The sequence below is a fragment of the Pithys albifrons genome, chromosome 1 (genome assembly GCF_047495875.1).
Source record: "Pithys albifrons albifrons isolate INPA30051 chromosome 1, PitAlb_v1, whole genome shotgun sequence".
NCBI lineage: Eukaryota > Metazoa > Chordata > Aves > Passeriformes > Thamnophilidae > Pithys > Pithys albifrons.
The window spans coordinates 95,487,024-95,775,381 of NC_092458.1; the positions used below are offsets into that span (position 1 = coordinate 95,487,024).

General features: G+C 40.7%; 1 protein-coding gene across 2 annotated transcripts; it reads left to right on the forward strand.

Annotated features, from left to right (window-relative positions):
* Positions 1-15,023: 15,023 nt before the first annotated feature.
* On the forward strand, positions 15,024-133,522 carry ZPLD1 (zona pellucida like domain containing 1). 2 transcript variants are annotated; one of them, XM_071572513.1, is made up of 19 exons: positions 15,024-15,162; positions 16,417-16,461; positions 57,204-57,280; positions 67,328-67,474; positions 68,272-68,392; positions 81,820-81,902; positions 92,645-92,755; positions 101,678-101,811; positions 101,970-102,083; positions 111,185-111,298; positions 116,568-116,788; positions 119,012-119,193; positions 119,814-119,886; positions 122,962-123,059; positions 123,689-123,769; positions 124,591-124,762; positions 126,096-126,204; positions 129,137-129,166; positions 131,631-133,522. In XM_071572513.1, exons 10-19 carry the CDS (start codon positions 111,193-111,195, stop codon positions 131,804-131,806), a joined length of 1,248 nt encoding a protein of 415 aa, XP_071428614.1. In that variant the 5' UTR covers positions 15,024-15,162; positions 16,417-16,461; positions 57,204-57,280; positions 67,328-67,474; positions 68,272-68,392; positions 81,820-81,902; positions 92,645-92,755; positions 101,678-101,811; positions 101,970-102,083; positions 111,185-111,192; the 3' UTR covers positions 131,807-133,522. The 2 variants fall into 2 exon arrangements, with proteins under 2 accessions (XP_071428614.1, XP_071428610.1); XM_071572509.1 differs by lacking the exons at positions 15,024-15,162; positions 57,204-57,280; positions 67,328-67,474; positions 81,820-81,902 and adding an exon at positions 16,218-16,333.
* Positions 133,523-288,358: the final 154,836 nt, after the last annotated feature.

Consider the following 288,358-nt stretch of genomic DNA (forward strand, 5'->3'; position numbering starts at 1 on the left):
AGCTGCCAGGAATGACATGAGCTGGCATTAGTCTGAGGTAGGCTGACACTGAGATGTATCTCCTCCAAAACCACCACACAATGACATGTTCAGAGTTAATATTCTTTAGAGAAAAGTGATCTGAAAGCTTGTTGGTTCCTGGCAAGGTAGAAAGATGCCCACAGATTTGATGTGATCAGGAGCACATTCAGCTCTTTCCACTGTCTTGGTTATACCCCATTAGATACCTCTGCTCCCAAAGGTGGAGGCAGAAGGTCAGCCATCACTGCACTGTAGATCTCTAAACTCTAGTACCAAAAAAACTCCTGCAGAACGAATATTTTCCTCCAATTCTTTATAACCCAATGCAATCCATAGGAACTATATGCCACTGCCAAAGTCACTCAGGTCTATGAAAATTGCTGGGAAATGGCACAATACGCTACTCTAACCACCTCCTAGGGGGTCTAAACCAGTAATTAGGGATATTTTGCAGACAGCTCAATGCTGTGTTGTACTGTACATGGCAGTCACTGAGACTTCTCCAAAACCATTACCACAGTAATTTTCCTCTGTGCAGGACTGTATCTTCACAGGAGCGTTCACCTTGTCCTGACATTCTCTGAGCTGACTCTGTGTCTAAGGGACCTGAAGAACCACAGACTGAAGTGGCTGTTTAATAAGTGCTAGACACTTGCCTACTTTTGCTGTGCTGCTTCATGGTAAGTACTTCTCCTTCCCCTCATCCCCATGCCATTTTTCTCCCTAAATTTATGGGGCACCACAAAACACAGATGCAGCTGGGCAGTTTTATTTTCGAAAGCCCACTGGCTTCCCTCTTGCCCCAAGTATTTGGTCAGCAGCAGAAGGAAGCTGAGTGTCCTGCCCACACAGCAGACCTGACCTGGAAGTGGAAACCCAGATGGTACCTCTTCTCAGAAGTTCCTGTCAACGGCTGGCGTGGCTGTACAGGCACGTTCTTACCGTGTGCCTGCAACCAGGTCATGATGTACTTCTCCCTAGCCCACTTCCAGAGTGGGTGAAACCTGGTTTCCTACAGCTCTGCATCTTGTGGTTTGCTGCACTGTGTTCTGGGACAGAGCAGGCACCAGCTGATGTGGCTTCTGCACCAGAGAGAAGCTGATGGAGGGTCTAGAGAGTAAGTCATATCAGGAGCAGCTGAGGGAGCTGGGGTTGTTTAGGCTGGAGAAAAGGTGACTGAGAGGAGACTTTATTGCACTCTACAACAGTGCAAAAGGAGGTTGTAGACCAGTGGATGTTGGCTTCTTCTCCCAGGCAACAAGGGACAGGATGAGTGAATAAGAGCTGCACCAGGGCTGCTTGGGGTTGGACATCAGGAAGAACTTCTTCATGAAAAGAGTTGTCAGATATTGGAATGGACTGCCGAGGGAGGTGTTCAAGAAATAATTGGTTGTGACAGTGCTGATGCCTAAGGATGTGATTTAATGTAATTTTAGAAAGGTTTTAGAATCATAGAGTCTTTGCTGAGTTGCCCTGATCTTAAGTCTGAATATTAAAGTGTCTTTCCCACCAGCTAGCAGGCTTTGTCAAGGCTGAGCTGTTTTTCAGCAGACACCTGCAAGATAACAGAAGACAAACAACAGGAGAAGGCCTACCTGCCCCCCCCCGATGACGAAGGGGGCAGACTGGCAGGACTTTTGGGTGGGCATTAGAGAGAAATGGGAACTTCTGATTGGATGTCCGTGAGGGGTATAAAACCCTGTGACTTCCTGACCATAGGGTCAGACCTGGGGTCAAACCCCCTTGAGTTTGATCGTGGAAGGTCCTTCTAATAAAACCCTATATCTTTCTCCATTAACTTGTCTGCAGTGTGTCTCTGTTCACAGGGGTACGCAATCTACAGGCATCAGTGCTATGATTTTTTTGGCATGGTGGTGTTTGGTTAAGGGTTGGACTCCAGTTTTGGAAGTCTTTTCCAAACTAAATGATTTTGTGGTTCTGTGATCTGCTGCCTGACCACGGATGGCTCCGAGATGCTCCTCTCAGCTGGGGGCACTTGAAGGACACCAGGCTCCCTTCTTCTGCCAGTTGTCTCCTATGAAAACTTCTAGGATATTGCTGTCTTTGAGAGCTCAGTGTTGGTGAAATTTGGCTATGTTTGGTGAAGGGGCAGTAGGAGGATGTATGGGAACAGGTGTGTGAAGAGATCCAGAGACAGCTTGAGCTTGCATAAACCTCAGATCCTTAGAAAACTAAATGAAAAATGGGCTAAATGCAATAAGAATGTTATCTGGGTTGGATTTTTTTGGTCCCCCGCCCTGCATAGGTCACCTCCATCTGTAAGGACACCCAATTCTCTCCCTGCCAGTACAATCTGAACTTGTAAGTGGCTAACCAGGGATGTCTCAGCCATGACAGTCTGTTCAGGGGACCACCTTCAGCAAGTGTGTGGCCACCACCTGGGTATCAGAGCCTTATGCGTTAGCTCCCCTCTGTGCTGCAGAAAGCCTCATACAGAATTCTACAGCATGCCCACCCGTGTGTCAGTCGGATGGAGAGAGGTGGAACCTCTGGTTACCAGCTGGGTACAGGCACTGGGCTTTGGCAAAACCAAACTTTGCTCCACTGTTCCACAAAGTACCCAGAAGCTGTTAGGTAGGGAAACCTCTAAATCTTCCTTTCTGCATAGCCCTTGGAATGCTTGTTTGACCATGTCACTTTGCACATGTAACAGGTGGTGTTTAGCCCTGAAAGTATTTTGATTACAAAGTACCTGCTTAAGATGGCACTGAAAGGTCATCAGGGAGTCAGCCACAGTGTCCCTGCATTCTGCATTGCTGTGATGCCAGTAGTGCTGCTGGGAAGAGACAGGGATGCAGAAAAGGCCAGACTTCCAGGGAGAGGTTGTTGCCTCAGACAGTTTGGGTTTTGCTTGTCTGCATGTTCAGCAAGTTGACTTTCATTCAGACAAATGCCTGAATTTGCATGTGGTTGCAAGCATTAATTTCCCTAGTCAGTGTGCTGTTATTTATTGATCATTATTCATACTTTTTCTTTCAGAGTGCTTCAGTCAAAGAAGCAGAAATAAGGTTGGCATTACAAAACAATTTTAATGACTTGTAAACAGTTGAACAAAACAGTTTGCAAATAACTGTGGTACTCCAAGCTATTTTGACATCCCCATGGCAGAATAAACAGAATGACTGACACATTCTTGGAAATCAGGACTGTCCCACAAATGAACTATACACAGCAAAATATTTACAAAATAATTCCTTTCTGTCTTTTCAAAAATTAATTTCCAAAGGGTCTAGTGCCTTGCTTTGTACAACTGAACTGAACTGTGAGCTGAACTCCATTAGCACTTTTAAAGGACTTTTTAAAAGATGCAAGTAGTTTGGGAACCTATAACATTAATTTGGCAAAAGAACAAGAAGGTGTATTTCATATGCCTTGGTCATTTGGCATGGATGCCCAGGGCTCAGGTAATGGTGTCTTTACCCCCACAGCAGCTGCTACACCAGCTGTAGTTTAACCATATCAGTAGAGCTACAGTACTCAGCTAGCAGTCACCTACACTAGCAGGCTCTGCAGCACCACATGAATTTTGCTACTGGATGAAGGGAAATAGTTCAGCATTATGCTTTTAGCAAGAAAATGAAACATTGCCTCTTTGTTTCCAGAAAAATATCCACAGGGCAATTCTCATTTCTCTGTCTTAGAAGACAGAAGGCTTAAGTGGAATATAATAATACTTTTTGACCTTTTCTTGAGCATGTTGTTGATGGGACAACTCACATGCTTTAATTCAAAGCTTCTACTGAATGACCAAGACTGCATGCAATGCGATGTTAACAAGCTTTTCCCTGCCATGGATGCTGCTGGAAGTTCTGCTTGCCACCATATTCCAGCAACCAAACCACCTGCAGGGCACAGAGCGCAGTCACCAGCTGTGCTCTGCCAGCTGTGAAAAATGAGAATTATTTTAGTCAAGAGTTGTGAGTTATTTCACCACACCTCATCTGATTATTAATCTTTCTTCTTTCTGCTCTGGAAGGGGGCTGTCCAGGGTTTTGGGATGTATATCAAAAGCTGCCTTGTACAGCAGTCCCTGACCTAATTAATGAAATTAGGACTGATGTGAGATGAAACAGAATAAGCTAGAACAAGGTTAGCAGTTTGCTCTAGTTGCATTTGCTTTTCTTATAAACTAAAAAAAGGTCGAGGGAGCTGGGATTGCTAGCACTGCCTATTGGATGTGAGTCCTTTGATGTACATTGAGTAGCACTAATCTACCCAAAGATCAGACACAGGGTCTTTCCCCAGTGGAACAACACCACCATTAATTAACACTGATGATGTCAATGTTGTGGGCTCATCTAACCTCCTGTGAGATACCCAGTTCTATGAATAATTTCACTGTGGTTCTTTTCCTCCACCTCATTCCCCTTTAACAGGAGATAATCACATAGGTTAGATACTTTTGTATGAGATTCTCTGAATGCACCATGAAGTCTGTATAGTGGTTGATTTGGTTTTTTTTTTTTTAGTTTTGCATAATTCACATTTACTTTTTTTCCTCATATGAAAGCTCAAATGCATATTGTCTGGAGCACAGCAAGAAAAAATATTTGGGTATTACTCAGGAAAATGAATGACATTGCAAACCTCCTGAAATTATAGATGGGATTCAATACTTTCGTTTTTCACACTTCTGTTCCTCTTTAGAAAAAACTCAGCAACTTCTGTGCACATTGCCATGAGTTGTGTTGAGGAGAACTGGTGAATGAACACCTTGGCATAAAACCACAAATGTTTTCCATGGAGAGGAATAAAGTCAGGATAGTTTTGGGGAAAACATTTGGAAAAGCCTCTCAGATCTTCTTTTTCCTTTCTTCTGATGGGAATCCAGGCCACAAGCCAAAAGAACTGTTTGTTCTCAGGCTAAATATAAGTCCCAAGTGGGCAACTGCTTTCAGCCCTTATAACTGTACACTCCTCCTGGGTACCCTGGCAGCATTTCTGCAGAGGGGCTGAGGGCAGGACGTGTGCTACTCTGGGCATTGCAGTGTCTCCATCTCATAGCAGGAACAGGCATGCTGGAAAGTCTGAGCCATGCCCTGTGCTTTTCTCATTTGTCACAGGGGAGAGAAAGTCTTCTTAATGTGTACAATAAACAAGGTGGTGTGGGCTGAATCACAATGGCTTGTAAAGAAACAGGAAACAGTGGAGAAGTGAGGCTCTATTTTAAATCTGTGTTTACATAATTTGACCCAAGATGTGCTAACTTCATCCTTTTCCCTGGAGAAACAGATGGGAAGGGTGAGAGAATGTAGCATGAGGTCCTGTCTCCTCCAGGTGTGGTACCTCTCTGCCTGGCAGGGACTCACACCATGGCCAGAGTGCGTGCTGCTGCCACCCCTGCCACTTCTGTGGCATCTACCTGGTGAGCAGAGAGAACAGAATCAATTCAGTTATGGTTCTGTCTTCTCTGGGAGGGAACACCAGCTGGGAAGTGAGAAGTAAAAGGAACAGGGCTTGGTAGAAAGAGGTGTGCTTCTGGAGCCAAGGATCTCACAGCACCTCTCCCAGGAACTAACATGGGCATCGCTCCAGGGCTCACCATTGCAGGCCGTTAAATCTCTTTTTGTCCCTGCTTTGCAATTAGTGCTTAGCAGTGACACTGCTCTGGGTCCTGGGCTCCTTTCACAGCAGTTGCTGTTGAGAAGGGACAAGCTGAAGAAAGAGGCTTATGTTTGCTGGTCAGTGAAAGGGTGCCATAATCACCACTATGTTGCTGAGTTGGAAAGAAAAGACAGTGATTAACTTGATTACCATTTGAGGGGGTTTATTTTCTCAATAGAGACAGGGAGATACTCGTACATTTATACTATCATTCTTTAATGAATTATTTTATATGGCTTTGGTTAATCATGTTCCAGAAGAATTAATTATTTAGATGGTTACAGTGAGAATAATGTAATGTCTTCCTTGGGAAAAACCATGAAAATAAGTTGGCGGCTGAAACTGAAAACATTAATGATGTCTCCTTATAAACATATTTTTGGGAACAAGGAGAGAGGGGAAAAAGGTCACAGAGGGAGAAGAAGCATTTGAGTTAAATGACACTACTGGCCCAAACCCAGCTGGCTAGAAATTGGTCATGAGGGAGTTTAGTCTTGAAATTACTAAAACCATTCAAAGTCTAAAGTTCTGGATCCATCTCTCAAGCAGTCTTATGGGGACAAGGACCTAAACCATTTTCAAAATGGAATGTACCAAGTTACTGAAGTGATTGTGCAGCAAAGGAAGAAAATTCTTAATAGTAAAAAAGACATGTCCTCAGATAACCATGCACTAGCATGTCCCAAGGGATTGGAAAGGAGGCTAGGTCACCATTCACATTTTCCTGTATTAAACCTGATCTCGGGTGCAACAGGAATTAGAAGCCATGGATGAAGCCCCTTTCTGCTTCCCATGACAGTACTCTAAAGGTTGGCTATGGATAGATAGTGGCAGGATGTATGCTGAAGGAAGAAACAAGTCCTGTTCAGTGCTCTGGTGGAGAGATGGTGCACCCCATTTGTGTCCTCAGGTTTAATCTCTGGATTTAGAACTGAAGAGGAAATTTCCTGAAAGCCAAGTGAGAAGTGCTTCCTTCCTGCCCTCAGCCCATGGGGTAAGGCATGGGTCGTGTGGAAGCTCACTGTGGTAGCCTCCTTCTACCATCAGCAGAGAGAAACATGCAATTTTGAGGAGTAACTCATCTGACCTATTTTACGTATTCACTTTGAGATGAGAAAGGAATGCACCAAAAGTACATATACTTTTTATTGCTCATACTGGGTCCAAATAGGTAGCTACATGCCAGAGGAACTCTTGTCCTGAGGACAGGGTATGGCAAGGAAAAGAAAGGAGTTTTTTCTCTGAACAGCTGCTCTGATGAGTTCCCAGGGAAACAAGAATTTGTTTAGGATGGGATGAATTAATGTCTTTGAATAATCACTTTCCTTGGCTATTCAAAACTTTCATCAGCTCTCACCTCAGCAGTCCCTCTCTTTGATGGATGTCAAGGAGAATTTTACCACCAACTTTAATGGAAGGAGAACTGAGCTAACATGAAAGTAGTTTGCTCTGTGTGTGTCTGCATGTGGTTAGCACTGCAAAATAAGACAACAAGACTGAGCTTTCCTGAGATACACCAATTTACATCAAGATGTGCTGCTCACTTACTATAGGGTCCTTTTATGGCACTTTCCTTTTTAGATTGTGGTGGATTTTACACATGTGAAGATTTATTTATGTGTACGTGACGTGCATTTGTAAGCCTTTACTGTGGTATGGGAAGAGGAAATGTATTGTGTTTGCCAATTTAAAGAGGAAAAGGTTGGTTTTTTTTCCTCATAGGAAGTAATCTTGCTTTGTAAGCATATTTCTTGTAAGTAGGTATGCTGTAAGTGTTTACACTTCACTTCCAAAAAGTAAACCACTATGAATATAATATCAGTTATACAACACCTGCATGACTGCATTATCACTTGAACTGATGTGGAAATTACTTTCAAAATCATCTTTGCCTTCTGGTGCAATAACTCTCTTTCTGAGATACCTAAGAGATTTAAGTCTCTGTTCTCACGTCAGTGAGTTTGAAAGTAAGTGGAGTGGAAACAAGATGATTATTTGTATCTCAATTACAGCACTGACATGGAATTATGATTTAAAGCAACCTGGTAGTCTCCAGAGATTCTTTCATTGCCTCTTTGTGTTAATCTCCTATCTTCTGGAAGAGCCATAAGCTATATTGAGAAAGCTGTCAGGAAGTGGCCTCAGTCAACCATTAGGTTAGATGTGAACTTGTGAATGAGAGGCACAGACCCACTCCTCCTTGGAGACAAGGTAGCAAAGTTGGAATAATAATAGAATCATAGTATGGTTTGGGTTGGAATGAACCTTAAAGATCATCTAGTTACAACTTCCCTGCCATGGGCATGAACACCTTCCACTAGACCAGGCTGTTCAATGCCCCATCCAACCTGGCCTTGAACAATGTCAGGAATGGGGTGTCCCCAACTTGTCTGGGCAACTTGTTCCAGTGCCTCACCATCCACCCTCACAGGAAAGAATTTCTGCCTGATACCTAAACTTTATTTGTTATCCTTCAATTTGAATCTGTTATTCCTTGTCCTACCACTACAGTTCCTGATAAAGAGCCTCTCTCTGGCATCCCTGTAGGCTCCTTTCAGATGCTGAAAGGCTGCTGAGGTCTCCACACAATCTCCTCATCTCCTGAGTGACACTGTGAGTGGGCTCATATGGTCTAGTGTGGAGGATCGTGTTTCTGCCCAGCTGTAGTGGTGTTCTCTGCTACCAGAAAGTAATTCCTTAGTTTAATACACTTCTTTTGTTCTGTGTAATACAGCCTGTGGGTGTAGGAAGAAGTAAACTGCCTTTACAATCTGTTTGCACCTCTGCATGAGCTCCATCCAGAAGGTCTTGAGGTGCCAGTCATTTTCCCAGATAAATTACTCTCTTGGCTTTGCTGACTGACAACTCCATCCACAGTGTCCAAATCTGTTTGACTGGATCACAGGGATTCAGCCTGAGGAAAGATGATTAGGGCAGGAGAAAAGCAAAGTTTCCACCACAGCTTAGCTGATAACATTAACATAACATCTCAGCCTTGATTTATAGCCACAGCCACCACTGGTTACACCTCTTGTTGTTAGCAGAAGATTTAAATTCAGCTCCTATAATTTAAAGTTATGAAAAAATCCATTTCTCCAGTTGTTTTTTTTCAGAAGTAAGATAGAAAACGCTGCATGTTTCCAAGAAGTAGCTCTTTGATGGCATGACTGAGCATCCCACCTGCAGCATACATCAGCAGTTCTCAAATTGTGTGGCCTTTCATCTGTCAGGGAGATGTGGTCTCCCGTGCCAGCCTTCCTTTCAGCCACTCAGCGCTGGTGCCAGTGTCATCCCTTTCCCAGGCCTCCTGCCCAGGATATTTCCTCCCACAAAAAATCCATGAAGTTGAGGGAGGTCTGGGCTCTTGTTCAACTCTTCATCGAAAAGAAGGGAACTCAGGCTTAAAACAGAGCTTCTGGAGAGTTATGCAGCCAGAAGAAACAAATCCTGAATGCCTGCTGAGATAGGATGCTGCTGCTCTTCTCAAGCATGATTTTGCATTGTGCCTCTCAGTTGCTCAGACTATCCAGACCCATGTCAAGGTTATTCTGCTTGGGGTGAACATCTTGTGTCAGAGAACTGCTTGCCTTCAAAAACCCCCTCCTTCTTCTTTGAATTAGGATTCAATATGAGAAAATGCTTCCCTTTCCCCCAGAGAGGTCTTTACTGAGAAATCATTCTTTTTGTTATCTTAATCTATCTGGCCTCTCTCACAGTTGGCTCGGCTAAGGCAGCCTGTGCTCCACCGTTGACCTCCTCTGAATAAAACACAGTTATCAGGATTAAGTTGCTTTATGCCCTTACTCTAGTTTTACACTCTGATCTGAAAGTTAAATTGCAAAGGAAATGTTGCAGAGAAGGTTATAATAACATGGTGAGTACTTCAGTTTGATACAGACCTATCTCTGCTGTTCGTCACAAGATCATCTAATCTCCCAAAGTCTACCTATAATCTCATCAACTGGATTTCACCTTTTTGATCGCTTTTGAAACAACACAGCCATTGTGTAATAATCTGGGTGTGTGTGAACTAACACTACTTGAGCACCTGAAGAAGGGAGCAGAAAAGGAGAAGGCATTTAGAAACTGGCTTGGTGAAGCCTTCTGTGGTTTAATCAGCAGAACTGCATGTAGGGAACAATGAGATACATTGTGAGCAGGGGTAAGCTCAATGAAGTACTGTTTAGCAAAGTATTGTCACTGTCACTTCATCACCTATAGGCTCCTGTCCCACTGGTTCAAGAGGGCATAAAAGCCAAAGGACTGCTCCTACAAGGGATATTTTTGGCCAGCCAGTCACCCCACGTGGGGAAGATGGGTACAGGAGATTGGGCTGCAGATGTGCCCCATGTGTGGGGTCTCCCAAGGCCTGGGCCAGGGGCTTCTGCAGGAGATGAGACCCCAGTATGCCCTCCCATTCTCTTGTAAGCTCTGCACAGGCTGCATTTACACCAAATCAGCCAGCATGACTGTGTGCCCATGCCAGTGACCTAGAGAAGGGCAACTGAGAGAGCAACCATTGCCTGCTGACCTCAGAGGAGACCCCAGCACTGCTCTGGCAGGACCGACCTTACCAGGTTGTGACCTGCTGGCTTTCGATTTCAGCTAATTTCAGCTCCTGTAAAACATTCAGCCTACCTCTTTGATCCTCACTATTAACAGATGAAACAAGTTTTTATTTATAACTGTTTTCATGGAATTCCTTGCCAAGGGTTTTCTACCTTTGTTGCAAACAGAGACCAGACAGAAAGAACAAAAAATACCCTTATTTTTTTGTGGCTTTAGCAGTGATGTCTCATCTTCTTCCTATTGAGCCATTGTGTAATGAACATTTTGGACTGAAGTACACATGGGGTGAGGTATTAATCAGCCTAGACTGTTGTCTCTGCTATCTGGCATAGAATGATTTGGATTGGAATGAAACGCAAAGATCATCTAGTTCCAACCCTGTTGCCATGGGCAGGAATATCTTCCACAAGACCAGGTTGCTCAAAGCCCCATCCAGCGCAGCCTTGAATACTTTCAGGAATGGAGCATCCCCAACTCTTCTGGGCAACCTGTTCCAGTGTCTCACCACTCTCAGAGAAAAGAATTTCTTCCCAATATATAATCTAAACCTACCTTCTTTCAGTTTAAAACTATTCCCCTTTGCTCTATCAGTACATGTGCTTGGAAGCAGTTCCTCTCCAGCTCTCCTCTAGGTCTCCTCAGGTACCGATAGGCTGCAATAAGGTAGCCCTGAAATCTTTTCCTCTTCGGGCTGAACAACTCCAACTGTCTTGGCCTTTCAGTCCCTATTCTCAGCCTTTACATGCCAGGTAAGTACATGTAGAGGCTCTGCAACCTAGTTCAGTCAGGAAGATCTGCTTTTAAACACAAATCCAAGTGTGATAGAAGTTTATCTGAACCACTTTGGTACCAGTAGGTTAGAAGCTGACTTCATGGATTGTTGTGTCATCAAGGCAGTGGAGACACACTCTGCTCATGGCTCAGCTGCGGCTGGAGCAGCGTGTCTCCTGCTCCTTCTGTCAGACTTGACAGCTGGCCTGCAGCAAACCTTGCTGCATGACATATGCCGATGGAAGAGATAGGAAAAGGCTGGATCAAAGCCGTGTTTGAATGTTGAAGGTTCTGATGGTATCTAGTCATTGGACAAGTCACTTTCACACTCCTCAGGTGTATTTCAGAGGGAAAAGGGAGAGCTATGCTTTGTCACAGGCGTGTTCAGTGGTAAACCTGCCAGTTGTGGGAAAGGTGGTGAGATCAGAGAAGGTGTTTTGTTAGGGAAAACTCACCTGGAATGAGTCATAGACTTCTCAAAGCACCATGTCATCAGAGAGGATTGGACCCAAACTCATATGCTCCCTGCCTCCTTAGCATGGCACCTCCGCCAGTGATCCCACATCACTTTGTGATAGCTTTGCCATCAAAAATTGTCACATTTGGGGCTAACATCACTGTTGGCTCCTGGGAGAGGGCAAATAATGGCTATGTGCTGGCAATCAGCAGCCCTGGATCAATTCATAAACCCTATTGACTAAGAGCTGTATATTACTTTGGGTATTTCCCCACAGACCTTTCAACTTGCAGATTTATAATTTTCTGAGAGGAGCAACAGATATTTACCTCAACAGCTAGTGGTGGCTGAAATGCTTGACCTGGGCCTTTCACAGGGAGGAGTGGTGGGTGTTTTCCAGACGATGGCATCACTTTTCTTCTTCCTCAGCCTGACATCCCCATGGGATGAGAGGGCTGTGGGCAGGTACTCACACGTGCCCTCAGAGAACACTGTGTCATCACCCTACCAGTTTTGGTGCCTCTGCAAAACTGGGTCATCTCTCAAGTCTATGCCTGAGCTTCAGCTCTGAAAGCACCAACATGTGCTTGGACTTAGCATAGGCAGGCTGCTTACAGATTCCCAGTCTGGGGTAAATGCTGAGGATTGCAACAGAGCCCAGGTCCTCTACTGACTCCTAAAGGAGACCTCCTGTTCCAGTTCAGGAGTAAGGGGTCCTGTTGCAATGGACAGGATCATTTTGGTTGGTTTGTTGGTTTCTGTGATACTTCCTTTTGCAAAGCTGTAGTTTCCCCTTTGTAATGGTTCAGTGGATAGCATTTACAGTTCAACCAACAACAAACAAATCATTGCACTCAGGCATAAATAAAGAAGTGCTTACCCAGGTTATGATGAGGTCTGTGACTGTGAATAATGCGAGTGAGAATGTTATATATATATATATATATATATATATATATATATATATTTATATATATATATATTTATATAGAGTTTAGAGTGATAAACAAGAGAAATCAAAGGCAACAAAAGTATCTGATAAACTAAATAAACAGAAGGTTTGGCCAGAATCCACATTGCACTGCTGAGTCCCAGAGAGTGCCTTCAGTCCCACATCTGTTTTGCTTTTCTCCTTCAGACCTAGTTCTGGGGCTAGAGGGAAGGAAGAAATATCTGTGCTCTCTCCCTTCATAGCCCTTTAACCACTCTAAGCCAGAGGAAAATGACTGCTTCCATCTCACACTGCCCACAGGGAACAGTGGCAGGAGCAGAGTGGTGATGAAGGGCAGGACAGGGTGAGGAACCAAGGCAGCTGCAGAGCTGTGTTACCTGGTGTTAGAGACAGATCTTGGAGGGCTGGAGGCAAAGAGAGAAGCTAACATCTACTGCTTTCTCCCTTGCTGCGTCCCTGCTGCATTTTGTGGAGAGGGGAGTGCATGCTTGCATGAGTGTCCTCTTCAAAGAAATGATGCACAGTAGTGCATATCTCTAGCATGGCCCTGTTTGCACCAGAACCTTACAAATCCCATCAGCTTTGCACCCACTTCACTGGTCCCAGTGCCTCTCAGTGGTTGCTTTTTTCTTTAAACTCTTCCCATCTGTCCTTTCGTAGGTCCATACACATCTTGCACATCTGTTTCTCCTGGTCACTTCAGGACTTTGTGGAATTTTGACCCTTTGCAAAGAATTTTGAATGGCTGTGGGTGTGTAAGTACCTCTTGTTGTCCCTCAGCTGCAGCCTCCATAGACAGTAACCATGTGCTGGGTACATCTGCTGTCTTTAAAAAACAAACTGGCTGTGGACAAACAGTTATGCTGGCATGTAGGAAATATAATTGAGATCCTCATATACTGCAGGATCATCTGCCTTGCCTTTTGTAAGGATATGTCCTTGTTTGTGTGTGGGTGACTGTCCTGTACACTAGTGGTCCCTTGCAGCATGTTTATGAACACTGGCATTCCATGGGGAAACAGAAGCAACACTGGGCAATTAAGATAATCAAGTCATGATGTGAAATGTCTTTGTACCATTAAAAAAATGTATAAACAGCCCCAAAACTGTAAATATTTTTCACAGGGATTATTATTACTTTGTATTTCTGAGTAATGATTATGCAGTAAGAATAAGTTCAGAATAAGATCATAATTCAATTAGATCAGTATAAGGTAAATGGAAAAATGTGTGACATTTTCTTATAATGGATCATAAAAACAAAGCTCGATCTACTATGTCATGATTGGCATTGGCATATACAATAAACATAAGAAGGTGGTGTGTAGCATACCATACAAATTGGCAAATCCAGCACAAACCCAGGGTAGTCCACACTGTCTGCATTCAAGAGAAGTGGCCATGAAACAGGAAGGGGGAAATGGGGGCAATAGCAATTATTAAAACTTAATCCAAGTTTCATTTGCCTTTAGACAAAGGCACTGGTATCAACAGTGTGTAAGATGATCTACTCAGACATTTGCTTTCACAGAGTTTAGGTAAGCCTTTGATTTTGAAGTTCCTGGTAAACTGTCAGCATACTGCTCCAACCCTCGGAGAGAACCATAGTTCAAATGGCTCTACTATGAAATAAACAGAGCCTCAAAATCTGCTGTCATGACTGGTTGATCTTGAAAAGAAATTTAAAAAAACCAGGCTCCATTTATTGTAGGCATTTCCAGACAATAAAAGGGATAGGAAAGATTTTTCTTTGTTTTCTGTTTATTTGCCACTTTTATCACAATATAGTGTTTTATATTTGAGTTTGTAGTATTGTTTATTGCTACCATCAATGGAAAGTAATGTATTCCCATCCATTTCATCTACTTTACAAAGGTGATCCAGACCTCAATGAAGTCATTTTGGTAACTTGACACAGATATTTATAAAAAACTGTTGTTATGCTGGCCTCTGTACCTCTCTTCTGTCACAGATTTAGCTCTTATTAATCTGTCAGAAACTATTTATTAACCATGGTGAATGTACATGGTGTTTGGCTTAAAATATAATTTCTTTAAATTTACTAAAACAGTGTGAAGTTATGGCCAGTACATCAAGGATGATGTTAACTGTGTATTTCCCGGCCTCTCAACCTGTGGATTTTAATCCATGTTGTGTGAAGGAAACACTGTATCCCAGAGCAACTTCAAGTGGTGTTGATTCATTTAGTGTGAGGGAGTGGGGAATGGAAAGTGTGTCTGAGTCATAAAATCCCAAACTTTCCCAAAATTTGGGTGTGTTCAGAAGCAGAGTTTTTATCCCTGTGACTGTACATAAGACCACTAACGTAGTCTCATTTAATTCTGGAGAGAATTATTAAAAAACATAAATATTTTGACCTCACTTTCTCACAGGGCAAGATGATACAATCTTTTTTTCATAAGTCATGGCTTAGCAGCACAGTTCTTCTCCCTGGCCACAGTGCCTTTTTATTACCAAGGCACATGGAGGCAATAATTGTCCCATGCCTCTCTTAGCCTGGGATTGCCAGTGTGGGATTTGTCAGGCTGGGTAATTAAGCCTGCTATTCACCACTGAAGTTTGCTTCCAGCTCATGCTGCACAGAACTCAACTGCTGCTCTCCCTGAGTGGGCAAGCTCCAGCTGGGGATGATCTTGGACAACCAGCTCAGACCAGCTTGTGGATGGAGAAGGCACTGGCAGCACTGAGGGTGGAGGCTGTGGACTGCAGGTGCTGCTGGTCCTTTCCCGTGTCGGGCGGAGGGCAGGTGGGTTCACTGGGAGGAGGTGCAGGTGCCTGTGCCCACAACCAGCAGTGGATACTGCTTCCCATTTGTGCTTGGCCAAGGAAAACGCTCGATGCTGTTGCCTCATCAAATAAGTTGTTATTCCAGAGGAGACTCAGCTGGAGGCTTGGAAAATACCCTCCCATTTTGGCATGACTTGTCCCTATACTGAGACTTTTCAGTATTATGGAGGAATGAGATGAACAAAAACTGTGAATCTCGGCCATTGCCATGCAAAATAAACTGGGGTGTGGGGATGGCGACCCCATTTGGCTTTTCTCTGTGTGTTCCAGCCGTGGCTGTGAGGGATGGACTATCCCCTCTCTTGTTAAGCTGCCCTGCTGACCTTGCCAGGCAGGAGATGGATGCATTGCTGCTGGCATTGCTGCTGGTGTCCCTGCCAGCCATGGGCACAAGGAAGGGAGATGTTCTCTGGGGTTGGGTTCATGTGCTGCCAGGTCACTCTGTGAGGTCCTGCTGATCAGAACTGCAGCTGACTGCACCCTGTGGGGCTGAGCTCTGTGTGCTGTCTCTGAAGAGCAGGGGAGGCTGTACATAAACCCCCACTCCATTCCTATCAAGGCCGTGTGGGGTCCTCTTCTCCCCCTGCTTTGTGAAGTGTTGCTGCACCTGTGGATGCTGTGACTCCTGCACATCCCATCTCTCCCTTTAGCCCTCCCCTAAGCCACCAGCAGAGTGTTGCTTTAAGATAAGATGGTGGTAACAGGGCCCAATAGTCTCATCAGGTAGAAGTAACTCCCACAGTGAGTCTTTGTTGCAGTGACATTTGTCTTTGCTCTGAATGAGCTGCGTGGCAGATCCAAACTGATTCCCTAAATACTTCTTACCTGCAGTTACCTTCTTGAATAAGAACAGGGCTTATTGCTGTTTACTCCCCAAAATGTGGTAAGTTTGTAAATCTGCCATGAGTATCTTGACCTCTGGCAGTGTAGCAAGAGGAGGAGTTGCACTTTTGCCAGAGCCTCCTGATGTCCTGAAATCCCAGAGCTGCACACCCTTGCCTGCACAGAGCCCTTTCGACTGAGATGTCCAGGCACACCAGCACTATTGCTGATGATCTCTCACAGCTGAGATCTCCCAGGCAGAAATATGTATGTTTGAGTTCTGTATCCCACATTTTTTTTTTGCCAAGGTAGGTTACTATTCTAAACATAATGGGTTTAGGTGTTGCACCATCTATTTTTCTGGCTTACCTTGGTTATTGTATTTCCACAGGTCCAGATGACAAAAAGCTACTGATGGCAGCAGCACTGTGCATTGGTAAGAAAGAGAGAGGTGTTTAGGAGCCTAGAAGATTACATACAAAGGCAGGTAACCTCCACTACCCCAAACAACAAAGTTCTAGTTTAGAAAGGTGTTTATTGGAGTCAATCTGGAGAGCAAAGTCCTGGAGGAAGAGGTCTTTTTTGTCTGGATTTTCACAGAAAACAGTACAAATGACTAGAGAAAGTATTAACAGTGACAATCTAGCATTGTGTGTTGGTTGATTGATTCTCCTTAAATCCTTATTTTAAAATAAATAAATACAACAACTGTTAGATGAGCCATGCTGTCCTTCTCTGAGCTGGTTTCCAGGAGAGTGGACAAGATGATCTAAGAGGTAGTTTCTACTTCTGTGTGTTTAATGGCTGTGTCAGTGTTTGGGCTGAACTGAGGAAACTCATACTGGAAGCAAAATCAAAGCGTCCTTGGCTTGTTGTCAACCATCACTCTGTCTGTCTGCCTCTCTGTTCCCAGAACTTCCCTGAGTTTCAGGGTTTCATGGTCCAGGCCATGTGAGGGGAGGTGTGCCAGGAGCTTGGTCGTGAGTTGCTAATTCAGGGATGGGGGTGTGGAGTGGAGAACCTTCCCACCTAGCACACAGGGCATGACACACAGCCATCTGGCAGTAGTTAGGGAGCCTTTGGCTTTCACACCACTGGTGATTCATGCTGCTGAGAGGAAAGAGACAGTGTGGGCAGATGTTCTGCTTCTGTGAACTGCATGGCTAAGGTTTTAGAAAAGTGAATGGACCACATGTGACAAGGGGTACTGGAAAATGCTTGTTCACAGTGGCTTCTTCCAATTAATATTGGAGTGTTTTAGTATTGGGACAACTATGAGCACTGTGTAGCTCCAAACCTAAGATTGTGGACTTAGCCCACCTGTGATAGGGCTTATGCCTCTACACATGTACTTATTAATACTAATTTGCATGCTGACTGACTCACAGCTGTTAATCAGTATGTTGTAACCTGGTTATTTTTTTCCAGTGTTCCTTTACCCCTGCCTGGGATGTCCAAGTGGTAGTATGGAAGCATGTCTGAACTCTCAGTATTACGTTCCTTGGGGCAGTTTTCTTGGAACTGGGCAATTTTTATGGGCTAGAAAAACAAACTCTATAATGATTTTAGGACTCAGTGTTTGGCAGGGTTTTTTACAAGGAGGGTGGTGAAACACGAGAACAGATTGCCCAGATGGGTGGAGGATGTTCCATCCCTGGAAATATTCAAGGTCAGACTGGACAGGGCTCTGAACAACCTGGTCTAGTGAAAAGTTGGACTAGAGGACAAGGTATCTTCCAACCTAAACTATTGTGTGATTCTATATACCTTTTCACATTTAAGTCTATGTTTGTCTCTGGACTTTATCAGTGATGACTGTGTATCCCATCATGCTATCATAACCCAATATTTCTAACACCATGACACACAAATAAGGAGATGAGCTTCTAAAACTGATTAGTACATGTTTTTAGAAACTCAGGTTTCACCTGCCTTTGGTTTTGATTCTTAAAAGATACGTACTTTGAAGCAATTCTGATCTCTGGAAACTTAATTGTGTTTTAATGAGAGTCCAGATTGTCTTAATTGCATGATACTTGGCACTGCAAAGAAAAACGGTAACAAATCATAAGACCTTTGATATTTGCCAGTGGTGTACCAGAAACTGGGGGTAATTTTTTATGTGTCCTATTCTCCAGCCCAGTTTTCAGGTGTGGCTGACTATTAATGCTTTCCAGTTAGTGGACATGAACTTTAGTCTTGAGTACCTTTGTTTTCTACGTCTGATATGACACACAGTACCTGAAAGCTCTGTTTGTTTTTTAAGGATAATATGAAATAGTGCTTTGTCATAGCTGACTGTTCCAGTATTTATAATTATGGTGCTAAGCCCCATCAGTTCATTTAATGTGCGTGCATGAGCACGTGTCTTTGTGAGTTCACATCACTGCTAGCAGATTTCTCTTTCTCAACCCATGCTAACTACTCTATTCATTAATTCAAAGTATGAGAGATAGAAGAAGGTAGAAATTATAATTAGTCATGGACTGGAGAGCTTGTGCTGTTTGAATTATAATAGTATGTATCAAGAACAGGCTGATATTTAGTTATACACCATTGGAGTTGGATTCAGTGTCCACTGGAGTCAATGGGCTTGGTTTTGTTGACTCCAGTAATACAGGATACAAATTGTGGAGGTTGACCCACCTTCAACTCAGAGAAAATGGCACCATCTTTAAGGGTATATGATTTTTCTGCAGGGCTGAGCCTTTCCAGGCTCTCTTTCTTATTATTCCACTGTACTTCCCCTTTGCTAGCAAGTCACTGGTACACTTTGCTGCTTCTTTAAGGGAAGTGGGGTGAACAAATGGTCCAGTTGGGCTTCACTGAGAGGGAGAGGCAGCAGTGAGGCTAAGATAGTTACATCAGTGTGCTGCAACAGGGAGAATCATCTGTGCAGAAGAGTTAAGCAGGCTCTGAGGTACCTCCTTTGGGCTACAAAAGGCATAGAAATGCATTGTTGCATCTTTGTTTTCTTATCTTGTGGGGTGGAATAGAGACAGAAAGCTCTGCTGGGACTTATCCCAAATGGCTGTGGCCAGGAGAGTGCTTGTCTGTTGATTTTCTTGGCTCTGGGAGTAGGTGGTAACAAAAAACAACCCAAAATGTACAGCTATTCCTCATTTCTGCACATATTATCCAGGAAGCAAGTGACTTTTCTTGTGGTGATGTTGTGCTTGCTGATGTGTGCAAAATTTCACTGAGGTTTTGTTTACTTTTCCTGAGTTCTTGTGAATCATTTGATTCACCTGAAGCTTTTTTAGTGCCCTTGTTTTTTCTAAGCCATCCATGAAGAGGTAAATAAATTTGTATTCTAAAGCAGTATTGGTTAATTAATTAAAACTAACTCTATTTTTTGCCTGTACCCACTGAACTGGGAGTAGTTATGAACAGAGATAATGTCAGTCCTCGGACAATTATAGTTTTATTTTCTTCTCACAAAAATGTCCCAGTTCAAGAATCATTTGAAGTCTGGGCCTTGGTTTTGTTAAAAAAAAAAAAAGGAATACTCTTAATATGGCTTAGTTAGCACTTAGTAGGAGCCTAGGGAAAACAAAGCATTTTTGTAGTTGTGACTCAATATAGCAAGCTGAGCTAGTCAGCTTGTGAATTTATGGACAGGAACACGAATGGGATTGACCCTCCAAATCCCTTCAATTTACAGACTTGTTAGGTCCATAGATCTGAAATAAATCTTTCAGGTCTAGGCACCAAATATTGGTGTAAGATAAACCTGTTTGAGTGCTGTTTGACTGCACTTAGAAGGAAGTTCTGTGCCTCTCATGTGAATGGAAGGGATTGATTTGACCTTCTACTATGCTGTCTCTCATCAAATGCATGCAACTCTGGTATGCAAGACTTGCCATACATAGCTTAAGAGAAAAATTTTCAGTGCCTGTTCTTACAAAGATGAATGTTCCTCCCCTTCTCCCAAGTGCTTGTCCTCCCTTCTACAGTGTAATCTCTTCTGCTGCTGTTTGCCTGAGGCTTTAATTATCCTCTGAATATGATCTCAGCCTAAAATCCAAACAAAGTTATAAGCAGCCCAGCAGACTGTTGTTTTAGCTTTTCTTTTCTTTTCTTTTCTTTTCTTTTCTTTTCTTTTCTTTTCTTTTCTTTTCTTTTCTTTTCTTTTATTTTCTTTTCTTTTCTTTTCTTTTCTTTTCTTTTTTCTTTTCTTTTCTTTTCTTTTCTTTTCTTTTCTTTTCTTTTCTTTTCTTTTCTTTTCTTTTCTTTTCTTTTTTCTTTTCTTTTCTTTTCTTTTCTTTTCTTTTCTTTTCTTTTCTTTTCTTTTCTTTTCTTTTCTTTTCTTTTCTTTTATTTTCTTTTCTTTTCTTTTCTTTTCTTTTATTTTCTTTTTTCTTTTCTCCTCTCCTCTCCTCTCCTCTCCTCTCCTCTCCTCTCCTCTCCTCTCCTCTCCTCTCCTCTCCTCTCCTCTCCTCTCCTCTCCTCTCCTCTCCTCCTCTCTTCTCCTCTCCTCTCCTCTCCTCCTCTCCTCTCCTCTCCTCTCCTCTCCTCTCCTCTCCTCTCCTCTCCTCTCCTCTCCTCTCCTCTCCTCTCCTCTCCTCTCCTCTCCTCTCCTCTCCTCTCCTCTCCTCTCCTCTCCTCTCCTCTCCTCTCCTCTCCTCTCCTCTCCTCTCCTCTCCTCTCCTCTCCTCTCCTCTCCTCTCCTCTCCTCTCCTCTCCTCTCCTCTCCTCTCCTCTCCTCTCCTCTCCTCTCCTCTCCTCTTTCTTCATTGTCTGTTTCTGGAGGATTTGCTCTTGTGTTTAGCATCTTGTTTAAATTGCTGAGGTGTTCCCATGTCTTTGAAGGGTTACTCTGCATTTGCATGTGGTATGCTGCTCCTAATCGCCTCCATTTATTGCTGACACAAACTTGGCTCACTTTATCTGTCTGTGATCTGGACATGGAGCAGGAGGAGCAAGTGCCATGCTTTCTTAATCTTGGGTGGCAGGTAGCAGTGCAGAACCCCCACAACCTTAGGCAGCAACCCGTGTGAGGCAAGGCTGTGAAAGAGCAGAAAACGAGGTTTACTGACCTCAGCTCTCCTGTTCAAGCCACTCCTGGGAGTGAGAGTACTCTGGCAGAAGAATCTGGATACACAAGTTGGTTGCTGCCCAGCAGTGGGGACAGAATACTTTAAAGCAAGGTGTGTTGTTGCCCCATGCCAGCACTGGAAAAGGGGTCGTTCATCTGTGCCAGGCTCCTGACAGTGCTGTCAGGATAAGCACAACATCTAGGAACCCCTCTGGGACCCCCTAAGTCCCCTTTGCTCCTATTGTCCTTTCCTCCTCACCTCTTCGTGGAGCCCAGACTGGAAGTTGGTTGCACCACTCCTGACCGATACTGGAGTCACTTTGGTGCATACAGAAGCTGTTTGGAAGCAAGGGCAAGCCTGGGGCATTGCAATGAGCACACTTATTGCAACATCTTCTGTGCGATGTGGTGGTTTCAGTTCTTGTGCTCCTCCTCTCCTCACTGACAAACACTATAGGAATGCACCAAATGAACTCTGGGTTCCTGTTTAAATTTTTGCTTTTCTTGACTTCTTGAATAAAAGAAGTTAAAGAGATGCACAGCTTTCTGGGCTCCTAAATAAGAAAATGCAGTGCTGCTGGAACACCTTTGAATGTTAGGTTTTCCTGTGAATCCAATTAGAGCGAGCTCCTTCTCCGAGCATCGGTACTCAGCTTCTACGACTTCTCCTGCTAAGATGCATTCAGTAGAGCAGCAAAATCATTAGCTGCTTCCAAAAGCTTGGCCTAGGAATATAACATATGCTGTCCAAGAGGATATGAATTGAAAGACAACTGTATTGTGGCTCCTCATACGATCTGCTGGGCAGCACAGAAATGCAAACAAGAGATATTAGGAAATTCTCTTTAAAAAAGTGCAATTCACATGCCATGCTCATGTTTCTGGTGAGATCTTCCAAAATTATAGAAAGGTTAGCCTGATTATTTACTCATCTTTCAGTGGTAATGAAATGCTATTGTGGATTTTCTTTCTGGCTTAAAACTCGCTGATCGGTGATTTAAAGTCAAGTGAAGGCTAGGATTTCAAAATCTGAAAGGTATTTTTGTGCTTTGGAATGTCTTCAGCCATCCCTTCTAACTTACATACTTGTCTTCTGTAACTTGGAATAACGTTTTCTCACCTCAATCAACACCATCATTGAAGAAATGATGTTAGTTTAGTTATGAACCTGTAACTTGGAGCAGGTTTTGTTCCCAAATGGGATGATGTGTCAGCACAGAACATTGTATGTTTTAGATTGCAGGGTTGGAGTCTGCTCACTCATTTTGTGTTTACTTTTTAAAAAATAAGTACGACAAGTTGGGATACTTTGTATAGCTAAGTAAAATAGAGAGAGCAAATATGATTATTTTCAGGGTTCCAGCTCAAGGGGGCAAAAGTCAAAAGCCTGCAATGGATCAAAGTTATTAATTAACAACTAGTTACCGGATTCTTTCTAATTTATGACTTCATGAATTATAACTCTTTCAGTAAAACATACTTATTGGTCATAAACATGCCCATTAAGTAATCATAAAGTATTAACAGCCAAAAGAAAAAAAAATCTGAGAACTCAGCAGCTAGAAATTAGTAGAGCCTGTTCCTGACTGGAGTGGTTCAGAAGTTACTCATCAAAACAGTTTGTTGAAAGAAAGACATCTCAGTTGTTTTAATAAAATAAGAAATCTTTAACTGTGCTGGAGAGGAGTCAGCCCTTCCAGAGTGTGCTCCCCATTCTGGAAGCAGGGCATGGCTGCAGTGCTGGGGGCCGAAGGGAAGCCCTGCAAATGGGCCAGAAATCAGACGCATCCTTAGGGACATCTCTTGCTGTTACTTCCATGACTGTACTCCAGTTTTGGGTGAGGGCTGTGATGCCACAGGTGTGCTGAACTGACTAAGACAGACTCTGAAGGGCTCAGAACTACTTCAGAAGGTGGGGACCCTCATGGGAGATCCCCAAAAGACTTGCAATGATGGCTACTTATCTGTGCTTTTCTTTAAACAATTAGGTGCAGTTTAAACAGAATATTAAACCTGAAAATGGCTGGAGAGCATCTGCTTCCCCACTAGACTGCAGACTTTAATGTTTAATCACCCTTTATAACCAGAACATCATGGTTGTTTTTATCCCTTCTAGAAGGAAGGGGAATGGAGAAGAGGACAGGGAGGTATGAAAAGTGAGAATGGAGTTGGGAAGGTGAAGACCAAAGAACTGGATAAGGCCTTTTCTCTCCCTGGCAGCTGAAGAACTGTTCTGTGTCGGGTGGAGCCCACAGTCCATCTTATTCTGATTTAAGTGTATTTCAATAATAAATGCAATTTTGGTATGAAAGGATGAAATGTGCCTAGAAATCAGTGTTATTAATGTAGAAACCATTTTACTTGTGGGAGGTTTTATCTCGAACAGAATGCTCAAGCTATCAAAATTGAGCAGTAGGTGGATCTTCCTATCTCCCCTATCACCTCTCTGCCTCCCATCATCATAGCTATTGTAGTCACTAATAACCCCATAACTTGCCTGTAAGGCACTGTCTTTGCCTTGTGGATTAGAAGCTGAAATACAGTACAGACAAATGACTTACCTAAGGTGACATAGGAAATCTGTGTGTCAGACAATTAATTTCAAAACCAGTATTTCTGAATCATGACTTTGACATCCCTGTACCAGCTTTGGGTTAATTAAGGCTGTGTGCCTGGACAGAAGGAAAGAGTTAAAAAACACCCAAACCCACCAAACTCCACATTCACATTGTTTAGTAAGAAACAGTATTTCTCTCATGCTCTGACCCTTCCTATTTCCGCAGCTGTCAGCTACTCTGAAGAGCTTTTCTCAGTGTGTTTACTTGGTCACATTCCCCATGAATGGACCTTCAGGGTCACAAAGCCTTCTTGCTTGCTGTCTCTCGCATTTTTGTTTTCGTTTTGGTGGTGTTTTTTTTTTATTTTATGTTGTTGGAGGCCAGGCGAGGGAGGAACCTCAGAGGCAGCCAGCCAAGGGTGTGAGCAGTGCCAGGTTAAATAATGCATTGCTGACATGGATTCTCGTAACTGCTGCCTATTCCTGTCCTGCCAGGAACAGCCCATCAGGCGGCAAGTTTTGAAAGCCTAATAAGTCTGGTCCAGTAATCTGTTGACCTGTACAGGGCCGCAGGAGAAACCCTGTGCATATGTGTGTGTTTTCTGAGGGAACTTATTAATTAAGTGTAATAATATTTAATTATCTTGATAATAGGTGGCTGGGAGCTACAGGAGTCTGACGAAGCACATTTCCAAAGCTATGGATGTTGGTGTGGTCAGGGTGCAGGAGGGAGGGCACAGGGTGAGCTCTGGGGGGCTGCAAAGGAGCTGCTGCTTCAGAGGCAGGATGCTGGTGATCCCTGGTAAGCACTGCCTCCCTCCTCTCATATCTCCTCAGTAAAAGGTATGATTCTCCCTCAACTTTTTTTCCTACCTTCCCTTTTAATTGTTCCAGATTTGTTGGAGATGCCCTAGAGGTGTGGAGGTATGGGTATCTTAAAACACCTGAGCAAATCCTCTGTGGTGGTTGGAGCTCAACACAATCTGAGCAGGCTGAATACAGCACTTTGTGATATCCACAGGATTGGAAACTTTATCTTAATAGATTAAAATGGTATATTATTCTATATTTGCTTCATTAAGCACAGTCTGGCTCTTTGACTGATGAAAGCAAACCCTGATACTTCATTTCTGCATTGGTTTTGTCCTGACCACTTTGAGTTCATAAATTTATCCATGCCTCCTCCTTGTCACAATGTCAGAGAAGCAGCTCAAAGCCCAGTGCCTGGAAAGTGACTGCTCAAAGGAACAAATTGTTGGATATTCTGATGTTTAGGTTTATTTTGAAGTCTTCTACCTTCCTTACCAGTGGAAGCATTGCTCTATTTCAAGTGTGTTATTGTTGTGCTGCTGCTTCATCTTGTTCCAAAGGTACTGTTGTCCTAGACATGTGCTGATGGCAGGTGATAGAATGAAATGTCTATGAAATGTCAGTGGAGGGGCTGAGGATTGATGTGAGAGGGAAATACAGGTTATCAAGAATCACAACAGTGTAAAGGTCTGGGTGACCTCTGTCAGAAAAGATTCTGTCCTTTGCAACAAGGCAATAAAACCATGCCTTTTATCAGATCTTTGGAAGGTAAGGAGCTTTCCTTGAGCAAGGTTTGAAGTTGTCTTGAATCTACTTGTTGACTGAAATATAAATGCTCTCCTGCTCCCATTTCTCACTAAATAGAGTATAATCTACTTATTGTTTAATTCTCCTTTGATCTAACATGCTATACGGGTACAGTACCATCAGATGTGAGACTGTAGCCTAACTGTGCTGTTTTCTCAACAGCAGATTTTTAAAAACAAATTTAACACCCTTCTGTCCCCACTTTAGTACTACTCAAAAGATTGGGATGGCAAAGGATCATTATAGAAAGATTTTGGAGAAAATTGGAAGTTTGTTCATGGACTTGTTTTTAAATTACCAGATCTCTTATGATTTGTAGCAGTCTATACTTGTGATACAGTTGCATATGATTTCCCAGGTGGGGTTCTTTCAGAAGCTTTAAACATTTGGTGTGTGTGTCTGTGTGTGTAGCATGTCCTTTGGCATGCTACTCCTTTGTTTTAAGAAATTTTTACTTTCAGCACTTTGGGCGTTCAATGTGGCCACTTCCATAGGCCTGATATGAAAAGCAGGTGATTGATTGTGAAGTGCTCTTGACTCATGTTTTGCTGGGGCTTTGGGACTGTGCACAAAATCTGGAGCTGGAGTGGGAGGAAGATGAAACAGAGGTGGAGGTGCTCAGTGAGACTCTTGGAGCTCCCTTCTCTGCTGGGGCAGACTTGAACTGCTGTGTCACTAGGGAAGAACAGGGTTCATCTGGGCCTTTTGTGTTGACACATGGTTGACGGAGCTTTGATTTGCTTTACTGCCCCATTTGAGGCAATACTTCACCTTGTGGGGAATGTCTCTGAAATGACACCATGATTTTAAACACCAGCTTCACCTGTGTGGGCTGCATGATAGGCACACTGTCTGTTCCTCCTTTGTGTGAAACAGTGTGCAGACTTGCCAGAGTCCAAACTTCTGCAGAAGAACAAGCACAGTTGCTATGCAGCACTTGTGGAGAGTATCACAAATCTTCATTGTTGCAGGCTGATGTCAACCAACTCGTACTCATAAAACCAGCAACAATGGGTTGCTGTTCTTTAGAACTATTTTCCACTTAATTTTTAAAAAAGCTAAACATCTGCTGTAATGAAGACTTTGATATTTCTCAGAACAGAAAATAGAAAGGGGTGAGGGGGTGAAAAGTAAATACTTGTGACAAGACAAATGAGTTATGCTCTTGGTTTAAACACCAGCTGAAGCTAACTTTGGATTTAGTTATGTAGAAAGAGCTCCACACACTGGTAGAGCAGATTTCTAAGCTACTATTTGTCATGACTGGGTCTTGAGCTACAAAGATGTCAACTGGAGCAGCTATTCCAAATGTGGCTACCCTACTGTGAAATTGTGTTCAGAGCAGAACTACTTTTTTCCTTACTAGCTGAAATCAAACACATTTAATGGTTTACTAATTTAATGCATAGAAGTTACTATGAATATTGGGTTAGAGAAAGTATATTTTTATGGATGTGAATGGAGCAGGACTAGGTCTTCAAAAAAATTTGCTATTTGGCTCACTACACATGTGTGGCTTGTGGCTGACGTACACAGCATGCTTTGGTTTCACTATGATGTAAAAAAAAATTCCACCTTTGACCAAGAAGTGACCAATATTTTTTCCTTCCCCCTCCCCCTCTGAACAAGTCAGCACTTCTGCTTCCTCCTTTGCAAAGGAGCAAGCCCTTCTGCAAATGTCATAGAATTGCTTGGCTTGGAAAAGACCTTAAAGATCATCTAGTTCCAAACCCTCTATCACAGGCAAGGACACCTTCCACTAAACCAGGTTGCTCAAAGCCCCATCCAACCTGGGGCAACCTGTTCCAGTGCCTCACTACTCTCACAGGAAAGAATTCCTTTCTCATATCTACTCTGAAACTCTGTTACCTTGTTACCCTTCGCCCTATCACCCTATGCTCTGGTAACAAGTAATTTCCCTTCTTTCCTTTAGTCCCTCCTCAGGTACTAGAAGGTTACTATAAAGTGTCCCTAGAACCGTCTCTTCTCTAGAGGCTAAAAAGCAGAGCGGAGGGGTGGAATTGCCTGCTACAACATGATAGCCATGCTTTTGATGCAGCCCAGGATGTGTCTGGCTTTCTGGGCTGCAAGCCTATGTTATTGGATCATGACTAGTTTTGAATCTAGCTGGTACTGTGCTGTGTAGCTACCAGACTGCTGGCTGAGTGGTGGGGGCTCTTGGGAGTTTGTTGTTCCAATAGGAACCAACTAACTTCTTAACAAAAGGTTCAACAATGATCGTTTGGAGATGTTCCTGATAGTTAAATATTGTAGGCTTACCTATGACCATATCCTTCAGAAAGAGCTCCTGGTTCATGAATTACTGCGTCATACATCTAATGCAGGACAAGGCTTGCCTTGTTACAGGCATGATGGGGCCATGTGAGCAGAGATGTCTTGGCTGGCTTTGCAGGAGTCTGTGCTGGCCCTGGAGGCACTTTTGTATCAGCAAGACACTGCTGGGGTGTGGGTCTACACTCATGAGGATGGATGGCTTTCAGAACCCAGACAGGCATGAGCCATATAGATGCTGGGGGCTGTCTTGGCTCAGGGGGTCTTTTGTCTGTCCTAACTAAGTAGAGACAGGGTTGTTTCTAGAAACAAGAAATACTTTGTGCCCACACAAAATCATTAAAATTTGATGTGTCATCCTTGTTATGTCAACTGGACTACTCCACTGCCGTTGGCTATTAACAAAGTCCTTTTTGGTTGTCTCAGTCTGAGACAGGCCAATTTGCCTGCTGTATGGCTAGTGAGTAAGAGGGTGTACAAGCAAGCAGTGTGCATGTATGACACTGTGGTAGTATGGACCCAGAATTTCTTGTTTCTTTTTTGGGCACTTGAGCGAGAAACTCTGGCTACATGGCCATAGCAAGCTAGCATAGCCACAAAAATAGTGGAGTTACATATTTTAAATTACAGAAACAATTCTATCTGAGCTTAAATAACTGGGTCATTGTGCTGGTTTAAAGGTGAACCAGCAGGGGAAATGAACTCACCACGAGAGAGATTATAAGTCAGACCTAAAATTTAATAATAATATTACAATAACAACACTGACACACAAGGGAAATTGCTTTCAACTCACAAAACCCCAGCAGTATAACCCAGTGTCCTGGGGCACAAACCCAAGGGGGTTTGTTTGCCCTTGTGCTGAGACCCCTGTGGCTCCCCCAAGTCCAGAGCAAAAGGAAAAGAAAAACCTGTTGGTGCAGGCGAGGGCTGTGGTCTGGGCGAGAGCGGTGATCTCCTCCTGTCAAGGTCCTGCTGCTGCTCTGGATCCGACAAGAGGTTCCCGAGGTCTTCTTACCCACCACTTATGTACCCTCAGGGAGGTCTCAGTCCCTCCCCCTGGGCGGGGACTCACACAATGGGTGATTAACTCTGGGAGCCAGGAGGTGTTGAGCTGTTGATGGCCCATTAGCAGCTCCGCCCCCCTCAGGCTGGGTGTGAAGGTGATAATGGCTCCCTGGGCAGCTGCTGCTAATGGCCCATTGACCTTGGGGAATGAATAGAGGGGGTAGAATACACAGCTTTGATCACCCCCACACAGGGTTAGCTGGTCCCTCCTGCTGAACTAGGACAGTCATTCTTTAGTATTTCCAAGTCATGACTTGAATCTGATTTGATTTACTGACAGTTACAAGAATTGATTCTAGCAGGAATAATCAATACTGCCTCTTAGTCTTGAACTGTATCAAAACATTTATGCCTGAGACCCATTCTCTGTGTTAACACATGACAAGCAAAATGTTTCTGTGCTGGATGAACATGCTGAGGGACCTAAACAAGACAAATTAGTATGTGTTTGCTCAGCCATGATGAGAATATTATCTGATTTTAGTTCTGGAGTGAAAACACACCCTCTCAGTGATAGATGAACTTGTCAGTCCAAGTAGCTCTAGACAGAGCAGATGTGCTCTCTGTGTGGTTGTGGTACCTCGCACATGGTGGTGGGGAATTATGGTGCTGCATTGTGCCCTGGATATATCTAGTAGAGTCTGAGCCCTTTAAGATGTGGGGCGTCATGTGTGCAAGTTGTCCATAAGGAGCTTTCTTGATGATCAGGACCGGAAACTCTCAAGAACAAGCATCTCCAGTAATGTCATGCTGAGCACACCTGAACAGCTGCACTAGCTGGTCTGGCCTGTTGTCTCTCCAGGAGTGGCCATATAAATGGGCACCCTAGTAGAAGACACAGCAAGGCAAGTGTGCGTGTTACTGCTTCCCTTATGAGGGGGTGTCCACAGTAACATTTTAAAAGTTACCTGAGACTTTCTGTCATGCACTTGTTAAGGGGTTTTATGATACTATGTGATTATGTGGTTTTACTGTCTTCTCTGCCTTCACAGGAAACTCCCAATGACTCAAGGTTTTAAGCAGCAAATGACCTCTGAACAATGAAGTGTTTTGCATTTCCCTTCTCCCTCGTTTTTGAGATCCTCAAGCCCCAGAGCTGGGCTGGCAATGATAGGAGGTTCAGCTCCTGGCTCTGATAAGGGGTGGCCACTGGCTGTACAAGCAGCTCTGTCAAGCTCACTGTTGTTGCCTTGCAGATAGTGCACAGCACCTCACAGGTGGGCTTTGGGACAGATGAAGTGGAAACCTCTGCTCTTAGACATTGATGTTGCTCTGCACTATAGATCTGAGGACTTGCTGTTCTAAGTGATGTACAAACAAACGTTCCAGCTTCTGGCACCCTGTGAGCTAAATGAATGCTGACATGAACTCTCACAGGAATTCAAACAGACATAACTGCATTCCTCTGGCTTTACTAGCAAAGATTTGACGACTCACTTATAAAAGTGAAGTAGATTCCAGAGACTCTGCAAAGCTTTTGGCAGATGGTATTTTATCAGGCATCTTTGCCAGGAAACTGAAGCAATACCATGAAATGGTAAGGAACACTTAACTCTTTTCCAGTGTCAACTAGTCATGTTTTGTGAACAAATAGTCAGCTGACATGTAGCTTTATGAGAATATACACATTTAATAAATGCTTGCGTGTAACAGATGACAAATACTTGTTGTAACCTTAAGCATATAAAAATATGTAGCTGTCTGGATGAGAATAATTGCTAGAAAAACACTTCAATTACATTCTGAGTATTCTGCATTTCAGTGCTGTTGAAAGTCATATTGTAGCAAAGATATGAATGTTTGAAACAATTAAGTTTTACAGGTGAGAAAAAAAATCTCTTGTAAACTGAAATTCTTGTTATTTTTCCCATCTCTTCTTGAAGTAAGAGTGGACCTCTTAGTACAAAAGATTAGTAATTCTTCAGCTTGTGGAGTTTTATAAAACTGTTATATATAACATCCAGTGAAAACTGGAAATTCTGCATTTAGCTTTTTTTTCAAGGAGCAGATTGGTAAATTGAAAGGAAAACAGAGGTGCAAACCTATATCTGCTTCAACAGCAGAGGTTAGTAAGTAGAAACAAAAAACTACCTGGAATTTCTTTCACAACTTATTTTGCATTTCTGGAATTTTTAGAATAACCAACTATGCATCTTGTAAGGTATAACTGAATTTCAGTTCCTGAAAGAATAGCAGTGTTATGATTTTTTTTTATTATGGCTTTTAATAAAATCTTCTGTCTTTCTGACAAAAACATACAACTTTTCAAAGACATTCACATTAAGATAGGCTCTCTGCTCTCTTTATTGTCTGAATAAAAGGCAGATGCTGACATGCATATTATGATCTATACACTGATGCTCCTTTTGATGCAAAACCTCTGTCTTTCCCTGCTTAACTGGCAACTTCCTTTATGTGGTAGTGAGCACTAGACAATGAGCCCCAAGTGATTGTAATACTCTCCAGACACTTCAATTATGTCCCTTTTTCAGCTTTCTGATGTGGAACAGGATCATCCAGCCTCCTTAAACAGCCATCCTCCTCCCTTTCACAAAATTTTAGAAGTTTTCTGAAAAGAATAAATTGTTTGAAATGCTCTAAATGTTGAACCAAGAATATCTGGGTAAATCAAATAGCAGAGACATCTTATTTACCATGAAGTGAATAAGGTTGTGATGGATTCTTTTATTGTGAACAAACTGGTGGTCTTCCATCATCTCCTGGAAGTGTCCCAGTTTCACAGCATGCACCTCTGGGGTGAAGGCAGTTAGCATAGGAAGCTGAATGTCAGTTGTGTTATTAACTTGAAAAAAATGTTTGAGGAAAAGCTGTTTGGCATACCCTGATAAGGAATGATGAGCAGCGGCCAAGGAACATGAAGGTCCTTTGGCTTTGATGCCTGGTTCTCTGGCATAATTGTATATTGAGATTCTCATGGAGATGTGGGATCTGCCTCCAGGGCAGATGCAGCTCATCTGTAGGAAAGTACACTTGCCTGTTCCACCACTGTGGAAGTTAGGTGTGCTATCTTGATTTTTTGAGATGGGGTGGGTCTGCAGGAAATCGTGAGGTTTTCCAATACACTGGGTGATGACAAAATCAAGGAATAGTATGGCACTATGTCATCAGGCCCTCCAAGGATTGTGGCTCAGTCCCTGATGCAAACTGGTGCCTATGGGGTGGCGTTCAGGACATGGACATCACTCTTGATCTCATCAGTATGTCTGAAAGAGGTAGGAACAGCTGTGATGCTATACCCCATAATGCCAGTGGGATAGCTGGGGAATGGTCCTGATGAGAAGCAGTACCCAGGCTTGACTCTCTCTTGCCTCATATCACTTAATCCAGCTCTTCTACCTCATCATATGCTCAACTTCTGGAGTGGACTCTGCCCAAAGAGCTCTAACCATATGTAAAGGTTCTATCTGAATTCATATTGATCATGTTGTCCTAATAAAGGCTTATCCCACTGTTTAGGAGGAGTAGAGGTTTTCAACTGAAGAATTTGAAAATAGTCTGGTGTCTGTGTTTTCAAATGTATAGCAAACATGGGTTGTGGTATTAAGGCAATCAGTGTTGCAGCTCGTCATTTTTGGGGGCAACATTGAATGAGATCCACCTGGGTTGAGGCTCTGTCTCTTCCACCAAACAAGACGCCTTTTGCCCTTGCATGATGGGCTAACAGACTGGGAGTGTTGGAGTTTGCTGTTGGTCAGCTCTATCTAGTACCTTCCTCTTTGAAAAAACCTCTTTTGTTAAGGCACTAGGGGATATAATGAGGAAACAAAATGGGTAAATATATCTCATGTAGATGTATGCTCATTTTCCTGTTGATGTGAAATCTCCATTGACACAATTCCCCAGAGTCTGAGGCAACAGGAATCAACTTCCATTGTGGCAGGATGTGAGTCTTGAGATCAGTATGGCTGTGAGCCATTGGAAATATTTTACTTGGTGTGAGGAGAGATGAATACCAGGGTTGTATGGCAGGTCCAACTGAATAAAGACTCCAGTTAATCTCTGGTGAAGATTTTTCAAAGGGAAATATTTATCCTTGTGCAAGATGACTGGTACTTGACATGCCAGATCTTGGATGTTGTGTAATTATCCTCTAAAACATGTGAGATTTGAAATGTTGTTATTCTTTTATTACTGATTTGCCAGTGTTTCTGCATGGGAGGAGCAGGTGTGTCTATACTCCTTCTCTGTTTTCAGCATGTCACTGTGAGGAGTAAAGGCAAGCAAAGCAAGACCCTGTTGAGGGGTAAGAGAAGGGAGACAAGCGTGGTTTTGTCTGAAGTTGGAGTGACAGCTTCAGATCCTGAGGGGTTCTCTTTGGGCAGGGCAAGGTGTGTAATTGACCTGCTGATCAATGTATCTCAAATCCACTCAAAAATGTGAGTGAGAATTCTTTCACCTAGAAATTGTACTTTTAAAAGTGTGGACATAGGCACAGAGAAACAAAATGCTTTGTGGGAACAGTCTTTTAACTTCTGGATATCACTGTAAAAGACAGAAGTGCTTAGTCTATTTAATTTTCATTTTTTGAGATAAGATCTCTGTTCAACAATGTTTAACAATGCCTTCTGAATTCTTTAGGTCATGATCTCAGAGCAGAGGGACCAAATTACTGATGTTGAAAGATTCAACCTTGTTAGAAGCCGAGACTGTGGTGTCCCAGCCCCAACCAGTGGACTAGCAGAGACCTTACTGCACTCTACCACTGCCTGAAGGGAGGTTGTAGTGAGGTGGGGGTTGATCTCTTCTCGCAAGTAGCAAATGATAGGATACAAGAGAATGCCCTCAATTTGCACCAGGGAAGGTTTAGATTGGATATTAGGAAAAATTTTTTGGTGGCAAGCAATAGTCACTGGAACAGGCTGCCCATGGCAGTAGTTGAGTCACCATTCCTAGAAGTATTTAGATGATGTGTATATGTGGCACTTAAGGATATGGTTTAGTGGTGGACATGGCAGTGCTGGGCTAATGGTTGGACTTGATAATGTTTAGAGATCTTTTCCAACCCAAATGATTCTATGATTCTAGTTATCTCACTCTTCCTGGAGGTTTTCAACATTGAAGAAAAAACTGGACCTATGTGTGATGAATGTAAGTTCTCATGGAAGGGAACAAGAACATACTTTGGATGTTCCTGCAAGACAGTTTTGAAGTGAGAGACAGTGGTGGGGCGGACTCCTCTGTTCTGGAGGAATAAACATCCTTATTCTCTTCTTTTCCGCAATCTAGATCAAAATTTGTAATGACCTGCAGTAACATATTGACTTATGCTGAAAGCAAACCCAAGCAATGAGGTGGCAATGCACCATTCTGTGGAATTTCCTTATATGTAAATGCAGAAAGTTTGCATTGATGCTGGTTATGTAAAGCAGAAAGGAGAAACAAGGCATGAAGTGGGTGGGAGTCATGATATGGCTAAACATAGCTTTGATGAAACTCTGTAGTACTGGAAGAATAAAAAGGGGAGACTTCATAGGGTGGTTTAAGCAGGTTGTAAAAAGAGCCTGGTGAAAACGTTGCAGCAAAATGAGAAGTGTGAGGGTGGATATGTGCACACTAAAGAAAACTTTAAAAAGTATGGTCAGATTGAAAAAGAAACTAATCCACACATACTTTGATTGAGAATGGAGTCTTCTATGGTTTCCCAGACAATGCTGGCATCATGTGGCCAATCTATTTAGCTATTGTGCTAAAATATTTCTCAAAAATCTTTACTCTTTCCCAGCATCTTTCTGATTGGAATTGCTAAAAATAATGCTCATAAACACTACTAAACTCAGCTGCTTCACTTGCCTGGATATTCTGGGACACCATCTCCATTTTATAGCAGACAAAGAGTCTTAAATTGATCATTTGGAGTCTTTTCTAACCACTGATCATATTTTTCAAATGCTCAGTCTGTCTCTTTTAACATACAAAACAGGTTTAAGCTGTGCTTTGTTTTTGAATCCAAATGAGAGTGAAAAATTTCCACCTGCATGGCAGGCTGTGGTGGGAGTGTTCTGGTGTAGGGACATATTTGTAAGGAGGGGGAGCAATGTTAGAGGACAGTGGGTTTGCAGGGCGGGAAAGGAAACGCAGCAATTATTTCTAAAGAGGAAGAGTGTGGGCTGCAAGAGGAGAGGTGAAGCTCATTTTGGAAAGAACAGGAGCAAGAGAGATGTCACAGTGTCCAGGAGATACCCACAAAAGGAAAAGGAGTGGGAACAAGGAGGAAAGAGAGTTGTAGTGATGCTTTTCATGAGGTTCTCTGCAAGGGAGCAACGTCTTGTTTAAGGAGTTTTCTGTGGTTGCTAGACTATGTAGAAGAAAACTGTGCATATAATTCTGACGTGAGCTGATTAGTTTAATAAATGGGGCTATATGGGGGTATTTTTGCAGCAATCCTACTGGTATACTCGAAGAATGGAAACCTGAGTAGAGAGAGTATCTAATACTACTTCAAGTAAGATCCACTTACACAGACCAGATTTAAAGAACTTTGCAGAAATTCTCCTGAAGCTCAAGTAAATAATGCCTGGGTAGTGTAACTTTAATCAATGATACTAACACATCTCAAATAACCTGCCAAAATTAGAATCTATCTGGAGGAGTTCCTCTTTGAATTTCTGTACATCCAGATAAAATGGAAAACTTGGCAAAAAACATAAACATTCAAAAAGAGGGTATTCTTCACAACCATGTGTCAGATTGTGTAAGAGATGAGACACTAATATTAAATATTAAGTTGGAGCATGTGTATAATTGCACACATGCAAAAACATACAGAGGAGCTGTGCATACTTGTATACATTTTTGTGTTTATAAATATATGCACATATATATATATGCACAGATACATTCCTTTTCTGGCGTTTTTTCAAAAAAATCTCATATAGGTGAAAAAGAGGTGAAAGTAAAATAAATGTATAAAATGATAGAACTGTTAGACCTTGTAAAGCCAAATGAGTCTCAGGTGTCTGGATACCTGATAACAGCAAGTGGAAAGTCAACTACTAGGAAACACATGCCTCATTGTAAGGTATGTAGTACTAGCTCTATAAATGCAGGCATTTGTTTAAATAAACATAGATTGTAATTATGACTCTGATTTTATAGCTTTTATGAACTTTTTAGTATGTCTTTAGGTGACAGGGAACATTTAATCTGATTTGGGGTCTTGTTTGTAGTTAAAATGGTTACCCTGAGTCATGTCAAAACTTTGGCAGAGGATAGGGCACAAAATTCCATAATACATGAGCAACTGCCCTGCATAGTATAAAATAATTAAATGTTTTTGCATCTAGGTGAAAATTCAAAGCAGATCACTAAATTCCTTCTCCTTTATTACTTGAAATTGACGTACAGTTTCCTGGAAAACTTTCTTTGTCTAGAGTAGACCCAGCAAAATCAGATTAATTGAAGTTAGTACTGCAGATACATAAATTCAGGATTTGCCTTTCTATGGTAGACTCTTCTGCAGCTTCTGTCCAAAAAGGAAGACACTTTTCTTTCTTTGGCTATATATGTGTAAATATCATCATCATCATCATCATCATCATGACTAGACTTCACAAATGAAGATTTAGGGAGGGCACTACCCACACTTGTTGCAAGTGTGCTGGTGGCTAAAAGGCTGATGTGGAATGGGTAAGTCCGGTCACAAAAGGCACAATGGAGCATCTCCTTTGGCGATATTGGTGAGGAACGGTTCTTTCTGTGTTGTCTTTTCTCCTTGAGACTGACTCTGTGTGTCTTCTCAAAGGAAGCAGCAGCGTTGTGAATGGTGTGTCTCCATGAACCCCGACTGGAGGCCAGAGTGGACCACTGGTGGCAGTCAATATGGCCAAGGCTGAGGTGTTGTTTCAGGGAGTCCTTCAGGGCTCCTCTCTTGCAGCAGCCCGTGGCGGCTTCACCATAGAGCACAATCTTCGGGAGGCAATGATCCTCCATCCTGGAGACGTGCCCTGCCCAGTGCAGCTGCATTCTCAGCAGCATGGCCTCGATACTGGTGACCCCTGCCTGTTCAAGGAAAGACACATTAGTCACGTAATCAGTCCCATGGATGTTTAGGATTGTATGGAGGCAGCGCTGATGGAAGTGTTCGAGGAGTCACAGGTGGTGGCAGCAGATGACCCATGATTCAGACCCATATAAAAGAGTAGACAGTACAATGGCTCTGTCGACACTGATCTTTGTACTTTTCTTCAGGTGTTTATTGCACTAGACTCTTTTATGGAGTTTTCTGAAGGCTCTGTATGCCTTTGCTAATCTGTTGTCAATCTTACCATTTGAGGAACTGATGCTTCCCAGAGCGGTGAACTGCTGGACTGACTTAAGCTCTGAATCACCTATGGTGATGTGGGGATGATGGAAGACTTCCTGAGGTGCAGGTTGGTAGAGAACTTCTATCTTCTTCAAGTTGACTTCCAACCCAAAAAGCTCAGCAGCCTCTGCTAAGCAGGATGTTAAGCGCTGCAGAGCTGCTTCTGTGTGAGCAATGAGGGCAGCATCGTCAGCAAAAAGCAGCTCACGGACAAGGTGATTCAGGGTCTTAGTGTGGGCCTTCAGTCGCCTTAGGTTGAATAGGCTTCCATCTGTGCAATATCGGGTGTAGACGACGTTTTCTTCATCAAGGTCTGCCATGGCTCTTTGAAGCATCATGCTGAAGAAGATTGTGAATAGAGTTGGTGCAAGAATGTTTCACACCATTGGTTATTGGAAAGGGCTTAGAGAGTGCATTGCCATATCTGACTTTTCCACAATGATCCTTGTGTAGCAGGGTGATCATTTTGAGGAACTTGGGGGACATCCTAAACGTTCCAAGATCTGCCACAGGCCTTTTCTGCTCACAGTATCAAAAGCTTTGGTGAGGTCAATGAAGGTTACATAGAGACCTTTGTTCTGTTCCCTACACTTCTCTTGCAGCTGTCTGAGAACAAATACCATGTCTGTGGTACTCCTATTGGCTCTGAAACCACACTTGGCTTTCAGGTAGAAGATCTTCTGCAATAGCAGGTACTAATCTGTTCAAAAGTATTCTTGCAAGGATTTTACCAGCAATGGAGAGAAGAGTAATACCTTGGTAATTTGAACAGTCTGATTTTTCTCCTTTCTTCTTGCACAGTGTGATAATGACTGCATCATGGAGATCTAGTGGTGTTTCGCCTTGTTCCCAGCAACGCACAACAAGCTCGTGGAATTTAGCATGGAGTGCTTGACCTCTAGACTTCAGGTGGAATTTCATTAACCCCAGCTGCCTTGCCGGTTTTCACCTGTTGTATGGCCTTGTTTTTCTTGGAGGAGAACCCTAAGGACTCTTCAGAGGACTGCAGGATGCTATTTTTAATATGTTGCCAAAGCACTTCAGGAGAGGGATCTATGGAATTATCTTTAAGTCTAGTTTGAAGGTTTCCCTGGAAGCTGTCTCTCACTGTAGCTGTTTGAAGATTGTTAACCTGGACCCTCCTCCTTGGAATGCTGTTCCTCTTAGGTTTGAGCTCAAAGTGGAGTTAAAGTTTGCAACGCACAAGGCAGTGCGTTTGACATTCTGCTCTAGGCATCACTCAGGTATGACGGACATCATGAACATTTCTCTGTCACACTAAGACATAGTCAATAAGGTGCTTGGTTCGAGGATGCATCCAGGTTGTCTTCAGGCTGTCTTTCTGCTGAAAGATAGCATTGGTGATGGTGAGCTTTGCTCTGCAGAAAACTCTAGCAGGAGGCATCCGTTGTCTTTGCAGTTTCCAACGCCATGCTTGCCCAGTACTCCTTTCCAGGCTTCAGAGTTCTTTCCTACTCTGGCACTGAAGTCACCAAGGATTGTGATCTTATCATCTGTAGGAACCTTTTGGGTGAGGTTGCGCAGGTCGGTGTAGAATTTTGTCTTTTTCCACTGGGTCAGCTTGGAGAGTTGGGGCATATATGCTAAAAAGAACAACATGTTGCTTGTTGTGTAGTGGGAGGCATAAGGAGATAATGCAATTGGAATGATCTGTCAGTAAATTTTCAGTTTTGGAGGCAAGGGAGTTTTTAATCATGAAGTCAACTCCTGAAAGGTGACTTTCAGTTTTGAGTTTGCCTGACCAGTAGAGTGTGGAGCTGGCACCATGTTCTTTAAGGCTGCCTTCCTCATGAAGATGAACTTCACTGAGAGTAGCAATGTTGATGCTGAGTTGTGACAGTTTGTGGACAATTAGAGCAGAACGATGCTCAGGACATCCACTATCCACAGTATCAAGCATGGCTCTGATGTTTCAACATGCGAGTGTTAATTGGAACACGCCTTTGGAGGTAGGTGTATGCCTTTGTCTCTTTGGTTTTATTGTCCACATCAGAAGATGCCGGTTGGCCATGGTTATCCAACTGGGTGTGGAGATGAGCTTTGTTTAGGTCACCTTTTCTAGGCTCCTCTCTGTGCGGAGCAAGCAGTGCTTTCCTTAAAAAAGGCTGCTTGGTCATTCAGAGTGCTGCCAAACCAGACTGTCATCTCTGGGGTCAGTCTTGAGTGACTAATATGCTGAACTGCCTGCATGAAGGGTTGGGTCTGCGGTTTCCAGTACTTTCTATCACTTGCTGTATTGACCTTCTCCTGTCGCTACAGGGCTTTGCAATGTGGGTGAAGCCTTTGAGCCTACACAATCATTTTTTTAGGTGAGGCAGAGCATGCACAGAACTGGCCCCACCCTTTACTCCTAAGGTTCATCTGCCAAGGCCAAGCGAGCTTGGACGGTGACAGCGAATACCTCAGGACGTAGGTTTGGTTAGAGTATCCTTCTCTTAGATGGATGGCCTTACAGGGCTAAGCGAGCTCCATCTGCCCGGATTTGAAGTTAGACTTGTCCTTCTCCTAAGATGGTTGCCAGACAGCTACCAAGCCCATCCTGCTCATGGGCACACTTTGTCTGACCCTTCAGCTGCGACCTCTCTGGCATGGGAGACCCTACCAGAGGCACAAAGCACTGCCAGAATAGCACACAACCTCATGATGGCATGCAAGCTTCTCCCCCGCGACAAGGGGTTGTCCACAGAGAAGATGTTGAAATACAAAGAGTAATAAATGCACGTACCTATTCTTTGTGAGATTTGCTAGAACATACGTTCATAAAGACTACTTTTTCAGCACTTGTTCTTAGAGATGTGTTGTAGTAAAGGTACTTTGTCTGCTGTTTTATGTGTTCTTCCACTGCAATTTTAAACAGGAGGCTGTCTACTTTGTTAAAAGTTGTTGGGCAGGATATACATTGAACTCACCATTATGTAACGTGTTTAGTCTTGGGAGTAGTACTGACTGAAAACTATTAAATAATTAATTCTTCTGAGTGTTTTGAAAGGGTATAAATGGCTGGAAAAGGAAAATGAGAAAATAAATGTGACTGGGGAGAAGAGAACAGTTCTTCTGCTTAAATATGGAGCTAAGGACAAGATGAACTCTTGGTGGATTACATTTTCTCTAATTGTAGCTCTGTCTTCTCATTTTTCCTGGCTGGCAGAATGAGGAATTTGTTCTTTAATACATATTTTAGTGACTTTTGCAAAGCTCTCTGGGTCAAGGATGGGATGTCATTAGAAATGATCTTAATAATTTTGGGCCACAATGACAGGTAATGCTCCTGATGTCTGTGTAGCTTTGCCAGAGCCACAGAGAACAGCTGTTGACAGAAGGAAGTGAAGTGCATCTTTACAAGTAAAACAGACTTACATCTCTTACTGCCAGAGAACAAAGCTTACCTTGCTAGTGAAAGAAAAATAATGAGCTGGTTGAGTTTTATTCTAAAGATTTTACTTCACCCTTTCACTCTGCTTTCTCAGTGGAGTCAGAGTAAGAGTTGAAATTACCCCTGAACACAGTAGCAAGGCATACTTTACATTGTCCAGAATATTGCCTGTGAGTATGCATTGCAGGAAGGACTGGTGTATCAAATGCAATGTAAAAGAATGTTCTACAAATGGAAGATATTAAAATGTTTGCTGTAGTTGATCTCAAACCTAAATCTATTTTCAAGGAAGAAAGAAAACATGTTGAATGTTTTTTTTTTCTTTCAAAGGAGAGGAAGGAAGAGACCTTCTGAGATAATTCAGATCATGGTTTCCCACCTAGTTTACTAAAGATTAAAAGTCTTAGAGAGTGTGTCTCCAAGTATCTTTGGTGACAGAACTCATATAGGGAGGTTTCAACCCTATTTTGTGGATGAGAAACATTGCAAGAAGTAGAGTACAAACTGAGTAATCAGCTCAAATGCCCCGTGGAAAATTTGACTGAACTGGAAATGTCAGATTTCCCCATGAAGAAAACTAAACTACTCTTTCCTTAAACATTTAAAGAGGTCAGCACCCTGCTAATGGTAGGAGAGTGAAGTTGCTCTTGCTAAAAAAATCCCAAAACAAAACAAAAACCCCAAAGAAATGAAAACATGTAAGACTGCATTGCTGCAGGAATTGTGGGGTTTACTTTTTGGAGAAGAGTGGACAAAGTGTTAGAACTTCAAAATCAAATTATTCTTTAAAGATAACTAATTCAGGCTGAATATCCCTACTTTCCTGGGTTGTACTAGTTGCAACCCAGTTTGAGGATGGGCAGGGAGGAATGTAGTGCTTAGTTAAGTGTCATGAGAACATAACAGCCCTCATTCCGTGCATATGAGGATCAACAGGTAGGACGATTGAACTTGACTCAGGCTGGCACTATTCTGGCAGAATGATATCTTCTCAGAAGGAGACAAAGTATAATGAGATACTACCTCAGCTCTTGAAAGTGGAAGGAGAGGAGCATTGAGCTTGTGACCTCAAGCAGCCATTAGACAGGCTCTAGGTTTTATATCTCATATGGAAGGTAGAGACTAGCAGAGACACAGAATCTGTCTGTTTGTTGCATGGGTCCAAAGCACAGGAGCAAGTTGGTGTTAAAGCTTGGGCCAGGTGCTTTCTGATAGCCCTTCTATAGTTGCCTTGCAACACTTGAGACATACTCTGGCCTCACCAGGTGGATCTGCTATGTGGGACTGGAGAGTGATGGAAAAGCTTGCAGGGCTGCTCTGTAAAATGCAAAATATGTATTGACCTGAGGGAAAGAGTGTGGGAACCATGCCTTGGTGGCAAGGCATGAGAATAAGTGAAAACAGGTAATACCACAAGAGTTAACAGGTGTCTTACAAATTCTGGTTAGGGACTTAGTGCTGTTAGAAAGTAATTGGAGGGAGAAGTCAGCATAAAAAAAACAGACTGGTTTGCTAGTAGATGCACACAGGATTTTGTCTTCTAAAGACATCCTTCCTCTTCTTTTCCCAGTCCCTAGCTACATTTCTGTCTCATTCCCACCTGACAATATATTTAGTATTGTTTACTTTCCTTTTTGTGCCATTGCCATGCTAGATGAGAGGCTGATTGTAAGGCAAGTGCTCTTTTGGGAAAGTCACTGTGAGCTTTTTAGGCCTTTTTCCCCACACAATTGCTCTACTGCAGTATAGTTTGTGAAACTGAATTTGAGTTTGCTGCTGTTGTTCTTTTCCCCCAAATATTTATCACAAGGTACATCAAGGCTGTCATGGGATTTTAAGCTTATGAGGTGGAGTATGTAACTGAACATGTGAGACATGGAACTCTTTCAACATCCAGAAACCTGGAAATTTTTCATAACTAATGTTTTCTTTTTTGTGCTTGAATTCCCTGTAATTTATCATCAATTCAACCCTTCCAACATTGTTAATTAGAAAACTACCCCTAATCTATACCAGTAACTTCAATATAGGGTATCTTACCATGGTAATAAAAACATTCTACAATATTTTAATCTAGTATTGCAGAATACTCTTGGGTATTTTTTTAAATTAACATAAAGGCTGACTGTTGGAAGATACTCCATGAAAAGAAATTATATTATTAATCAAACCAAAACACAGAATTCTCCACATAGTGGTTTTAAAATGCCCAAGATGGTCTTTAATTGAAGTGTTACAAAAAATAACAGAATGAGAAACTGTGTACTTGTGCTTAATTAACTTTACAATGTATATTCAGCAATTTGTCAGACAGTAGGACCAAAATGCAGCTATGGGATGTAAGATGTTGCCAATGCACTAGATCCATTTATGTGCCATCCAATTATAAATTTCTATTTAGATTAATAAGCACTTTCTTAATTAAACAGTGTCTTTCCTTGTTGCATGCTGAAATAGCTGATGCTAAGTGTCATTTTCATGTATTGTCTTCCATTAACTTCATCACTTGCTCTTCCTTATGAGTATTATCTGTCACACAAAGAAACCAGGTTTTATCAATGCTTTTTCTCTCAGCACCTGTCATGTAGTTGATTTTTGTTTTGCATTCTCTTATCTAAATCCAGGCTGTGTTTTAACCTTCTGTGGCTGTGAAAACGACACAGGAGATATAAAGAACTTTATTTTGCAGATGGCCTAGGCTGGTGGCCCTACCTGTGGTTTCTGCTTCCTTCTGGGCCAAGCATTGAGATTCCTCTTTCTCCTCAGAGGTAGGCAGAGAATGAGCCTTGTCCCATTCAAGTTTTTGGTCTGTCCTGTTCTAAAAAGTTAAAGGAGGACATCTAGACTTCACCAAAAGGTCCAGCCTGTCTTAATAGTGAATGACTGGAGAGGAGTACAAGGAAAGGGAAAAATATGGTCATGCATTCCTGTTATACTCTGCCCAAGCCACATTATTGTAACGTTGCTCAAGCTGTGGATCTCCACGTTATCAAAAGCTACTTCCATAACTAGTCCGTTGCTTGGGCCCTCAGGGTTTTTTCCCATGTGCCGACTGTCCTCTTGGGTTAGCAGATGTGCTCTGCTCTTGTACCATCACAGCAGCTCCAGCTCTGCAGAGGCCCAGCTCTGCCCTGACTCTGCTATCTTTGGTTTTGTCCTCATCGCTTTGGCAGTAGCTGGTGAAGCCCCTGTCTGCAGCTAGTGTGGTGGGGCCATGAGCTAAGTCAAATATGGGTAGTTTCTCTGCACCTAACAAAAGACTTTTCCCTGTTTTTTAACTTTATAGCAGTTTGCATGGGATGGATTGTAGTGTGGTGCTGGCATCCCTTTAAATATCCAAGTAATATAGAATCAACATAAAATAGCCTGCATTAGAAGAGATCTTAAAGATCATCTAGTTCCAGCCCCTCTCCCATGGGCAGGGACATCTTTCACTACATCAGGTTGCTCAAAGCCACATCCAACATGACCTTGAACACTTCCAGGGTTGGGGCATCCACAACTTCTCTGGGTAAACTTTTCCAGTGCCTCACTACCCTCACAGTAAAAAACTTCTTCCTGATATCCAATCTAAATCTACTGTCTTGTAGTTTAAAGCCCTTGACTTATCATTAGATGCCCTTGTAAAAACTCTATCTTTTTTTAGATCCCCTCAGAGCAAGCATATGCTGGACTTCAGCATGGGACAAAGTGTTAAACCAAAGGAGAGTTGATTTAGATTAGATATAAGGACAACATTTTTTAAATGAGGGAGGTAAAACACTGGAACAGGTTCCCCAGAGAGGTAGATGCACCATCCCTGGAAACATTAAAGTTAGGTAGGATGGGGCTCTGAGCACCCTGATTTAGTTGAAGTTCTGCTTGTTGAGGGGGGGTTTGGAATAGATGGCCTCTAAAGGTCCCTTTGAACTCAAAATATTCTATGATACTCCCCCCAAAAAGCAAGGAAAGATGGTGAGCAATAAACTTAGTCCTATTTAGGTACCATGAAGTACCACTGTTTTATTCTAGAAGTTCTCTTTGGAAGGAAAGAGTGTCTTACCTACACTTACCTACAGGATTCAGGTCAGGGCTCTCCCAGAATTCCTGCTATGGACAGTGGCTTGCTGTGGGGGATGACAGGATACTTGTGGGGTTTGCTGGGCTAGAGAAGTGAGGTGACATCAGGATGGCAAGGTAGGCTAGAACATGGGGAGGGATGATAGCAGTGAGGAAAAGCAAAGTTTTTCTTCTTTAGTCAGATGAGATCTCATCCACCTGATCCAGGTGAATACCAGTCATATCTTGTAATATCAAGAGATGCCTCTGCTTTGTATCTTCTAGTCATTAAGTTCTGCCTTTAATGGGAAGGGTCTTGTCTCTTATTCAGACAAAGGTACCAAGTGAGCCGATTGCGACCTCCAGTGGTCTGTTAATATCAGATGCTGAGAGCTCACTGGGCTGCCGCTCTGCTGGGATCCTTGGTGCTCCGTATGAAGACCTGCAAACCTATGAGAAGAAAATGAGTACCAGAGAGCTGGGATAACTAGGTTGTTTGCCGTCAAGCACCTGCTCAGGGGAGGTCTGAGCAGTGCTGTGGGCAGCTGTATAGCACCAGAAGGGCTGACAGTGTAAGGCACATACAAACTTTTTAAAGCGGTGCCACAACTGGATCTCACTCACAAAGCATTGGTACTTTCAATAAATATACAGCAGAAGCTTTCAGTAACTTAAAAGCTGTAATAGAAGAGAACTTTAGGCAAGGAAAAAGTAAATATTAGATCACACTAGTTCTAATTTATTAATGTTTACTTCTCGAACTTGCAAAGCTCTGTTGTAGGGTCTTTGTCTCCTTGTATTGAAGATGTTCTTCTATAATCTGTGCAATAGTTTCTCAGCAGCAGGCATCTGGTTTGGGTGTCAGAGGATGCAGTTTCAAAATTTCCAGCCCGTCTCACTTGATTTAGAGCACGATCTACAGTCCTCTACAAGACAAGTGCAGAAGCAAAACTGCTCACTGAGTGTATTAGGAATGAAAGCAAGCCCTAGCCCAACAGAGCCTGTGTACACTGAAGTGTCTGTTCCCTAAAAGTCAGACTTAAGTGATAAGCAACAACAGTGCTAACAGTCAACTTCCTAATTGAACTGTCCTTCATTTTAATTTTAAGCAGTTTAAGCATCTAGCATGTGAGGTAAATCAAGTGGCATTTCTGGTTTGATTTTAGTTTTTGGAAGCTTTATGTGCTTCTCATCTTTCATAGCACCTGGCCATAGATGTATTCATATCTGTGCTTGCCTGCAACTTGGAGGTGCTTAGGTGTCTTTGTATAGAAGAAAGTTATTATTAGTGCTTGTTAAGTACAAAACATTCTTTGCAATAAGAAACTTTCATAATTCTGTACTTCTGCTCTGTGGTGCTGACTCACAAACATGAGTAAACTGGAAAACTGTGCTGGTGAAAAGTCTGCCTTCACATCCATTGTAACCCTGACTCAGAGGTTATTTCCCTCTGAGGTATCTGGCCCTGCTTCAGCAGTGACTCAACTGTTTGTGGTGCTGAACACCATAAATAACAACCTGGCATACTGAGGGAAGCTGAAATTGGCACTGATTATATATTAATGTGCTGCAGCTAAGAAGCTACTTTGTGAACATCTGAGTCATGCCTGCAGCTGGCCCAGAAAAGTCCAAGGTAATTGGGAATGAGGCATGGCTGCAGCTCAGGCTTCTCCTTTCTCCAATCAGACCCCTGTGTCATTTCAGTACCTCAGCATCTCAGGAGAGCCTTCCTTACCCTGCAAGACAGAGAAACCTGGGAAATAGACAAGAGCTTAACTCCCCTTCCATCACTGCCTCATGTCTGCTGGGCAACTTAGCCTGCTTGGAGTAGTTTCTCTCATGTTATTGTGCTCAAAAACATATGCCTGCTAGAGAATTGTAAGGATCAATTAGGGTACATTTGGGTTTTCAGAAGTGTATAATGCATAACTCATAACAGTGTTTCAAAGAATGGGCTCTTGTGTATCTGTTTGTCAAGGCTTTTTCACAAGTCAATTGACATTTTCTTTATATAACAAGAGTTTGGTGGTTTTTAATCAGTATTTTGTACTTCTGTAGTATGGACATGGATGCTGGTTTTTATTTCTTGCTGTTTAATGGCACAGGAAAGACTTCAACAGCTGATTTCTCTTTAGACAGAATCTTTCTTCTCTCTGCTTTTTAAAGCTGTGCAAAAGTGAACCTTTTGGGATTTTGCCTGAACAATACAGTAGAATCTATCTTAATGTTAACATCTACAGACTGTTATTTTTCCTTGTAATGAGATTGGGAAATTGTAGTGTCTCAGATACCCCTGAAAACCTATGGCTTAGGAGAAATTAAGCTGCATTTTAGACACAAAAATATTCCCCAACTGATTCCTACAGAGCTTAGAATGTTGACAGGAAAGAATCAGGTTTTCTTCATATGTGTAAAAAGCAGCAGCTTTTGGAATAAAAAAGTATTCAAATGGCTGACTAAAAATGCTGGTAACTGGCTAACTGGAAAAACAGCCTCCCTGTCTAGCCTTCCTGATGGATCTGCTTTTCCTGGTGAAGAGACTGTGCTCTCACTACCTTTTGGGTACAGATGGACACTCAGGAGAGGCAGAATGGAGTCAGCTTTGTGTGTGCATGTGCATGGTAACACCCATCAGACTGGGGTTAGGAAAAGGATCTGTGCAAGGGAAAGGGTAGGGAAGTAGAATACAAGATAGGAAAGCTGACCTTCTGTCTGAGCAGAGTTTTCTAGCAAATCTGTTCTTCACAGGCCTAAACCTGATATAGAACTTATTTTATAGTAAGAAGCTAGTACCTTTGGAATCCTTTAACTGAAGAATGTTTTGCTATATTTGCTTTTTCTCTGCTAGTTCAGATCTTGTTTGTTCTCATCTGGTATTCTAATTTCTGTATTAGTGGATGCTTCAGGGAAAGGCAAAGAAATAAAATGAACACCTTAAAATGTACTATACCTGTATAAACCATAGAAAGCTATGTGTTCCTTGTCTGCAAAGATGATCTGTCTGGGCAGCAGAGCAAGAAATTTGGTGATTATCTTATTCCAATTTTTATTGTAGCTTGTGGAGCTGAAAACATTATTAATGTAATTGAAATGATTCAACATTTCCTAGGTAACATAGTCCTCTTTAATTTTCAGAGGTAGTGACTCCTGTAGGTTGGTTCTGTGTGGTCCAAGCTGAAAATTATATTTTGCCCTGCAACTTGCTTTCAATGTAGCTGATTAGGGGCCCACAGAAGGTCTTTGTGTTCTGACCCAGCGCAATGTAAAATGGAACAGGTTTTTTTTGGTGTGTGCTGCTAGTGTTTTTCAAAAACAAAATCTCTTGTGTGTCTGGTCAGAAGCATTCCTCTTACCCGATGGATCAGAAACACATGGTGTGACTGTCAGAATATTTTGGCAGATTCCTCAGATCCAAGCTAGCCTTTACTCTGGACTGGCTCTGCTGGTTGCCAGGGGAATGAGTGAAATCAGAGCTGCAGCCAAACCAGGCCCTGCAGATGGCAGCAGAAGAGCATGGAAAGCAGAGCCCGGGCTGCCTGGCTTAGCAGCATCCCCAGCTCTGCCTCAGATGGAAAACTTCGGGCATTTTCCACTGAATCCTTCTGCGAGGTTGAAGGGTGAGGGCAGTGAAATCAGATATTCAAACCGTGTGAGAAGATGTCATGTCAGAGTTCAATGCTTTGCTTTCAGGCATGGCAAAAATAACACTTTGGAAGAAAGTGAACTGTAAAGAGAAAAAAGGTCTCAAATACAGAATACATACCAATGATGTATTATAAGGCAATGTCCTCCCAATGCATCTTGTTATTGCCCTACTGAGTAAATGCTAATGAGAGAACCCAAACAATGGTGTTGTTTCCCATGAAGGGGTTCTTGACTGGGGTTATGGTGAATGCTCTTGTTCCCAAACTGAGCTCTGAGGGATGCTTTTGGCAAAATGAAGCAGGTTGCTGATACAGGTTGGGAGGAATCTGCTCACAGAGTAGCTCTAACCTCATGTTTAACACTTTCTCCCTTGAGACGTGAATTCAGAAGCCCTCAGACAGGAAAGGAGTTGAAGTAACATAATGAATGGGGTTTTTGACTGCTGAGTAGCGGTGGCTGTTGCTGTTAGGGCTAAAGGATGGATTGCAAGAGCTGTAGGATTCTCAATGTACCTTGTTCTGATTGCTGTCCTTCCATATATGTTACAAGGTGGGAGGAAGGCTTCAGCTCTGAGTTTCCATTCCTTCCAGAGTACTCAGTTTATTCTGGGAAAATCTTCAGCCAGCTGCTAAAGGTAGTTATGAGCCTGTTTTGCATGGTTAGCTTATGTGCCAGGATCTAGCTCTGGGTGTCTGTTATGATCATTTATTATTGTGGGTGAATGTAATCATTGTAACAGGCTGAAGAGGCCATTTACTGTATATAATAATGGCTGATTTTATTTGTTGGTATATTTTGCTGTTATTAAAAGCCCCTGCAGCAATGGATCTGGTGTTTTGATATCAATCAAAATAAGACTGTTATGAGAAAAGGCTATTGCCCATGCAACTCAGCAGCATTTTTATTATGTATTTTTTATACAGATGCAGGTGGTACTACATAACGACTGGAAGGTGTGCAATTAAACATTGTACTTGCACTCTTCAGAAATCACACCAATATAACAATTTTGTCTACAGTCATATTTCTAGTAGTGGCTCCTCACAATGACCATAAAAATTAAACAAAAGGTAGTCTACTGTATAATGGAGTTTATTAGGCATATTGAGCAGTAACACACAGCTCAATGAACCTGTGTGTAGCCAAATAACTCTAAGTCATGGACATGATACTTGCTGGCTTGAAAATAACTCAAAATTGAGTTTGCTTTTAACATAAGGGTCAGCAAGATGGGTGCTTGGTTTTGTTTTTACCAAGTGCCCTGGTGACCTCTAAAGCACCAGACAGCCAGCTGTGAGGATTTATTTCCCCCATATATTTGTTTAAGATGAAGAAGAGCTTCATCTGGCTCCTAATATTTTGCAGTAATGTCAAGTCAAATAGTCAAGTCCTTTTAACCAAATGAAAAATGGTGAATCTCAGAAGTGTCATTATGTTACCAGTTTCCTGACCCAAGCTGGTTTGATACCTAAGGCTGGCACAGTACCAGGGTGTAGGAGTAAACAGAGTGGATCACAGTATAAAACATCAGGTGTGAGAAATGCAGAGTTTAAACATCTAGGTTTGACTTGAGTAGAGACTGGAAAAAGAACCCCATCTCAGAAGAGTACCTGTTGGTTAAAGGATGTTACAAGATGTTATCTGTAGTCTTGTAAGGTTGGTCTTGGTCTGTTTTGCTTAAAATAGTTAAGAATTTGAAATAATGGCATCTGCAGTGGCAACAGCACTTCTTGGCACAAGAAATATTTGGAGTTGAATGTTCATTCTGTTAAAGGATTCCAACATTTTGTATTTAAGTTAGCAGCTCAGCAGAAAGGACAGAAGCCAGGCCCCTCTTAGCAATGCACATTAGCTGGCTTTTGGGCACTTTGCTTGGAAGTTGATCTAGTCATGAGTATCTATAGATCCAGAGGCACTTGGCTGGGTTTGGCATTCAGTAATTGTTCCAAGCACTGGGCCACCCTAAGCTATGCAAGTGGAATAACACTGAAATCATTGCTTAGTCACAAAAATCTTAATAATTTAATTCTCTGTTCTCAGCCTTTTGCCTCTGCTAAAAGTGGCCATCATTTGGGGAGGAAGGGGTATTGGATGACTTTCCATGGATTGAATGGAGCATTAAATGACTAATCTCTGCAAAATTGTTTTGGAAGCATTTCTGAAGCAATATTACCATTTTTCATGACCTCATTTTTGTCACTGGCTTTGAAATGCATTCCTTGAATGATGTCAGAATCTTAGCTAATTTTCAGGTTAGAGGTCTGAGTTCTGCCCGTGTGGCCAGCTGTGTCCCTGCATTGTTCATCTGCTGCAGTATCTTGACTCAAGCAACTTGTCATTCAGAAACCATTTTGCACGTTAGCTTGGCTTGAGAAAACAAACTGATATGGCACCTTGCAAAGATGTGGGTAATGCTGGGTGTGCCATAGTACATAACAATATCTATCCCTGTAGCCTGGCATACAATGCAAGAATTCTGTTTTGGGTGGGATTTTGTTTGCATAGTACTGTTATGGGTGTCTGTAAATTCAGACACTGTTGACTGAAAAGAGTAATACTGACAATCTTTAGCAAAGTAAAGACTGCTAGGAGAGGCTGGCACTGAGGCAAAGAGCATTGTTGTTACTGGCAGTAAACTTTTGAAGACAATTGGACTTCTCTGAGTATTCACTGCATCCAGAAGACCTCAGGGTAACTTCTTTGTGTTACCTCTCCCCGAACAGCAGTTGTGTGCAGGACCATTGTAGGAATGAAGTATATACAAGGTGGAGGACCTCACAAGAACATGTGGGCCATCTGAGTCAAGAAAGAATGAACTCTTTGAGCTAGAGTAGGGTATTTTAGATGAAGACAGCAATATGACAGGTGCAGAGATGAATGGAAATGGAATTTAGACTATTTTCAGTGATTTGCCACCCAAATGGGAGAATTATCAAAATCTGCCAAGTGTATTCTGGAATCTATACTGCTAAGAAGATACAGTAGACAGTCATGTTAGATTTCCTGAGCTCAAAAGATCAGTGGGTAGGTTGGAAATGAAAAATATTTTGAGAAACCAGGAAAATCATGTGTGTAATAGCAAGAAATAGCATAGAATGGAAGGTAAGATGCAAAATACAACTCATCCGAACAAGTATAAGATACCCCACTTGAGCAGAGACAATGAATGGCACAGAAGCAGGATGAGGGAGTAACTCATTGGGTATGACTCAGGGATGGGAGTAACTCTAGTTTCTCCTACGAAAGAGGGTGTAGGGAGTGGTAATTTATCCCAAGTAGCATACATGCCATTAAGAAAAGAGAAAAATATATTACTAAAGTGTATAGTAGAAGGGATTACAGTCTATCAGATGTGCTGAACAGACATACCGCTTCACATTGCTGTTGTGACTCTGCAGTAGTGTTGAGCTACTCTCTATAGTGTTCTAGGAAAGATGTGAGCTGGAGAGACCCCAGCAGAGAGCAGCATCAGAGAGCACAGCCATCTGGAAAACACACCCTGTGACAGGATGGAGCAAACTGGTGATGTTTATCTCAGAAAATGGTATTCCTCTGTAGAGCTGGGGCATGTTTTAAACCTGCAAGAGTCTGTTGTAGGGGAGGGTGATGATCTGTTGTTCCCTGCCTCTGCGGTGGGTAAGATGAGACCAGATGGACCTGAATTGCTGCAGCGGTGTTTTAGGTGAAGTGTTAGGAGAATCTGCAATGATTAAGATGGAAAGGATTGGAAAAGGGAGTAAGTGCCATTGCTCAGAGAGCACACTCAGCAGTTGGAGGTCTTCAAGAACAGACTTGTCATGAGGGACACCAGAAATCTATGATCATCCTGTTATTTGGTCTGCCTCCATAAATTTTTACTTGAGTGCTGTTTCCATCTTTCAGAATTTTTAAATCTTCTTGGATTTTCTTTTCCCCTCCATCTGGAAATACACCTTTGCACTGCACAACCAGTCCCTTTCCCACACTGTTGCCTCCTGCTGCTCTCTGTCCTTATCCGTTCAGCCCGTGATTGCCTCTCTTGGGGGGCTCCTTAGTTGCTCCGGTGCCGAGGGTGGTTTGCCGCCCTTCCTTCCCACTCTCAACCCTCCTGAGGTCCCAGTCGGGGCGTCCAGGAGGGTGAGTGGTGGTGGATGCCGCGCGGGGCTCCGTTCCCCTCATTGGGGCGGGCGCCAGGGGGAGCTGCGGGACCAGGAACGCGGGGCGGCGGTGCCGGTCGGAGCCCCCTCGGCGTGGGGTGTCGGGGGGACCGGGCACTGCAGAGACATCCGGGACGGGGGCCATCGGAAAGAGGCAGCGAGAGCAGCAGCCCTCCCGCCGGTGGGGGTGGGGCGCCGCCTCTCTGGCACAGCCTTGCCCAGCCCCGCTGCTCTGGCACAGCCTGGCACAGCCCTGTCCAGCCCCGCCGCTCTGGCACAGCCTGGCACAGCCTTGCCCAGCTCCACCTCTCTGGCACAGGCCTGCCCAGCCCTGCCGCTCTAGCACATCCTTGCCCAGCCCCGCCGCTCCGGCACAGCCTGGCACAGCCTGGCACAGCCCTGCCACTCTGGCATAGCCTGGCACAGCCTCGCCGCAGTCAGACAGGGACGAGCGGCGCTCCGCGGGATGCGCGGGATTTCAGGGGCGGGAGGGGCGAGCCGGCCACGTTCAGTTCGGGGCGGGGGCTCAGGAGCTTCACAGAGGTCCCTAGAGAATAGTCAGGAAAGGATCCACTGTCAGTGGCTGGGTAGAGGCGGCTGCTGAAGACGCAGCACAGGGTGGGTGTGTAGGTCATGAATAGGAAACCCGTATTGGTGCCAGAGGAGAGGAAGGTGCTGGAAGAAGTTTCCCAAGGCAGGGGTGTGGACTCTGTATCAACATGCTTGTTGAATAAGCAAGAGAAGGTTTCCTGTTTTCTGTCAGGATGCGTGCAGTTACTGTTCACTTTTCAAACCTTGGAAAGCAGGAGCATGAGTTGGTGGTCCTTTCCAGCCCTATGAACTTATTCCTTTTCTTGAAGATCCAATCTTCATTGTGAATACTAGTCTCATTTTTCCATTTTTTTTCCAGACCTCTGAGTATTACATAGTTGTCTCACTCTACTTGCTCGAGTACCTTTTCATGTCTTTAGGTTCATATTCTGTCCCCTTTGGAATGAAATTTAGAGCATTCCTTAGGTGAATTTGAGAACTTACTGACAGTGTAAGCCTGCCCTGTTTACTGGCCACCTCCACTCTGAATTCTTTATATTGAACTCTAGAGTAGCTTAGCATGTGAGGATCTCAAAAGCAATGTGACATGGTTAACTCTTATGATTCAATATTAAGAGAAGACATAATCTTGCATGTGCTCTTTCAAGTACTGTCCCCTTCTCGGGGGCTGGGAGCAAATCCTCAAGATTTATATTGGTTTGTTTTGTTAGGTAGTTTTGTCTTAGGAAGAATTTGGGATTTTGAGACATCAAGACTTTTAGAGCAGGATTCTGCAGGACTGGAAGACCATTTGGTTTCACTGCAAACTGGTCCCAAACTGCAAACTTATCTGCAAACAGTGTCTTGTCTCTTGTTCCCTGCAAATGAAAGAAAGCGTTTTCCTATTAATGCATTTTCAACTATACCTAATATGAATAATAACGATCTCATTAAGGGCTGACAAACCTGTCTATTTTAGAAACTTTATTTTAACATGGGATGATTTGAATTTCCATAGATAAATTAAGTGCTAGCATTAAGCAAGTACAAATTTGTAGATAATTAAAATTGGGATTAGTGAGAGAAGAGGTGAAAAATGGGGGTCAGATGCAAGCCATCACGGGTCAGGCTCTGTCAGTTTTGCTCTTGCATTTTTGTGCTGTTCAGAACAAAGTTTTTGATTCTGCTGGTTTGAACAGGGTTTCTATTAGTTTGGTGCACTGAGTTGCTCATTTCTAAGCATGGCCTTATCTCAATGACAGTGAAAAATTCTCTCACTTAACTAAGAGGTTTCAATATATACTGAGTGTCCTGCTAACTTTATGGGAATGTTCCACAGACACCTAAAATAGGTGCAAGGGGTTCAATTTAGTTTAGAAAATGTGTTGTGTTGTTTTTTTTTTTTAATAAGGGGATATATATTCTTTGAAATTAATTTGGTATTTCCTAATAGATAGTGATTTAAGTGTTAATGTCTGTCTCTTCTCTCCTGCTCATTGCCTATCTAATTTTTGGCAGCCATTTTGTATGGGTGATAAAATGGGGAGTCAGCTTAACGTGCTTTGAAATGGAGCTGTTATTCTTGGAGTAAAGTAAAGTGCTTGAGGTAACATGCAAAATTCATGCAGCTTCATTGTTCAAGGAAAAAGATAATCATTTATGAGAAGCCCAGGACTTAAAAACTGTTTCAACCTCTGGCAGATTGCAGTGGTGCCCAACTTGAGATCTTTTTGTGATATAGTTAAGGCTAAATGCTGGAAAATGTAAGCTTGCACACTTCTGATCTGAGCAATAAAGAGCTTTATTTCTCACTGCTGGTGGAACACCATTCATGCAAGTTTATCCCCTTTTAATGCACCATTACAGTGCTACTGCCAGCCTAATGGTTTTAAAATTCTCAACAGATCTAATCCTTCTCCTGGATATTTTTTTTTGTTAAATCAAAAATGATGCAACTTGTAAGTGTTTCAAAGAGAGTTATTTAGTACCATGCAGAAGTGACATTATTTACACACTGGTCTGGTGTAGGGGTTTAAGTAAGAGCTTGGATGAAACTAAATCTGGTGCTTTGGGTAAAATGTAAAATTGTGCCTAATGTGTCACTCTTATCTGGTGTATCAACAACAGGACCTGTGAAGCAGCCTTTTAACAGAGGCAGTAATGATAGAAGTAAGGCCAGGCAGCAAAGTTTCCCATAATGTAAAATCGAAGGAGGAGTCTGATGATAAGCAATGTAGTTGTGTTCTCTGAGTAGATACGAGGAGTGCCTTCATTCCTTGGTGATTCCTATGGACTAATACAGACTTCAGCCTTTATGATCAGTTTATGTACATGACTCTGGGACCTTGACTCTTCACCAACTTGATACTCTTTTGATCTCCATAATTCCAGCATCCACATGCTGCCAGTGACCCTTCTGGTAACACAAGATCAGTGAATTGAAGGGCCATCTTGGCGGTTTCCCTTTGTGTTAGCTGTCCCAGAAGAGCAGAAAAAGGTTTACTCTAAAACCATGGTCTTGTGCCACTGAAGAGCTCAGGAATACTGCCAGAACCTGGCTATTTGCTGAGGTTTCTTAGGTTATTTTTGGAAATAGGACATTCATGTCTTGAGGTACAGAGGCTTCATCCTGTAGAAGGGAGTATGGGGATACATAAGGCTCCAGCAGGGTTCATGAACCCCTATGGGAGAAAAAAAATGTAACCGCTATCTTTCTTTGTTTCTGATATCTACAGTTTTTGTGGTGAAAAGCTAATTTCAGTTCTTTTTGAAGAGCCAAACCTTTCCTTTAGCTGACAGTTAAAAAACCCCAACCAACCAACAAAAAAAACCCCCAGCAACCTGCTGCTCCTGCCCCCTCTCCCCCAACAACCAAACCCCAAAAAAGGGAAATACGTTTTGCCACTGTAGTAGCTTCCAGGTTGAAGATAATTAGAATGGAGGAGGGGAAAAAAATCACCAGCAGAGCTTCTAGCTACTTGCAATTCCTGAATTTTTTTGTAGTACAAAGTGAAAGTCTTCCACACACAAGATGAACAGGAGGTAAACAAAAGTCAGTGCTCCACTGCACATTTCCCAGATGTGTCAGTGGACTGGTTCCTATCTCCTACAATATTTCAAGGCCTTATGGTGGGAATCTTCTCTGAGTGTCCTGTTCCCAGTCCATCAGGGTAAATGTCTACTGTAGCTGCCAAATTTCTGCCTTGTCATCACTATTTGGCCATTCCAAAGCATGAAACTATTATTACTGGGTGACAATTGTGTGAATATGAGCTGAATTCCACTCCTTCTCCAAAAGTCAGGAGGAAAAGCTGAAGTAGTAGAAGTTGGCATATACTGGTGCGCCTGAAGCTTGTCAGAAACCTTTGAGAGTGTCACCCTTGTCAGGGTAGAGCAAGACAAGCATTTGAAAGAGGGCAGTTGTCATTACTGTAGTGCCGTGTTTGAGGGTGACATGGATTCTAGTTTCTATGTTGCCCCGCTGAGAATGAGAAGGCTGCAGTGGTGCCAGGAAAGAGTGGAAAACTGCTCTTATGGGAATGGTGATCCAATGAGGATAGGCTTTTTGGAATGTGCACCAGTTCCCTCTGGTTTAGCAGGTTTTTATGACTGTGTCCCACTGATGCTTTGTAGAGGTATTCTGTGGAAGCTGGATTCCTTCTGGATTAGCTGTGCATTTATGCCTTTGTGGTGACTTCCATATTTACATCTTAGATTGAAAGTAACTAATTATGAATAGCTACTTTATGTAATTAGAGTTAGTGGACATCATATGTGGATATTGGCCTTTTAAGATATAGCTGAAATGCAGCCAGTGTACAAAACCAGTAAATTGTGACAATTTTATTCCTTGTCTGGAGTTTCCATATATTGTGCTATTTACAGCAGTATGTGTGTGCAACTTATGAGAAAATAAGAGTTAGAAACTAAATATATTTCTCTGTGATGGTCCAGTTTGCAATCATGCCAGCACAGCCAAAGTTTCCTGCAAATAAAGAAAAGGTTGAGTGTTATGAATTTACTTCTTTTATTTTAAAATTGCTACTGCAGTTTTTGTAAGTGCTTGGAAAGCAAGATTAGAACATTATTATACACTTTTCTCTTGGGGCATGTCTTTTATAGTATTACCCTTTGGAAAGAGGTGGTTGGGAAGGAAGCATTTATACTGCAACAGCAAGGTCAGAAAATATTTTTTTAAGTAATACACTACTGAATGTACAACCTGGTGCTGGTTCAGTGTCACAGGAGATGAATGGCACTCTGCCTAGTGAAGGATTTCTTTAAGTGCCCTCTCACCTCTCTTATTTGTGCACTGGCAATATTTTTTTCCTCTAATAATTCTTAAGGCATTAGGCATAAGAGCCTCCTGTGGTACCTATTAAAAAATGGCAAATATTTATGGGTGTTCTGGTTAACTGGGATTTATTTTTTGGCTTTTCAGCATTCTCTCTCCTGGCTATTTATTGTCACATGGCACATATGGAGAGCTTTCTTCATCTCACTGGCAGCCCATACAAAACAGGTTTTCTCTGTTTTCAGTAGCACTCCAGCTGTAGAAGTCTGTAATAGACTGGAGAACTGAAGAGGAAAGCAGGGAAAGAGTAGGCTGCAGAGAGGTAAGGATGTGGTGAGACTGTTCTTTGATCTCTGTGGTTCTTTCTTAACTGAATTTGGTCTCGTAACTATTTTTGACTGTTGATGTTACATTAAACCTGCAGAAGAGGTGACTTGGGCCCCACACAGGTAGTGTCATTGCCTGCCCATGCATATGGGGATTAGGATCTGTCTCCTGGCCCCAAGTAGTTTGCTTTTGGCACCTAAGTAAAAGCTTTTGTGATCTATGTGCTGGCTTGTAATGGACAGTTCCTTGTTTTCTAGTAAAGCAGTGCTTCCAAAATGAAAACCTTTCCTGCCAACTTATTTTGGTTTAAATCTATTTCCACATATTCTTTAATTTTCTGTCATGAAGGCTGAAAATTCTTTTTGAAGAAATTTTTGATTACTTTGCCTGTTTAGTTTACTGGATCTCTGGCCCTATTCTAGGTGATATACAGAAAGAGATATGCTTTCATCAGATTCTTTCAAGTCTGTTTTCTGTGAGGAAGTATTTTTGCATGCACTTTCCTCTGAGAGCATGACCTTCCTGATAGTGAGATGGTAGAGTAGATCAGTACTCTGAAATCTCAAAATAGATATAGACTGGCTATAATAGCTCTAGGTTTTTTCTTCTCTCTCCTCAGTGAAAATGTTTGCCAGTTTTAATTATGAGCCCTGGATGTGCATCTTGAGATTTGCAGCATCTGGAGCACGGTGCAATGATTTCTGTTCTGTGAGAGGCATGCAAATAAGTAGCAGTTTGAACTTGCTCTCTATTCCTAATGGTATCTGTCTCTTCTGCATGCACACTGCCTCGTCAGCCCATACAAATATGTGCCTCCTTGTCTCCATGTGAAAGACACGTTTTCAGACTCCCTTAGCTTTTGAGGAATGAGTTCTCTTAGGGGAAAACCTTACATGGCTCAGTAGTTGACTTGAATCAAATGAGTATGTTCTAATTGGATAAACTGAAGTGAGTGATACAGCTACATACGATGGGGAGGGAAGATTGGAGCTGAAATGGTTAGTTTATTGCTAATATCCATAGATGATATTCTTCATAGTACCAAGTTTTCACTCCCACTTCCCAGTCCTGTCCATCACTTCATATATTGCTGTGGATACCTCTAAATGGAACAGCTGTGCCATCTGCCTCCAATATTATTTCACTCCTCACTGTTTTGGGATAAATTTCATAAAGTGTATTGCACATGCAAACATTTAATTGAACAAATGGGAAGCCTCTCCAGTTAAGAAAGCTTTGAAAATGACAAGTAGTGTCCAATTTCCATTCTAATGGTTACTGCGGGGCTTTAAATATGTGTGAATCCATCTAGCAGGGACTGATGGTATATTGAAGGCAGATGGCTTGCTTCTGCAAAGAAGAAATGTAAGTGGCTTTTACTATAAATCTTTTTTTTTTTTGGCGAAGAGTTGACACAATAAAGATGTGAGTATTACTGAGAGTGCTCTTTAATAATTATACTACCTTATGTTTTCCCTCAAGAATATGGTTAACTGACTGGAAGAATATATTCTGAATTTTTATCCTTAACTATAACAAACAGTTTAGAAACACCCTTTTCTTCCTTTAGTAAAATGACTCAAGAGTGGGCAGGTTATTAAGCAAAAAGGCAAACACCAATCTGAAGAGAAACATTGCAACGTCTGGAAGGGTGTTGGACCTTGTGAGAAATGCAGCCCAATGATAGTCGGTGTCCTCACCTGTCAAAGGACCTTAAGACTAAGTGTAGACCTCACCTCCCCTAAAGATTCTCAAATTTTTAAGGCAGTTAGGAAGTGGGGAATTGGAAGATATTTGAAATGTTTCTTTTAAAACTGTGCTAGTGACTTTTGCTTGAAGTTTCAATGTCTTGTATATCTTCATGCTCATGAAAGCTTGTCTGTGAAGCAGCATATTTCTCAGTCATTTGACTGAGGGATATTAACACAGTGAGCAAAAAGAGAAGTGCTGCTGAGTGCCATGGAGAGGAACATGCCTACGGGACAAGCAAGGTGGAAAGGTCTTCAGAATTTTGATAATGCTTGTTTGAATTTGCATTCAATGAATGCCTGGAAGTAGGCTATCTGATGTGGGTTTAGCTTGTTTATGGCTTTGAGATGCTTATGGTACCCTAATGGAATAAAACATGAACAAGTATAAATTTGTCAGTAAACATTATCTGCTCCGTATGGACAGACCTTGCTAGCAGGAAAAGTAAGGACGGACATCCTGGATTTGTATAACAGAATGTCTGCATATTTGCCACAAATTTTGTCAAAGCTGCACACTTATCACAACTTTCTTCTCAAGTTTACTGAGCTATACTTCTTCCCTGATGCTTTCCCTCCAAAATATACTCTTATAATTCTGTTTCCTTCTATCTCAGGATTTGGATGTATGGATGGATTTTGTGGATTCTGTTGTTAAGACAATAAAGATGTTACTTGGCTAGTCTGTGCCCTCTATCTGGAAAATTATGAACAACTGAGCTCTGGAGTTCATCTTTTAGTCTATCATAAAAGTAAAATTAACTAGGAACAGAGAATTAAATGTACTACCTACCTTGGGGATCAACTTGACAGTAAATAGACTTGAGTTAAATCCTAAAAGTTGCAGTAACTATTAAAAACACCACAAAAATTACACATAACCTCCAAATAATAGTAATCTGACATAAAGTCTGGGCTTATGTGTTTGCATTTATGTACTAATGGATACTTGCATATGTCTTAAAATATGCTTTTCAGAACTGCTTTTAAAAGAACAGACTTGATTATTGAGTCATCCAGCAGTAATTTTTCATTGTTACTTGAGACAAGTTTTACTAGAAAAGAAGACTGATAAGATGAAGGCCTTGACAGACTCCTTAACTATAGCAGTGTTGGCAGACACCAGCCTAGTGTTCATAAGCCTTCTCAGTGATTCTTATTCTAACTTTAATAAGCAGGTATTGACTTCTGTTGTATTCAGCATCAAGATTAATTGATATTGGTGAGAACAAAGCCAGGGTCAATATAACCCTCAAGAGACTGTTAATCTCTGTAGACTGAAGAGGAAGTCAATATTGGCAGTATTACATGATTCCAGTGTAAAAATATCCTTTATATGCACACACAGAGGAAAAGAGAAAAAAGTATCCAAAAATGTAATGTAGCTATTTCCATGGACCCCGTGTGTAGCATTTAGGTCTTAAAAGTTGATTATTTTTATAAAAAGTATTCTAAAAATAACTTTTTACTGTGATTCAATCTGACTTTGGATCAAAAGCAAAGGAAAGCTGTGAGACTGGAGGAGAAGAAATTGACAGTGCCCAAGTGGTGTTTCCATCTGGTGGGCATAACCCTGACAAGTGTCAAACATTGTCATAATGCAGCACTGTCAGAGTTGCTGTCATTGCTCACATCAGAATAACTAAGGGCTTGCTGCTTTGCAGGCTCAAGGGCCACAGTGCTCACGGCAAGGCAGGATTCTGCCTTAAAGGTAGCTGTTAAACTGGTCTGTGCACTGTCTTCTGGTCAGGCTTCCTGAACTGTGACCTGAATTTTAATTGAATCCCAGTTTTGAACAGTGCATTTTTTTGTGTCCCCTTGATCCTTGCCTGTCCCTCCCTTGGCATCTGTTCAGTTCTTCTCCTGTGATCAGTCTCCTAGCTTGGGTAGAAATTTTAGAAACTAGCTTATTTTATGAATATTGCATAGTTTTGAATGCAATGCCTCTTGATAACAGTGATGAGCTTTCAGAAAACTTATTTTGGGTGGGTTCTTGTGATTCAGGATTTGTACAGTACAGCAGTAATATAATGCAGTATAACCAGAATGATAACAAATATCTGCTTAATGAATTATGCAAAACATGTAGTCTTGCAATTGCCTCAGAGAAGTCAGTGGTCTGGAAGGTGCTTCTGGGCTTCAGAAACAAAAGAAAAGCTGTTTTGAGAGTCTCATGTAGCTTTTTTCCTACTGTATGTGTCTGAAATGGGATTTGCCTTTTCATGAAGCATGCTGCCAGCCAGTCCTGCTGCTGTGGTTTGTGGGTTTGGTCACAGTCCTTGATGTGTTTTCTGAGGGAATATTGTCAGGTCCTAAGCAGCTAGGCAAAGATTTTTTCAGTAGGAATCAAATTGGCTGTTTCTGATACATGATTTGTTATTCCTCTTGTATGGAATATAGCAGCTTAAAGTTTCACTCATTCACTTGGGGAGTAGACATAATGTTGTGTAACTTGGGAGCCTGCTCAAACACATTGGATAATAGGCAGGGAGCAGTAAAAGCAAACAAGCTTGCAGGCAAACCCTTAGGGTGAATTCCCCTCATATCAATTATTCAGTGAGTAATTTGCAAACAGCAAATATGGTTGTAAAGAATGGGTTTGGATTGTGAATTACTCACAAAGAAAAAATAGATTTGAGAACAATTGTCATTTACTCACAAAAAGTGACTGGACTGACTCTTGTTCTCTCTTAGGATAGTCTGCTTTCAAAACTCACATACATAAAACATAAAAAGATACATAAAACTCCTCATTTTGCAGTTGGTAACATCTACTTGTCTACCCAGCAGTCCACACACACACACACACACACACACACACACACACACACACACACACACACACACACACACACTCTGTGTTTGCTTTTTGCTTAAGAATTTTTATTTCAACTCTTGAAATAGGTATATAGCACTTTAATGATCATCATCATGGCTAGGCTTCATGAACGAAGATTTGGGAAGGGCTCTACCCACGTGGGTGTGTCCTTCGAGCCTGTGCAGTGGATTTTTTTAGGTGAGGCACAAGAGTGCGTGAAACTGGCCCTGACGTGGATATAAATGCTTTACATGTGCTGGTATTCAGAAATATGTATGTATACAACAATAAATATGAAGGTAATTCTATTAAATATATTCTTAAAAGTGCCTGTAAATTAAAAGAAAGGAAATACTCTCTTTTCCAGTGCTAATCATCTTGGCAGTTCATCTTCAAGTAGGCTTTCTGTAGGTATAATATCCTAGAAAGAAATTGTCACATGAAAAGGAGGGGCGGAAATGCAAAGATTCCTTGTCCCACCTCTATTAATATAAAGTTATTAGCTATAAGCGTCCTTGGAACAATCAAGGCTTTATGAGCCCAACACTACCTGCCTGACACTGGGCAGAACACAGGCTGGAAAGGTTTTTGACCTTCCTATTAGGACCACACTTTAGCCAGGGAGAACTTATTAGCTATAAGCATCCCAGGCCATCAAAGTCTTATGAACCCAACACTGCCTGCCTAACACTGGGCAGCACACAGGCTGGAAAGGGTCTTTGTCGCTCTGTTGTGAGGACCACACTTAATAGCAAGAAAAGAACTTCCTCTATAGCAGCTCCTGAAATAAGTTTTACTAATACAAGTGTGTGACAGTTATTGTGGGGTTTGTGGTGCCGGTGATAATATTCAGCTGCATGATTGTATTTAACTGATGACCAAAAAAAACCCCAAAGAAACCAGCACAAAACATATTCTACAGAGACAAGCACACCAAACTTAAGTTTCAGTACAGCACTATACCTGCCCCTGACAGACTTAACTAACAACAGAAAACTACTAACCAGAAACACAACAACCTAAACCACAAATCTAGAACTCCCCTTGGTAACACAGAGCAACAAAATGACTTGCACACTACTTTCTCTGTAACACAAAGCAAAAGGAAAGAATATAGCTGTTTCCCATTAACACACATGTTAAAAAAGAACTGCACACCTTAAAGGAACACAACAACTAATATAAAGTAAGATATATACCTAGTAAGTGTTAAAGGTTCAAACACAGGAAGGTGGTGTTTGGGAGGAGCCCCCTCAGAGAATTTTTCTCCCCATACAAACGCAAAGGGTTTAGGCTTGGAGTCTCAGGAGTGAAGACAAAAATAGCTGATGGCTTTTAGATTCAAGCTTAATGGTTGGGTGGGGTGAGAAAACAGAACCCCAACACCTGGGGGTGGGGAGAAATTTTTCTTTCTTTGTTCTCTGTGTGTTGTTTTGACTTTTTTGGTGTTTTTCTTTGGGCAGCAGCAGAAAAGGAGCCACGGTTCGCTAGTGAGATCTTTTTAGCTGGCTCTGCTCTTTGCTTTTTCCCTCTCTGTCTCCGGGCACCCTGAGCTTCAGAGAGAGAAAGAAGAAGGGAGAAACTGCTGCTTTCAGGACACTGCAGACCTTTTTTTTCCCTCTTTCTGGGGACCGATTTGGACTGCAAGGAGATTCATAGGAATTATCAACATTTCCTCCGCTCCCAGTTTACTTCTTCGTTTGGAACAGAGGACAAGGACAGAGAAAGAGCAAGTGTCCACTTGAGTTCATCCTTTATCTTTGCCTCACTGGGAAAAGACTGAAAATTCACTTCACAGCCAGCCAGGGTGTGACACTGACCCTGTCCATAAATATAACTGCCCCAAGAGGAAACTACTGTTTTGGCAGTTGTTCTGTTTTGTTTTTTTCTTTACCTTTGGTGCTGGGGGAGTAGTTTGCTCTGGTCTTTTTACAGTTATATGTTTACATATAGGAGTTAAGAACAGTTATCCTTCTTATATCCATTTTCTAATTAAAGTTCCTTTTCTTAAATTTAATAAAGAGTGAAGTGATTACTGTGGAGGAATCCTCTCCTCTGCTTTTTGGTAAGCATTTTGGTTTTTCCCTCAAACCAAGACAGTAAGTTACAAGGTGTAAGGCAAGTTATTGTTATTAGTATTAAAGTAGCAAAACATAGTTAGTAAATAAGGTGTCTATAGAGTAAAGATGTAGCCAAGTGAAATGAGTATCAAGGTAGCTGTGAGGTAGAAGTGAAATCATATTATAAGGGTATAAGGTACTTTATAACGTATAACATAACAGATGTAGTTATAGAATGTATAAAGTAATAGGTGTTGTAAGAGAGTAAAGTATAAGATGTGAAATATAAAGTATAGAGAGTACATGGTTTTCTCATCCCTACATTGTCCGAAGAGGTGGGAGGAGACAGGGCAGTTGCTGTCAGCTACCCCTGCAGAGACGATGGCATTTCTCCTCAATTTTTGCTCATGCCCAATCGCTTTTATACCTTTTTTTTTTCCTCCTTAGGTGGTTTGAGTGGCTCTAGTCAATAATTGGGTTTGGGGTGATAGACAGATGACCATGACATAGACCTGAGGGGCTCTTTGTGTTCCTAGAAGATGTCGCTAAGGAGAACCATGTCATCTTCACAACACTCCACCCTTTGTTAATCTTATCAGTCTGGCTTTAGCACTTTTGGAAAGCCACTGAGATGTCTTCCTTCCTCTGACAATGGCTCTGGGAGGACCCCTCCAGAGGGCTAAGTGTTTCCCTCAACTCATCAAGAGTTTATCAGGGCTATCACCCCACAGAAATGCTTTGAAAAGTAAAATTAACTTCAAGTTTGGATCTTAATTGGCATTTCTTCATGGTACAGGATGGAATTAGACCAACATAAAACTAGTTTAATATAACGCTAGTGTGGTTCTAGCCATTTTAAGCTTTGTCAGCTTGTCCCTTTTTTCCTGCCTCATTCTGAGTCTCCAGCTGTCTGATTGTTTCAGGAGAGAATTTTTACCTGGAAATACTTGGTTTATTGGTTCTTTAAATGTTAAAGCAGTATTTTTGTGTAATGCCTTTCAAACCCTCTATGTTATGTTGCACAAAATGTGAGTCAGAGTGCCTAGTGGTAGTTTTCCTTGATTGTCTACAAATTAATTTCCATGTCAGAATTTCAACTCCAAACTTCTAGGTAGTTTCCATGCATGGGAGATTATTTTCAACTCAGCCTTCTTATCAGAATTTGGTTAGAGCTCAAAAGGCCCAACCATTCTGCCTCTTTAATGCTGTCCCAGCCCAGAGAGTTTTCTACAATGAAATGTTCCATCCAATACTGAGGAGTGCAAGGAAAGAGGATGTTTCTATTTATCTATATGTAAGTTAAAAACAACTATAGATGGTTAGAAAACAAGAAACAACTGAACATTTTCTGTTTGGAATTACTCAACCTTAAAAACAGAAACTATGTAATTGTGACTAACTTTATTAAACCCTGAGTTTCAAAGAGTTTTGTTGAAAAGAAGGATGAGAAAGAATGATACTTCTGCAAAATATTCTCAGTGTGTTGCTTTGGGGATTTTTTTTGTTTGTGTTTTTTTTTGTTTTGTTTATGTGTTTGTTTTTGTTTTTATGAGAGGGGAGGGGATTTCTTGCTTTCATCTAGCTCTTTGAAGTAGTTTCCTGACACTCTGTAGTCATGGGATTATGTCCCAAAATGAAAAAAAAAAAAGAAGTAAAAAAGGTATATATAGTTTCTACTACTGTCTCAGTGTTCCTATTGATTATCTATTTAATAATAATAATGATAAACTTTCTTACAATTTCTATGGAACTATTCTGAGGTGAAATTGTAATTTAGGCAAGGAAAATTTGAGCATAATGGTGATCTGCCAAAACACTCACTTTTAGATCAATCCTACATTTAAAAGGTAGACATATTCGTGGCAAGAAAATATTTAAATAGACTCTTAGACAAAAACTTCCTAGGCAGGAAACTGTACTCTGAGTACTTATTGCTATGTGTGCATTTGCATGTGTCTTGTCAGTGCTATAAATTGTGAAATGTATGCCCTCTTAATCTGTCATGAGAATATCAGTTTGTCAAAAATTGATTAGCAGCCCATTACAGATTCATGCATTTACCATTCACTGCAGAATGGTAGCACAGTTTTGTCTGAAAGATTGTTGTACAATCCAGGTTTCTTTCTGTCTTAAATACAAATGAGACTGAGGTATGAATAACCTGGTAAAAGGGAAGAAGTGCTTTTTCTAAAAGCCCAATATTTCAGTGTAAAGTGTTCATTTGTCCCAGGAGCTACTTGCTGAAGATGTTGCTGTTAGCACGAAATGGATGTTTCATTTCCAGGCTCACAGCAATGAAGCTAAAGAATGGTGCACCAGTGTGACAGTGTGAGTGAGACATGTGGCACTAGGCTAACAAATTCATGTGCCGAGCTCAATATTAATCAGCTTCTACCCTGTGGATTCCTCAAATTTGTTTTTAAAGTACTATCCATTTTATGTAAAGCGCAAATGTGCATTTCCAACATATGGTAAAATCAGAAAAGTCCAGAAGACAGTCGAGTAGACATTCGAATTTTATTAGGTTTGATGCACATTCATAGCACATAGAGCAACTCCCTCCACTTTTCTCTCTTGCTTTGGAATGCCCCATCTCTTTTCTGGCATATTACAGTGAGCAAGCTGCAGCAGTTTCATTTTACTTCTATTTGTCAGAAACTCTATTCTTTTCAGTTTTCACCTTCTCACGTTCATGATACTAATTCAGCACCTGTAGATATCTCCCTGCCTGTCTCAGTTCTTTGTTGTAACTTTTGAAACCAAAAAAAAGGTCTTTTCTTGCATGAAGCAAGAAATGGCTTTATTCTGTTAAGGTCTGTTGGAAGGATGAACTTTCTTCACTGTTAAGTTTGCTTCAGGGACTGAAAGCAGGCTGAGGGCACTGCGAGTCTCAGAAGAGCCCTGTATGACTTCAGTTTACTCATACTTTGACAGTGGTCAGCACCAAAGTGGGTAAGACTTGTCCACATTTCAGGCTGTGTTTATAGTGTGCGTTAAATCTAAGTCTGGATTCTTTGTCTGTATAAACCTCCTGTTCTGCCTGCAGGCTAAAATCTTATCCAAGTCCTTATTTTTTCAGGTTATCCACATCAGAGGCTGATCAGGCTTTTGCCCTTGGTGTACTGTTTTTGTGGCTTCCTCCTGTGCCCTGCATACTGAGAAAAGCTGTGTAAATTTGCATGTGTCCTGAGACAATGTTCACCTGGGTCTATCTTCACTTTCCTGATCCAAGATCTTGGAATAAGGCTTAAGAAGCCCCCATTAGGACTTTGAAGTTGACGAAGGTTTTTATTGCAGAACTCTCTCATTGTTCAATCAAATGAAGTGGCTGGAAGTCAGAAAAAGCTTAGTTAAGGTTGAAAAGTAATCCTTGTTTCTGTAGCATTCTGATTATACCTTCTATCTGTTCTTCACAGATACTAAGCACTCCAAATACTGTTGGCAAATGATGTACCTTCTAATGCTGTCTGACCAGAAAGCTTCTGAATAACGAGTCTGCAACACATGGAAGCACTGAGTGAAAAGATTATTTGGACAGCCCCAAGTGTGGGCATTGCCAAATGGTAGGGTTAAATGTAAATCACTGGCACTTACATGCAAAGCTGTTTTCTCATCATAAAGACATGGACGGAGTTTCTAAAAGAGAGTAGAGTTTGTCAGGGCTTGAGATCAACTTGCTGGCTTCCACTTGGAAAGTAGAACTGGCTGGGCTTCTCTGCCCCTCTACTACTTTTTTCCCATTTGTCTCAGTTGCTTAAGCTGAGAGAACCAGAGAACTGATACATCACCAGTTGTCTTGGTGTGACTGTAGGAGGTAAAGGAGATAAGATCCCATGTAAAGCAACTTCTGCAGTGTCTGTGCACTGCTGTCCATTCTCTGTGTGCCTCTGCACTCAGCTATTGCAAGTAGCTAACTAGTTGTGACAGGCTGCCGAACAACTAGAAGAGTAACACATGGACAAATGCTGGTAACTAAACTCCTTCCCCCATGGTTGCTGCTCACACAAGATTGGAACTGGAGGAGTAAGGGCAGAGACCCCAGACTTTTGTGCCCCTGCCCCCCATAGTTATGCATTGTCTCTGAAACACTGAAAAGGGATTTCTGGGGTCCTGTTTGAAATATGTTTTCCCTCCCGTTCATTATCCAGGTACTGCTATTATACATGTATCAGTTTTCATATCTTTCTATTTTTTGTAAACCCCTTTTTATTGTAGGGCATTTTTGCCTAACTCATCTTATAGATGTGTGGTGGGAACCAAGTAGCCTTTTATTCTCTGCAAATGGAAGGAACATGACACCAATGTACTTTTCTGGTTTGTTACCAAAATTAACATATTTCCTTCTCTGCCTCTCCCACAGTGTTAGAAGAGTGATAGGAGCGATTTGCCTTGGTTCTTTAAATCCGCAGCAAGAGACATCAGGGAGAAGTATATAACTGGATGTTCTGCAATGGCACAAAGCTGACAAAAAATCTTCAAGGGTAATGTTCTGTCCTTAATCTAATAATGTTCCTTGTTCAGTATTAGTAGAAAATGACTCTTTCTGCCATTTCTTCATATTGCTATGTAATAAACAACAGCATTATACTGAAAATATGAAGTAATTTAATAAGTTCAGGTTTTGTTACAGATAATGGATAACTATGCACAGGAGTATAGTAAGTCTTGAATGACAGTTTTATTTGATTACTAAGCCTGAATGCCATGTTCCACAGCACTGCTTTACCGTAGCACTGTGTCATGCTGTAGGAAGTCTGATTACCCTCAGATCCGATTGAGCAGTTTTAATTCTGTGGCCTCCTGTCTTGTCAAATCTGACAGACTGTGCTCAGTCAGTGCTTGGGTGGGACCTCTGGAGAAGATTTATGTGTGGTAGGAAGAAGTTCTGGTGACTCAAACGCACATTTCCCACCTACTCCAAAATAAACTGAAGTCTGTGAATTAAGGTTTGATGGAGTTTCCACTTTCAAGTGTGATGTACTGCTGAGACTCAGGCCAAATATTGAACCTTTAAAATAGGTTTCACTTTTTTTTCCTCTTTTTTATTTTTCCCCCTTTCCCTACTGTAAGGTTCTTAATAAGTATTCTCACAAATGTTTCTTCCTTCTCCTGTTCCCATTTTTTTCCATTCAGCCTCTTTCTTACCACTGTGCAACTTTGGACAGGTGACTTTGAGCAAAACAAGACAACATTTGCCAGTTTTCAAACAAAGCACTGACACTGTCCTTTAATACTGCCCTGAGAGAAGTCATGGTAATTTGCTTTTGCTTGATAGGAGTCAGGTGAATGTTGTGACATTTTGTGAAGTGCAGGAGCTGGGAATGAGATTTTGTCCTTAGGCATTGAATTAGTTAACTTAGATTTGTTTCACACTCAAAGTTCTGTCCTGGTTTACTGAATATCTGAGCCTTATATTTCTAGTTTGTTATTCCTCAGGAACACCCTGTTGATGTGGAAGGCATTACACTCAGGTAATTTTTGGTTTTCTTTGTGCCAAATGTGAAGGTTGCCAATTTTAACAAAGATTTTGTTGCACTTTATTACTTTGTTGGTTTTGTTCACAGTTTGCTGGTTTCAATTTTTAGATGTTTCTGTAAGCTCTTTTTTTTATGATTCCTTCAGACATAATTTTAAGGAAATATAGTGTTAAAAGTAGTTTTCAAATGATATTCTTTTTTCCTTTGACAGAGGTCCGAGGACAGGAGGAACTATTTCTCAATTAAAAGATAAATTGCTGGGTTGTTTTCTGCTAAAGACTGAAGAGAGATCTAGCTGTATATAACTCCTTTGTTGGGACACCACAAGAGAAAGAGCTTGCTCTTTGCTAGAAAGAGAGGTTCTAGATTGTAGAGGTCATTTGGATGTACTTCTAATACCACTGTTGAGTCATAAGGCTGTAGTAAACACCACTGCATCAGCATGAAGTCTTTAAAAACATGCTATATGGTCAAAATAGGAGCTTCTCTGTATGCCAACCAGCAGCAATAATTTATTGTCACTTGAAAAAGGATTTTGCTATACACATTCATAGAAGATGTCTGAGGATTCTTGGATAAAGTATGGGAGGAGGAGCCCTCTGAGAGAAGGAACAAACGCAGAGAATAAATAGCTAATTCTCAGTGTGGAGTGAGGTTAATAGTGGGGTTGACTAGCTAAGATCTGGAAAGACGTGCGGGCAGAGTGAGGGTGATCAGAGAAGCTGTTTTGAAGAGTCTATCACCTACTCTTTTAACATCTTATTCACCACTGAAGCTAACTTCTTCATCTAAGAAAACGTCTTTTGTCTCCCTAATTAGACTGAATGTTAAAAGCAGCTGAAACTTCTGCAGCTAAACTGAGGCCAACTAGATGAATATTGAGGTGTCAGCATCCTAGGAAGGTTGTATAAAGATAGTGTGATGAAAGCACTTGTAAGGCAGGGCCGCTGCCCTCTCTTAATGCTTGCAAAAAGAATGCAAGTTTGTACAGTTTGATTCATATTTTATAATCCTAGATAAGGCACTTAAAGAGGGCAAAATCAGTCAACCTTTTTATTTCTCTTTAAAGTAGGTGTTTCTGTATTGCTAGGCATAGTAACAACTCTTGACAGAGACCAGTAAAACTTCAAACAACCATTATATTTTGTATTTTGCTTGTTGATTTATTTAGATCATATCAGTGCATGGAGCAGCCAGTAAAGGGACCAGTAATATACAGCCTGTGGATACAGAAGCTTATAAGCCAACCCGAAAAAAAGGATGAGTGTTACCTTTTTATATCCACTCCTGTACATTTCTCTAATGTGGCTCTTTTTATAAATAATAAGGCTCATTTTTGCAGAATGCCATATTTGGATTATGCATGTTGTGTGTATGGAGAGAGGAGATAAGGACTCGAATGAAGTAAGGAATAGAACCTGATTTATTTCTGGTCCCATTAGATTTGAATGATACTGATTAAGTATTTGGCCCCAATTCACTTGGCAGAATGAGCCCTCGATACTGAAGTGCTGTAATGTATATATACCTAAATGTCCTTATGTGCAACCAGCTATTCATTACAGTTGAGTAAATAATGAACAATCAGTGATTTATCCTGCAAATATCATCTTGTTTTTCTGCTTTAGATAATAAATGAGAAACTTGGGGGGGGTTGTTTGTATGTGTGTGTGTGTGTGTGTGTGTGTGTGTGTGTGTGTGTGCAGTCATCTTGGCACTAAGAACTGTGTTTAACACTTGCTTTTAGCAAAACAGCATTTAAGTTCTTTTTTTTCTAACCATATCAGCTCGTGTGACTCAATGGCATAAACATATTGGAAAGTGAATGCAAAAGAGGTCCATGTGGACAAAGGAAGCCTTCTGCATATTTTTGAGACTTAAAGATATACATATAAATTATGTATATAATATTCACTCAGATCTTAACTCATTGTTCTTTTACTCAGGAGAGTTGCAGAAATTATTGCATGTCTGGTAATAGGCTACCTCAGTTAAAATATACATTGGGAATGGTATATTTTTATCTTAACTGTATATATTGGGTATGAAACTGTGTCCAAAATATAGCCAATAAGATGTTGACCTGCTGATGTAATGGATTTCCTGTGAAGTGCCATTGGTTGTCTGGGGAGAAGATGGGTGGAGGTGACAGCTCACTGCAGGTACTCCACTCTATTGCCTGCATTTCATCATAGCTTTTAATCAACTCACTCCCCCCTTTTCCTATCACAGCATCAAACTGATCTTGGAACAAATGTTAAGCCAGGAAGAGAAACCCATTCTTTGTTCTTGAAAGGCTGACAGTGAGCACAGACATGATCTCCTGTGCAAGTGCAGATAGAATTTCTCTAACATGGTGAGATTTGTCTATAAATAGTTAATAACATGATGAGGATAGGTCACACCTAAATTGTGCCCAATTCACTTCAAGGGATTAAATTGTTCCCACTGAAACAAACTGCACAACTTGCCCCCAAAGGAGGCAGGATATGTCCCTGAGTGATGGAGCAGCTATGGTATTGCATGTGAGAATGTCTGGCACAAAGCCACTGGAGCTATAACTACGTATTTTTTCAGCTGGATTTGAAGAGTTAAGTCCTGTGTCTAGGACCTGCATAACAGACTCCTTTTAATCCTTTGCATGTTGTGTGTATAAGGTGGATGTGTAATATGCACAAACAGCACTCACACAGAGGTAGAGACTACAGGCTTTTACTAATTTAAGTCCATCCTTAAGCAATGGGTGACATTCCATGGATGGAACAATTAAGATATTCAGCAAGTACTGTGTTTGCAATTAAGCAACAGGCTGAGCTCTAGCTTAATTTTTAAATTTCCTTATGATTATAGCTTCAAGTCACCCTCTGTTACTTTTCCTTATTTTTCTGGTTCTGTTGCATATAGATACAGCATTTTATGCTAGAATGGCTGAGATGACTCTGCTAAGACCATCTGATCTATATATCATAGAGCTGACACAAATCAGAATATTAAATTGTGTCTTTGGTGCCAGTAATCTACACAACCAAACAGGCTGTGACTGCATTAAGTTGCTATGATTTTTGACAGAAGAGATCTTGTTTGCATAAATCCCTTGAATACCAATGGGAGTGTGATTACAGTTTTAACAAAGGGAGAGATTGAATACAAATTTGGGAGGGCCAGAAAGTGTTTAGTATCTCTTATTGTTTTCATCAGAATTCTAAATCTTATTCATACTGATGACTCTGATCATTATATCAATACACAAAAAGAGAAGAACAGAGGAGCAGAAAGACTCTTTTAACTGAAACACTGATTTTGTTATCATGTTACCAATGAGGGTCCATTTGGGATATTATTCAAGTAAAGAGATCAGCGCTGGCCTTTTTGTAAGAGCCCTTAAATGTTTGGAATACACTTGGCTTTCAGGGACATAGCCTGCTGCAAAAAAGTTAGATTCAGATCAGGAGATAGAGAAGGTGGGATTTGTGTGCTTTGCACATTGATGCTTGCTGGCAGAACAGTTCTGCCTTAAGCTTAATACTACCTGCATTCTTTTGTAGCCCTCTATACTTAATAGCTGGGTTCTGTTTTCTGTGTCAAGTTTTGTTCATGAAACAAATTGGCAATTAGCCACTGGCTGAGGCAACAAAGAGTATTTGTTTTGAATAAATGCAGTGATCAGGATGTGTCTTGCTATTTGGTTTCTTTTGAGTTCAGAAATACCAGGTATGTGTTTTTTGAACTAAATAAGTTAAACAGACTGCTCATTATACTCAGAATAGACATTCAGTTTTATTTTCTATACCCCATGTTGTCTCCTGTTGCTTCAAGGGTGGTAGGGGTGCCATCCAAATGGACCTGGAAAAACTTGAGAAGTGGGTTCACAAGAACCTCATGAGGTTCAACAAGGTCAAGTACCAGGTGCTGTGCCTGGGCTGGGGCAATCCCAGTCATGAGTACAAACTGGGGGAAGACATTGAGACCAGCCCTATGGAGAAGGACTTGGATGTTCTCATGGATAAAACTCTCGGCAAGGCCAACAGTGTGTGCTTGCAGTCTAGAAAGCAAACCATACCCTAGACTCATTAAAAGAGGGGTGAGCAGCAGGTTGAGAGAAGTCATTCTCCCCCTCTACTCTGCCACTATGTGACCCCACCTGGAGTACTGCATCCAGGTTTGGGGTCCTCAGCACAGGAAAGACATGGACCTGTTGGAGTAAGTCCAGAGGAAGGCCACAAGATGATCAGAGGAGTGGATCACATCTCCTATCAAGAGACATAGAGCTGGGGTTATGCAGCCTGGAGAAGAGGTGGCTCCAGGGAGACATCACTGCGACCTTCTAGTACCTGAAGAGGGCTTTCTAAAAAAAGTGGAAGAGCAACTTCTTACAGGTGCAGATAGTGATAGGACAAGGAGGAATGGTTTTAAATAAAAGAGGAGAAATTTAGACTAGACAGTAGGAAGTTCTTTAGTCAGAGACTTGTGCAGCACTGGCACAGGTTGCCCAGGGAACTTTTCAATGCCCTATCCATGGAAGCATTCAAGGCCAGGTTGGATGGGATCCTGAGCAACTTGTTCTAGTGTGTGGACATCCCTGCCCATGCTGGGAACTTGGAACTAGATGATCCTTATTGTCCCTTCCAACCCAAATAATTTTGATTCTATGACCTGCACTGATGTATTGTTGCTACTGCTATACTAATTGCAGTTTTCCCCATACAGATAAAAGATTTAGAAACCCCTTTTTTGTTCTAAGCACCATTTGCTTAAAGCTGGTTAAGAACAGTTCTGACTCTGAGAAGCTTCTGTATACAAAATTACTCTCCATATAGGAAATGTAATGGTAGCATATATTGTACTGACATAGGTTTTTCCCATGGACTTCCACAAATGGATTGGGTTTTTTTCTGTCTTTTTTCATGCCTATCTTCTTTTCTCACATTTCCAAACTAGAAATGCTGCTAGCAAAGGACATTTCTCCTTCTAAGGAATAAGATCAGATTAATTAAAATAAGCTTTTTGTAGCATTACAGTGAGTCATTAAATAGCACTGTAGAAAAAATACAAATCTAAATAGTGTTATCAGTTTATGCCTTTATGAATGTATTATGCTTTTCAGAAGTGAGCTTTGACATTCCCAAAGAAACAGATGTTAAATGAATGTTCCTGATCAATAAAGCAGAGTTTCTAGGAATACCTATTTAATTTAGTTATGTTGTTTGTGTCAAGTGGATGGGCTGTCACAGGTAGCAGCAGCAAGAGCAACTCACTGTGAAGGAGACAGAAATATTATCTATCTTAGCCAGCTCCTCTGGTGAACATGCTGATCTGTACCTTCATATTTTCTCTGTCACTGTCATTTCCATCAATGCTACCAGGGGATCAAAGCACAGGAACAAGAATACTTGCAACACCAATTGTCAGTCTAACAGCAGGGTGCAGCTATGTGTTATGTTGTCCAGTGTTATTTTTGTCATAACATGAACAAAGGTGGATACTTTAGCAGTGCTCCCATAGGTTCAAGCTGACATGGATGTATACAGGCCATGTCAATGACTGTAGTGTAGGTATGTGTGATGCATGTATGTAGTAGTGACTGAAGGTCATATGGGTGGGTGAAGCTGAGAAGAAAAGCCCACCTATATTCCCAGTTCCTTAAAACCCAAACTTCTGTTATCTTCAAGTGGCCCTATAACTAAAGTAAACAAACTTTCGCGGAAAGGACTTCACAGTACAAATCTACGAGATTCAAAGTGAAGACATTTTATTTCACACAGCACACCGTTTATATAGGGTTAGAGGTACATCTTATTGGCTAGAAAGGTCTCACCCCAACACCCTAGAACTTCTAATTGGTTAAAAGCCTATATCTCACAAGTCCAGTGTTTGTATTATCTCATCCCGATGTTTTGAGGTCCATGCCCAGAGATCAGGAAGGCAGTTGAGACGTTCTCATGAAAAAATTTGCAAGGAGTGACCATCGCCTAACGGACAAACGGCAGGTGTGTGTCCTTGCAAGCTGAAGTATCTGCATGATTCTCACAGAGCTGAAGCAGTTTGGATTGCTCAGAAATTCACTTTTTGCAAGCAATCTCACAACATATAACTGTGCAAGAAGTTGGACTGTAACACTGTGCTGTGAACACTCTTTGTAGTATAGTTTACATGACAGCAGTTTGACACAAGAGCAGTTGCTCTCACTGGTCACAGAGAAACAAGAATTGTCAAAATATTTCACTGTGTTAGTCCAAGGGCATTGTAAGAGTTGTTTTGTGTGTTCATTCAAATATGAATGATCTGTAAAATGTTCTATTTTTCTTTTTGCTTTCCAAATAGCTTGACATGTCTAACTAAAGTGATGTTAGTGTCCTCAATTATATTTCAAAAAAGAAGTTAAAGAGATTAGGAATATAGAAGTAGCTCAATGTTCTGCTGCTCAGTTAGTGCTGCTTTTTGTCAAAGTACTTGAGAATTAAGACGATGTTACTTCTAAATTGTATCCTGTTTTATTGGAGTTACTAAAACTGGGCTTAAGCTGAATAGCAGCTGAATACCTGTTCCTAGTTCTGACTTTGTTACTGTGCAATGATATGGCTAAAATGGGAATATCTGGGGTTCATTTTGATTCCCAGTAGACCCCTTATGTCCTGATATACTGTTACCTGTTTCCTGTCTTGGGTCTCATTTGGAGCTCTCTAAGCAATTAAATAGGAAACATCTAAAGTAAGTGAGAAATTGCCACACTCCTTTAATGTCATTGCTAGGCTTGAGTAGCACTAATTTTTTTTCTGAAAGGAATCCTCTCCTTCACATTTGATTTCATTTCGCAGGACTTAAAGCCATGCATACATAGCATGTGAAGCCAAGATCCTAGTGCAAAGAAAGAAATGAAGGCCCTATGGCCAGCAATCATTCCTCTCTTTCCTACTTCCATCTTCATAGTTTGCAATGTTATGCCTTCTGCACATCTGATTAATACTCTGATTTTGAAAGCTGAGGAGTCTTGCAGACCTTTCAGCTCTTTACCCAGCAGAACAAATTCAGTGCAAATGAACTATCTTGAAATTCTAAAGTACTGCTTTCAGTAGCCCAAAGTAGCCAAATGATGGACATGAATATTTAGCTTGCAAGAGGAGATTGATGATGTCTGTAGCCAGAATGTAATCAGTGATTAATAATTTTTCTTGTGTGCAGAGATTGAGACTGCCTGAACATATGGACTTTAATCATGGAAGAGGTTGAAATCTGGGCTAGACAAAACTGATGGACAATCATTGCCACTGTTTCAGGGAATGGATGGGACAAAGATGTGCTGTATTCTTTCAAGTTCAAAGTGGTTGAATATTAAATTCAGTGACATACTTTTTCACCTTGTAGTAGGTTCTGGGAGCAATATTTTTAATAGGGAATAAGCATACAGCAGACATCTTTGCTTTGAAATATTGCTTGTGTAAGCCCCTCTTGGTATGCATGAAAGCAGATATTTATTTTAATTTCCAAATGTTTTATGAAATCAATAAACCTGAGGAATGTGCTTCAGGCCAAAATTTGACCATCACATCCTAGCCAAGTGTGAAATATGAGTGTGGCTTGAAAATGAACTGTGGAGTGAAAACATGGTGGGGGGGTCTGTTGCAGGGTTCCTACTGCATTAATCTTGGAGATACAATATTGCTGATTTGTTTGCTCTTTGTAGTATGTGTGAGAGCTTCCACAGGGGTCCATGTTGCCAACTTGCTTCTTGTCAGGGCTTTTTCCTGGAATCAATGTGAATTGATTATATGCATCTGGCCTAGGTTTAGCTAACACAAAACCAGACGCTGGTGTGGTTCTCAGTCCTGATAATTCAGCTACTGAGTGCCTGACTAAGCCCAGTAGTTACCTTTGAAGTTCTGATTCTCTCTGGGTTTAGGATCTTCCCTTGAAAGCAATATGCTGTCTGCATCTGCTTTGGCTTGACTCAACTTGCACTGAATTCTAGTGAGACCAGCAGGGAGAGTGGGAGAGCTGTGAAAACCTACTTATAGTGGAGCTCTGTGAAGGAAATATTGTCCTCTTTTAGCAAACATCTTGAAAGCCCTTGGGGAAGACCTCTTAAAAGTTGGCTTTGTCTTCTGTGTTTTGGAGTAGGAAGCAGGATAGGAAGGAAGCTGTACTTTGCTCTGGCTGTTGTAGGGGAGATGCAGTTTATAAATAAAGAAACACTGATCACGCAGATGAGGTGTTACATAAACACCTTTCTCTGCCTATCTTGCAGAAAAACAGCCTTGGGGCTTTTTGTTTTTACTGCTAAGGAAAAAGAGGGGAAAAGACCTACAGAGGTGCAAATACAATAGTACAGCCTTTATGTGTTGCAGCAAGTAGTTATGGCTGCAGGCATTTTAGTTTACAGAAAGACTCTGTCACTGCTTGCTGGCATGTGGCACAGCTATCATTTCCCTGCTTGGATAGGGCTGTCTCAGCAGTCTCAGTGCTTGTGCTGCTTGTCCAGACTGGGAGAAATGTATTGTAATAATGACAGTACTATTTACAATCATAATGGAAGGGCTGCTAGAAGAGTATGATGAGGCCTCCTGTTGAGAAAGCTTTGTAAGCGTATTGACATATGGAAATATACTTAGTGCTCTGTTTCCTTGAATACATTTTGATGATATAGGATTGCCATTGCTTGTGTGGGGTGGATGGTTGCTTTGTGTTTTGTTTCATTTATATGTGCTGTAATAATGAAGTGGGAATGGAATTTTGAGTTGTCTCTCACCTAGGATATGAATCTTTGCTCAGTGCAGCTGAATGCACACAAGCTTGTTTTCACAGTACCAACAAAAAAACTACACTAACCAGGTGTTAAGGCTGTGAAATAAATCTAGAAAGGCAAAGATGAGGAATGAATCTCCATCCTGGTGATGTGGGGTTTAGAGGAATATCCAACCACTGAACCACACTCTTCTGCTGCTTGGCAGAAGTTTAATACTTGGGTGTATGTTTCTGTGCTTGTTTCACTACTTGAATGGATTTCCCCTGGTATTTACAGCCCTATGTCAGCTGATGCTGGCAGGCTGGTGCTTTGCTGGATATTCTATGCTTTCTTTTTCATTGAAATAACAGAAAGAAATACCCTTACGGAATGGCAAGGGTATGTGAGCAGTAGCTGCCATGCATAAGAAACCATATAGTATGTAAATTTATTCATATTAATTTTTATTTGATGTGTATTTACATTGTGTAATTATATGCAACTAATCAACATGTAATTGGATATTTACAACTATATTTTTGTAAGCAAAGTATTACATGCCCTTTACTCACCACAGTTCAGTCATTTTTTTCAATAGATTATATTCTATAAAGAACATGAATATGCAGAACTTGGCCTTCAAAATAGCTGCTTCAAAATGTCGTGATCCTTATCCAAGGAATCTATACTAAAAATGATGGTACCTTTCATCTTCTGTGATGTTACTAGTGCAAATTTGCTGTATTTCTATCATTTGAGTCTTTTAAGTCTAGTTTTACAAATGGAAAAATAGTAAAACGTTGTAAATTAGGCATATTTCAACAACTGCTTTTGGGTTTACAGAAATAATTTTGAGACTCGGAAGGGCTTTTCTTTGTGTTTTGTAAGCGTGTCCTTTCTGTGTATTCTCCCTGATTGAGAGCACAGCAGTTCCTGGAAGTTAATGGAGTTTAAACATGAACAAATACAGAAAGATTTTTTGTTCATTTTTCAAATTCTATTTCTAGGTAACAAAATTCAGGATATTCATTCATCATATATTTAGGTTATCTGAGCCTCAAATATCTTGGTATTCCATAATGAAGTACATTTTTTTAATCAGATTTTTTTATCTAGTCTTTTTGATCTTGAAGGACACAAAGTTTGCTTTCCTTTGCAATTATTTCCTTTATTTTTGTGTCTGAACTCTTATCTCTTCTATAGAGCTGCAGTGTTTAAAAGCTGGTGCCTGAAAAAACTTGGAATAAGTGAGTGCTGCTAGGTCCAGCAGTTAACTTTTGAACCCCATTTTATTACTGTAAAGACCAATCAGTTTTACAATCAGTTCTTCAGCTATTGAAAATGTGATGCTGTAGTTTGCACAGTAAATTCAAATAAGGCTATAGATGAAATTCTTCCATAATGCCTCTTAATTAGTCTCAGATTCTAGGGGCAGAAGCAAAAGTTATAGGGAGCAATTCCTGCTTAAACCTCTCCCTTTCTCAAAGGAAAGCTGTTCCAAACAGGTCATGGTGGTTTTGGATTTGTACTTATTACTGAAGTCTGAGCTTTATTGGATTAACTTTGGCCTTGAAATAAAAAAAAAAATATCTCTCTGCTTTACATGATATGTTTCTGTCTCCATCTTAATGGTGGCAACTGAATTTTGGTTTTTTTTCCATGGGCCACTGTCATGTTCAATCCCTTCAAAATGGAGTTTTCCTATGATCAAATGTACTGTGTTCTACCATTTTGGTATCTTCTGCTACACTCAGTTTTTCTGTTGATTTGGTACTTAACACAGAGACATACCACTAAGAAGGTATGACTAAGTGTCGTGTGCCTTACACCACTAATTATGAATGACTAAGTGTTGTGTGTTTGTCAGTGTTCATCTAATTATAGAATCTGTATTGATCACTGGAGTATTTGTATCAATATTGTTCTGTTAGGGATAAGTACTCTAGGAGATGTTAGTTCTCAAAACTGATTGTGAAAGATTGTATGAATGTAAGGGCGTCTGTTTCTGTACACATGCCACTTCTTTAATGTGTATTAATTCCTGAATGCTATAGGGGATGCATGCATCAAAGCCACTTTTGGCCATTGACCCAGAACTCTGATTACTATTTTGCTCTTTTTCCCACCAGTACTAAGATTACAAAATGAAATAAACTGAACTGTTCAAGCAGGAGTTAGAATGTAAGACAGAAATAGCTGGGGAGGCTTTCTGGTCTGTATCATGCAGAGGTTTAGGCTAGAACATTACAGTAGTTTCTCTGATCTTCAATATTGATTTGAAGTGAGAAGTAAGATTTATGCTGTTCTGAGGCTGAATTGCCCCCTAGAGAGGGAACATACAAATGTTTCTGATTATGGTGGGGATACCATTAATTGAATTCATGCTATGGAGCATGATACAGAGAAGTTAGAACTTTGGTTTTGGCATTTGTAGTATCTGATTGTGGTCAGTTTTCCTTCTGCCACTGCCTTGATGGTTTTGTTCTTTGGTACTTTGAAGGGTTTTGAACAATACCAGTTTTCATGTAAGAGATTTTTGCTCATGGTGTTTCCCCCCTGCTGTGCCTTTACTTCATCTACGTTGACTGTTTTTCCTGGAGGTTTTAGTGGCAACTCCAGCAAACAGACTTCTTGGCAAGAACACTTGACATAGAGATGACACAATGTCCCTGTTTAACTGGTTCCTGTGAGTGCATTTCCAGGGCCCTGGCATAGGTACTTTGTAGCTAAAACGAGTGGAATGTGGAGTAGTGAATTCATCTAAAGGCTGACAACTAGGATAACTAGTCAGCATGACAAGGAGTCCCTGACATTGATGTGTTTATATTCCTCTGGTATAAAATAATGACAAGTAAGGATATTTCTGATTATTCAGTAATCTGGTTTAAGAACTTAAGAGCAGTTAATTCTTAAACTGAGCTTTTGAATTATTGATAAAGTCAAACATTAATAACAACCTCAGGGGTGTATTTTTACGTATTTGCTTGATGAGATAAATAAGCAGCTTAATTTTGGGAGCAGGCCAGCTGCTGTGGGTGGTGGGCTCCTACACCTCTCCCATGCATGAGTGGCTGGCCGTGCATTACAGGCACGTGAGGCTGTCTGCCTTTGCGAGAGACATGGGGGTAGCAGCTTTGATAAATGGCAGTAGGAACCCCGCCGCATTTCCTTGGGTGTTGCTGGAAAGGAAGGTCCAGACCTGTGGTTGATGGGCGAAAAAAATGACCTGTCTGACCCGTGACAACCCAACCCCAGCACTGCGCTGGACCCTCCCCAACTCTGCGTGGTTGGGCGTGCACAGTGGCCTCGCTGGCTGACTCATAGCCGAGTCAGACATCTGGAGAGAGCTCTGTGCGGTCCTACCCACGGCTCCCTGATGTACCTTGGATGTGATTCCTTGGTTGACTTGTTCATGACTGTTGATGGAATCTGTGGCCAGGGTCTGCCTATTGCCCCAGTCTCTGGGGCTTGCTGCTGAGTGCCCCCAGAGATCCTGGCTTGCAGCTGGCCCTTTGCTGCTCCCAGGCACTAGGTGACTCGGGTGCCTGAAGATATTGCATGTCTTTGTCAGTGCTTTCTTGAGAAATCGGGTCCTGGGAACCAGTGTTTGACTTGCCTAATTGTTTAGGGTGTTAGCTCTACAGGAACAATAATGTTAGTATTTATGGTAGATTCTGACAGAAAATATGTCTCTTTGCTCTCTCTCTTGCAGAGCACAATGAATGCTTTGATGGCCTAAGACCTTTAGAAGTATAATAACTGTGGTTTTCTGCAGACTGGAGTCTGAAACATGTGGTACGCCTGCCATTTCTTCTGATAGACATGCAGCACTTGAGACAATTTCTGCAAGACTGACAAAACCGAAAAAGCTGGAATTTCAGTTATTGAATGCTTTGTTGTTACAAACCTGAAACCTGCTGGTGGTATGAAAAATCTTGCTCTAAATCTTAGTGCAATATAATGAATTTGGGTACCAGCCCGGTCAGGCAGTAAGATATCTGCAGCAGTCCTACATGTAGAAACACGCAAGTGTTGCAATGTTTTCCTTTGCAACAGGAGGAGAGATGGTGGCAGTGCAAAAGCTTGGCTGTAGAGGCACTGGAACCGGTGGCTTGGCTTGGGTCATCATGTTGCAGCACTGTTTCAGAGGCTTTGGAACAAGGCTGGGAATGGTTTGGCATTGTACAGCTGTATGAAAGTGCAGAGAAACTATGACCTTGCAAAATGTTTCAGATAATGAAAAGCTTATTTTTCTTTTTTGCTTCCCCCAGCAATTTTAAAATTAGGGAGGAATTGTAGAAATTAAATTTATTCATTTGCCCATGTTAACACAACATTTCATCCTTCAGTGAAATCTCCTTTACGCATTGCACAAAGAGAAGGAATGACTCCATTAGTGTGTTGCAGAAAAATGTGAAACTAAATTCATGAAAGTCAGTGGTACTAGTTTTGTGTATCAGAGAAACATACAAATTATGCAAGTTCTGCAAACAACCAAATTTGATTCCTATTGGGATGTTCTCTATTGTTTGTGGATTTCCTTTCATTTTGTGTTGTCTTGAAGAAGGAAAATGTTTGTTCTGATGGGAGCACAGATTGAAAAGTCAACAGTATTTAGTGCTGCTGTCTCACATTAGAGCAGGTGAGTCTTGGTTGCACTCTTAACTGAGACTCAACTTCTCTGCTCTGATTTCTGTGGGGTCTTGTTCATGCATTTATGCAGTGCAGAAGTTCATGCTATTGTCTGACATATGGTAAAAATGTGACAAAAAAAGCAGAGGGGTGGAGAACTGCAGTGCTCAAAAGAAAGGGATGTGAGCAGAGAACTTAAAATTGAGGTCTATGTGGATATAGTGGAGTATAGTAGTAGTGACCTGAGCTGGCTGTGGTCTGCTTAGGGGAGAGCAGGGCAGCTTGTGGTGGTTGGTGTGTGAAAAACAGGGGAAGATGATCTACCTTGGTTTATGTAGTTAAGTCAAATTGGTCACAGACAGAAACCACACTGAAAGTTATGGAAGTCCAGTTGCGTGGCTACAGTAGAGTTTGGCTGCCAAAAAAAGAGGTAGATGATGGTGCATCTGGTCCGTCACAGATTTAGAAAGTTTCTGAATTTCTGTAACTGAGAAAGGTGACTGCATGGGGTTTACTTTCTCACATAAATTAAAAACAGAGAAATTTTCAAGACGCTTGTAAAGTCTGGTCTTCCAAAGAAGTGTCTTAGGGTACAAAAGACACTAAATATTGGAAGTACTGAGAAATGTGGATATTGAGGAAAGCAGTCATAATATTGTTTAACTGCCTGTGCTACACTGCCTTCCTGCTTCCCTCTTTGTCAAAGTACTAGATTATGTTGCCATCTTCTCTGTACTAGTGCTGCTTGTAGATGATTTTTTTTTTCTGTCTTATTCTTGGTTCCAAACACCTATCCTCTGTCCTGGTCTATGCAAGACAGATGGGCACATCCAACTTACTGTGTTTCTCCTTAGTGCTTAAAAGGCCTTAGGCAGGATCTAAGCTGAGATAATTTTTCTCCCAGATAAATAAATTAAAGGGTACAGGTGATAAAATAATCATGTAAATAAAAGATTCCCTAATCTAATAGAACCACTAGATCTACTTCATCAACTATTTACTAGGAGATCATGAATATGGACAGAAATACTCTCACCTGAGTCTCTGCCTAAATTTTTCCTAACATAAATATTTAGGCAGAAAACTGAAGTGGTCTGAAGTGCTATGTTGGTTGGTAGGCCTTATTCTTTAGGGCATGGGAAAACTGTGTGGCCTAATTATTACTCCTGTAAGTATATCTTAGCTCCAATACTTCTTCATAAATTTACCATGCTAACTTAAATCAATAAATGAAATCAGATGAAACTTATTGAAAGCTAAGTCTGTCTGCATCATTAATTGCATGCTGTTTGATATCCTTGGAACAAGCACCTTTACTGTAAAGGAATCTGCCCGCAAGGTCAGCTGTCCTTGCAAAGTTATGGTTTATAAATCAGATTAGGTATTTATGCTGATAGTTTTGTTCTTCTCTTGTAATGTATAGTTCCTGTTTCTTTCCTGAATAACACCATTATGGAAACTTGTCTAAGCCCAATATGAGCATGTAAGGTGCTTACAATCTGAGAGTCCTCATCTGATACTAATTAATGTAGATCTTTGAAATAAAGTGATGAAATGCTACAATTTACTGTGTGCAGAGAAATAATGTGAGTATAAGTAGAAGCAAGTGAATTCTGGAAGTAACTACTTTCAAACATTGATATACATACACAGGTGTATTGATCTGTGTTAATGTGATTTTCTTCAGGCTGTGTCTAAGTACTGCAGATCCCTTCTGTGAAATCTATTTTTCCTAGCTGGTGTGTAAATGAGATGGCTCTTGTCTTTACAGTCCATGTCTTGTTCCAGAGATGGGGCTGCATCATTTTCAATCAGCGTGCTGAGTGCATTCATGTTCTGCTTGTACTCCTCTAGGATGCCAAAGTATGGTTTCAGCTGACAGTGCCAGGCTGGAAGTACAGTGTTGCCTGTTTCTTTCTTGACTTGCTGCTGCCTTCTTCTGCCCTGACTGCTCTCTTTACCAAGGTCCTTCATAGCTTTAGATGTTATAGCTCCTTCCTCATTCAGTACTGAGCATATTGCCTTCTCCCCGTTACCAGTGAAGCATTCTGCTTAAATCTTAAAGAAGTATCTTCATCATTTTCCTTCCTCTCATGCCAGGGAAGAAATCCTAGCAAGTATCTTTAAATTTACCTGTTTCCATCCCTATTAAACCTCCTTTACCTTAGGGCCTGAACACATCTTGACTGGACTGGTCATGGTCTAAGACATTTCTATTCCTAGAAGAGATGCATCAGTGCAACAGGAAGCATAGGAAGCGTGTGAGCAAGGGGCCAGGGCTATGGCTGGGCAAGGGATTTAATGGGCTAATTTCCCTTGCTGCCCCGAGAGAAGGGCTCAAGGAATGACAGCCAAGGACCAGAACTCTTCATGCTGCTGGCTGGGGTCTCATTGCTTTTCTGTCTTGTCCTGTCTGTATCCATATGTTCTCGTATACTGCAAATATAATTATTAAGTCTTTGGGACAAATGTTATCATCTTGCTGTTTTTGCAGTCTGTCACAAATATAGGATTATTACAATAGAAAGAGTATATAATAATGAATGGATTTTATAGAGTTCTTTAACTAGATAAAGTTCTTTAACTGAAACTTTCAGTGAAAGAAATGAGAAATACAAAGCTGAAAGAGAATTGAGAAGGTTGCTATTTATTTAAGAAAAATGGATTTTAGTGTGTTTTTTTAACTTGTGCATTATGTTGCATATTCATTCTACAGATTATTTTTATCCCTGCTTATAGTGTTTGGCATTAAACTAGACAGCAAACTCTCCAAAGCACAATTATTTTCCCAAATGTATATGTCTTGCAAGTAGCTTCCTTTCATCTAGAGAGAGAGCAGCTTTTTGCGTAGAATAATAAAAACAAAACGTAATTACTCTTGTTTGAAAGTAAAGCTGAAGATGATTTGGCCTATGTGGAAAAAGCATAAAAACAGTAGGCCTTGTTTATGATCTTCCTCCCCACGTGTAAGTTTAAGCTACAGCCTACCAGCGTGGTCGTAGTCTGTGGACATACTGCCTTAAAACAGACACAGGATCACATCCTGGTGCATCTGTTCAGAGACTATTATAATCACTAGATTATAAATATAAATTATAAAAACTAGAGTTGTAGTTTATTTTAGCAAGAGTTTTCATCTACTTTATTTAAATTCATTTTTTTACTCTTTGTTGCCATGGATTTACACCTACTTTGATGTAAAAAAATGTGTTTCTTTACTGCTTATGTGACCGTCTCTGAGGTTGTACACAAGTCCTGTTGAGGGGAGAGTAATATTTTTATGTATAAAAAGATTTATTGCATAAGGATAAAGTTTTATTTGAAAGTGTTTTTGTGTATGTGTTGAATGGATTTCTTACATTTTCTTCAGTTTCTGCAGCTCTGCAATCTGACATGAGCTTTCTAGCTATCTCCAATATTTCTTTAAAATTAATCATAGGTCTGCAGCCCTCCTTTGCTACAAGAAGACTCTTGAAGCTCTCATTTGTATTTTATTCAAGAGTAACATTGCCAAAGTTCTTGCTGCTTCTCTGTTTTGTGACCCATTGTTATTAATATGTTCTCTTCTATGTTCTAATTTTAAAACTGTCTGTATTCCAATTTAGCTGGAATGTTCAATGTTTTTACATCTCTCAGTGGCTTGATTTCAAAAAGAAATCTGATGGAGCCAGTTGGCTGAGAAATGGATTTCTGCATTTCACAGGAGAACCTCCCTACCCTTATTTTGGGAAAATGGTCTCTTTATTTCTCCAGCACTGAAATGGAAATGAAGTTCCAAATGTTCTGTGGAATTCAGCTTCTGAAGAAAAAATCTTTCAGATGTATCAAGCTAAAAAGCCCAAATTTTGACGTTCTTTTAATGATTTATTTAACATTTTACTTGAGATTTTCAATGACCAACATGTTAATGTTTTGGTCCCTTCTATCTGATTTTTATTTTCACTGCTTAAAAAAGAGTAGCAAAAAGAATAAGTATTTTAGACGCAATAAAGTACAGGAAACTATCCAGCCACATGTGAAAATATGTAGAAAAAGAAATAAAACATCTGTTGAAAATTACTTTACCTATAGTTCTTTCATTTTGAATAATGTTAAAAATAACTTGGAAAAACTGCAACAAAATCTTAACCTGGCAATATTTCTTTCAGCCAAATACATTTTAAAATTGTCTTGATACTTGTTTTTTATGATGAAATAGCCTGTTGTTGACTGTGTTTCATCCCGTCAAGACTGCTTCAAACAATGTAACCTCACAACTTGTGACATGTTATTTGAGTATAGAGCATTTATTTTGCACTTTACATCAACAAGCATAGTCGAAGTTTAGGAAACTTCACTATGTTTTATAAGAAGTATAGTGCTACTCTCCATTGTAGTGTCCAGGCATCTCACAAATCCAGTTTACCTAAAAAGGTGGGAGAGGAAAACAAGCCTGATTCACATCAGCAAGAATGTGTAAGTGTGTGTATATATATATATAAATATATATATATATAAATATATATATATATATATATATATATATATATATATATATTTATATATATATATATATATATCTGGTGTCTGTATGCTGCCATGAAAGAAGAAATCAAATGTCAACTTGAATGAAAATACTACTTTTTTAACTTCTGTTATCACTCTTGTGATGTTACATATAACATGTTAGAATTGTGCAGCTGCTAACAAATGTTAATCTGTGGCTGGTCCTGCATCATCTCAGCCATCGCTGCTCTGTACTCAAAATCATGACAACACTTACGCAAATTGTGTAGCCACAATAAAGTGGTGTCTTGTCCATGTAAATATGCCATGTATTTACCTTATCATTGGATAAGTTTTTAAAAATGCTTGGGGTTCCCTACTGCTATAGCCTGGCTCCCGATGGGTAGGGCTGTGTGCTGAGAACATGTTCAAGTTAAACTTGGTCTCGTCTTGCAGAGTAAGCCTTCAAACTATGGTTAGTGGTGCAGGGTGGTTAGCGAGGGTCCTGGGGCTGAGTGTAAGGGAGACGGCTGTCTCTCATAACAGTTTTTCTTTATTAAAAAAAAATAAATCTCCTTTTACACCACAGAATGACTTTCTTGGTTGTAACCATGCAATACATGTCTTCAGCATGGCTATTTTTTGTGCTACTGCACATCACTGTGGGCTGCAAGTTGCTGTGATCTGTTACTGCTACATTTAGCAGTAACAGTACTTTTAAATCAAATGACTTCGAAGTGGTTATCTTGATTAAAGCACTTCAATGAATAAATAATGCAGTGGACTTAATAGTAAGGAAAGAAATAGATCAAGTGGAGCTGTAATTCATGGGAGGATATATTTTCCTCACCCCTTGATTTTATGGATTATTTTAGAGTAGATTCAATCACAATGTTTTGGGTTGTTTTTCTTTTTTCCAATGGTTTCATTTAGTTTGGTAGCATATATTTTGATCTGTTGCTATGGTACTTAACAGGCAATTCTGATATTTAGCCTACAGTATCTTGCCATAATGTACAGACTAATGAAGATTTGCAAGCATTCATTTCTTCCATGTTTTCTCCAGGAAATGAGTATGGAGTTCAGAGCTTAAACTTTGTAGCTCTTTGCAGTGCTTTTACTTGCAGGAAGATAAAAAATTAAGGTGTGTAGTTCTGTACCAACAGTATGCTTTCATTTTCAGTTCTGAGATGTTGCTTTGCAGACACTTCTAATGTAACAACAAAGATGAGAAAAAAATCACAGAATGGGTCAGGCTGGAAGGGACCATAGTGGGTCATGTGGTCCAACATTGCTGCTCAAGCGGGGTTGTCCTAGAGCACATGGTGTACAATTGTGTTCAGATGGTTCTTGAATATTTCCATTGAGGGAGACTCCACAACCACTCTGGGCAACCTGTTCCAGTGCGTGGTCACTCACATGTAAAGTAGTTCAGAGTATTTCTAGAGAACAGCGGGTCACAGGGGGAAGTAGTGGAAGTGGTCTTACCAATTCAGACACGTGTAGTGAGATCTGGTGATGGGCATGTTCAACTAATGAAAAAAGTTCTTTGAGTTGTCTCAATGTAGAACTGGGGGTAGCTTGTTTCTGGTTGTGTGTGATAAACTGTGCTATTAAAAATACAGATTCAAACAATACAAGAAAGAGAGTAAGTAACAGGACTTAATGCAGATTCCTTCCCTTCTGGCTCTCCTGTATCTCCAATATCTGGCCTTATTTGCCCAGCTACTATGGCAAGGGTCCTCATCCTCATTCTTTACTGAAACAAGCAACTTAAAGAATGTCTGACTTCTTCAGAATTGTGAGACAATGGCTAAAAGAAAGGGAATGTCCAAAGATAGGAACTACCCCCCACTTCTTCATAACTTTTAAAGATAAACATCTTTTATTAAATTTTGCTCTGACAAACAAATAGCTCACTTGGAATTCAACCAGGTCCTGGGATGAAGATAACTCTTTAAAAGAGAAAATTGTACCTGCTACACAGTAAAGAACATTGCATAATTAATACCCAGTCAGTCTAACTTGCTGACAAGAGTGGGGTTGCAATCAAATAAGATGAAAGCATTAGAGGGTGAAACAAGTGAGAAAGAGTTAATGTTGAATTTTGTACATATCAGTGTTAACTCCAAATCCAAAATATAGGGATGAAAAAATTGTTCCCTCAAATTCCAACCTTTCTTCTGGAAAAATCCTGTCAATCATTTCAGCATAGGACATTTGTGGATTGGTGATTTTGGATGGGAGAGGAAAACAAGCCTGATTCACATCAGCAAGAATGTGTATGTGTGTGTGTATATATATATATCTCTATATCTATATAGATATAGAGATATATAGATATATAGATATATCTGGTGTCTGTGTGCTGCCATGAAAGAAGAAATGAAATGTCAACTTGAATGAAAATACTATTTTTTTAACTTCTGTTATCACTCTTGTGATGTTACATATACCAAATTTTTGTTGCCCTGCCTCTGCAGTAGTTCATCTGCGTTGATCCAGTGATGTGGCTGCTTGACTAAGATGTAGAAGACCTACTTTTAATGCCCCTCTAGCCTGGGAGCTTTATTTCAACTTTGTCCCATTTCTCAGGGACAGTGCTTTATTCACTTATCTAGAGCATGTGCTGAGCAGGATTATTCTCTAATTTGCTATAGTTGACAATTAAAGACTTCATACAAACAGTTCAGTATGAGTTGGTGGGGACAAAACCTGTTGCCACTAACCCAGGAGTAAATTTCATCCTTTGACCTAATGGAGGGGCCCCCAAGGTGGATCTGGAGGAGGGACATTCAGTCTGCTCTCCTATGTAGTAGGTAAATGCCGTAATAGTTTCTGAGAGTGGAGGGGGATAAGAACAGGGACTATGGGCTTGGTAAAGCCACAGTGGTGTCAAGCATGACCGATTTTGTGATAAACAATTATGATTAGATCTTTGCTATATCTGTGAAGATGCCCAAGATACAAATGCATGACATGCAACCCTTAAACGGGTAACTCCTCCTTGTGCAAGGGGATTCTGTTCTGGCACATGTCCCTGCTTGGTGGGGACCTGGGGCAGAAAGGTGTTCTCGTGCTGGATGCTTGTAAATGATCTGAAGATGAGTGAAAATCAATGCACCCTTGGCAAATTATGATTTGGGAGCTCATTATCTCTTTGTGAAACTCATTTTCCAGACTACTGATTAAGCTTATAAAAGCACAGTTTTAATATGCCTCCTACCCTGTTTTTAATTCCCTGGCTGACAGTAAAGAAAATTCTGACCAAACTCTCAGGACAATTTATACTCTTCTTTTATCTTGATGGCATATTGATCCTGCTGAACATTCCTTCTGCAAAATAATGAACATGCATCTTAAATCCAGTTCACAGAAGTTGTGTAGTGAGCTTTTTCCTTCCTAGAGGCACTTTGCTGTTTTTGTATTCTGATAGCACGTCCAGCCTAGGAGGAATCGGCCAAGCCTCTTCTGTGGAAAAATCTTTCTGATTTCTGTCACTCTTTCTCACTCCTTTATTAGAGTTTTCCAATACTTAATGGTCTTATTGCTTTGAATTTTTAATCTTGCATTAAAATATAGAAAGTTGTCTTAGTAACCATATCAGCAGCTGTATTGACCTGGGAAAAAGCTCATGGAATGTGGTCTTAGAAATCTGTCCTCAGACTGAAGAAATACGAGAAGCTCTGCATTTATTGCACTACCTCTGCACTTGCTTTTTTTTTGTTTCCTTGAATAAAAGTAGCTCTAACCTCTCTCTCCCCCAGTCCCCCAAATAAAAAAATAAACCAAACAAACAGAAGAGCTTCTCCTGTAATATAAACCACACTATAAAACTCAAAATCGCGCTTACACCAAAGAAGGTGATGGGGAAACCATTTGGCTTGGGGAACTTCACTGGTGTATTAAAGTATATTAAACTCTCATCCTACCTTACTCTGAGATTGTTTTCCTCCTTGGAGAAGCCCCAGAGTCTGGGTGCATGCATGGTCTGCAGCAGCAATTGGTCAGGCAGCCCCTTTGCTTCAGTTCTTTTTGGGTTCTTACTGAGCGGAAGCAGTGACTGGGACTATCTGCTTGTGATTTTTCACCATTATGAGCAGGGCCTGACTCTGAAAAGGAAATAATGGTCTCAGGATTCATCCCTGGAATAATGGCAAATTCAGGCATATTTCTTTGCAATGCAAGCTAAACTACCTGTATTTTTCAAACAAATAATTATTGCCTCATTCACCCTACACTCTGGAGGCGAACAGGCTCCCAATCATATGAATGAGGTAATCTTTCAGCAACTTAACACTAAACTTGAGAACAGATGAAATAAGGAAACCACTTAGAGGAAAATGACCTCTCTGTGATAGCCCTTTCTCAGAAATAGAAGATTTGCTGTTCAGCACCAGCAAGTGTGTAGGGAACCAGCTGAATGGGAGAATCTGTCCACTCCTCTAAGTACTTAATGGGACACTTATTTCCCTTTGCTAAAGAAAGGCTGGTGACATCTGCATTTAGTTGAAGAAGCTAATGGCAGAGGGAGACAAGGAAAAAGGCTATGCTGTAAAGCAAAAGGACCAGGTTAATATTCCTTTCAGGTCTAAAACACCCTCTCTTTCTCATCTGAAAATCTGCAGGTCTCAGTAGAACCAAAAATACTCTAACTGCTGAAAGATTAAGTATAATCTAGTTGTTAAAGGAAAGGAATAGGGACTGTAGGTTTGGCTGGGAGGTGAAAATGTGTTCTAAAAGGAGTGTGCCTCAGTTATACCCATAAGTGTGCAATGTTTAGGATTCATCTAATGCTACCAAAGAGTGTGTATATTTGGAAATGGGAGTCTTAAAAACAAACTTGCATCTTGTGTTTGGACAGTGCAACTCTCTATGTCTGAAGATAAGAAAGAAGTGGTAACAAGGTTTGTTTTTTTTTTTAAATTTGGGACAGAATAAAAATTTTCAATATAATCCCAGCAAAAGTTTAATTCTGGATTTATTTTCACAGCAGGTTTTCAGGTCTGCTATTTCCAATATGAAGACTCATTTTCAAAACACTCACAGGTGGTGAACTAAGCTCATCTGTGATACTAGATGTAGGTTCTACCAGTAGGGACTTAAACATCTAAAACTAAAAAACTAAAAATTAAGCAAATTGTGAAATAAAGTGGAATTTTAAATCAAGAAATTAGTGTTTTTAATTCTACTCTAAAGCACTAGGAGAATATATTTGTTGTCATTGAGCAGGCAATTTTTCATAAAGCCAGATAATTTGAAGAAGTCTTGCATGTGTTTTTATTCCAATTCCCAGTTTGTAACCACAACCATTTCTCACTCACATTTACCTCTGCTAATATCGAAATATGTTGTTTTTTTGATGTATGTTGTTGTGTGTTAGTAAAACTAACAGGGATTTTTCTATCTCTGTTCTGTAGGTTATATCCAGATGAAACAGATGCCAGGGTTATTTACTGTCTGTTCAGGTCACGGTTTTGCTGTTGGTAAAATTCTGCCTAAACTGGATTTGGGTTCTGTGTTGCTTCAGTGTAAGTATAATTTCACAATAATTCTTTTTTCACTTGTGCTTCCTGTTCTGTTAGCAGTTTGCATTAGAGAGATTTAAATTACAATTGCTTTTGCAAGACAGAAAGTCAACTAGAGAGTTTTGAGGTTGAATACTGTTCAGTTATTTTAAACTGGTGTGCACTCTCTCTATATGCCAATAATGTAAACAGCCATGACAATTTTTAAGCCACGTGTTTCTCTGAGTATATTTGTCTATTACTAGGGAGGAATCTCTCATGTGAAATGCAGTATTGATTTTTTAACTTTTTTTTTCCTTGTGGCTACAGCACACATTGAGTAGGCATAGTAAGAATTATATAAATAGTTAATCTAGATTAGCTGGGTTCTGAGTTAAATCTGATGTTTTGGAAAAGAAACCTGGGTAGCAATGTGAATTGCTTGTACCAAGGTGCTTAATGTGGACTTAATACTGAGAAATGGCTAGAAAAACAAGTGTGTATGGGGTTTAAGTGCAGATGAATACAGGTATGAGAAACATGAGGCAACTGGAGAGGAGGTGGTAGGTGTTTGGAGGATTCCAAACTTTCATTATCAGAAGAACTGAAAGTACTAGTGTAGGCCTGGGTACAAAAGAGATATGTAAGAGAGGATGTAATAGTTGTATGTGGTTCATAATAAAATCTAGAGAGAAAATTCATGAGATTACTTTCAAATATAATCCTATGCCTATATGTTCCAACAATATGCTGACTTTTGACAGGTTAATTTGTGAGAAAAATCTGCTTGTTTGTGTCTTGTGCTTTTAGCCATCCTTTTGTTTTTGTTCCAGACATGTTTTTAAACATTTGATGTTGATGTATATTCTAGACAAGGCATATGACTAGAAAAGCTACCTGTCTAATTGTGTATGAAACATCTGTTCCTAAACAATGGAAATATACTTTGGTTAAATTGTTCCATTAGGAGGTCATTTAGGCTGAAGAAAACACTGTGTACCTTCAGAGATCATGTCCAAAAAGGCAGAATGCCTCTTCATACAGCAAAGCATTTCACTTTTAAGCTAAGCATGGGAATTTCATATGGCTTACAAAATTGAAGGGTATTTTGTTTTGAAGTAGTCTCTGTGCTTAAAGCTAGCAATCTAATTGAGGTTTGTGGAATTTCACACTAACAGTGAAGTTGTGAGACTGTCTATATTTGGTAGATGCAAGCTTAAGACAATGACAGAGCTCTATATAAGACAATAGTAGGGATAAAAACAAGGATTTTTTTTTTTTTTAGTTCATAGTAAGGGATAATCTTGTCTATCTTATTTTTATTAAGAGATGCAAATCTGGTAAGGTATGAAGTTATATTGTGGGCAAGTCAACAGTAGATTTTGGCTTATGTGTGGACTGGTTTATAATATTTGTACCTATCTATTTGCAATTTGTTCTTTTCTATTGAATTTTTCTATTCTCTTGCAGCCTCTCTATGTCCTTACAGGTAGTTAGGTATGGGCAGCAAGGTGTAGGGCCTTCTAAATCCTGGAGAAAAGGGAAGAAGAAATGTTTTTACTTATGTGTTGTATCTTTTTATATGAAAAAAGAAAGTTCCTTAGGGACTAATTGATAATATTTGTAACTCTTCTAAAATTACTGTTTAAAGAATCGGTTTGTCTGATTTCAAGTAATACATAAAATATGAGTGAGACAATCAGAGGAATTTGAGGGATGGAGACAGATTTTTAATTTGGAAATGAGCAAGACGTCTCTTATTTATAATGAGATACATTTGGAAAGCTCTTTGTGGTCTCTTAATAGAATTGTGATCTTATATTTCTTCTGGCCAGAATAACTATTTGAAATCATACAGAAAGCTTGCAAAACTATGGAATATTATACAGAGTGAAAATAGTTTTCTTTATGAACACACTGTAAGATTAAAGTTGTGGGCACATTCTTTCAAGGATTAACAGTGAAATACTCAGGTTTATTTAATTTTTTTTTCTGTATCAAAGAATTCAGGGATTTATTTTTATTTTAAATGTACAGAATAGATAAATAACATTATATAGCAATGGAGTGACTGCATTCTCTATAAAAACCTTGGATTTTTGAGGATATGCAGCATATCTTCAGGTCACTGATACATACAGTAAGATAACAGTGAAGGGTCTGTTTCTACTAAGTGCAGAGATTTGTTGATTGATTACTTTCTATCAATAAAAGCAGTTAAATACTGTTAGAACTTGTTAGGGCTGTTGCCCACATTGCCTATGAGGTTTTAATAGATTGAGGGGAAAACTGTTGTGCTCTCAGGCTGTGAAATCTGTTTGGGTATAGTGTCACGGGAAAGGGAGGAGTGAGACAGAAATGCAAAGATTTCTAGTCTTAACTGTATTAATATAAAGTTTATAGCTATAAGCGCCCTTGGGATAATCAAAACTTTATGAACCCAGCACTGCCTGCCGAACTAGGACAGAACACAGGCTGGAAAGATTTTTGACTCCCCTATGAGGAGCTCATTTAAGCCAGGGAGAAATTATTAGCAATAAGCGCCTCCAGAAAATTAGAGCCTTATGTTTCCCAACGCTGCCTATCGGCTACGGACAGCACACAAGTTGGAAAGATTTCTAACCTCTGCTCTGAGGCCACACTTAATAGCAAGAAAAGAACTTTCCCCACAACAACTCCCTAAATAACATTTATTAATACAAGTATGTGACAGTTATTGTGGCTTTTGTGTTGCTGATGATAATGTTTAGATGCAAGATTGTATTTAATTGATAATAAAAGACCCCAAAAGAAACCAGCGCAAAACACATTTGACAGAGACAAGCACACGAAACTTAAGTTTCAATACAACAGCATATCTCATTTTCATGACAGAGAGAAACTAGCAACAAAAACTACTAACTAGAATCACAGCCACCTAAAACACTTATCTAGACACTCTTTCAATAAAATAAGGCTATAAAATAGCTTGCACACCACTCTCTCTGTAACACAAAGCAAAAGGAAAGAACAGAGCTGCTTCTCATCAACATACATGTTGAAAAATAAAACTGCACACTGCAAAAGAACACAATAACTAATATAAAGTAGCAAAGTGTAAAGCAAGTTACTGTTAGATAGTAAAGAAGGTGCTTATAGAGTAAGAATCAATGTAGCTGTTAGCATAAGATGTAAGATAGAATGTATAAAGGAATAAGCTTTGTAAGAAAGTAAAGTTAAGAAAGTAAAGTATAGAGTGTAGAAAACACATGGTTCTCACCTCTGCAAGAGAGGGAGGCAGGACAGGCTGCCAGCAATTACCTCACAGTCACATGGCATTTCCCCCCTCTACTTGAGCTTAAACTTCACACTTTTTATACCTTGTTTTCTTTCTTCATGTGGTTTTGTGTGACTAAGTAAATGATGAGGGGTGATACAGATGCCTGAGGGTGCTGGCTCCTTGAGTGGTCATTGAAGATATTGCAAAGGATGGCCATGTCATTCCTTAACAACACTCCACCAATTGTTAATCTTATCAGTTTGAAAGCCTTTGTCCTTGGCTGGGAGCATCTCTCCAGGCATTTCTCTCTTTGTCCTTGGCTGGGAGCATCTCTCCAGGCGTTTCTCTCAACTCCTCAAGGCTTAATCAGCCCATCACCCCACAGTGTTGGGAACATCTAGGTAATCACTGTTTCCCTGAGTAGGATAAGGTGAGAGAGGTGTTTATCTATGATGATTTTCATAGGGGTACATTGTTGTGACTTCTCCGGGGACACCCCCTTGTCGCGGGGGAGAAGCTTGCGTGCCCTCATGAGGTTGAGAGCTATGATGGAGGTGGTTTGTGCCGCCGGTAGGGTCTCCCATGCCAGACAGGTCTCAGCTGAAGGGTCAGACAAAGTGTGTCCACGGGCAGGATGGGCTCGCTACCCGTCTGGCAACCATCTTAGGAGAAGGACAACTCCAACCCCAAACCCGGGCAGATGGAGCTCGCTTAGCCCTGTAAGGCCATCCATCTAAGAGAAGGATACTCTAACCAAACCTACGTCCTGAGGTATTCGCTGTCACCGTCCAAGCTCGCTAGGCCAAGGCAGATGAACCTTAAGAGTAAAGGGTGGGGCCAGTTCTGCGCATGCTGTGCCTCACCTAAAAACTCCATTGTGCAGGCTTGAAGGGTTCACCCACATTGCAAAGCCCTGTAGCGACAGGTGAGGGTCGAAAACGGCAGGTGATAGGAAGCAGCTGGAAGCCGCAGACCCAACCCTGCATGCAGGCGGTTCAGGATATGGGTCATTAGAGACTTGACCCCGGAGATGACAGTCTCTTGCGGCAGCATCCTGAATGACCAAGCAGCCTTTTCTAGGGACAGCACTGCTTGCTCCACATGGAGAGGGGCCTAGCAAAGGTAGCCTGAACAAAGCTCATCTCCACACCCGGTTGGATAGCCGCGGCCAACCGGCATCTTCCATGCAGTCAAACAAAACCAAAGAGATTTCAAAGGCATACACGTGCCTGCAAAGGTGTGCTCAAACTAACACTCGCATGTTGGAACATCAGAACCATGCTCGATACTGGGGATAGTGGACGTCCTGAGTGTCGTTCTGCTCTAATTGCCCACGAACTGTCATGGCTCAACATTGACATTGCTGCTCTCAGTGAAGTTGGTCTTCATGAGGAAGGCAGCCTTAAAGAACATGGTGCTGGCTACACACTCTACTGGTCAGGCAAACCCAAAACCGAAAGACATCTTTCAGGAGTTGGCTTCATGATTAAAAACTCCATTGCCTCCAAATTTGAAAATCTGCCGACAGGTCATTCCGATCGCATTATGTCCTTACGCCTCCCTCTACACAACAAGCAACATGTTGTTCCTTTTAGCGTATATGCCCCAACTCTCCAAGCTGACCCAGCGGAAAAAGAAAAATCCTACACAGACCTGCGCCGCCTCACCCAAAATGTTCCTGCAGATGATAAGATCATAATCCTTGGTGACTTCAACGCCAGAGTAAGTAAGAATTCTGAAGCCTGGAAAGGAGTCCTGGGCAAGTATGGCATTGGAAACTGCAACGACAACGGACGCCTCCTGCTAGAGTTTTGTGCAGAATGGCAGCTCACCATCACCAACACTATCTTTCAGCAGAAAGACAGCCTGAAGACAACCTGGATGCATCCTTGATCCAAGCACTGGCACCTCATTGACTATATCTTAGTACAACAGAGAAATGTCAGCGATGTCCATCATACTTCAGTGATGCCGAGTGCAGAATGTCAAACAGACCACCGCCTTGTGCGCTGCAAACTTAACTTCCACTTCAAGCCCAAACCTAAGAGAGGCGGCATTCCAAGGCGGAGGCTCCAAGTTAGCAATCTTCAAACAGCCACAGTGAGAGACAGCTTCCAGGTAAACCTTCAAACTACACTTAAAGATAATTCCATAGATCCCTCTCCTGATGCGCTTTGGCAACATATTAAAAGTTGCATCCTGCAGTCCTCTGAAGAGTCCCTAGGGTTCTTCTCCAAGAAAAACAAAGACTGGTTTGATGAAAACAATCAAGAGATCCAGGAATTGCTGAAGAAGAAGAGAACTGCTCACCAAGCACACCTTGCTCAGCCATCTTGTCGTATAAAAAAAGCCACCTTTCGTCTTGCATGCAGTAAGCTCCAACAGAAACTTCGAGACATCCAGAACAAATGGTGGCTCGACCTAGCAGAAAAGACACAACTATGCGCAGATTTGGGTGACCAAAGAGGATTCTATGAGGCCTTGAAAGCAGTGTATGGACCCACACACCAGGTTCAAAGCCCCCTACTCAGTGCAGATGGTCAACTGCTTCTAACAGATAAAACCTCCATCCTGAACCGATGGTCTGAGCACTTTCAGACTCTCTTCAGTGCCAACCGTGTAGTCCAAGGCTCAGCAATGCAGCACATTACACAACAACCGGTGAAACGAATTGGATGCAGCCCCTACTATGGGAGAGATACTCAAGGCCATACAACAGGTGAAAACTGGCAAGGCAGCTCGGGTTGATGGAATTCCACCTGAAATCTGGAAGCATGGAGGTCAAGCACTCCATGCCAAATTCCACGAGCTTGTTGTGCGTTGCTGGGAACAAGGGGAACTACCACCAGATCTCCATGATGCAGTCATTATCACCCTGTACAAGAAGAAAGGAAAAAAATCAGACTGCTCAAATTACCGAGGTATTACTTTGCTCTCCATTGCTGGTAAAATCCTTGCAAGAATACTTCTGAACAGATTAGTACCCACTATTGCAGAAGAAGTTCTACCTGAAAGCCAGTGTGGTTTCAGAGCCTGTAGGAGCACCACAGACATGGTGTTTGTTCTCAGACAACTGCAAGAGAAGTGTAGGGAACAGAACAAAGGTCTCTATATAACCTTCATTGACCTCACCAAAGCTTTTGATACTGTGAGCAGAAAAGGCCTGTGGCAGATCTTGGAACGTTTAGGATGTCCCCCCAAGTTCCTCAAAATGATCATCCTGCTACATGAGGATCAGCGTGGACAAGTCAGATATGGCGATGCACTCTCTGAGTCCTTTCCAATAACCAATGGTGTGAAACAAGGTTGCGTTCTTGCACCAACTCTATTCACAATCTTCTTCAGCATGATGCTCCAAAGAGCCACAGCAGACCTCGATGAAGAAAATGGCATCAACATCCGATATCGTACCGATGGAAGACTATTCAACCTAAGGCGACTGAAGGCCCACACCAAGACTCTGAATCACCTTGTCCGTGAGCTGCTTTTTGCCGATGATGCCGCCCTCATTGCTCACACAGAAGCAGCTCTGCAGCGCTTAACATTCTGCTTTGCAGAAACTGCTGAGATTTTGGGCTGGAAGTCAGCCTGAAGAAGACGGACGTTCTCTACCAACCTGCACCTCAAGAAGTCTTCCATCATCCTCACATCACCATAGGCAATTCAGAGCTTAAGTCAGTCCAGCAGTTCACCTATCTGGGAAGTATCATTTCCTCAGACGGTAAGATTGACAAAGAGATAGACAGCAGGCTAGCAGAGGCATACAGAGCCTTCGGAAAACTCCATAAAAGAGTCTGGTCCAGTAAACACCTGAAGAAAAGTACAAAGATTAGTGTCTACAGAGCCATTGTACTGTCTACTCTTTTATATGGGTCTGAATCCTGGGTCATCTACCGCCACCACCTGCGGCTTCTTGAACACTTCCATCAGCGCTGCCTCCGTTCAATCCTAAACATCCACTGGTCTGATTACATGACCAATGTGTCTGTTCTTGAACAGGCAGGGGTCAGCAGTATCGAGGCCATGCTGCTGAGAATGCAGCTGCACTGGGTAGGGCACATCTCCAGGATGGAGGATCACCGCCTTCCAAAGATTGTGCTCTATGGTGAACTCGCCACCGGCCGCCGCAGGAGAGGATCCCCGAAGAAGAGATACAAGGACTGCCTGAAACAACACCTCAGCCTTGGCCATATTGACTCCCACCAATGGTCCACTCTGGCCTCCAATCGGGATTCATGGAGACACACCATGCAGCAAGCGTGGGTAATGCCCTTCTCAAATCTTCGTTTGCGAAGCCTAGCCATGATGATGACATTGTTGTGACCTGCTGGGATGAAGGCTGGTCTTGCAGGCTACAACGGCTGCAATGCAGCCACTATGGGCTGTGCTGCCCAGACAGCTTTTAACCTCCTTCTGCTCACATGTGTGGGCAGGTTGAAGCTCCTCCTTCTCAGCTAACCTGCTGTCACAGCTTGTGGGGAGAGCTGTGTCTCCCAACAGCGCACAGCCACCACTCCTCCAGGTGTACCTGCTGGTAGCCAGCTTTTTGAGTGAGTCTCGGGTTATAAGGACCTGTCCTGTAGCCTTGTGCTTTGTTTCCTTTATTTGTTGAATGGCATAGTGTGCAGCAAGGGAAAGATAGGATGATAGCTGTCATTCTGGGCCAGGATTTCACTGTGTGCCTACTGTGGAGGGAGGAAACCCAGATGTTGCATAAGTTGTGTTTGCTGCTAGTGTTTTGAGATGATTAGATGTTTTAAATAATCTCATCTGAAGACCAAAGGGCAAGGAATGACTCCTGATATTATGTGTCTTAAATAATAATTCAAAGTAAACAGAGATTCCCATTTTGGAAACCAACTGAAGGGTAGACTGTGCTTTAAATGCACTTGTTTTTGAAATAAGTATTACATTGAGATATTGAAGCATGAATTTGTGACGCTCCAGTGTTAAAAGGGAAATCTGCTTTCCTCTGTCAGTTCCCTGACATTGTAGGATGATGAAGATAAAATGGGTAAGTGCACAGTGTCACTGCTGGTTCTGCCGTGGCTGCTCTGGGGCCTGCCTGCATTACCAATGAATGTACACAGTGTGCTCTGCAGCACTTTGATGTTTAAGAGGAGCTGGCTGAAGTGAAGGCATGGCAGAGGCAGGACTTTTCTAAAAACTGACCTAAGTTCCAACAAATCCAAGCACTGCAAAGCTATCTCTATGGTGCAAAAGCCTATAAACTACTATTTTCCCTGGCCAAAGGTGTAACAAAGCTTCCTGGCATAGGTGGTTGCAATATAAACTGAAGGGAGGGGGTGGAAGGAGGACAAAACCCTAAACCAAAATTCAGGAGTTAAACACCTCCACCTGCTCCCTCAAAGCAGGTTTAGTTTCTAGCAGCTTGATCTTTGCCTTTGTGTGCACTTGGCTTTGTGTGCATTGATGTCCTGTTGGTAATTACCATTCTGTTGACACCTGTATTCACGATGACACCCCTATATCACATTTTCATCACAGCGTGAAATGTCACTCTTTTTGCTTTTGTTTTGTTTAGTACTATGAGTTTAGCCCAGAGCTGAAAAAAGTAGACACTTCTCACAACACACAACGGGACATTGATAACCTTGCAGCTTAGTTACTGATCCTATCTCAGAGCTTCCATTTCTCTCCTTCCTCCCACCCCTCTTTTCAAGCAGACAAGGTTTTCCCTCAACAAGCTGATGACAGAATAATTTCTCCAGGTTGATTGTTTGCCCCACATGGTCTCTGGAGATCTTCATACAAGTGGAGAGAAGCAGATCAAAAGCCTGCAAGAAAAGAAGAGGCAGAGGTTTGTAAAAAGCCACCATAAAGATCCTACTCAGGTTTCAGTCTGATGATGAACAGGCTTGTAAAGTATTCTGAGACCTGTCAAATTTTCCCATCTGAAATCTAGACCTATTTTAAAAAGAATTTTCATAATGAGTATCTCTTTCCCCCTATCCACAGGCTCAGAATGTTTTCTGAAAAACTTCTGCAGGGCACAGGAGTTGAACACTTGATCACATGCAGGAGCACGGGATAGATGGAGTACAGCTGACTCAACAGCTACAGGGGATTTGGGTAAGTGCCCACCATGTCAGCCAAGTAGAACTTATTAAAATATTGGTGAATGTCAAACTATTTCTTAATTTTAAAAGAAAATTCTTACTTTATCACCTGTCAATTTAACCCCACTCAGAAATCTCAGTGGTAGTTTGTTGGGGAAAAAGTGTGCAGGGGATGGCTGTTGCAAACATGAAGGTCAATTAACATCCAATGTTTACAACTTAGCTTTAACCTAAAGGTACTCAGGCCAGACTCTCTCCGTTAATGTGAGGGGAGGAAGGTTACAAACCCTCTGTAATGTCGAGGCTGTCCATGTATGTCAAAGCCGCTCATGTTGCTTTCAGGAGGGAAACAATCAATTGCTTGATAAAAACAATGTTACCCAACTTGTGGTGTCCATCTGTTCCCACAATCATTGCATTGATGGAAGAAAATTTTGATAAGCGAGACTTCTTATCTGGCTCCACTGCAATTGAATGACATGGGTTCGCCGGTTGGAAATTACATTGTTTCCAGTCACAAAGCGGACTGGACATGATAATTGCACCACCTTTGTTTATTTTTAAAGTAATAATAATGGCAATATATTATTGAATGAAGATCATGGGGATTTGAAATCAAGTCTTCAGTTAAGCTGATGAACTGATACAGTCCAAATTGACATAGTTACTATGAGTGCTTTGTGTACTGTGGGGAAAAACTTTAAGAGCTGCAGAAGATAGGAGTGTTGGCCCTGCTTGCGTGTTCCTGCTCAAAAAGAATGTTTTTACCAATGCACAATGTTTTGTTTTCTTTCAGCTAGGTATTAAGCAGTATCTCTTAGGCTTGTTTTAGAGGTTGGCTAAAAAATTACTTCAAACCCCGTTTTAAGTACCAAATGGCTATGAGAAGGACTAGGAACATAGTGGAAGAAATATCCATAAGTGAGTCTTTTCTATTTCACAATAGAAGTAGTTTTTCTTTTTAAATATAAATCTGGAAAGAGTGTAAGTGCTCTTTCATTTCACAGTTAATGAAATCTGTGGTATTACATGCTTTCTTTGAGCAAGATATTAGCAGAATTATTTGCTACAAATTCATTTAACTTCTGAGGATTAGATAAGACTGTACTGTAACTGCAGCATTATTCTACAACTTTACTGCTTAATTGCTGTTTCTAAAAGTAAGAAAATTGAAGTAATCATGATGGTATAAACTGTTGCTGCTTTTTGTCAGGTAAATCTTATTTTACTGGTAACTTTTCAAGCTGCTAACAGATGGCTGCAGTTTAATCTACTTGGTAGTGACATCAAGAATTATTTTACTGAAGATTTATGTTTATATTTCTGTCTTCAAAAGCATAAAAAGAGCAATTAAGTAGAATGATACTCATTTAGATCTTTATCTGCCTGTGTGACTGCAGGGCTCTATGGTCATGCAGTAGGATTAAGAGCATCTCATCACTAGATCAGTGTGTTAGAATCCACACCATGGTTAGAGGCAACTGAAGGCCAGTAGCATGTGATGGCACTTCAGAGGCTATATAAAATGATTTGATAGTTTCTCTAAATTTGTTTGCTAATGGAACACCCATAATGATCAGTGGTCTGAGAAGGAAATCTATACACTAAACGTGTATGTGCTGAGAATGCATTTATGCTTAGGAACAGTATCTTCATTCCAAGTTTTAGAGACACTCTTTGAACACTCCTTATGCAGGTGACATGAGACAACTGTTTCTTTTCTATTTCAGTCCAAGATGAGCCTGGACCTTCTTTAGTCTCACAGGGATTTTCAAATTGTAATGTTTGCACTAAAAGTGGAAGAGCAACACAATGTAAACAAGCTGCAATAGAGCAAAATCAGCCCATTTTTTCCTCAGTATTGGATTAATTAGGCAATATCTTAAAGTAGTTGTGTTCATTACAGATACTTCTATATCTGCTAGATGTTGTGTAAGTGCGGCACAGCTGGTGGTTAACTGATGGCTCTTGTTTTGTAATCAGGTTGTAGCATTTTGTAGCTGAAGTGAGAAGTGGAAATCCAAAAAGATTTTTATTTTAATTTTATGATATGAGTCAGAAATGTAGTGGGGAATCTATCAGTGTTTTCAGTTGGTTTATATTCTTGGCATTTCAGTTGAATTCAATGAAGTTGCTTTAAAGAATTTAACAGTGAAACCATGAGATTAGAGAAATACAGAGCACAAAAAGTCAAATTATGTGAATTTTAATGATAAAAGGGAAGTTTTTCTTTGTCAAGAACATCCACATTTGGGCTACAATGATTTTTTCAGATCACTCACTGCAATAGTCTCTAAATCTTATGCAGAATTTCCTTTCTTTTTTCTCAGGCTGCTTGTTGATGTCAAAGTTTTTCTGATGCAGTAGACAATATGAAGAGAGTGAAAGTGAGGAGATAATTTGTTCAAAGTTCTTTAATTCAGGTCCAAAGCTTTCACCATAAATCACTTCCTTCAGACCTGTTTTCCTCTCAAATCTGCTTTCACTGACAACTTACTGAGCTTCATATCTGCATGAATGTCCTGTGGGAAGCAGTGGTTAATTGATGCAGGTTGGAAGAACAGAATAGAAATCCGTCTTTTCTGTGAGGTTTTGGAGGTGTCCTTTCATAAGTTTTTGTGCGGAACTCAAAGCTGATTTGTGTTTTCACACTTTATTGAGGTGTCTGTGAACCATGGAGTTAAAACATAATTTTGCACAGGGAAAATTTTTTATCTTTTCTCTCAGATACATATTTAGGTACTTTTCTTGTATGATATGACTGACATGATTTGGAAATCAGTAGCATTTCCTTAGATCGTTAAAATAAGTATCTGAAAGAGAGATATAAATACACTATTGAAGTCACTTTTGTGGGACTGCAAAGCAAGTATTCAGGCAATATTTAAAATAAAATTCAACTGCTCTATCACTAAGCATAGCTATAATAAAAATAATATGGAACAGTGTAGAGAGAAAGTAGCACCTTTGAAGAACATTAGTATTTAACTAGTGGATATGAGAAAAGCTGGAATAACTGATATTTAGCACAGAATTGCAGGTAAACACAGCCTCAACAACCTTAAATGAGTGAGTTAAACAAATCTAGTAAGTAATTATCTCTGGCTTGTTCAACAAATAATTCTTTAGATTTATTTATACTTTATTTCCCCAATGGTCTGTCTCCTTGAAAGGAAATATTATGCTGCTTTGTGTAAATTTCTTAGAAATATTTTACATACTCATATTCTTCCCTTGATTACTCTTTGTCTTCTCATATTGTAAACGTGCAGTAACTTAGTTCCTTTTCAGAAATATTAAAAAAGCCTCAGTGCATCCAAGGATTTATTGTAAAAATGAAATGAAGACAGATGTGTATACTAAGGTACAATGTTTAAAATTTTATAATGAATATTTTGAAGGTTTAATTTTTTTTTAATGGCTTATTGGCAGTATGGTACACCCATTAAATTCCCCTAGTCATTAGACAGGTGAAAAACAGTCTCAGCTGGAGTTTTGCTTATCTGAGAGTATGAGATGAAGCTCCAGATGGACTTATGGTGGAGTGCATGTCTCTAAGCATGTCTGATGTTATAGATTCAAGAGCACTGCACGGCTGTAAGACTTCTATTATTTACCAAACATACACATTTATTTCTCACTACCAATAATGAAATTCAGAAAAAATACTGAGCTGTGTCTTTTGGAAGCAGATCTAGTTTTTAGCCTTTTGGTGTTCAGCAGTGTTTAGAACTCCTATTTCATTTCACTTCATAAGCGCACCATGGATTGCTTCTGTATAAAATTTTATTGTCTTGGATATCAGTTGCCCATGCAGCATGCTGGTCAAAATTTGAAGTCTTCCAGATTGAAGTCCAATGATTTTGATGTGGCTTCCTTTTGTGGAAAATAATTGTCTTTCCTAGACCTTTTGGCCTTTTGATTCTGTGAAAGACATTATTGAAAAAAGCCTGGAAAATAAACCAGAATTCTTTTAACTTAAACTAGATTTTTTTAAACCTTAGAACCAAAGCAAAAGTTTTGTATGTTGGTTTTTGTTGGTTTGTTTGGGTTTTTTTTGTTTGTTTGTTTTTTCTTTTTTAACTGCAGAATTTGTTCCCCAGTCTCATTTTCCTTGGACACTGGACACTGTGGGCACCTGCTTGATTCACGAAACATCTTAGCATTTGAGACTTCAGCTATCATGTAGACTTTCTTGGGCAAAGCTCCTGTTTGGTTCTGGTAGAATTTTGATCCAAACTTTGATCCAACATTTAATTACAAATCTGATATAGTATGAAGCCGATCCAGAGTTCTTGTTTTTACACATCAAGAATTGAGGGGAAATATGACTAGAAAATAAGCCAAGTTCTAGGGTCAAATAAGTGATGCCTGACTACATGTGTGTATTTAATGCATGGTCTTTCTCATGTATTTTGCAACTGCTTTTTTTTTTTTGTTCTGAATAGCTACAAGAGAGAGATTACCTATTTAAAACAAAACTATTTACCCTTTTTGTTGGTGGAAAAATCAACTCTTTTTTACATTCTGGGGTGCACTGATTTCCAAAGTTCTTAGCTGTATTTCCTCACAGATGTCAAAGTATTGCATTTCTCATATTTCTGTGCTGTGAGCCCTCAAATACTGTAATTTTGGGAACATCCAGTCTGGTCAAAGGTTTGGATCCATCATCATCTCTAGTCCTCTGTTTAGGAAACTGCTGAACTTCAAGATACATTTGTGTGCCTCTGTGTGTATTTATTTGTCATGTATATATGTGTATGTGCGTGTCTGCATATATTTATTTTTTCAGCTTTGCAGGTTTTGCTAGGTGTCAGAAATGAATGGGATGGCACTATGGAGTCTGAAATCACAGAAATCGGCAAGAAAAGATATGCTGTGTTTCAAAGTCTTACAACCAAATACTATAGTCAAGCAGAAGAAAATTTTATCATTGAAATGTATCTTAAAGTCCTTTGCATCTCAGGTGCCCTTTTTTTCTCTAATAAAAAAGGCAATTATCACCTTTTGGTGGCTTATCTTCAAAACAGTTATTGTAAAGATCCAAGTCCTGTTTTATCTGCATGGGAAGACCCAAGGAAATAAATTGCAAGGCAATAGTGAAATCCATCTGGATAATTCGTTGCAATGGGATGTTTCAGTTAAAAGAGGACGTTCTACTCATGAACTTGAGGTAGAGAGATATTCTTCTGGGTCTTTTTCACTGGAGTACTTTTAAGTAATGGCAAATGATCACTAACACTAACACACAAATGTGTTTAGGGGCAGAGTGATTCTGGAAGACCTGACAACGGCTCAGTTAATGCACTTCACAACTATTCACAACTTGAGTGCACACGCAGAAGCAAGTGTGGCAGCAAGATGAATGCAAACCAAAAAAACTGTTTTGTCATGAGATGACTGAGAAGCACTTGTTGAACCATGTAATGATAATTTGAAAATATTTTTAGCTGAAGTAATGCTGCTATTTCATTACTTGTAGACACCTAATGTACATTGCTAGACAACATTTAGGCAGTAACTAGATATGTATAAAAACACTTATAAATTTTCCACCAGGTTCATTATGTGCTTATCACATATATCATTTTCTTTGAGAAGTTTTCATTATTACTGTTATTAACTGTATTTATGAAAGTCTTATCCAGTCAGAAAGCATAAACATCACTATATTATTCTGCAGAACTGCACACCCCATGAATGAAAAATCTAGAGTAAGCAGGTGATTATAGGAAGGTGTCATAAAATATAGGATGAATATTTGAAGTAAGTAATATACGTGTAAGTCAGAGCTGGCTTACAAATTAATTTCAGTAAGAGTGTAAGGCAGAATCAGTGAATGCTGTTGACAATGGAAAATTTTTGAAGATCTTTTCTGAGAGGATGGAAAGAAGAGAAATGAATATGAGGTCACGAGAGAGAAAAAAAGAGGGAATTTAGATAGTCAAACCTTAGCTTTTCTGTGGAATTAAATTCCTAAACTGACTGCTAAAAGTTGTCTTGTTTACATCATAAATATCTTTACTTGAAAGTTCTTTGCAGGCTTCCTGACAGAGTGAAATTTATCAAAGAAGGGATGAGGGCTTTGTGAAGTGATAACAATTGAATTGAGGACTACGTTTTGCAACTCTGCCCTCTTTGTGCTCTTCAATGATATGCGGCACAGAACCTGACTCTTGGTACATTCGTGAAACCTGGTATAAGTTTGTCAATTGAGAGTTTAATAGATACAGAGGTCACGTTTCCTCTGCAGTATGTGTTGGCATCTTTGTAATCATGAAAGTCTTCTTAACAGCCAAAGATATTTGCTACTAGACCAAAGGAGCCCTTTTTTTCTGAAAAGCACCAAGAGCAGTATTCCTTGAAAAAGGCTAAAAGAATTATATATTAGGTTGAAGAAAATAAAGGACAAATATCTTCCATGTGAGTTTGACTCCTGGATTATAAATCACCCCATTCCTGACACTTGCATACTATCTTCCCTTTTTTGTAAATGTAATTTTAATTTCATATTCATAAACAAAAAAATAAGGTTATGACGTTCCTGCTACTATTTTGTCTTTTGATGGATGAAATGTTCAGCAATATCAGTATGGTACAAATCTTTTGGTTAGGATGCTTACACTTTTGATGGACTGAGATTTAGAAATTTCTGTTGAGAAATAAATTGCCAGAGACCTTTAAGCCCAGGCTGGAAAAGCAGGAGTGGCTGCCTTGATTCTTGCTGGAATGAGTAGATGGGTGATGATGGCCTCTCAGGGTGCTTTCTAGCCCCACAGTTCTCTTGAGAAATGAAAAATAATGCCTGTTCCTAAGTTAATTAACTAAAATCAGCAGGAGTCAGCTCAACTGGTGATGTGAATCTGCATATTGATCCATATGCAGATAAGTCAATAGCCAGAAAGCAAGTAGGACGTTATTGGTTGTGTTAAAATCTCAAGTGTTCTGAATACAGCTAGAGAAATACTGCTATAAATACTTAATGTCTTAATTCAGATTTGTTCCTTAGCAATCATCTCCTCTTGCTCCAAAATGCAGCAGCTTAAGTTATGTTTAATAATTAAAATTTTAGAATTTATGGTTAAGTTCTGCTTTTCTTCTAAAATAATAGCTACAGCTTTGTCAGTGGCGTCTTTTATTGAATTATTTTAAAACAGATTTTTTTTCCCTTACAAAAACCCACTGTAGATATGAGAAAATTGAAGTCAGATTTAGATCTTAGTAAATTGCCCTTGATATATACCATTGTAATGCACATCAGGAACCAGCCCATATACAAGAGAACAGTAATAGCCACTGCATTGATGTAACCAAGCCGAGATAAAGCTCCAGGACACTGGAGAAATGCCAATTTTCTGAAAAATAAAATGTTTCTTTCAAAATGATGTATGAATTTTCATAGTAAGCAAACATACAAAACATTACCTTCTCCATCTTAGAGTAATGGAAAGGATGAGGAGATAATGAAAATACAGAGGTTTCATAGCAACCCAGGCAGAAATTTTATTTTCTTTCTTATGTTTTCACAGTTCCTCATCAACGTTAGCTTCAAGTACTGTCAGCCTCTGCAGGAATCTAATGCAATAAGAGTAAAGGGTCAAAAAGTACTTTTGTTTAGAGTTTTGTATCTACCTGAAACTAAAAGAAGATTGGATTGTTGCTATGAGTCACACTTTGAGAAAGTTGTGCAGAACTTGATAGGAAAACAGCTTTTGGATGTGATAGGTAGCAAAAGTTACCTGATTTACAAAGCATGCGTGCTTAGCTGGAAGCTGGTGTTTCCAATTATGCGTTTTTATTCCATGTACTTCCAAACAGAATTACACAGAAGTCAATGACTACATTTGGGAATACCTTTGACTTTTTAGAGGAATTTGGCTCAGTGTTTTGTTGTAATTGATCTGTTCATTGACACATTACTTGGGAATGTCATCTAGGGGTCTTCATTGCAACACAAAGCATTAAATCCTTTGTGAGCATGATTTGAAAATTAGTGGAAGCCCTTCTATTACTGAGCAGATTTTAGCTCAGACTGCTGCATAGCCATGAAAGATCCAGTTAAGAGTGAGGGTTTGTCTCAAATGTTCTCTCCATATGCTGTTGCCAGCTATTCTCAGCAATGCATGACATGGCTGCATTTAGGCATGCTGCATCCCTAAAGTATGCAAATGTTCTTTATCCACTTGAAGAAAGGTGATCATCAACACCTCTGTATCTGCAGTCTTAGAGAAAGCAAACCTAAATCTTAGAATTGCTCAGTTCCAGTCTAGGCAAATGGAGAATGTTGCTGCACTTGTGGGTCTGCATAAGCAGTTGTATTCTCTAGAATGACAGAATCTTATAAAGTAATTTTTAAAAAAGTCAGTTCACTTGGATTCATGGACAATAACCTCAGTATTTAAGGACATTTTTTTTGACAAAAAAACGTATCAGAAATTTTTTTGGTTGTGCTAAATACTACAGGTACTACACATTGAAGGTTTCCCTCTAGAAGGAATAATTGCTCAAAACACTAGAAATTCATGTGTTCTGATCTCCTCATCCCGTTACCAGATACAATTCAAGTAGATGGAATTGTCTGTACCAGATCTTTATATAAGCTTAATATAATGGTATGGGTGCTTCAAAGAACAAATGTTTGGCAAATAGATATGAACTAATTTTAATGCTAGAACCTCGAGTCTGATAATTTCTCACCAAGCCATTTATCTGTAGGGTTTTCAAGGACTTAGAACAATACTTTTATTTTAGTGGAAATGTCTTTCTCAAGGAATTTTACACTGAAATATCAAAAAAGTCTTTGGAGTTTAAGTATTAAAGGAATTCTAATCTATCAAAGTATTTTAGGGATTTTTTTCCCCTTTTATATCATCCTTGAGTACCGTTTTTTGCAACAAGTTATGATTAAAAGTTGTAGAAGTTAATAGAAATTACACATTACTCAGAAGTAGACAAAGAGGCCCTGCTGTCTGCGGCCTCTTTCCCATGAGCTTGTGAGCTTTATCCCCAGTTCCTTTGCTGGAGACCAACACCACCTGAGTGGTTAAATGTCTGCAGTAAGCATCTTTAATGCACTGAACAGATGTGTATAATAATCACTTAATGTTTTGCTAGGTTTTACAATGGAACAGGTATGGTTACTGCTCCTGCTGACGATTAAAGTGCTTTCAGTGACTGCTCAGTTCAATGGATACAACTGTGATGCTAACCTCCATAGCAGGTTTCCTGGTAAGCGTTTAATAGACTTTTTTTTAATGGCTTCTTTATTGTCTTGGTTCAAAGCAGTGTTTATTTTTAAATAAAGAGCTTTGTATCTGTCTAAAGCCTGGGGGTAGGACTCCACTCTAGGTGAGTGTTAACTATCTTGGTGAAAATCAGCTTTCTCATATTGCCCTTTACTTTCTTCTTAATTGCACAGTGGGTCAGCCTAATACTAATGCATACAATTCCACTCCCATCAGTGGGGTTAGACTTGCTTTTGCCAGAGCTTTATCCTGTCCAAGACATTCACCAGAAGTCACATTGTTTGAAATGTTCTCTATGGATTTAAGACTTTGAAATGTCTAAATGTGTTTTCTGTCATGGTGGGTTTTTTTCCTTTTGTTTTTGTTTTTGTTTTTTTTTTTTTTTTTTCTGTGTAAGAGAATATAATTATGTCCTTTCAGTGAAATAAAGAAATATATCTCTCTTTTTGAGCAAAATTAACCTGATGGCAAAACTGAGTACCTCTACCTCACTTCAACATTAAGTGTTCGGTTAGGGACAGGTGAAGCAATGGGATATGTCTATGTATGATGTATATTCTTGCCTCTAAGTAAATGGGAATTAACTAATTTTGGGAACATTGGATGTTCAGAGCAGTTAATACAATGAGAAATAGAAATGAAATGTCAGCCTTAGTGATGTGCTTCAGGGTTTACTCAACTAAAGCATCCTTTTAGTCTCTATTACATTGCTTATCCTTCTTGCTTCAAGTAGTATTTTGGGCAAAATAACAACAACAACAACAACAATAATAATAATAATAAGGCTGTGAGTAGTGTGTCTCACATCTTGTTTTTCTGAGATCACAATTGAATTGAATAGTTTATTAATGAACTCTCAGTATAGTATTGTGCTGTAATACCTTTTGTGTTTTTGCTTTCTGAATAGAATAATAATAGTTTGGTGTTTGTTTTAGTTTTTTTTTTTTCAGGAAGGGTCAACTCTTTTATTAAACTTAAGTTTAAACTTAAGTGTGTTTGTTTCCTTTCATGCCACCACATTACTAGGTGCTTTATTGACATGAAGACCAGCAGTGGGTTGATCTTTTTCCACTTAATATGAATATGAAGAACTGAGAAATAAGATATGAAAAGAAGATCAAATATATTGTCTCCATTCCTGAGAAAATCAGAGTTCAACTGAGTATTCCACAAGCTACTTAATAATCCCCTTCTTAGAGATAAGTTTTACAGGCTTGCCTCAAACATATTGGTGAATTGTGCCCACCTGCCTCTGATCTACCCCTTCAGTTATTTTATGTGATTGTGGGGTTGGTTTTGTCATTATTTCAGGCTTCTTGAGGGGATTGCAACTGCTACAGGAAAGTTTAGGTTCCTCTTTCCATGTTGTAAAATTTTTCTCTGGTCATTTTCTGCATCAGCCCTATGCCAGCATTTATTTGCAATTTGATACCTGTGAATTGAATTCATCTCTTATTATGGGTATTTTTAGAGGCTTCTTGCAGTTCTGCCTCATAAAAAGGGTCATATCAGATTCTATGTCTGCCAAATCTCAATGACTTGGGAAAAATCTGTTTAGGTTACAAGAATACAAGTTGGGGTTTTTTTTCTTGTTTTTGGTTTTTGTTTTCCTCCCCTAAACCACTCCTCACTGTCCATAGGAACTCAGAGCAGAGTTCTGCTTTTTATTGTTGTCATCTAGGGCACTAAAGAGTCAAAAGTTGGAATTTAATCAACAGTCTTAGTGCTGACTTGAAGAGCTGGGAAAGAAAAACTTTTTCTGTTAGTCATGCATTTTGAGATGCAGGTTAAAACCAGAAAACACTTTTGTCCCAAATTTGGTAGGTATTATGTTCAATATGCAGGAGGGTCTGCTATGTAATGGGCTGGTGCTAGTGGAGCTGGAGCTCATTGTTCTGAGTTTAAGAACCCCAGAAGACAGGTGGGAGAGCCTCTGCAGGGAGAAGGGCCTCACTCTTCCTATGCTTGCTTCCCCAGTGCTTGGTTCAGACTGTGGCTTTGAGGGAGTTCCTTCAGGGCCTTCAGAGTCCAAATGCAGGGGAAGAGGTGGGAGAGATAAAAAAGAAGAATGCTTTACAACAAGTGTCTCCTCAGGCTGCGATACTACCCACAGAACCTTGTTATGGATTTACTTTCTTCCTGTTCCTTATTTGTTCCGCACATGGCATCTTCATTTCTGTCCGCGGGAATTCCAACAGTGGGGCAAGAATGGTGTTCAGATATAGGAAAAGTCATTGGGTTTTGAAGTTGTCTTCTCTTTTTCTTTAAATGTTGTTAAGAACAGAAGTTTTTTTCAGCAAAGAGGAGAAACTAAGCCATCCTAAAGGATCCATGGAGCTTATCCATTTTTCATTTGTTTGTGCTTTTAATCATTCATTGCTTAGGTGACTTCTTGCATAGGAATGCCTCTGCACAAATAGGATGACAATCAGACAGGACTTTTGTTTCTGCAGTTTGCAGGTTTGTTTTAGAGAGTAGATATTCAAGAGTCAGTAGGAATGAAGAAAAAAATACCCCCATATTTGGTAGATAAAAAATTCAGTGTTTTTTTTTATACCAAAAGCTAGATGTGTTCTAGAGAATATATAATAAGGTTACATCTTGCCATCCTTTAGAGAGTTTACCTGGAGAAAAACACTACAGTTCTGCAGTGCAGTACAGCATAGCTTTTAGAAGGCTTTTGGGCAATCATAGCAGTCTGTTTTTACCCTGGAAATGCAGTTCTGATTCAGGTAGCTCTTGTTGTAAGTACATACTGAGAACTTAGCAGAAGCTAAGGAAATGTTGCAGCTTTTTCACATGCACTATGCATTTTAATTCAATATCAAAGCAGTGATTTGATCAAACAGGCGGCAAATACAGAGAATCTGTTTTTGAACTGTAAGTGTCCTTTCCTGCTGCTTCTGGTGGAATGTCTTTTATCAATAGTGTTCTGTGGCAAACTCTTGTCCTCTGAAAGTTTTTTTGTTGCCTGATCTGCAGTGTGTCTTGGCAATGTGTGGAAAGGTACTGGAGCAGAATCTGGCAGTGGAACTCCCAGCATTTGGCTCATCATTATGTCTCTGTCCTTAATTCAAGATGGTAGCATCTATGTACCTCTTGAACTTTCCTGTGTTGATTGTGTCACATCCATGACAACTGTTGACTATAAGTAGCTTGTGTGATTTGAGTCAGAAAGAAACCAAGTCAGAAACAAACCTATATGGAAACTGTGACAGAGGTCATTATATTTAGGACTTCATCAGCTGAGTGATGTAACCTTCAAGCCTTCTCTTCTCTCTTACTCAGAAAACCAGAAGCTTTTAATGCAGAAATGCTAATGCTTCTTTTGGTTTGGTTGATTTTTAAATATATATGGGAATAATATTTACTTTTCTAAATTGACAAGAAATGAGTTAAATCTTTAGCATCTAACGAGGCATTAGATCTGTTTTTGCCTGGTTTCAGATTAATTTCTGAACAAAAAATGTTTTATTTTCAGAACAGGCTAATTTGGCAGTAATACTTCTTTGTGTAGAATGTGGCAGAAAAGATTCAGTCTGGAAAGGTTGTTTATCCTTCTGTATCACACAAAAGTTGTTTTTGTACTGTATGGTCTCATTTCCCGTGGTGTCAAATGATAATTTTGCAAGTAATGGTAACTTAATTGGTGGAGTTAATATCTTACTTTTTCAAAAGGCTCAAAGTGAGTTATAAAATCAACTGAGCTACTTTATATTGAATACTGCAATTTATTACAATCTGACTGCTTGTGTATTTGTCCAAGTAAGCATGAATGCATACTTTGCCATTTGCCTTTTTGTACTGGTCCCTCTACCTAGTATACTCATTGAATGGATCATAAAAGTCCTGGAGTGGAAACCAAGGCATGCTGCTTCTTGATCTTTGTATATTATATTAATCATGTTATGATCATGTACAAACCAGGAGAATTTCATACCAAATCACTTCAACTCCTGTCTTCAGTACCTTTCTACCCAAATTTACACCCAGTGATTAACATTTATCATGGCATTAACTCAGGCCTGTTATTTCCTGCACTTGATTATTTTGACTTTAAAGCCACCATTAAAGCTGTCTAAATTAAACTGCTTAAGCCCCTGTACCATGGGGGAAGAACTAGTTCATTGTAATGGAGATTTCATTTCCTCTCTGTTGTGACAATGCAGTGAAACAATTCATTTCAGCAGACTTAATGGTATAGTATTGACTGAAGTTGTTCTGCAATTTTTAATAGCACTTAATCTTTAGGCAGGTGTAATAAATTAGTTGTTCTGTAGAGGAGTAATATTGGTGTTTAGTACAATGCAGTATGTCTTTTTGTAAAACCCTAGTGGAAAACACCAGAACAGCACTCCAGTCATCTATGGGCAAAGAAGACCTTTAAGAAAAGCCATACTCTTGCCTGTATCCTAATATGCTGCTTTTCTCATTCACCATGTAAATCTTCAGAACTTTTGAATAAAAGGTCGACCTCACCCAAGATGATTTTTGCTGTTCAAAAATAGATCTGTTTTTACAATTGCTGCTGTTGTATTGTCATCATGTACAGAATGACTGCGAGATGCTTTTGAATATTGATCATTGTCTTTCAAGACCCAACTGATTTTTCATTAAGGCTAAAGTTGATGGTTCTTAAAACAAACAGACAGACAAACGAACCACTCCCCCCCCAACAATAAACCCCCCCCAACCTGACAGAGTTCATAATAAACTACTTTGATACACTGTTCATGGTACTTCAAAGTCTGCATGTCCTGAGACTGTGATCTCATATAAAATGGACTCCAGAAAACCTCAGACAAATGTAGCCAACTTCCATGCTGGAGTGGGCTGGAAGGCAGAGCTTGACCTCCCAAATTTCCCAAAATCCCTGGAAATTTCTGTTCCAGAAGGAGGCTGTTTAATGAGACTTCAAATATTTAATCACTTGCTGTTTTCTATTCTATTGTAGTGCTTCTGTTTATGAATGTGCTACTAAAAGATTTGCTGGCAGATTTTAGAATAATGATTTTGTTACATGGTAGACTATGTTGTTTTGTTGCTTTTCTTTGTTTTTAATTAGTGAAGTTGTAGAGTCAAATCTGTTCTTCAGAATAATGCAGTTCTGACCTTCATATTCTCATATTTTGCTGTGACTGAGGTCTGAAAATTTATTTGATTGGAAACTGCAATACCAGATAAATTACTACTATAGTTATATGGTGATTAGCTGAAATCTTATGATGTCTTTCCCTGTATTTTTCTTGCAGCTGAACGAGATATCAATGTCTTCTGTGGAGTACAGACAATTACTATGAAGATAAATTTTTGCACAGTTCTTTTCTCTGGTTATTCTGAGACAGATCTGGCACTGAATGGGAAACATGGGGATGCCCACTGCAGGGGTTTTATCAATAACAACACTTTTCCAGCAGTGGTCATTTTCATCATCAATCTGAGTACTTTGGAATCTTGTGGAAACACTTTAGTGGTAAGACAAAGTCCAAGGGAATTTGTACCACTCCCCTTTATGCATAGAATTGAGTGCCTGTCGACAGCATTGGGTATTTTATAGATAATGTTTACTTTGTCTTACCCAGTTCGCAATATATTGCATACATCGAAGAAAACCAGAGAAAGTTGGTATTTTATAATCCTGATTACTAATAAGAAAATATATTGGGACATATATTTGTTCACTGATTAGACAGTATAATTTTAATTTAATTTTTTTTCAGTGGAAAAATGAGATTTTTTCAAGGCATTTTTAACAATTTTTCTGAACATGCCCTAGATTTTGCAGAAGTAGAGAAGTGTACAGCTTGTGTGTATTATATTGACCAAGCAATAATGACTTGTGTTAAAGTACCTATGAATAACTTTAAAAAAACAACTGTAGAAATGTATTAAGACTTTTATCAGGAATTCATACTTGCACTTGATGCCTGTCAGTTTTTATAACAAGCCCCCTGTTTTGTTGCTAATAATTATGCTGAAAATAAGCTGAAAAGTTTGATATGCTCTGTGACCTCTTTGCCTTACACTGAGTTTTCTTTTTCAAGAAAAAAACAGTTCAGCAAGTTCAAGATTCTATTTTCCCATTTTTCTTGAAAAACTGTAACACCTCCATGACTCCTGAACTTGCTATTTGATTGCTATTTGTTTAAAAAAACAAAACATACAAAGCGCCAGACTCGTAAGTCCAAATAATTGGAGCTCACCATGAAGTTCCCCACAAAGCTGCACAGGATACAAAGACCAAGTAGCATCTGCTAAAAATATAAACACAAATTTCCCAGATCCTCTCTCTATTTATGCATGCTGTGCCCCAAACAAAGATGATAAAGGAGCAAGGAGCAGTACAATCTCATGCATTTCTTGGCAGTGTTTCACAGCAAAGATCTTCAAACTAATTTTCAATAAAAGTAAAGGACAGTCAACACTTCCAGCAGAACTTGGATATAACTTCGGTCTGTCTGTAATACAGCAGGTTCAACTTTTTATTTTATGAGTCTGGGGTGGTGAGGAAGCTAAACAGACCTGTATTTGGCTATATTAACTTAGCACTATAGCCAATAGTTTTTAGGCAAAATACAGATCCAGAAAATTTGTTTTTCAACACTTTTTGTGCCATTTAACAAATTACTCAGTATGCTACTGGCAAAGTGCATGGCTGCTTCTGTCTTTTACATGTATTTTCTGTAGAGAAAGAATTCAAAAATGTCCTGTGCTACTTACTGCAAAATGGTACAACTCATATGCACCTCAAGATGATTCTTCCATAATGAAATTACCTTTTAAAAAACTGTGTATTCTAAAGCTGTTGAAAACATCTACTAATATAGTTATACAAAAGAAATGCTACACTGTAAGTCCAGTACCATGTTAATTGGCCTTGTTGAGTTATGTGCCATCTGAGACAGCAAATCCCTCCTTATTTCAAACTACTCCCTTATTCAAATCTGTAGCTACAGAAAAAGTGGGGCTGGGCTGCTACCAGAAGGAAAGTGCCCTTCAGTTTTCCTAACAGCCACAAGTTATTGCTGGCTTTGCACATTCTCTGAGCCTGAACAAAAATAGCCTGTGCCCATGGCATGAATTTAGGTCACATTGGCATTAAGCTTGTATTACTTTTCAGCTCTGTAATTTATGACAGTTTATAAATTGTAATTTAAATTTAGAAATATATAATGTAAACAAAATCACAGGCTCAGAGTTTAGCTGTTGTGTTTGTATCTGTTTATAAAGTACACTGGTTTTGATGTGTCAAAACCAAAGCACAACAGTGAAAGAATATTGTTTCTGTGAATGAAATTGTTTGTGTCTTGGTTTTATTATTGGATATGGAAGCTCATTTTCAGTTAATATTTTTTAAATGTAATAGCACAGTTCCTTCAATTTTTCTGAGTAAGTCATGTGAATTTATTAGGATTGCTAAGATAAAAAGTAGCTACCAAAAATACACTTCCAGGATTCATAATTATTTTATGTTGTTCAAATCTGTTTTAAGAACAGGGGTATATCTTGTGAACTGTATATACATGATTTCAGAGAGATGAAAAACATAGGGAAAATTTTATTAAATTAAATTAAGGTTGAATGATTTACTGAAAATATTTCTGCATAAATTATGAGCTAAAGCATCAGTGTCCGTAGTATCTTTGGTTCCACAAGTTACTTTTGGATAATAGTAATTTTCTGTCTCCCTCAATAGGTATCCTCAGCTCGAGGTATCAATGCTTATGGAAATACCTCAGTGGTACAGATAGGTAATGTTTCAGGCTATATTGATACACCAGACCCACCAACGATCATCAGCTATTTACCTGGGCTTCTGTACAAGTTTAGCTGTAGCTACCCACTGGAGTACTTGGTTAACAATACCCAGCTTGCTTCGTAAGTGTGCTTTTTCATTTGTGTGTGTTTCATTCCCATGTTTGTGTAAGCATGGACCTGTGCATGCCATAGCAGTATTGTCACCATAGCAATTTTTAGCAGTTCAAGAGTAAAGGGAAAGGTAAAAACACCAAAGAATTCTGTGGCATCATTATATGAGATAACATAGTTTATGAAGAGCTGTGGTAATTAAGAGACCCTTAGATAATGTAAAACTTCCCTTAAAATTCAGATGTTCTGAAGTAAAATGGCAGTAGCAAAAAAAGAAAATTATTCTTGAAATAGTTTGTAGGCATGTAAATATAGAATGTTAGAGAAAATATTTGCATGAGTAAACCTTGTACATTATGGAAAGTGAGTTCCTTTATGTCACTTTGCTTCTCTGCTAATTATTTTTCTGATTTGTGCTTCCAGTAGCATCCATTATTTTCTGCATATTTGAGAATGTCAGTATTTCCACTATAAATTCCTGTTTCTGAAGTTTATAACCCAAATGCATAAATTAACTCCTTGTGATATGACTCATTGGGTTTTTTAATGATAAAATCCACTGAAGTATGCAAACACAAAAATAAGGTATCTTTCTTCATGATGGCTTTTGGTTTCTGGTTCTGTTGTAGGTCATCAGCTGCTATTTCTGTAAGAGAGAACAATGGTACATTTATCAGCACTTTGAATTTGTTGCTTTACAATGTGAGTATAAAGCACAGTAGTATGACTTGGACTAAATTAATCTCTGCACTATGTGGGTACAAGCTGAATTAGCAGAAAAAAGTATAGACTCCTCTTCATTATTTGCTATTTCCTTCCCACTCCTCCCATGAAGCAGGCCTTTCTTCCAGGCATCTTTTATTTTTGAATTCCCTTTTTGTTTGCAGGTACCTGCTGCCTTGTATTTACATGTATGGTCTTTGAGGTCAATTACAGTCTCTTTGTCCTGTATTTATACAGTTCCTCAATTTACAGCCTTGGTTTTCAGGTTGTGGCATCACGTGACTAATCAATTTTTGTAGTAATAACGGTCATACACTGGAGTGCATGTTTGTGTTTGCATTTATTGTGTTCTCGGTGTGTGTATGTGTATAAGTACATGATACTTAAACAGAGAGTACTGTGCAGTATTCTGTAAAACTGTTCTACACCTATTCCCTTGGCAATAAACTGCAGCATTTTGGCTGGGGTGTATTTTTGTTCAAGCCTCATCAGAATGTTTTGATCATCTGTAATTGTAGTGAGGGATGTTGAATTTCTTCCAAATCTATAGCCCACTGCATATGTTGCCTTATGTTGTGGACTTTAAAGATTTTGAGGTTTAATAATTATAACAGTTTTCATCCAACACTTCTTCCTTATGTTTTAGATAAATTAACTTGAATATGCATTTACTGTAAAAGCTTTTACCATGCAAAAATGGTTGGTGACCATAAAACAAGAAAAATGTACAGACCTCTACTTAACATTAATCCCTGAAATTACATTTTTGTGTTGATTAAAATTTTTACTCATACATTTTAAATACCTGATTTAAATATCAATTTTTCAATCCATCAAGCATCATTTTGTAAATTATGAATCTGATTTTTTTACATTATTATTCATGCCATCATGCTGCTGAGTTATAATTCATGCAACTGATTTAAAAGTCAATGCTTTATGCTTTGAACATAATGAGCTATAAATATTGCAACAAGATATTTTTCAGTGGCATGCTATAAAAATCATGTTTATTTGAAAATGCAGAGCTCCAAATAACAACCTATAATCTATTAAAATGAAGATTATACTTCTCTCATTTAAAAATAAACCTGTGATCAAAAAGATGGGGCAGAGTGAGGGTAGGCAAATTTCTTAGTCAGGCCAAGCATTGGCCACCACATATTTGCTGCCTTTTAGGGTCCAGTTCAGAAAATAATCAGGACTAAATGCTAGTGATGCTCATTTCGAGCACATTTTTATCTCACATACCAAATGCCAAGATTTGCTTTCATCCTCCCTACTCCAGTAAGCTTTCAAGTTTACCATGAACAGGAGGGTCTTACCATTCTTATTTCAGTCATATTACTCACCCTGGTGAGTAGCACTGTCATAAATAGTATTGCTAATCCCAACAGATTCAAACAGTGGATATGCTCTTCTGCTTCACATCCTGGGGCTAGATAAACAGATGGGCAGCTTGTGCATTGCCTGCATTTTGCCCAGTTCTTCAAAGACATGATGTCTGGTGGGCTCAGTTGATCCCTTTTAGAAGTCCTGGTTTCAGGAGGGGCCTCAAGACTTGTGTCCAGTCTTGGTATTGGTGAGGGGGTGTGTGCAGATTCATCTGTTGACTGCAAGCAGACCTTCTTTCAAACTTGTAGTGTTATTTCTTAACATTGACTGTTCATCTTCTCAGCTCACAAGGTGTTGTTTGCCTTTACTTTATGATGTCATTTACACGTCATTGTTAGGAAAGACAAGAGGTCCCATTATGATAGAGTTTAACAGCAAAATGTTAAATGGGCTTTCACAGAGCCTAAATGGCTATATGCTTTCATGCCTTGCAAATATCTGTCTAAATGAATAAAAAATAGTCTTTAAGAATAAAAGAACAACTATGAGATGTAATAGTGAGGGTCTTGCACTTTTTAATCAGTTGCAAAATTAATCTGAAAGAAGGTAAACCTACCTGATTTCACTTGAATACATCTCCAAGGACTTGCTCTGTGTGTGTCTTAGGTAGTCTTTCTGTGCATGAGTACCTCCCAAGGCCACTGATGCTTCAGAGATTGGATATTGGCTATGCTGTGAATTTTAGCATTGTTGCTTTTGAAAAAAAATCTTTTGAGCTTTGTACTTAAAGCTTCCAGTTGCTGTCAACTGCTGCTTGCCGTGGTCTTGCTTGCCACACTGAACCCGGTCTAAATTCTGTTTAACAAATTTTTTTAATGCACATTGAGTATTTTGACCTCTCACAAGAGGTCTCAAGATGCTGAGTTCCTGTGCTATTGACATTAGCATATTTGACATAGGTGACATTACCAGTAAGTGCATTTTGATATCTGGATTAGCATCTGTCACACCGATCTGTTTCAAGGCTTTCTTGCTAAAGTGACATTAATGGTTCAGACTTTGAACAAGAAACTAATAAAACAGCTATATCTATGTGGTAATATATGGGGAATTCACAACTTTTGTGTTAAATACAGCTTTCTTGAAACAGCTCTTTTGAAATATTAGAATTTAAATGAAATTATTTATTACTTCAACAAACCAACTTCCATAGAAACTGCATTTTACATAACAGAATGTGTCTGTTCTCCAAGACTATAGCTTAGAGATACATAAAACCTGGTGGCATTGTTACCTCCACTAGTTCAAATAACCTTAACAACATTTCCTGGGAAAGGGAAATGTGACAATGCAGTTCGTCCTTTAGGAAACTGCAATAGCGGCTACATTTGCCTGTAGGCCCTGGGAGACTTACAGAAGTGTCAATGAATGATACCTTTTCTTTAATCACTGGTCCAACCACTTCACTAAATCATATACAGATTCTTCCAAATAGTTTCATAGAACGAGGCCTGTCAAGTGTTTTTCATCTTTTATAGAAAAACTTGTAGGCAAATGCTCTGGTACTGCATTTTGCTTCTTCCTTTACTGAGGACAAGGTAAGCAATCATCCTACAGAAAAAGGTCAGAAAAAATAGATGTGAGTTCAGTCTGTGGATGTGGGTGGATTGTTACAGTGGAATTTCTGTTATAATGAGGCTGTAACCGTTTGTTTTTCAGGATTCCACCTACAGCCAGCAGCTCCTTATTCCAAGTACTGGTCTACCTTTGAAAACCAAAATATATGCAGCCGTAAGAGCAACCAACCTTGATGGCAGGTAGCATAAAGGATGTTATTTCTTGTCTTGCTTGCCCTTCAGCTTAGTGTTGGAAATTTTTCTGTTTTAGAAGCATCTGTCTTTCCTCATAGAAAAATGTATGTGAGAGTAATTGTTGGTGCTTGATGATCACAGCTCTCAGCTGGAGGGTATCGGATTCTTGATGGTGAATGTGCATTTTCCTGAGGTTCTCATTATGAAAGTTTTCCTGAATTATACTTTAAATTCTATATTGGTTTTATTTAATAAAAGGCCTCTATATGGTCAAGTGAGAAAATCCAGAGCTTTTCAAAGAGGATTTATCTTCATTTCTAATCCTATGTGGCCATCACTTGTGAGAGGAGGTGTACAACATGTATTGCTATGGTGGTTGACTTGCATGCATAAAACCAAATTGCTTGATTTATACTATTCTGCTGGTATGCTGCGCTGTTCAATTTTCTATGCCATGTGAAGAAAAAGGATGACTCATATGTGGCCTTCTAAATACAGGAATTCAGGGTCAATGTAACAGCCTGCATTATCTGTTTATATGCTTTCCTCTACTGTCTTTTACTTACCTCACTTACTCTCCACCCCTACTCTTCTGTTGCCAATTCACTTCATCTATCACTTTACTCCCCGTGCAGGTGGAATGTTTTGATGGACTACTGTTACACCACTCCTTCTGGTAATCCCAGTGACGATCTTCGATACGATCTTTTTTTCAGGTAGGTTCTGTGTAAACCCAGTATTTTGTTGGTCCTTCCTTAGAAAAAAGTTACAAATCTCTGCAATAGTGATGTCCTAAACTGGATGAAAAGTTTAGGCATTATTAGCAGGGAGGACCAAGGGCTAGGCTTATAGATAACATGTCAGAACTTCATCTTGTGTGTGAACATAAACATAGAAACAAGTGCAAATTCATATGAATTATGAAGGTAGAAAAGCATATATCCAAAATAGCTCTACTAGAGATAACATAAGCACTCAAATTGAATGGCTAAACTGGCCTTTATTTCACCAAAGGTAAATGTGGTGAATGACAGTGATATAAAACATCATAGACTCCAGATCAGGGAAGTAGTTAAGCAAATGATTAAATATAAATAGATTCTCCTGCTTCTACTCCCAGTAATAACATTTATTTGAATTGGAACTCTGAAAAACATCTTGGCAGTATTTCAGATTAAATTTTATCCATGGCTGTTAGTGGAGAGTTACTGACTTCATTTGGAGTTGTCTGTCTATACTGGTTAGCATAGCTGACTGTTTTTTGCTTCAGGTCTCAAGTTTCTTTGAGCACTGGACTTAAATGATACCTTGGTTATAACTGTGGTGTTGCAAAACAAAATATAGTGGTTTTGTAGGGTGTGTTTCAGCACAGACTGAAGCCTAACAGGCAGATTGTGTCTGCCTGTGTTTTACTGTGTTCTTTTCCAAGAAACTAAAGCACTGAACTTGCTGCTTAGGTTATCTTATTCTCATCTAAAAGCTTCAAAATACTAATAGAGCTGCTTATCCTAGTTTTACTCTTCTCTACAAAAACCAGCTGCGACAAGGACCCACAGACAACAATAATTGAAAATGGAAAGAGTCAAATGGGCCGCTTTTCCTTTGAGGTGTTTCGCTTTGTGAAACACAAGAACCAGAAGATGTCAACAGTCTTCCTTCACTGCGTGACAAAGCTGTGCAGAGCAGATGACTGTCCCTTTCTTGTGCCAGTAAGTTTTAGTGGACAGAAGGTGTTGTTAATTATCTGGATATAAAATAGGCACACTGGGGTTCTTGTGCATACAAATGCTATGGAAGTTTGGGTCACACAGAATGAAGAGGACTTGTAGAGACTGAAATAAGAATGTTTTTTGTCTGAAGGAATGTGGAAAAATCTAATGAAGAATATGAAATTTAATATTCTCATTGGGAGTTAAAATAATTCTAGACCTGCAAAGCACAGGTTGTTGAACACATGAGAAATTACCTTTTTGTCTTGTGGTCCTTAATTTTTAAAAGAAACAACTCTGAGACAGCTTTAGAGCTGATATTCTTAGTGTCACAGCAAAGTATCCATAATCACAGCAGATAAATGGAAATCCTTAGAATAGAATTTATGGAAAAATTAAAGGTATAGGAAGACCTGTTATACTGACAAGGAAAATTTGTATTAGTTTCCCATAATGAAAAAAACATACTATGCCCCATATAGTTCATTATCAACTCCCTTATAATTTGGAAACTACTGTTTCATTGAAGTTCATGAAGTTATGTCAATTCAAAATGATCTGATTGTAGGAGTGTCAGGAACGACAAATATATTTTGGAAATTGGAACATTTAAATAAATACATAAACACAGAATATTCCGTGATATCTTCAGAATGCAGCATTGCTTCCTATTGAATGACTTCCCATTTAAAATTTTTAAGTGCTATCAGTTCCACATAGTTCTGAAATTTTGCATGCTATTTTATATTTTTATGTTACATAATACATTTTGTATTCAATCTGTGTTCTGAGGTGTTTGGAGTTCTTTTGCAAGAGCTGAAATTAAAGAAATCCTCTCAGTTCAAGCATGCTTGAGTACCCAAGATTAAGGCAGATGATAGATTACAGTTGTTGAAGGTGGATTCCAGATGAGAGTGCTGGGGATTGTTTTAGTGTGAGTCTTTGCTATTTAGAACTCCAAATGCAGAAATTCTCACTTGAGAAACTTGCTGGGATAGGGATTGTCAAGCAAAACAGATTTGTTGGGGACAACTGTCTGTAAACACAGCTTTGGGAAATTAACTACTGAAAATTTAATATACTATAGGATGGATCCTGAACACAACAGCAATGTAGTTTTGTAAACAAAGTGAGGCAAAATACAATGGGAAGTCAGGCATTTATAAGATACCCTTCTAGGGAATATTGCAGCTGTTTTTATTGCAAAGTAATCTAATGCATACTAAGAAATAAAGTTGTAGTATTACTTATCAAAGAGTTTACATTAAAGCAGGAAGCACAAAATAACCATAATCTTATTCCACTCTGAATCTGTTTCTGTTTGACCATTCAGATTTGCAGTAACAGAGAAAGGAGAGATGCTGGTGGGAGAACAACTTGGAGCCCTCAGACCACACCTGGAAATGCTGTAATCTCTGCTGGCCCCATCATTACGAGGAGTGGTAGGACTGAATGATATTTTTCTATGGACTGCAGGAATTTCAGAAACCTGAGGAAATATTTTGCAGTTTAATATAAATTTGCAGTGAAAGGGTGAATTCTCTGTGATTTTGCTGAGTATTTTTGCTGTACTATTGAGGTCTTTGGTAGGAGTTTTGAGTTAATATTTATATTTGGCTCTCGCATGCTTCCTACTCCAGTAAAATCATTGGGATACTGTTATACATGAGGCCATTACAAAAGTCCAAACTCATTGGGTTGAATTCCTTTTTTTGGGGTAGATTTTGCTGTAGATAATGGAATTTAAGGTACTGTGTTCAGTGTTGCAATTTAATTTGGATGACTAATGAATATTCACTGTCACTTTCTATTCACCATTTCTTCCAGCTTCCCTCTGGGTTTTTATCTAAGTGTTGCCTAAAATTAATACATGCTATGCCTAGCCTTCAGCTATAAGAAAGAAATAAGATAAACACATTGTAAATTTTAAGCAGAGTGGACCAAAATCTACTGCTTTAAATTGAGGATAAATTCCATGATCTCCATTTTTATTGCCAAACCTTAAAAAAAAAAAGGCAGATCTAAATGCTCTAAATGTAACCTGCAATCTCTGAAAAGAATTTATGTGACTGCTGTTGACTAAATAATGAGAACAAAATACTTTAAAAAGTTTAAGGAATTACTGATACTTACAAATAACTGCACTTAAGCAACTGATTTCAGCAGTCTTAGATTTAGAAAGGTGAGAGTAGAACCGAATCTGGACTAGAAAAAATAATTTAAATACTTGAGAATAATATCCGTCTTTACATGGAAAGTGGTTGTAAAAACATGTGCAAAGAGTAATTGACCCTCCAGAACCGGGAACCATCTAACAAGAGGCTATTTTTAGAACAAATACACTCTGTTATGAGCAACATTTCTGCAATGCAAATGAGTAATGTTTGTGTTATACATGGTCTCAATTGAGTTGCTACTATCTGATTAGTCAAGAACAAGTGAGAACTAACTTCAAAGTTGCATACATGAGTACTTAGGGGAAATGAATGACAGATTTGCTCAGAGAAACATGCATGTTAGAGTAACATTGCCTCAGGCAAGGAATGGAAACTAGATACTGCGTTATACGAGCAACCTCTCTTAGAAAATATAGCTTGATTCAAGTGATATGAATGCTACTTTTACAATTGAAAAAAAAGATACTTATCAATTGCCTTTAAATATTGCCTAGCTTCAAGCAGAGATCTGTCCATGGGTGTGTAATGGTCCCAAAGAAAGAATAATTTTAGAATTTCATGACTACTGTTGAGGTTATTTAAATGAAAACATCAAGAAAACTGGAAAAGGAAAATAATTTTTTCAATGTCTTCTGTCTGAGATATGTGGGTAAAGCTTGTTAGTTTAGAAATATTTATGCATCTTCATAGTATGCTTCTGAAGCATCCCTCTCCTGCTGACAGAAGGATGATTTAATGTGAAGTACTCCAAAAAACATAATAATCAGTTGAACTCTACCATGAATTTCACAAATCGCATTGGACAAGTCCTTCAATCTGACTTGCCCTTCACTTTTCCATCTGGAGCAGAAAGGGAATTCGACCTTCTGTCTCTTCCTCTTGTGAAAATAAACTCATAAAAACACGTGAGGCTCATGTATATTATAGTTAACAAAATAAAAGAGGGAAGATCATGAGAGAACTTGAACAAAACTATCTGGGTTTGGATGAGGAATCCCAGGGAGAAGTGCTGGCTTACCTGGTGTGATGCTGCAGTTTTCAAAACCAGCTCTAGTGTAGCTTTAGCGAGGATACATTTGCACAGAGCCCATCAAACCTGCTGCACCTGACTCACCACAGCGTTTGCAAGCATTAGGACTGCAGTCCTCATTTATGCTGCTGCTGCATCCATCCCTGGGCCAGGGCTGTGCACATCACTGTCTTCAGAGGACCCCTCAAGCGAGTCAGGTCTCTCCATTGCTCTTGTCACCAGTTCTTGCAATAGAGTTGTTCACATAGCTGCATGGTAGGAGCTGAATGGAGCTACAGCAAATGAGTAATGGTCCTCATCCTGTGTAGTTCTGAACTCATATTTCTAACATTTGGTTCTTTTCAGACAAACATTATTCTTTTTTGTTAATATAAAATAAGTCATTGCAGGAGACATACACAGAAGAAAATGTTTTAGTCTCTGTATGGAAACAAAGCAGGTACTTACTTGTGAAGTTGAAATTATGTAGTTTTTGATGGATGACTCACTCCAACTAAGGAGACAGCTGCACAAAACAAATGTATATGTGAGCTGTGCTTACAAGTTGCACAACCCTCCCTGTCCCCTGCACCCCCCCCCCCCCCCTCAAATATTGACGAGAAATGTAATTCTGAAACCGATAATGGCAAATATGAGAAACTGGAGACAAAATAAAAATGTTTCCCTGAATAAAATGCCACTGCATAACTATCAAGATTAAAATGAGCATGGGGAAAGGGCATTTTTATAATAATTTATGGCCACTGATATATTGTTCCTTGTAGAACACATGTTAATTTTTTTCTATAAAGATACAATATGATTAACAGTTAAGAAACTTGCATATAATATTGTGTTTATGGTTGTATTTTTCTTGAGGGACAGAATAGAACTGACCACCTTTTCAGTTAAGAGGTTCCTGCATTAAGATGGTATTTGTTTGTTTTTCCACAGACTATTAAGTAACTTCATATTGATGTGCTAATATTAAAAATTAAGCAAAATCATGTAATTAATGTTATTGTCTGTATTCTAAGAGAGATGTTAAAAGCTGCTAGTCAAAGTGGAAAGTAGAGCAGCTGTACTTTTAAAATGAAACTAGTACTATTGGCCATTGTGTTGCAAAGGGAGAGTAGGTAGGCAGAGATATTTTAAAAATTTAACACGTGCCATTTCTGTTTTATACAGACGAGACGCCAACCAACAACTCACAGCTTGGTAAGTTAATCAGAAATCTAAGAAACATAAAAGAGGGTTTATGAGCCAAACAGAACTGAGGAGATGAACCATTTTGATTGATATCTATGCACTGGCTTTTTTTTTTTTTTTTTGTCATTTAAATGAGTCAATACCAACATGCTGAAAAGAAAAAGAAAGCAATTGATGAGTTTGGAATTCTCAGTTTAATTTGTCCCCTCAGCATCATCAACATAACATCTTCTAATTCCTATGATGAAATTGAAATGACCTGCTGCTATGACATATGAGGTTGAGGGAACACTATAACTGCCAGATGCACAATCAGATTTAAGCAGCAAAATTTGCTTATGACACACAGGAGCAGAACAGGAAAATGGTTATTATGGTGCAGTTCCGCTCAGTTCACAGCTCGAAGCCAGAAGATCAGAGTTGCAGCTCCTGTTCTCCTGACCTTTAACCACACAAAGAACCTATGGAGAAGCTTAGATAGAACTTTTCCCCTGCTTGGGCAGCAAAGGAAATAGCCTGCAAGGGAGATCACCTCTCTAAGTTTTAGGGTGTTTCTTCTTTTGGGCACTTGGAGGACTTGTTTCAGCCTGTCTGTTAACGGTTTTCTACTGGTAACAAGGAATAGCTAATGACTAAGAAAGGTTGACCAGGGTAACCAGGTGGTACATTGGGCCATTCCAACTCATTCTTCTTCATAACATGACTAAGTGGAAGAAGGAACCTATCCTGTCCTTTAAACTGTAATACTGCTTGTTCCTTTCTTTTCTCAACTTTGAAGATATAAAAGCAGCTACCCTTCTTGCTTGTCATGGAAACAAAGTTCTCCCTGTAATTAATTGTTCCCTGCTGTGTTCCTACTCATGGATATAATTAAACAAGTAAAAAGCAAATCCTTTATTTGCCACATAGTTTGCTGTGTTAATGGCTGCTACCTTTCCTTTCCATCCAGTGAAAGCAGCAGCCCTCTCCATCCCAGACCAGCAGCCTTTTCTTTGTTGCTGTCCCAGTGGAGAGGATAGAGGGAGAGTGAGGTGAGATTACTGCTGTAGTGGTCAGAACGCAGCACAGTGCTGAGGAGGGGAGGGCAACCTGACCAACAGTGCTGAATATTTTTTGATTTTTTCAGCTTTGGTGAGGAGGGAGAAATTATTGAAGTTAAGGGCAGGTGGCTGCTTCTGGGAGGAGCAGTCTGGTTTTTTTGTGTAGAGGTGTCTTGGGTTGAGCTGGCAAAAATGCCAGCTGCCCAACACAGAGAGAAAGAACTTCCTTCCTCCCACTGAGAAAAGGGAGGAAAGGGAAAAAAACCCAGAAACTCAAACTAGTTTTATGCTTAAACTAACTATATATATTTATACAGAAAAGAGAAAATTAAGAGTAACTACAATATAACACACACTTACACAAGTTAGAAATAACAAGAAATAATTTCCCACTCCCCATCGAAAAGAGATTCTATCACTTTAGATCTATAAGCACCCTAAAAGATACCCAGCAAGAACAGAAAGTATAACAACAAAATGTTTCTACTTCCCTGAATTCAAACAAAATGCAAGTAGCGGCAGCAGCAGCAGGGCCAAGATAGCAGGACAGCTGCAACATATCCTGTCTCTACTTTGGCCATGGTGGAACTGAGAAAAAACTCTTCCTACTCTTGTATTCATATCTCAGGTTTGTGTCATCTGGTATGAAATATCTCTCTGGTTACATAGGTGATACTTGTCTCCCCTAATCTACATAGGTTCTCTGAGCCTGCTAATTTGAGGCCTAGCTAAAACCACCACAAGAGGCTGTGTTGTCATTTTGCCTCCCTCTCCAGCACTGGTAATGACAAACACACATTTTTACTTCAGGTAGTACCTACTGCCCAAATGCTTTTTTCCCTTTCCTGCTGGAAAAGACAATACAGGCTGGGTGTGTGTGATCTGGTGTCTCAGAATGGCCAATGAACAGACTTTTGAACTGCAATATATAGTAAACCGGTTGTCTCTTCTACCTGAGAATTAAGAAGCCTGTGAAGGTGCTTAGAGCAGGTCTGATATCTGGTCCCAGATATGCCTGCTAAGGATTTATTTGAATTGAGATGTAGATAATGAAAGTGGGGAAGAAATCCTATCATTAACTTGATTAGGCCACGGATCTTTATACCACTGGCTTGATAGTTCTTGGACAATGATAGTCTTGCCTTAAGTAGCACAGGTCAAGGTTGGTCACTAGCACATGAGGGATTGTGCCTTAGAAGGTATATTATCTTTATCCCCCAGCATGACTGATATTCAAAGAACTAATAACTACTTTCAAACTGTACTTAGATAAGCTTTATCCAAGTAGAGAGATGTTCATTCTGAGGTAGAGTTTAAGTTCCTCCACTGCAATTATATTGTATATATGGTATTCTAGCAGGAAGACAGATGTTTTTAGCACTCCTGAGAGATTATAACCAGGTCTTACCTGAGCATTTTTCTTTTCATTGCAGGTCATCCAAATGGACCTCCTTTCCAGCTGAACTCAGTCACCAGTGCACTGATTTCAGGCATTGTTGTCCTAGGAATCTCAAGCATTTTCTTTTTTGTATGTTCTCTAACTCTTCTGCACAGAAAGTGGCCCAACAGTTCCATTCTGAGTGGCATCAGAAACCCAGTTTTCAACTGAAAGCGACGATTATTTGAATGTTTTTCTTTGGGGTTGCCTTTCTTGTCTGTGAAACATGATTTCATTAAAAAGTAATATTAAGGCAACACTCCAGTGGTATCCAGCTTCTATTCCAGCTATTCTGTATGGTAGATTTGCTAGATGTTGTGTAGGTAAGTGGCAGTGATATTGGTAACAAGACTAGAAAATGATGAGAATCTCAATTGTGTTTGCAATCAGACTGCATGACGTTATGGCCATGAGTGTGCTGACAATAGAGCTCATGTCTTCTTCTCAGTAAGATCTCAAAGATGAAGATGCTGAAAACGAGAACCTTTCTAAGTATGCCATGTTTATACAAACACTAACATTCAGAAAAATTCATAAGTTCATAAACACCTACTAAGATAAGGATCACTTCTCTTTTGTCTTTATATTTTTCATACATTTGAAAACAAGTATGTCTCAGGAGGAACTTGTTTTCAGCTACCTTAGCTAGAAACAACCCTAGGGGACTCAGAACAAGTTACTTTTACTTATTAGTAATTTGGAAATATTTTCTTGGGTATGTCTTCCATTGGCTTGTGGTGGTATTATGTGAAAAACAAAATTTGGCTGGTTAGCTTTGAGTCCAATGGTTTTAGGGCAAACTGCAGTCAGTCCCAGGGAACAATGCTGCAGTTCTTGCAGTGGAAAAAACTTTTTCCAGCAAAACCATTGAGTTCAGAATCACTGAGAGTTTTAAATCTAACTAATGCTCATGAGGAAGTTCATTTTGCATAGAATTACCACATGTGCAGCCTTCAGTGAAATTCTAACCCTGGAAATTGCTCCGAGGGGAAAAGTATTCCTTCCCCTCCTGACTCCTTGTAACAGGCAAGCTAATACAAACAAGTATTGCTCAAACTTTCCTAATAGAAAATTATTTTTGAAGTGCAATCTGGCAGTTGAGTATAACTCTCACTAATATCCTAATTTGTAAGGGCAAGTTTTGACCCATGAGTTTTTCAATTCTCAGATAAGGCTCTCCTTTCTACCTGAAGAGTTGTCAACCTGTGTTTATTTCTTTAGCAGATTTTCTGCATAGGTTAGACTTCTTCACTGCATGGGTGAGGGAGAGAGGGCAACTAGAAGGATAACAGACTCTAAGCAGTACTGTACTGTTGACTCTAGTTAATTTGATAAAAATCAGACTTACCTGAAGTGAGTGTGAGTGACCAGGTGCCCTCAAACAGGAGCACAGGGAAATGGCTTAGCTGTGTAGAATAGACAAAGATGCTCATACTAGAGAGGCCACTATAGACACAACATATTAAGCTGGACTGGATAGACAGTTGGGATTTTGGTCACACATACAGCAGTTAAATTTAATTTTTCATGTACTGTACATATTGGCCTAGAAACACCTCATTGATGTTTATCATCATCCTGTGTTAACTATGTCTGTGTTTTCACTGATGTGACAGAACTGGCTGATGATCAGGGCTTTTTGGCTCTCAAGACTAAAGACAAACACAGTCTTGTTCTCAGTTTTCTCTGATCCTGCAAATGCTGTATAAAGGTCTGTTGTTTGCAAATTCCACTGTGCTGTAGGGCAGTATCCCAAACAACCAATACTGTGCCTGTTTTCCTCCAGTCTTAATACCTCAGAAACATTTTTTGCACTTCAGGGGTTAGGTCTGATGACATGTAAAACGTGATTGTTTAATAAAGTTATTTTAAACATTTCAGAATGGATACTTTGTCTGAACTGTTTTTCTTCCCTTGGTCAAATTGTTAGTTTTGTATGTGCTTTCAGGGACCTCATTCTAAAGATGAAAACTGGACATGCTTTTAAAATTGATTTGGTAAGAGCTTTGAATATATAGGACAAATTAATATATCTTTACATGGTAAACTCTGGAGTTTTATATCCCAGTCTGGGGATAAATAAATTCAGATAATATATTTTAATTTACTCATGAAGACAACCACAGAAATTCCACTGATGTAATTACTACTTCATAAGAAACAACTTTAGCTGAAAGTTTCCAGTGATGGATCATCCTTAGAAAGTTGTTTCAACAGTTAATTACTTTCTTTAGTCCTTTTAAAAAGACTTACTAATGTGAATATGCCCATCTTTACTTGCCAGCCATTAGAAACTGTTGAGCTTTTGTCTGATAGACAGATATTCTTTTTCTAACACAAGTCCCACATAGTTTGGCTAAGATCAGAGTAAAAAAAAGTTAATGGTGTTGAAATTAAAAAAAAGTTGCTGATATAATATCATACTAGTCCTATTCAATTCCTCTGTATTTCTGGAAAGACAGTTTGTTGTTTTTCTATAAAGAAATATATTTTATGGTAATTAACAAGGTCTTGTTGAAAAAACTTTTTGAGGCTTGGTAGCCCATTTCAAAAATGGAGTTGTTACTAAATAATGTAATATGTGAAATGTTTTTCTTTTGTTTGTTTATATTTCTGGAGTGATTTGTTTTTGTAAAGAACCAGATAAGATAATATTTGTGTAACTTTCCCTCACATGGAAATTATTAGGTACCAAAAGGTGATCTCCCACTAGCTAAATTAGTAGACAGGCTTCCCACAGTCATCTCTAGGAGTCATTTCTGAGTTTGCTGTGGATTGTGATTTGTGGATTGCCTCCATCATGCATTAAATGAGATAAATGTGTTCTTTAGTAAGGCAACATATAGAGTTACAAGTGGAAAATGATGTCTATAACTGGGCCTATTCATTTGCAGATTTGACATGGGAATACTTTATGAAATTTAGGGGAGGTGAAAACTTGAGCCAAGCTGCCAAAATATTTCTAGGATGGAGAGGACTGACTGAATTTGTGAAAACATCCCCATCCCAGCTTGTTTTCAGAACAAGTGGAAGCCATAACTTGTCATCTCACAAGTTTGAAGTAACGGGTTAGGCAGAATTTGAGTATATGTGCATTAAGATGACACTGGTTTTTGAAGGGCAGGATGTTAGGTGAGAGGGAAGGAGTAATGAATTGAAAATATAAATCCATATAGTGTGCAGGGACTTCTGGCACTTGAGAGATTAAGTTTTAAATGCACCAGTGAATTAAGAAGACACTTAGTACTTTGGGTAAAGGACCTCAGGCCAGATATATAATGGAGGCCTCTCAGGTCTTAAGTAAAACTAAATTACTAAGAGAGTAGTGGCTTTGATAATACAACTGCTTCTATTAGGAGTGCCTGTGACATGTGTTTTAATGATTTTTTTACACAATGGTCAGGCTTCTGCAGGTAAGCATAGTGTACTGAAGAATTCTCAGTTCTGTGACCCAGACAGGGGAGTGGCCAGAAAAGAAACTGAGATTTTAACTCAGTTCTGAATCCAGTAGAATTTAATAAACCTATGAAGAGGTGAAAACACTTTCTAGATTCCTGTCCTTGGAAGAAATAGGTGGCATATCCAAATGGAGCTGTGTACACCAGTGCTTGGGATAAATTCAGTTGATATTTGAAAATCAGACCTTGGCTAAGGAACCTGGAAGTAAATCACATTTCCCACTTCATTTGGCAGACAGTATTTCTTACTCTTGATATCTCTTAGACTCCACAAATATGCCAGAAGAAGCAGCCTTACTCTGTTAAGCTACTTATCTTTTCATCTGGAGGAGACATAGGCAGGCGTAGGGTGATAAACTAGGAAATATTCCAAGTGTGGCAAATTGGTCCTTCCTCTGGTTACTTCCAGGTTTTATTTCAGTGCCACTTGAACCTTGCTTTATCTGTTTGGCTTGCCTGCTTTGCCAAGCCCAAGCTGCCTCCCTCTTTTATTTTGTTTAAATGGGGGAAGAAAAAACCTGAACTATTGAAAAGCCTGAAAGAAGCTTGAATTATATTAGAATATATATATATATATATATAGATATAGATATAGATAAAATAGATATTTACAAATATGTATACAATTTGTGAATACAATAGGGAGCTCCCGAGGGAAAAAAGGGAAAAAAGGAGGGAGAAACAGGGACAAAGGAGGGAGAAAAAATCAGAACAGACAAGTACAATTAAAAACTCAGGAACTACCCAAATACAATTTTACCAACTACCCTCAAAAGAAAGCCAGCACTATCTGTTCTCCCCTGCGGCAGATAAGGACAGTCACTGCAGTGGGCCTCAGGCTCTGATGAGTGAGACTAAAACAGAGACCAACTGCTCTCAAACCTTGCTGAAAGAAGAAGAGAGGGAAACTTCCTCTCTCTCTCTCTCTTATGTATACGTCTTTGTTATGAGAAAAAACAGTGTGGAATACCTGGGAAATGGGCATTTCCTTATTTACAACTGGTTATTAAGGAAGGTCTGGGTCAAAACTATCACACTTGCCCATGCCTTTCAGTTAGAAAGAGGTAGGATAGAGGCAGAAAAGACATGAGAGAGTAGGTCTGCACAGGCTGGACTGGCTGTTTAATACACTGGTGGTTTCAGGATGGTCATGGCTCTTTGCCATAATGTCTCTTTTGAAAAGTTTTAAAAAATTTTGTTATTAGCTAATTAACTATTTCCTGGTCTTCAAACAAGGTTGTTTGTACAACTAGGAAGCACACACTTGAGACATGACTTGAAAAAATAAAATAATCACTGTTGGCAAACTGAGGAAGGTGCTGGCCAGCCAGATTTCAAATGCTGATATTGCATTTGTAACCTCTGATTTTGGACTTCGGAGTGTAGTGTGGAAAGTACTTTCTGCTGAGCAGGTTCCACTCTTGTCCTTGTAACCAAGAAATACTATTTAGTCATAGCTCAAATGTTGCAATCCCATGTTAAAAGGAGGAATCTTCACTGTTTTGGATTGATAAGATGGTGGAGGTTATAGATATTCAATATCCTCACCTTAGCAGGCATAAGATTCTCTGTTTACATCCCAAACTGTATATGTATAGGCTCTAGGTCTCTGAAGCATGTTTATCAAAGTTGCTTCTTTTACATAAATAATAATAAAAAAAATCATAGCCTTGCTTTAGCATGTTTTCAGCCCCTTTTCCCGGACTAAAGAATGAATCAGGAGAGGCCCCATGTTCCTGCCGGAAGTGCACAATATTTCCCATCAAGACAGAGAGACTGAATGATCGCCATTACAGGTACTGCTCAGAGTGGGTGGAGGAGTATCTGCTTTTGTGACTGTTTTCTCCTCAGGGCTGTAATCCCATGTCTCTTGATTCAAGCAGAGCTCTATTCAGTAAAATTTATTATTCTTTTCAGGAGATAACATTTCCCTGCTTAGCAGCTGTTTTTAGGGACAAGCATAGTTTTAGTGTGTTTTTAAACTAATTTTTTTTTTAGAATATTTTTTAGTTTAGGAAGAGGAATTAATGAACTGGACCAATTTGTGTAGTCACAGGTTACTTTATAAAACAGATATTTCTGAATTGTTCTCCCCTCTCCAGACTATAATGGATAAAAATAATGATTCTGTTTATTCAAATGTTATTTGCAAATGATGGTCAGGGCAAAAGTTCAGTGTGAGATCTGTACTAGATGATTTGTTTGATGCATGTGAGCATGCACACTCACCAGGTGTGTATTCTGCACAGGCTCACATTCATTCTGGAGCCAGTGACTTTTCAGGAGGAGAGTACTTACTGTGTACTATCATATTTGCAGAGTCAAACCCTGCTTCTGGGTGTCAGGGGCTGCACAGCTGAGTCAATGACATGTCATGAAGTAATGCCTGTGGGGCTTCTCTCCCTCACCCCAAAATACAGAGCAGTAGGTTGCATATTGTCATCACAGCACTGTAATAAGCATGGCCAGAGCCATGAAATGGATGGTCAGGACAACTCCTCTCAGTCACCCTGATTGCTGTGTTCTGGTGACTCCTTGGCTGTGGGTTCCACTCTGGTAGTGCTCTGCATTTGTGTTGTAACTTGGCTAAGTGGGACCACAGCCTTGGCAATGCTTCGGGTGTTTGTATTGCTGCTCATTGATACTGGTGAGTAGCTTGTTCTGCTACATGTGATCTTTGTACAGTTGCTCTGCTGTGAACACGGATTAAATGCACAAACAAAAGTGTATGAGTTCGTGGGAAATCACTGAGTAAGCCCCTCTCTGGATAATTGTGTTTCCTTCCACAGATGAAGGCAGAGTGGGGAGAGGGGGAGGTGTCAGTGCTGCAGCCTTGGATGCAAGAGTAGCACCCACTGCAGAATGGGCTGTCAAGATGTCAAGGAGAAGAAACAGCTTTATTCTATGTGTTATGTGCCAGGAAATTATAATGTTTTATGCTGTCTATGGGGCAACCATGTGCCTATGCTTGGCCTGGTATGGTCCAGGGCAGTTAGTGTCTAATGTAGGCTCTGAACTATAAACTAGGAAAGACTATGTCATCCTAGGGAAATCTTTTATACTGAGCCTACAAGAAGATCCCAGATGGGCAAATTGAAAACTTAAGCACTCACCTACTTTCATCTCATACAGGCAGGTCACTTCTGCAGCAGCAATTTGCATTTTGCTTCAGTGACACTTCTCAATGCTGTTAGCTTTTTTATCAGTGCTTGTAGAGGACTGCACTGGTACGCTGCTCAGATAAGAACTTCTCTCTGGGAACCTTAATTAAATTAGTTGCACTTAATAAAGGTGGTTTTGGTCTGTCAGGCCCAAACTGGGGGTGTAAGTTGTGCCTTGTCACCTAATGTTAAACTCAGACATGTTTTGAGAATGGTCCTCTTTAGTTGCTACCCTCATTTTAATTCTTTAGAGTTAAAATTGTCATGAGCTCATGATGCTTTGTCTTTTCTTAACATTTTTCAGATCTTCAAATTCTTGAAGCATATTTGATTCTCCATTTCTTCAACAAGTGTTCCAGCCCCTGACAATCTTGTTGGTCTTCAACCAGACTAGTTTCAGTTTACTGATGTTTTCCTTCTATGGTAGGGACAAAAAAAGGACATAATTTATCTTGGTGGTGCAGAAAGTGAGTAGTGAGGGACAATTACTTCCCTCAGTCTTCTGGTCTGTGTTCATACAGCCCAGGGCAATTTTGACCTGCCTTGCAGCCAGGACCCATAGCTGGCTCCTGTTCATCTTTCTGTCCAGCAAGATCCCCAAGTACCTTTTGTCAAGGCTGCTCCCCAACCAGTCAGTCCCCAGCCTGTATAATTACAGAGGTTACTCTTATCCAGATATATGACTGCAGTTGCCATTGTTGAACTTCATGAGGTTCCTATCACCCCATTCCTCAAGCCTGACTAGGTCACTCTCAATGGCAACCTTGCCCTCAAGAATAGCAAGTGTTCATTCCAATTTGTGTCATCTGGAAATCTGACTGGAGTCCATTCTGTCCCCTTCTCCGGTCATTGATAAAGGTATTAAAGAGGACAGGTCCCAGGCAGACTTCTACAGTACTCCATTTGTTGTTGGAATCCAGGTAGACAATGACCACTACTCACTGAACTAAATCATTCAACAAAATATTTACCACCTAGCTGTTCACCCAACCAGACCATAATGTTCTATCTGGGGTAGAAGAATGCTGGGGAGAACATGTGAAAACTTTGTTGAAGTTAGGTGAATGATGGATGCTGTGCACTTGGTCATATATTCAGTCATTGTATCAGGCTGGCCAAGCACCATTTCACCCCTGGGAAATCCATGCTTACTTTTCCCAACCTACTCTATGTCGCCAGAACTGTGTTTCAAGAGCATTTGCTGTATGATGACTCCAAATGCCAAGGAGCATTTGGAATTCAACCCAGATGGACTGAGAGTTGCCACCTGTGAGTAGCTATGAAGCTTGTGGTTGAAATCTGTTTCCCCTCACCAGTTGTCACACTGGCCTCCAGTTGCTATCATTTCCCCATCTGTTTAACTGAAAGAGACTGCTGCTGTCAGCTCAAGATTCATGTTCTGCTGATGTTGTATGATAGGTACAATGATGATGCTACTCAGCAAAAGATACTTTGTTTCTTTTTAATCAGGATATTACATCAGAAATCCAATACTGACAGAAGGATAATGTTACAAGGTAAAGTACTAAGGAGCTATGCACAAGCATGGTGTGTTTTCTTGGAAAGGCACTTATTTTCCATGGAACCTTGCTTTGCAGGGTACAGGTTGAACAGTGAACTAGGATTAGTTTCAAGCAAATCTTGAAAAGGAGATTGCTGCCTAGTGCAGCCCTCTCTCCTTTATTGAAGAAGTAAGTTTCCAGTGAATGAGGCAGGGAAATTATTTAAAAGACAATGGTTGCATGATTAAACTGATTGATTCTGGTCTGCCAAGTTAGTGCTTCTGGGTTAATCTCTTGATGGGCATATCTCGGTTGAAATTGCACATTGAATTGAGAGGTCATGCTCTGTACCTTAATTCTTAACCTTTACCTTGAATCCTATCTACTCAAGCCAAAACCTTAATCCTTGGCACCATTCCTGGTACAGCTTTCCACCACTGTGTGTGTCTGAAGATATTGTGACCTTGCCTGTTGCTTTAGGGCTTCTTGGCACTGTAACCTCTGTGCTGTCCCAAGGCTATAATTTCTGCTGCTTGTTGCCTGGGTATGTGCCTTCCTTCTCTCATGCCTGGCCTCAATCTGCCTTGACTGCAACTCCTCTGCTTCTGTCCCTCCAGCCTGCCTTAATCCTAAGCTCTGACCATGTGGGAGCCTGCATTTCTGCCACTACTACCCCTACTACTTCTGTTGCATTTCTGGTTCTGAGTGCTAATGCTCTCCCTCCTGGTGGCCAAGTCAAAGTTCTGTTAGATGATTGTTACCTTCTCAGTTTCCATTTACTTGGAACAGAGCACATGGGATAGATGATTGTTGCCTTCTGAATTTCCATTTACTTGAAACAGAACACATGGGATCTCTGGTGATAGTAATGGAAGTGTACAGTGGCTAAAAGTCTTGTTTTGGCAAATGTCAAACTTGCTGCTCCTCTGGGCAAGTCATCAGGAAAAAATTTTGATGCTCAATATATTGAGCATGCTCTGCTGATGTCATCATACTGGAAAGAAGAAATAATAGCATTAAGAGGAAGAAAAAAAAAGTTAAGAAACAGCAAAACCTTTTACTAATATTTTTGCATTTACCTCATCGTTAAACATAAACTGAAATTTATATGCTTCAGTAACTTTTTTTGTCTATTCCAGTTTGGACTGGAGTTATGAAAAAATGTCACTGATACACTGATTTGCATGGATGTCAATTCAGCATGAGGGCTCTACAGCTACTGAAATAAAGCAAGCAAGAAACTTGTGTTCTCAGAGAGCATCCCTTTTAAGCATTTCCTCAACTGCTTATATGATTTGTACAGGTTTACTCTGATGCTACAGAGGCTATTTGCTATTCTCGTTGTTTTATGCATTTTGTGGTGCAAGAAGTCTGGAGAGAGACATACATTCTGCTTCTGGTTTCTCTTTCTATGATTGACTGAGTTAATTCTGTTAATTCTGTGTTGGGGCTGCCAATAATGTCTTTTAAGGCAGGGATGGTGATCACTTGTCATTGCCTGCCTGCAGACAGAGAAGCTGAGCTTTGCTGCTGTTTGTGCTGCCTGGAAACCACTTCCCCCCATGAGGAATACCTCTGTAATGATTACCAGGTTATGAGTATGCAATAGAAAAGCTAATGGTGTCTGTATCTGTTGATTCAATGTGGTAAAAATAGTCTGACCTCTCATAGAGTTGCCTCACAAACTGTTCCCATTTGAATTGGTGAAAGTAACACTGAAATGGGTGCATCAAGAAAAGCATTGTCATCAGGGTGAGGAAGATGATCCTGCCCCTCTGCTCAGCCCTGGTGAGGCCACATCTGTAGTGCTGTGTCCACTTCTGGGCTCCCCAGGACAAGAGAGACATGGAGCACCTGAAGCAGGTCCATCAGAGGGCAACAAAGATGATTAAGGGACTGGAACATCCCATTACAAGGAAAGGCTGAGGGATCTGCCCTATTCACCCTTGAGGAGAGATGGCTGAGAGGAGACCTCAGCAATGTTTGTAAGTATCTGAATGAAGGGTGCCAAAAGGATGGAGCCAGGCTCTTCTTTGTGGTGCTGAGCAAGAAGATAAGATGCAACAGGCAGAAACTGATGCACAGGAAGTTCCATCTGAATATAAGGAAAGACTTATTTACTGTGTGGGTGATGGTGCATGGGAACAGGTTTCCCAGAGAGGTTGCAGAGTCTCCCTCACTGGAGATATTACAGAATCATCAGGATGCAATCCTGTGCAATGTGTGCTAGGATGGCCCTGCTTGAGCAGGGAGGTTGGACCAGATGACCCACTGCAGTTTCTTCCAACCATTCCCAGTCTGTGATTCTGCGATGTGAATGTATATTATAGGGAGATGTAAATCTTGTAGTGTAAGCTTCATGCTTCCTTTTCCTATTTTTTTCCTTCTGTACTTTGAAATGTTAGTTTCCTAACTCAGAAGCTCTCTGAAAACTTTTCTTCTCTAATATTCATCTTTCAATACTTTCCTCAGCATTGTTAGAACAGAGTCCTTCACCCTCTATCTTCTGCTGTAACTCATTTTACAGTTATAATGTTCCCGTTTTTCTGCTCTTTTTTAAAGCTGCTAGGGACTGTAGAAAAGGTATCTACAGAAGCATATAATAAATAGCAGTCTGACTTTTTTTTTGTCTGTTGATTTTTTGCAAGATATCCTTGTTCAAGAGTTTACTGAAGTGAAGCAATGAAAGTCAGGATTAGCAAAGTAGCCTCTGGGTAGGTTTTTATTTGAAAAAAAAATCTGTGTATCCTTCCAACTTGGATGAAGTATCTCTTCTGTCTTCCTAGTTTTTAGAGAATGCTTTATCTGTATCTTACTGTAATTGGGTGACTTGACTGGTCAGGGTTTCTTCCAGAGAAATATAAAAGTGGGATATTAGTGTACAGAGAACACATGAACTGTGAAGGTTGAGAGAAGAGCTTACAAAACAAATTGTTTGTCACCATTTTATTCATTCAGTCATCTGAAAAGTTATGCTACTTTAAAATCAAAGGGATGGATAGATGGTTCTGTGAGATAAAACAGACCTCTCAATGTCATGTGTTCTACTTGACCAACCTGATCTCCTTCTATGACAAAGTGACCCACTTAGTAGATGAGAAAAAGGCTGTGGATGTTGCCTGTCTAGACTTAAGTAAAGCATTTGACACTGTCTCCTGCAGAACTCTCCTGGAGGAACTGGCTGCTTATGGTTTGAATGGGCATGCTCTTTGCTAGGTAAAAAACTGGCTGGATGTCCAGGCCTAGAGAGTGATGGTGAATGGAACTAAATCCAGTTGGCAGCTGTTCAGTAGTGTTCCCCAGGATTCAGTATTGGGTCTGGTCCTGTTTAACATCTGTATTGATGATCTGGAAGAGGTGATGGAGCACATCTTCAGTAGGTTGGCAGAAAACACTAGCTTGGGTGCAAATGTTGATCTGGTTGGGAGCAGAAAGACTCTATAGAGCGATTTGGACAGGTTGGATCAATAGGCTGAGGACAACAACATGAGGTTCAGCAAAATCAAGTGCTGGGTCCTGCCCTTGGTCACAGCAACCCCATGCAGCACTACAGGCTGGGGAACAGTGGCCGGAAAGTGGCCCAGTGAAAAAGGACCTGGGGATGTTGGTCAACAGCAGCTGCATATCAGTCAGTAGTGTGCCCAAATGGCCAAGAAGGCCAGTGACATCCTCAAAAATAGTGAAGCCAGTAGGACCAGGGGAGTGATTGTCCTTCTGCACTCTGCACTGGTGAGGCTGTACCTTGACAATTGTGTCCACTTCTGGGTTCCCCACCTCAAAAAGGACACTGAGGTGCCAGAGAATGTCCAGAGGAGGGCAAAGAAGCTGATGAAGGGTCTGGAGTACAAGTCTTATGAGGAACTGCTGAAGGAGCTGTGTGGGACTCATTAGCCTGGAGAAGAGGAGTCTCAGGGGAATTGTAACACTCTACAACCACCTGAAACAAGTTTTTAGCAAGGTGAGGTTCAGTCTCTTCTGCCATGCCTCCAGTGAAATGACCAGAGGAAATGGCTTTAAGTTGCACCAGACTACATACTAGATATTAGAAAAAGATCTTTTCACTGAAAGGCATTGGAAAAAGTTGTCCAGGGAGGTGGTGAGGTCACTGTCTCTGGATGTGTTCAAGAAGTACCTGAATGTGGCATTTGGGCATATGGTAGTGGCAACTGTGATGGTGATGGACTGACAGTTGGGCTGGATGACCTTGAAGGGGTGCCTTTTAATCCTGATGGTCTGTGATTTTGAGGTAGAGTAAACTGTTTGAATGTGATGGTGTTCAGGATTGTTTGATATCCAAACAGGAAGACTAGGAATACGAGTTAGCTGTGACTTGTGCATCTCCTCCACAATGGTATCTGGCATCTGGTTTTGTTCTTAGTGCCTCAGTCAGGACAAGCCTGTATAGTCCTTAACTGAAGGATTATTTATTGATATTGTAGCATCTGTCTTGAGCAAGTACTGGGAGAAAATCTGAGATAGAAAATTGCAGTTGCATTGTGGTACTTGTGTAACCTTCATCTGCTTTGAGGATTGGGTAAGACATCTGGTGTTGGGCAGCTACTAGAAGATGACTACCAAAATATAACTAAAACACAAATCCATGCCAAGCTTAGTTTGTAGCTTCCACCTGGAGCACTGTGAGGACAGCCACTGGCTTTTTGGATTGCAGAGTGCCCATCTCCTGCTATGCTGGAACAACAGCTGTGTATCTTGTAGAGCATCTTTCTCACAGCATATCCCAGTGTTTAACATTGTGGGTCAGATAATAATAGAAAAGCAGGAAGGAGGCAGAATTAAGATGAACAACCTTGAATAAAAAGAAGTTTTGCAGGTGAAAACTGAAAATATGTCAAGCCTGGATAGTTTTCCTGAATCCAGAGTGGAGTTGTCTTAAGGATATATTGCAGCAGCTTGCCTATATGGACACATCAACTAGGTGAAGTATAGCTCCAGACAACCATGCTTTGGAATTTATTTTACTGTGTAGGGATTAAGGAGTAGCACTAGTAAATTAGCAGATATTATGTTAGTTGCACACATATGATCAGGACTCGCTATTTTGTTTCTGAACTAGCATGTTTCCAAGTCAGTCAAGACAGCATAAGGGACTGATGAGCTGCTTCTGTTCATATGGTAACCTTAGTAAATTTACTGAGGAGACCATGGAAATCATTCAGGTCAGTACACTTAATGCTGTGTTGTCAACAATATTCATGTAAGCTCAGAAACTGATAGCAGTGGCTGTATGAGACAGTTTCTGGGAATAGTGTTGGGAAAAATACTTCTTTTGGAGTTGTCACACTTCATATTTAGCAATAGAGAGAAGACATATAATGATTATAAAGATCAACATTTAAAAAAATGGCATTTATCAGGAATTTATATATCTGTACATAAAGAACTAAAATTCTTGACCTTACCTGTTAAAAGATGTGAAACTTCTGTCCTGTGGCTTCTGATGACAGCTCAATAACTCTTTCCTATTGTGACTGGTTCGTCCCACAAATGGTGGGAGAAATCAGAGTCCTGCAGCTCATAGTATCTATCTTGGTACTTTATATCATGTCTGTCAATGATTACAGTATTGAACAAAGCCATTTCACATCACTCAGATGAGTTCTGAGAAAATGACTTTGTGCTGCAGAGTAATATCATGTTTTGCTTTTTTAGTGTTCTATGTTGTGCTGCAATATGATGAGATTGTCTTGTCTTATAATCTGGTACCATTATTTGCTTTTTCCATGGACAAAGACCAAGCAACTGCCCTTTGTATGTGGAATAAATTCCCTGATGGGGGCAAGAAAGAATAAGGTGGGGATTTTTGTTTGTTTGTTTTGTGGTTTTGTTTGGGGTTTTTTTGTTTGTTTGTTTTTTGTTTGTTTTCAGGAGCATTGATTGAGCACTTAAAAAGACAGCAGAAAATTTAAATAGGTGTTTTTCCTTTTATATTAAAAACCTCTATTCTTTGTAAAAAAGAGATAAATTTAAGAAGCAGCTTGAGGTGTTGAAGTGTACAGCACAGGTTTCACGAAAAAACCTTATGTGTCTGTACCAAGAAAGTCTTCATGTTAAGGCCTGTGCTCCCAGAATTTGCCCTGGAGTAAACTGCTTTCAAGGTGGGAATCCCCTGGCTTGAGGGAAAGGCAGGAAGGCTACTGGTGGAGCTGGAGTCATTGACAGCAATTATCAAATACTAGCAAGTGACAATAAAAGAAAAAAATCACTTTTGCTTTAGTGACCTCCTAGTCAGGGATCCTCAGGGTTTGGCTCACCTCTGCTTGCATGAAAGTATAGGTAATAAATAAATTGTACATCTCAGAGAATACTTGTGTGGCACTGAGGATGTTACAGGGCAGTGCGGCCCACACAGTGCTCTGCACTGTCATCTGAAGGGATGCATTTAAAGGCTGTAATTTCAGACTTCATAATATCCCTTTTGGCTGAGGCAAGCACAGGCTCTTTGACAGATCTCACTCAATGAATACAGATTTATGGTTACTTAGATACTTCATTCAAACTTTTGACAATCTATTATCCATCATCTGCCAGATACAAGTTTTGTATCTTCATTAATACCTAGATGTGACTTACTGACATGCCTGTGTGCAGGACAGGAGGTGCTTTGCTTGGGCTTGTTTTGTTTTCTCAGTTGCACACTTGTGAGCTTCTGGTCTTCCTGTGCATGTTCCACAACAAAGCCGGGGGTCCAAGTGCTGCCTAGCATCCCTCTCCCAGAGCTCAGGCCTGACCATGGTTTTTCGGGTAAGGCATTACACCTGAGGGCAAGGGGGATGCAGCATCACCGTTAGTGTTGTTTCAAAGTGGCTGCTGTACTGCAGGTTTAAAACAAAACTGCTGGAAGTAGCTCCAGGAGATTTTGGCTCTTCTATTTCAGACTGAATTTTTGCCTCTGCTTGTGTTCTCAGAGCTATGTTCCTGGAGCTCAGGACACAGTGACATGGTGCCATGGAGGCCACGTTCCATGTGGTGCCACCCCAGTGCAGACAGCGGTCCCGCCGCTGTCCTCGGAGGGTGCGGGCACAGCGCGGGGCTCTGCAGGGTGACCAGTGTGTCGCGGCGCAGGACATGGCAGGCTGGGTCAGAGGCTGTTCAGCTGTGAGCAGCGCTGCTCTGCAGGAGCCGCAGGGATGCGGGCCCTGGCCTGGTGTGCTCCCCTGTGAGCAGCCTCACTAGTGGGTGTAAATCACTCAAGGGAGGGTGTTGGGGATGGAGCCAGGTCTGCTCAATGGTGCCAGGCAATAATAGGCAGGAACTGAAAGCACTGAAAGTTCCACCTGAATATAAGGAAGAACTTCACTGTGCAGGTGACCAAGCACTGGAACAGATTGCACAGAGAGGCTGTAGAGTCTTTTCTCACTGGAGATATTCCAGAACTAGCTGGGCACAATCCTGTGCCATGTGCTGTTACAACCTGGTCCAGAAGCTCCAGGCTTTACTGGATGTACACTTTGATTTCAGACTTCAAGAGGTTTCATCCCACATCGACTCTTGCAAAACCTTTGATTCTTTGATACCTCAACTTCACGTCCAGGGAAAAAGCTACACATTTTTCTCTTAAGAGATTTCTTTTAGTTTGGTGAGAAAATAGGGGTTTTGGCAAAAAGGTTTAGAGGAGCAACATACAACTACATGAAGGCATTACAATAGGCTACTAGGAGCAAAAGGACTTCCCTGCTTCTCTTCAAGCAGTATTCTACAGCCCTCAAAGGTTTCAAGCTAGCAGGTACTGCTGTAGAGTACGGAACATTTGTTGCAGCCAGCAAACACAAGTCCCATACAACTTCAGTGAAATACAGAAAATAGGCATTTAAGTTACCCAATAGAGGAAGAAAAGAGTAAAGGAAGAGAGATTAAGAGCAGAAAGAATAAAAAGAGAAAAATGTAGCTACCACTAAGAAATCAAAGGTTGGCAAATTGCAGGAGGGCAGACTGAGGCAAGATGGAGACCTCGTGTGCGTCCATTTATAGACTTTGACTATTGTGGCCACTCCCTCCAGGCAGGACATTTGGCTCACTGACCAATCAGTGTTCCCCCAGCCAAAGGGAGGGGTGCCACTTCTGATCAGAGGCTCCAGGGGGTGTGGTGTGGGCTACCAGGTGGGCCTCATTGACTGACAGATGCCCCATGTAGCTTTCTATGCCATAAGGACACTGACACTGGAGGCCTGACCCTCTCCTCACACACACGCACGCACGCACGCATGCACACACGCACGCACGCATACACACACACTGGTTGATTTTACCATTCAATCAGTGAGATATAAATCTGATCTCTGACATGTTCTGGGATAGCCCTGCTTGAGCAGGGAAGTTGGACCAGATGACCCACTGTGGTACCTTCCAACAACTTGACACTGCCTGAGATTCTGTGACGTGAAGCTATAGAAAGAAGTAAAGAAAGTTCTTTAAATTCTTAGAAGGCAGCACTTCTGTATTCATTAAAAAGTTCAGCTAATTGCTTGTAGATGATATTTAAGCAGTCTTGTGAGTCACTGGCCTGATTTTTCAAATTATTTACTAAGCACCCAATCTCCCTTAACTTTAGAGGCAACTGGGGAAGATGATGCCTCAAAACCGTCAGAACAATATCTCCTTGTACTCAGATTAAAGGGGTGGTCTCTAATGGTAACCTTCAGGTTCCAAAACATAGACCTTTGTTGGAATGTTTTGCCTGGTCTCCAGCTTCCACCCTGTGTAGATGAATATGTTCTGTAGGCCATGGGACAGATGACCTGTTTGTTTCAGTGTGCTTTTAATCTGTGCTAAAATGCCTGAACTGTACACCAGCTCTTCATTCATATGATTTAGGTTCAGTGGCTGAAGGAGCATGAGGAGATACTGGAAATTCATCCCTGTAAGATCAAGGAGGCAGGCATTATAGGAAGGGCTATGTGTCATAATGTCACATGGACATGGAAAACACTTGTTTTTTTGCCTTGGAACAGAGAATGGGAGATTGTTGCCAAGCAATAATAGCATGAAAAGGTAAGCAGAACATTCCTTCTTCTTCCTTTTCATTCTGATTGATTTCATGGCCAACTAGAATGCTAAATTTGTTCTCCTTAACCTGCACATCTGTAGTGTGTTGTGGAGCATCTCCAGAGTGAGCAGATACTTAAAGCAGAACTGAGATGAAGTTTCAGCTGATAAAGAAAAGTGCTACTACATGGGCTCTGACACAGAGTGTCAACTCACAGAAATTTCTACCATGTTATCAGGTATAGTTGTAACAAAGAATCTCTTTGGACTCACCACTGGACTAGACAGAGCAAGTAACTGCTAAACCCTGAGCTCGTCAGAACACAACCAGAGAGCCCCAAGGACTTTGGTTTGGTTTCTCATGTTAGTCTGCCCTAGCTAGAAGGGCAGTGGATGACACATATAATCCTATTGGGTTTTCTTATGTTTTTGTCTTCCATGAGAATGGCTGGGGGAAACACTGCGGTGCAGAGACCTGTTAATATCATCAGATGTTCTCTGTAAAGCAGGGAGCAGCCTCTCTCTCCACACAACAGGAGACAGGAATATTTATTTTATTTGTGAGATGGTCGAGGTGAAGGAATGGAGAATGATAAGACTCCGCATAATAGCATAGACTGAATCCATGCTTAAGAATAAAAGTGAGGGTATTGTACAATGTAAAAGAAAAACACCTTAGGGATAACTTAGTCTAGCCAACAAACCTCCCTAAATGTTAAAAAATGTATGAAAACCTCAGAAATACAATTTGAAGAAAAATGTTTTCCTAGTTACACTCCTTCAACTTCTTATAACAGTTATCTGTAAGCAGATACTGCAAAGTCAGTACCTTTTAATGAGTTGCCATTGATGTTTTAGAAAATTGCTTCTCTCTTTTTTTTCTTTTTTCTTTTTTTCCCTTTGCCTTTTATTAGCCAAGACATAGCAGTGACTGATTCTTGAAAGGAAAGAGTGTCATTTGAATAGTTGGAGCTACAGTGACCTACTTCTCATAATAGCTTGATAAGAAGCTCCACAATGGGTTGGGCTTCTGAACAGCTGTATCTTCAAAAACATTTGCTTCGTGGGAATTTTAATCTTATCTCTGCCCCTTTGTATCAAATTAAATGTGAAAATAGAAAGTTTTTCCAATGAGTGAGTTTGCAAAACTGAGTTTGTAACGAGTTAAATTATGCAGAAAGTGAGTCCTGACTGATATGTCAAAACGTGAGAAATGCTGTAATGTCACAGCAAGTTAACTCCCACTTGGAATGGGGTGCAGAGGTGGTGATAGTGTGTGTGTCTGGGGCTTGACATGATGTTTTTGCTCAGATTGCTTGTTTACTTCCACCTTCTGTCTCTGGTTTGGAAAGATTCCTTAGCTGCTGGCACTGCTCCTGTTTGCATTTCCTCTAATCCTCACACCTTTCTTCCCACTTTCTATTAGTCTTCCTTTCCTTTTCTCTTAATCATTATTCCTTCCCTGCTTCTTCAAACCCAGAGTAAAGATGAATTTGAAAAGCTTTATTGATAGTTTCAAATCATGTCTTGATTTTGAGATGAAAACTTGCACTTGCACCTCTTAAACATGACAACACAGAGAAACACTGTTTTAATTAACGTATGGGGAAAATAGGAAAAGCTAAGTACATAAAATCTTAACTTTCCCTACTTAATTATTTTCTTTTTTTTGTTCAAATAATACTTAATAGATCTTTCTAGAGTTAACTTTTTAGTAGTTTAATATCGAGGCTATTTACATCAATAACTTACTGCAATGTAACAAATTCACAAAAGGTCCCCAATGATGATCGTTTGGCTGCTTTTCAAATCAATAGGAATAAATGAGGCATTTCAACAGTTATTTTTCCATTGAAATTACATTTCACTCAGGAATAATTTCATGAAAATAGGCTGCTACAATTAGAAGTAACTTAGATTAGTGCTGATCCATTTCACAAAACATTCTCCCAAAACAGCAGGCAAAAATGACTCTCCCCAATAAAAATACATTCTCAAAAAATAATCTTTCTGTTTGTGCTTGTTCCTTTGAATAGAGAAAAAAGAAATCAAGTTGATGTTAAATCTTTTCTGTTTAGAAAAAACTCCACTCTCAACAGAATCAAGTTAACTAATGGAAAAGCTATTTTTTCTGCCAAGAGGCTGCATCATTAAACTGGGAATTAGACAAATGAGATCCTAATGCGTTTTAATAAAAACAATATATTTCTTCCTTCATTTCAAACCCCTGTGGTCTTGCATATTTTTTATACTTATGCTACTGGCTATGTGGAGCTCCGTTATAATTGTTCACCTTATAACTCCTTCTGACACTTATACCTAGAGCAGATCACTTTACAAGAATGTAGATGTATTCTGATTGCATGAAATATTTTTAATTATTCTACAAATGTGTTCAGAAGAAATGAAGATAGTTTTGAATTGCTCTTCAACCACTGAAAATACAAATCTGTTATGCATTTTATACATATTATGCATATCTTGCTATTCTGCATTGTTCCATTAAAAATGTGCATTTTGCAAAGTAATGACAACATGTACAAATAGCATTTATCTATGCAAAGGTTCTGTTCCTTGGGCATACTGAGACATACTTATATCCTTTTGTGAGTAAAACTGAGTGTTATGACTTTGATTTCTTTTACTTGCAGGTGATGTTGCAGGAAAAAAAACCAATGAATGTGAAGCCAGGTCCTTGTCTCATCCCTGAACTGTTGGTTTGAGCCATTTCACTGAATTCAGCATTCAGGATCCTTCCTGATGATGCACTAACCCAGGACAGCTTGTTTGCCTTTAGGGCTTGAGCTGGGTTTGATGCCTACCAGCAGAAGGTTGTGGAAGGCAGGAGAATCTGGTGAAATGGAGGCTTTCTCATCTTGTAAGTCATGTTTGCTTTATGAATCATGTTCACTTTATGAATCATGTTCACTTGTGGATTTCTCCTACGTGAATTTTATAAATGTATTTTTTTAGTTTTTCCACCCATATGAGAGGAGCTAAGCTACTCTTCCCAACTCTGCAAATCCATATGCACCACCACTTTCACCTGTTTGAAATTTCCTCCCCTTAGTCTTCTGTTGCTTAAGAAAAACAGTTATTTGATATCATTACTGGATTTTTGGCTTCGCTATTTAATAGGGTTTGGGTTTTTGGTGTTTTTTTTTCCCCCCTAATATGCATAGCTCATGTAAACCCCTTGGGATTTGCTTCCTTCTGTAACTTTATTAGTGTTTCATGTTGGCTGAAATCAGAAGCTTTCAAGTAGTAAACAAGTTCACATACTGACAGAGTAATCACAGAATCATCAAGGCTGGAAGAGACTTTCATGTTCATGTAGTCTAATATGGGTCTTAAACACTGCATATGAAACACTAGGGAGATTTTTAGTTCCTCTTCATGGAGTTCTTTTTCGAGGGGGAGGAAGGATTTAAAAAGATGTTGCTGAGTGTGAAGCGAGCAAACATTGTGCCGGGGAAGCTTTGCCACTGTTCTTTCACATTTCTTGTTCACGATTTTCACCTTCGGAGTGCTTTACATGTGGTAGATCAAGCGCAGCACAGCTTCTTGTCCTGCACCCCACTGTGCCCACTGCAGGCACTCATCCAGCAGAATCCATTAACTTCTGGCTACCAGAACATTTCTCTGAACTATGGCTGGGGGTATAGATGTCACCTGATGTTCCTCTCCTGAGCAGACTTGCTCTTCTCTGGTAGATGTTCTGAGGATAAGCTCTGAGATGGTGCTTTCTAGAATCCCTGCTCTTCTCCATCCAGGAGGGCTCTGCTAAAGAAGTCTTAGGTGTGTGTGGTAATGGTGCTCCTCATTACAAGTGTGGCCAGAGTTTGGGCTGCAAATGCTGGCAGTGTGCCAGTGGAGAGCATGTTGAGTGTATGGTTGGGTCATGTTGTCTGGCTTGGTCATTAAAAGTGAGATGGTGAATGTGATGCTGGTCTTTTAAATATTTGTCTGAGCTTCCTGTTTTTTCATTTTTCTTATGACTATATGGTGAAGAGAGCAGGCTGAACAGAATTGGAAGGAAAAACGAAACCCCAATGTAGTCCTTGTAGCGCAGCTGAGTCCTACTTCATCGATTTGAGTCAATCTAATACTGGTAGGTAAGGGCATGCATGGAATTCAGCAATGAAGTATTTTCCTTTATTCATTAGAAGGCAAAATCCAAAGATCAAACCACTGCCTGTCAGAGTAATGGAGACACTGAGCAGTACCTATGCAGTTCCCAGGGTGCCTGTGCAAGGGCAGAGAATCAGCAAAAGTCAATTTTAAACCTTCCCCATGACCTTTCTCTGCTCATAGGGGTGGTGAAGTTTAAAACCATCCTCAGACTTCAAGTGAGGTTACCACAGGGCTGCTCACTCTTTTCTTATTCATCCAGACTACAAGTGCTCCAGATTCTATTTCATTACTGCTAAAATAGGTGGGGCTTCATCTGTACCAATGTCCTAGGAGGTGTTGGTGGACAGGTTACTCACTCTTCTGATGTGCTTTGTAGTTTTTTGTGATTTTTTAGAATCTTTGCTTACTTTCCAGGGCTGCTGAGTTATATAAAATATAACAACATGCTTTGCACAGTGAATTGTAGAACTCGTCTCTTATGCCAAGTGTCCTAAGTTGAGCTGGCAAAACATCAACTGTCCAGGACAGAGTAAAAGGGCTCCTCCTCCCCCCAACCAGCCAAGGGAAAAAGAAGAGGGAGAGGAAAAAAAAAACCTCAAAACCCAGGTTTATGCTGAAACTATCTACATGTATTTATACAGAAAAGAGAAAATTAAGAAAAAACTACAATATGACACACACCTACACAAGTTATGCATAACAAGAAATAACTTCCCACTTCCCAGTAGACACAAATTCTACCATTTTAACTACAAATCATTCTAGAGAAGTAAGTTCTTCAGAGACAGACTTAAGCAGAGAGAAAAGCTAAGAACAAATATTTTATTTCCCTAAGATAGCATGATGGTAAGCCAGTGCTCTGAGCTTGGGCCTCCCCATCCCTCCTGGGATGGCAGAGTGTCTTGCTGGGACCACAGCTGTGAAGCAACTGCCCAAGCCACACCCACACACCAGCTCTTACCCCTTTTGAGATGATGCAATATGGTATGGAATACGATATTATTGGCTAGAAGAAGTCAGCTGTTAGCTAGCTCAGCCCAGCTCAAGTCAGCTGACAATTCCCAGACCTAGCTGAACTTTTAAAACCTAAATTTAGGCCCATCTGGCCAAACCCATAACACCAAGTCAGAGGTGAAACTCTTGATTTCCTTTGTCTGTCATGTTTCATCTATCACAATAGGAACAAAGAGATGTTTCATGATCTTGATTAAAACCAAATATAAGCATGAAAATTGCCCACTAATTACCATCAATTTCAAGTAATTATCTCCTATACAGTAGTTATATTTGTTTATTATGCATGTTTGTTGCAATCTTCTGGCCAGTGTTCATGATCAATACCCATTAACAAAGGGGATGTAGAAACTTCAGGGTCTAACCTGAAAAGCCCAGTCAGAAGCACCATAGTTTAGTTCAGCCTGAGAAATATGGTAGTATTGTGAGTTTTGTTATCCTGCCTCAGGTTCTCAGATACAAAACCATCTTGAGTATCTGAAGGCCTTTAATTTGTGGAATAGTGTAAGCATATAAAATTGGGATAGTGTTGTAATTCCTATTACACTCAGTGTCTTCTGGTGCAGCTCTGAACATGAGTGTTCCTGTTCACTCCTATTTTTTACCTATGGATGGTCTTGCCGGCTCAGTGTTGCTATAAGTTCATTGATTCTTTTTGCTGTAAAAAACAGTCTGATTTTCTGGAGTTGTGTGGTTAGGCGAGATTCTCAGGCTTTGTTTAGAAAGTTCCTGTTCTGTTTTAGTGGTGGAGAGGATTTTAAAGTGTGATCCCTAAAGGCTCAAAGGCTGAAAGAATGAATGTCAGAGGTATTACTTTCAAATTTTGTGTTCTGATATCTGATGTGGCTTTTCATGTCTTGAAAAAGGTATTATAGCCTTAAAGCACCTGACACAGTTCCCATTATGATGAAAAGACAATTATTTTGCTGCATTAGCAAAAAAGACAGTTTTGCACTGGGGCACCTGACACTGGGGCATCCATTTCTGGTGCAAAATGGATGTGTGCTGCTATTGTGGAATCAACCAATCCTGCATCAATGTGAAAGGCTTTCCCTCTTTGTTCTGCCGCTTGTTTTTCTGTAACTATACTGGTTTTGGAAATGATGTTTTCACAAAGGTAAACCCTAGAACTGAGACAAGGAGTCTTCTGTTCTTCTTAAGACCTCATACTACAATAGCTATGGTGAGATATATTAATTTAATTGTTAGTGTGGTGAAATCTTGATTATACTTTTCTCATTTCAGTAACCCAACATTTTCCCTCCTCATTGTCCTGCAAACATTGTCCAGGAAAATGTCCCAAAGCAAGCAAAACTCTGACCTCCAGTCACCAAATTGATGACCAGTTTTGTGGCATCTGATTGTTGCTAGCAGAAGTGATTCTGGGTCCTGCCTGGCTCTTTGGGCCAAGGCTTGATTTGGAGGTGCTTGTGGACTTTGCTTTTTGTTTATTTGTGTGTGTGTGTAATGGAGTCAATGGTTAGGTAGTTCAATATGTAGTTCATGCTCTTTCCCATGAGATGGCTCTTCTGGGACCAGAATCTGGTTATTTTTAGGTTTTATGTACCAAGTAGTTCATGGTCTGAGCTGATTTAATCTAAAACATTCTGAAAAACTTTACTGACATCCCGTGAGACTTAAAAATTTGAGGCCTTACTGAAGGTACTGTGAGCGGGCTAAAATTGCCCCTCGAGGTTGTAGAAAGAGGAGTTATCTGGAAACCATTTTGACACAGAGGTACAGGGTTTAGGTTCTGTTTAAGGATTTTTCACTGGGACATAACTGTGCACAGCAAAGCATCTGAAAAGTTTCCAGAGCACAACATTGTAGCACAGCCTTGGAGTCCAGGCTAAAACCACCCCTGGGCACTGGGCAGCTGCTGAGTTAGGTGTACTCTCCAGTTTCTTTGAAATTCCAACTTTTGGCTTTATAAATCCCTTGGCAAGCCTTGTAACAAAATGCCTGTGTCAGAGCAAATTGTTATTACTACTGACGTGATAATAAAAGATGAAATCAGACATCGCTTAGAAATTTGAATTCCAGTTATAAAAATTCACTGTCAGGTCTGTGCATTACACAGTACCTGCATTTGCTCATTTAAAGTAGTACGTCATCTTCAGCTCCACTGCTGGCTTTCAGCACATATTTTCCCCCTAATAATTGGCAAATGATGGGATGTGATTACATGGCCATTTACAGTACTTATTAGCATTTCATTTATAACATTATCATATAAAACAGACTTAATTGCCCTCTGGGTGTAAACATTTAAATTTTGTAAATGGCAGCTCCATTCACTTCTCTGCCACTGAGGAATACAGTATATTACTTCTCAGAAAAGAAAACACGAATTTGTCACGGTTGGCTACATTCACTGAATGTGAAGAAGAAAGGGCTTAAAAGATGCTATGGCTCCTTGGGAGTATACACAAGGATAACAACGTAATTTGCATTTGGATATTTGCATATATGGTACAGTAATTTGGCATAGCTTCTTTGGTTTTTATCTCAAAGGAGGGTAGGATTGTCATTTTTCCGGTTAGTATCCTAAAAATCACATAGTCTAGTGCTGAAAAAGGTCTTTGTAAGAGCATCCAGAGCCTTGTCACTGTAGAATTGTTCTCAATAGAGTATTTATTGGGGGTTTGTAAAATCTGCATTTAAGTATACCAGTTGATAGCTTGGCATTCATTTCTGTTAAGAGAGTATTCCAGAAGATAAGCAGTGGTCTGTCTGGGGACTTTTTTCTTGGTGTATAGTCTGAAATTTCATTCCAGTTCTCCTTGTGTTCTTACCTGGTCTGTTGCCTGTGTGCTTATTCAGCCAAGCTGGTATATTTTTAGCCATGCATCTCCTTTCAAGGGATGTCTGAACCACTTCAGGGAGCTGTTGCTTTCTACCTCATGGTACTTCTTAAATGCCCACTGCTGATCTATTCCCTAACACTTTGCCCTTGCCTCCAAATATTATTGGCCATTTTCATCTGAACCCCCTTTGGATAACAGCTTGCTCAGAGCACCAATCAATGTGCCAGGTGCTGCTGTGCCAGGGCTGTCAGTCTGATCCAGAAAGCACTGAAGCCAGAGGAAAGCCTCTGTTGATTTTGGATCGGTACCATAACGAGGAAACAGGGAGCAAGATAATGGTTCATAACTTAAAACACTGACATGTGAGCCTGTGTCACAGTGCAAAGATGAAGTAGTTGAAGGGTAAACTACATAACCAAGAGGCAACAGCAATTGGCTAATAAACCTGAAAAAAGAAAAATAAATGGCCAGAGCAATTTTTGTGGCTGGAGGAGGCTGAAGGCATTTTGGCAGGTTGGGCAGAGCTCAACTTGGCAGTGGTGGGCTGGGAGAAATGCAGCTGGCAGTGCTCCCTGTTGGCTCTCGGGTGAAAGTAGAGCTCTGAGGGCTGTGGGGCAGGGTGGGCAGCCACGGAGCTCCCTGAGGGCTGAGAGGGTCTGGTCACAGACTGACAGTGTGACAACAGTTTGTTTTGTTGGAGTTTGGTGGGAGCAAGGGGAGAAGAGGTCTGCAGTGATGGAAGGATCTCAACAGCTGTGTGAGGGTTGTGACAAGGGGTTAGTGGGGGTTCTCCCTGCTCCTGAAGCCAGGCTCCACTCCTGCCCTGAGTATGCGGAGGAAAAACCTGTGTCTGGAAAGACAGATGATGGGGGCTAAGCCAGTGGCAATAGCACACCTCAAAAACAAAAGTGGTGTTGGGGTCAAGAGTCATCCATGTGAATCTCTCTCAGCAAAATGCTGAGCAGATGAGAGATGGGAAGAGACTGCCTGCAGCAGAGCAGTCATGACTGTCCCACCTTCTTCCTCCCCACTGTGCTGCCATCTCAAACAGTGCCAGCTTGTCTGACAATGGGTTTGGCATCCAGAGGAGGAGGGGGTGACTTCTTCCCCAGGGCTGCGGGCTGCTGTTCTTGTCTCACCTCTTCTGCTGGCTTCCTCTATCCCCAGAAAGCTACCCTTGAACATCTTGTCCCAAACCTGCTGCTCCATCTCCTTTTGCTCTTTTCTTTCAAATGACAAGCCCAGCACTTGAGCACCCTCTTTGTACAGTAAAGCCAGGATGGGGAAGATGAGGAGTGAGGTGATTTAAACCAGCATAAGGAGCTTCTTGAGGCTCACTGCAGACACGTAAGCCGGGAACAGCATCATAAATTGCTCAGTCTTCTGCGTTCCCAGAGCCCTGCTAGGCTGGACTGAGGACAGCAGGAGTGTCCCTGCTCTACAACCCTGTCTGTATGGTGCCTTTCAGGTGACAGTGTGACAAGGTTTTCCTCATCCCACCACCCAGTGCAGGGCCTGGAAATGGAGTGTGTAATGCATGGGAATGATATCTGATTCAGGAAATGCTGCTGGGATGCCCAGCCATTCTACCTAAGAAACTGATTGGCGTTATGTGAAACACAGACTGCCCTCCCTGCCTGAGGTGAGACAACACACAAAAGGTATCGGTGTTGTTTTTCTCCTCTCCCACAGTGTTTTTGGTCTCATCTGGGCTTCCTGCAGAAACCAGATAAGTTTTTGCTCTTTTATCAAGGGCCAGCAATGCATATTTCCATAGCAGACTGAGCTATCTGGTTGATGTTCTTTGCATCAGCAAGATTTTTATTTCAGATTTCCTTTCAGCTTTTGCCCAAAACAGCTTGATTCATTTCAGTGTCTTTCTTACTGACCTTGCAGGTTAACTTTTTTGAACATCCATGAGAATAGAGCACCTTTAGGAATAAACCAAAAATGTCATTATACCTGAACACATTTTATTAAAATGTTTTCTTTGAAGGAATGAGGAAAAAAATCTTTGAGATTAGGAAGGAAAATAAATACCAAATTGAAGAAACGTTAAACGAAAGAGAAAGGAGAAAATAAAAAAGGCCACCCCACATTCAAAAAAAGGGTAAATGACAATTGCAGTGGCCACACATCTATGGCTAATTCATAAGGATACACTGCCACCTGCCAGTCTTTAAGCAAAACGCATGGAAAGAAAAAGTGTATTAATTTCTAACTGTACTGTTCTTTAACTGCCTGAATCGCCATGTGGCCTGCATATCCATTTTCAAAATAAATCTGCAGTGAGGGATTTACACATGTATTTATACCCTTGGACTACACATTATGCCTTCTGCGGGGACACCCCCTTGTCGCGGGGGAGAAGCTTGCGTGTCCTCATGAGGTTGAGAGCTATGATGGAGGTGGTTTGTGCCACCGGTAGGGTCTCCCATGCCAGACAGGTCTCAGCTGAAGAGTCAGACAAAGTGTGTCCACGGGCAGGATGGGCTCGCTAGCCGTCTGGCAACCATCCTAGGAGAAGGACAACTCCAACCCCAAACCCGGGCAGATGGAGCTCGTTTAGCCCTGTAAGGCCATCCATCTAAGAGAAGGATACTCTAACTAAACTTACGTCCTGAGGTATTCGCTGTCACCGTCCAAGCTCGCTAGGCCAAGGCAGATGAACCTTAGGAGTAAAGGGTGGGGCCAGTTCTGCGCATGCTGTGCCTCACCTAAAAAATCCATTGCACAGGCTTGAAGGGTTCACCCACATTGCAAAGCCCTGTAGTGACAGGTGAGGGTCGAAAACGGCAGGTGATAGGAAGCAGCTGGAAGCCGCAGACCCAACCCTGCATGCAGGCGGTTCAGGATATGGGTCATTAGAGACTTGACCCCAGAGATGACAGTCTCTTGCGGCAGCATCCAGAATGACCAAGCAGCCTTTTCTAGGGACAGCACTGCTTGCTCCACACGGAGAGGGGCCTAGCAAAGGTGGCCTGTACAAAGCTCATCTCCACACCCGGTTGGATAACCGCGGCCAACCGGCATCTTCCATGCGGTCAAACATAACCAAAGAGATTTCAAAAGCATACACGTGCCTGCAAAGGTGTGCTCAAACTAACACTTGCATGTTGGAACATCAGAACCATGCTTGATACTGGGGATAGTGGACGTCCTGAGCGTCATTCTGCTCTAATTGCCCACGAACTCTCACGGCTCAGCATTGACATTGCTGCTCTCAGTGAAGTTCGTCTTCATGAGGAAGGCAGCCTTAAAGAACATGGTGCTGGCTACACACTCTACTGGTCAGGCAAACCCAAAACCGAAAGACACCTTTCAGGAGTTGGCTTCATGATTAAAAACTCCATTGCCTCCAAACTTGAAAATCTGCCGACAGGTCATTCCCATTGCATTATGTCCTTACGCCTCCCTCTACACAACAAGCAACATGTTGTTCTTTTTAGCGTATATGCCCCAACTCTCCAAGCTGACCCAGCGGAAAAAGACAAATTCTACACAGACCTGCGCCGCCTCACCCAAAATGTTCCTGCAGATGATAAGATCATAATCCTTGGTGACTTCAACGCCAGAGTAGGTAAGAATTCTGAAGCCTGGAAAGGAGTCCTGGGCAAGCATGGCGTTGGAAACTGCAACGACAACGGACGCCTCCTGCTAGAGTTTTGTGCAGAATGGCAGCTCACCATCACCAACACTATCTTTCAACAGAAAGATAGCCTGAAGACAACCTGGATGCATCCTTGATCCAAGCACTGGCACCTCATTGACTATATCTTAGTACAACAGAGAAATGTCAGTGATGTCCGTCATACTCGAGTGATGCCGAGTGCAGAATGTCAAACAGACCACCACCTTGTGCACTGCAAACTTAACCTCCACTTCAAGCCCAAACCTAAGAGAGGCGGCATTCCAAGGTGGAGGCTCCAAGTCAGCAATCTTCAAACAGCCACAGTGAGAGACAGCTTCCAGGGAAACCTTCAAACTACACGTAAAGATAATTCCATAGATCCCTCTCCTGAAGCGCTTTGGCAACATATTAAAAGTTGCATCCTGCAGTCCTCTGAAGAGTCCCTAGGGTTCTTCTCCAAGAAAAACAAAGACTGGTTTGATGAAAACAATCAAGAGATCCAGGAATTGCTGAAGAAGAAGAGAACTGCTCACCAAGCACACCTTGCTCAGCCATCTTGCCATATAAAAAAAGCCGCCTTTTGTCTTGCATGCAGTAAGCTCCAACAGAAACTTCGAGACATCCAGAACAAATGGTTGCTCAACCTAGCAGAAAAGACACAACTATGCGCAGATTTGAGTGACCAAAGAGGCCCTGAAAGCAGTGTACGGACCCACACACCATGTTCAAAGCCCCCTACTCAGTGCAGATGGTCAACTGCTTCTAACAGATAAAGCCTCCATCCTGAATCGATGGTCTGAGCACTTTCAGACTCTCTTCAGTGCCAACCATGTAGTCCAAGGCTCAGCAATTCAGCACATTACGCAACAACCGGTGAAACATGAACTGGATGCAGCCCCTACTATGGGAGAGATACTCAAGGTCATACAACAGGTGAAAACTGGCAAGGCAGCTGGGGTTGATGGAATTCCACCTGAAATCTGGAAGCATGGAGGTCAAGCACTCCATGCCAAATTTCACGAGCTTGTTGTGTGTTGCTGGGAACAAGGGGAACTACCACCAGATCTCCGTGATGCAGTCATCATCACCCTGTACAAGAAGAAAGGAGAAAAATCGGACTGCTCAAATTACCGAAGTATTGCTTTGCTCTCCATTGCTGGTAAAATCCTTGCAAGAATACTTCTGAACAGATTAGTACCCACTATTGCAGAAGATCTTCTACCTGAAAGCCAGTGTGGTTTCAGAGCCTGTAGGAGCACCACAGACATGGTGTTTGTTCTCAGACAACTGCAAGAGAAGTGTAGGGAACAGAACAAAGGTCTCTATGTAACCTTCATTGACCTCACCAAAGCTTTCGACACTGTGAGCAGAAAAGGCCTGTGGCAGATCTTGGAATGTTTAGGATGTCCCCCCAAGTTCCTCAAAATGATCATCCTGCTGCATGAGGATCAGCATGGACAAGTCAGATATGGCGATGCACTCTCTGAGCCCTTTCCAATAACCAATGGTGTGAAACAAGGTTGCGTTCTTGCACCAACTCTATTCACAATCTTCTTCAGCATAATGCTCCAAAGAGCCACAGCAGACCTCGATGAAGAAAACGGCATCTACATCCGATATCGTACCGATGGAAGCCTATTCAACCTAAGGCGTCTGAAGGCCCACACTAAGACCCTGAATCACCTTGTCCGTGAGCTGCTTTTTGCTGATGATGCCGCCCTCATTGCTCACACAGAAGCAGCTCTGCAGCCCTTAACATCCTGCTTTGCAGAGGCTGCTGAGATTTTTGGGCTGGAAGTCAGCCTGAAGAAGACGGACGTTCTCTACCAACCTGCACCTCAAGAAGTCTTCCATCATCCTCACATCACCATAGGCAATTCAGAGCTTAAGTCAGTCCAGCAGTTCACCTATCTGGAAGTATCATTTCCTCAGACGGTAAGATTGACAAAGAGATAGACAACAGGCTAGCAAAGGCATACAGAGCCTTCGGAAAACTCCATAAAAGAGTCTGGTCCAATAAACACCTGAAGAAAAGTATAAAGATCAGTGTCGACAGAGCCATTGTACTGTCTACTCTTTTATATGGGTCTGAATCCTGGGTCATCTACCGCCACCACCTGCGGCTTCTCAAATGCTTCCATCAGCGCTGCCTCCATACAATCCTAAACATCCACTGGTCTGATTACGTGACCAATGTGTCTGTTCTTGAACAGGCAGGGGTCAGCAGTATCAAGGCCATGCTGATGAGAACGCAGCTGCGCTGGGTAGGGCACGTCTCCAGGATGGAGGATCACCGCCTCCCAAAGATTGTGCTCTATGGTGAACTCGCCACCGGCTGCCGCAAGAGAGGATCCCCGAAGAAGAGATACAAGGACTGCCTGAAACAACACCTCAGCCTTGGCCATATTGACTGCCACCAATGGTCCACTCTGGCCTCCAATCGGGATTCATGGAGACACACCTTTCACGACGCTGCTGCTTCCTTTGAGAATGCACAGAGAGTCAGTCTTGAGGAGAAAAGACAACGCAGAAAGAACCGTTCCTTGCCAATATCACCTAGGGAGACGTTCTGCTGTGCCTTTTGTGACTGGACCTGCCTATCCCGTATTGGCCTTTTTAGCCACCAGCACGCTTGCAGCAAGCGTGGGTAGTGCCCTTCTCAAATCTTCGTTCGCGAAGCCTAGCCATGATGATGACACATTATGCAAAGGAGCAGAATACATTTGTAAGGCGAAGCACCCTAAGCCCAGCCAAGGCTGGCTGCAGCTGGAAATCAGGGCTGAGGTGCATGAAGCCAGGGCTTCCCAGAGCCCCTCTTGCCCTGCCGTCAGCTGAGGGTTATGAAAAATTGTGGGGGGAGGGCACAAGCAATGGAGGTGCTGAGGAGTCGATTTATGCTTCTAGAAGAGATTAAATCTGCTGCGTATTAAAGGATTTTTAAATGGGAGCAGGAAGGATGGGTTGTTGGAACTTGAAGGTGACAAATATAGGAAGAAAAAGAAATATTGATTTAGGGTGGGTGCCCAGGAGCAAATGGGATGAAATTTCAAAGGAAAACATGAATGTTGTGTATTAAGAAATGCTTCCGCATACTGACATCTATCAAGCTGTGAATAATATCCCAGGGGAAGCTTCTTCACCCCAGGCATTTTAAACCAGAATAGAATGAATGGTATGAAATTATTATAGAGTGAAGTCTTATAGTGGTAAGAGGATAAAATAGATAACATAATAGGTTTTTATTCCCTCTCTGAGTTTACTCTGCATTGTCTTTCATTATGCAGCATGCACAAGCTGTTCAAGGTTGCATATCAAGCAGAAAGTTACTACTCTATGTACACAGGTATCCATCATATAACCCCTAGTAAAGGATCCATGGAGTACAGCTTTGCCTTGAATTTGCTGAGTGGCAATGTAAATTGTAAATTTAGTCTTTCAGCCTTTTAATCCTTATTCAGATATAGCTTTTCATTAGCATTGTGTAGGGTCAATTACTGTGAAGAACCTCATACATGCTTTGTTCAGGATATTTCTTAGATGAAAATATTTCCATCATTTGAAGCCGTGCATCACCTTAAGACCTTATTGACTCAAAAACAATTTAGTAAGGACAATCCAGTTGCCTCCACCTGAAGTGTCATTGTCTTTTCTTAGTGGGGTTGTGTGGGATGTAAAAATTCAGAAATGCCTTTGGACATTAAACAAGCCTTTCATCTCCCTGTTAAATGTTGAATGCTCTTCTCTGCGTTGAGACAGAGATCAAAGTAGCTGTCTGGTGTATTAATGAGTGAATACCTGTCATTCTTAACAGAGACCTTGTGACAAATGCCAAACAGTTACAGAAATGGTTAGTTGTGAAAGTTTGTCTTTTTACATACAAAGGTGAAAATTAATCAAGATGATGGAAGCACACAGCTTGTAAAGCATTCTGAGAGCAGAATCAAATCCTGATTTTTACCACCTGGTTAACTGAGTTCACTCCAAAATATTGGTTAAAACATTGGTGGTTTTTTTGTTTGTTTGTTTGGTTGGTTTGGTTTGTTTTTTTAATAAATGTATGTATGCTAAAATACAATTTAAAAAGAATCTCTCTAACTTTTGCAAAAAGTGATGACAGTTCATGCAACAGACATTTAATAATGCCTTAAATAAAGACATGACACCAGTTGACTGTGGCCTTACAAGCCTCATGCATTAGTTGTCATCACAGCATTGTGAGTTTAGCTTTCTTCTTTCCTTGTGAAACTGCTGTATTTGTTTTTCTTTTTCTTCACTCTGGGAATCCTTTCAAAACAAGATGCACTTACAGATACCAAGAGAAGTTTTAGTTTAAGAAGGCACTTAACATATGCTTGAAATAAGGCATCTACTTGACCCTGTTTAATTCAAATGAATATTAAGAAAATGTACACGTTTCTAAAAAGCAGTGATTGTCACTGAGCTTTGGGAACTGGGCTGATGGATTTATTTTTGGGAAAAGTGAAGCTTCACATGCACTGAATATAAAAAGTACTTGTTATTGCTCACATAGTGATGACCAAGGCTACATTACTCTGAAGACCTAAGCTGGCTGACTACACATGGTAGCACTTGCATTGTTGCTTTATCTCTAATAAGATGGGCAAAATATTCAGTGCCTTAGTTCTTGGGCCCCTGGCTGAACCAGAGGACAAGTCAGAGTGTACATATGGTGGTGTTTTCCACCTAAAGGTCTCTTGAGTTTGTTTTTTCTCAAGCATAGTATAGAGACCTCAAGCACCTTGTGAGTCCCTGCTACAGATAGATTAAAAGTCAACTATGAAAGTCAGAAGAGTCCCAGTCCCCAGTGTTCAGTGTGTGGAAGCTCACACTGCACCTTGCAGCTCAGATATAAGCAGTGAACAAAAAAGAGGACAGTTTAAGATTACAAAAAGGCAAAGGTAGTCTTCTGAACCACTGGGTCACCAAACACAGTGTCATGGCAAAGCACATGGAGATTTCAGTTGAACCTGAGCAGCAATTCCTTGCAGTCTGTTTTAGAAGCTGTTTTGAGACTGGAGCATCTGGGAATGAGGTAATCTCTGCTGCAAAACCAGTTTGTATTAGCTTTCCGTCAGGACAGAGGAAATGGATGAGGTGTAGTTTGGAAGGGAAAGGTGAATTAGTGCCTTGTGGGCAAGGCACAAAGGTATTGGGAAGTGGGTGGGGAGAAAGAGGTATGTGAAGAGTAAAGCAGCTGTAGGGGTTGGATGGCATATTAGAAGAAAGAATAAATCATATAGACTGATTTGTCTTCATTGTTTTCCTCTCTGGACAGCTGGGATACCAAGATAATTGAATGCTTGATAGAGTATTCACTAGGACTTCCTTCTGACTTGCTTATGCCAGTGAAAACTTACTCAAGAGGTTGATTTATATGTAGTCTCTGCAGGACAGGAACAAAAATGAAAACTCACTTCACTAATCTCTTTTAAAGTTATATGTGGATGGGCTAAACAAACTTATATGGTTCCACTTCCTAATAAACAAGGAAATAATTATGAAAAGTTTATCAGCTTTACTTTGGTGAATCATCTCTATTGTTTCTTTCCTATTGTGTAGTCTACAAGAATAAATTAAACTGAGTCTTTATGAAAGTCCTTTTTAACAACATTTTTGTTTAGAATTTCCCCACCAGCTCTGCAAAACTCTTTATGTTTCCAGGTTTCCAGGTCGATATTCCAGCATCTATTGTGTTTCCTAAATGTAGAGCTGAAAAAAAACCCTAGTTCTCTTAGATCTACCCTCTGGGACTAATTATGCTCATTTGACTAGAGTAGCAGTTAGATCTGAATTATAGTCATGAATAAGTTAGATCTTAATTAAAGTCATGTTTGGGTGCAAAAAGGCAATGTCATACATGCAAAGAAGCTGCTTTGTAATATGCAGAAATTAGTGTTAGTAATAATTTGTGTATGAGATTTGGATTTCAATTTCTTCTTCACATTGCTCTCTCTGAAGCTTTATGTGTATAATAGTAAATCCTGCTCCTGTTTCCATATTTGAGTACTCTCAAAGTAATAGAAGGTAAAATGTTGTTAACCCAAAAAATAAAATGACCAATTCAATTCACATCAATATTTAAGAAGCTTTGTAATTGTTAAGGCCTTATCAGGTGTTTGACAATGTCTCGCTTCTATCTGGAATATGTTGAAAAATTAATGATATTGTGGTGTATTATAACTACTTTCTTCTGAAGACTATCAGAGTTTCCAAGGAAGACAACCTAATCTTTTTATTTTCCTTTTCTAGTCTGCTCTAATTTTTCCCATAAACTTGTGAATAACCCCTAAGCTAAACTGAAAGAGGGTACGTTAAGATTAGACATTAGTAAAAATCCTTTACTGTGAGTGTGGTGAGGCATTGGGACAGGTTGCCCAGAGTTGTGGATACCACATGCCTGGAAGTGTTCAAGGCCAGGTTGAAGGGGGCTTTGAGCAACCTGGTCTAGTGGAAGGTGTCTCTGCCTATGGAAGAAGGTTTGGAACTAGATGAGCTTTGAGGTCCCTTCCAAACCAAACCATTTTATGATATGTACATCAACATCATCATCATCATCATCATCATCATCATCATCATCATCATCATCATGGCTAGGCTTCACGAATGAAGATTTGGGAAGGGCACTACCCACGCTTGCTGCAAGTCTGCTGGTGGCTAAAAAGGCAGATATGGGATACCCAAGTCCGGTAACAAAAGGCACAACGGAATGTCTCCTTAGGCAATACTGGCAAGGAACGGTTCTTTCTGCATTGTCTTTTCTCCTCGAGACTGACTCTCTGTGCGTTCTCAAAGAAAGCAGCAAGTGTTGTGAATGGTGTGTCTCCGTGAACCCTGACTGGAGGCCAGAGTGGACCATTGGTGGCAGTCAATATGGCCAAGGCTGAGGTGTTTTTTCAGGGAGTCCTTGCATCTCTTTTTTGGAGCTCCTCTCTTGCGGCAGCCCGTGGCAAGTTCATCATAGAGCACAATCTTTGGGAGGCGGTGATCCTCCATCCTGGAGACGTGCCCTACCCAGCGCAGCTGCATTCTCATCAGCATGGCCTCGATACTGCTGACCCCTGCCTGTTCAAGTATGGACACATTGGTCACGTAATCAGACCAGTGGATGTTTAGGATTGTATGGAGGCAGAGCTGATGGAAGCGTTCGAGGAGCCGCAGGTTGTGGTGGTAGATGACCCAGGATTCAGACCCATATGCACATACACACAAACACACTTTCAGTTATGTACATACATAAATAATAAATATAGCACACATGGAAACACTGTTGAATTTGGGTAGCCATCAGCCCTTGCTTTGCTTTGGATGATGGTATAAAGCTTAGGGAAATATCTACTCCACACAGGATATAAGGGTATCTCAAAAGCATGGAAAATTTGTGTAAGGCTATTTAACTATGCTGGGTGAAAGATCAACATGGAAATGCCATCTAGACCATAGGAGGCAAACAAGGATCAGCAAACAACTCCAGAACAGCTGGTGACTCTATGTCTCTGTGACCTGTTTGTCTTGCTGCATGCTGTTCTAGATCTTGAAAAGAGAAGTGTCACTTTTGTTTAGTGTGAGCAGTTAGCCTGTGCCCCAGTGTGAAAGACTGGCAGACTTCTTTCTTGTGACACATTTTCTGCCAAATGTTACGTCTGAATATATTTGGTGACAAAGGATCTTCTACATTTCTTTGTGACCAATTTACCATTCCTTTTTATTTCTGAAGAAAACTTTCTGAGAATGTCCAAATCTTTCTTTTGATATTCTCTAAAGAACATGGTTCTTGAAAGAACATGCTATCTTTTATTTCCAAGCAATTTTTTTGGCACTTTGATACATTCATTTAGAAAAATAAGGAGGAGTTGAAGAGATAGAAAACTTAAAATAGAAATGAGCCTTTTTGACATCATCCTGAATGAATTGGTTTTGCCTTAAGATGATTTTATTTTTTTCCCCCAACAATTCTGCTCTTGGGATTAGATGTATTATATATATATGTGTGTGTGTGTGTGTCTGTTGAGAACAATCTAGGCAAGCAGGATGTTCTTGTATCTGTTTCACTGCTAGTGTCAGTTATTGAGTCTGGCTTTTCACCAAATAGCACTGAAGCTCCTGGATTTGGTCCTCCAGGTACAGTGTCCAGTGGGTGTGAATGTCTGGAAATCATATTGGAAGATGGATATGGTGCATAGAGTTGCACTTGGTATATTCAACTCTGCAGCCACAGCATCACTGCCAATGCTGTACTCATGGACACTACAATCCTGTGGGAAGAAATCGCTTTCACTCTGCACTGCTCACTCCTAATGGTCATTTGAAATCACTCAATGGCCAAAACACTTAGGGCAAGGGTGTGTGAAGCAATCTGGTTTAGAAGGAGTTGTTTGTGCTACAGGTATATGACACCTGAACAGGGCAATCCTTGAGGGGTTTGAATTGCAGCATGGGAAATGTAGGCTAAACACTGAGGCAAGCTTTCCAGCAATTAAGCATTGGAATTGTCTATCCATAGATCTTATAAAATTCTGCTTCCAAAAAATTCTAGAAACAAGTAAGTCAAATAAGAAATGGTTTCGGTTAAGTTGATCTGTGCTCGGCTAGAAGATTAGAGAGCTTCCTGGTGTTTTGATGCTTAGATAAGTTGTTCAAGAAAATTACCCACAAGATACCCAGGGTAGTTTTTTACACAGGTTTTGATTTAACATGTAAAATGCTTTAGGGAAATAGTAGAAATTTTGATATTTGTTCAAATAGATTGTAATGGAAATTAAAAGTATATAAAGTAAATAAATACTTAAAGGCATAATTTGGACCTTTCTTTTTACCATTTATCAGAGATGACTATAACTTGGTAAAATGAAGAAGGATGTGAAAATTTTTATGGATATTGTGAAAAATTTATATATTTTTAACTGCCTTTTTTTCTTTCTTTTTTTTTTTTTTTAACTTATGAAACACACTGCTTTTGGACACTAATACTGAGATATTGAATTTTCCTGGGGAAGTTTCCATTTGGGTGAATGTCTGTAGTTGCAGTAGCTGGGATAAAGTATAATACTAAAGATTTGTGCCCTTCTGCTTCAAGACATTAGCCAGTCTTAAGTGCCTCACTTTTGGAAGAGGCATCCTCTATGAGAACATTACTCTGTGACTGTCAATGAGGATTTGAAGCACCTGCTGTTGGTACCTGTCAGAGACAAGATATGAGCATAACAGACTTATTGCATGATTCAGCCCAACAATTAATTTCCTCTGTAGGAATCCTGTAAACACAGAGCAGAGCTAAAGCCCTGCACTTTTCTTTTGCTTTAGGTATGGCTTCATTTCTTCTAGGAAAAACTAATAATTGCAACTGAAGAATGTGGATTACAAATACGGATAACATTCCTGTAAGTGAATCTAAGAACAAATCAAATGTATAAAATCTCCATAATTTAGAAATTAATTACAGGATATGAGTGCTCTAAAATGCAAAAGGATTCTTCAGTATTTTGCATGAATGTGTTGTGCCAAGAGGAAAGTGCAGCTGACCCTCTTCCTTGGCCTTACATGTGATGATGTTTATATGAGTTACTCTAATTTGATTTAAATTGTCTTTTTGTGCTTATTTGTGGATTACCAACAATCAGCATCAGTAATATATTTAATCCTATTTAACTAGATATATCCATGCCTCGTTCAAGGTGCTTTATTCCCGTTGGCAAAGGCAGATCACTGAAACTCCAATTCATGTGCATAAACTCTAACAAAACTTGGGGGCTGATATAATTAGAACACATTTATGCTTGTTTTCCAGCCTTGGTCTGCTGAACAGCAATTACTTTGAAAGATAAGTCCTGTGCCAGAATTCTTTTTTCTTTTTCTTTTCCAGTGTTCCTTTTTTCAGCCATGGGCTTGCAGCAAAAAGATGGAGGGAGCAGAGAGGTACCTGCTTTGCATATTTCTCAGTGAAATGAAAAAAAGAATACAATGTACCTTTTACAATAATCTACAAGTATAAAAAGATAGCTGCAAAGAATAAGGCCCTTGGCTGAAAAAAATTCTTTAAGAAAGACAACTAGAAATAATGGGCATATATTTCCCCAAGTAAATTTGAGATTGGATATCAGAAAACATCATTTAGTACAAACTAATACTTTTTGAAGAAAACATTGGTGTCTGTTACTGACAGTCTTTGAAACAAATTAGACAAAATTGTTGGGAAATGCTTATGAGTACTTGACGCTGCTCTGTGCAGAACAATGGAGAAGGTTGCCTCTCAAGGTCTCCTCTAGTCTTCATTAGATGTACACTTCTCGCATTGTGTTTCAAACATATATGCACAATACTCTTAAAAAGGTAGTTACACAGCTATGACAGTGATGAAGGAGTATAAGAATGTGCCAGCAAGATACAGTTACTCCCGTGGAAATGCCAACCCTTACAAAACACTGTCAAACAACAGACTTTGCAATGGAAGAGGGGATTACTAAACTAAGTAAAACAGTATTGACAACCAGGTTCACACACAGACAAGTGTACCATATGCCATCTGCTTCACTGATGAATGTATAAATGCTTTGCATTGGTACACAACTTTCATCTGAGGATCTCGGAGTATTTTACAAAGTGGAAATATGAAGTGACATTATCATAATTGCGGTTAGATGAGCAGGATTGCCACCGTCCTTAATTGCATGCTGATACCGTAACCTGGCATCTTCCTGAGGACGTGTTCCTTATTAGGAGCATGAGCAAAAGTGAGATTGCTTAACTGTTCTGGGGATACCAGGAGGAAAAACTGTTCTGTTGTGCCATGGGCCATATACATGTGTGTCTATGTTAGCACATGTTTATTTTACTGACAGAAATTCTTTGCATAGTGGCTGTGATGTAATTTTGCTCCTGTGAGATTTCTTTATAGAAGAACATGTGCACAAATACAGCTGTTCTTGTAAGTCTGCACCGCTAGCAGTGCCATTGGACAGATATGTTTGCATTGATGGATGTTAGTTTGACCTTAAGAACAAGCTTGACACCCAGACAATAATACCTGAAGATACTTATGTGAATAGTTCTGCACAAAGCACCACTATTACTGAACTAGTGTATTTTCACTCATTGGCACAGAAACAAGGGACTGATGACGCTGGGAATGGAGAAATAGGCCTTCTCCTTTCCAGCACGCTTTCTACCAACACAGGTGTAGCATACTTGTCAGCAGATGTGTGCACGTCCTCCCTGTCACAAATATTTATATAAAAACTTTCCTATCCTTTTCACTGCACATTTAGGATCCTAAGGTGAAGTTAACATTTTACTGGGCAAGTGAGTAAACACATAACAGAAACATCATGACTGAATGTATGTCAGCAATGAACTCGTACTTGTTCCAGTTCCTTTTCAATATCTGTCTAAGCCAAAGTGCATGAAAGATACCAGAGTACAATATGGAGGCCAAATAAATCCCTATTTGGACCCTAATAATGTCCTCCAAAACTTCATTTCATCAAGCCATTTCTGTTCTTCCATTCATTTTTAAATCCACTCTGCAGGTGAGATAAGAGGATTCTTTTTGCCCTTAAATTATGGCAGTTACAAGTAATCTTTGCTGTCTCTGTATATATGGGGATTTTTGTTGGTTTTGTCTATTTTTTTTCCCCAAGGAAAGCAACTATTTTGTGCTTTCAGAAAAAACCAAAGATTAGCTGCACCAGAACATGAAGCACGAGTTAACCTGAGGCAAAGCACAGCTGAACAGCAGCAATACAAACTTCCCCTCAGTTCTGGTGCCAAATATCTCCAATGATAAACCTTTGAGGGACATTAATTGGAAACCAAGTGTCCTTTTTCAAGTTTCCTTTTTTATTAAAATCAGTAAATACAGCTGAACATCTGATAGTAAAAAATTTTCCCTCTGTCCATCTGCAGATAAAGGATGGATTCGAAGGGGAGCAGGTACTTCCTATCAGAAGAAACAATTTTGAGATGGTTTGATGCAGCAGCTGCACTTGTGATCAGACAGGTCAGTGACATTAATATTGTTTCAATGCATATTTAAAGACTCTCTGACCTACATACAAGTATTTCCAGGACGTGCACATTGTTATTCTAGCTGGTATCTTTTATGTGACTTGAGTGACCCACACCTTTCTCTGCAGACAAAGGTGCCACCTCCCCTGTTTCTTGACTATGGAGAGGATTTGGATGATGCTAGGATGAGTTATTTTTTGTGGATTTTAACTGGGAAACACCCGTTCAATTGCCTAGAAGCACAATCCTAAGTTAGAATCAGCAAACACAAGAGAATCTTAGGAGAGATGCCTTTCAGAGAAGGGCAATAATAGTGGCAGCGTGTACTCTTCTTTGTTTCAATTGTGTATGCAAAGACACCTGGGGAGACAGGAGAGATTGTCAAATTGCATTTGCCTGCTTTAGACCAGAGGCTATAGGGCAGTCTGGGAGAAGTGTCCCTGTTGCAGCTGTACTGCTTTGTACAGATTTCAGAGAAATACGAGCAGTAATTAGCCAATTCACTAGGACACCTTTGTCATAGCCTGTGCTCTGCACTGAACAGAGAGAAGCTGCTGAAACATCTCCAGCAGGAGACAATTACTAAGTTGTGTGGGCAGGGCCATATAGCTGTTTTCTCAGGCGATCTGTGTCACTCAAGCCTTTGTCTTATTGAACAGGCAGGAAAACAGTTGTGATTTGCCAAAATATGGGAAAGAGAAGAAGTTTTTAAATCAAGAGGCTTATTTTTTCCTTCCTCAGGAGAATTGTATTTTTACTGTGGTGGGAGAATTTGGGTTTGTCTTGAGTCTATAGGCTGTTGGGGGGATAAAGGACCCTGTCTATCTCTGGGGCTAATCAGCCGTGTGGTAACTGACCATCCTTCTCCAGGTGCTTTGCTTCAGATGAAATGGGAACTTCTCTTTGAAATGTCTCTGAACTATGCCAGTGTCAACGTTTTTCCAGGGTCATTGTCCCTTGCTGAAGAAGATACAACATGGTTCTGATAGAGGATTGCTAGAGATTTTGAATTTGAACCAGAACTGTCGGACCTGGCAAGTTGTCCCACGAGGCAACATTTACATGTTGAGTAGAAGTCTGAGAAAAAGCAGTGTGGATATTTTAATTGCCTTGCAGGACTTGTAGGTAATTGGACTCTTGATGTGGCCTGGTGGTGGTCTTGCTAATAATAAAAATGAGAGGTGGCCAGCATAAGAATAAGGGAAGAGTTGACCTCTGCTTTATTGCAGGGCTAAGAAGGAGAACAAGTGGTCATAGAATCACTTATTCAGAAGAAAACTGAAGACAAGCATGGCGTGGGAGAACATGAAAAATAATGATGAGAAGACAAAAGATATCTGCAGGGATATGAAGTAACAGTGTAAGGGAAGAATAGCAGTTTCTTACTTTGCCATTTTACTCCAGGAGGAATATTATGGTTTATTTTTAAGGGTGACATGGCTGGAAGAGACAAAACACTGAGTTTCACCCTCTAGAAAGAAAGGATTTAATCATTCGCACTTCAAACAAAACAGGAATTGTTCTGATGTCCACTCAAGGGAAGCTGGCAATGAGAAGCACAGTGATGTAGGAAAACTTTCCTTCTCTTAAATGTAGAAGACAGCAATAACCTATGAAACAAAGGAAAAATAACAAAGAGGAAAGTTTTATTTTCAGCACACTCTGGGTGCATCAAACTGCAGCGGGTCTGGAAATGCATCTCACATTCAAAATTTGTGCTTTTTGTAGTTTATGGAGTCCTGCCTGTTTTTCGTAAGATAATGCATATTCATTGGCTTGCTGGTCTTGCCGTGAGAGGTGTCTTCTCCAAAGGGAGAGGGGGGTGTCATCTTCTCCTTTATTGGTTGTGAAGAATCCCCCCCACACTAGATGAAGGGTCTCCTTTGTTCACAAGACCACCACGTATCAAAGAGGCCTTTGTGCACAGGGGCCTCTGCATGTTTATTTTAAGTACTTGGTATTTTCCCTCCCCCTTCGTAAAAGACTTGTGGTGCCAGGCCTGACAGTACCTGGTACCTTATAATCTTTGCGGTACACCTATAAATTTCCTATAAAATCACAACAATATGAAAAGAAACCCTAAATAAAGGAAAGAGATCCTATTCTAACTCAACTAATCTTGCTTGTAATAAGACTGTGTTATTTTATTTATCACAGTGAGACTGTGTTCCCCTGTTGCTCTGAAACAGGTCATGAGATTGCACAGCAAAATAGCATTGGAAATCTTAATTCTGAAGTATGTGCTGTGGGAAGAGCAAGTGGGAAATGATGATACATGAGCAGCATCAACCAAACATCAGCATATGCTGTGATTACCAAGAGCTCAGGCAGATCTCATTACTACTTAGGGAAGTTCTTCTCCTTCCTAAGAATCACATGAGAGGTTTCCCTGTTAGGCAAAAATAATACTGCAGAAATTTGTGAAATGTTCATTAAGTACAGTAAGTGCAGGAACTCTGGAAGCGACTGAATGTCACTTTGATGGACAGGCTACAGTAGGTTATACTCAACAAATCTTCATGATCTCTGTGTGCATTGTCATTCAAAGGGAATTGTTATTCCTAACGAAATAGCTACTGAAAGTCAAAAAGATCTGCATGTTATGTACTGTCATGTCCTGAGTTACTGAGCCGTGTAACACAAGTCAGTGTGGAGATGAAGAATTAGCACTCTTACTGAACCCTCACACGGATGGAGTTGGGTCAGATGGAATGACAGTGCTTTCCCTGCTTGTGGTTCCAGAGCCAGCTAGGGTGGCTGTGAGTTTCATCTAACCTCTAAGACTTCATAAGGTCTAGACATTAGCTTCTAGACCAATGTAGAGTCATTTTACCATATGTGAAAGGAAAAGGGGAAAAAAGAGAAATTATATATATTTTTTTTAAATGGATTAAAAGTGCTGTGGAATTAAAGCAGAGCCCAATTCAAATTTGTAAAATTCAGCTGGCTTTCACCATATTAAAGTTTGGGCTTTAAGGAACTGCTGGGGAGTTCTTTAGCAGATGAGACAGGATAGGAGGGATAGCAAGGCAAATATGTGATTGGAACTGAATTTGTTTAGCTAGGTGATGTCTGAGAACAGGGATTACTTTGTTCAGCTTTTGACCAAGCTATTGGGAGTCATATATGATCTCATTTAAAATTCATCATTAGATTCCATACCTTATCTGTGCCCATGGATGTGACCAGGATAGAAATAGGCTTCCTTATTTTCTAATTGCCTTCATTGCACCGTGGGTAGAAAGCAAACATGATTGATGTGGGTGCAATATTCCAGGGCCAGAAAGAGACATTTGTCGATTGTGTCACTGTATAATATCAGAGCACATAAAAGCATACAGTATTGAAAAATCTAGCCACCTAATTTCCTGGAATCAGTACTAATTAAAAAGGCAAGTAGAGTGGGGAGCAGCTTAAGAATATCCAACTATTTCTATGATGATAACTGCTTGCAGAAAAGGACACATGAGTAAATGTTGTGTTTGAATTGGCAAACATTTATTGTACAGCTTCAAGGCTGCTGAAAAAATGAAGTTTACCTTTTTCTTTTTTAACCAAAAATGTGTTTATTCTTCTTTCTGCAATTTAGTACACAATAGCCTTAATAGATACAAGATTGCTGGATCAGGTCCAAAAGAAACCTACAAAGACCAGCTGCTATAATGGGAATATCTGAGTTTGAACATGTTAGTTCATCAAATTGTCCTTCTTGCTCCTTTTGCAATGTCTATAGGCAGTGCACCTGAAAAGTGCCCACGTTCAGATTGTCATTGGCACAAAGTGGGGAGTAGAACTCCTTGCTGAGGGAAGGCTGGGTTCCTATCTGCACTCTGCATGTGGTACAAGAGGCTTGTGGAGGAGTGAAGAGGAAGCCCTGGGTTAGAAGTATTAAGACATTGTGGAACATGCCTACTCTAAAACCTCTGCTTTTCTGGTATCACCATCTGCTTCGGCTGGTGCTAAAACTGTGGAAAAGTATTACCCGCCTCTAACCTTTCCTACCCTTACTGAGGTGAACAGTGATGGAGAGTATGCACTAGAATAGCTATTTAGCCTGGATCTTTGACTGTGGCTCTGCAGAACTGGTTATGTTGTCTTCCTTAATCTACTTCACTTTATTTTTAGGTTGTGACTGTGAAAAAGCTAGCAGATTGCTGGAGTCAATTTTCAAGAAAAGCCAGTGACAGAGTAAGAATTTCTGCCAATCTTCTTAACTTGCACTGAAAGCCTACAGCTTCTCAGGTTGCAAGAGCACAATACTGAGTTAAAAAAATGGCAGCCACCATAGTATGCTTTTAACATGCTAGCTTTTGTGACTACTTATTTCTCACAGAAATGCCCAGACTTAGCAGGCACAACTTGGGAACACTTCCTTCCTTCTCAGTCGGTTGTCTGAGTCACTGACTTTGTGAAAACTATTTTTCTTTTGGGTGGTCTCTTGGAATGGTTCTTCCCCTGATACTGCTGCTTGTTGCTCCTTATTGCTGAAGAGGTGGAGAACTGACATGACTGATTATTGTAATTGGACTTCCCCATGAAGAAGGACCTTCCTTCTGGATTTAATATGCAGATGGAAAAAATCGGAGGAATGTGGCCCTGCATTTTTGGTAGCTTTGTTCAAAAAGAGTGAGGACTCTAGATTTCTCTACTGAAAAACTCTTCTATTCATAACCCTCTTCAGAAGGACAGAAAGATGCTGGCCCTATGACCATGGAAAACTTTTCCAGGAAAGCAAGTTTCTCATAGTTTCATAAATATTTTCTCACAGTTTCAAAAACACTTTCTCACCTTCTTGCCTTACTAGGAGTTTGTGTAAACTGTGATGTGAACTGTAAAGAAAGTACTGCTGCTGTGCTCCTAAACATGTTCTGTAGGTACTTGTTACAGGATTGTCATGCAGTACATGTTGAGGATCAGAAAACAGGAGCCTGTGTATGGGAAGTAACAGCTCTTCAGTAGGATGTGACAGAGTGGGGTCAGGTTTTGTCTTTTCTTACAGGGAAATTTTTACTGAATTCATTGTGGGTTGACAAGCATTGTTGGTGTTGGGAATTGGCTTTGGCTGGCTATGAGGCTGCAGTGACTCTTGTGGCATAGTGAGTTAGCATTCTCGTAGCAGCACACAGCTCTGCGTTATGGGGTTTCCTGCATAGTGGACCTGCTGGGTCTTGGAAAAGCTTGCTCGATAATTCAGGACTTGCTCCTCAAGTTTATATGACCTCTGCAAGAATATGCCTGCAAATGTGCAGAGGTTTCATGCTCAAAACATAAAAAATTATCTGCTGGTTTACTTTCAATTGTTTGCGATGCTGTGGAAATGAGATGCTTAGAAATAAATAAGATGGCCGTTAACATTGGGTTTTTTGGTGTTAATGGCTTGTAATAATTAAGTGGGTCCTGTCTAGTTTCATTTGAGTGGGAGTGACACAGGCACAAAGATCACAGGATGGCATTTACATTAGTCTGTTTCATTAAACAGGGAAAGGTTCCGTTTGGCAAGAGACACCTCCAAGGAAAACAATGCCAGAGGGAACAAAACTATTTCTGTGCTGAAAGAAAAAAGGGATTCAATACAGTAGTCTAATTAAGATGGTTATCTGCTGGTAAACAAACATAGCTGACTCCTGTACAGTGGACAGGGGAATTTATGGAGGAAAAGTACTGATTGAGTCTGGAAGAAGAGTCTCAACAATGCACCAGATAAATACACATGCTTTCTCTGTCTTATTCTTTCACATTGAGCAGATCTGATTGTGTTGGGGAAACTTTTTTCCTCATTTGTGGTTTTCTTTTTTTTTTTTTTTCCTGTTGGGCTTTTCTGTGTAGGAGTTTGCAGAAATGGGTTGGCAACATGGGTCAGCCAATTCAGCTTTTCAGTGAATCACTTTGTTTGATTTCTTATTCTTGGATTTTGTCAGCTTTGAAAATACACTATTGGTGCTGCCTTGGTTGAAATTTCTCTGCAAATCCCTGATGTATGACTTAAGGCTTCTGCAGATGGTGGTAATGCTGATCAAAATGACACTAAAGAGTTGTTTTCTCTTTTCTAAAGCCAAGCAAGAGCATTTTAAACAAGAAGTGGGCAGCTATTATGATTTTGGTGGCTTTTATTGCTGCTCTGTAAAAAGGGATGAAAGCCCTTTGTCTGCCTGTTCCACTCATCTAATTTGAAAAAATAAGAACTAAAACCTCCCCAGGAACTAGTGAGTGTAACTGTTGCCATGCCTTAAAATCTCTCAAAAGTCGCAACTTTATGAAGGGACAGGTGGTTTAGTTTTGGTGTGAAGCCCTATTCGGACCAAAGGCAGTCAGGAGTGTGAGGACTGATGAGGCTTCACCAAGTGCTGCCAAAGGCTGAAAGAGCAGTGTCCATGCAACCCTGAGGATAGGCTGGATGAGGATGTTGCAGAGGGCATCCATTGCAATCAGTCCAGTGCTACACACTGGGAAATTGTCCCTGGTGAATTTATTTAATTTGGGTAAGTACATTGCCTCTTGTGCTGTAAATGGTCAAAACGTAGCTAACTTTTTGCCATTTTAGGAATAAACTGAAGATATGTGTGCATCTTTCATGAAGAGGTATCCAAGCTAGCATACGAAGGTGAGGTAGACTACAAAGAAACACAGCAGTAGGGTAAAAAGCAATAAACATTTGTTTAGTCAGGTCTTCCTTTACCCAAAATTTCTGTTATTAACTTGTAAGTTATGAAATAAGTCATCTGGGAAGCCAGGGGAAATACCTCTCGTCTGTGAACACGGGTAAGGCAAGGAGTCAGGTTATGCTCAAGTCATGAGGTGGGTAACAAGAACCACCCTCTCTTTCTGCTACTCTGATTTCTGTAAGCTTCTCATGATTAATAACTCAAAGATGAAGCTTATTCAATGAGGTGTGTTGGATAAAGCTGAATGGTATTTCTGGGTGAGATAGCCAAGGTGTGGGAATGCCATGTTGTTTAATTGATGACTCACAGGTCATAAATAATAGTTAGCTGAAGAGGTAGCTAAAGTGACTAGCTCACAGACAGAATCCATATGTTGAATACGTTTCCATTAATTTTTTGCCGAAGAGCCTTGAATAATGAGCAGATTAGTAAAAATCAAAGCCCTCTATGGATAATTTATGAACAGGAACAAAACAAGGTAAGTTATGAACTGCAGAGAGTTCTCCTAGTGGTACTGATTGGCCTATGGAATTTAATCAATGCCTAATATTTTAGATATTTTAAAAAATGTAATTTAAAAGAATACAGTTAATCTGGAAAGGTGGACAAGTCAAAAAGATCAGATGGTGAAAGAAATGTTATGAAAAAATAGACAAAGGATCTAGTTGGTGTATGTAAAGTGGTCTCTGATTATGCCTTTTTGTGTATATGACATCTCTTTTCTGCAGAGGCTTTTGGACTATATCCAATGAGAATAAAGGAATGCCATGGGGACAAGCACTGTCCATAATTTAGACTAGACTGGCAGATCAGACTGTGAGCAAGAGACACAGACAGAAACTTCACCACATCTGGCAGAGAAACCTGAAGTGTCAAAAGTTTAAAAACAGCTGTTTAAAAACCTAGCTAAGAATTGGCAGTGGGGAGGGAAATAAAGAACTGCCAGTTAAAAAGGGCTTTAAAGATACGATTTTTAGCACACCTTCTAAATGTGGTTTTCCCCAAAGCAGCCGTCCTGATGGCTTGGATAAAGGCAACTTGCAAAACTGTATCTCTTGGTATGTACAAGAGGGGAGGGATTACTGTTTTGATTTTCTTCCAGAGACTCCTGGAAGAAAAACCTCCTAGCAGCTTTTCTCCCTCCCCACTGCTTCATCAGGCTTCACATGCCTTCAGTCCATGTGCCAAGCAATCTGCCAGCCTCACATTTCCTCTCCTTCTTGTCATGAGCGCTGACCTCTAGTACTTGCATTAATGAAACTTTTCCTGCAGCTGAAATCATTAGATTACTTAAAGCATGAAGTGGCTGAAAAACTTTGCAGAGCATAGGTTGACCGGGAAGCATATTACAGACGCAGAGAAATCCACTCTGACTTCCTAAGGGCCAGAGTTTTTAAAAGGCTTACAAACCAGCTCTTGTTAAGGACTCTTTCAGCATTTTCTCAGCAAAGATGAAGTTGTTTCTAAAGTACTGCAATCTGTTACATGAAGGCAATGAGTGATTTGCTAATGCTACTTGAAAATCTTTTGTGAATCTCTTTGCTTTCTAGGCTTTGCCATGCAGAGCATTTATTGAAGTTTATTCTTGTCCCATTCCACGGCTCTCCAGTATGACTTCTTCCCAAATCAAGCTGCTTTATACATGAGATCTTTTGTTGGAATATGATAGGCACGGCATGATGTGGATTTTAGGCAGGACCTTTATACAGGTGGTGAAAAATTGCTTTCAAATGCAGTGTGGAGGATTTCTTGCAAACAATATCTTTGAGCATTTTAGTGTTTTGATGCTTGCTAACAATTTCAAATTGACCTGAACATCTCCTAGCCCCTTTTCTTTTTCCATCAAACAGGAAACATGCAGTGCTGCAGGCCTTGAAAACTCCTGCTTTGCTTTGAATTCTGGCGGAGTGAAAAGTCCATTTTCCTTTAGCCGGCAGGCATTCAATCCCAGGCTCTCAGTCCATCTCATGGGCAGAGATGCACCGAGGGTTCAATTTCTAGCAGCACATGTGAGTGAAGCACAGCAGTCTGATGGCACTGAGTGAGAGCACTGTCAGTTATCGTGGTTGCTGGGCATTGGCAGGAGGTCAGAACTGTGTGCTGGTCACAGGTTGGTAACACAATTTCAACTAGAGAAGAGATGGAATAAAAGCACTGCTTCTGAAAAGAAAGTCAGAGGTTTCTTCAACCTTGGTTTAAGCAATAACATCACTGCTAAGCCTTTCTGGAAATTTTGAGAAAGGACAGTTTTAGAAGGAGTAAGCCTTCACTTTTGTGTTTAGGAAAAAGTATATTGTAAATGTTTCTCTTTCATGTTCCCTGGGAATTTCATCTTTTACCTACTGCCAGAAATTGAGTTTCCCACTCTAACCCTTTACTGATAGTGAAGTGCCACCATACTATGCTGATTTGTCTCATCACTCGTGGCAGTGATGAACAGCTCAGTTAATGTGCTATGGGACAGTAACCTTTGCATGTGTAAGATTACAGTCCTATTCCAAAGCAAACCCCACAGGATTGGTATGTTTGATGCTCTCTGCTCCAGGAGGGCAGCTCTGTCCAGAAGGGTCACAAATTTTCTCTAATGTTTTGTCAAATGTGTATGTGTCTCTTTGGGGAAATACTCATTCTTCCTCCAGCTTCCAAGAGAGTTACACACACATAAAAGGAAGAGAAAATGCCAAAAACATACAGGGCCTCCTTTTATTATCTCACTAGGCATATTGTGCGCTTTCATGTCTGCTGTGCTCCAGGCTATTTTGCTCTGGTACTGTGACGAAAAGCAGTTTCTTTGATTCATTCTCAACTTTCTTTTCCAGAATACCTGAGTAACAGTAATTTGTAGTGGAACAAATCAGTATGAATCCAGGAGCAAGTCCTCCTGAATGGCTTCAGCATCTGCTTTCTTAAGGGAAGCCTTCTGAAAATAAAGACATCCAGCTTGCCTCTTAATGCAGTGCCAAAGTATTCTGACAGTGCTTGTCAGAGTTCAGCTGCTTTGGGAAAAGGCACCATGAGTTTAGAAGCTGTTGAGATATATTGGCCTTCTTCACTGATCTTCTACTGACTCCTCACACCAGGAGCAGCCATGCATTTGTTGTCCATCTCAGTCTGTAAGGAAAACACATAGATTATGGCACAATGCTCTCCAGCTGTGTGGCATTTTTCATCACACTACATTGTTGTCTTTGGAAAGAAAGTGAAACAGTGAGCTTTGACAGACAATGACATTTACATGTGTTGACTTACTAAAAGAAATATGTCTATATATAGTTATTTGAGTAAAGCCAAATGGGATATTCTTCAGGAAGGGAGGCATATGGGTGACTTGCAATGTAAAAGACAGGCTCAAAAAAAACCAGACAGGGATGTATTGAAGAAGAAGAAGAAGAAAAGGATTATATTTAAAAGTTTGCAGCACTCCAACTGGTATTCTTCACTTTCAAAATGCCAGTGCCTTGTACAGTGTGGATTGCACTGGGTGCCTAAAAAGCAGTTTTGTCTGGTTTTGAGTATGATGCAGGAGCTGCAGTGCATTTCATTTGCAGCTGTGTGCCTGAAAGAACCTGAGATTTAATCCAATGCTTGCTTTCCAGTCACTGGCTGCACACATGAAATAAGCTGACAGGTATGTTACTGTGCCACTGAATAAGGGATAAAACTAGGCTTGGGGAGAGATACAGGTTTAGAGGTAAAGAAGGTGAGCAGTGCCTCCAGACTTTGCTGGAAACTCGTCTCCATGTGAATGAGACTGGTGGATCAAGTTAATAACAAATAATTATAAAATGGATTGCTTACATCCAAAATGCTCATGATTTTACAACAGAGGGGAGAGAAAGGAATGGCTGGGATCTGGAGGGAAGAGCAAGGACAGTATTTAGTTGATCACAGAGACTATGAAATCTTGCCACTGACATCTGAGCTCTAGCTCAGGGAGGAGTGAGTGGGATACATCTAGAAAGGTCTGGCTTGCTCATCCTAACACTGACAGCACTGATCTTAACAACAAACCACACTGAGAAGGGGACAACAGGAGTAGGAATAACGAGCCATTTAGCTGGTGCTACCATTAATCTCTTAGGCCAGCTTGGCAAACCAATGATCTTAGAGGAAAACAATGGGGAAAAATCTAGTTATTCACCCACAAAGGAACCTTGTGCACTTGTGAAATGGGCAAATGAGTCAGGTACCTTTTTCATGTAAACTGCTTGTGAGCCTATTACCTCCTATCATTTCCTAGAGCATAGGTAGGCTTTTAGCTTCACTCACATGGATGGTATTGGTATTTTCTAAGGCTGTGACTAGTGCCTCTGGTACAAGGTCAGAAGTTTGTTGCCCTAAAAACACACAAGCACACTACAGCCCAAAAATCCTCTGACTGGAGACCAGAAGTAAGACCAATAGCTACCAGTAACCCTATCATGTAAAATGCACTGAACCCAAATAGTCGTATCTACCTCTCCCCTTACAAATATTAAGTGGGATTTGTTCCCATTTCCCCAGACAACACACACACTCCCTGTCACACATATGCACACTGCTCTGACTTCGTGTAGCTAGGAGCAAATCAGGTCATTCTCTCACACACTGTCTCAACCAGACTGATACTGAAATTTTCATGAGGCATTCAAGGACAAAGAAGTGGGGGAAATTAAAAATAATTACTGACTATCACAGCTAAAGAGCTCTTTCTACATGTATCCCACTCACTCCTCCCTGAGCTAGAGCTGTCTCCTGCCCCACTGTTTTTCCCAATGTGACAGAGCAGCTGTAGTTTGAAATATTTACTTCATTTAATATCTCTCTTTCTTTGTTCTATAGCCTTGAAAAGCATTGTTTTGGCCCTCAGCATGTATTTTGGAGATGAAGAGTGTCTCTTGTTTCAAAAAGTTGACAACAACTGAAGTCACAGTCTAGAATTACAAAGTTTTTGTTTCTCAGTTTGCTAATACTGTGCTTTAGCTTTAAAAAACCAGTTTTGAACGAATGGGAACAATGGGAAAAGTTAAAATTGCATAGGCTTAACATAAACTTTCCTGGAAACAGAGAACAAATAGGTTTGTGTGGGAATGCCAGCGTCTGAGAAGAACAGTAATTAAGATCAAAGGAGGTAAGCACAGCAACCCCTTTAATTTCCCTGTAGCTGAAGCAATGGGTGTTTTTTTTGCCAGCTGCTGGTTTTCATTCGATAAAGTCTTTTATTGTAAAGAACTGAAGAAAAGAACAGCAGCTTTGTTGCAACTGACCAGAGGCAGGACTGAGGACGAGGATAAATTTTTGCTCTTTTAGAGCACTAAGATGTAAGGGACAGTTGGGCATGGTACTGGCAAGGCTGTTCTTTCAATTCACAACAAGTAGATGTCAACTTAGATAATATGACACTATTGAATGCAGGAGATTCCAACAGAAAGGCTGAATAGGTCACATGCCTAGAATAAAGTGTCTCCAAATTTCTAGCCAAGTAAATACATCTGAGGTCTTAAGCAATCAGTGACTTTCACATGAGAACTCTTGAACACATCCTCTGTTATTGCTTCCTTTCCCTCATTCCTTACAATGAAATTGATGTTTCTCTTCTAAAATCTAGCATATAAAAATAACTATTTTATTTTGTCTTTTTCATGCTTCTACGAAAAGTCTGTACTATTATGACAGAAGGAAACTTTGCTGTTCTTTTGTTTTCTGGGTGCCTGAAGGGAAGAGCCAGCTCAGTCTGAGCTTAGGGATTTTCCTTCGCAAGAGTTTCACCTGCATTTCCTTTTTTCCCAAGTGTCAGCTAGTTTTTTCTAAGTAAAACACTGACAAGGAAGCACATATCATAGTTGAAAAAGAAAACCCATAAATGATCTAAATGTTTGCTTCTTAAAATATGCTCCATTAACATGCTTCATCATAGCTCAAAATAATTTTTGGTCAGTAAATGAAAAGAGGTCTTAGTCTGATAAACGCATTGTATTAATTCTGTACTATAACAGCCTGACATGTTACATACAAGAAAAAAGACTGACAGCTTCATAGTGAAAGGAAATTGGCTGCAACTGAGTTAATGAAAGAGTGAAAAAAGAGGAGGGAATGCTTGTATTAAGCACAATACGACCATTAAACTAATGAGAGGAACATTATCTCACCATTAGCTTAAAGACTAGGAATTTATAGTAAACTAATGTTAGAATTGCATCAATTTTTGTTTCCATTTCCTGGTGAAGCAGAAAAAAATAATCCCAAACCACAGGAGTCATATGTTATATGCACACTCATGAATTTGCATAAATACATGACAGTTTACATTTGTAATGTACACCTTATGCCTGACAAAGTTTGAATTTTCTTACCTGTTCTGAATAGTCTGAACGTGAATGAAGGTAACACTTGGCTGACACTGTTCAAACTGCATGGCCTGGATGTTTTCATCTGAGCTCACCACACTGTTCCCTCCTTACAGCGGAGTGACGGGAATAAGGGATTTAGGACATGATCTATTTGATTGAATTTGTTCCTGCATAAATTAAAAAAAATAGGGACCTCTACAAACACCTGTTTTTCTCCATGGACTACAAAGGATATTCACACTGTCTTATGTTTGAATGTAAACACATTTAGTCAGATGAATGCTATACTAGGATTTGGATTCAGTTCATGTATGATTATACTGAAGTGTTGCTATCTGGATATAAAAGAAGCATTTAAGTTCCCATTATAGCTAATGAAGAATCTAGTTAGAAAAATGTGTTCAAGATGTGATACCTTCTTGGGATATTGAGTTTAAACCATCAATTTTGGGTGATTAGGAGAGGAAGAAGTGGTTTAAGATAAAAATGAAGTTTCAAACATCCAAACCATGATCATCAAAATTAAGCAATGATAACCATTCACATCCTCAAAAGTATGAATGACCATTTTCCCTGCTGTTTTGTCCCAGCTTCTGTCAAACAGTGGTTTAAGGACTTTTTAAACCAGAGCCAGCATCAGAAATACCATGTGAATAGACACTTAATAGTCACTTACCCTTTGTGAACTTGGCTAATCTCTGTAAATTCATTTAATCACCCCAGTATCCTACTGCTTTAAATTCTGCCATATACTAATGCACTATCCCCCCAAATTAACCAATTTCTTTGTTTAAAACCAGTAGTTTGAAAATCTGTGGAAAACTTGGATGTCATGGAGAATGATTGCTCCCCATACAATCCTTTTGGGCACCAGTCAGTACCAGTTTTTTCTTATCATATTCCCTCCAACAAGAATATTTTTCATACTAAAGTTTAATCTATGCATATATCTTTCCAGCTGAACCAGTTTCACATCTTTCTCTGTCATCCTTCTCTCTATGCAATTATAGAATCTCCTAGTCTTTTGTTTGACATGGTCTGATCTTGGCAACATGCTGTGTTGTGGGATGAACATGTTGTGGCTTAGGGCAATGGCAAAATGCTTTTTGCTCTCAAGTCCTTTTTCAGAGAGTGATGGATGATATTTGGTTTTCTTTGTGTTGCCTCAGACCACTCAGCTGGTATTCTTGAAAAGGTATCCACTATGACTGCATTTTTGCTTCTAGCTAACACAAGCCCATTCAATATATACATATAGTTAAGGCTTATTTTTTTTCTCAAGTACCTTTGCTTTTGAGAACCTTGAGCCTCACCTGCCACTTCATGTTTGGGTCACTTGCAATACTGTGAGATTCTTCCACAACTACTCACTGATGGTTTTAAGATTTCCTATCACGAATTACTTGTTGTTACTGGAAAATATTAACATTGTTACCCTTCCCACTTCCTGGATTGTGTTTGGATGTGTTGAGTGACACAAAACACACCTCATAGATGTGTGGGGCCTTGGTAATGGGTAGCAGGTGGTAATCTCAAGATTCCTCACCTGTCTTCCTAAGAGATACGATGAAAGATTTGAAAAACAGAACAATTAAAAGAGATACCTGAACCTTAGCAATGTTTTTTATATAAATATTATCCCTTAAACTTTGTACTGTGTAAGCAACTGCCTATATAGAAGGAGACTGTTCTTCTGAGATTGTTACTCAGTTATGCTTAAACCAGGCAAAGATCTGCAGCAATGTTTTAGCCTCTGACAACCTAAATATCCCATCAAAATATTGGAGACAAGATTAAATAAAATAGTAGATGATATCTACCATCCTAATCAGATGAATTTAATAATAATGATAGCGAATTGATAGTACAAGATTACTGATGGAATTAATGAGTGTCTGTAGATACTCAGATAAATACCTGCTGTAGTGCTGCCCTGATAAAGAAAAGGTGTTTGACAGGACTAAGTTGACTTGGTCCTTTAAGTAGGTTTGGCTCATGTGATCATGTCTCACCTGGATTTTGTTGCTTTATTATTAATCCACAATCATTTTGACTTAAAAGAAGGCTAATTGTTTTATTCTTAAAAGCTGTGCAAAAGAACAGGGCATCCCCTCTCACTGCTTTTATTTAACACTGACTTTGAATGGTTGGAAATACAATTTAGGGTTAATCATAAACTGCAGTGTATGAGCTCAGGAATGTGAGATTAAACTATTACTTTATGCTAACAATATACTTTATTTATATCAGATCAACAAACATCTTTTCCTTTTATATTGGATATAGGAACTTTAGGAAATGTTCCCAGCATAAATCAGTTGGACTGAATTTTGAGGTGATGGCAATCTCCCAAAGAATAAGAAACACAAAACTAATCAACAGCACTTTTCAGTGGCATTAGACTAGTTTTAAACAGTCAGATGTTCAGTTTCCTAGGAACAGTAATGAAATTGTTAGAGCTAATCTTAATCCTTTAATTATGGAACTGACTAATGACTTAAACAGATGGTAGGCTTTCCCCCTTCTCATTATGGGGGAAGGTTAATACAATTAGAATGAATATATTACCCAACCTTCTTTCCACCCTGAGTACACTACCAGTTTCTCTTGTCACTTTCTTACTTTTTAAAAAAATTAATATGTTTCAAGTTCTTGGGTATTGAAAAAGAAACAAAAAAAAAGTCATTAAAGTAATTTAGGAGCCTTATACTACCCAACATTATGTGCATTATATGCTTGCTATCTTGGGGCAGGTGGCTTGATTGTTGAATCGTTAGTTTTTAGGGTCCTCAGTGTGGCAATAGAGAGAAGAGGTTAGTATCTTTGCTGCATTTATGGGGCATTTTGAATTCCAATATCTTGTCTCCTCCAGGACATTTGCCATGGTTGAAGGCAGCTGGAAATGCCCTCTCACAGGCAGAATTTTCAGCTTGGTTAAGATGAGGCATCTGCTGCTAAGCCATCTCTGCTGTGGGACAACCAGCACAGGAAGTCCTGGAAGACTTGTGGAAGGTGATGAGTGTGTATGGCTTTCATACATCCTGAGGAGAAACCTGTGCTAAAGTGAAAGAAGCAATTGATTAGTGATAGAGAGCAAAACTCAAGCATACAATTACAGGATAATTTGGGACCCAATATTGTCACTGTGTTGAATCCTCCAGAACTCTTTCTGCTGGAGTGCTGTGGCCCCATTCAGCAGGATTAGAAATGCCATGAGGAGACAGAATCTATGTAAAAGTCCAGTCACTGGTGTAGCTACTAACCACTGGCATCTCATATTATTCAATCTAAAACCTCATGATACAGCTGTGATGATTTAGTTATCTGATAGGCTTTACAGAAGACTAGTAGGAGGAAGTATTAGACTCATGTAAATAATTTTAATCTGTTTCTGTATGTAGCCCTGCCACACTACCTCTAAAGATACTGGGATAACTTGTGGGATTCTGCTGTGAAACCTCCTCTCAGTGATCCCTCTTCCTCCTTACTTTCCAATTGTTTATTTTCCCCTGCTTCATCTCTCTGTTTTTATTATTCTTTCTGCCAGCTAAATTTTATTTGATGTGTTTAAGTTAGCATGATTGGTAGTTTTACTCATTGTTTAGTAATATCTGTTGCCATAAAAGAAATTCAAGAAAAACAAGAGGAACTGAAAATAATATTGGCCTTATTTCTGAAAATCTTCCTATGATGTGAAGAACAATTTGGTAAAAAGACAGCAGTGTCAGCAAACTGCTAAATGACAGCCTTCATACTGTATTTCTGTCTTCCTGTTAGGACATTATACAGTATCTTTTTATTGCAGAACATATTTTAGTAGGCATTTCTGATAATCTTATTTACAAATTCATCCATTATAAAGGGACATTGACTTTTACATTTACTTTCAAATTATTGCTGTTCTGTATAAGCAAGTGCTGCATATATTCTACAACAACCTATTTGGAAGATCTCGTGTTGTAGCTGTTTGGGACTTGTAAAATATATTTGTGCACACTTGCATGGCAGTCTGCCACACAGGCTAGGAATAGCATTCTTAGCTAGTTTTACTCCAGCTTCTGCATGCAAATATGAACAGAAGTGTTTTGCTGGATAGGCATAATATTTGGTGCATCTTGTCTCTTTTATGTCTTATCCCTTTGGTCATCATGTTTCTTTGTTTTTCTGCGTTTCTTTTTCTAATTACCTTGAAGTCAGTGTTGAGAACTCATCTCTAACATTTCCTAGTGCAATAAGAACTAAGGTGACCCTTTTCTGCCATAAATATGATGATATGCTGTGTTGAAGAAGAAATTAAAGAAGAATATCAAAGGACATGGACAGCATTCCTCATGAAAAGGAAACACTTTTTTTCTTGTGTGGGCAAGGCAGGGAATATTTTTCAGGAGAAAAAGAAATTCTAGAGTAAGGGAATTTAATAAACATCAAACAAGATGGGATGAATATATTTTGGGTAAACAGACCACAGCAGCCTTACTGAAACCCACTGATAATCAGCAGCTCACCTCTCTCTGACAGAGAACTGCTTTGACACACGGATGAAATCTGGGTTCAGTTCAAGTCAGTGGACTATTGCATGATTTTCATGGAAACTAATCTGGTTTCAGATTTTTATCTGTGCCCTAGATTGAGTTTTAAAATTAAAGAAAACATAATAGATAAAATTTTCAGAAAGAATTACCATGTACAATGTAAAATCACAACTTTTAAGATGGAAAGTATGTCTTCTAAAGATGGGTTTAAGTATGCTTTTTGTGGAGAACCACACATGGAAAAGAAATAAGGATTCACAGCTCAATGGGAAGAATCACTGAATATTACAAGGTTGTACTTTTCTATCATACCAGGATAAGACTAGCAAAAATTACTTCGTGGGAGTTGGGTAGTTTTAGATAAAAATGAATATCTTTTAATTTTTGTTTAGTGAATTGAATTGAAGCCTACATTAAAAATGTAGTCTTGGAGTGATAAACATTGCTTTCCAAGTTTAGGTCATATTCAGGTCATACAGGAAAGAAGTGGAAGAAGCACTTGAAAAAATTAGAAAATTTTGTGAAAATATTCATCTTTTAATAATAGAAGAAATGAGCTCAAGAATTTGGCTACATATGTATTTTTGATTTTCTTTTGAGTTTAAACCCCCAAATCTCTTTCTTCTATACAAATATATTTTAATCTGGTGAAAACTGAAAAAGCCCTCTGGGTGGAGTCAGAAGCTATCAAGGTCAGAGGTTCAAAACAAAACCAAAAAGTCAGATAAGCTTTAAAACACTGAAAAATGAATATTTTCCCCACTGTAGATCTTCATGGCCAACTTGGAGAGGGCAGTCCTGTGTCAGTGGGAAAGGTCACCAACCACTGTCAGAACAGAATGTTATTATCTTTCATTTTGATTTCTGCTGCTGGATTATCCTGGCTGTTTTTTGGCCAAAGAAAGCAACACAGGTAGGTGGGCATAACACTGTAATCCTCACAACTTCACACTTCCCAAGAGTAAAATGTGAGGTGCCATCTGTGTTCAGCACTTGCTTTTTCCCTCAGGTGTGTGAGTTTTAACTAGAGGAAAAAGAAATTATCCTCTTTTTGTTACCAGATGTTTCCCCACGAGAGGTAAGATTTGGGTGCTTACAAAATGACTTGCTGGTGAGAAGAATTTCTCCCTGCACTAGTTAAGAGGTTGTTTATGCTTTAACACCTGAGTGTTTAAATCCTTTCCAGACTTCTCCATTTTCTGGTGTTTATATGCAACCTTCATTTGATAAAGAAATACATAAGTCATAAAATTGTAGGTGACAAGATTGAAAGGAACCTCTGTTGCAGCCCTGATTTTGGTGGGTCTGGAGGACCACCTTACAGGTTTTGTTTTCACCTAAAAGGACATGTTTCCAGCCTCAACCAATTGGAGTCAGACCACCGCACCTAGGGCGGGGTCACATGAGGTCATATATTACCTGTGTTTTTGAATAAACTTGGGATTTGCTTGAACATCATATTGGTGTGTGCAGTCTCACTAGGACCTGGTTGGCAACAATCCTCTTAGATGATTGTGTCCATCCCTCCTCTTTCTACTAGGTAGTATGATGGAGAACATGATGATGGACAAGGGAAGAGAATCTGACATTATCTATCTGGATCTATGCAAAACATTTGATATTATCCTGCATGACATTCTTGTCTCTAGACTGGAGAGATGTGGATTTGATGGGTGGACCACTTGGTGGGTAAGGAATTGGCTGGATGATCACACTCAAAGAGTTGTGGTCAATGACTTAATGTCCATGGGGAGAGCAGTGATGAGTTGTGTTCCTCAGGGATCAGCAATGGGATGGGCATTGTTTAACATCTTGGTGGCAAAGACAGTGGGATTGAGTGCACCCTCAGCAAGCCTGGCAATGACACTCAGCTGTGTGGTGCAACTAACACGCCAGAGGGAAGGAATGTCATCCAGAAGGACCTTGGCAGGCTTGAGAGGTGGACCTGTGTGAACCTTGAAGTTCTACAAGGCCAAGTGCAAGAATCCTGTTCCTGAGTCAGGGCAATCCCAAGCACAAATACAGGCTGGGCAGAGAATGGGGGGACTTGAAGTTGCTGGTTGGCAAGAAGCTTAATGGATGCTCACAGTCCAGAAAGCCAAGCATGTGCTGGGCTGCAACAAAAGAAGTGCAGCAAGCAGGTCAAAGAAGTTGGGTTTTCCCTTCTACTTTGCTCTCATGGGATCTCACCCATCCATCCATCTCTAGGGCTGCAACATAAGAAGGATATGGATGTGCTAGAGTCAGTCCAGAGAAGGGCTGCAAAACAGATCAGAAGGCTGAAGCACCTCACCTGTAGAGACAGGCTGAGAGACTTGGGGTGGTTCAGCCTGAAGACGTGGAGGGTCCAGGGAGACCTTACAGCAGCCTTCCAGGACCTAAAACGGGCCTGTAAGAGAGCTGGAGAGGGACTTTTTCTAATGGCATTGAGTGATAGGAGAAGGGGGAATGGCTTCAAACTGAAGGAGGAGAAGTTAGGTTAGATATTAATAAGCAATTCTTTACTCTGAGGGTGGTAAGGAACTCATTGCGCCGAGAAGTTGTGGATATGTTATCCCCGGAAGTGTTTAGGGCTTTGAGCACCTGGTTTAGTGGAAGTTGTCCCTGCCCATGGCAGAGCTTTGGAACTAGATCTTAAGGGCCCTGCCAATCCAAATTATTCTGTAATGCTATTATATTTCTGAGATGAATTTGCATTTCTCTTTTCTGACTGACCATGTCTGTCTGAGTCTGTCTTCTGTAATACAATATGTGTTTGTGTTTATCACCCACCAGTTTAGTAATATTTTTAAATGTCTGTATTATTTACCTGACGTATGTAAAACGTTTATGTTTGCAGAACATTTTATGAAAGATGTGAGGACAAAAGCAGAGATTGCATGACCTTGGTACATTTTGATTTATTGTATAGCTGCATTAATTCAGTGTTTGGAGCCAAACACCTATAGTTTGTTTTTGCTTGCATTTTCAATTTTATAATGTATTAGACAACATATTATATTATATATGTCTCTCAAGTACAGGGGGGAGTTAAGGAAGTAATTACTCTTCCCTCAAAAGTTTGGTATAGTCCCTCATTTAACACTTCAAATCAATTCTCAAAACCAGCCTTGTGATTATTTGGCCATGAGACTATTATAGACTTGTTTTGGAAATCAACAGATGTCAGGAGTCAGCACCAGCCATTTTTTACTCTGTTCAGATGCTGCTCAAAGGCCAATTTATAATGATGATATATATTTTTGTTTTATGAAATTTTGATGAATATTCCTTAAATGGGAAGATACAGAAACTCTCATATAATCACTGCTCTGTTTCCTGTATTTAGTATCTTGAATATAAAAGTGTAGTCTTTATACTTAAAAGCATATCACCCAAGAAAATGGCAGAAATTGATTTTGTATCTTGAAAAAAATTGAATAGGACCATCCGCTATTAATGCTTCTTAGCTTTTTCTTATGCAAGTTAAAGTGTCAGTGAAAAATTATGTAAAAACTCTAAATGGAAATTAAATTCAAGGGTACAGGCAGTTATGCAACTGTTCAAAATTCCAAGATGAGACATCAAGCTGATAATTTTATAGCTGTTTATTATAGGTTTGATTTTTTAAAAAAATTTGTGTTTATCTTGCAGGCTAGAAAACCAGTTCTTATTGTGAGTTGAAAATCTCAATGGAGGCCTCATAAAAACTATTCTTGGCAAGGTCATTAATAATAATCATTAAGAATATGCAAAGAACCACACAAGCAGAAAGATTTTGTTGCACTCTGTCAAATGGGTAGCAAGATGTCTAGTCCTTTTATAATCTCCATACAGTGCTTTTGTATCTCCTTGTCCTTATCCATAGGCTAACTTGGTACAAGGACCTTTTGTGCTGCAAGGGTTGACGGAAGTTTGGAGAAGTACTCCTGTGCCATCAGCAGCATCTTCCAATTCTAAAATCATGGTTGACACTGGAGGATGTTTTTCTCCTCTTCTCAGATATTTCATTGTAAGATGTGTAATTACAGTATTCTGATTAAGCAGATTTTTCTCAATATGAATATAGTTAATGTATATGTCATAGCAATAGGATGCAAGGACAGAGACTATACAGGATAGGCAAGTTGTTCTGAAGGAATAAATTTAGAAGGTGCATGAGCACCTCTATATCTTCTTATATCGCGAGTTTTATTGCTAAGCAGTGGGTGTATGAAGTAGAAAGATTTTAGAAAGATTTGCTTGACACCTCCAGCAAAACCTGTTTTGAGACACTGTACAAAATCATTCATATGTCTGTGCACATCTAGAAAGGGCATGGTAGTCCATTTTGGTATAAGAGGCAGTCTCTGCAGAGCAGGTACAGAGTTTTAGCCAAATACATAGCAATGCCATGTAAATCAAAAATTCTAGACCTTGGAAGGAAAGGGATTTTTCTGTGTCTGGGTAGTTTCAATGAGAGGAACAGAGTTATATGCTAACTCAATTTAGTTCTGCAGCTAAGACATGATTCTTCTACCTTTCTCTAGTCAGTCTTCTTGAAGATAAACAGTTTTCTGTCAGGTCTTAGAAGGAAATAAAAAAGGTAATTTTGATGTCATGTTAATGGTTAGAGCCAAGACACATAAAACGGAGAGCTGTCCTTGGAGACAGATTGTTAGAGAAGAGATGTTGAAACAGGCTGCCAGGAGATATTTGAAAGATGTATAGATGTAGCACTTAGGGGAATGGTTTCATGATGGACTTGATCTCAGAGGCTTTTTCCAACCTAAATTATTCTATGAGTTTATGACTGTGGGTGTCTGTCTCCATGATAGGGGAAAAAAAGGCACTAGTAGCAGGGCTCAGATAGGCAATAGTCTATAGGTCAAGTTGCATGTGGAAAACAGCTTTAGCCCAAGTTACTGCAGCTTAAGATTACTGAAAAAAATGACCAAACATATGGCTAAGTTAATTTAGTGTTTTCTCTTGAAATATAAAGTTATTGTTAAATGAGTGTGTAAGAGGCTGGGAATTTCAAAGCAAAGAGATAAAAACATGTACGACAGACTTCTTTTCTTGAGCACAGGATAAACATTTGTTGGAAAGAGCTCCAGATCTCGCTGAATGAATAAGCTCTTCACAGGATATATCTCAGATATGCAGAAAGACTATAAGCAATGGCAAAACTTATGAAACAATGAGAAATAGAGGACTGCCTTAAGGACTGATGAGCTCAAGTGGAGCTTGCACAGGATAAAAACCAGGAAGCATTCTACCACCACTGAAAAAAATTATAGAAGAGTGGGAAAGAAATAGCCCATATTTCCCTCAAAAAACTCTCTGATGAAACAGACTTTAAAGATAGTGTCAGAAGGGCCCTTCTCTTTTTTTCCTCCCCAAACACATTGCTGTTTTTTTAAAGAAAGGTAATATTAGGATATATGGGCAAAATGCAACAATTCCTGGTCTCAGGTAAACTTTTCTCTGTGACCCTTTTGAAGCAAAGCACAAGAGCAAGGTTAAAGCTCTGCAGAGTGTAATACTTCTATTTACAAAAAGTATTAAAAGGAATCTGAACAACCATTCATCCTGTTGTGTGACCTCAAATGTGGGCAAGACTTTGTAGACAGACTTTTAGACTGAGTTTGGAAAACTTTAAGACCAACCTTGGAAGAAATACAATGGGAAAAGGGGCAGGGGAGGAAGTCAACCAGGGTTGACTACCCAGTAAATTGCACCAGTTGAGGAATCTGGCATTTTTGGTAAAATGTCAAGAAAATAGGTAGAAAAAATTGCAGCATGTCTAAAAAAATGTTTGTTATTGTCCATTTGCTGGAGAAAAAAAACACTTGTATTTGGAGAGTGTCTTGGTTTGAGATAGCAAACTGCTAACCCCTCCCAAGTACAGAGAGAAAAGCCTCCCTCCTAACACCAAGGGAAGGGCCAGAAAGGGAGGAAAAGAGAGAGGAAAGAAAAAAAAACACTTCACGTTTATACTAAAACTACATATATTTTTACAGAAAGGAAGAGACTATTAGAAGAGAGTACAAATATACACTCACACAAGTCTGCAACAACACATTCTCCACTTCTTAATGAACACATTACTCAAGAAAGAATTTATTCCCCAGGGAGACAAACTCAAGCAGAAAGGAGAGACCCAGAACAACACATTTTACTTTCTTGAGATACCCGGTGAGCCAGTGGTGGGCCTGGTCCTCTCCATCCCCCCTGGGACAGCATTGTGTGTCCTCCCAAGAGGAGGGCTGAGAAGCGACTGCCTTAACCACTCCCACACTGGTTCCTACTTCCCTGGAGATGATGTCATAATGTGGTATGGAATACAAAATTACTGGCTAGAAGAGGTCAGCTGTTAGCTCAGCCCAGCTCAAGTCAGCTGACAGCTTCGGCCTAGCCCAGACTTCAGAGCCCAAATCTAGGCCCACCTAGGTGAACCCATAACAGAGAGATGTGAATACTCCAAGAACCATATGGTGTGTAAAGAGCTAGTTGACAGGAAAACCATGGTGCTGATGATTAAACTTTAGACCTTCCCTTTTAATGAATAATCTGTCTTAGAGCAGATACATTTAATGTTCTCACTAGGCCCCTGATTAAAAAAGGTTGGGGAATGTCATTAAAGCCAACAAAATTTGGATATGGAAGAAAATGAATGATCTTGACAGTCTGGGGGAACAAAGACAGGGAGGGTGAGATTTAGTAGCACAGTGTCTAAGACCTTTGGCTCTTGAGACTAAATAAGAATTTTGTCTATAAACTGGGGCCTCATCAGCTAGAGATGACAAAGGTTAAGATGGGTAAAAGATGTCTGTGACCCATAGCATGATGGGAAAGACTAATGCTATCCCACAGTCTGCCAGAACAGAAAGGGAGGAGAGCTCTAGTAGAACAACAAATCTTGATGCCATTGTATTAGGCCCCAGTGGTACCTATGTCACCCAAACTATTGGTGGCTCATGTTTGAAAGTGTAACTTAGGCTGGAGCACAAAGGAGGAAAGGCCACCATCATGATCAAAGGGAACGAAGTGATGTGCTAGCATGATGTGGTAATGGGGGATCATGAAGCAAGCCTTTCAAAAAACAAGTTAAGGCTGGTTTGTAAGATGGATCTTGCTAAATTTACGGGAGTGATTATGATATGGCTGCCTGCAATAGCAGGCAACAGACTTGATTTCTCAAACTGTACTCCAGCAATGCATTTCTAAGCAACCCAGCAGACATGGATGGGAGAGGCCACCATTTACTGTTATTGGTGCACAAAGGCAGAGCCTAAATGGACCCTAATTTCACAGAGGAATGTTCCAAAGGTATTAAAATCCACAAACCTGTCATCACAGACATGGGTCATCACCACAAAGTACAATCACAGACAGTGAAGCTGTAGGCATCAGACACTGAGTGATCTAATCTGCAGCTGAAATCTGTAGAGTTGTCTGTGTCTTCTTTTATGTTCCTGTTCCTGATTCTTCAAAATAAAAAAGTTCAAACAGACTAGTATCTTAGCCAGCAAAAAGAAAAACACCCAAGGAGCAACCTTCTCTGAGGTTGTGTCAGAACTTTAATGATAGAATGATAAACTAAAGAGGAACAAGAACATAAATACTTAAAATAAACTTCAACTGCAGCCAAGTAATGTTCTTCAATAGGTAAGCACATGTTGTGCTGTACCAGGACTTCAGCATTTTGTGTTCAGTAGGTGTCAGTGTTGTTGAGTCTTATAAATCATAATGATGCTTTCAAAAAGTTAAACTGTAAAATAATGTAATTGCAGAGTGATAAGATCTGTTTGGCATTTCCTCGTGCTCTTGAAGGTAAGTTTTTGTGGCTACTGTCTTAGATCCCAGATATTAAAAAGCAGGTTTAGTGGAGATATGACCATCCAATTGAAAAGTTTTTAGGCGTTACTAGTACAAAAGCTATGATATGAGCCCAGTGTCCTGCTTTAATGCAGGTGGAAACTTCCAGGTAAAACAGGTAACAAACTATATCAATAGTTTCAGATCTTCTCTTTTTCAGACAAGAAGACTAGAGGCAAAGCATCTCCTCAGCACCATCTTTCCTTCTCCATCTCACTCAGCCAGTTATCCAATTCAGAATCGTGAGTTTGAGGTTTTGGTCCTTGATTAGTGCAATTCATTGATTTTGTTATCTCTCTCCCTTTTATTTTCCCCCTTGGTCTCTTCTTATCTTTTCCAGTAAATTGTTGGTTAGGTTTATACAGCTTCATTTTTCAAAGAACTCTGTAAGGCTTCTCATGATGAATTTATTATAGGTATGTTAAAAGCAGGTAAAAGCATTTAAGGAAGTTCAACGTTATTATACAAAACTTTGGGGTCGGCCATTTCAAGGAATATGTCTTCTGCCATCTGCAGTGTAAGAAACAGGAATGAAGAATCAAATTCAAGGGGAAAGAAAGTAACACTTATGATTGTTTTGAAGCTTTTGCTGCTGTTGATGTAGGCTTTTCAGATGATCAATACCTCCCTGTAGGGAAACTTGTTTTCATGCTAGAAGCAATACGGAGCACACATTGCAGTCTAGGGACTCAAATTTCAATATGGGATTGAAAAACTGTAGAAGGAATCATAGAATCTGTTTGTGACATAGCCATAACTAAACAGTCTGTGAAATAAAGAGATTGGAATGCAAAAGACAAGAAATGGGCAATTCTTACTCTCTCATTTGGACCTTATATTTCCCACTGATGCCATTGGCACCATCAGCCTGGCATATTTTACTGGATACAGTAGCATCTTTTCTTCTAGCCAGGCCTGCCAATAAACTGCTCTACTCTCCATTACGTTAATTCTTAAATCCATGCAATAAGAAAGTCTGGAAAAGAAAATGCTGACAGAATTTGTGTCCTTTACAGTAACGATTATCAGTATTGTGTCTCCCTCTTAAGCAACATCCTCTTTTAAGTCACTTTTCTTTTTAAGCAGTTCTATTTGGTTTGTATGGCCAGGTTTTGGTAGTGGGGTGGGGATACAGGCCTGGCTTCTGTGAGAAGCTGCTAGAAGCTTTGCCCATGTCTGGCAGAGTCAATGCCAGCTGGCTCCAGGATGACCCTGCCAGTGGCCAAGGCTGAGCCAATCAGGAATGACAGTAACACCTCTGTGATAACTTTTTTTCTCCTTCTTAAATATGTTACTGCACAGATGAAAATTGCAGTCAGGGAAGAGCAGAGTGAGAACATGTGAACAACTCTGCAAACATCAAGGTCAGTGGAGAAGGAAGGGGAGGGGATCTCCAGGTGCCAGAGCAGAGGTTTCCCCTGCAGCCCGTCGTGCAGACCATGGTAAAGAAGCTGTGCCCCTGTAAGTCCATGGAGGACCATGGTGGTGGAGAGATCCACCTGGGCCCATGGAGAAGCCCCACACTGGAGCAGGAGGATGCCTGAAAGGAAGCTGTGAACATGAGGCCCATACTGGAGCAGGGTCCTGCTGACCCTTGGGAAGAGGAGCCCACAGTAGGGCAGATCTTCCTGGTAGGACTTGTGGCCCTGTGGGGAACTCATGTTGGAGCAGCCTGTGCCTGAAGGACTGCACCCCATGGAAAAATGACCAGTGTGCTACCAGTTTGTGGAGAACTGCCACCCATGGGATGGACTTACAATGGAGAAGTTCATGGGGAACTGTCTCTCATGGGAGGGACTCCTCTCCCTGAGCAGTGGCAGAAACAACCTGTGATGAACTGATTGTAACCCTTATTCCCTCTCCCTGGACTGCTGCAGGGGGGAGGATGCAGAACTTGTGAAGGAGAGAGGAGCAGAGGGACAGTGTTTTTAAGGCTTTACTTCTCATTATCCTACTCTCATTCTGTTAGAAATAAATTTAATTAACATCCCCACTTCGAGACTGTTTTGCCTGTGATGGTAATCAGTGAGTAATCTCTCTTAGACCTCATCTCAACTCATGCACCCTTCATTATTTGTTGTCTCTTTCCAGTTGCAGAGGGGAGTGGTAGAGCATCTTTGGTGGGTACCTGGCATCCATTCAGGGTCAACCCACTACAGTAGCTACAAGCAAAGCTTTTCTCTGGCATCAGTAAGCAGACTTACATAACATACTTCTCCTTTCCTTAAGAAGTGTGTAGTCCTGATCGAATCCTGTGTTTTTCCTGTGCTCCCCTTGTGCGCTTTTTTCCTTAGCTAGAACATTTCCACACAGGTCTGCTTCTCTCATTCCTTTATTTCCTTCTCTGTTCCCTTTGTGATGCTTTTTTCCCAGAAAAATATTTTAATCTCTTTTAGGGATGTCCTCTTTAGGGGATCTTGACAGCTACATTTCCACATTCATTTGCACTATCTGTACCTTTATTTTTCTAACAATCCGTCTTTGCCAGCATGGGAGTTGACCAAGCTCATCGCAACGCAGTAGAATAAATGAGCAAAGGCCATCACATTTCTGTTTGTAAGCACCGTGTGGTTAGCAGGATCTTAACAAACACATGCTCTCCTGCTAGCTTTTGCAGCACACCTGCATGAGAAACTGGTTGGCACTGTTATTCTGCTTTTCTGTGCTATCCTACTTGTCTCTTACCCATGTTGGGATATTTTCCGCATCTGTGTAATTTTACAAGATATTTGACACATGCCTCCTGCACGTGAGCTGCAGGTGCCAGAATTGGTTTTTTGCCACCGCAGTGCTCCCTGAAACAGTGCAGTGCCATGGAGAGAAAATGCTGGTAATTTATAACTTTTTTTGGAATGAAGTACATTCAATTAAAGAAGAGGGAAAGCTTGGCTGAAGTGAATAAAAAAAGGATTTTGTTCTGAGGCTGGAGATTGCAGACAGAATTCAGCCTTTATTGTGGGCCACCTTGGGTTGCAGATGAACAAAACATCGATGAATTTGTCACAAAACTTCATACTGCACAAACTCATAAAATCAGGTACATGACTGTGTCCTTACTTGGATTAAGTATATAATTTCAGTTCTGTTAGAATACTTTGATGCACATGAATTAGCAAATACAAGCATGTTGACAGCCAAGATTTATTACCAAAGTATGTTAAATATTTATAGTTTTGATAGTTGTTTCTGTTTTTTTCCACAGTGCAGCAAGCTTTTTTTGAATCTTTATGCTTTTCAAAATACTAGATTGAAAAGACTTAAGCCTTTAGGAAGTAAAGAAACTTTTCTTTACAAACATTCCTGTTATTTTTCACCCTGTTAAATCTTGAATCAGAGAATCATAGAATGTTTTGGGTTGGAAGGGACCATGGGTGGGAAGATCATCTAGTTCCAACTCCCCTGCCAGAGGCAGGGACAGATTCCACTATCCCAAGGCCCAAGCCAATCTGACCATGAACACTTCCATGGATGGGGCATCCACAGCTTGTCTGGGCAACCTGTTTCAGTGTTTCACCAGCCTCACAGTACAGAATTTCTTCCTAATATCTAGTCTAAACCTAGTCTCTTTCAGTTTGAAGCCATTCTCTCTCTGCCTATCACTACATGCGCTACCTTTTACAAAGTCCCTTTCCAGCTCTCTTGTAGTTTCCCTTCAGGTACTGGAAGAGACTCTAAGGTCTTCCCAGAGATTTCTCTTCTGCAGGCTGAACAACCCCAACTCACTCAGCCCATTTTCATAAGAGTGGTGCTCCAGCCCTCTGATCATCTTGGTTGCCCTCCTCTAGACATGCTTGAAGATGTCCATATCCTTCTTATGTTGGGATCCCCAGAGCTGAACACAGTACTCCATGTGGCATCCCAGGACAGCAGAGTACAAAGGAAATACCAACTCTCTCGACTTGCTTGCTGCACTTCTTTTGGTGCAGGCCAGCACGTGGTTGGCTTTTTGAACTGTGAGCATACATTGCTGGATTACATTGAGCTTCCTGTCAATCAGCACTCCCTCTCCTCAGGGGTGCTCTCAATTCATTCTCTGCCCAGCCTGTGCTTGGGACTGCCCAATTTCCATGAACTTCTAAAAAGTCTTTGATAAGATGATAATTGCTTCCAAAGACTTGGTCAAAAGTGATGAAAAAGATAACTATATAATGCAAGGGCATCTGATATCTGTTAATATTGAGAGGGTATTTACATATTTTAACTGACACAGTGAAGTGGTCTGAAACATGAGTCAGAGATTGCTCAGTAAATTGAAGTCACACATATTACTCAATAAATGCCAATTAGCAGCTTAAGCTAGACCCCCTCCACAGAAGATGTCACCTTTGATACTATGCAATACTTAAAGTGACAAAGTCTAAATATTTCTTAACATTTTCAATAGTTGATAATGCCACCAGCTCACATTTATGACAATGAGTACTTGATGAGCTCTCATTTCTATTCAGGGAGGCAAAGGGCAAGGTTGTGAGAATGATTAAAACATAGAGGAGACAAAAAACAACCAAAACCCAACCCTTTTACTTTCATCTTTAGTGTGTTTTCCTTGAGGTCAGAAGGAGAGGCAGAGTTTAATGTAACAACCCCGAACCTCAGACCTGGTGCAGTTTTCCTCAGTCAGCTTCTGTGGGCAAGGTCGCTGTGAATGCATTTGTCCTAGATTGCATATTGCAAGAAAAGCAGACAATACCCTGAACTGACAGCAGAGGGTGAACCCTGAGCTCTTGCAGATGAAGGTGAAATGGAACTCAGTGCACCATCAGCAACCTCTAAAATTGTAGAGGGGCACCTTCACAGCACGGATGGAAGAAACAGGGTTAGTGTACAACATCATGATCAAAGCTGCAATTTTATTTGCCTGGTTTTGTGTCTTGTCACAGCTTAGAGCAGTGGGAAGCATTGCTTGTCCTTTGTTTGTTTGACAAGAATTTATGTAAAGGCAGTTCCTTCAATGTTTGTCCAGAACTTTAGCTCAGCAGTGAGGAATCTAATTTATTACAAAACAAAAAGAGAACAAAGTAGAAGGTGATTGTAAAACCAAAAATATTGGCAGGGAAAAGTATTGTACCTGAAAGTACTCACACTTTTTAAGATACAGAATTTCAGGCTGATAGTATCTGTGCCAGTGTCTTTCCAGTAAAACAAAACTGCATTATACTTTTTCTGTGAAATAAAAAGCAAAAATAACTTTTACAGAATACTATCCTGACAGGATGAATTGGACATTCTTCAGGAGGGCTCCACACAAAACACAGGCTCCCTGAATCAGCAAAGCAAATTAAATAGATCCAAAACCTGCACAGACACAGTAAAGGAACCGCATCTGGTAACAAGTGAACTGCACTCTTTTTTTTCTGCCCACATCTCTTTGTTTTGATGACAGGGGGACCTTTTGGGCTTCCTGTGTTCATTAGGCACACAAAGAAATCATGGATGTTGCAAGCATATCCTTGTGAGTGGCTAAAAGGTGGGCTGTACAGTCACTTCAACAGGACTTCAAGACAGGAGAAGCACCTTGCTGTGCTGTGCAACCACTGTGCTGTGCCCAGTGTCAAACATCTGCCAAGCAAACCAGAACACTTCAGAAAGGTCAGGGTGCAAGTCCACACCTGAGTAAACACCTTCAAATCAAGCAGATGTGAAGTAGCAGATCGAAGCCCTGCAGTGGAGATTTGAAGAGTGGAGGTACTCACCTGCAGTCACTGCATTTTTCCTTGGCAAGAAGTAGCCAAGAGATGGGAAACAGCAGCTTTCTGAACTGCCTGGAGGTGCCTCTGGGAATACTCTCACAATGTAAAGACAAAGAGGTTATATTTTTGGGTCCTGCTCTCTCCTGTACTCAGGGGTATATTTAAGGGTACCCCCAGTGAAAGTGACTTGCCTTATGTTTCACGGAAGCAAATTGGGAACATTTCTGCAAGGAATTATGGCAGGGTTGTACTTTAGGAAGCTACTCATATTTTGGGCATTTCTCCTTTCAGCTGAGGATTCATACCTGACTGCGATATGAAAATCTCAAATTGGTACGAACTAATTGGTATGAACTAATGCAACAGGCATAAATGCTCATTAGATGTCTTGGCAGACTCTCTGTGAGTGAGCTTAGGGTTCCAAGATCAGTTGTATAGACACAGTGTTTTAGAAGGGTGGGATGTTGTCAATGGGGCTCTAAAAAAACTCTGCAAGGCATGTTTATAAAACTTATAAAAAACCATTGAAGATATGTTGCTAATGGGGAGAATTTTTCATGTAATATGATAAGCTTTCAGGAGAAGAATGTACACTCACCTTTATTTTCTTTTTAAATTGAGATTGACAAAAATCCTAATTTATTTTATACATATGTAATTGGTGGCATGGCAGACTGCCATGCGCAGTTTTACCTTGAGCGCTGATAACAGAAGGCATGTTACTTAGGAAATTAATGTTATCTTAGTTCCAGGAAAGAATGGCAATAGAATGGCAATAGCTTTTTTCCTGTGTTTAAAGTCTGCACTGATGGCAATATCTGTGGCAGGTAGGCTCCACTGCTCAGTTATTCACATTTTCATTCCATTGTGGCCAAAAAGACTGTCCTCAAGACTGCAGGTCTTCTCACACTTCAGAACCTTTGCATATTCTGTTTCTGGCAACAAAGCCATGCTTCATTAATTGTTTGATTGTTTAGTTTCTTTCTGTGGAGGAACCTATGGGAAGTGGCTTGAACTGTATAGCTGATGTCATCTGAATTTGAAGGTCTAACTGAGATAAATCACTGCTATACATATCTGGTTGAAGTAATTTAAAGGATGATTCAGGAGCTCCTGACATTGGCTGCTGCAAAGATAAAGGTCTAAATCAGGTAGACTTCTGACACAGTTTATCTATTTCAATAGCATTCAGAATCTTTAATCTGAAAAAGCATACTATTTAATAAGCCAAACAATGACAATTATTATAGGTACTTCATAGTGTTGTGACTAAACATGTTCATGTTCAACACAGTGGGACTGCAGATATTTCTTCCATTCTTATCAAAATGACACATAATTATACTGATAAGCATATGTATGTCTTGTCAACCACTTTAGGCTTGATGAGAAGCCTGATTCTGAAGTGAAGCTGTACACCCTCACTTACCATGCCTTGACCTGCATGGTGGAGTGGTCTTGTGTTGCACAAAGGAGGCACCTTTCAGGTGAATAAAATTCAGAAGTGCCACTCCTATAGCACTGCAGAAGATATGTTATCCAGTCCATGGGAACAGACTCTAAATAGTTTGCACTAAACCCTTCACCCCAAAGAGGTATGAAGGGTTAGAACCAACTTTCTCTCTACAGATCTGCTCCTCACTAAGCTTGCTAATGCAGATGTATTTTATATGTCATTTCTGTGATTCTGTGTCCAACTACATTCAAGAAACCACAAACCTTTTTCACTTCCCCGAGGTCTGGATCAGGCCCTTTCCCCCCAGCCCTCTCTAACTAAGCTCTTTGGAATACAGATAGTGAGTTGAGAAGGAGAGGACAGAATTGCTGAAGCCTGATAGGCTAGATCTATCAATATTTTGAGAGCTTTCTTTACCTTAAGATCAGCTATCAGATGAAATGGCTACCTGAGATCTGTTGAACAACAACTCTTAAATTACACAGCAGCAGGAAACTTCTTCCTCACAGCTGATCTGCTATGCTTTGGAGCATGAGCATTAGAAGGTCTCTAATATATATCTGCCAGTGTAACTTGGCAGTCCATTCTGAGATGCTTTCAGAGGAAAGACTGCCATGTTAACTGCAATCTGTTTAGACCAATACACACAAAATGAATGTGTTTACTTGGCATTTTTTGCCCAAACATAAACTTTTTATTAAATGCATTCAATATAATTGTATAATGGCATATAGCATGCAGTTTCAATGACTAATTGGAAGTAATCCTAGTTCTATTTTGTTTTGTCCTTAAAAATAGATATAATGTAACTTTAAAGTAAGAGTCACCTGGGGACTTACTTTGTCTGTTGTGAATGCGTGATGAAAAATCCTGAGAGTCTCAGAAATTGAATGTTGGCAGCTGTGAGTTTTCATTTTACTCACTGACGATTGGATGCAAATGTGAGCCAAAGCAACTGACACAGTATTGCTCATATCTGACATGCCACTTCTGAAAAAGTGTCATAAAAATGAATCACCTCTGCCCTTATATTATTCATGTTGTCCATAATCTCCATATATACAAAAATAAAATAAAAATACATAGAAAATTAAACCAAGGGAAAAGGCAACATTTCCACTGGTCTGGACTGCTTCTTTCTAGTGCTGGTGTGGAACAATCACCTAGTAAATGTAGTTGGAGTTACCTGAGCCCTCAGGGGATTTTTTATGAAGACTTTGCTTAAGCTGAACTCATGCTAATGTTCCATGTAATTTTCATCCATGTGCATCTAGAATGACCTTCATTTTCCAGCAGGATGTTTTTAGCACTGTAGAGGGAATAAAGACTGCCCATGGACAGCTGAAGTTAACATACTTCACATGGCCCAAGGTAATGCTCCCATCCCATGTTTGGATAGGTTTGATTTAAAATATATGTTGAAGCCTGATAAAAGATAATTTTTGGAAGAGGGTCTATTTTATGCCAGTGAAGTAATTTCAGTCTTCCAGGGGTGACTGATGACTTGTGCTGGGTTTCTTCTCCAAATAACCCAAGGGAGGACTATGTTTTTCCATGATTACAGTAAGCACATATTGCTAGGCATCCCTAGATCAAAGACACCCTTTGCAAACAAGCACTGCTGCATATATTCCACAGGGGAAGAAAGGTGCAGGGCAGAAATGGTGAAGCATGGGGGAAGGAAAAGCATGCAGGGCACGGAATGTGTGGGTGACACTTACTGAGCCCTGGCGCAAACACACTGTCATTCACGATGGTGGAACTCCTCTCAAAGCAGACCTCCCAATATAAAAGATCTTGTCTGCCTTATTTTTCAGTGAAATTCTTGGCTGATTGGTTCACATGGATACTGCACTTTTACTCAAGAGATTACTTCATGCCTAGAGGCACAATGCTACTTTGTGTGCCACTCTGAGCCCTCAGACAAAATGCTCCTGAAATGCCACTTGTGCTGTGTTTGCAAAGCTGTCTTCCACAGCTGGCAGCAGCTCTGCCAGCTGCGGGTGGATGCAGTAACAAAGAGACTTGCTTCTGAAGAGGGACCAAACTGCTCAATTACCCTTTCTTCTTTTGTTTTGTGGTTAGATACCCACTGGTTTGCTCAGCATTGCTAGGAGCCTGGACATTTTAAGCCTGTGGCATAGCTTTTCAAGTTTTGATAAAATCGTTTTAGTGTGTCAAACTGACCTGTCAGGGACTTACCTTAGCACTGGAGGATGCTGTTCTGTGTGCTGATATGCTGCACACATATTACTGCTCATTTCATTGCTGGTAATTTTAATATGCACTTCTTTAATCCTGAAAACAAACTTTACCATGATAGAACTAAAAATGGTTGAAGTGCTCCATTTTGAAGATACATTCATATTTTCCTCAGCTCTATGTAGCCTACATGCAACAGAAGAGCAATCTGTAGTATCATTGCCACAACAGGCTCACATACCTGTTCTTCCACATTAGCATAACTTTTTCAACATGCTTGTCAGACTTTTTTGTTGTGAATTCTGAGTTTATGGCAGCTAGTCCCAACACCATTAGTCATAGCAAGCAACCTAATTGATCCTCCTTCTGCAGAAGTCTACTGCACCATTATCAATTTCAAGCTTTGGCTGCTTAATTGTTTTCTCTCCTAAACTATCAGCATTTTCTTTGCAGACCAGTTGTGTGTTGGTAGCCATTCAAATTTTATATCAGAGCCCTTAAAGATCAGTTCCAACACTAAGTGAACAACCGTGTCATACACAAACTCTTGGTGTAACTTGACTTTCCTGTGGTAAATCCTGCACTGAGTACTGAAAAGCATGCACTGTTAATTCATTAAAGAAATACAACATCTTAAATAATTTAAAATCCTATTTTAGAGCTCTGAATCTTGTGCTTCTATGCAAATAATGTCATACTGGATTCTTTTTTGCTTCTAATGTTTAGGATTTTAATCACAAAATTTCTTCTCTCGTTAACTGTCATCAAGTTGTAATAGGCTCGGGCTTTCTAAATGTTTAACAGTAATGATAATTGTGGTGAATACAGTCCATCTTCATGTACATTTTTAATGCCACTAAGAGTAGATTTCTTAGTGATAGCAGAAATTATTGTAATGCTGGCTGAAAATGAATACACTTTCACTACAGTGTATGTGCTAATACATTCCTAAAATTAAATTGAAGCATTTCAGTCTTTAAAAAACTTTTCAAATATTGAAATATACTGGATAATACAATATCTCTAATGCATTATAGCATACTAAAAATGTTTAAGCAGTCATACTACTCAATAAACTGAATTTACTGGACTTATAGAAAAACTCTACAGAGTTTAATAGAAAAAGGTAACATTTTTTACATGCTTTTGAACCTTTCTATATGATGAAGCAAAGAATGAATGCCTATTGGGAGGATGGCTCATAGCTGCAGACAGAATGGAACTATGCTTGGAGTTTTACTCAGCAAAGCATTTAAGCCTGTGCTTATAGAGGAGTGGGAGTCATCCCACTGAGCTTGAATGGGAGACACAGATGTGTCCATTTCCCATCGACTTTTAGGAAAGAGGGTCATGATATGCACTAATCCCAACACAGCAAAACTGAGAAAATAAGATATTCTGGCACTGTGATAGGTTTCATCTCAAAATTTGGGATTTTAGAAGTTGTAGACTTTCTGCTGTCCAATTCTGTGCCCTTTAATTTTCAAGCTGTCTGACGTTAGGCTGGTCCTTTTTCCTTGCATTGGCTGCTGAGGGAGCAATGCTGGCTCAGTAGTGCTGTGATCGCAGTGACTCTTCTCCATCTGCATCTTACAAATGCAGAATAATTTAGGTTGGCCCAGTCCAACCTCTGGCTCCAAGCATGGCCAGCTTCAAAGTCAGATCAGATTGCTTGGGGCCCTGAGGAATCAATACAAAATGTGAAGTCAAGCTGACAGTGTTTTTAAATCACAGTAGGCAGTGCAAAGGGAGAGTCATTGCTGGTGCTCATTCTCAGACAACTAGAAACTTCCACAAAGGCTGAAAATAGTGGAGCTAACAGTAATGGTTACTGAAGTGGGTTACTAAAGCCTAGGCTTCATGGGTTACTGCAGTCTATTTCAGTGGGTGGCTTTTTCTTTTAAAGAAAGCTTGCAGTTCTATTTAAAAACAGTGTTTGATGGAAGGCTTTTTGTCACAATTAATTACTAGAAAAATGTACTTCAGCAAAGGTTACCTCCCTCTCAGACAACTGAATCATCTGTGGAATCTCTCTCTGTGTGTGAGTATTTGATTTAATGCTTCCTCTGCAGCCTCTCTGGTCATGGGCCTGGCTGTCTAAAGGTGTGTTAAAATGATGGCTGGCTACAGAAACATACATATATATATTGAAGGTGAAGAACAGAGGAAAAGTCTTGTCAGTTCTCCTCATATGCATAATAGCAAGAGATTGGATGTCAACACGCAGAGCCAAAGTGTCTGTCCTTACTACACACTGTACAGTGGGACGCCACCAGGAGGCCTACTGAAGATCTGAGAGCAAGAATGCTGTACTGTGGGAAACATTACACAGATCTGCTTCAAGAGGTCTGTGCTCACTGGTGCAAGGAGGAATCATAATTATTGGCCCCAGTGCTGGAGGGAGGAGAAGGGGAAGAGAATATATTCATTTAGGAAAAGTGCTGGACAAGTCAATACCAGTAGAAGTATTTATGTATGGGTGTTTTCTTTTTCTAGAGCTGACCTAGTGTAAAAGTTCGCCTCACAAGCTTCTGTAGAGGCTCTATTGACTAACTTGCTAAAATGCAGGTTTAGCAATCTCATAATGACAGAATACTGTTGTTTACTTATGAAAAAAAATTAACTCCTGCTACTCGTGAACAGCCACAGCCAGATGGGAGCAAAAGAATGATGGAAACACCAGTCTTGCTGAAGAAGGAGGGAGGAGCAGATCTGGAGCTGGGCAAGAATTTTTGAAGTAACCATCACAAAGGAAATCACACTCCTTTGACTCCCCAGTTCTATGAATGCTTTTACTTACAGTTTCTCATGCTGATTTCCTGATCAGATCAGCTCTGGAGCACATCTGCCTATGCCTCTGTGGAGTTTAACCTCTGGATTAAAGTTAAGTGCAGTTGCTTGAGTGCTTTTCTGAATTGGATCAGTAAAAGGGCTGATCCAAGGTCCATTTAAGTCAACAGAAAGGTCTCAACTCAGCCATGATAAAGCCAAAGTAGAGATGATTAGTAGCCTTAATGGATGTTGCTACCCAAGTGTTTTGTCTTGTCTCCTCAATCATATTGCTAAAACTGTTATTTCCTCTGGGGAAAAAGGTAAACCAAAGACTTCACCCTATATTTTAGGCACTCAGCTTGTATTAGTTACTGATAAAGATCATGTATTCGGATAGAAATTCTTCAGAATGTTTTTTTAAAGATTATTTTCTAAAGAACAGAGACTACTATGTTCTTATCTGGCAACATAGCTTGTGGGCAGAAGCCAAAAATAATTGTATTGACTCTTCCTGCCCCCTCTTTAGAAACAAAAAAAAAAGTAGCCCATTGTCTGTTCTTTCTCAGAAGTCAGTGGGAAAAGTTTTCGAGATGAGGAATGCTCTATGCACCCGCACACTGCTGCTCACGGCTAAAAAATGACAGGATGCCTGCTTTTCAATTTTGGTTTTGGGGACAACTGCTTTTAGAAGTGCCTTATTTTAATGGGGCTTATAGTGGTAAATACAGAATAGATAGCAAGATCTCAAATATTTTAATTTGTCCAACCCTGCAACAGGTAGTGCAGATAATAGTCTAGGATTATATGTGAAGCAAGTGTATCTCTCAGAGTAACTTTATTTTGCCACAGTTTCAATAATTTTTAGAGCAAACAGGTGTCTTCATTTCTGCTTACGAGCTGGTACATTTTTGTCAAATACTCTGAGAAAACAGAAGTCTCTATGAGATCTTTTCTAAGATGCCAAATATTTGTAGTGTTTGTAAATATGCTTACTGTGTATCTATATCTATATTTATATTTATATCTATATCTATCTGTGCTAATGTGTGCATGGGAATGGGGATGGCTCTTAAATGGCTAGCCAGGGCATTGAGATACATCAGCAAGAAAGCCCATTTCTGATTTCCTCACTGGCAAAGAAGGTCTGTCAATTAGCCAGTGCAATGGAGCTGTGCAAAAATACCCTTGTAAACTTAAGCTGCTGCTAATTACTAAGTTGCCTTCAGAGGCAGGTTTTTAAACATTCAAAATCCATAACAAATATGGTGTTCCTGCTCCTAGCCCTCCCCTTATCCTTCTCCACTCCTCTCCCTGCAAAGGGAACTACTTTCATGTTTTTATTTGTCAAACTGCTTTGCAGTAATGGGTCCTTTAAGTCCCCTCGATGCTGACATCTTTACATCACTTCAAAATAGCACGGAAGAATGATAGTGTCCTCTTAGTGCTGAGACTCAGCAGGAAATTCCGGTCACAGTATTTGTTGTTGCAACATTTCTCTGAGCTTAGGGATATTGGCTGGCAGGAGATTTCCTCTCTTAACAGAATTTTTAATTTTGGTTCAATGCAGAGTTATGAAGACAAGAAGCCCCACTGGTGCCTGCATGGGGAGGAGAGCAGCTCAAATTCCAGTCCAGTTCACCTGCTGCCACTACAAACTTTTCAAGAAGCATTCACTTGTTTGGAGAAAGAGGAGTGGGAAGGAGGAGGAAAGCACACTGGCTTTATGAAAAAGTCACTTCTTCCACTGAAGCTTCTCTTCTGGATGTCTCATGGTTTGTGGGAACTGGTGTGCCTCTGCTTCCTGTCTTCTCTCATTCCCATCAGTATTAGCTTCCCACTGTTGTAGTTATTGACTGGTGTGGAGTTAGCGCAGGCAGTGTCACTAACAGGGAATTCCCTACACCTTTTTTCCAGTGGGCTAAGTAAGAGCACCCTATGACAGGCAGCAGGGGTAGGGATTCTCATTTATTTTTATTACAAGGAAGGCTTTACTCCTTGCATTCAGGGGTAATTGAGCAAAAGTATTTTCTTATTCTTCCTTCATTGAAGGAGTAGCCTTGATTTTGCACCCAGACCTTCAGGGTAGTTTTATCTATGGAGAACATACATTTTCAGCCATCCTCAGAGACCACCCTCAGTTACACTGGTGTAACTCTATTGCATCTGACTCAGTTCCTGGTGATTTACCCACCACGAGAGAAGTATGTCCTGAGCTCTCCTCTCTCTCTCTCTGCTGATTTCCAAAAAATGAGCCAAACAAATGCTTCAAAGCAGAAGTAGTAGCCATTTGTTCATCAACAGTGCCTATCAGTTTCTTGCAACAATGCCCATGGGTGTTGTTATTTTTTCTTTGTCTTTTTGTTGTTTTTTTTTTTTTTTATTTTCCCCTCTCTGAGCAGCCCTAGATCTTCCCAGACCAATAAATGTGAGTTATACATCCATCTAGGTTTGGGAGAATATCAAAAGTGCCTGGTTCCTTATTTGTTGCATCTGGCTCTGTTCCAGACAGCTGATTAATTTTGATGATTCAGAATCTTTGGCAATAGTGCACTGAAAATATGAAAAAATATACAATAAAATATATTGAAAGCAACTTGAAATGTCAGGTAGAATTCAGTGGAAATAATGTACCCATCAAGGGAGATTAATGACATTTCTACACAACACTTCACTTCTTCTGCATTCTAGATGGGCAAATAACCTGTTATTCTCTCAATTAATCATGGCAATAGATGTGGATATTCTTTGCATCTGACAACCTCTGCTCTCATGCATTTTCCACCAGGTGTGTGCTTCTTTTCCCTATTAATTATTTCTTTGGATCCTTCAAACTGCCCTTTGGTCTTTGGACATCTCCAGTTTGCCCGCACCACTTTCACAAGGGACCATTCCCTTCCTTCAGTCTTTTATTTTTTGCTTTGGAACACATCTATTTCTGAAAGTATTTCTTTTTTAGGCAGCATTATTCTCTTTGACTAGTTTGGGAAAGAAATGGTGCTTTTCCTCAGAGCTGAGGTTTTCAACTGGCCTTCTTGTGAGGGGCACCTCTGCTGACAGAAGAGGAATCAGAAATGACTCCTACCTGGAAGGTTGAAGATGTCAGGCTTGGGTGGTGGTGTCATGTCTTCAGCTGGTCTTTAAGACTATTGAAACAAACAGAAGAAAAGCAGATTATCTCCTCCCCGGTTTTGGTAAAGAAACTTCTCATCCCACTCTTGGATGCTTCTTCCAGCTGGTGAAAGTGGCCAAGCAGAGCTGGAGGTTAGCAGATATGTGTTAGAATAATAGGTAAATTTCACTGTAGGTGTCCTTGAAAAACAATAGCATTGTTGACAGCAAGTGATTTTGTCAGAAAACACTTGAATAATTTCCTGTTTTTTCTCAGAGATGTAGAAAAAGGACCACAAAAGTGTTTCAGACTTGCCATAATGCAAATGTAATGACCCTCAACAGAATGTAAGATTACGTCTGAAATGGCTGTCACACAGGTACTGGTAATAATCTGGTTTTATTGAGGAAATGTAGGTCACAAGGAAGATCTGAGGTTGTAGCCCCAAAACTGAAAAGCAGGACCTTCAGGTAAGGGACAAAATGCTTTATTGGCTGCTGGTTCAGAAACATGGGGAGGCTTGTCTGTGGCTGGGGCAAGAACAGGCAGTGGGAATGTTGCCCCAAGGTGGCACCTGCTATCCCACCTGCCAGCCACGATATTCAGCTCTTCAGCAGCCACATGACAAGCATTTCCTGCTTGGACTCACCTGTCTCACCAGCCCTCTCAAGCGAAATAGTAAGTCCCAAAGAAGAGCTCTGCACTTCCTATACACCACTGTGCAGTGAATTAGGCTCCTCCCTTTCATTTAAGGTCCTGACCTCCTTTTGCTCTGCCTTTTCCTACTTTCTCTTGCCACATGGCTTTTTCATCACATTTGCCTTGCTTCCCTTTTCTGTATTTTTCCTTCTCTCACCTTAAAATTGTGCTTTTTGCTAATTTGCTTGGCCCTTTCCTTTTCTATGATGTTAGAATATGTATTTGTTGGTCAGTGCCCTTTACTTTTACATGTTACTTTGACTTGCTCTGGAGCTTTCCTTGGTTTAGCACTTTCATGCTTTTTTTTCTCATCCCTCCTTTTACTTGCTCCTTCTGTTCTCAGCAACAGTCACACTATCCTCTTGACATACTTTTTATTTCTTTGCTCCTTTTAGTCTCCCCAGGTCCCTTCATCCTCTCACATACAACTCTTCTAGTTTCCTTTACTGTAAACTTCACTTGAATATTCCACAGCCTCCTTTAATATTTCATTTCCAGGAGAATTTGAGGATGCTGTCATGTCTTATGATTTACTGCAGGTCTGAACAGTTTCAAAGAGCAGTACTACTGGATTGTAGCCAAAGCATCAAACTCTTCACTGCATTATGCAGTCTGGTTAGATGAGGAGGTGAGTGTGACCACCAGCTCCATGTCTCAGTCACGAAGTTTGAGCCCATATCTCCAAAAGCCCATGGAGAAGGTTTTTAGCTCAAACCCGGCCAGAAAGATGCATTAAAACTTGGTAGAGCTGACAGTGAGGCAACACATCAGATGTTGGTTCCTCATTTGTCTCTGTGTGAAATGTCAGGGGCAAGCAGCTGTGCTGCTGTGACAGGTTGCTGCATGATGTGGTGCCATTTCCTCTGGCTTCCAGGGGCTTGGCTGCGGGGCAGGCACATCCAAATAATGCTGTGCAGAGGAGGCTTGAATCAGGTCTGTCCCACTCTCTGGGTAGCTGCTGTACAGAATAGGATGAGGGAGCTGCTTTTTCCTTCACCTCACTGTGAGCAGCCTGTCGTATGTGCTGTCATTCAGGGGTCTTGCTTGGAGGGTCAGGAGGAGTTTGTACAGGCACTAATGTGCTTGCCAACAGACTTTGCAAGAGCAGAGCTCTGCCTGCAGGGAGCCTGAGAGGTGACAAGATGAAAGCTGAGTGCCACCATCCGCTGTGGTGTTTCATTAAATACCTGCTTGCCCGTGGAGGGGAGAGGAGGCGGGGGACCCCCTCCCCAGTCCCTCTGGGAATGCCAGGGAAGCAAGGGCAGGGAGGACAGCTTACTGCTATTGAGAGATGAGAGATGCTTCTGACTGAAAGAGGTGGAATTTGGGAAAGGTGGGAATAGCATGGGCAGGGCAAGTGTTGTAGTGATGAGTGGACTGCAGGTATGGGTGGCTGCTGGAAGGTTTGTATGCCAGTGTGTGAGGGGCTTGGGGCAAGTCAGCACTCTCTCTGGGCACTGTGGGCACCCTCCTCTGCCGAGCTGCAGCAGCCACTGGTGTCTGCTTCCCTGCGTCCATTTACCTCTGCTGAAGATCTGTCAAGCAGTGTGGTTTTAACTGAGGGAGGGCTGTGGACAGCGAGTGAAAGCTTAGTGAGGAGGAGAGAGGCCCTTCTCCAGCAAGAATCTTTACTCTCATTTGGCTGCCTTTCTACATCTTTCTGCCACCAAGCTGTCCTCACTTTGAGGGCACCTGTGTCCCCTCCCTCTGCTGCTCCCCTCACTCCCTTCTCCTCCTCCCCACACACTGACGGGAGGAAGAGGAATGCTTATAGTCATGTTGTGTGGCGCCTGACCCTGGGTACAGGTCTCCTCAGGCTCTATTCATAAAAAAACAATGGGAAAAGTCTTCCTTGGATGATTCCCTCCCCACTGCTCTCAGCAGGTGGGTGGCTTGTTTCTCTCTCTGCCTCTCAGAACTATCTCCTGCACTGCCTCTTGTACCAGTCTCCAAAGTTCTTGCTTTCAGGCACCCTTGTTACCTCTCTAGGTTTTTTTCTTCAAGTATGCTTCTTTCAGAAATCCTTTTGATATCTTGTTCTTATTATCTTAATGAACAATTAGAAAGTAAATCCATCAATGGAATTCCTATGCTCTTTCTCCTTGTCTTTGACCAGCAGGAGTTATAAGTCTGTGACTAGGCCAATGTTCTGCAGCATGCCCCATCTTTTCACAGGATGGGGAAATATTCAAAGGTGCATAAAAACTTCTGTCTTTCTGGCTTTGAGGCTATTTAATTTTTTTTAGAGGAGATTATTAAGGCTGGCTGCAGAAAAGGGTAAAGCAACAAACAAAGAAAAAAACCCAAATAAAACTGAGGGCTATTTCCCCTCTTCTAGTAGGGAGGTAAATGAGGGCATTAAACCCAGAAGCATCTGAAATTCCAGTTCATATATGGAGCTTGCTGGACTCCTCAGTCCGCTCCTGGTAAGGGAAGGATTGTCTGTCTGCAAGCCTCATCTCCAACAGAGCTCTGCTTAACTGAAGCACCAAAACTACCTGTTATGCTAGTATGCATTGTACAAATATTTAAAATAGGGTAATGCAGGCTCTGCTGATACCCACTGAGGTTCTGGCTAGGTTTCCTTCCAGTGAGACTGAAAAGGATGCCACCTTGCACAAAAGGCATAAACATATATTTGTATGCAGAGTCTTGGATAGTTCTGTGATGATACTTGAATTTAAACATTCATTAAAACTGAAATTGCTTCAAGTCAGTGGATGATCTGGGAGAGAAAGACAGATAATGCTACTGTGAATGGGGCCATATAGTGATGCTTTGCTCCCAGCAGATTGTGCAGATTCTGGTAATGCTTTGTCTTTATGTGTTTCTCACCTTCTGTCTTACCTCTTTAACTTTCTGAAGGAGCAGGGAAATAATTGAATGCTGTTCTGGCTTTCCAAATTGTTGTAAATAGCCAGGAGAGCTACTGTTTCAGGACAGTAAAGTCGATTTCTTGCCACTCTTAGAATTATTGACATAGGCTCTCAGGAGGCTGATGCAGACAGCACCAAGGGTCCTACGCCTTGCTGTCCTGATTGGTTTCTGGTTTGGAGCTTAAGATCCTAGGGGTTCAGGAGGACTGCTTACCACCCCAAGGCAGTCTGGGTCCATTCAAACCCTATGGCAGCAGGAGCCTGCTTAGGTTTCCATAAGGATTCAGTTTCATCATCTGCTATCTTCTTGCAGTTTAATAATAGGCATCTGATACCTGTCACTGTCAGCTACAAGGTACTATATTTAGACAGATCAGTATGGTGATCCCTATGTTCGTGTCGGTGGGCCATGCTAGAAATAGCACTCAAATAACATACTATATAAAGCAGCACTTATGTTAACAAAAATAGAGGATTTTATTCAGTTAGAACCTTTGTGCATTTTATGTTTTTATATGGAATTAAATTTATTCTATACCACATTCACCTCATTTTTCAGTCTCTCATTTTCCAACCCACCCCCCTAATAGTTATCACCTGTGGAAAATAATGTAGGTAGAATGGTAAGAGAGACGCTTAGGTATCTGAAACTGAAACAATAGAGATAATTTTGTATCTGAGAAGAGGTAGAAATAGCTTTCTGGAAGGGTGTGACAACCACAGTATGCAGGTATTTCTGCTAAATGATGAGAAGTGGAATAACTTTTAGAAGAAATGAGAACATATCCTTCTGAAACCTACCAAGGTCCAATTTCATTTTCTTTTTTCTTTCTTTTTCTTCCCTAAAAAAAAAAAGTAGAATGCAGTGTTTTAGTTAACATTTCATTTATATTTCTGACATTTTTTACAGCCAAGAATGGTAAAGCAATTAATTAAAATTCACGAGTATCTGGATGACTAGAATCTGTGGCAATCTGCATCCAAAAACCCCATAAATCACAAAATATGTAGTCTTTACTGAGCTAGGTAGAAAACCCCCAAACCCTATGAAAGTTGTTCCAAGTGTCAGCATTTTGGAAAAATATCTATTTGGAATGACTTGTTAAAAATATTTTCCAGCAAATTGGTAATGTGAAAAATGTCTCATTTGTCACATTGGGATGTAAAAATATCAACAGATTTCTTTTCATTATTTGATTTTTCTCAATTTGAAAAGTGAAATTGCATTTCAAAGCTGAAAGCCCTTCCAAACTCAAGACTGAAAAGTTCCATGAAAAATGTAATTGCTTTTAGAGATTTTTAATGAAAATTTTGCTAAGTTCATGGCTCCACAGAAGGTTTTGATGGGCTCAGTTCCTCATTTTCCAGTAAGGCAAGTTCATTATGAAAAGCTTTCAGAGGAAGGTGCAACAGAGTAGCTTCCTACTCAAAATCGTCCATAACCAATGATGACAGTCAGTATTTTTGGGATAATTTTCAGCAATGGTTCCTCATAATCTTTGCATACTTACTGAGCTTCTTGCTTAACTTCAGAGGTTTTGTTTCCACTATGGATTCCTGGGTAAACTGCAAAATAAGCCCAGATTGCACAGTTTTGTTCTTGGATAAGATAGAGACTTCTGGGTTTCCAAGTTATATAGAGTTGTGTTTCTCCTTCATTTCCTTGGCAAAGAGAGTGAGTATTTTTTGATCCCCAGGTGGAAAAGCCAGTCACCTTCCTCTGCTATTGAATCTGCAAGAAATGTGTCTGGTTCCTGTGGTCTTTTTTGACACTGCTGATGTTCCTAGCTCATAAAGGGGAGTGGAGGGAAAGGAAAGGAACAGAAGAGAAGGAAGGAAGGAAGGAAGGAAGGAAGGAAGGAAGGAAGGAAGGAAGGAAGGAAGGAAGGAAGGAAGGAAGGAAGGAAGGAAGGAAGGAAGGAAGGGAGGGAGGGAGGGAGGGAGGGAGGGAGGGAGGGAGGGAGGGAGGGAGGAAGGGAGGGAGGAAGGAAGGGAGGGAGGAAGGAAGGGAGGGAGGAAGGAAGGAAGGAAGGAAGGAAGGAAGGAAGGAAGGAAGGAAGGAAGGAAGGAAGGAAGGAAGGAAGGAAGGAAGGAAGGAAGGAAGGAAGGAAGGAAGGAAGGAAGGAAGGAAGGAAGGAAGGAAGGAAGGAAGGAAGGAAGGAAGGAAGGAAGGAAGGAAGGAAGGAAGGAAGGAAGGAAGGAAGGAAGGAAGGGAGGGAGGGAGGGAGGGAGGGAGGGAGGGAGGGAGGGAGGAAGGAAGGAAATCTCCCATTAGTTTCCCATGGAAAGTACACTGTCTCTTCTCCTGCTGATCCTCCTAAACTCTATCAATGGAACAACCTCCATGCAAACATGCCAGAATATAAAGTAAATCACGTTTTTCCTTCCTTTGGCTCCCCTTCCTCAATGAAGATGCTCTTCTCTGTTTGGATGTGTTCTTTCCTCAAGACAAGTCTCTTCTGGGAGCTCAAGGAGAGCATTTCTAGCAACTCTAACTCTGTGCTCTTTCTGGCCACACCATATCTTCCATTGAGAACCCTGTTTAGTCTCAAACCTGGTGATTCTAGGCCCTGGCAGAGGAGGACAGATGCCCCAGGGAAATATCCAATATGCACTTCCAGCTTCTGCCAGAGGGACAAGATCATGGGTAATGGAGTGTGTGTGAGGCTAATGCGACCTTAGAGCACTTTAAAGGGCCGTATTCTTTCCCTCCATGCCAAAGGAAGAGCTATTGCAGGTAATTTGGCAGGAACTAGCCAGCAATTAATTGAGCAACAATTTCAACCATTGGAAGGCTCTGTTGTGAGGGTATTGATGGCAAAGTGACTGATGTCTTCTGCAGGTAAATGTGATTCCTAGTGCTGGAGTCAAGCTGACTGAGGGGTAGTCTGTAAAGACATGGACTTCTGCTAAAGAAATAGGCTTTTGTAAGAATGAGTAACAGCAATATATACTATATTGTATGTACTATTACAAATATCTGTGTATGTTTCTTGATTTTTAATAAGAAACAGTCTGGTTCAAGCCTAGATAAACAGAAGCTAGGTGGCCATTGATTTTGGCTGCTAATGTTGCTAAAGGCAGGCCAGGTTGAAACTCTATGACTCTTCCCCCTTTTGTGTCTTGATCAGCATATCTGGAAGTGGCTATTCATGTGGGTGGTGCAAAGAGTAACACTTTAAGGGAGAATCAAGTTAAGAAGCATCCCATTTCACTGTGCTGGGAATCTCTGTATCTCAGGACTCCTTGCAGTCCTGTATCTCAAGTGAGGCTGAGTCTTTCATCTCAAGTGGGGCCAGGTCCTCCACCGACAGTTTCAGGGACAAAGCCCCCCAAAGAATGGAAAAGCAGGCTGCAGTGTTTGAGAAGGGTGCCGGGGTACACTGCTGTGTGTGTCCTCCATGATGGTGTGGGATTTGTTCAGCTGTCAGTGCTTGTGCCTCTCCAGTCATGCTGCAAGCCTGGGAGAGGGAAACAGCTACAGAGAAGCAGATGATGAGCATTATTCATTATCCTGATTTTGTTGGGAGGGCTCAGCAGTTCAAGAGCTCTGAGGGTGTAATTGAAGCACTAAAAACAAAGAGCTGACTTGTCATGGCGCTTGAGAGACGAATGAAAAAATAAATGGGAGAAAAGAGTTCAGATGTGTGGGAGAATGGTGGTGGCTGAAATTTCAGCCTGCTTGAGAAATTGTCTCTCTTCTTGTATTGCTGTCTCAGCTAGCGATTTCACAGGGCTGCTGCAGCTGAATTTTGAGCCCGATGAAGCTGACAGAAGCATGAAAGAGAGTGTTCCTAGCTCCTGCCCCAACATCTGAGGGAAGGGAGTGTAGGAGGTGTTGCTCCCATAGGGCTTGGGAGGTTTCCTGCTGCTTCCAGTTACATCTTTACTCCTCAGTGGTCCTTCTCTCAGCATGCAAGGGTGGAAGCTGTACTCAGTGTAGTCTCCTAAACTCTGAGATTCACCTCAGTCCTCTGTTCACCAAATCTAGATACAATGATTTTGAGGTCAAGTGGTAAAACCCACTTGTTTTCCAGACATTAATGTAATGTATTGTAATTCACAAGGCACTGCAGTGCATGGAGCTTTGCTTAACTTTACTACTGATGGAAGACATGAAGTGGTATGTTATTCATCTTTCAAATGAGATAGGAATCCTAAATTCTTGCAAATCCTTGTATCCATAGCACAAAACCATACAAATGACAAGATATGAAGAGCTTCAGCCCATTAGGAAGAGGCAATTATATAGTTAACTGCAGCACTGGGCAGTGGTGGGGAAAACTCAAGATGGTTAATTTGGTGTGGAAAAAAATGAGGTCTAGAACTTGTATTGTCTAATTCCCAAATTAACAAGCCTGTCAAATTTATCAGGGTATTGCTAGAATGAATGACTTCTGGTTTCAGCCAGAATAGATTGTCTCTTGTGTTAGTATAGCCCACTCATTTCCATTCCTCAGTGGGTTTCAAATGAGACAGGAGAATTTTAAGATAAATTGGAAAAATCATAGCAGGAAGGAGAGGAAATTGTATGATCTCTTCTGGCCTCATCAAACAACCAGGTCCAGGTGCATCTGTGCTATGGTTATAATTTAATTCCCATAGTCCTGTTTCTTCATATGCACTTTCTCCATATCACAAAATACTTCTGTAAGGTATATGGCTGTACTGGAATAGGTGGGGAAAATTAAGCACAGTCAAAAAGCAAGGAAAAGCTTGATACCTTCAAACAATCTTTCATGATTTCAGAAGCCTTTTCCTATCCCTTCCCTTGGTATTACTGATGGATGCAGCCTATCTGGAAAATGGACATGCATATGCTACTATATAGAAGTGGGTTTTGACTGAGTCCTAAAAGATTTTAAGTCAACCATCAATTGATTTTATTGTCATTGCTACATAAGGCTGTTCAGCATAGAGCATCTATTACTGGGGCTCTGATTGAAACATTGCCCTTGTTGTGCAGAACTATTTAACTTTGTCTCTTTGAAACAAAATGTGAAATGTTTCTTATCTTGCAGAAAGACAGATTTATTCTCAACCTTTTGAAAAACAGGTACATGAATCTGAAAATATTTCTTTCAGTGGGTACACGCAGAGGTGCCAAATTTTCACCAGCGAGGCTTAAGCCCCAGTGAAAATAAGTATACGTAAGTCTGGTGCAATACAAGGAATGTAATGCATGTGTCCTTTCCCCAGAAACTTCCCGTTTTGTGGTTTGCACAAACACGCTTCAGGGACAGATGAAATATGGTTTTGGGGTTTTTTTCTTTTTTTTTTCTTTTTTTTTTTTTTTTTTTGGCGGGGAAGAGGGCGGAGCCGGAGCGGGGAAAAGGTAGTGGATTTGGGTTTTTTTTTCTCCTTAAAAAGTAATAGAAATTCCCAGCTTCCGTAGTTTTCCCGAAGGGGCTCCCGTGGATGTCGGCAGCTCATCCCGTCCGGACCCCTCCCGGGTGCGCGGCGCTCGCCCAGCCGTCGCCACTGGGTGCCAGTGCAGCCCCGGCATAGGCAGGCGGCTCCGCATGTCCCCGCTCTGCAGCTTCAGCCTGCTCGCCGTTCCCCCCTATTCCCGCTGCTCTGCCTCTCCCTTTTCTGTTCCCGTCCCCTTCTCCACTTAAACGACAGCAGAGTCGCTGTCTCAGGGCCGCCGTGTGGCCCGTGCCCAGCCTTGGGGCCGGGGCCGCTCTGCCCTGGGCGACTCATTGGGTGGCAGCGGGAGCAGTGAGTACACTGAGCCCCAGATTCCTCTGCTGAACGGGCCTGGCAAGCTCCGAACCTGGCCCTTTGCTTTGGCAGGCTTCAAACCTGTTTCTTCTCTGTGTCTTTGATCTGAATATCGCTGGTGAGGGAGCGGGGCTGGCAGCAGGGAGAGACGGCTGTGCTGCTCCTGCAGGACTCAGCGAAGAGTCTGCTCTTGTCCACATCGGGGTCTATTTTTCCGCCTTTGCAAAGCAGGGTCAGCGCTGACAGGTTGTGATAAGCGCTCGCTGGATGATCAAGGGAAGGATGGCCGTCCTGCCCAGCTGCTCCTTGCGTCCCCGTGAAGTTCACCTCAGTTGTCCCTTACTGTGAAACTCTTGGGGCTGGAAACATCGGAGGTGGAGGATGTGGTTGATGTAGTCATCACTTCGTTGACTAGAAAAAGATTTTAAGCTTTTCAAGTAACCCGGAGTTGTGGGAGTATGCTACTACCCTTTGGTAATGCTAAGCATTTGCAACTGATTTAGTGCAACACATTTGGTTTCAGCAGAGGGAGGAATGAGCATCACCTTTTTCTGAAAACCAGCTCTCTGTTGTTTCAATTTGGAAAGTCCAGAAATCAATTATACAACTGATTTTCAAAAGGTAAAATTAGGATGAGAGGGGATAGACAAGGATTGTTACAGAGCTTTCAAATCCAGCAGTGGTAGTTTGTTACTTCTACAGCACTTTTTAGCCAGCAACTTCACAGCTGCTGCACCAGTGTTCTAGAGGCAGAAAAGTACTGTCTTCATCTCCAAAATAAAAGTAAATGAGGTATATGCAAATAAACTGACCTTCAGAAGTAGCACAGGGAATCCATTGCAGAAGAGGAAAAAGAAGGCAGAACACCCAAATCCTGAATGTCACTGACTATGCAGAGGAATACATAAACATAACTGTTAGCAGAGCTATGTTAAGATACTTACCTGAATGCCTAATGCTAGGTGGTCTTTTGAAAGTTATTTCTTCTCGCTAGCACTGTGATACCCCTAAAGGTAGGGATCCTGAAGCTGCTGTTCAAAAGCACCTCTGCACTCCTGGAAAATTTTTCTTCATCAAATAGTATGTTTGGGTTTTTTTTTAATCAAATCCCACAGCCTGAAGAGAGTATAGTGTCCAATGCCAAGTTGTGTTTCATCTGCAGGTTGAAAACCTGGAGCCTTCATTCCTAATAATGCTAAGGATCATAGAGGGCCATCAGGAGGAGTCTAGGCTTTAAAAAGAAGCCTGAAACTGGGACATCATTTCTTCAGGAGCTGTCAGGAGAACTGTGTCTTTTGAATGGTTCCTGTTGACAAAAGTAACAAACATGTCATTATTTTGTATTCCCGGAGTAGCAAAAGGAGGCAGTCCACCCCAAGCTGCTTTCAAAAGCAAAGATTCTGCAATCAGAAGTGGCAGCACTGTGAGTGCTGAAGGCAGACTTGAGGGAGGAAGCAGAGAGCTGTGAATGATGGATGCCAGTCAGGCGTGGATTTGAAAAATGCCAGCAGGAATAGCCTCTTGCCAGTGTCTGCATGATAGAAGCTGGTGAGATTGCGCACGTGTCTGACAACATGAAGTCATCACCTCTGTCTTATGGACATCCTGCTCTAAAGGATGAAGGGAACAGGTGGAAGGCGAAAGGATATGTGGGAGAAAATGAAGTTTAGACAAGCTCCCCAGGCTGGTGTCCTTTCCAGGAGAACACTTTGGGAAAAGAGGAAACTTGCTGACCTGGTCTGTTGAGCCTTGAGGTTCATCCCTCACTAGAATAAACAAGCAAAATTCAATCGCCTTGGTCTGTTGAGATACTTTATATTTTCCTTGCTTCTCCTCAAAGTAAAAGCCTTATTGCTAAAAAGCAATGATCTTTCTGCATGTATTTCTGCCTCCACTGCTTAAGCCTCTTCAGCTCTCCCTTTTCTTCCTTTGCCAGGAAAACCCATATGTACTCAGTGTTTAAAAGCATCACGTTTCTTCCAGTTAGCATTCAAATAATGCTAATTCTATTTTCCTGCCTAACGCTATTTCCTTTCCTGGCCCTGCTGATTATGAAGACATTTGTGTGTAAATACAGGCATTCTTCACCCTTTATCATCCCGATTCCTTTAGTGATTCTGCAATCTAGCACTTGTGACATCACAATTCATCACCAGTGACTGCATTACAGATGCAGCTAGCACCAGGCAGCCTTTATATCAGGTAATGGTAGCAGCAGGTGCCTGATAATGGAGCAGAAAGCAGAGGCTTGTGTGTAGTCAAAGTGATGGCTACTAATCTGTGACACTGGGAATGTAACAGCTGTGGGGTGCCTAAAATGTAACAGCAGGTGCAGGTTGCCTAAGTAAGATAGAGGGTGTGGTGGAAGGTGACCTTGGTTGTCCTAAACAGGGAGCCTAGTTCCTGAAATGGCTCTTGTTTGCCCGTGATCAACTTCTCATCCTGACCCTCCTCACCTGTCAGGTTTGCAGGACTGGGGTGAAGGTCCTCTGGGAAGTCCTGTAACCTGGTGGATGGGGGAGCTTGGCTGCAGCACCCAGCTCTCAAAGTGGTTGTGAGGGTATGTATGGGGCTGCTTGTCTTTAGCAGCAGGAAGGAAGGATGGTGAGAGCAGCTCTATGAGTCTGAACTGCATTTTGATTTTGAACTGTCAAATGTGAATGTAAATTGCAAAGATCAAATGCCATTTCCCAGTAATGAACATACTTTCCATTTCTACATTGCATCCTACAAATGCCTGAATATTGCTCTTCCTTCTTCAACTGTCTTTTTTGGTTTTCCTGGATTGTTTTTTTTGTTTGTTTGTTTGTTTTTGTTCAAACCCTGTATCATAGGTGTGCTTAAGTAGCTGCAATGTAGGGAACTAATGCTGTCAGGTCAAAGGGGAAGAAGGAAGTACTCTATACTGTGTACATCACTATGATAACAGTGGCTGCTTTGGTTATACTTGCTGAGATGGCAGTGACCACTTCATGCATAACCTCTCTGAGTACTTGCCTGGATGGAGAATACTGGAAGTGTGATGGGTGCTGTCCTGGTGTAATGAACTGGTGGTTTGCAGCAATACCAGGTTACTTGCTGAAGTATGTACAAATGTGTGTGCATGTGGCTGTGTGACCTAAACATGCCAGTTGCATAGTTGCCTGCCAGGGTGCCTCAACCACCTGCTTGCGAGGTGGCCTTGGGGTGACAATGGCAATTGCTGTGACAGCTGCCACAGTTGCAACAGAGGAGCACTGGCCCCTGCACATGTTTGAAGGGAAGGAACTCAGCTGCCGTGTGGGCCCTCTCGGCTACTGTCTTTGTCCCTCTTTGCCCCTGTCAGGAGTCAGGTAATTACAGCCTCAGTAGCTGTTTTGGATGTTGAAGTTCCCCCCAGTTTTGAGCACAAAGAACTTGGACTTGGTGAGCCCACCCATGAGGCTGCCTTTCTCTCAGCTGGGCTGTGTTGCACACATTTAGGGAAGCAGCTATCTCGCTGCCAGCAGCACAACTGCCCCTTGTTTTGTAGAGGTGAAGGTGGCAGCTCTGGATGTAACTGCGTGGGCTGTGCTCCCTTCCTGGAGGACAGGGCTACTGAGAATAACATTGTGCCTTGCTGTTGATAAGAATGGCTGGGCTGCAGCTGTGTAGTCTTTAAACAAAGCAGGTTTTTCCTCAAAACATCAGGAATTTCAGCTGCTGTGAGAACTGAAATTTCCTGGATATGTCAGATACATGTGGATCTGACAGTTTCTCATAAGGCCAGACTTGCTCTATATCAATATTGTTTTACACATGATGTGGACCTAGGCTGTATTTTTCCATTCTGGATAGATGAAGCAGGGCTGGGAATGAGCCTCCAGTTTGGCTCTGCTGTGGCTCCATGGTGAAAGGGTACATGGTTCATGGGGTGCTCTGTGTTGAAGCCAGCTCCCAGTTGCACATTTCGGCTTGAGGAAGAGCCATCTGCACAAAGAGGTTGATTTTTACCAATTGTTTGTACTGGAGCAAACCTCACCTCCTACTAAAGTCAGTGCTGTTACAACAGTGTAAAAATGAAAAAAATAAAATAAAAAAATACCCCACAAAAGGAAAAAAGACCACCACGAAATTACAAGAAAAAGGAGGGAATGAATTTGGTATTATTTTTACTGGAAGAAAAACCTCTATCTTTTTTAATCTTTGAAAATTATAAGAGTTCTGTTCATGATCATTCAGTGCCTTTTAGAAAATCTTTGAGTTAATATCTTTCTTTTTAATGACAGTTTGTAGTAAAACATCCTGCAGAGTGTGCACAAAGGGAATGGCTGAAAATTTTTCTTTGCTGGTGACTGCTCTAGGTCGTGTGGTGGGTTGGTCCTTATTTACTGCATCAGGACACACTTGCTTCTTAAAATAGTGCAGAAGGGACAGACAAACAGTCAAAGTAAGAGCATTCGTGCTGTGTCAGTTTTCCAATAGAGATGTGAAGTTATTAACTCTATCTGTGAATATGAAAAAATACATTATCACCTAGTGCCTCTTCAAAGTAGCCAGTTTATTTATATTCTTCATGGGTTAGATGTCTCTTGCCAGAATTTATGGCAAACATCTGAACTAAAGGTAGTTGTAGGTTTGACAACAAAAGTGATAAAGAAGCTGTGGAGGGCAATGAAAATTGATGTGGAGAGAGAGTGATGAACAGCAAAAGTGCCATTATGGTCAAGTGATGGGGTAGAAGGTGAAAGAGAAAGAGAAATAGTCTGTTGCAGTAATTTGATTATCTTCAAACCACCTTGTTCAGCTGCCTATGAGCATTTGCTTACTTTATTTACTATTGGATGTGTTGGTAATGTCACTGCAGTTGAGCAAAACACCTGAAGTGTCTATTGCTCATGCCTTTTTGTTTGTGAGATGGAACTTAGGTCTTTTTTTTTTCCCCTCAATTTTCTCAAGAGTAAGAGAAAAATACCCCCAACGCAAACAAAGTAGGGCTGTAACTGCTAGGACAAAGACTTAAACATTAATGCTAGCATCTAACAAAAAAAATACTCTTTCTTTGGTGTACTCTTCTATGTTCAAAACGTGATCCTGTTTTTAAGGACAGAAGAGGGAAAGGGTGGTTTTGGAAGATAAATGTATTGTTCGATGGATGTAGGTTTTCCACTGGGAGCAAAGTGCACAGGGAAGACTTTCAAGTATATTATTTTAACACTAGAAGGGTGCATATGAATCGGTTTCTCATGCAGTTTATAAAAAAAAAATCTTTAAATGTTATGCTCCCTTTACATACCTTGTGCGTTTACTTGTGGCTGCCTGTTACGATAATGCAGTTACTTGTGGAGGCAGCTGGTCTTTGTCAGGCATAATGTAATCAAAATCTCACCACTAATAAAAATGAAAGAAAAGGGTAAGAGAGAAAAATTTAGCAGTCTCTCATATCAGTAGTGAAGTTTTGTTGGCTTAAAATGTCAATAAGAGTGGAAGTGGATGCGGCATTTAGGGAGAGTTTTTTAAAGCTTTTTTCCACCACTGTTATCTTCTGTCACCCTACCACTGCCTAATGCTGGTAGCTGCAAAAAAAAAAAAAAAAAAAAGAACTGCGCTCTCTTTTCTTTAATAGAATTAAATATGGAGTGAAAGTGAAAATATATGGTTCTGGAAAGCAAATTAGAGAAGCTTCAGAACAGGAAAAACTGCAGACTGAAGAGATGCTATTAGTTTTTGGAAATTCTACTGACTGAAATTCTGCTAAGCTCAAAGTTCTAGGCAGTGCAACAAGAAAATTCTTTTTGCTCATTTTGGATTTTTTTTGTTTTGATTTAAAAATTTCTAGAAAGGTAAAAGGTGGACAGATAGACTCTGTCAGACGTAGAGGGGAGTGGGCAATGAAACTTCCATGAGTGCTCGTCATCTGCCTCCGAAGAAAGTCAACCATCAAAGAGAAATCTTCTCCAACAAGGATTTAAATTAAATTGACTGCCTTTGCATTGGGTCAAAGCAGGAGCATTCATATAATCAATTATTGTGGGTCTGCTTTGGGGATGGCAATCTTCAGTTGATACAATAATGAACAGATGGGGCTTGTAGCTTATTAAATTGCTACCTCCATGGCATCTGTGCCATGGACTAAAATGCAGGTAGGTTCATGTTTTGCATAAATGTATTTATTGCATGACCTTGGGGGAGTCTTTCAATTGTGTTCTGCCTCAGTTTCCTTTCTTCTGGAAAGCATGTGAAGCACAAACTCTTTAGTGCCTACTTAGGAAGATGATTCTCTCCCAGTGGCTCAGACCTACATTTGGAGTTGCTGACAGTAAAATAATGTTGGGGTTAGATGAGCTATTTCAATAATGCTTTCATGGCGATGTAAACTCTGTTTAGATACAGCTCTATGGGCAAAAATAATGCATGACTTTCTGCTGGTTATCTTTGGGAAGTGGTGTTTTTCCTGTGAAAATGAGGGAATGGTATTGCCTGAATGATGTGCCAAAAATGAATGTCAGCATGCTCTGCCTCAAGCTCTGAAATGACCAGAAGTGACATGGATAGATGAGTGCCTCACTAAACCTGAGGCAATAGATATTGCTGAGAGGCAAGTTGTATTAGCTGAAGTTTGGCTCTGCAACCATTCAGCTTATAGATGGGCAGCTGGCAGAGTGAGCTCATATCTATGCCATGTACCGTGGGAAGATGTATCATGGGTCTCAGTGAGAAGGGTTTGTCCATATAATCACATTTGAAAGCCTCTTCTAGCATAAACTAGGCCTGAGATGATCTCTAACCCCAGCTGCAGTATGTTCCCAATCTCACTTGTCTCTTTTAACTGCTATAATGTAATTGCTGCTATTAATAATAAACTGACAGGCTGTCTTTAAATAACTGTAAGGCTGATAGACTTGTGTCGGTTGGATGCTTCAAAGTTTGACTAACAGCAGGGAGAAATAGAGCAGCTCCATTCTCAGGTCTTCATGCAGAGAAAGGCTGGCACTGGGAAGAGGCAATGGAGGGCTGACACCTGGCACTATGATACTTCAGAGAGTTTCTATAGAGCATTTGCTGAGTGACTTGCCTGGTTTCTCCAGAAAAGCACACATTTTCATGCTGACATGAAATTTCTGGGCTATGCTAGATGTTCTCTTGTCTTGAAGAAGGGTTTTAGCAAATATAAGTTTATGCTCTCCATATGTGTCTGGCCAGTGGCCAGCAGAGCCAGAGTGGGAGAAGAAGCTGAATTCTAACCTGCTCCACCCTTCTGCCTTCTTGGGTGAGCTGGGCTGGTGCTCCAGCAATGAGGCCAACTGCCTGCAGAGATGTGCAGTCAGGTTAAAGAGTTGCTGTAATCCTGCAGGGTGTCCTTGGAAAGCTGGAGTTAAGCCCAGGTCCCTCAGCACCTGCTACCAAGCATTGTGTGTGTTAGTTTTACCTGTTTTATCCATAAAGCGAACACCTTAAAAGGAGATTTAGGCAGAAGGATGGGACCCATGGGTCACTGAGAGCAGTATCAGAGCAAAGATGCCAGCAGAGGCAGAGTGGAGGGGTGCCTGGAGGAAGATGATGCCACCTGGGTTTTAACACTCTGCAGGTCTCTGACAGGAAAAATCCACCCACAATGAGAGGGTTATTATGAAGGGAGGGTATCCAAATCTGACATGTTTCTGAGACTGGAATCTAATGACTTGCTTTCAAAGCTTTAGTGGGGTGTAGTTTTTTAACCTCAAACACTGTCTGTTCTAGTGGGCTTCTGCAAACTGGGTTTTGTAATAGAAGGTCTGGCAGCATTGCATGCACTGCTCTGATATTCAGTGGCTCCCAAGACAAATGAGAGGGGACGAACAAGATAATGAGCCAAGGAGAGAGAAGTATGGCATGGGTATAAGTCGTAAAAGAGCTCAAGTGTTACCTGTGTATTTTAACCCTAGTAGCTGAATTATTTTTGGATGGTCTGCTGTGTTTATATGAGGGCAAAATGAGTTTCAAGCCAGCATGAACATTTAAAGTAGTTTTTGAATCCCTTTCAAAGCTTCATTAATATCTGCAATTACAGGCAGCTAGAGTGCACTTGACCCAGTGTGCCAGTGTCACCAGGCTAAGGTGAATGAATCAAAAAAGTTTTTATCACAGACTCTGCCCCTGCTTTGGCTACAGACATAGGTGATGAGTAGCAAAATCCTCTATCTGCACCGGGCAACCAAGTCCATGTAGCTATGTAATATGTATTCCTCTTAAGACCATTTCTGTTTTCTTGTAAATGCCTTTAATACTTAAATGAGATTATGGCATTTCTGTTGTATTTAAACCATTAAATAAAATGATGGTTTCCAGCAATGAAGACAATTAAGCATGCAGGATTTAATGAAACTTGATGGAGCCTCGGCTGCTGTCCCCCCTATTAGTGTGCACAGCTGCGCATGTGTGTCAGCGTTTGCAGGTTAAAGAAGCAATTAATCTGAGCAGGGTGAACATGAAACTCTTACTTAAGCACACAGACAGATTGTGAGCCTCAGTCTCCGACTTTTTGTTAAGGTCACAGCTCAAATTGCAACCAGCTTTGTAAGTCTGTTCTCAAATCCCACATTTCTAATCAAATATAAGAGCTGATACCAGTGAATTACATCCCAGTGGCATAAATCCACGGTGCCAATGATTTATGCACCTTGTGTTAACTGCCATAGTGATTCATATCTGCTATGATTAAGAGCTGAATGGTTTTATAGATCTTGATATAGTTTCTGTGGGGTTAGATTACTATAACAACAAAATGTCAAGGAGTAACATTTAATATTTTTACTCATGAACAAGCCTCATGTGTTTGGACAAGCTCACAAAGGCTCTCAAGTGTTTAACACAAACAGCTCTAGTATCTACAGCAGTTAGTGCCCGTTGGACTTCAGGCTATGAGATTCTCAGGGTGTGTTTGCAGGCTGCATGCCTCCTGCTGTGCAAACAGGAGCTGCAAGGTCTTTTGAACATCCTTGTGCTCTGTGTGAGGTGGGAAGGAAGAGGTACGGGGAGTTGTCTGTTTGATTTCATTTTGAAAATCATATGTTAAAGATGGTGCTATTGATAATCTGCTGAACGTACTGACAGTCAGAAAGAATGGAGAAAGGAGGTTAATAAATCACCCAATACCCACTTTAGTCTGCTTTTCAATTTTCATTTCTCAGAAACACAAATTGCAGCTGTTCTTTAAGGTGTTTGATCTATTCTCTCAAGAAGCCAATTTCGTTTTTAATTTCCTCTGATGAGACTCAGAAGATGCTGGATAAAATATGAGGTGAGTTCTTTTATTTTTTTATTTTTGAGGCAGCCTTCTGTGTGTAACACATCACGATTTGCTTTTTTGCTGCCAAGGAAAGTGCTCATCTCTTAAAGCATTCTTGATGGAAGAGTTGTCAATGAGGAGTATAAAACTCCAGCATTCTCTCTAGAAGGAGTAAAGAAAATATAATCGGTAAAATGGGTGATCGAAGCAGGTGCATGACTTGAAATTAGTCAAATCATTTTGAAAGGGAAAGAAATAGTAAAAAGACCTGAGCTGCAAAGGTTTGTTAGAGGTGTATTTCCTGCTCCCAGCTAAGCTGCAGTTAGAGAAGTTCCAGGTATAATTCCCAGTGCACTCTATAATAATAAAGATATTTTATTAAAATATTAGCAACTGGGAAGGAACTTTTGAAATGCTGTAAGAAAAACCTTTCTGCATAAATAGGATTATGTGGAAGGTTTCAATATGGTAATTTAGTTTGGGATTTTTATTATTTTTTTCAGTTGCTATGGGACTTTAAAGCCAGGGATGTAAACAGAGAAATCAAATTTTTGGAACCAGCTGCTGTATTACACATCACCAGTCATTGCTGTCATGCAAAAATGTCCTATCCTCAGTAATGACAAGGAACTAGAAAAGCAAAATGAGAATCTTTTTACATGATAAAAAAGGACATTAATTCCTAATAGCATACCACAAAAAATTAGGAGGAATCAGAAAGGAATCTGATGGAAGCCTGGATCATTTCCCCCTTTTTGTGCAGAACCTAATGTATGGTGCAGAGTATTGATGTTATTATACAGGTTAGTAATAGAACTGACTTTATGGAAAGCCTGTATTTTACATTTTTTGTAGTTTGTTAATTATGTGGACAAATAATTCTTACTACAAATGTGTTTACTTAAAACTGTCTGAGCAGGATTTCTGTAAATGGGTTAATGTCCAGGAATTATTTGCGTAGTCTTTTCCCTGTCCAGGCATCTTCCTTCTTTTGGTGTTTGCCAATAAAGCGACCTGCTGCTTTTTCCCCTCTCAGATGGGAATTTTGACAATTGCTTTAACAAGGGGATCTAAAATAGCCACCCAGGGCCTTTCTGGGCAAAGCTCCAAAGACATATTCTTGGACAAGTTTCCCACTTTCTCTCTTGTCAGGAAGGTCTTGTGAGTGCAAGGTGTGTCTTTTTCACTTTGAAAGGGTGTGTTACGGGTAAGTTTGGCACTGTATAAAGCCTGGGGGTTTTATTTTGACAAATGGTACTGCAGAGGCTAAATTTTGTCTGTACCATGTGTCTTGTCTGCTCCGAGCTCTGGATGGTGGGAAAATTTATATCAAAGCCCAGAAACAACATGTTGTCAGTGATCCTTTATTATATGCTCTTTCTCAATTTGTGCTACTGTTCCTTTTTATGCTTCTTTTCATATAAATGGCAGTTTTGGCAGTAAGACCAAAATTTTCAAACTAATTTTCAGAGGAGATGAGAGTGGCCAATCTTCTTATGCTCAAGTTTAATCATAACATTTGCTGCTTTGACTTGGTTTCCCAGCAGACGATCACGAATCATAGAGCAGAAGGTGAAATGGAGGAAAAAAATGTAAAAGAGTTGAGGAAATACGAGAAAGTAAAGAGGACAGGGAAAGAGTGTGAAGAGGAAAGGGGATGAGGAAATAAACTCAACTGTGCAGATAAGCAGAAGAATACTTTTGAATGCCTTAGGAGAAGAATTAGTGAGGAAAATTAAGCTGTTGTGGTTTTTTTGTTACTACTACTGGGAAGGCTCCAGAAACCCCCTAACGATGGATACTGTAAAAGAAGCTATTTCTTCCTGCAGGCTCTTGAAAGGAATTGTGCACTACTTGTTTTAGCACAGGTATACAGGGCAGCATACATTCATGGAGAGCTGTAGATAGCCATTGAAAATAAGATAATACTTTTCTAGCTGCTGGTGGTACCTAATCATCCTCTTTCATCAGTCTTGTACCTTTTTAAAGCAGATTTGCCCTCTAAAGTGCCTGGAGTATGGTAATTTAAATTTCCAGGCAAAGTGGTAATTAAATTTCCAGGTAATTAAATTTCCAGGCAAAGTGAAGCCTGGAAGGAAAGGGAGAAAAGCAAGATGATTACCACCTTGCAATCAATGGGACTTGCCCATTTTCCCAGGGGAAGTATGGTGTGGCACTTAACTTAAATCAGGTTTGCTAGGCTGGCAACTTGACCACAGGACTACCTACAGCAATACTTACCTGTGCCTTTTGAACTAGCTTGCCATGAAGGCCTCAGTGTTATGTGTGACAAAAATTCACACAAAGCTCTTGACTGAGCCTGGTTAGCCCAAGCGATCTGATTTTATGGTCATGTTATCAAGTCAGTCTTCCAGGTCTTGGGATTTGATTCTGTGTTTGTTACACTCTAATAGGGAGTGACTCGAGAGCAAGTTGTGGGGAAGTAAGGCTTCAGCTGCAGAATTGATGATATTTGACTCCGTAACTCTGTGCTCAATTGAGTCATATGCTTCTGTACATAGTGAAAAGGATAAATATATTGAAGTGCAGCCATGACACTTTCGAGGCCAGAATGGCCACGAGTCTGGCATGGGGTCAATCATTTGGAGTTGAATATAATCAGTCAAGAATATGGATGCAGGGTGTGACTTTTCACACAGCGGCAACTCTTTGTTGGCAGCAAAAGCTAGGAGGAAGAAAGAGGCAGCACATGTCAGTGAGGGGTCTGGTTAACCACACTAGGGTGTGTGTGGGTTTGATGTGTGTGGGAAACAGATGAAATTCAGTGCCCCAAAAGTTGGAGCAACTGCTGCAGAAAGTTTTGTAACAAGTACCACAGGAGGCAGGGTATTGTGTCTCACCATTCATTTCCTCTCTTCCCTACTGGGACTACCAATTAGATCTAGCTCTCGTGGTGGCTTTTTGACACTTTAGCTCACTGGGAAATAGACTCAGGCTAGTATTTCATTGCACTTAGGCTTTTAAACATCAGAGAGAAATGACTTTCAGCTACTCTGAACTGGATGTGAGCCAACAGTCCACGCAGAAATGGAGAGAAAGTCTTGGTTCGACATGAGTATTTCCTAATGTGTTACAGGCTTTCTACAAATGTACTGGGCACCCTCATTTACCTGTATATAGTAGGAGTGTGTGTGCATCTCAGATTATTTTAGGTACTGTCTCTAAACTTTCAGCATTCCCAGACAAAACCTATTAGAGAGGAAAAGGAAAATCAGAGGGAGAAAGAACATGAGATTTTAAGTGGCAAAAGTTTTGCATCAAATTCCCCCTGAAAATGAACTAGAGTTCGTCTGGGAGCTCTTTATAGCTTGTGCATTTGATCTCTCATCCTCATCACAAAAATAATGCTACAGCTGAGACTTGAGGCCATGTGTCTTTTTCAGACATCAGTTGATGCTTTATGTAACTGTCATATATCTATTTGTATTTGCTCTGTCTATATATGTGTGTTTTATATTGTCTGTGTTTTCTGAATGCTGTAATTGCTGAAATATACTGTAGCTAGCCATAGGGTGGGATGTTCTTCGTAGAAACATAGAATGGTTTGAGTTGAAAGGGATCTTAAGGATCATCTATTTCAATCTCCCTACCATGGGCAGGACACCTTCAATGGAGCAGGTTGCTCAGTGTCCCATACAATCTGGCTTTGAACTCAGGGATGTGTGTCTTAGACTTCCTCTCAGAGTTTTCCAGTTGCTTATCTAGCTATTTTTCTTGCATGATTTAAATACGTTTCCCTGTGTCTGATCTGCAGACATGGAGAACCAACTGTTTCTTTCTTTGCTGCCTTCATGAACTCAATGCTGCTGTAACCTCTCCATCCTCTATCACCAAGTGTTTTCTTTCTAGGGGAAAACAGCTAGTGAGCTGCAGTTGGAGCACATGTTTTCAAAGCCACTCACAGTGCTCTCCTGTGTGGTGCCCATTTGGTCTATTTGCCTTCAGATCAGTGCTTTCCAGCAGTACATACAGGACTCTGACAGAAGTTGATGTAGAAAAAAGTTATGATACTGTGCTTATATACCTTTGTATACTGTACACCTTTCTTGTACCAGCCAGACATCACAGGCTCATGCTGTACTTGTGAGCTCTGTGCACTCCAGCCCTCGCTCTGCCAAACTGACACCCAGCAGCTCTTCTCTAGCAGATGTCCTCCTGCCTGCATGTTATGCTTTGTGTGTTTATCCCTACTGTACCCTTCCCCCTTTTGGAGCATTTCTCCCATTTGCCAGGATCCCTGTGCCATGCTGTGTCCTGCTTGGGGGATGATATATGATGGCCATGCATCAAGGGGCAGCTCTGCTTTGGGATAGCAGGGAGGTGCAGCTGATTATTTTTAGCTGATATGCATGTGTGCATGTACACATTGGGCTGGTCTCAGAACTCCTGCATTTGTATGCAGACTCACTAATGGAATTTCTGCAAAACTAAGAATCTTTTCTATTTACATTTTTAGGACGTATATGTGTGTGTGTGTGCTTCCCTCATTGCTTGACTTTCCTCTTATGACTGGGGAAGGTATATTAGTTTTAATTTCTGTATTTTTCAAGCTTTCTTTTACAAAAACTTCCAGCAGGTATAATGGAGCAATTGATGCCAAGAGCAGGAGAGAGGAGTTGATAGTGCATGTGAAGAGAAAGGACTTATCTGTCTGTGTGCTGATTAGCAGGGCATAGGGAACACTAAATAATACTGATATTTGCTCAACTTATAAACAAACACAGTTTAAATACAAATTTCTCACCCTAGCACATATTTTTTTTAGTTATTTAGCTGTTGCAAATAAGCTAAAATTAAGCATGTCACCAAAGGGATGTAGCTCCAGCCTTGGCTGAGGTGGGGAGAGCTGTCTGTGGCAGCAGTTGTTTATACCAGTGCCTGCACTCTCAGTGAGTGTTGATATATACCAACTAAAAAAAGCTAAAAATCTCTTCATGGGTTTACATGGCATCCTTCTGAGTAGTTTGTGAGTCCTCCCGCAGCCATGGTTCCTGAGAATGCAGTGGAGCTTGTCCGTATCACCTGTAAGTGTAAACAGAGATGGGTTGGAACAGGAGTAGTTTGGCCCCACTCCCTTCTATCATCCTGTAGTGGGAAAGACACAGGCTTTATACATGGGACTGCCCATGGACTTGGGAAAATCATACTCCATGTCTGTAAAATAAAATCATATCCTCTCTGGAACTGCTTGTTTTTGTGTGTGCTTAGAAGATGGCATACTCTTGATGAGCACTTCTCCATCCAGTTACGTGCCATCAAACCTTACCACAGGTTCTGGATCTGTGTTGGACATTAGGTCTGGTCTGAGAAATAACATGAATGTACTAAGGATAACTCATCCATAGGGAAATTCTTCAGGCTCCTTGCTCTGTTTGTAGCAGCCAAGTCTGAAAATTAGACATAATCTCTCCTAAAGCTTATTTAGGCTTTAATGAAGGCTACAATAGAATGACAAATAGCATACTGCTTTCTTTATTGTTTCAGTTCAAGGACTATCTACAAAGAGTTGCAGTCTTGTGCTTAGCATTACACAAAATTATTAATTTCTTAGCTATACTGAAAAATGTTTGAATTGCTGATGATTAATATATGTTTTCTTTTCTAATGCCTTCCCATGTTTTTGTGGTACACCTTAGTAAATGGCATCAGAACACTTTCTTTCAAGGGACTGTCTCCCTCAGAAACCTATTACCAAGGCTATTTCAGAAAAGTTGCTCTTGCTTGGTACATCTGGTAGACTGGCTCTAGAATCCACATAATTGCCGTAGCAACCTGACCTCTGCTTGTCAGTGTATTCCAGCTCCTAGCTATGTTCAAAGACTGTTTTTAAAGGCATCATCTCCAGAGTAAATGCAGGCCTTTTCACTCTGAGCGGTTTTGCCAGGATAAAGAACCCCTTAACATTTTTCCTTTAGAGGTGCTTCAGGTTTTTATAATCCAATCTGGCTGCCACACTTGATCATGGTCAGCAGTATGGAGATTTTATCAGTCTCTGTTTGGTGTACAGGTGCTGCTGCTGATTAGCACAGAGCTGAGATAGTCTGGGTGCATCAAACTGTCATATAAACTCCCACATTATTCTTTGTCCTCTTTCATGCTTGTTTTAGAGACAAGTGCAGTGGTGTTTTTTGTTCAGAGTTTTTTTCCAAGATTGAGGCAAAGACTAACTCATGGCATTCAGCACTGATGAATATTAGGATTTTTCTGGTATTTTGCAATGTTAATTGCCTAATCATCAGAACAGCAAATGTCATCTCATATAAAAGAATAGATGATAAAGCCAGAAGGGACTGTTGTGATCATTTTTGTCTGTCTTACTGCATCACACAGGCCAGAGAAATTTTTATATGAACTGGAACAAACTTCAAAGGAGACAAAAAATCTGATCTTGATTTAATCAGCAGATACACAGAATCAGCCAGAATACTCAGTATATTTTCCAGTGGCTAATTGCTGCCATTGTTAAACAACTAATTGCACTGCATTTCTCTTCTGTTCCCTTTCAAATTGGGTCATGTGGCCTTGTTACACTCATGATGACATTGTGTTCCCTGTCTTGGTCCCTAAAAATTGTGGTCAAGATTCTCCCTTAACTTTCTCCTTGGTAAAATAACCAGTAGACTCCTGAAGTCTCTAACTCTTTTTTTTTTTTTTCTCAGCTATTCATAGATGTTCACCCAGTTCTGGGCTCCCCATTACAAAAGAGAGATGGAGCTACTGGAGCAAGTCCAGCAAAGAGCTACAGGAATGAGTAAGCTGCTGGAACACCCTTCATATGAGCAAAAGGCTGAAAGAGCCTGTTCAACTCAGAGAAGAGAAGGCTTGGGAGGGAAACTCATTGATTTATACAAATACCTGAAGGAAGAATCCAAAAAGGACAAACTAAGCTCTTCTCAGTGGTGCCCAGTGACAAGATAAGAGGCAGTGGACACAATCAGAAACACAAGAGCTCCCTCTGAACATCAGGAAACACATTTTTCCTGTGAAGGTGACTGAACACTGGATTCCTAGAGAGGTGGTGGAGTCTCCTTTCTTGATGATATTCAGAACCTATCTGAACAGGGGCCTCAGCAACTGGATAGGTGGCTCTGCTTGAGTGGTGCAGGCAGCTGACCAGATGAGTTCTGGAGGTCCCTTCCACTCTCAACCCATCTGTGATTCAGTGATTTGAACTCTTTCTTACTTGGCAGACAGCAAGATTTAGCGCAGTATGCTGGTAGAAGGTGCATCAGGGCTAAATGCCAAACACACAGTGAACCACACCAGATACAGGAAATTAGGGCAAAGCTGAGCCACAGAGGAAGTCGGTGTCAGAGCCACAGTATGACCTATTGCAGTACTCTTTGCTCTGCCATACTGCATATACACAGGCCTTCATTTCTTTGAAAAGTAAGACCCACCAATTTCAAGGATTTGGCTAGAGAATTTCAAAGTGTTTTATCTATTTATTTCCAAATCAGTGAGAATCTGAAGCAGAGAAAGATAGTGCGACTTACATGATGTCAGCAAACAGTCCATCTAAATACCTGGCTACACAACTGGTCTTTTTAGAAACCCAGAAGCAAAGATTCATCCATTCGCCCTTGTTGCCATGCAGGAGCAGGCTTGCTGAATAGCAAATTCCATTTGCACAAGTACTTTTGAGTTGGGTTGAAACCAAACTGTATGTGGAAATCTTCCTCCAAACTCAAAGAACAGTAATAGTAAATGGGAGAAAAAGAACCTTAAAGGGATTTAGGGTTAACTGAGATACTTTTCTGTGCCTGTCAGTTTATTGTACTGCAGATCACTTTTTAGCTAGGTCTGTGGTTTGTGGTTATCTAATCAGATGAGTGGCAAATTTTTGCTCTCAATGCAATGCTTCAACAAAGCTGATATAAATCTCCTGGAAACTGTACAGACCTAACAGAGGTCATAAACAGTACTTCTGAAATCAGCATTTAAATAACATTTCAAAAAACCACTAGAAACCTCATTATCCTGAGTATATCATTTTAGCGGTCATACAAGTAGTGAAAACACTGTGAAACAAATGTGTAACTTGTAACTGGGGAAAAACAACAGTACTGCCTAAATACTTTGTTGATAGACATCCAATTAACCATTAGGTACCTTTACAGATCAGTGCATTTGCTGAAACTTGATAAGAGCAATCCAGAGATAAATATCTTTCCTATTGTAAGGGGATTTCTTTCTGAACTTGCAACAGAACAAGATAGATAAAGCTTTTAAAAATGCAAGTAAAGATGTCTTGCAATTACCCAAGTTTATCTAGAAATGTAGACCAAAACCTGTAATCATCACTAAATGGAGTTGCATTTTTACATTTGAATTCTGGAAATGTAATTCTCAGTCCCTACAAGACTGGAGTTTATGTATTCTTTTTTTCCATTCTGTTGGCAGCAGAGTGCAGGCCGCAGTTCGCTGGAAGGGGGTGCAGTACACCTGGAATCGACTGCCCCAGGGATGGAAACACAGTCCCACCATTTGCCATGGACTGATCCAGACTGCACTGGAAAAGGGTGAGGCTCCAGAACATCTACAGTACATCGATGACATCATTGTATGGGGGAACACAGCAGGGGAGGTTTTTGAGAAAGGAAAGAAGATAATCCAGATTCTCCTAAGAGCTGGTTTTGCCATTAAACGAAGTAAGGTCAAGGGACCTGCTCAGGAAATTCAGTTCCTAGGAGTGAAGTGGCAAGACGGGCGTCGTCAGATTCCTACAGAGGTGATCAACAAAATATCAGCTACGTCCCCACCGACCAGCAAGAAGGAAACTCAGGCTTTCCTAGGTGCCGTGGGCTTTTGGAGGATGCATATCCCTGAGTACAGTCAGATTGTAAGCCCTCTCTACCTTGTGACACGGAAGAAAAATGATTTCCAGTGGGGCCCTGAACAACAACAAGCCTTTGAGCAGATTAAACAGGAGATTACCCATGCAGTAGCCCTTGGGCCAGTCAGGACAGGACAGGATGTGAAGAATGTGCTCTACACTGCAGCCGGGAAGAACGGCTCATCCTGGAGCCTCTGGCAGAAAGTACCTGAGGAGACTCGAGGACGACCGCTGGGATTCTGGAGTCGGGGATAAAAAGGATCTGAGGCCAGCTACACCCCAACTGAGAAAGAGATCCTGGCAGCGTATGAAGGAGTTCGAGCTGCCTCAGAAGTGATTGGCACTGAGGCACAGCTCATCCTGGCACCCTGACTACCAGTGTTGGGCTGGATGTTCAAAGGAAAAGCTCCTTCTACCCATCACGCCACTGATGCCACATGGAGTAAGTGGATCGCTCTGATCACGCAGCGAACCCGGATAGGGAATCCTAATCGCCCTGGGATTTTGGAAATCATCACTAACTGGCCAGAAGGTGAGAGTTTCGGATTGTCCTCTGAAGAAGAAGAGGAGCAGGTGACACGAGCTGAGGAGGCCCCACCATATAACCAGCTACCAGAAGAGGAGAAGCGATATGCTCTCTTCACAGATGGCTCTTGCCGCATTGTAGGGACAAGCCGGAAATGGAAAGCAGCTGTATGGAGTCCTACACATCGAGTTGCAGAAGCGACTGAAGGACAAGGTGAATCAAGTCAGGTTGCAGAGCTGAAAGCTGTTCAGCTGGCTTTGGATATCGCTGAACGAGAGAAGTGGCCAAGACTCTACCTTTACACTGACTCGTGGATGGTGGCCAATGCTTTGTGGGGATGGCTGGAGCGCTGGAGAAAGGCCGGCTGGCAGCGCAAAGGGAAACCCATCTGGGCGGCTGAGATGTGGCAGGACATCGCTGCCCAGGTAGAGAAGCTGAGTGTGAAGGTCCATCACGTAGATGCTCATGTACCCAAGAGCCGGGCTAATGAGGAGCATCGTAACAATGAGCAGGTGGATCAAGCTGCCAGGATTAAAGTCTCTCAGGTAGATCTGGATTGGCAGCACAAGGGAGAATTGTTTCTAGCTCGATGGGCCCATGATGCCTTTGGTCATCAGGGCAGAGATGCGACATACAGATGGGCTCGGGACCGAGGGGTAGATCTAACCATGGACAGTGTCTCACAGGTTATCCATGACTGTGACACATGTGCTGCCATCAAGCAGGCCAAGTGGGTGAAGCCTCTATGGTATGGTGGACGGTGGTCGAAATACAGGTATGGAGAGGCCTGGCAAGTTGACTACATCACACTTCCCCAAACACGCCAAGGCAATCGCTACGTGCTGACCATGGTAGAGGCAACCACTGGATGGCTGGAGACATACCCCGTACCTCACGCCACTGCCTGGAATACCATCCTGGGCCTTGAGAAACAAGTCCTGTGGAGACACGGCACCCCAGAGAGAATAGAGTCTGACAACGGCACCCACTTCAAGAACAGCCTCATAGACACCTGGGCCAGAGAGCACGGCATTGAGTGGGTGTATCATATCCCCTACCATGCACCAGCTGCTGGGAAAGTTGAGCGATGTAATGGACTGCTGAAAACCACCTTGAAGGCGTTGGGTGGGGGAACTTTCAAACACTGGGAGCTGCATTTGGCAAAGGCCACCTCGTTGGTCAACGCCCGGGGCTCCATCAATCGAGCTGGCCCTGCCCAATCAGAACTCTTGAATACTGTAGATGGAGATAAAGTCCCTGTGGTCCATATGAGAGGTATGTTAGGAAAGACTGTTTGTGTTAGTCCCACCTCAAACAAAGGCAAACCCATCCAAGGGATTGTCTTTGCTCAAGGACCTGGTTGCACTTGGTGGGTAATGCAAAAAGATGGAGAAACACATTGTGTACCACAAGGGGACCTAATTTTGAGTGAGAAGAGTTTGTAATGTTTCATTGTATATATGTATATATATATGTATATATAGGTAAAAAGGGGATTCAATTTGGGAATGACTAGGTGGTGTAGAATAAGGGGTGGATAATGTCCTAGTTCAGCAGGAGGGACCAGCTAACACTGTGTGGGGTGATCAAAGCTGTGTATTCTACCCCCTCTATTCATTCCCCTAGGACAATGGACCATTTAGCAGCAGCTGCCCAGGGAGTCATTAGCACCTTCACACCCAGCCTGAGGGGGGTGGAGCTGCTAAGGGGCCATCAACAGTTCAACAATACCCCCTGGCTCCCAGAGTTAATCACCCATTGTGTGAGTCCCCGCCCAGGGGGAGGGACTGGGTGCTCCCTGAGGGTACATAAGTGGTGGGTAAGAAGACCTTGGGAACTTCTTGTCGGATCCAGAGAAGCAGCAGGACCTTGGCAGGAGGAGATCACCGGTCTTGGCCAGACTACAGCCCTCGCCTGCACCAACAGGTTTTTCATTTCCTTTTGCTCTGGACTTGGGGGAGCCACAGGGGGTCTCAGCACAAGGGCAAACAAACCCCCTTGGGTTTGTGCCCCAGGACACTGGGTTATACTGCTGGGTTTTTGTGAGTTGAAAGCAATTTTCCCTTTTGTGCCAGTGTATTTATTGTAATATTATTATTAAATTTTAGCTCTGATTTATAATCTCTCTCGTGGTGAGTTCATTTCCCCTGCTGGTTCGCCTTTAAACCAGCACAATATGTAACCAAAACCAGAACAGAGCAAAACACCATAACCAAAACCTTCAAATGAATTTAAGTCATATCCCTGTCCTTTTGGTGCAGTTCTGTTTACGGACAGCAGGAGGCGATGCCATGCTTTGGGAGGCAGTGGCCACTAAAGTGTCTCCCTAGCTCAGGTGAGGCTAATTCCAAAAAAATCTCATGTGGAAAATGGTGGTCCCAAGGGACAGGATGGAACCTTTCCTGTAGGCAGTGTAGAGACCATCGTCTCATGCTCGTCTTAAGGTGTCGGTGTTGGGGAGGGTGGTTAGCAAGTCCCTGCAGATGGTGTCGAACCTCTAGGAGTCTGTAGCAAATCTAGGTATCATTGACTGTTCTCTCTGTCTGACAGACAACACAAGGTACACGGAGTTGGGGGGACTGAGCCAAGGCAACTCCCTCCAAGTGCTTCCACCAGCCCAGCAAATGGTGGGTCACACCTGCACAGCAACCCGAGCAGAGAAGTGTGGTAAAAAAGAAACTGGAAAACCTCTCTCCCCTTACCCCACCCCACCTCTGCAGCCATCAAGATGGGATACAGAGGTGTCAGCCATCCTATGTTAGCTGGTTTTCAGAGCAGTGTAGTGGGGGCAGGACTGTAGCTCTCAAACCTGTTGTTAGTAAGAGATAGAATAAAAAAATCCATGAAAGATTTTAAACTATCATCATCATGGCTAGGCTTCACGAACTAAGATTTGGGAAGGGCACTGACCACACTTGCTGCAAGCGTGCTGGTGGCTAAAAAGGCTGATGTGGGACAGGCAAGTCCAGTCACAAAAGGCACAGTGAAAAGTCTCCTTTGGCGTTGTTGGCAAGGAACGGTTCTTTCTGCATTGTCGTCTCTCCTCAAGACGGAGTTTGCATGTGTTTTCAAAGGAAGTAGCAAGCGTTGTGAATGGTGTGTCTCCATGAATCCTGGTTGGAGGCCAGAATGGACCATTGATGGCAGACAATATGGCCAAGGCTGAGGTATTGTTTCAGGGTGAAACTATAACAGTATGCCAACCTACTGCATGCTTTAAATTGCTGTTGTCTGCCTATTCTTCATGAAGAAAACCAAAGTGTGAGGGGCTGTAGCCTGACCTGGGGCATGGAAGGGAACTGTAGCCTTTCTTCCTCATGAGCCCCCATCCTGGTGAGGAGACATCCTGAAGTCTTTGATAGGGATGCGGCCATATTCCTGATGAATGTCCATCATCTTCTCCCTGTCTTCACCATGCGATGGCATTATACCAATGCATCTGCCATCTATGAAACCTGTTCCTGGAAACACAGGAATACACAGTTGTCTGGTGGAACTCATGATGCTACTTAATGGTGTGCCCCCCATGTCTGTCAGGTACAGATGTTTGATGGATGACATTGTGCAGGTAGCAATGTAAACAGGGTGGAAATCATGTCCTTCACATTGCTGGTGAATAGAACAATGTAGTCCTTTAAACCAGTGAAAGTGTGAAGCTAAAGTGTGAAGTGAGCTGAAAATTGTATTGAGGTTGCACACACAGGTACACTTTATTCTCCCAGTGTGCCTTGGGCAGATACCAAGGACCTGACAGGGGTGATGGTTTTTGCAGAGCTCTTGGTCAGTGAAGTACTTTACCTCTGAACACATCACAAGGCAGGGCTCCTCACCTGAGTGAAACCATGCTGGCCCTGGGTGATCATACACACTCTGCTTTAATCTCCCACTTGTCCTCCTCATTTCTTTGAAAAGACATTTCCATATTTTGCAATTGACATTTTCTGTGCTATTTTCTTTTTCAGGGTCAGATGGTGACCCCTGATCTGTCCCTTCCAACCTACCCTAGTGACTCTGTGGCATCATGGAAAACAGTTTCTGTGAAAAGCCATTCTTTAAAGTCAATGAGCTCCCACAGATTAAGCAAAAATGTTTAGATCTTATTTATTACAGTTATTATTTATTTACCCATTCCCCCTAGGTGTTTTATTAATTCTTTATTTTGCCTGTCTAATTTACCAGCTGTTTCTGTAGGCTGCATTTTTGGGGGGATATTTTTGCCTTCTCTGTAAAGCATTGTGATTCACATTGCATTTTCTGTCCAGTGATCTCTCCTGGTTCCTCACCCCATGTTCTCTACTGATCAGACCTACTGGTGATTAGATGCTCAGCAGAAGTGATTGCACAGCCTTTGACACCTTGCATCCCCTGCTGCTTGGATTTCAAAGAGGTAATCATTCCCAGGGACCCACCACTGACCCTTTGCTCAAGCTTTTGTCATTTACCTTTTACTCTCTCTTTTCTTAAAGAGCTTGAAGTATCTTGATTCTTCTGTTAGGGGAAAAAGGACACATGCACTGAAATTGTAATGACTTTACCATACTTTCAGAGTACTTTCACCTGAAATGGTATCAGATAGTACCTCTGTATCACATCTCTAATACCTTTTGAAGTGAAATCTTTAGCTCCTATTCAGAGATCCGCTTTTTGTTCACTCAAAGCCAGGGGGACAGTCAGTGAGATGGAAAGGTGGTTCAGTTCAACACCTGTGCTTTTTAACTCATTATGCTCTGGCAGCCGTGAGTGGAGGAGCCTCATTGCCAGGCAATGTGACTTTTCTGAAACTTTGGCAGGAATTCAAAAGGACTGGAGTGCAGACAATGAAGCTGTTTACAGTGTTGGCTGTGAATGAATGAAACACAAAGCTGAGAAAGAGATTTGGACCCTCAGCCAAACTGACCTGGAGATCTGGAGGAAACTTTTTTTCATGGGGCTTACTGTATGGTTTCTTGAACCAACATGTCTGACCATGGCCAATCTGCTGCTTGGAGTCAGTGTAGCAGCCCTTGTCATCTGAATTACAGAAAACATCTAGTGCCACAAAGACTGAAAAAATATTTTTACCTATCTTACACATTTTATTTGAATTCTTATAAACAATAAAAAAGCAGTTAAAACTGAGGAAATATATTAGTGCTATTTGGATTATTTAAATGGTCATGTGTTCTCTAGAGAGTTAAAATTGTGCATCAAAAATCCTAAAGGCTACATTAAATCAATTGCAAACACAGTCCTATGGCTCCTCTCTAAGCCTTGATATGTCTCTGATGAATCCATAGAAAGAAAAAAAAGAGCTGAAAATTGACTTCCAAAAGCATAATGTGATTTTTTTAATTTAATTTTTCTTCAATAAATGATAAATATGAAGTATTTCCTTTGAGTTTCATTGTAAATAGATGAAGCAGTGATGTTGTATTTATTTTTAGACATCTCAGGGAAAAGTAACTTCTGGATTATCTCAAATGCACTGGCAGTGTAAGTAGTAACAGTTTTCCAGATGAAGAAGCCTGCATGGAATATGCTAAAATGGTAAGCAAAACTTGGGTGCTGGGTCTTATGAAAAGTGTAAGAAAAGGAAATTCTGTTGCTTTGGTGACAACATGCTGTTTACATTTTAAATCTAAGGCTGGCTCTAGGCTGTACTATTTTTAATGAATTTAGACTCCTTTTGTCTTTTTTCCCCTCCCTCTTCTTCAAAATGCTTTAGAAATTGTGGTATTTGTTCTTCATTATTTGTAATTGTGCTAGTAATCATTTGTTTGAAAAACTGCAGGTGCTGGATTTGCTGTAAATCAAACACTGTTGGGATTTTTTTCTGCCTGGTCACCTGAGTTATGTGGTGCTATTCCTTTTCTTTAGTTGGATGAAAAACTTTATAAACTGGTGACTAACTGACTTAAGCTTGAAGTAAATTCTCATGTTTGAAGTATAAACGTACATAGATCAGAAGAATAGATATGGGGCAGCTGTACAAGTGCAACAGTCTTTGTGTCTGATGAATGAAATGGGAGTCAAGGTCGAGTAATGTCCTACCTTGAGAGATTCTTGCTAAAAGATTCTTGGTCTTTTTTGGTCACTAATAGTTTCGTCAGATGTGTATATATTATACAGTATGCACTGCTAGATAACTGCATGTCTATTAATTATATGCCTCCTTAGCAACCTTCTCATGTTTATTTGTTTGTTATTTTGGTGTTTTGGTTTTTTTGGGTGGGGGTGTTCGGTGGTGTGTGTGTGTGTGTTGTTTGTTTTGTTTGGGGTTTTTTTGTGTATTTTTTGTTTACTTTTAAAAAGGGGAGTTCTCCTTACTCTAGAAATCCTCAGAAATTTAGAACAAAGGAAGCCCAGGTTGTCTTCATCAGAGTTCAGCAAAGGCCCTGACTTGCAGGGAGCCAAAGAGTGGAGAGGCAGTCCCATGATCTTATCTGTATCCCGGGTCTGACAGAGGCAAAGACTGGAAAGTGGGTTAGTCAAGCTAGTATAAGGTTGTTCCCAGCCTTGGAAGAAACACTGCCGTGAAATCTCGTGTAATATCTTGGCTTTATTAGTCCTTGGTGAAAAATCAAATGGATTGTGTTCAAGTCTAATAATGGGCAAGAAGGGCCAGTAATCTTAACTCAGTTCAGCTATCACAGAGGTATAAGCATCTGCCTTCTGTAAATCAGACAGCATTATGCCTGGGGGTTCTGCTGCAAGGTACACCCCTGTTGAAGAGATACAGGTAAACCTACAGGAGAATGTCTCTAGGCAGCTGTGGGCTGATGAGCTGATAAGGCCTGATGGGTTGAGGGAGATGCCTCAGCCCCTTGGAGAGATGCTCTAAGCAGAGGACAAAGGCTTTCAAACTGATAAGATTAACAAAGGATGGAGTGTTAAGACATAGCAGGCCTTCTTTTGTCATATCTTCAAGGGCCCACCTCATCTCAGGGCATCTGCATCACCCCCCCCTCCCCCAGTATATTGACTGTTAGCCACACAAACATCTGGAGAAGAAAAAAAAGATAGAAGTGCAGTTTAACTGCAACTTGGGGAGAACTTTAACTTCCACCTCTGAGAGGGCAACCTGAGAGCTATCCTGTCTCCCCCATTCCATCAATATTGCAGGGGTAAGCAACTGAATTCTTACTTTATTTTTCTTATACCTTATTAGTTGTAATTTGCTATAGCTCACTGGGTGTATGCGTGTTAATGGGAAGTGGCTATATTTTTCCTTTTGCTTTTCTTTTGGGTTATTGAGTGTGTTTACTGGTGGTGTTGAACTGTTATGTTTCTGTTTAGTAATCTTCTGTTAGCTAAGTTTGCTGTGGGAGTGATATACTGCTGGGGTGGCCCTTGAAATGTGTGTTGTGCCAATGTTTTTGGGGGGGTATTTTGTACAATCCTGCAGCTAAATGTTATCACCGACTAAGTAACCCTAAATAGTTACTGTCACATATTTGTATTAATAAATGTTATTTTGGGAGCTATCGTGAGAAAAGTTCTTTTGTTGTATTAAGTGTGGTCCTCATAGGGGAGTTGATTACTCCGAGGACACTTATTGCTATAATTTCTCCCTGGCTGAAGTGTGGCTTCATATCAGAGGTCAGAACCCCTTCCAACCTGTGTGCTGTCAGTTAAAAGACAGACAGTGTTGGAGTACATAAGGATTTGATTGTCTGGAAGGGCTTACAGCTAATAACTTTTAATTAATACAGTTAAGACTAGAAGTCTTTGTATTTCTGTCTCCCTCCTCCCTTTCACGTGACAGCAGCCACAGCCATTCTCACTGCACTTCTGTGAACTCAGCTGCGGTTAAGAGGAAGATGAACTCAGTGGTGAACTCAATGGATTGGGCTATAGGCTAGCAATCTAGGTACCTAACTCTCTACCTTTTGGCTGAGCACTGCGGGTATCTTTTTTATCAAATTATTTAATCTTTCCACCTGCAGATTTGGTGTATTAATGATTAACCTGTCAGGGGTGTTGTGAGGAAGAGGCCTGCCAAAAACCAAGCAAAGGCTTTGAGATAGTGAGTATGTGGAGATTGTACAGCTTGCAGCCAAGGAGCAGCAATGAGATGTAAATTAGGGCATTAATTCTGAGCTTTTTAGTCATTGGAAAGTTGGTCTACAAAATGCCATTCTGAAGGTCACATCAGATGTCTTGTCAGAAGGGGTGAAATTATATCTGGTTTTGGGGAAAGTCATGCAAAGTTTTACTCATTTTTGGATTCACCAGTGTTTATTTACACATACCTAGTGTGCTGTATTGCGCTTGCCTGTAGAAGTCCCTTCAATGCCTCACTGGTGCAGTGGCATGGTGGTCTCAAGATGCATTGGGCTTTTATAACTAGTGGTGCAGTAAGCACTGAAATTGTGAACCTGAAACTATTTTCCAAGGAGCATAGGAGGTTACAGGCTCTGGTCCTTGCAGTGCTAACCTGGTACACACAGAACTGGGCCTATAGGATGCCCTGGGAGCTGCACAATCTCCTCCATCACACTGTGCCACAACCATGGCAACATGGGTGTCTTGTTTGTTTGACAGCTGGCCTCAGAGAAGGAAAGAGTCATGTGCACCTGTAGGGAGCAAATTCTGGCACAAGAGCAGAGCAAAGACTCATACCCATACCTCTGAAGCCATAGAGGGGTGTTCTAATGGCTAGTTCTGATATTATTACACAACATCTGTTTTGTACATGTTAAATATGAGGCATAGAGGTGAAGAGGCGGGAGAACGGAAAGTAAATATGTGGAGATATTTCTCAGGGTTGTTTGAAGACCTGTGAAGGGACGTGAAATACCATGGTTTTGTGCTTGCACAGAGGCACAAATCATGGTGTTGCCTTAGTTTGAACAGGAGCTGAGAACAGCTGTGTAAGCCTGGTGAAAGGCTGAGTCCTCAGCTGGAGGTCACTAAACACTGGGTGGTTCTGGGACAGGCACACAGTAATGTATTGAAATGTAAGCTGGATAATACAATAATTTGAATTTGACAGAGTTCAGGTGGAAATGGAGAGAAAATTAGAAAAAAATCATACAATCCTTTTCCCATACAAAGCTTGACTCAAGGTAGATGTGGTGGAGCCCTCTAGCCAACTTCAATTAATGGTTCCTGGACATTCCCTCACTTCCAAAGCATGTAATGTAATAAATGTCTGCTATTTAAAGTCACGGAAAGAATATCAAACTGCTGCTGTCTTTGAAGTTCACAGGCAGGGAATCATGGTTACTAAAGACTATTAATTATCTCAGCAGTCAAACTATACTAGGCAAAACTCCAGTATATAAGACAGACAGCAAGTCTGATGTTATACTGCAAGATTTCCTCAGAATAATGTCTGCAAACCAAGAACAAAACCCGTGGGCAAACTCTCATCCCATTGAAACAGCTTGCAGAGGTACCTGTATAAATCAGGGGTTAAGCAGGAATGCGTCTTTCTTAAGAAAGTAAAGGCACTTCCCATGTTTAATTAACAGAATTTTAATTGAGTAATTGAGGGAGAATTAAAAGGGAATCACTGAGTGTCTGTAAGAGATTGGTGTTGAAGCTGTTAGAGCTGACTACTTCACCTGTGCATGGAGATTGCAAGTCAAGACCAAACCCTAAGTTTGAGAGTTATAATGAACACAGACATGTTCAGAAAAATCTAGATTCCTGAGAATGGACATGCTTGGGAAAAAAAAAACCAAACAACAAACCCAAACATATTGTAGCCAAGAATATGTGAATGCTTTGTATGGACTGACCTCCTTGCACTGACTGCAGTTTTATACCTCATGACCCTGTGAGTAATATTGTTTAGGGTTTTTTTTCAATGTGGAAAACATTCGCTGCATCATTTGTATGCATTAGAACTGAGAGCAGGGAGGAAAGGAAGTCAAAGAATAAGTTTTTGCTCATGGGCAGTCACATTAGAAGATATTTGGAAGGTCTTTATTTCTAAGAAATGGGACCATGGATTCCACCATGGTTGCCAAGAGTGTAATTTAAAAGCGTGCAGTCCTTGGGCACCACAGGTGGGAGTGTGATAATGTCTCAGAGTCCACAGCCTATGAAGAGGGGAAAAACAAAAGTCTCTGAGTCTATGTTCATATTTGGCAGACTACACAGGAGGTGCTGCTCTTTGGTGATTTAAGCCCACTGATAAGCAGCAATGAAAGTGCTTACATACCTGTCAGCGGCACTGGGCTCTCTGGGAGATGTGTGTGAGAGCTGATTTAAGCAAGTCTCACTTGGCATTGATAGTGCTGGACTGATGAAGAGAGGTTTTACAGAGTGAGAAGTCTGTCCTGCAGTGCTATATTGACAACACTTACTCAATGACCATAAAGTCCAGAAGACCATGTCCCTTTTTGTAACTATAAAGGGGTAAACTGCTTGAGGCAGTGGAAGCAGCAGCCAAGCAGAGGAAGAGTTGGTGTTACAAGATGTCTTCCAAAACACTTGCAAAGTTAAATAAACAGTAAATGATTCCACTCATGTGCAAAATTCATTTGGGTTATAGCTGGAAACAAGGCTCTGTAAAGCACTTAATTCAGTCTGTTCTTTTATATGTACATTATTTTAAGGACGGGAAAGAGGCAAACTGATGAACACGGAACATAAGGTCCTCTGGCTCTTTAGAAGAGGAAAACAAACCACACACTGTACCAGTCCTTCATCCTAAGATACTGACAGCAGGCTTGAGATGTGTTTGTAGCAGTGTTCTGTATCTGGTGTATATATATATATTTAATAACATATGTATCTTTAAAAATACATTTTTCAAAATTGATCTCTCAGCCTATAATTTAGTTCTGGACTGCAGGTATTTTATTTCTTGGTATATGCCGGACACTTCTCTGGCATGCTTTGGTTCAGTGGGCCTGCCTCATCAGCTCTGGGAAACAAAGTGACTGAGCCAATGCCTCTGAAATGAATCGGTATTATTCCATCAGCGTAGGGTGGCCTGGCAGCAATGTGTGCACTGTGAAGGCCAGCAGGCTGAGAAGTGCTGGGCTGTAGCCCACATTTACCCATCTCAGCTTCATTGCTTCAGTCAGTCCCATGACAAAATCAGGATGTATTGGATTTGTATAATAATATATTGTTTCTTCTCCTGCTACTAGTAACAGCATTTTTTTTTCCTGTGTCAAAGTCATGATTTGGACTAAAACTGTGCATATTTCTCAAGCCACAGTGAATGGTCAGAGCTGATAAATTGCATTGGTACCTAGCACATTTGATGAGTCTCAGGATATTGGATTCATGCATTGTTTTGTCAAAGACTGAAGTTGATGTTTACCATATTATTGACCAAATTTTCCGTGAAGTGACTTGGGACCCTTAGAAGCTTTAAGGACATAAATATATACCAGATTTTGTACAAGAAAATTAAACAGTATGTTAAAACTCATTGGTGCTTGTGTGAGACTGATTATATGTTAGATTTGGTTATGATTGATTGGATAGGTTGTGCATTTGTACATATCTTGAAAATTCACTTAGATTTTATTCCAGAGCATGTGATTTTAATTTTTTTCAGTAAAATTGATGAGGGAATCTAATTTTATGAGGTGACTTAGGGTGTGAGTTGATTGAGCTGGCATATCGTTTTCACTCCAGAGATTACTGATTATCTTTGTTGCAGAGGAAAAAAATAACCCCCAAAGACCCAAAGTTAAATACAGTTGCATGTCTTTTGGATGTTGCATGATGATATTTTAAGAAGGTATACTACCAGTAAGCTGTGATTGGTAAAATAACATCTAACTGAATCGTATGCCATGCTTGGTTACTCTGTCTTCCTCCTGCAGCTGGAGATGTTGGTGGGGTGTTTGCACCTGTAGAGGGCTGTGTTTTCAAGGGCTGTGTGCCAGCTTAGCATCTAAATGCTTCTTCAATGGGCTTGTCTACCCTTAGGATGAAAGACATCTAAGTTTGCCATAGCTGCGCCCCAGCTGGCTCTGTTTCTGTCATACTGTGGCACAGCAAAGATTTCCCAAAATCCTGTGAACCATTGCAAAGAGTCACCCAAGATTGCTGGCAGGCACCAGGCTGGAACTAGAAGTAATAATCCTGGCCAGGCATGAGCTGACTACAAAGAAATCTAGAGGGTTCCCACTGCACATTGATTCCAAATAATTTTCTATTCTAGTTCAGCACTTAACAAATAGACACTTGGGTTGGCTTCCCTAGAGCAGCTCCAATCAGGCAAGGTTTTCTGAAATCTTTTTGATACCTTTGGAGAGTCAACACACTGTTTACAGCGCTGGATCTGGTCCTCGTAAGCCTGGTATTGAGCATAGACAAATGAGGCCTGCTGGGCTTGCACAAGTCGGTCTCTGCCTGTCATGGCATGGTCCATCTTCAAAGAGAGGTTAAAGGGAGGACTGTGTTGGTATAGGTTCCCTTTATAAGAGGGAAGTTGAGGTACAGTGGTACAAAGAAGACAGGGTGACACTAAATGGAAGTACAGACCACAGCACATTCAGCATTGAGAGGAAATGGTGGGGTTTTTTCATACGGTGTCATTTGGTTTCAGATGAAACCTTAGACCTCTTAATTTTCCAGCAGACCCCTTCCTCCATGTTAAGTGTCCTTGGCTTAATGATCACCAGAGGAAGAATAGAATTGCATGACTCATCTCCAGAATTCCTTGGTCCAGTGCTGCTGTCAGCAAAGCCCAGCAGTCAGGCTCAACTGTGCACAACTACAGCTGAGACTGTGGCATTACTTGTGCCTATTTTCATGCAGCTTCACTGGATTACAGCTGATTCCGTTTGCCTATATGTACTGAAATGATGTTTTTGACTGCAGCACAAGAGTACTCGTGCTGTGTTAAGATCCACATAGGAAACCTGGCCTAGGGTAGGGAACTTGAGCTCACTTATGTTCAAAGCATGCAACTCATCCTTTGTCTCTGCAATCAGTTTTATATACATAATTATCATAAACATGCATATAGACACAGTCTCAAAGAAAAAATCGTGTAATTCCATGAATAACAACATATGATATGAAATATGTTCTTTCTGAAATCTCCAGTTGCAGGACTGGACCTTGAGGACAATTGTTCTTTTCTGCTAAGCACCCTTGTTGGCTACTTCTAAATTAACATTAGTTATTTGGGTTCTGATATGGTTTTAACTGATATAGTTACTGATAGTTTCATTTATAGTTTTTCTTCAAAGAATATGGTGAACTTGAAGGCATTTTGGAGTTCCCTGAAGTCCTCAGAAGCTGCTGTTCTGGGTTCCCTCCTCAGTGGCAGGAGCATTGACAACAGAGTGCTGACCACAGCCTTCTAAATTAAAAAACCTCAACCAAACAAACAGCAGGGAATGTTTTTAAAATGCAGCTACAAAAACCTTGCTGGCAAGAGTTTTGGCATGCCTTTATGTCTTGGCTTCAGTTTTTGATGTTTTTTGCCATTTTCCCTACGGTCTAGGTTTTCTCTATAAGTTTCTGAGACATGATAAACAAGTCCCCGCAGAAAAAAGTAATTTCAGAAACTGAAAAATTTCCTGTGCAATTAGTCAGGTCATCCAGTTTCAAAACACATCCTTGTTTATCATATGTGGTGTTTCTGAGGAAGTAATGCCCCTGAGGTGAATTAACAGTCTCCTTGATTTTGGCACAGTTAAGATCCAACCTGAGGGAAAGGCAAAAGGCATGTTCAAAATTCTGAGAGGCACTGGCATACTCTAAGATTAAAGAGATTTGACTCTCTCAGAGATCTGACTCTCCTAGAACCTAGATGAGTAAAGAAACTCACATGGCTCTAATCTAAAATCTGAAACAACAGCAACAGGAATCCTGGAATTAATCAGGCTACTATAGTGCTCTTTAGCTCCCTACCCTCTTTCCTTTGGGACTGGCATGTTTTACAGCTGACAGACCTGGAACTTGTTTAATGTGAATTTTTCCAGGGAAATCATTAGAAATTGGGTCAAAACAGATTTCAAAGAAACCTGAGAGGTTAGAGAAAATTGTTTAATTTCCTGCAATCTTTACCTTGAATTCATCAAACCTATGAAAACAGGTGATCTGGGATAAAAAAGCCATATCAGGTCCCAACAATATACATTTTGACAGCATGCTTGTTTATTAAAGTCACCAAAAATCCTCCAGTGTTTTTCTTGATGGTGATGAGGAGGATTTTGAGAACCAGTGACTTCATTAATAGGGCTTTGTCCCTTCCCTTGACTCAGTGAAGTTTCACTGGCATAGAGGCTCACTTGGTTAATGAGATATGACACTTGGCATGCTATTAATAAGATGGAGAAATGGGAAGAAATATATGCATCACTTCTGAAATGTTGCTGCAGGCCCCTTTTCTGTACATCTGGGACATATTTCCAATCTTTTGTTTTGTAGAGTAAGGTGCCAGAAATGTAGGAGTCATCAGCAGTTAGTTCTTTTCATAGAGAAGATGCTGAAAATCTATGTAATTACAGACCCATTTCAATTTTATTCTCTGCAGTTAAATTATTTCAATGTCTTTTTTATAGTCAAAATGAACAAGTTTAGTTTACAAATGTTTCATTACCATTAGGGTAACTTTATTTCCATTATCATCATTTTACAACTCTAGTATTATTAAAAGTGACAAATGACTCTGTAGTCAATTGCTCTTCTGAATAAATATCATTTTGTGTGGTGGTTTATCTCTGCTGCCAACCTTTGATCTAATGAGAAGCAGCAGATTTTATTTGGCCTTTTTTTTTTTACTTTGGCATGTGACAACTTTGCCATAGTGACAGGAAACAATTCATTTTCAAGTGAGACAGCTGGAAATTTTGCTGTAATGAAAGATTTGGCATTTGGCATGGCAACATTCGAGGAACCTACAGCAGGCTTTGGCACTGTCATCTGTATATTTCTATGTTTACATCACTCTTTAGCAACAACACAAAGTTGCAACAGCTTTCCCCCCTTTTCTCCTGTGGGTCTGTGAGGAACTGGCCTGAAGCCCTGGAGATTTCAGCACTTGACACTTCTGCTGACCCCTGACTACACTCAGTCTGGGATCAAGGCTTTTACAGAAGTGCCATCCAATGAAAAGAGCTATAGTGGCTGTAGTTTTAGGTACTGACCTCCCGACGTACTCCCCAAACTCTCCCTACCACCACTGTACTCCTTCCCACAGGGTCCATGCCAATTGCTGCCTCTACATCGTTTTGGACAGGTGTTGATGCTGAAGGTGTGCACCAGCTGCTCTGGCTTTTTTAATTGACACTGAGCTGAAGCTGGGCATGAAGAGTTGGCTGAGGTTGTTTATTTGTGTGTTTTTCTCAGTTCAACTGCTTGCACATGCTGGGAATAGCTGGCATTTCCCCCCTGAAGTCATGGAAGTGCATCTAGCCCTGGAGTCACCCCCGGAGCATGACATGACTTAACTGTCCTCAGAGTAGGCAGATCCTCACATGGGCTTCACTCAGACGAACTGGTAGGGCTCCTGTTATAAGCTAAGCTTGTCATCTTTCTTTCTTTCTCATGTAAGTGGAATAACAGCAAAACCGTGAGATAACTGTTGTCCTATCAGTCAATGTCAGATAGCACTTACTCTTTAAGATCATAAGGCCAATATAGATCTGAAATGCCAAAAACTTAATGTGTGAGAGAAGTGGTAAACCTTTGCTATTTGATGCTCTGAATAGCTAGCATCAATTACAAACCCAACAGAAGGATGTATCCTGGTTTTTGACAGTTTACAGTTCAGACTCTTTGATTATTTGTTACTGCAGACAGCCAGCTGTGTTTACTTATTTCCCCCTCTGTATAATATTAAGTAGAAATGCATTAATTTTCTAAAAATGAAGTTATAAAATCATATCATTCTACATTTAAAATATGCATTTCTTTAAAGTATACTGCAAAAGCCCTTCTCCAGGAACACCTCCTTGTCGTGGGGGAGCAGCTTGCGTGCCCTCATGAGGTTGAGAGCTATGCTGGAGGTGGTTTGTGCCACCATTAGGGTCTCCCATGCCAGACAGGTCTCAGCTGAAGGGTCAGACAAAGTGTGTCCATGGGCAGGATGGGCTCGCTACCCGTCTGGCAACCATCCTAGGAGAAGGACAACTCCAACCCCAAACCCGGGCAGATGGAGCTCGTTTAGCCCTGTAAGGCCATCCATCTAAGAGAAGGGTACTCTAACCAAACCTACGTCCTGAGGTATTTGCTGTCACCATCCTAGCTCGCTAGGCCGTGGCAGATGAACCTTAGGAGTAAAGGGTGGGGCCAGTTCTGCACACGCTGTGCCTCACCTAAAAAATCCATTGTGCAGGCTTGAAGGGTTCACCCACATTGCAAAGCCCTGTAGCGACAGGTGAGGGTCGAAAACGGCAGGTGATAGGAAGCAGCTGGAAGCCGCAGACCCAACCCTGCATGCAGGCGGTTCAGGATATGGGTCATTAGAGACTTGACCCCAGAGATGACAGTCTCTTGCGGCAGCATCCTGAATGACCAAGCAGCCTTTTCTAGGGACAGCACTGCTTGCTCCACACGGAGAGGGGCCTAGCAAAGGTGGCCTGTACAAAGCTCATCTCCACACCCGGTTGGATAACCACGGCCAACTGGCATCTTCCATGCGGTCAAACAAAACCAAAGAGATTTCAAAGGCATACACCTGCCTGCAAAGGTGTGCTCAAACTAACACTTGCATGTTGGAACATCAGAACCATGCTTGATACTGGGGATAGTGGATGTCCTGTCCTGAGTGTCGTTCTGCTCTAATTGCCCACGAACTGTCACGGCTCAACATTGACATTGCTGCTCTCAGTGAAGTTGGTCTTCATGAGGAAGGCAGCCTTAAAGAACATGGTGCTGGCTACACACTCTAGTGGTCAGGCAAACCCAAAACCGAAAGACACCTTTCAGGAGTTGGCTTCATGATTAAAAACTCCATTGCCTCCAAACTTGAAAATCTGCCGACAGGTCATTCCGATCGCATTATGTCCTTACGCCTCCCTCTACACAACAAGCAACATGTTGTTCTTTTTAGCGTATATGCCCCAACTCTCCAAGCTGACCCAGCGGAAAAAGACAAATTCTACACAGACCTGCGCCGCCTCACCCAAAATGTTCCTGCAGATGATAAGATCATAATCCTTGGTGACTTCAGCGCCAGAGTAGGTAAGAATTCTGAAGCCTGGAAAGGAGTCCTGGGCAAGCATGGCATTGGAAACTGCAACGACAATGGATGCCTCCTGCTAGAGTTTTGTGCAGAACGGCAGCTCACCATCACCAACACGATCTTCCAACAGAAAGACAGCCTGAAGACAACCTGGATGCATCCTTGATCCAAGCACTGGCACCTCATTGACTATATCTTAGTACAACAGAGAAATGTCAGTGATGTCCGTCATACTCAAGTGATGCCGAGTGCAGAATGTCAAACAGACCACCGCCTTGTGCGCTGCAAACTTAACCTCCACTTCAAGCCCAAACCTAAGAGAGGCGGCATTCCAAGGCGGAGGCTCCAAGTCAGCAATCTTCAAACAGCCACAGTGAGAGACAGCTTCCAGGCAAACCTTCAAACTACACTTACAGATAATCCCATAAATCCCTCTCCTGAAGTGCTTTGGCAACATATTAAAAGTTGCATCCTGAAGTCCTCTGAAGAGTCCCTAGGGATCTCCTCCAAGAAAAACAAAGACTGGTTTGATGAGAACAATCAAGAGATCCAGAAATTGCTGAAGAAGAAGAGAACTGCTCACCAAGCACACCTTGCTCAGCCATCTTGCCATATAAAAAAAGCCGCCTTTCGTCTTGCATGCAGCAAGCTCCAACAGAAACTTCGAGACATCCAGAACAAATGGTGGCTCGACCTAGCAGAAAAGACACAACTATGCACAGATTTGGGTGACCTAAGAGGATTCTATGAGGCCCTGAAAGCAGTGTACGGACCCACACACCAGGTTCAAAGCCCCCTACTCAGTGCAGATGGTCAACTGCTTCTAACAGATAAAACCTCCATCCTGAACTGATGGTCTGAGCACTTTCAGACTCTCTTCAGTGCCAACCGTGTAGTCCAAGGCTCAGCAATTCAGCACATTATACAACAACCGGTGAAACTTGAATTGAATGCAGCCCCTACTGTGGGAGAGATACTCAAGGCCATACAACAGGTGAAAACTGGCAAGGCAGTTGGAGTTGATGGAATTCCACCTGAGATCTGGAAGCATGGAGGTCAAGCACTCCATGCCAAATTTCATGAGCTTGTTGTGCGTTGCTGGAAACAAGGGGAACTACCACCAGATCTCCGTGATGCAGTCATTATCACCCTGTACAAGAAGAAAGGAGAAAAATCGGACTGCTCAAATTACTGAGGTATTACTTTGCTCTCCATTGCTGGTAAAATCCTTGCAAGAATACTTCTGAACAGATTAGTACCCACTATTGCAGAAGATCTTCTACCTGAAAGCCAGTGTGGTTTCAGAGCCAATAGGAGCACCACAGACATGGTGTTTGTTCTCAGACAACTGCAAGAGAAGTGTAGGGAACAGAGCAAAGGTCTCTATGTAACCTTCATTGACCTCACCAAAGCTTTTGACACTGTGAGCAGAAAAGACCTATGGCAGATCTTGGAATGTTTAGGATGTCCCCCCAAGTTCCTCAAAATGATCATCCTGCTACATGAGGATCAGCATGGACAAGTCAGATATGACGATACACTCTCTAAGCCCTTTCCAATAACCAATGGTGTGAAACAAGGTTGCGTTCTTGCACCAACTCTATTCACAATCTTCTTCAGCATGATGCTCCAAAGAGCCACAGCAGACCTCGATGAAGAAAACGGCATCTACATCCGATATTGTACCGATGGAAGCCTATTCGACCTAAGGCGACTGAAGGCCCACACCAAGACCCTGAATCACCTTGTCTGTGAACTGCTTTTTGCTGATGATGCTGCCCTCGTTGCTCACACAGAAGCAGCTCTGCAGCCCTTAACATCCTGCTTTGCAGAGACTGCTGAACTTTTTGGGCTGGAATTCAGCCTGAAGAAGACAGAAGTTCTCTACCAACCTGCACCTCAGGAAGTCTTCCATCATCCTCACATCACCATAGGCAATTCAGAGCTTAAAGTCAGTCCAGCAGTTCACCTATCTGGGAAGTATCATTTCCTCAGACAGTAAGATCGACAAAGAGATAGACAACAGGCTAGCAAAGGCATACAGAGCCTTCGGAAAACTCCATAAAAGAGTCTGGTCCAATAAACACCTGAAGAAAAGTACAAAGATTAGTGTCTACGGAGCCATTGTACTGTCTACTCTTTTATATGGGTCTGAATCATGGGTCATGTACCGCCACCACCTGTGGCTTCTCAAAGGCTTCCATCAGTGCTGCCTCCGTTCAATCCTAAACATCCACTGGTCTGATTACGTGACCAATGTGTCTGTTCTTGAACAAGCAGGGGTCAGCAGTATCGAGGCCATGCTGATGAGAACGCAGCTGTGCTGGGCAGGGCACATCTCCAGGATGGAGGATCACCGCCTCCCAAAGATTGTGCTCTATGGTGAACTCGCCACGGGCTGCTGCAAGAGAAGAGACCCGAAGAAGAGATACAAAGACTCCCTGAAACAACACCTCAGCCTTGGCCATATTGACTGCCACCAGTGGTCCACTCTGGCCTCCAATCGGGATTCATGGAGACACACCATTCATGACGCTGCTTCTTCCTTTGAGAATGCACGGAGAGTCAGTCTTGAGGAGAAAAGACAGCACAGAAAGAACTGTTCCTCACCAATATCACCTAGGGAGATGTTCCGCTGTGCCTTTTGTGACCGGACCCGCCTATCCCATATCGGCCTTTTCAGCCACCAGCACGCTTGCAGCAAGTGTGGGTAGTGCCCTTCCCAAATCTTCGTTTGCAAAGCCTAGCCATGATGACTGCAAAAGCCAGTCAGTGGAAATTACTTTGAACACCCTAATCCAGTGGAAGATAGTCCTACCCATGGCAGCAGGGTTGGAACTAGAAGATTTCAAGTTCCCTTCCAATTATTGTATGATTCTAGGGAATGTTCTAAGTGAACTATCCTTTTCCATGTTTTACTCATTCATCTTAATCTACTTTTAAATTAGGTTTAGTGTGATCTCATGTGCTTTATAAAATTTTCACTACCTGAAAATTTTGTAGCTTAGAAACAGGGAGAAAAGAAAATTGAAAGAGAATCATAAGCAGAGACAAAAAATAGCAGACTTTGCTGAGATAGTTCCATCTTGCTGCCATGGGTCGGACTCTGCTACAGTAGAAAACTCACAGTGAAGATCTCTGGGGACATACCACACACATTGCACTTTCCCAGATGTGCAGCATCGGTCCTCAGTGAACATGTGCCTGGGAGCTGTGATCACCAGATTTGGAAATGTTGGAACTCCTGGGCAGGTGCTTTTCATGGAGAGGTGGTAAGGGGGAAGGTGGAGGCAGCTGGTGCCCTGCCTGTCAGAGAGCAGCAAGAGCAGTGTTGCCCCGTGATGGACAGTGAGACAGGGGCTGTGTATCACCAGCCAGAGCTGCAGTGCCATGGTACCCAAACACAAAGAGTCATGGGTTGGCCAAGAGCTTAGACAATGAAGTGAGCCCATGGCATTGAGGTAGGTGTGAGGTCTGGCTGGGAAGGCCAGTTCCCAGGCTGCAGGAACAGGGGTGCAGCCAGGCATGGGCTCAGGTGAGGAGCAGCATTGAGTGCCTGAGATTACATGAAATGTGTGAGCATTGACAGGAGAAACACTTGCATGTGAGGTATTGCTCTTTGAGCCCAGCATGTCCCTGTTTGATTGAGGATAACGATTTTGAAATTTGGTCTGTTACATTGTCATTGTATTATATTTTTTAGTATTTCTTTCAATGGAGCACGATTTTTTCTTCTGCCCTCCTGGGAACTTCTCATAAAGAAAATACTTTGTAACAAAGAGTAATTCCTTTGTCTTTCTCTCTGCAAGCCAAAATCTGGTTTTCTTATTTTGTGACAGAAATGTGTCCATTACTGTTTGTTTTATGCTGACATTTTTATTCAGTTCCTGGATTTAGAGATACTCTCTGATTTAGTCTGTGAATCCCTTTGCTATTACAGGCATAACCTTGATTCAGATTTACTGGTAGAGCTAAAAAAACTTTTCCCTCCTCTTTTTAGCAGTGGATATACTTTGGATTCCACCATTATATGGGCTGGTTTTATGGCTGCAGTGCTGGCTGCTAGGTCAGGACTGCATTCACCCCTCTCTGCATATTGCTCTAGCAATAGATGGCTCTAATTGAATCTGTGTGACAATAATTTCCCAATAACTTGTGTGGCTTACCTGCTGGGAGAGTGATTTGTAAGTCTCACTGCCTCTGCCTCATCCCCTCTTGACCCTGTAAATGCCACTCCAGTATGTGTTCCCACAGAGCTCGGCAGGTATCATGAGCTCAATCATGCTGTTGCAAGAACTGGGCTTTAGAGCTGGTTAATTGCATTGTGTTTAAGCATTAAAATTTTGGCAGAAGGTTTTTTTCTGCCACCAAACAATTGTTCACAAATGTTTCCATTATTCAGCCACCTGTAATGCATGCCTATCAAAGGAAGAGCAGTCCTATTAATAATTACTGTCAGCCATGTGCAGTGATGCAGTCACTTTGCAGCATTCACTCTTGGTGTAATTCCAGTAAAATGGTGTATTTCAAATGTCAGCTTGATGCTCCTGTTGTAAAGAGGAATGCTTTATTACTGGAAAATAAAATTTACTTGTAATCCAGGTCTACGGTCTGAGGTGGTGGAGGATGGCTGGGATTTTAAATTCTGTTTTAGTGTTTGCTAGTCTTGCCTTTTTTTTTCCTTTTCTTGAGTTCCCTTAATAGGCCAGGGTGATTTCTCTATTTTTGGGAGTAGCTCAGCCCAGCTATGTGATTTGAAAGCCACCTGAGTCAAGATGTGTTTTATTTGTCAGATTATTTATCATAGGAGCAAACAAGAACCAGCTGCTCTACATAATTCTGTTAGACAAAGGTGGTGTATGTCTGGAGATTATTGAGGCCTGTTCTTGGGACCACACCATTCGTGCACCCACTGACATATCTGTGCAAGTCCCTAACCTCTGGCAGTGTTCTGATCCTCTGAGGAACCTTTTCCCTTGGCATCTCCCATTGCTCTGTGCCACAGGGCAATGGGGAACTGGGATGCCCTCAGCAGAAGCATCTCTCATCCTGGTACCTCCCAGGATTTCTACTCTGTGAAAAGTTGTCTTTATGTTAACCCACAAGTTTTCTCACTTTTTACCCTTCTAATGCTCTCCCCTATCCCACCAGGGGAGAGTGAGCAGCATTGTGGGGCTTGATTGCATCTGGGATTGAACTATGACAGATGTGGCTGTTCTCCTGCCCTTGGTAGGGGCAGAGGGTAAGAGGCACAGAGCAGCTTCCCATCTGGGGGATAGGGCAGGGGGCTGCTGGCACTCTGCTGCTGTAGCTGGTGGGGAGATCCATATTAGAGTTAGGGAGTTGTTCCTGAAAGCTTGGAAGCACTGAACCCAGGGGAAGCTTGTATTTTAGGGGAAGTGATGTTTAAATTTTATGCATACAAGGCTTTGCATTGCATTACTGAGCCTTGCAGGCTCCTGAGGTTAGATGTGACAAGCTGAGGGTTGGAAACCTGATAGGAAAAGATTAAGCACCATTCTCTGCACACAAGAGGGGGCCTGCTTGTGCATTGGGATCAGCTTGTTCAAATTTCTCAGCCTCTTGTCCTTGTTGTTGGCTTTGCTGGGTTGCAAAATTACTGGTGTATTTGGGGTGGCATCTGCTGACACCCACACTATTGATACAAGCAGACAAAAGGACCAACTGTGTGCTGGCACCGTGTTATTCACAGCTTAGATATTTTTATGCCAGAGAGTTCTGCTACAATGACTTTTATTTAGCTCTCCCCTGAATAATGTTGCCCGTAGAGCTTCATCAGTGCTTTTGGTTCTAAGCCCAAATAGCAGTAAAACCTATTGCTGCTAAAACTTAGTTATAACCACGTCTGCAAGACCAGTTTATTAAATCTTATGCTTAATTCAGGTTGAGCAATTCTGAATGTTTCTTGTAGCGACAGGAGCGTCATTTTTGTTTGGCATCTTCTTTCTGGTTTTCATTTGTTGGCTTATTTGCCTAATAAATATCACAGTTTTATTCAGCAATAGCTCATATTGCAATTTCACCTACTCTGAAATTTCCTTCCATATGATATCTTGGTAAAATTCCAGGGCAGAGGGTGTTCAGGCTGCTGTGGAATGAGCCTGAATAACTTTGACAGACCTTGAAATGCATCTGTATGGATTAGATTACCTCAGAAGTAGAAGGAAATTTATATTTATTGGAAGGCACTGGCCATTTCTTACTACTTCTGCTTGCACTGAGAAAAATGTTAAGGGTAGCACTTTGGAAAGTATACAATTAATATTACAGAGACAGTCTCAGGTCTGAGAGATCACAAAACTGGTGTGCTGTATAACTTAGAGTAAAATCCCACTTTGAGAAGTCACCATTTAAAAATGCTCTTACTCAACACATCTGCTGCCTCTGTGCAGTCGTATCTGCTGACTTCAGTCAAAAAAATAAGTTCTTACCTACTTTTTATTCCCATCAGTCCTGCAGAGCCGATGCAGCCACAGGACTGTGGGTCAGCTCTGGAGGACTGACAGCCAAATTAAGTTCCTCCTGCCAGGTGCTCTGATGCAGCCACACCAAAGCCAGAGGAGTCAAACTGGCAGATAGTAGTTGAGAGCTAACTGGGTCTGCAGAAGAGCTGGTGGGCAGAAGAGCAGAGATTAAAGCAGCCACTTTAAATCTGAGATTCCAGGCTAAGATAAAAAGTCCACATAGGTAGGGTAAAAAGAAGGATTCAGAGTGGGGTGTTGCTTCCAGGCTAGGACCATTTGTAGCTTGAAGTTCAGCTGCAAGTAGTTTTTTTCCTGATATTAAAATGCTGTTTGGATGTTATATGGAGGAAGAGTTAATGCTGAGTGATGTTAATGCTAGTCTTTCCTTATACCAACCTATTTAGCATAGATTTTGATGTATGCAATGCTTATTTAAACTCCAATATTCCTGTAGCTTTTCCCATTTTTGAAGATAAAACATATATGTGTTTTATGTTTGCTTTTATTTCTCTCATGAATATTTGTGAAATGTTGACATCATCATTGTGGTTTTAGGCAATATTGTCAAACTGAGATACTAAAAAATCATAAGCCAGACCTCTCTAAATCCACTGAGACTTACTTGAAAATGGTAATGTATTTGTTATTTTATTTATGTTTCTGAACTTTTGCACACACTTATCTCAGGTTTTCAAGCTGTTTCTCTATCATTAAAATATTAAAGTTGTTTGTTCTGTGTTTTGTTTCATTTTTTTTTTTAATTGCTACCTGTGTCACCAGTACTCACCACTTTTAGCTGAAGGTTCAAATTAATGAAAAGTTCAATGGCTGGCAATGGTGAACAGACACGTGGAAATGCTTAGGCCTGTGGGTATGCTCAAGACAGGAACTTAGAAATACCAAGCCCCAGGATGGCAACCCATTGACCCAGAGAGTTTTCTGCTGATTTCAGTAATACAGTATTTCGTTTGTGGTTTGGAGGGCTGCCTCCCAACCAACATTTAGGGGTTGTGCACTAGTTTAAAGAAATTTATGGCTGTCCAGGATGCAGCATCTCATGACTCATGGCTTTTCCCAAAAGAGGGGGCCTAAGAAAATGGGCTGGCCAGAAAATAAGGCAAACACTTTCAAGGAAAGATAGAAGATATTTGAAGTCATTCTCATTTTTTTTTCCTTTCCCATTTTCCTATTTTGCTTTCTCTTTTAGAGGACACCTTGGAAAGAATATTTTGAGGCAGCTGTATTGGTCACTCTCAAACTGAGCTGAAATAGCACTGCTAGTGGAAAGGATGAAAACCCCCCTCCCTGCACAGGGTAATTCCTGAATTTCCAGCAGCTCCATCTCCTGTTTCATGTCCCTGCTGGAAGACCTCTGACTAGAGAGAGGTCCCATGAGGCAAAGGAAAATACCCTGGTTGGGGTAATGGTAGGCCAGGGTTCAGGGCACTGGGGTGCAAATGTCTGCCATGTCCATCCCATGGTCCCAGGGACGCCCAAGTCCATAGATACATATATATGTGTGTGTGTATGTGTGTGTATATATGTACACTTCTATGTGTACATTTTATCTCAAGTGTGTTTGTTTTCAAAACCTCACACACGAGTGTCTGAAAATCGGCTGCAGGTGAGGCTGGACTTTGTGCTGCCAGCAGCAGCAGTGAGCTCCGGATGCCCAGCTCCTGCTGCTGTTTCAGGCTGCTATGGTGGCTGTCCTTCCTAAAGGCATGCACTTTTGAAAGCCAGCTGATAAAAATGCACACACGCTGAGCTCCCGTGCAAAGTAATTCCAGATATGATGAGCCTATTGTATATATGAATAGACCTTTAAGGGATGTGTGAATGAAACCTTTTTTGATCTCCTATCTCTTCAGAACACTTCATGCTGTTGCCTCTCTTCACTCAAATTCTGCTATTTTTTTATTCCTCTGCCATGTGCATGGCATATTTAAAGAAGAAAGTTTGAGGACCAAAACAGATCAGTGATGGGTGAGCAGCAGAAGCTGCAGCTGCTGTGAAAAGCCCATGAGTGCATGTGGGGTCATGTAGATGGTCACTTAGGATCCAACTTTTCCAATTCTGCTCCAGATGTTGGACACAAGTGCAAATGTAAGAGGCTGAGTGTTGCAGAGAAAGTATGGTCAAGCGACACTGAAAACAGAAAGCAAATTCCCATAGCTGTTACTCAGAAAGTGAGCCAATACCAAATTTAGGATTGTACAGACCATCCCTTGCTTGTTTATTTCCTGATTATTTTTCTTCTTTGATTCTAACTTTTTGATGAAGGTGAGGTTAGTAAAAGCTGCAATTCCTCCCTGGCCCAGCCATAAAATGATATTTTAATTTTGCACCTTATTCCAGGCAAAATAAGGACTGGCATCTCTGAAATGACTTTGTCTGGCTCTCATCCTCATTTTTCCCCTGGATAAGATGGCACTGCCCTCAACATGTAAAAACTGCAAAGATTTCTGGCTCGCTTGTGTCTCAACATAATTTGCAACCCATTTTTCAGTAGGTCTGGAAAAAGATCATCACATTTCAGGAGGATCCTCTTTTGATGAACTGGAGGGAGGGGGACTGCCCCTGAGTTGTGATGTTTTTAATGGAGAGCAAAAATTATATGCATAAAAATGATATTCACCAAAGAAACTGGAAGAATAAAAACATTTCTGGTTTGGCATTATGCAGAGCAATAGAGCTGTGAGCATGGGAACTAATGCAGCCTGGCTCCCTATGGGAATGGCTCTCACAGCTGGCAAATCTTTTAATTGAATTTTATCCTAAAGCAGTAGTATGAAGTCACCCCTTTCGAACACCAGGAAGTCTGCTCAGAATTCCGTGAGAGGTGTTCAGATGGAGAAATGTCCATTTGGAATCAAAACTTAGGTCACACAGAGGGTTTTCTGGTACTCAGTAACACACAAACTGTGGCTGAAGCTGTTTGCAGAGTTGGGGTGACTCAGGGAACATAAGTTCTGTCTCTCTCTTGTTTCCACAAAATTCTAATGAACACAGGATCTTTAAGATTTTGACCTGTCAAGAGTTTGGTAGGCATCAACATCTTAGATAAAAAATCTTCATAATGGAATTCACCACTGGGCTTATATGTTGAAAGTTGGCTAAAAGTCAGGGAAGTTTTATGGATTTATTGATGCTTTGTGTTGTTTGTGCATGCTGTGATTCTCCCTCCTCTGGGGCTTATTATCAGAAGTCAGTGGTAGTAACAAAAGTGTCAAAGCTCTGCAGTGAAGTACTTAGCAGCAGGGAACAGCATGAAGACCATAACTTTTAAAATCACAGTCACTGTTGTCTTCCATCACATGCTCCAATTACTCCCAGCTGGTGTGTGCTCCTGTGGCAGTGTGGGGGATGCTCAGAAAGTCACTGGGCTTTGATCAGACAGAAGGTGTGGGATCTTGTAACAGGCACTGGATAGTGCCATGCTTGCCATATTGGAAAGCCATGAGCAGAAGACACTGCTGGGAAGTGTGCTACTCAGAGAGCTCTACAAGGCATTGCAGTCCCATTTGGTCTCTGAAAAATTATGTTTTGGAAGTTTTTTTCTGGCCATTTGGGTCTCTGATCTTTTCCTGGCCTTTAGAAATAGTGTCACCAAGGGTGGCTGTCATGCGCTTCAGTCATAAGAGGGTAATTTAAAGTGAAGAGGGACCTTAACTCAAGACTTCCTTGCTCCTATTCTTCTGTCATCCTTACATACTTTATTATTCACAGTCACGTTCAATTTAATGTAGGGTGACCAGATGCCCCAGCATGACACAAACAGTCTTTAGCCTTAATTAAATGTCCTCTGTGCATCTATTTTTTTCTTGGTGGTTTCTGAAGTCCCAGGAATTCAATAAAGTTTTCACTTTTCTGTTATTAGCAAACATTGTTTCATATCTGGCTTTACAGTTTTATTATACAGTCAGCTGTAGAGCTTAAAATTGCATTATAAGGCTCCCTTGAATACTCAGGCTTTCAATATATGCTTCTTTCTGTAGCACTGTGTTTCTAAAGCTTGTGCTATTACACAGGGATAATGCACAATTTTATATTTTACAATCATCAACTGTAAAAATAAAACAGTAAAAGTTTGTAATTTACAAGACTATAGATGACATCTGCAGATCTTATGGATTTAAAGACATATTGGTTCAGTTTCACATATATATCAGTCTGAGATGGAATCTATTAGGTTCTGCATATACACAGTATATTGCTTCCATTTACACTCAATGTTGTCAGGTCTTGGAGGGATAACATAAAAACAGAAGACAAGAAAAATAGAAGTATGGACTTTGTTAACTACAGCAGATGTTTCCTAAATATACCAAGTCATAGGGGTTCAATAGGTGTTAAATGGCAGCAGAAACAGGCCAAAATCTTGCAGTCATATATGGATGTGCTTTAAATTTATACATCTGACTAGCTGTGTTGATTTTAATGAAAATCCTTATGGATGACATGCTAAGGATGTTCATGACAGTTTACAGGAACAAATGATAAAGAATAGTTTATCTTAGGGTCACCATGTGGGCAGCCATGAGTTGGTCTGTGAATTACTTGCAAGATCATTTGTTGTAACGGAGGGAGATGGGTTTGTGACCTGCTGAGACGACTTCACAGAAGTTACTGCAACAGGCAACTTTATTCATCCACTCATAAAACTCTTATCCACTTCAAAAGCTAAATCCCTCCGCAGCTCCGCCACCTTGGCACTGATAATTGGTTAACAATGCTGTTTGCATGACAATGCCCGCTCTAATTGGCCGATTACACACATCTGTTGAGAGGGTGGCAGGAGCCGCTGACCTCATTAACTAGTCCTTGAAGCTACAACACGCTCAGTACAGAAACAAGTTCAATACACAACTCACACTTTAGATCTAAGAGCATATAAAATCCCAACAATTTGTCAGTCTTACAAAGTGTGTGATCAGAAGAGCAGGCTACCCTCAAAACCTCACCTTTAACCAGAGAGGGGGGTCAGGCAGAAAGAATAATACGGCTCAAACACGTTTAGTCAATCTGTCCTATAGACACAGTTGTGCTACTGAAAAAAGTTATTACTCCATGGAATTAGCTGAGATCACTTGCTTGTGTGGTCTGTATTGAGACTGCAGGTGAACAGTGAACAGGAAAGACTGGAGCTGTCCAGGTGCTGAGGTGTGCTGATCTCCCTCTACGGTGGGATCTCCTAATGCTGGGTCTGGGTGAGAGGGCCAGCCCCTAGCTGGTGATGTGTGAGGAAACAGCACTGCTGGACAATGAGGGGTGCCACTGTTTAGCCTGGGACTTCACCCACCATAAATTTAGGTCAGAAAGTTTGCTCAGTCAGTGGTGTTTTGAGAAAGGTAATCTTAACGCAGCTACTCAGCATTAGCTTGCAGGGAATGGCATGGTCTTAACCTCACAGAAATGGACTTTCTGAAAAGGAGGAAGGGAAGTGTGTAGCTGTGGTGCATCTGCCACAGTTCTTAGCTGCCTTCTGAGGATAATTGTGTATGCAACTGTGAACATCTATGCTCTAGAAAATTATTTTCAAGATGATGAATGTTTTTAATATTTCTTTAATCATGGAAGAAATAGCAAAGAGGAAAGCTGTTAAGAGAGACACATCTGACTTTTGCAGGTGATAGAGAGCAACCCTATCATTTGTTCAGATCAACATTATTATAGAGACATTGTAATTTGAAAGAAAAAACTCCAACAAAACAAACCTCTAAAGACCTCCTCTTCTTTTAAAGCAGAGGTGAAGATGCTTTCAAAAAAAAGTAAATTTGGGTATACAACAGCAAAACTGTACTGTATTGGTGGGAGAGTGTTTGTAGAAAGAGTCAGGGAAGTCTTGGGGTGTACAATCAATGAAGAATTGCAATTTCATTCAGGGAAGTCTTGGGTGTACAATCAATGAAGAATTGCAATTTCATTCAGATTGTTTTGCACTCAGTCTTAAGTGCATGTTTACAATCTGAAAAAGGTGATATCTGATCAGCAAAGGTTGGGAAGTATTACTGAGTTTTAAATATTCTTGAAAAAAATATTTTTTCCAAATACCTATCGTAGTTCTAATAAAAATATTCTGGACAGAGTAAATGTGTACTCATTTGACTAAAAAGACATAATTTTTTCATTATTCCAGTTTTAGAAATTACCATATTTCCACTAGTACATATCTCTGTATACCAGGACAATGTAATTGATTGGACATGTGTTCATCTAAGCCAGAGTAGTGCATTTTAAACCGATTTATTGCCTTGCAAAGTGACTGAATCGTAACATATTTTGTTTTCTCTCCTGTGCTCTCCCAGGCTCTGGGACTTAGTGCTGTTAAAACAATAGACCCATTCATTTAACTGAGTAGGTGCTTGCAACTAAATGTATGGCATCATTATCATTAGCTTCAGTTCCATCAACAGGGTGTCATTATCGCATTTAACTTAATTAGTATGGAAGCTCTCTTAAAGAATGCTTCATAGAGAGGGATGTTGTAAATGTATTCTTAACTTCTAGTAAATAAACCAATAGGCTGATGCACAGTAAGGAATTTATAAAATAGCTCCTGGAGTGGGAGGCAGGTGGAGTAACACGTGCATTTCTGCTCAGGGCAAGGAGCTGGCAGGAGAGTGGCAGAGACAAGCTCACCCAGCAGCTGCTTATCATGAATGTAACATGGAATGACATTAGCTTTTCAGGTGTGCTCTGGAGGAGATGCATAGCTTCAGGGGGATGAGCAGGCCAGGTGGTCACATGTGCACCTATGGAATTTGGGTTTCCTTGCTCCTGAGCACACTTGTCCTATTGTGCTTCTCACTGTGGGAAGGCAGTAGCCATTTCTGAATTGCTGCAGCACAGGGGAAGATGTTACTTTCACTGTTCACTCTCATGTGTTTTTGTAACCTAAACCACTGAAATACAGCTATGGAAATCATAAAAGGATGTATTTCAATATACTGGCCTCCCTGTCCAATCAATATATCCTCCTCCCTCCCCTGCTCCACTCCTGAGGTTGTGTCTCAGAGTTCCATTAGGAGTTTCTGCTGCACAGCACACACATATGCTTGTGACATACTTTGGATAGGTTTTTTCCGTTGCAACTATACACAGATTTGCTGTCTAATGAGCAAATAAAAAGATAGCCAAAGACTAGACATTCATTGTTTCACTTACCCAGCTGAACAGGCATGCATCCCCTTCCACTCAATACCCTCCTTTCTTACTCATGAACAATAGGAGAAAGTCTTTGAGTTTTTCCTTGCTGTTTTTCAAAATGCCACATTTGAATGCCAGCCTCATCCACACCCAGTTAGGCACAGGCACTCATAATGCTCAAAAGAAGCACAGTCGCTTCCTTTTTTTTTGCTTGCATTTCAAAGGAAGGAATGGGAGTATAGTCATGCTCTAGGTGAATAAGAATTTGTGCTGCTGTTCGGCCTTTCTTCCATAATAATCTATTGATCAGGTTTCATGCAGAAGTTTGGGGTATTTAACTTCCTGCACCTTGCAAGGCAATGAGTAGACAGAAAGGGTCTGAGCTCAACCTTAATTAGACTCCAGGGAGTCAACAGACCAGGGGAAGAAGCAGGAATGAAGATTCAGTGTCACAAATGTGGGAAAAGCTTCCACTGGAGTTTGTATGAGAATGGGTTGGTAGGAACCCTGGCTTTGTTTATTCAGCAGCTCAACTGACTAATATGCCTTCTGTTGTCTGGGTGCTTACTGTTCAAATAAGTACCAATTTTCCAGCTTTTCCTTATAATAGTTTGATCCAGAATTGTAAATTTTTTTTGTTTCCTTATTTTTTGTTTTAGCCAGAGAGTACCTACTCTTTCTTAATCATGATAAGCCTAAAGAAAACAAATAAGGGAGTTACAGTACAAATATGTGAGCTGACATCTCTGACAATGAATAAGGAAAGGAAAAATTTCCCCGCACGCCTCTTCAATGAGACCCTCTCAAATTTGCTCTTCTCACATTTTGTCAAATATCAATAATTAAACATCTTCCAGAGGGGCCTTTAAATCTCTTCAAATGAATAAAAAGATTGCAATGTACCTTTCTGCCAAGAGAGGCAGTTTTGTAATATGTGTTTGATTGTGGAGCTCAAATTAGGTCAAGAAGGACTGCTGTGGACAGCTGCTGTTTGTGGCTCCTTATGGTGGGATCCAGCCCTTAGTGCTCACCTTGTCTGCACATCTGGGCACCTGCATCAGTTCTGTGTACAAAACAGCTATAGATGTGCCTTGAGAGGGAGCAGTGACTCCAGAAATGACAACTCAGTCTTTTAGCTAGGATATGTTGAATATTTTCTGAAGGAGGTGAGGTCAAAGAAAGCTGAAGCTGGAAGAAAAGTAATCAAAATCAATCAAGATTAGTTTATAATTATTATTACTACATCTCCCAAATTCCAGATGGTGAAAGATAACTTGTCAGCATTCACAGCAGCAGGAGGTCCATGATTCACTAGATGTAACAGCAAAATTGTAGGCAAGCATTGAACACAGTTCATGTCTGATTCACTGTGATGGACAATATGTGAGAACACTTCTGCTTGAGATTGCAAGGAGCTGGGAGAAAAATTGGTGACATTAGGTCAAACTATTGCCAGAATAAAAGTCCAACAAGAAGTAGAAGGAACATCAGAAATACTTGAAACTAATTTTCTTAAACTTCTAAGACAGGGAAATGCATCATAAGATGCTGATTTTTTTATCATTTTGATCAGGAGTAACAAGAGGGAGTGCTTTTACTTTGTCATCCTCATAGCTGGCTAAACTCACAGCTCCTACGGCAATTCTTTTTTACTCTTCAGTTGTATTTTACAGATCACATGTTCATGAAAAGGGAACTGTCAAAGTAAGTATTAAATTAAACAAAAGCACAGCTCCTCGGAAAAACTGGCCTTGAACCTTTGTCATAGATGAAATAGGTACAGCTGAAGTATTTGAGATAGGAAGCCCTGATGGAGCACAGGTGCACTACAGCAGAATGACAAATAGCTGGGGAACTTCAGCAATTCTTGAAAGAGTCTGTGGCAGAGGTACTTACACTATGGGTAAATGGTAATGGTTTGGTGAGATAAGATTGGATTTACTTTATTGAGACTGATCTTGACTTCTTAATCCTAAATTATTTGCCCAAAGCTCTCACGTCCACTGAAATCAGGGAGAGAGAGGTTAAACCAACTTGAAAAAGACAGTGTATGCTGTTTCTGATGTGAAAATTAATGAAATTATTTTGAGCAAAATGTGAGAAGATCTTGGTGGGTTTTTTTCTCTCATTAAATTTAGTACCCTAGGAATTGGAGGAACATGCAGTCAGAATGCCAGGGAAATAAACCGTAAGTTTATGTTTTTAATCTTGTATCCAAATGCACTGCTGTGACTTGATTTGGAGTGGGCATTTTGTCCATTGTACAGCATTGCACCGCAAGCCATGGAATTTACAGGTGTTAACTTAGTCATGGTAGGATGCCTCCTTGTTTCTTAATTTCAAAAGAAGCACATTGACTGCGGTGGGGAGAAAGAGTTTGTTGCTAAATTGTGGAAAAGTAGGCCACAGAGTTCAAAGAAATTGTCTTCCCCCATTCCTGTCCAGCTTTGCAGGCATGCTGGATTCCTGGCAGATCTCAGTTAATCTGCTGCATGGTTTTGCTGCTCTGAAAACAAGGACCAGGCTGTGTGTCAGCTCACAGCCACTCCTGCAAACAGACCTCTGGCTGGACAGCAACTCTGTGAGTGTGTTTATGTGTGTGTGTATCTGTTGATACAAATGTGAATCTGGTAAGGAAATATCAGCGTTTTCCAACTCTGCTGCTGTTGTGTCTAAGACATGCTGTGAGGCACCTCCCCATGCTTGGAATACTAAGAAACTGCCAAGGGTTGTAATTTGATAAGTGTTTAATGCCATTTTTTCTCTTTGTTTCTGCAAAAGGTAAGGGATTCTCTGACTATTCTTGCTATTCCAAAAAGTATTTCTTGCTAGGTCAGCTGGATTAAGCTGGCGTGCATCTGGACCAGACTGTATTAAAGCAAGATTTCCTCTTATTACCTGAACTCATTTGTTCACAGCTTGGTACTGAGTGCTGTTCTGAATACACATTATTTGCGTCATCTTCCCCTTGGCCTTCAGAAGTGCCGAGTGAAGAGTTTTAGATTTACAATTCAGCATTAGATTTACCATTTCATAAAGAAAGAAAAAATATTCAAGGGAGAGTAAGTGGCTAACTCAAGAGCCATGCATAAAGACAGAGAAGAGAAACAAATAAATCCCTTTATTTAAGGAAAGAAGTTTTCTTTTTTTACCCTGCAGAGCTCTGTATGCATCCTGCCTCTCTCCTTTTCACTGGCAAAGGAGAAAGTGACTTTTGTTTCCACAGCCCAACAGGAAGGGTTCCTCAAATTTATTTACACTGAAATGGGCAGTTGTTGCACTGGTTAGTTTTATATGAACAGCAAGTGTTGCACTAATCAAAATTATGCAAACTGTATGTGACATCCACACTAAACTAAAAATATATTTAAGTTAAATTCACAGTATGTCCATTTTACAAAAGGCAGAGAAGTCAAAGCATTTAATAATAAATCAGGGCCTTGCACACGTTGGGCGTGGGTCTTAAACTATAATAAGTTTTGATAACTAATTCAATCAAGGAAACATACATACCCTAAGGGGAAATGTATTAGCAAATTAATTCATTGTGATGAAGTGATCTTCCTTATGAAAAGACAAATGAAAATGAACATGATCTTATTCTTTATGCATGTGGTATTCTCCCTGTGTTCATATTTATATTTGGCATTTTAGAATGCATGCAGATTATGGAAAACACTATGCATGGCAGCAGCGTGCAAGTTGCTGGTCACCCAGCACCTCTGAGAGGCTCATCCGCCTGTGCAAAAGGGTGTGGTAGGCTTATTAATATGCCTTGTCACCTTAGGAACCTGCTCAACAGCTAAAAGTCATATGAGAGAAAACTCAAAAACTGAACTCTTTCAGTTGGACTCCCATGGACAACTTCCAGGTTCTCAAGTCTGATGACTGCCCTTGGTACAAAGAAGAACTCACAACCAAATGTTTGAAAGCATTATAGAGTTCTGTCTATATCCTGAGATGACTCCTGAGATGAATAGAGAGCTAATGAAGATTTTGGAGGACTAATATAGTGTGCTCTCCACAACTCCTGCCTCCCAGGAGGGAAGACTGGGCTGCACCTGCCTGACCCTCAGAGCTATCTGTAATTGTTGTTGCACTTGAGCTCTGATACAGCATTAGTCCTGATGGCATTTCGTGAATACCTACCAGTGCTCAAAGCTCTGCTAAAGACAATGAAGTTGCCACTGGCCATCCATCCTAATGTTATACTGAAGAAATTAGGTGACACAAGTAGGCAAGGATACTGATGGAGGCCCTTCTAGTCAACTCAGTACATAGTAAGCTGAAAATATAATAAAAAGATGGTCTTGGTACATGGTTTGTTTCCTGCAATTTCCCTTTAAGCCTTTTGTAGAAACCTTGGAGAAGCATAAGATGTTTCTATACAGTGAAGATCTCCCTTTAGCTAAAAGGCCTTTGTAGTTTGTGTTTGTTTTTTGAGGGAGAAAAAAAGCTTTCCCTGCTGCAAATTAATAACACTGGATACTGCAGGAACAAATGGACAATTTTAATGGCTATATTTGTTATTAATGAAATGACAAAGAGGTGACTTCACTGATTTGCCTTAGAAGCAAGCCATAAAGCCCAATAAGATTTAAGATTAGCTGGTCAGCTCTGTTAGAGACTAATATGTAGTCAATTTTAGGAGCAAATGCATTTTAATCATATGAGGAGCAACAATCACTTATCTTGTGGAATGACTGGAGATTTTGTTGTTAGAGTTCCTTGGAGTGAGGAGTTACAGTGACCCACTATAGGTGAAGAGTTTAAATTTTTAGACCTGGCTATGAAATTTAGCAGGGTGCTGTCCCATGAAATGTTGCAGTCCATGTTTTTGCACAGGTATCCAGGTGTGTGGAAAATATAGATGCAGTAGAAGAGACAGAACATTTGTGAAAGCCTTAATTCAAATGTGAAATATTCATGTCTTTCAGTTTGTCCTTGAATTGTCTTCTGTGCAAAATTGTTTGTCATTGAATTATTCAAAGACAATGAGCAAGGACTGTTCTGACTTGAGTTCCAACTTTTAACCTTACTGGAAAGTGGGTTAAGCAGATTATGGTACTGAATGTATCCCAGTTGCTACCACAATCTAAATGAGAAGGTAATACTGCTTAATAGCTGAAGAAGGAGACAACAGCTTTGGACATATTGCAGTGGTGTTGGTTAGCAGATATTTTGGTACTGGTTGATATCTATAGAAGTTTCATTTTCTAAATGAAAATGATTATCATTTTCTAAACCCAGGCAGACTTGGGCCAACCCTCTGCCTCTTCTTGGGCAATTTATTCCCCAAAGGAGAGGAGATAGGGTCCATATTTTCAGATACCTCTGCTGTTTCCTATCTGGCAGGTGAGAGGTGATTGCATCTTGCAGCATCGTGGCCCTTGGTTCCTGTCTCGTTAGGATCTTCACTTGACATGGGTTGTTTTGTTAGCAATCTGCTTCTCTCTGCTTTGTGGCCAGAGCAAAAGAGGATGGCAATTCAGTGCTGATGGTTTCCATGGCTTCTGCAGTGTCCTTCATGCTGAGCAAGAGGAGAGAGCCCTGACTGTCCTTGGTAGCCTGAGATACAGGTGATCTCTGGCCCTTTTGGAGCTGGCATGGTGTTCATCAAGATCTGTTCATTTGATGGTGGACCTCCTTTTTCATCTGTTCTATCAGAGGTACTTGCTAGGAGTATATAGATGGACAAAATACTTGTCTTTCCCTGAAGGTTGTCTCTCATCTCACCATAGATTTCATTCCCCTTTCCCAGCAGCTACAGGGGTTCTCATAGGAAGAGCAAGGGAATATGGTTTGTGGCCCACAAAGGATCTTGCAGTGAGCAGCAGCACAATCTAACAGCAAGGTGCTACTTGACACAATGACATGTTGTACTTGAAAATATTCACCAGAGGACTGGTCCAGTATAAAGCATACTAATCCCAACAGGTCACTGTGATGTCTCTGACTTAAGCATTACACTCACCTGCTTTGCAAATAACTCTTTTCCTTCGCCCTGTGAGAAAGTTAAGACAATGTGTAAGAAGCAAAAGGCAATCAAAGCACCCATTCTTTACAGTAAAGTGGGCAAAAATATCCTCTCTAATGCTGCCTCAGTTCTTAAGATCTTGCCAGTAGCTTTTCTGTTCCTGTACAACTGTTCTATTTTCATCAGGATATCAGCTTTCACCCTTGCCATCAGCATGCTTTACTGTGGATCAAAACCCAGTGTGGCTACTTTTTTTTTAAATTTTTTTTTTGTTTCAATAGCACTCTTGATCTAAGCTGAAGCAGTGAACTAACAGGGTTTCATTGACTAGTGCTGGATTTTTGTAGCAGAACACCTGGGGCATACCACCTCTGCTCCTGGTGGCAGACTTTTGTGCCATTGATTTTAAGTGTAAGATGGTGGCACAGCATGAAGGATATCAGAACAGCATTGACAGAGTTAATTTGCACTCTGGTTGGTCTTGATCTCTTGCAAGCAAAGGGTAATATCATCATGAGGCCGTAGATGCACATGCGTGTTTGCTCAATCAATGCTATTTGAGCCAGCAGTATCCCAGGAGACTTTTAAATAAACATATGGGCATCAGGTTGCAATTAAGAAGTTCTAGGCTGATAGAAACATTTGCTGCATTACATTTCACTAAGAAAGGTAAAATATTCCTCTTATCTGTGCTTGTACAAATCTAGAATATCTTCTGTGGGTGGAAAAGATTTACCCTTGTGTTACAGTTCAGGTTGAAACTGTTATGTCCACTTTAGGGAAGGAATGAGAGAGTGGGGCAAAACAGATATTTTGGAGTACTGGATAGGGTAAAAAGTGACAGCATCAGTCCCTGTAGATAATTCCAGATGAATTTTTCATTACTTTCTTACAGGATACTGTGTGTCCTGGCACTTGTCTGTGCCAGGTTTTATGTGCTATTACAACTAGCCTGTAGCATCTTTTGGCTGTGTGGTATCTGACCCTGCTCTATCAGGGCCTTGAAGGTTTTTCGTGCATCTATGTTTGCTCGAGGTGGCCCGAAGTCTCTATACCACCTTCTCTGCACTGTGCTGTGTCAGGGTGCAGTTGAGAAGCCCTGTGAGTTTCCTGCCCGTTGATGTGTGCTGCTTCATCTGTTCAGAGCCTTGACTTGAGATGCTGCTTCTCCCCTGTTTTGAGCAGGTTAGATCTGCACCTCCTGGCAGTGATGCAAAGGCAGCAGACTAGGCCACTTGCAGCATGGATCTCCCAGGGCATTTTGAGAAAAAGGCAAGTGAGCAGTGAAGCAGGGAAAAGAGGATAAACGAAGAAAATAGTCAACCTGAGACAAATGTGATATGATGGGCAAAAGTAACTTAAGTGAAGGGAATGACTAAGGTAATAGAAGCAGGAGCCAATCAAGATGTTTTTAATGTGGTGCACAAACCCATTAATCAGACTAAAATGTTGTTTGTGTAGCATTCTGTGCCCTACACGTGAGGTCTATAAATCTGTGTGATCTACACGGAAAATTTGTGGGTCAGGATAAGCAGAGAATGCGACATCAAATAGGACAAAGCAACTGCCAGTAAAGTCAGTGATTAAGAAGTACTGAAACAAACACATGCAGGCTACTTGATATGACAGCTTTAAAATGCTTGCACAGTGGGCCTCTTCTTGAGGCACCCAGTTATTAAATATAATGTTTTCTTATCAAAGTCTTAGAGATGAGCGGCTTTAATAGTATGGATTGCAAGTTATTTTCTGTTTTACAAGCTTGCTCCTTGTTGTTAGTTAAGGAAGACCCTGAGTTAGAGGATAATTAAATGAAAGAACCATTTCAGGAAATTATCTAGATAATTAGTCGTAATAAGTATGATTTTGGTTTAGAGCACTGAAATAGAATAGAAATAGAAACCAGTGAGTTGAGACAAGAAATCATATGGGATGCCTGTCATGTGAAGATATTTATTATCTGTTTTAATTAGCAAACCAAGTCCTAAATGCCTAATGTAAAGTACTTGTCTGGGGTTTCTTTTTGTTAAATGACTTAATTTCTGAAAGTCCATTATGCTGTAATTTATATATACATCTTTCTATGACTACATCAGGGGTAGGGTTATACAAAAGGACAGTAAAGTGATTTACAGAGAGATATTAACATTTTGAACTAAGTTGGATTTTTTGGTCTGTTGAGTTCTTGATTTGACCTACTTCTAGTGTCTGGGGCCCTTGGACTACTAAAGTCCACAAAAGCTAATACAAATAACATTAACTCTGTTATTGAAACTCATCAAAGCAAGAAAAATCTGACTAAGATTGAAATGCTTTGTTTAACTTTCTCTCTCGTGTCTATCCCTGGATGCATGTGCAGAAGGTGAGAGCCCAAGCTGTTCTTGGGCACCAAAATGTTTCTCATGACACAAATTTCTGAAGACTTTCCATGACCAAGAATAACCAAGAAAGCCAATCAATATTGGTCTTATGTGAATTTAACTAGTTTTGCGTTTCCTCCATGTCTCAGTTTATAGTTTTTAGGGGTCAAACAGTAAACAAAATAAATTCTTGGAGTAAAATATTCATACCCACAGAATCCTATTTGCACCTGGAAATCAGTCCTATGAAAATTGGTGTTTCTGTCTGCATTCTGGGTATAACAAATACGCTTTCTTTGTTACTGTTGGAGAGGATTTTTGGAGGCATTGGAGAGATTACTTGATTTGGTAATCAAGATTACATGGGAAATCAGGATCCCAGAGAAGTTCAAAGCTGAGGAATTTCTTAGTAAAGCCCATTTTGAACATAGGTAGATAGATAGCATCTGTCTCAAGAGGATTAGGCACAGTTCTCAGCAGTGAGGTGCAAGGGGAATTTTAAAGTACAGTAAGCTATTAAACACTTTTCTAGACAAGTTGCCTGGTAGTGAGTGCTGTATTCATAAATCCTGGAGGAGTTTGAGATCACAGTTCATCAAGTACTGACAGTTCATGGTAGAAGACCATCTTGGATTTTGAAAACTTCCTGTCTGAGTCAGTAAGACAAGGAAAGGATAGAAGATGAAACAGAGCCTCAGCAATAAAATGATCCTGTGCACCCCAGATCTGACCAAAGGCTCCACATGCAGCCACCAGCAGTAAATCCTTAAAAGAAAATGTTCTATGGACTGGGTAAATTCAGGGTGAATTAGCAGGTGAAAATCATGGCATATCCTCATAGCATCACAGCTTACAAACATATAGAACTGGATGTTGCATCATAGCAAATGATGAACTGATTTTCCGTGAATTTCCATGACATGGCTTTGTAAATGCAGTGTCAAGATAACCTCCACAATTCAGTTGTTCTGAGTTGAAAAAAAAGGCATCCTTTTGTTTTTTTCTTAGACCTCCTGTCTGATTATTTCCATGGCTGCCTGCTAGCTCTGCCTCTTCTTAAGCATTTGTGATTTCATAGGCATTCCTTAAAGATGTTCTTTCTTTGCAGTAAGAACAAGATAATGTTTTATGTGTTCTGACTTATTTCCAAGCCTATTCAGCTGTCTGTACAACGTTTATCTAAATTTTTGTGGATATCCATGAGTAGAAGTGTGTATGCCACTATCAGTATGTTTGCTTATGTAAAACCCCCTCTCTTAAGAGTTGTAGGGCTGTTCATTAATGTGCCATTCACTTCACTCACTTTTAATGTTATTCTGATTGTTGAAAAACCTCACCCAGATGAAGAAAGCCAAAGAGCCTTGTTATTCCTACCAGGGCTTTTAAGCTTGAGCCTGTCATGGTACTAATGTAGCTTCAGTTTGTGCACTGAAGGTACCTCCCCTCTGACTGGTAGGGGCATGAATAATTGACTGGATTTGATCCCCTCTCTTATAGACATCCTCGGATCTCCAGATTCCTGCCTCAGTCCTGTAAATAAAAGGTTTACCTTCCGTGTATACTGGCTGTTAACACACTGGAGAATGAGTGTTTGATAGCTTAATTTGCTTTTTTTATGATAGCATTTAAAGGAAACAACATGCTGTTGACACGTGCTGTATCATTAAAGCTCCCTTAAATCCAGAGTCCTACCATCCTACCACTGGCTTGTTGAGATTTATTTAATTTTTTTTGGCCATGTGAGTGGCAATAAAGAAACAAAAAAATATTAGGACTTTCATTAGCTGTGGATTTAAGTTTAATTATAAGCCACAAATTCAAATGAGGCTTTCTGATACTATGGGATATTGTAGCAGGCCTAAAGGAGGTCTCAAACCTACCTGAGCTAATTTCAATGGAGAGCTGTGTGCTGGCTGCTGACTCCTTTCTGAATCCAACCAAAACTTGGCTGAAAGTCATGTAGAGCTCAGTCCAGTTTGAAAGGCACCCTAGCAGCACATGGGGTGTGTTGTACAAACCTCCCCTGGGCAGGCAGACACAGGCTTACCACTTCAGCCTTACTTAGGCTGTATTTTGAGAAATTAAGTGATTCATTGACCTTGTATCACCCTTCTGTCCCACAGTAAATTTTACTTTGTAATGCAAGACTTGACTAGGATTCTTGTAATTCCTGAGCCCCTGTACAGATCTATTGTGCAGACATGATTTTCATTGTGCATTTTGGGGTTTACTTGAGCTCTATTTCAAAGTGAAAATCAATTTTGGAGAATTTATCATTATCATAATCAGGCCTATGTAAGTCTTTGGAAAATGAAGTTTATTCTACAGCAATGAGGATTTGCAAGAGCTATATAGTTTTGCAAATTTTATCATATATAGCACTTTCTCCCCCTCAGATAGACAAATTGTTATACTGTTTAATAAATTATTTGTTTGAAAAGAGATAGGGTTCAGAGCCTGAATGCTTGAGGACTGGTACTTTATTAATGCAGTTTTCCCTTTGATAAAATTATCTTCCTTTCCCCATGTCCCAAATTGTAATGTTGTACAGGACTTAAAATTATTCTCCTTGGAAAAGTGCTGAGTTGGAAATAAGTGCCAGGTATTCCTAAATTCTCACTAAAATATAATTTTTGTCAAAAAGAGCATCTGACAACTAATAAACTGTTAGCTCTTAGAAAATTTATTACTTCATTAGAAGTATATCTCAGATATTTTACTGCAAATTTAATAGAATAGTTCATAAAATGCATCAAAATATTATTTAAATGAAAAGAGTAGTAATTGAAAATATTTATAACACTTAAAATATATTTATCCAGAAACTTTCATATTCATATTTCTTTTTAAGCAAAGTCTTCAATTAAGTAGTTTGAGAAATAAAAAGTGTTGGAAAACACATCTTAAGAGAAAGAAAAAATTGTAGAACCATTTTCTAATGGGTTTGATTTCTAGACTTGGTCAGTTCTAATTGTTGTAAACTATGTGTATGCTATGACTTCCTCCGGGAGTGCTTGTGAATTAAAAGACCCCTTAATGTAAAAGAGAATTTCTTTGAAGATTTTTGTTCAAGTAGTAGTCATGGAATAGGAATGGCAGGGTATTATTACACAGGGAGTCCTGAAGGACCCCTCAGGATGGTTGTTTGTACCCCACACTGTGCACATGAGAAGAGATGCTTCTGTGATGAGCACAACTGATTTATACACGCATGTTCAGCCTACTCTAGAGAGACCTCTCTATTTTTTATGAGATACAGGATTGAAAGGATCTCTATGTCTCATTGAATTAAATCCCCCTGCAGTCCCAGACAGTCACCTTACAAGTTACATCCCCAAACCAATAAAACTTCACTGTAAAATAGCTGGATTTCCTGCTCCTTAATGCTTCTCCAGAATTCCCTTCCTCTCATGGTTAGAAATCATGCTCCCAGCCTAAACTTATTTATGTCCGGCTTCTACCTTTTTGTTCTTCTGCCAATACTGGCCTTTACCTTAAATAGCTGTTCTCCTTCTCTGGTGTTTACCTCCTTGATATGTTTATAGAGAACAATTATATTCTCTCTCCGTTTCATTTGCTAAACAGTTTCTCTTCTCTACTAAGCTTTCTATTTCCCTGATCATTCTAGAAACTGTTCTGCCCTCCTGGTCCAGTTTAAATAGCTTAAATTCATCATTTTGGGGAATGTGGGTCACTAGAGTTGTCCATAGGGCTCAAAAGGACATTTCGGCAGTTCCTAGTACACAGTGTCTTGTGCAATTACTTTTGCTCAATATCACTAGTGGTAAGATGGCTGATTCATGTCTTCCTTCCCCTCAGACTGATGCTCTCCCATCTTCTATTTGAATTTCCCATCCATCCTTTAATACTACTGCCCTCCACTGCAGTATTTCATCCTTTTTCTCCAACCTCCTTTTAATTATTATGTTTTATTGTACAGTGATGCTCATAAGCTTTGTCTAATCAGCATATAACTTAACTGCCTTCATAATCTTTTTGCTGAGTCCACTAAAATAAATATTACTGAATAAGTGTGGCTATGAAATCAGTCTTTGAGAATACCCATATTTACCTCCTTTCAGTCCCATACTAAGTAGCTGCTACTATGCAGGCATATTGTCTAGGTAATTTCTCATGCATATATATATATATATATATATATATATATATATATATATATATATATGACAGATATTCTTCTGAAGTCCAAATACACTGTAGAAAGTTGTCAGATTAGTCCAACCTATTTCAGCTTAAACTATTTGGAATTTTCCCTTATTTCTGTAACTTTGATTATTTCTTCTTTGAAAATTGATTCTGATGTGTCATTGGAATTCATTACGAGTGTTTTTTACATGCAGGTAGTATATTTGCTATTGCTATCACAGTGTATTTCCATTTAGTAATTTTACTAGAGTTTTTATAGATGCAATTTGCACACATCAATTGCATAAGTACTTTGACTTTTTGTTCCACTTGCCTTTAGCTTCTGTTTTATAGTGACCCTAATTTTGTGCCTTTATTCCACATCATCTCAGTATTCTGTACTGTTATCTTTATTGAAAGTGTGCTAATGTGCTTGTTTAGCTTATGGATCCTAGCAAGAATATGTTTATTGATCCCCTCTTCAATGTCTCATGACCTTGCTCTTTTCTTTACTATTTATCTATAAAAGGCTTACTGTACTTTTACTTTTCCATTGAACATTTTCTACTTGTATTATGACAGTTCTTGATTTATCTTTTATATATCCCTCCAATAACTGTCATCATGTCATCTCTTCCTTTTTTTGGTTCATTCACCCTTTCTGAGTATGTCAAATATTTTAAATCTTTGACCATTCCAGTAGGTTATTCTCCTTGGATTCTGGGCTGCATATTTCTTAAAGTATTTAAGTAGACACAATAGTAAAAAAAAAAAAAAAGACTTTATTCAACATTGAGTGAGAAAGTAGTACTTCATATGATTCACAGGTGTGCCGATTTAAAGGTAAACCAGCAGGAGAAGTTAACACAAAAGAGATTATAAATCAGAGTTTCAATTTAATGAAAATATTACAATAAATGCAATGATACAAAGAGAAATTGATTTAAACCCAGAAGTATAACCCAGCACCCTAGGGCAAAACAGAATGGTGTCTGTCAGCCCCTGTCCTGAGACCCCCGCCATGGTTCCTCTGAGTCCAAAGTAAAAGGAAGGAAGAAACCTGTTGGTGAGGATGATGGTTGCAGTCTGTCAAGGTTCTGGTTCTCCTCTGGATCCAGTGAGTGGTCCCAGAAGTCCCTAAGCCCCAAGATTATATACCCTCTGGTTCAGGTGGGAACACCCAGTACTTCCCCCAGGGCAGGGAGTTCCACAATGGGTGATCTAACTCTGTGAGTCATGGGGTACTTTTGGAATCATTGATGGCCCATTAGCAGACATGACCCCTTAGGCTGGGTGTGGAGGTGCTAACGACTCCCCAGAGGGAAGTTATCACAGCTCCTATCTCACAGGCTTCTTTAACACCCAACTTACATCCTGAGGGGTTGGATGTGCCCTGGGCAGATGCTGCAAATGGTCCATTGTTAACAATTCTTGAGAAATGACATAGACAGTTTAGAATACACAGTTTTGGTCACACCCACACGGTGATAAACTGGTCCCGGCTGCTGAACTAGGACATCGGGCTATCCTCCTGCCTATATATTGTGGTTTTGTGCCTTTGTATTGTTTGTATTAGCCCCACATTACTGAACTATTTGCTTTGTAATCCCCTATAATTCTCACACTCTTTTATGCTGAATTACTACTTAAAAAGTTGTTCCCTATCTTGTATTTGTGCGAACTGATTACTCCTGCCTAAGTGTTGTGCCTCATGTTTGTCCTCCCATTTGTATCAAATCTCATTTTTGCAGGCTATTTTTCCAATTAGCCAATTCAATTTGAATTTCAGTCCTGTCCTTCATTGTCACAGTTTCAGTCATTGTCTGTAAACTTAAAAAAGGGTATGTTGTGTCACATCATCCCCATCATTGATGATAATATTGAATGGTCTTGGACTATGGACAAAGTTGCAGGACTGCAGTAAGTACATTCTTTTATTTTTATAGCAGTGTATTGGTTGCTGTTGTCTTACGATAAAATTAAGAAGTTATTTTAATTACTTGTCATCTCTTTCTTGTAGGCATCTTCACTTTAATTTTTAATGTAGATTTCCATGCTTCATGGTCTCTGAAGTTTTTCCTTTCTCATGTTTAGAATGCATACAGCAGATTTTGTTTCATCCATTTGACTTAAAGGGCTTTGTATGCCTTCTCATTAGGTCTCACAGATATTTTGTTCAATTGACTTTAACAAGGAGGTCTTAAAGCTCACCTGCTCAAAATAAAAAGACTGTAATTATGAGCCAGGATTGCCCCACCTTTAATATAATTGATTTGAATTAAACACTACTTTTCTACTACTAGTTGTTTGATAATGTCCTTATCATTTAACAGTCTCTATATAACATTGTCTTTTTTTGGTTTAATGGCTGGTCAATAGAGAAGTTTTTCTGCTACCAGCCTGGAAGGTCTACGTTCTTCTGTCGACAATAGCATTTTCTTTTTGGCCTGGTTTGGGGATTTTCTTGGTTTGGTTTTCATAAAAGTCTGCTACTACCACATATATATATCTATTTGCTGATTTGTAACACCTTCTCTGACATTACTCAGTGGGAATGAAAATGTTGTTCGCTTGTCATTTGGGCTGTTTTTTGCTGTGCTTGGGTGCAAGGGAGTGCTGAGGATGACCAGACCTGGCTGCAGGATCTGAGTTGGGTGTGCTGGGGTGCTCCAGGGACTGGAGAATAAAGCAGGAATTGAGACCCCTGTTCTGGTTGTGCTTGCTCTTGAAGCCCAAACAGATTTAAAATCAACCACCATATGCTGACATTTAGCAGTCATTTTAGACTCACCTGGGACTTTTGGAGGTTGCTGCCCTGGCAGGCTCAGGAAGAAATGCAAATCTTAAGCATGACAGTAATCTATCAGGTCTTCCTTGGTTTTCAGATTGAGCTATAATTTATATTAGAAATATTGCATCTTTTGCAATTTAGAACCTTTCTTGCTCCTCTCTTGTCAACTATCATCACCAGAAAAAAAAGGAGGAAAGATTAATATGTCTGCAGTAATAATGATCAGCATTTTTGTTGACATAGCCAACTTTTTGCTATGCAAAAACTTGTGCAGCTTTGCAGTTGTCATGAAGAGGCAATAAAAATTGCCTATTGGAAATAATCCTCAGCGTGAAATGGGACTTTGTTACAAGAGAGATACTTATCCATTGATTTAATTTGCCTTTTTATTTTTTCAAATTTTAATCAGATATTAGGATACCCAGATATTTGAAATCTGCTTTTACTGAGGAATTGATGTCTAACACTTTGATTTTTGCTTGGACTCTTATTGAATGAAAACTTGCTGGGTTGTATTTACATGAATTGGATAACTTTTGAAAAGGAAAGTTCAGCTTTTGTCTTTTGTATGTATAAGATCTCATTCCTTGCTTTCTTTTTTCAGCTCTTTGAGCACTAAAGATTTACATGTTCCCTGCTATGTATCTGAAAACTAGCCAGAGATCCTGTTAGATTTTCTTGCAGGCTTTGTGCTGTTTGCAGTTTTCTTGGAAGCAATCTAAGGTATCTCATTCCTTCATTGCATTTTGATATATATTCTTTCAGCATCTCCAGATATGAAGACATTATCATTCCATTAAGAAATTTCTATACATGAGTTACTCCACAATTTTCAGAATGAAGTGAGCTCAGCTGTAACTTTTGGATTGGTGAGCCATAGTGGAGCCAGAGCATTGAAATGTCATACAAAAATTATATGTATTGTAAGTTTATTTTCTTTTATGTGTCACTAGAAAATTTGATAACATTATTTGTACTAAAATGTCAGTTCTTTAAGAGGTCAGATTTTGGACTATCTATGTTTAGGAGGAGGGGAAAGCTGATATAAAGCAAAACCTAGCTGAAACAGACCTTAGTCCAGGCTGTTTTCTGGAATGCTGATTGGTGCTTGTGAATTCCAACTCTTCTCCTGGCTGTAATGTGATGCTCCTCTGCAATGTGACAGCTTCAGCTTTCTGTCTCAATGATCTCATCACATACATGCATAAAGAGCCAAAAATGAAAAAATGAAAACTCTCATATTGTTTATCTGCCCATCTTCTTGGTGAGGAGAAACTCATATGTCAGTGCAGACATAAAAATGCTATATAAATGCTTAGCATCATTTCAGCAAACAGAGAGAAGGCTGAGAATGGGATATGATTGCTATCTATAAATGCATTATGGAGGTAAACTTTACAAAGGAAAAGAGATATCTAAGGTAGATGACAATGCTGGTGCAAGAAGAAACAGATGTAAGAGGACCATGAATAAATACGGGCTGAAAATAGGAA

Bases quoted from the DNA above. Each gene is read 5' to 3' on its own strand.
- ZPLD1 (XM_071572513.1), top strand. From the start codon at position 111,193: ATGGAACAGGTATGGTTACTGCTCCTGCTGACGATTAAAGTGCTTTCA. The intron at 119,887-122,961 runs GTGAGTATAAAG...TTTGTTTTTCAG, and splicing joins TGAATTTGTTGCTTTACAAT to GATTCCACCTACAGCCAGCA. The intron at 124,763-126,095 runs GTAAGTTTTAGT...TTGACCATTCAG, and splicing joins ACTGTCCCTTTCTTGTGCCA to ATTTGCAGTAACAGAGAAAG.